The sequence below is a fragment of the Pristiophorus japonicus genome, chromosome 3 (assembly GCF_044704955.1).
Source record: "Pristiophorus japonicus isolate sPriJap1 chromosome 3, sPriJap1.hap1, whole genome shotgun sequence".
Classification (NCBI taxonomy): domain Eukaryota; kingdom Metazoa; phylum Chordata; class Chondrichthyes; family Pristiophoridae; genus Pristiophorus; species Pristiophorus japonicus.
The window spans coordinates 202,904,743-203,193,100 of record NC_091979.1 but is presented as its reverse complement, the minus strand read 5'-3'; the positions used below and the strand labels follow the sequence as shown (position 1 = coordinate 203,193,100).

At 47.4% G+C, this 288,358-nt stretch overlaps 1 protein-coding gene and 1 pseudogene across 2 annotated transcripts; one reads left to right on the top strand and one right to left on the bottom strand.

Moving 5' to 3' along the window:
- The first annotated feature begins 71,941 nt into the window (after positions 1-71,941).
- On the top strand, positions 71,942-72,663 carry LOC139255113 (HMG box-containing protein 1 pseudogene; annotated as a pseudogene).
- Positions 72,664-73,256: 593 nt separating this feature from the next.
- col6a2 (collagen, type VI, alpha 2) lies at positions 73,257-181,620 on the bottom strand. 2 transcript variants are annotated; one of them, XM_070876208.1, is made up of 29 exons: positions 181,379-181,619; positions 160,451-160,571; positions 155,941-156,563; positions 146,633-146,653; positions 144,125-144,190; positions 142,103-142,156; positions 141,964-142,008; positions 140,132-140,158; positions 138,769-138,795; positions 138,594-138,638; positions 136,840-136,893; positions 132,388-132,450; positions 130,054-130,116; positions 126,829-126,882; positions 124,068-124,103; positions 123,474-123,536; positions 122,407-122,469; positions 121,461-121,523; positions 113,923-113,985; positions 107,025-107,075; positions 105,418-105,453; positions 101,237-101,299; positions 100,883-100,945; positions 98,834-98,869; positions 96,228-96,273; positions 89,925-90,077; positions 88,387-88,839; positions 86,966-87,004; positions 73,257-76,241 (listed from the first exon to the last, which is right to left on the bottom strand). In XM_070876208.1, the coding sequence occupies exons 2-29, from the start codon at positions 160,542-160,544 to the stop codon at positions 75,643-75,645; spliced, it is 3,063 nt and encodes a 1,020-aa protein (XP_070732309.1). In that variant the 5' UTR covers positions 160,545-160,571; positions 181,379-181,619; the 3' UTR covers positions 73,257-75,642. The 2 variants fall into 2 exon arrangements, with proteins under 2 accessions (XP_070732309.1, XP_070732310.1); XM_070876209.1 differs by lacking the exon at positions 73,257-76,241 and adding an exon at positions 81,211-82,555 and having other exon boundaries at positions 181,379-181,620.
- Between the last annotated feature and the right edge of the window lie 106,738 nt (positions 181,621-288,358).

Here is a 288,358-nt window from a genome sequence, read left to right as displayed (position 1 = left end):
AGAGTGGGGGAGGGTCTGATGAAGGGTCTCAGTGTGGAGGATGGCCTGATGAAGGGTCTCAGTTTGGGGGAGGGTCTGATGAAGGGTCTCAGTTTGGGGGAGGGTCTGATGAAGGGTCTAGTGTGGGGGATGGTCTGATGAAGGGTCTCAGTGTGGGGGAGGGTCTGATCGTTCTCAATGTGGGGGAGCGTCTGATGAAGGGTCTCAGTGTGGGGGAGGGTCTGATGAAGGGTCTAGTGTGGGGGATGGTCTGATGAAGGGTCTCAGTGTGGGGGAGGGTCTGATGAAGGGTCTCAGTGTGGGGGATGGTCTGATGAAGGGTCTCAGTGTGGGGGAGGGTCTGATGAAGGGTCTCAGTGTGGGGGATGGTCTGATGAAGGGTCTCAGTGTGGGGGAGGGTCTGATGAAGGGTCTCAGTGTGGGGGATGGTCTGATGAAGGGTCTCAGTGTGGGGGAGGGTCTGATGAAGGGTCTCAGTGAGGGGGTGGGTCTGATGAAGGGTCTCAGTGTGGGGGGTGGTCTGATGAAGGGTCTCAGTATGGGGGAGGGTCTGATGAAGGGTCTCAGTGTGGGGGAGGGTCGGTTGAAGGGTCTCAGTGTGGGGAATGGTCTGATGATGGGTCTCAGTGTGGGGGATGGTCTGATGATGGGTCTCAGTGTGGGGGATGGTCTGATGAAGGGTCTCAGTGTGGGGGATGGTTTGATGAAAGGTCTCCGTGTGGGGGATGGTCTGATAAAGGGTCTCAGTGTGGGGGATGGTCTGATAAATAGTCTCAGTGTGGGGGAGGGTCTGATGAAGGGTCTCAGTGTGGGGGATGGCCTGATGAAGGGTCTCAGTGTGGGTGAGGGTCTGATGAAGGGTCTCAGTGTGGGGGAGGGTCTGATGAATGGTCTAGTGTGGGGGATGGTCTGATGAAGGCTCTCAGTGTGGGGGAGGGTCTGATCGGTCTCAATGTGGGGGAGGGTCTGATGAAGGGTCTCAGTGTGGGGGATGGTCTGATGAAGGGTCTCAGTGTGGGGGAGGGTCTGATGAAGGGTCTCAGTGTGGGGGATGGTCTGATGAAGGGTCTCAGTGTGGGGGAGGGTCTGATGAAGGGTCTCAGCGTGGGGGAGGGTCTGATGAAGGGTCTCAGTGTGGGGGAGGGTCTGATCGGTCTCAGTGTGGGGGAGGGTCTGATGAAGGGTCTCAGTGTGGGGGATGGTCTGATGAAGGGTCTCAGTGTGGGGGATGGTCTGATGAAGGGTCTCAGTGTGGGGGAGGGTCTGATCAGTCTCAGTGTGGGTGATGGTCTGATGATGGGTCTCCGTGTGGGGGATGGTCTGATGAAGGGTCTCAGTGTGGGGGAGGGTCTGATGAAGGGTCTCAGTGTGGGGGATGGTCTGATAAAGGGTCTCAGTGTGGGGGAGGGTCTGATGAAGGGTCTCAGTGTGGGGGATGGTCTGATGAAGGGTCTCAGTGTGGGGGATGGTCTGATGAAGGGTCTCAGTGTGGGGGATGTTCTGATAAAGGGTCTCAGTGTGGGGGAGGGTCTGATGAAGGGTCTAGTGTGGGGGATGGTCTGATGAAGAGTCTCAGTGTGGGGGAGGGTCTGATCGGTCTCAATGTGGGGGAGGTTCTGATGAAGGGTCTCAGTGTGGGGGAGGGTCTGATGAAGGGTCTAGTGTGCGGGATGGTCTGATGAAGGGTCTCAGTGTGGGGGAGGGTCTGATGAAGGGTCTCAGTGTGGGGGATGGTCTGATGAAGGGTCTCAGTGTGGGGAATGGTCTGATGATGGGTCTCAGTGTGGGGGATGGTCTGATGATGGGTCTCAGTGTGGGGGATGGTCTGATGAAGGGTCTCAGTGTGGGGGAGGGTCTGATGAAGGGTCTCTGTGTGGGGAATGGTCTGATGAAGGGTCTCAGTGTGGGGGATGGTCTGATGATGGGTCTCAGTGTGGGGGATGGTCTGATGGGTCTCAGTGTGGGGGAGGGTCTGATGATGGGTCTCAGCGTGGGGGAGGGTCTGATGAAGGGTCTCAGAGTGGGGGAGGGTCTGATGAAGGGTCTCAGTGTGGGGGATGGTCTGATGAAGGGTCTCAGAGTGGGGGAGGGTCTGATGAAGGGTCTCAGTGTGGGGGATGGTCTGATAAAAGGTCTCAGTGAGGGGGATGGTCTGATAAACGGTCTCAGAGTGGGGGAGGGTCTGATGAAGGGTCTCAGTGTGGAGGATGGCCTGATGAAGGGTCTCAGTGTGGGGGAGGGTCTGATGAAGGGTCTCAGTTTGGGGGAGGGTCTGATGAAGGGTCTAGTGTGGGGGATGGTCTGATGAAGGGTCTCAGTGTGGGGGAGGGTCTGATCGTTCTCAATGTGGGGGTGCGTCTGATGAAGGGTCTCAGTGTGGGGGAGGGTCTGATGAAGGGTCTAGTGTGGGGGATGGTCTGATGAAGGGTCTCAGTGTGGGGGAGGGTCTGATGAAGGGTCTCAGTGTGGGGGATCATCTGATGAAGGGTCTCAGTGTGGGGGAGGGTCTGATGAAGGGTCTCAGTGTGGGGGATGGTCTGATGAAGGGTCTCAGTGTGGGGGAGGGTCTGATGAAGGGTCTCAGTGTGGGGGATGTTCTGATGAAGGATCTCAGTGTGGGGGAGGGTCTGATGAATGGTCTCAGTGAGGGGGTGGGTCTGATGAAGGGTCTCAGTGTGGGGGGTGGTCTGATGAAGGGTCTCAGTGTGGGGGAGGGTCTGATGAAGGGTCTCAGTATGGGGGAGGGTCTGTTGAACGGTCTCAGTGTGGGGAATGGTCTGATGATGGGTCTCAGTGTGGGGGATGGTCTGATGATGGGTCTCAGTGTGGGGGATGGTCTGATGAAGGGTCTCAGTGTGGGGGATGGTTTGATGAAGGGTCTCAGTGTGGGGGATGGTCTGATAAATAGTCTCAGTGTGGGGGAGGGTCTGATGAAGGGTCTCAGTGTGGGGGATGGCCTGATGAAGGGTCTCAGTGTGGGTGAGGGTCTGATGAAGGGTCTCAGTGTGGGGGAGGGTCTGATGAATGGTCTAGTGTGGGGGATGGTCTGATGAAGGGTCTCAGTGTGGGGGAGGGTCTGATCGGTCTCAATGTGGGGGAGGGTCTGATGAAGGGTCTCAGTGTGGGGGATGGTCTGATGAAGGGTCTCAATGTGGGGGAGGGTCTGATGAAGGGTCTCAGTGTGGGGGATGGTCTGATGAAGGGTCTCAGTGTGGGGGAGGGTCTGATGAAGGGTCTCAGTGTGGGGGAGGGTCTGATCGGTCTCAGTGTGGGGGAGGGTCTGATGAAGGGTCTCAGTGTGGGGGATGGTCTGATGAAGGGTCTCAGTGTGGGGGATGGTCTGATGAAGGGTCTCAGTGTGGGGGAGAGTCTGATCAGTCTCAGTGTGGGTGATGGTCTGATGATGGGTCTCCGTGTGGGGGATGGTCTGATGAAGGGTCTCAGTGTGGGGGAGGGTCTGATGAAGGGTCTCAGTGTGGGGGATGGTCTGATAAAGGGTCTCAGTGTGGGGGAGGGTCTGATGAAGGGTCTCAGTGTGGGGGATGGTCTGATGAAGGGTCTCAGTGTGGGGGATGGTCTGATGAAGGGTCTCAGTGTGGGGGATGTTCTGATAAAGGGTCTCAGTGTGGGGGAGGGTCTGATGAAGGGTCTCAGTGTGGGGGATGGCCTGATGAAGGGTCTCAGTGTGGGGGAGGGTCTGATGAAGGGTCTCAGTGTGGGGGAGGGTCTGATGAAGGGTCTAGTGAGGGGGATGGTCTGATGAAGGGTCTCAGTTTGGGGGAGGGTCTGATCGGTCTCAATGTGGGGGAGGGTCTGATGAAGGGTCTCAGTGTGGGGGAGGGTCTGATGAAGGGTCTAGTGTGGGGGATGGTCTGATGAAGGGTCTCAGTGTGGGGGAGGGTCTGATGAAGGGTCTCAGTGTGGGGGATGGTCTGATGAAGGGTCTCAGTGTGGGGGAGGGTCTGATGAAGGGTCTCAGTGTGGGGGATGGTCTGATGAAGGGTCTCAGTGTTGGGGAGGGTCTGATGAAGGGTCTCAGTGTGGGGGATGGTCTGATGAAGGGTCTCAGTGTGGGGGAGGGTCTGATGAAGGGTCTCAGTGATGGGGAGGTTCTGATGAAGGGTCTCAGTGTGGGGGGTGGTCTGATGAAGGGTCTCAGTGTGGGGGAGGGTCTGATGAAGGGTCTCAGTGTGGGGGAGGGTCTGTTGAAGGGTCTCAGTGTGGGGGATGTTCTGATGAAGGGTCTCAGTGTGGGGAATGGTCTGATGATGGGTCTCAGTGTGGGGGATGGTCTGATGATGGGTCTCAGTGTGGGGGATGGTCTGATGATGGGTCTCAGTGTGGGGGATGGTCTGATAAAAGGTCTCAGTGTGGGAGATGGTCTGATAAAGGGTCTCAGAGTGGGGGAGGGTCTGATGAAGGTTCTCAGTGTGGAGGATGGCCTGATTAAGGGTCTCAGTGTGGGGGAGGGTCTGATGAAGGGTCTCAGTTTGGGGGAGGGTCTGATGAAGGGTCTAGTGTGGGGGATGGTCTGATGAAGGGTCTCAGTGTGGGGGAGGGTCTGATCGTTCTCAATGTGGGGGAGGGTCTGATGAAGGGTCTCAGTGTGGGGGAGGGTCTGATGAAGGGTCTAGTGTGGGGGATGGTCTGATGAAGGGTCTCAGTGTGGGGGAGGGTCTGATGAAGGGTCTCAGTGTGGGGGATGGTCTGATGAAGGGTCTCAGTGTGGGGGAGGGTCTGATGAAGGGTCTCAGTGTGGGGGATGGTCTGATGAAGGGTCTCAGTGCGGGGGAGGGTCTGATGAAGGGTCTCAGTGTGGGGCATGGTCTGATGAAGGGTCTCAGTGTGGGGGAGGGTCTGATGAAGGGTCTCAGTGAGGGGGTGGGTCTGATGAAGGGTCTCAGTATGGGGGGTGGTCTGATGAAGGGTCTCAGTGTGGGGGAGGGTCTGATGAAGGGTCTCAGTGTGGGGGAGGGTCTGTTGAAGGGTCTCAGTGTGGGGAATGGTCTGATGATGGGTCTCAGTGTGGGGGATGGTCTGATGATGGGTCTCAGTGTGGGGGATGGTCTGATGAAGGGTCTCAGTGTGGGGGAGGGTCTGATGGAGGGTCTCAGTGTGGGGGAGGGTCTGCTGAAGGGTCTCAGTTTGGGGGAGGGTCTGATCGGTCTCAATGTGGGGGAGGGTCTGATGAAGGGTCTCAGTGTGGGGGAGGGTCTGATGAAGGGTCTATTGTGGGGGATGGTCTGATGAAGGGTCTTAGTGTGGTGGAGGATCTGATGAAGGGTCTCAGTGTGGGGGATGGTCTGCTAAGGGTCTCAGTGTGGGGGAGGGTCTGATGAAGGGTCTCAGTGTGGGGGATGGTCTGATGAAGGGTCTCAGTGTGGGGGAGGGTCTAATGAAGGGTCTCAGTGTGGGGGATGGTCTGATGAAGGGTCTCAGTGTGGGGGAGGGTCTGATGAAGGGTCTCAGTGAGGGGGAGGGTCTGATGAAGGGTCTCAGTGTGGGGGTGGTCTGATGAAGGGTCTCAGTGTGGGGGAGGGTCTGATGAAGGGTCTCAGTGTGGGGGAGGGTCTGTTGAAGGGTCTCAGTGTGGGGGAGGGTCTGATGAAGGGTCTCAGTGTGGGGGTGGTCTGATGAAGGGTCTCAGTGTGGGGGAGGGTCTGATGAAGGGTCTCAGTGTGGGGGAGGGTCTGTTGAAGGGTCTCAGTGTGGGGGATGGTCTGATGAAGGGTCTCAGTGTGGGGAATGGTCTGATGATGGGTCTCAGTGTGAGGGATGGTCTGATGATGGGTCTCAGTGTGGGGGATGGTCTGATGAAGGGTCTCAGTGTGGGGGAGGGTCTGATGGAGGGTCTCAGTGTGGGGGATGGTCTGATGATGGGTCTCAGTGTGGGGGATGGTCTGATGGGTCTCAGTGTGGGGGAGGGTCTGATGAAGGGTCTCAATGAGGGGGAGGGTCTGATGAAGGGCCTCAGTGTGGGGGGTGGTCTGATGAAGGGTCTCAGTGTGGGGGAGGGTCTGATCGTTCTCAATGTGGGGGAGGGTCTGATGAAGGGTCTCAGTGTGGGGGAGGGTCTGATGAAGGGTCTAGTGTGGGGGATGGTCTGATGAAGGGTCTCAGTGTGGGGGAGGGTCTGATGAAGGGTCTCAGTGTGGGGGATGGTCTGATGAAGGGTCTCAGTGTGGGGGAGGGTCTGATGAAGGGTCTCAGTGTGGGGGATGGTCTGATGAAGGGTCTCAGTGCGGGGGAGGGTCTGATGAAGGGTCTAAGTGTGGGGCATGGTCTGATGAAGGGTCTCAGTGTGGGGGAGGGTCTGATGAAGGGTCTCAGTGAGGGGGTGGGTCTGATGAAGGGTCTCAGTATGGGGGGTGGTCTGATGAAGGGTCTCAGTGTGGGGGAGGGTCTGATGAAGGGTCTCAGTGTGGGGGAGGGTCTGTTGAAGGGTCTCAGTGTGGGGAATGGTCTGATGATGGGTCTCAGTGTGGGGGATGGTCTGATGATGGGTCTCAGTGTGGGGGATGGTCTGATGAAGGGTCTCAGTGTGGGGGAGGGTCTGATGGAGGGTCTCAGTGTGGGGGAGGGTCTGATGAAGGGTCTCAGTTTGGGGGAGGGTCTGATCGGTCTCAATGTGGGGGAGGGTCTGATGAAGGGTCTCAGTGTGGGGGAGAGTCTGATGAAGGGTCTATTGTGGGGGATGGTCTGATGAAGGGTCTTAGTGTGGTGGAGGATCTGATGAAGGGTCTCAGTGTGGGGGATGGTCTGCTAAGGGTCTCAGTGTGGGGGAGGGTCTGATGAAGGGTCTCAGTGTGGGGGATGGTCTGATGAAGGGTCTCAGTGTGGGGGAGGGTCTAATGAAGGGTCTCAGTGTGGGGGATGGTCTGATGAAGGGTCTCAGTGTGGGGGTGGGTCTGATGAAGGGTCTCAGTGAGGGGGAGGGTCTGATGAAGGGTCTCAGTGTGGGGGTGGTCTGATGAAGGGTCTCAGTGTGGGGGAGGGTCTGATGAAGGGTCTCAGTGTGGGGGAGGGTCTGTTGAAGGGTCTCAGTGTGGGGGATGGTCTGATGAAGGGTCTCAGTGAGGGGGAGGGTCTGATGAAGGGTCTCAGTGTGGGGGTGGTCTGATGAAGGGTCTCAGTGTGGGGGAGGGTCTGATGAAGGGTCTCAGTGTGGGGGAGGGTCTGTTGAAGGGTCTCAGTGTGGGGGATGGTCTGATGAAGGGTCTCAGTGTGGGAATGGTCTGATGATGGGTCTCAGTGTGGGGGATGGTCTGATAAAGGGTCTCAGAGTGGGGGAGGGTCTGATGAAGGGTCTCAGTGTGGGGAATGGCCTGATGAAGGTTCTCAGTGTGGGGGAGGGTCTGATGAAGGGTCTCAGTGTGGGGGGGGTCTGATAAAGGGTCTCAGTGTGGGGGAGGTTCTGATGAAGGGTCTCAGTGTGGGGGAGGGTCTGATGAAGGGTCCAGTGTGGGGGATGGTCTGATGAAGGATCTCAGTGTTGGGGAGGGTCTGATCGGTCTCAATGTGGGGGATGGTCTGATGAAGGGTCTCAGTGTGGGGGAGGGTCTGATGAAGGGTCTATTGTGGGCGATGGTCTGATGAAGGGTCTCAGTGTGGTGGAGGGTCTGATGAAGGGTCTCAGTGTGGGGGATGGTCTGATGAAGGGTCTCAGTGTGGGGGAGGGTCTGATGAAGGGTCTCAGTGTGGGGGATGGTCTGATGAAGGGTCTCAGTGTGGGGTAGGGTCTGATGAAGGGTCTCAGTGTGGGGGATGGTCTGATGAAGGGTCTCAGTGTGGGGGAGGGTCTGATGAAGGGTCTCAGTGAGGGGGAGGGTCTGATGAAGGGTCTCAGTGTGGGGGGTGGTCTGATGAAGGGTCTCAGTGTGTGGGAGGGTCTGATGTAGGGTCTCAGTGTGGGGGAGGGTCTGTTGAAGGGTCTCAGTGTGGGGGATGGTCTGATGAAGGGTCTCAGTGTGGGGAATGGTCTGATGATGGGTCTCAGTGTGGGGGATGGTCTGATGATGGGTCTCAGTGTGGGGGATGGTCTGATGAAGGGTCTCAGTGTGGGGGAGGGTCTGATGAAGGGTCTCAGTGTGGGAGATGGTCTGATGATGGGTCTCAGTGTGGGGGATGGTCTGATGGGTCTCAGTGTGGGGGAGGTTCTGATGATGGGTCTCAGTGTGGGGGAGGGTCTGATGAAGGGTCTCAGAGTGGGGGAGGGTCTGATGAAGGGTCTCAGTGTGGGGGATGGTCTGATGAAGGGTCTCAGAGTGGGGGAGGGTCTCATGAAGGGTCTCAGTGTGGGGGAGGGTCTGTTGAAGGGGCTCAGTGTGGGGGAGGGTCTGATGAAGGGTCTCAGTGTGGGGGAGGGTCTGATGAAGGGTCTAGTGTGGGGGATGGTCTGATGAAGGGTCTCAGTGTGGGGGATGGTCTGATGAAGGGTCTCAGTGTGGGGGAGGGTCTGATGAAGGGTCTCAGTGTGGGGGAGGGTCTGATGAAGGGTCTAATGTGGGGGAGGGTCTGATGAAGGGTCTAGTGTGGGGGATGGTCTGATGAAGGGTCTCAGTGTGGGGGAGGGTCTGATGAAGGGTCTCAGTGTGGGGGGTGGTCTGATGAAGGGTCTCAGTGTGGGGGATGGTCTGATGAAGGGTCTCAGTGTGGGGGAGGGTCTGATGAAGGGTCTCAGTGTGGGGGATGGTCTGATCGGTCTCAGTGTGGGGGATGGTCTGATGAAGGGTCTCAGTGTGGGGGAGGGTCTGATGAAGGTTCTCAGTGTGGGGGATGGTCTGATGAAGGGTCTCAGTGTGGGGGAGGGTCTGATTGGTCTCAGTGTGGGGGAGGGTCTGATGAAGGGTCTCAGTGTGGGGGATGGTCTGATGATGGGTCTCCGTGTGGGGGATGGTCTGATGAAGGGTCTCAGTGTGGGGGATGGTCTGATGAAGGGTCTCAGTGTGGGGAATGGTCTGATGATGGGTCTCAGTGTGGGGGATGGTCTGATGATGGGTCTCAGTGTGGGGGATGGTCTGATGAAGGGTCTCAGTGTGGGGGAGGGTCTGATGGAGGGTCTCAGTGTGGGGGATGGTCTGATGATGGGTCTCAGTGTGGGGGATGGTCTGATGGAGGGTCTCAGTGTGGGGGAGGGTCTGATGAAGGGTCTCAGTGTGGGGGAGGGTCTGTTGAAGGGTCTCAGTGTGGGGGATGGTCTGATGAAAGGTCTCAGTGTGGGAATGGTCTGATGATGGGTCTCAGTGTGGGGGATGGTCTGATAAAGGGTCTCAGAGTGGGGGAGGGTCTGATCAGTCTCAGTGTGGGTGATGGTCTGATGATGGGTCTCCGTGTGGGGGATGGTCTGATGAAGGGTCTCAGTGTGGGGGAGGGTCTGATGAAGGGTCTCAGTGTGGGGGATGTTCTGATAAAGGGTCTCAGTGTGGGGGAGGGTCTGATGAAGGGTCTCAGTGTGGGGGATGGTCTGATGAAGGGTCTCAGTGTGGGGGATGGTCTGATGAAGGGTCTCAGTGTGGGGGATGTTCTGATAAAGGGTCTCAGTGTGGGGGAGGGTCTGATGAAGGGTCTAGTGTGGGGGATGGTCTGATGAAGAGTCTCAGTGTGGGGGAGGGCCTGATCGGTCTCAATGTGGGGGAGGGTCTGATGAAGGGTCTCAGTGTGGGGGAGGGTCTGATGAAGGGTCTAGTGTGGGGGATGGTCTGATGAAGGGTCTCAGTGTGGGGGAGGGTCTGATGAAGGGTCTCAGTGTGGGGGATGGTCTGATGAAGGGTCTCAGTGTGGGGAATGGTCTGATGATGGGTCTCAGTGTGGGGATGGTCTGATGATGGGTCTCAGTGTGGGGGATGGTCTGATGAAGGGTCTCAGTGTGGGGGAGGGTCTGATGAAGGGTCTCAGTGTGGGGAATGGTCTGATGAAGGGTCTCAGTGTGGGGGATGGTCTGATGATGGGTCTCAGTGTGGGGGATGGTCTGATGGGTCTCAGTGTGGGGGAGGGTCTGATGATGGGTCTCAGTGTGGGGGAGGGTCTGATGAAGGGTCTCAGAGTGGGGGAGGGTCTGATGAAGGGTCTCAGTGTGGGGGATGGTCTGATGAAGGGTCTCAGAGTGGGGGAGGGTCTGATGAAGGGTCTCAGTGTGGGGGATGGTCTGATAAAAGGTCTCAGTGTGGGGGATGGTCTGATAAAGGGTCTCAGAGTGGGGGAGGGTCTGATGAAGGGTCTCAGTGTGGAGGATGGCCTGATGAAGGGTCTCAGTGTGGGGGAGGGTCTGATGAAGGGTCTCAGTTTGGGGGAGGGTCTGATGAAGGGTCTAGTGTGGGGGATGGTCTGATGAAGGGTCTCAGTGTGGGGGAGGGTCTGATCGTTCTCAATGTGGGGGAGCGTCTGATGAAGGGTCTCACTGTGGGGGAGGGTCTGATGAAGGGTCTAGTGTGGGGGATGGTCTGATGAAGGGTCTCAGTGTGGGGGAGGGTCTGATGAAGGGTCTCAGTGTGGGGGATGGTCTGATGAAGGGTCTCAGTGTGGGGGAGGGTCTGATGAAGGGTCTCAGTGTGGGGGATGGTCTGATGAAGGATCTCAGTGTGGGGGAGGGTCTGATGAAGGGTCTCAGTGTGGGGGATGGTCTGATGAAGGGTCTCAGTGTGGGGGAGGGTCTGATGAATGGTCTCAGTGAGGGGGTGGGTCTGATGAAGGGTCTCAGTGTGGGGGGTGGTCTGATGAAGGGTCTCAGTGTGGGGGAGGGTCTGATGAAGGGTCTCAGTGTGGGGGAGGGTCTGTTGAACGGTCTCAGTGTGGGGAATGGTCTGATGATGGGTCTCAGTGTGGGGGATGGTCTGATGATGGGTCTCAGTGTGGGGGATGGTCAGATGAAGGGTCTCAGTGTGGGGGATGGTTTGATGAAAGGTCTCCGTGTGGGGGATGGTCTGATAAAGGGTCTCAGTGTGGGGGATGGTCTGATAAATAGTCTCAGTGTGGGGGAGGGTCTGATGAAGGGTCTCAGTGTGGGGGATGGCCTGATGAAGGGTCTCAGTGTGGGTGAGGGTCTGATGAAGGGTCTCAGTGTGGGGGAGGGTCTGATGAATGGTCTAGTGTGGGGGATGGTCTGATGAAGGGTCTCAGTGTGGGGGAGGGTCTGATCGGTCTCAATGTGGGGGAGGGTCTGATGAAGGGTCTCAGTGTGGGGGATGGTCTGATGAAGGGTCTCAGTGTGGGGGAGGGTCTGATGAAGGGTCTCAGTGTGGGGGATGGTCTGATGAAGGGTCTCAGTGTGGGGGAGGGTCTGATGAAGGGTCTCAGCGTGGGGGAGGGTCTGATGAAGGGTCTCAGTGTGGGGGAGGGTCTGATCGGTCTCAGTGTGGGGGAGGGTCTGATGAAGGGTCTCAGTGTGGGGGATGGTCTGATGAAGGGTCTCAGTGTGGGGGATGGTCTGATGAAGGGTCTCAGTGTGGGGGAGGGTCTGATCAGTCTCAGTGTGGGTGATGGTCTGATGATGGGTCTCCGTGTGGGGGATGGTCTGATGAAGGGTCTCAGTGTGGGGGAGGGTCTGATGAAGGGTCTCAGTGTGGGGGATGGTCTGATAAAGGGTCTCAGTGTGGGGGAGGGTCTGATGAAGGGTCTCAGTGTGGGGGATGGTCTGATGAAGGGTCTCAGTGTGGGGGATGGTCTGATGAAGGGTCTCAGTGTGGGGGATGTTCTGATAAAGGGTCTCAGTGTGGGGGAGGGTCTGATGAAGGGTCTCAGTGTGGGGGATGGCCTGATGAAGGGTCTCAGTGTGGGGGAGGGTCTGATGAAGGGTCTCAGTGTGGGGGAGGGTCTGATGAAGGGTCTCAGTGTGGGGGATGGTCTGATGATGGGTCTCAGTGTGGGGAATGGTCTGATGATGGGTCTCAGTGTGGGGGATGGTCTGATGATGGGTCTCAGTGTGGGGGATGGTCTGATGAAGGGTCTCAGAGTGGGGGAGGGTCTGATGAAGGGTCTCAGTGTGGGGGATGGTCTGATAAAAGGTCTCAGTGTGGGGGATGGTCTGATAAAGGGTCTCAGAGTGGGGGAGGGTCTGATGAAGGGTCTCAGTGTGGAGGATGGCCTGATGAAGGGTCTCAGTGTGGGGGAGGGTCTGATGAAGGGTGTCAGTTTGGGGGAGGGTCTGATGAAGGGTCTAGTGTGGGGGATGGTCTGATGAAGGGTCTCAGTGTGGGGGAGGGTCTGATCGTTCTCAATGTGGGGGAGGGTCTGATGAAGGGTCTCAGTGTGGGGGAGGGTCTGCTGAAGGGTCTAGTGTGGGGGATGGTCTGATGAAGGGTCTCAGTGTGGGGGAGGGTCTGATGAAGGGTCTCAGTGTGGGGGATGGTCTGATGAAGGGTCTCAGTGTGGGGGAGGGTCTGATGAAGGGTCTCAGTGAGGGGGAGGGTCTGATGAAGGGTCTCAGTGTGGGGGTGGTCTGATGAAGGGTCTCAGTGTGGGGGAGGGTCTGATGAAGGGTCTCAGTGTGGGGGAGGGTCTGTTGAAGGGTCTCAGTGTGGGGGATGGTCTGATGAAGGGTCTCAGTGAGGGGGAGGGTCTGATGAAGGGTCTCAGTGTGGGGGTGGTCTGATGAAGGGTCTCAGTGTGGGGGAGGGTCTGATGAAGGGTCTCAGTGTGGGGGAGGGTCTGTTGAAGGGTCTCAGTGTGGGGGATGGTCTGATGAAGGGTCTCAGTGTGGGGAATGGTCTGATGATGGGTCTCAGTGTGGGGGATGGTCTGATGATGGGTCTCAGTGTGGGGGATGGTCTGATGAAGGGTCTCAGTGTGGGGGAGGGTCTGATGGAGGGTCTCAGTGTGGGGGATGGTCTGATGATGGGTCTCAGTGTGGGGGATGGTCTGATGGGTCTCAGTCTGGGGGAGGGTCTGATGAAGGGTCTCAATGAGGGGGCGGGTCTGATGAAGGGTCTCAGTGTGGGGGGTGGTCTGATGAAGGGTCTCAGTGTGGGGGAGGGTCTGATGAAGGGTCTCAGTGTGGGGGAGGGTCTGTTGAAGGGTCTCAGTGTGGGGGATGGTCTGATGAAGGGTCTCAGTGTGGGAATGGTCTGATGATGGGTCTCAGTGTGGGGGATGGTCTGATAAAGGGTCTCAGAGTGGGGGAGGGTCTGATGAAGGGTCTCAGTGTGGGGAATGGCCTGATGAAGGGTCTCAGTGTGGGGGAGGGTCTGATGAAGGGTCTCAGTGTGGGGGAGGGTCTGATAAAGGGTCTCAGTGTGGGGGAGGTTCTGATGAAGGGTCTCAGTGTGGGGGAGGGTCTGATGAAGGGTCCAGTGTGGGGGATGGTCTGATGAAGGATCTCAGTGTTGGGGAGGGTCTGATCGGACTCAATGTGGGGGATGGTCTGATGAATGGTCTCAGTGTGGGGGAGGGTCTGATGAAGGGTCTATTGTGGGGGATGATCTGATGAAGGGTCTCAGTGTGGTGGAGGGTCTGATGAAGGGTCTCAGTGTGGGGGATGGTCTGATGAAGGGTCTCAGTGTGGGGGAGGGTCTGATGAAGGGTCTCAGTGTGGGGGATGGTCTGATGAAGGGTCTCAGTGTGGGGTAGGGTCTGATGAAGGGTCTCAGTGTGGGGGATGGTCTGATGAAGGGTCTCAGTGTGGGGGAGGGTCTGATGAAGGGTCTCAGTGAGGGGGAGGGTCTGATGAAGGGTCTCAGTGTGGGGGGTGGTCTGATGAAGGGTCTCAGTGTGTGGGAGGGTCTGATGTAGGGTCTCAGTGTGGGGGAGGGTCTGTTGAAGGGTCTCAGTGTGGGGGATGGTCTGATGAAGGGTCTCAGTGTGGGGAATGGTCTGATGATGGGTCTCAGTGTGGGGGATGGTCTGATGATGGGTCTCAGTGTGGGGGATGGTCTGATGAAGGGTCTCAGTGTGGGGGAGGGTCTGATGAAGGGTCTCAGTGTGGGAGATGGTCTGATGATGGGTCTCAGTGTGGGGGATGGTCTGATGGGTCTCAGTGTGCGGGAGGTTCTGATGATGGGTCTCAGTGTGGGGGAGGGTCTGATGAAGGGTCTCAGAGTGGGGGAGGGTCTGATGAAGGGTCTCAGTGTGGGGGATGGTCTGATGAAGTGTCTCAGAGTGGGGGAGGGTCTCATGAAGGGTCTCAGTGTGGGGGAGGGTCTGTTGAAGGGGCTCAGTGTGGGGGAGGGTCTAATGAAGGGTCTCAGTGTAGGGGAGGGTCTGATGAAGGGTCTAGTGTGGGGGATGGTCTGATGAAGGGTCTAGTGTGGGGGATGGTCTGATGAAGGGTCTCAGTGTGGGGGAGGGTCTGATGAAGGGTCTCAGTGTGGGGGAGGGTCTGATGAAGGGTCTAATGTGGGGGAGGGTCTGATGAAGGGTCTAGTGTGGGGGATGGTCTGATGAAGGGTCTCAGTGTGGGGGAGGGTCTGATGAAGGGTCTCAGTGTGGGGGGTGGTCTGATGAAGGGTCTCAGTGTGGGGGATGGTCTGATGAAGGGTCTCAGTGTGGGGGAGGGTCTGATGAAGGGTCTCAGTGTGGGGGATGGTCTGATCGGTCTCAGTGTGGGGGATGGTTTGATGAAGGGTCTCAGTGTGGGGGAGGGTCTGATGAAGGTTCTCAGTGTGGGGGATCGTCTGATGAAGGGTCTCAGTGTGGGGGAGGGTCTGATTGGTCTCAGTGTGGGGGAGGGTCTGATGAAGGGTCTCAGTGTGGGGGATGGTCTGATGATGGGTCTCCGTGTGGGGGATGGTCTGATGAAGGGTCTCAGTGTGGGGGATGGTCTGATGAAGGGTCTCAGTGTGGGGAATGGTCTGATGATGGGTCTCAGTGTGGGGGATGGTCTGATGATGGGTCTCAGTGTGGGGGATGGTCTGATGAAGGGTGTCAGTGTGGGGGAGGGTCTGATGGAGGGTCTCAGTGTGGGGGATGGTCTGATGATGGGTCTCAGTGTGGGGGATGGTCTGATGGGTCTCAGTGTGGGGGAGGGTCTGATGAAGGGTCTCAATGAGGGGGAGGGTCTGATGAAGGGCCTCAGTGTGGGGGGTGGTCTGATGAAGGGTCTCAGTGTGGGGGAGGGTCTGATGAAGGGTCTCAGTGTGGGGGAGGGTCTGTTGAAGGGTCTCAGTGTGGGGGATGGTCTGATGAAGGGTCTCAGTGTGGGAATGGTCTGATGATGGGTCTCAGTGTGGGGGATGGTCTGATAAAGGGTCTCAGAGTGGGGGAGGGTCTGATGAAGGGTCTCAGTGTGGGGAATGGCCTGATGAAGGGTCTCAGTGTGGGGGAGGGTCTGATGAAGGGTCTCAGTGTGGGGGAGGGTCTGATAAAGGGTCTCAGTGTGGGGGAGGTTCTGATGAAGGGTCTCAGTGTGGGGGAGGGTCTGATGAAGGGTCCAGTGTGGGGGATGGTCTGATGAAGGATCTCAGTGTTGGGGAGGGTCTGATCGGTCTCAATGTGGGGGATGGTCTGATGAAGGCTCTCAGTGTGGGGGAGGGTCTGATGAAGGGTCTATTGTGGGGGATGGTCTGATGAAGGGTCTCAGTGTGGTGGAGGGTCTGATGAAGGGTCTCAGTGTGGGGGATGGTCTGATGAAGGGTCTCAGTGTGGGGGAGGGTCTGATGAAGGGTCTCAGTGTGGGGGATGGTCTGATGAAGGGTCTCAGTGTGGGGTAGGGTCTGATGAAGGGTCTCAGTGTGGGGGATGGTCTGATGAAGGGTCTCAGTGTGGGGGAGGGTCTGATGAAGGGTCTCAGTGAGGGGGAGGGTCTGATGAAGGGTCTCAGTGTGGGGGGTGGTCTGATGAAGGGTCTCAGTGTGTGGGAGGGTCTGATGTAGGGTCTCAGTGTGGGGGAGGGTCTGTTGAAGGGTCTCAGTGTGGGGGATGGTCTGATGAAGGGTCTCAGTGTGGGGAATGGTCTGATGATGGGTCTCAGTGTGGGGGATGGTCTGATGATGGGTCTCAGAGTGGGGGATGGTCTGATGAAGGGTCTCAGTGTGGGGGAGGGTCTGATGAAGGGTCTCAGTGTGGGAGATGGTCTGATGATGGGTCTCAGTGTGGGGGATGGTCTGATGGGTCTCAGTGTGGGGGAGGTTCTGATGATGGGTCTCAGTGTGGGGGAGGGTCTGATGAAGGGTCTCAGAGTGGGGGAGGGTCTGATGAAGGGTCTCAGTGTGGGGGATGGTCTGATGAAGGGTCTCAGAGTGGGGGAGGGTCTCATGAAGGGTCTCAGTGTGGGGGAGGGTCTGTTGAAGGGGCTCAGTGTGGGGGAGGGTCTGATGAAGGGTCTCAGTGTGGGGGAGGGTCTGATGAAGGGTCTAGTGTGGGGGATGGTCTGATGAAGGGTCTAGTGTGGGGGATGGTCTGATGAAGGGTCTCAGTGTGGGGGAGGGTCTGATGAAGGGTCTCAGTGTGGGGGAGGGTCTGATGAAGGGTCTCAGTGTGGGGGAGGGTCTGATGAAGGGTCTCAGTGAGGGGGAGGGTCTGATGAAGGGTCTCAGTGTGGGGGTGGTCTGATGAAGGGTCTCAGTGTGGGGGAGGGTCTGATGAAGGGTCTCAGTGTGGGGGAGGGTCTGTTGAAGGGTCTCAGTGTGGGGGATGGTCTGATGAAGGGTCTCAGTGAGGGGGAGGGTCTGATGAAGGGTCTCAGTGTGGGGGTGGTCTGATGAAGGGTCTCAGTGTGGGGGAGGGTCTGATGAAGGGTCTCAGTGTGGGGGAGGGTCTGTTGAAGGGTCTCAGTGTGGGGGATGGTCTGATGAAGGGTCTCAGTGTGGGGAATGGTCTGATGATGGGTCTCAGTGTGGGGGATGGTCTGATGATGGGTCTCAGTGTGGGGGATGGTCTGATGAAGGGTCTCAGTGTGGGGGAGGGTCTGATGGAGGGTCTCAGTGTGGGGGATGGTCTGATGATGGGTCTCAGTGTGGGGGATGGTCTGATGGGTCTCAGTGTGGGGGAGGGTCTGATGAAGGGTCTCAATGAGGGGGCGGGTCTGATGAAGGGTCTCAGTGTGGGGGGTGGTCTGATGAAGGGTCTCAGTGTGGGGGAGGGTCTGATGAAGGGTCTCAGTGTGGGGGAGGGTCTGTTGAAGGGTCTCAGTGTGGGGGATGGTCTGATGAAGGGTCTCAGTGTGGGAATGGTCTGATGATAGGTCTCAGTGTGGGGGATGGTCTGATAAAGAGTCTCAGAGTGGGGGAGGGTCTGATGAAGGGTCTCAGTGTGGGGAATGGCCTGATGAAGGGTCTCAGTGTGGGGGAGGGTCTGATGAAGGGTCTCAGTGTGGGGGAGGGTCTGATAAAGGGTCTCAGTGTGGGGGAGGTTCTGATGAAGGGTCTCAGTGTGGGGGAGGGTCTGATGAAGGGTCCAGTGTGGGGGATGGTCTGATGAAGGATCTCAGTGTTGGGGAGGGTCTGATCGGTCTCAATGTGGGGGATGGTCTGATGAAGGGTCTCAGTGTGGGGGAGTGTCTGATGAAGGGTCTATTGTGGGGGATGGTCTGATGAAGGGTCTCAGTGTGGTGGAGGGTCTGATGAAGGGTCTCAGTGTGGGGGATGGTCTGATGAAGGGTCTCAGTGTGGGGGAGGGTCTGATGAAGGGTCTCAGTGTGGGGGATGGTCTGATGAAGGGTCTCAGTGTGGGGTAGGGTCTGATGAAGGGTCTCAGTGTGGGGGATGGTCTGATGAAGGGTCTCAGTGTGGGGGAGGGTCTGATGAAGGGTCTCAGTGAGGGGGAGGGTCTGATGAAGGGTCTCAGTGTGGGGGGTGGTCTGATGAAGGGTCTCAGTGTGTGGGAGGGTCTGATGTAGGGTCTCAGTGTGGGGGAGGGTCTGTTGAAGGGTCTCAGTGTGGGGGATGGTCTGATGAAGGGTCTCAGTGTGGGGAATGGTCTGATGATGGGTCTCAGTGTGGGGGATGGTCTGATGATGGGTCTCAGTGTGGGGGATGGTCTGATGAAGGGTCTCAGTGTGGGGGAGGGTCTGATGAAGGGTCTCAGTGTGGGAGATGGTCTGATGATGGGTCTCAGTGTGGGGGATGGTCTGATGGGTCTCAGTGTGCGGGAGGTTCTGATGATGGGTCTCAGTGTGGGGGAGGGTCTGATGAAGGGTCTCAGAGTGGGGGAGGGTCTGATGAAGGGTCTCAGTGTGGGGGATGGTCTGATGAAGGGTCTCAGAGTGGGGGAGGGTCTCATGAAGGGTCTCAGTGTGGGGGAGGGTCTGTTGAAGGGGCTCAGTGTGGGGGAGGGTCTAATGAAGGGTCTCAGTGTAGGGGAGGGTCTGATGAAGGGTCTAGTGTGGGGGATGGTCTGATGAAGGGTCTAGTGTGGGGGATGGTCTGATGAAGGGTCTCAGTGTGGGGGAGGGTCTGATGAAGGGTCTCAGTGTGGGGGAGGGTCTGATGAAGGGTCTAATGTGGGGGAGGGTCTGATGAAGGGTCTAGTGTGGGGGATGGTCTGATGAAGGGTCTCAGTGTGGGGGAGGGTCTGATGAAGGGTCTCAGTGTGGGGGGTGGTCTGATGAAGGGTCTCAGTGTGGGGGATGGTCTGATGAAGGGTCTCAGTGTGGGGGAGGGTCTGATGAAGGGTCTCAGTGTGGGGGATGGTCTGATCGGTCTCAGTGTGGGGGATGGTTTGATGAAGGGTCTCAGTGTGGGGGAGGGTCTGATGAAGGTTCTCAGTGTGGGGGATGGTCTGATGAAGGGTCTCAGTGTGGGGGAGGGTCTGATTGGTCTCAGTGTGGGGGAGGGTCTGATGAAGGGTCTCAGTGTGGGGGATGGTCTGATGATGGGTCTCCGTGTGGGGGATGGTCTGATGAAGGGTCTCAGTGTGGGGGATGGTCTGATGAAGGGTCTCAGTGTGGGGAATGGTCTGATGATGGGTCTCAGTGTGGGGGATGGTCTGATGATGGGTCTCAGTGTGGGGGATGGTCTGATGAAGGGTGTCAGTGTGGGGGAGGGTCTGATGGATGGTCTCAGTGTGGGGGATGGTCTGATGATGGGTCTCAGTGTGGGGGATGGTCTGATGGGTCTCAGTGTGGGGGAGGGTCTGATGAAGGGTCTCAATGAGGGGGAGGGTCTGATGAAGGGCCTCAGTGTGGGGGGTGGTCTGATGAAGGGTCTCAGTGTGGGGGAGGGTCTGATGAAGGGTCTCAGTGTGGGGGAGGGTCTGTTGAAGGGTCTCAGTGTGGGGGATGGTCTGATGAAGGGTCTCAGTGTGGGAATGGTCTGATGATGGTTCTCAGTGTGGGGGATGGTCTGATAAAGGGTCTCAGAGTGGGGGAGGGTCTGATGAAGGGTCTCAGTGTGGGGAATGGCCTGATGAAGGGTCTCAGTGTGGGGGAGGGTCTGATGAAGGGTCTCAGTGTGGGGGAGGGTCTGATAAAGGGTCTCAGTGTGGGGGAGGTTCTGATGAAGGGTCTCAGTGTGGGGGAGGGTCTGATGAAGGGTCCAGTGTGGGGGATGGTCTGATGAAGGATCTCAGTGTTGGGGAGGGTCTGATCGGTCTCAATGTGGGGGATGGTCTGATGAAGGGTCTCAGTGTGGGGGAGGGTCTGATGAAGGGTCTATTGTGGGGGATGGTCTGATGAAGGGTCTCAGTGTGGTGGAGGGTCTGATGAAGGGTCTCAGTGTGGGGGATGGTCTGATGAAGGGTCTCAGTGTGGGGGAGGGTCTGATGAAGGGTCTCAGTGTGGGGGATGGTCTGATGAAGGGTCTCAGTGTGGGGTAGGGTCTGATGAAGGGTCTCAGTGTGGGGGATGGTCTGATGAAGGGTCTCAGTGTGGGGGAGGGTCTGATGAAGGGTCTCAGTGAGGGGGAGGGTCTGATGAAGGGTCTCAGTGTGGGGGGTGGTCTGATGAAGGGTCTCAGTGTGTGGGAGGGTCTGATGTAGGGTCTCAGTGTGGGGGAGGGTCTGTTGAAGGGTCTCAGTGTGGGGGATGGTCTGATGAAGGGTCTCAGTGTGGGGAATGGTCTGATGATGGGTCTCAGTGTGGGGGATGGTCTGATGATGGGTCTCAGAGTGGGGGATGGTCTGATGAAGGGTCTCAGTGTGGGGGAGGGTCTGATGAAGGGTCTCAGTGTGGGAGATGGTCTGATGATGGGTCTCAGTGTGGGGGATGGTCTGATGGGTCTCAGTGTGGGGGAGGTTCTGATGATGGGTCTCAGTGTGGGGGAGGGTCTGATGAAGGGTCTCAGAGTGGGGGAGGGTCTGATGAAGGGTCTCAGTGTGGGGGATGGTCTGATGAAGGGTCTCAGAGTGGGGGAGGGTCTCATGAAGGGTCTCAGTGTGGGGGAGGGTCTGTTGAAGGGGCTCAGTGTGGGGGAGGGTCTGATGAAGGGTCTCAGTGTGGGGGAGGGTCTGATGAAGGGTCTAGTGTGGGGGATGGTCTGATGAAGGGTCTAGTGTGGGGGATGGTCTGATGAAGGGTCTCAGTGTGGGGGAGGGTCTGATGAAGGGTCTCAGTGTGGGGGAGGGTCTGATGAAGGGTCTAATGTGGGGGAGGGTCTGATGAAGGGTCTAGTGTGGGGGATGGTCTGATGAAGGGTCTCAGTCTGGGGGAGGGTCTGATGAAGGGTCTCAGTGTGGGGGGTGGTCTGATGAAGGGTCTCAGTGTGGGGGATGGTCTGATGAAGGGTCTCAGTGTGGGGGAGGGTCTGATGAAGGGTCTCAGTGTGGGGGATGGTCTGATCGGTCTCAGTGTGGGGGATGGTCTGATGAAGGGTCTCAGTGTGGGGGAGGGTCTGATGAAGGTTCTCAGTGTGGGGGATGGTCTGATGAAGGGTCTCAGTGTGGGGGAGGGTCTGATTGGTCTCAGTGTGGGGGAGGGTCTGATGAAGGGTCTCAGTGTGGGGGATGGTCTGATGATGGGTCTCCGTGTGGGGGATGGTCTGATGAAGGGTCTCAGTGTGGGGGAGGGTCTGTTGAAGGGTCTCAGTGTGGGGGATGGTCTGATAAAGGGTCTCAGTGTGGGGGATGGTCTGATGAAGGGTCTCATTGTGGGGGATGATCTGATGAAGGGTCTCAGTGTGGGGGATGGTCTGATGAAGGGTCTCAGTGTGGGGGATGGTCTGATGAAGGGTCTCAGTGTGGGGGATAGTCTGATAAAGGGTCTCAGTGTTGGGGATGGTCTGATGAAGGGTCTCAGTGTGGCGAATGGCCTGATGAAGGGTCTCAGTGTGGGGGAGGGTCTGATGAAGGGTCTCAGAGTGGGGGATGGCCTGATGAAGGGTCTCAGAGTGGGGGAGGGTCTGATGAAGTGTCTCAGTGTGGGGGAGGGTCTGATGAAGGGTCTCAGTGTGGGGGAGGGTCTGATGAAGGGTCTCAGTGTGGGGGAGGGTCTGATAAAGGGTCTCAGTGTGGGGGAGGTTCTGATGAAGGGTCTCAGTGTGGGGGAGGGTCTGATGAAGGGTCCAGTGTGGGGGATGGTCTGATGAAGGGTCTCAGTGTTGGGGAGGGTCTGATCGGTCTCAATGTGGGGAATGGTCTGATGAAGGGTCTCAGTGTGGGGGAGGGTCTGATGAAGGGTCTATTGTGGGGGATGGTCTGATGAAGGGTCTCAGTGTGGTGGAGGGTCTGATGAAGGGTGTCAGAGTGGGGGAGGGTCTGATGAAGGGTCTCAGTGTGGGGGATGGTCTGATGAAGGGTCTCAGAGTGGGGGAGGGTCTGATGAAGGGTCTCAGTGTGGGGGAGGGTCTGATGAAGGGTCTCAGTGTGGGGGGTGGTCTGATGAAGGGTCTCAGTGTGGGGGATGGTCTGATGAAGGGTCTCAGTGTGGGGTAGGGTCTGATGAAGGGTCTCAGTGTGGGGGATGGTCTGATCGGTCTCAGTGTGGGGGATGGTCTGATGAAGGGTCTCAGTGTGGGGGAGGGTCTGATGAAGGTTCTCAGTGTGGGGGATGGTCTGATGAACGGTCTCAGTGTGGGGGAGGGTCTGATTGGTCTCAGTGTGGGGGAGGGTCTGATGAAGGGTCTCAGTGTGGGGGATGGTCTGATGATGGGTCTCCGTGTGGGGGATGGTCTGATGAAGGGTCTCAGTGTGGGGGAGGGTCTGTTGAAGGGTCTCAGTGTGGGGGATGGTCTGATAAAGGGTCTCAGTGTGGGGGATGGTCTGATGAAGGGTCTCATTGTGGGGGATGATCTGATGAAGGGTCTCAGTGTGGGGGATGGTCTGATGAAGGGTCTCAGTGTGGGGGATGGTCTGATGAAGGGTCTCAGTGTGGGGGATGGTCTGATGATGGGTCTCAGTGTTGGGGATGGTCTGATGAAGGGTCTCAGTGTGGGGGATGGCCTGATGAAGGGTCTCAGTGTGGGGGAGGGTCTGATGAAGGGTCTCAGAGTGGGGGATGGCCTGAAGAAGGGTCTCAGAGTGGGGGAGGGTCTGATGAAGTGTCTCAGTGTGGGGGAGGGTCTGATGAAGGGTCTAGTGTGGGGGATGGTCTGATGAAGGGTCTCAGTGTGGGGGAGGGTCTGATGAAGGGTCTCAATGTGGGGGATGGTCTGATTTAAGGGTCTCAGTGTGGGGGAGGGTCTGATGAAGGGTCTCAGTGTGGGGGATGGTCTGATGAAGGGTCTCCGTGTGGGGGAGGGTCTGATGAAGGGTCTCAATGAGGGGGAGGGTCTGATGAAGGGTCTCAGTGTGGGCGGTGGTCTGATGAAGAGTCTCAGTGTGTGGGAGGGTCTGATGAAGGGTCTCAGTGTGGGGGAGGGTCTGTTGAAGGGTCTATTGTGGGGGATGGTCTGATGAAGGGTCTCAGTGTGGTGGAGGGTCTGATGAAGGGTCTCAGTGTGGGGGATGGTCTGATGAAGGGTCTCAGTGTGGGGGATGGTCTGATGAAGGGTCTCAGTGTGGGGGAGGGTCTGATGAAGGGTCTCAATGAGGGGGAGGGTCTGATGAAGGGTCTCAGTGTGGGGGGTGGTCTGATGAAGAGTCTCAGTGTGTGGGAGGGTCTGATGAAGGGTCTCAGTGTGGGGGAGGGTCTGATGAAGGGTCTATTGTGGGGGATGGTCTGATGAAGGGTCTCAGTGTGGTGGAGGGTCTGATGAAGGGTCTCAATGTGGGGGATGGTCTGATGAAGAGTCTCAGTGTGGGGGAGGGTCTGATGAAGGGTCTCAGTGTGGGGGATGGTCTGATGAAGGGTCTCAGTGTGGGGGAGATCTGATGAAGGGTCTCAGTGTGGGGGATGGTCTGATGAAGGGTCTCAGTGTGGGGGATGGTCTGATGAAGGGTCTCAGTGAGGGGGAGGGTCTGATGAAGGGTCTCAGTGTGGGGGGTGGTCTGATGAAGGGTCTCAGTGTGGGGGAGGGTCTGATGAAGGGTCTCAGTGTGGGGGAGGGTCTGTTCAAGGGTCTCAGTGTGGGGGATGGTCTGATGAAGGGTCTCAGTGTGGGGAATGGTCTGATGATGGGTCTCAGTGTGGGGGATGGTCTGATGATGGGTCTCAGTGTGGGGGATGGTCTGATGAAGGGTCTCAGTGTGGGGGAGGGTCTGATGAAGGGTCTCAGTGTGGGAGATGGTCTGATGATGGGTCTCAGTGTGGGGGATGGTCTGATGGGTCTCAGTGTGGGGGAGGGTCTGATGAAGGGTCTCAGTGTGGGGGAGGGTCTGATGAAGGGTCTCAGAGTGGGGGAGGGTCTGATGAAGGGTCTCAGTGTGGGGGATGGTCTGATGAATGGTCTCAGAGTGGGGGAGGGTCTGATGAAGGGTCTCAGTGTGGGGGAGGGTCTGATGAAGGGTCTCAGTGTGGGGGAGGGTCTGATGAAGGGTCTCAGTGTGGGGGAGGGTCTGATGAAGGGTCTAGTGTGGGGGATGGTCTGATCAAGGGTCTAGTGTGGGGGATGGTCTGATGAAGGGTCTCAGTGTGGGGGAGGGTCTGATGAAGGGTCTCAGTGTGGGGGAGGGTCTGATGAAGGGTCTAATGTGGGGGAGGGTCTGATGAAGGGTCTAGTGTGGGGGATGGTCTGATGAAGGGTCTCAGTGTGGGGGAGGGTCTGATGAAGGGTCTCAGTGTGGGCGGTGGTCTGATGAAGGGTCTCAGTGTGGGGGATGGTCTGATGAAGGGTCTCAGTGTGGGGGAGGGTCTGATGAAGGGTCTCAGTGTGGGACATGGTCTGATGAACGGTCTAGTGTGGGGGATGGTCTGATGAAGGGTCTCAGTGTGGGGGAGGGTCTGATGAAGGGTCTCAGTGTGGGGGAGGGTCTGATGAAGGGTCTCAGTGTGGGGGATGGTCTGATGAAGGGTCTCAGTGTGGGGGAGAGTCTGATGAAGGGTCTCAGTGTGGGGGATGGCCTGATGAAGGGTCTCAGTGTGGGGGAGGGTCTGATGAAGGGTCTCAGAGTGGGGGATGGCCTGATGAAGGGTCTCAGAGTGGGGGAGGGTCTGATGAAGTGTCTCAGTGTGGGGGAGGGTCTAATGAAGGGTCTCAGTGTGGGGGAGCGTCTGATGAAGGGTCTCAGTGTGGGGGAGGGTCTGATAAAGGGTCTCAGTGTGGGGGAGGTTCTGATGAAGGGTCTCAGTGTGGGGGAGGGTCTGATGAAGGGTCCAGTGTGGGGGATGGTCTGATGTAGGGTCTCAGTGTTGGGGAGGGTCTGATCGGTCTCAGTGTGGGGGATGGTCTGATGAAGGGTCTCAGTGTGGGGGGTGGTCTGATGAAGGGTCTCAGTGTGGGGGAGGGTCTGATGTAGGGTCTCAGTGTGGGGGAGGGTCTGTTGAAGGGTCTCAGTGTGGGGGATGGTCTGATGAAGGGTCTCAGTGTGGGAAATGGTCTGATGATGGGTCTCAGTGTGGGGGATGGTCTGATGATGGGTCTCAGTGTGGGGGATGGTCTGATGAAGGGTCTCAGTGTGGGGGAGGGTCTGATGAAGGGTCTCAGTGTGGGAGATGGTCTGATGATGGGTCTCAGTGTGGGGGATGGTCTGATGGGTCTCAGTGTGGGGGAGGTTCTGATGATGGGTCTCAGTGTGGGGGAGGGTCTGATGAAGGGTCTCAGAGTGGGGGAGGGTCTGATGAAGGGTCTCAGTGTGGGGGATGGTCTGATGAAGGGTCTCAGAGTGGGGGAGGGTCTCATGAAGGGTCTCAGTGTGGGGGAGGGTCTGTTGAAGGGGCTCAGTGTGGGGGAGGGTCTGATGAAGGGTCTCAGTGTGGGGGAGGGTCTGATGAAGGGTCTAGTGTGGGGGATGGTCTGATGAAGGGTCTAGTGTGGGGGATGGTCTGATGAAAGGTCTCAGTGTGGGGGAGGGTCTGATGAAGGGTCTCAGTGTGGGGGAGGGTCTGATGAAGGGTCTAATGTGGGGGAGGGTCTGATGAAGGGTCTAGTGTGGGGGATGGTCTGATGAAGGGTCTCAGTGTGGGGGAGGGTCTGATGAAGGGTCTCAGTGTGGGGGGTGGTCTGATGAAGGGTCTCAGTGTGGGGGATGGTCTGATGAAGGGTCTCAGTGTGGGGGAGGGTCTGATGAAGGGTCTCAGTGTGGGGGATGGTCTGATCGGTCTCAGTGTGGGGGATGGTCTGATGAAGGGTCTCAGTGTGGGGGAGGGTCTGATGAAGGTTCTCAGTGTGGGGGATGGTCTGATGAAGGGTCTCAGTGTGGGGGAGGGTCTGATTGGTCTCAGTGTGGGGGAGGGTCTGATGAAGGGTCTCAGTGTGGGGGATGGTCTGATGATGGGTCTACGTGTGGGGGATGGTCTGATGAAGGGTCTCAGTGTGGGGGAGGGTCTGTTGAAGGGTCTCAGTGTGGGGGATGGTCTGATAAAGGGTCTCAGTGTGGGGGATGGTCTGATGAAGGGTCTCATTGTGGGGGATGATCTGATGAAGGGTCTCAGTGTGGGGGATGGTCTGATGAAGGGTCTCAGTGTGGGGGATGGTCTGATGAAGGGTCTCAGTGTGGGGGATGGTCTGATAAAGGGTCTCAGTGTTGGGGATGGTCTGATGAAGGGTCTCAGTGTGGGGGATGGCCTGATGAAGGGTCTCAGTGTGGGGGAGGGTCTGATGAAGGGTCTCAGAGTGGGGGATGGCCTGATGAAGGGTCTCAGAGTGGGGGAGGGTCTGATGAAGTGTCTCAGTGTGGGGGAGGGTCTGATGAAGGGTCTAGTGTGGGGGATGGTCTGATGAAGGGTCTCAGTGTGGGGGAGGGTCTGATGAAGGGTCTCAGTGTGGGGGATGGTCTGATTTAAGGGTCTCAGTGTGGGGGAGGGTCTGATGAAGGGTCTCAGTGTGGGGGATGGTCTGATGAAGGGTCTCCGTGTGGGGGAGGGTCTGATGAAGGGTCTCAATGAGGGGGAGGGTCTGATGAAGGGTCTCAGTGTGCGGGGTGGTCTGATGAAGAGTCTCAGTGTGTGGGAGGGTCTGATGAAGGGTCTCAGTGTGGGGGAGGGTCTGTTGAAGGGTCTATTGTGGGGGATGGTCTGATGAAGGGTCTCAGTGTGGTGGAGGGTCTGATGAAGGGTCTCAGTGTGGGGAATGGTCTGATGAAGGGTCTCAGTGTGGGGGATGGTCTGATGAAGGGTCTCAGTGTGGGGGAGGGTCTGATTAAGGGTCTCAATGAGGGGGAGGGTCTGATGAAGGGTCTCAGTGTGGGGGGTGGTCTGATGAAGAGTCTCAGTGTGTGGGAGGGTCTGATGAAGGGTCTCAGTGTGGGGGAGGGTCTGATGAAGGGTCTATTGTGGGGGATGGTCTGATGAAGGGTCTCAGTGTGGTGGAGGGTCTGATGAATGGTCTCAGTGTGGGGGATGGTCTGATGAAGAGTCTCAGTGTGGGGGAGGGTCTGATGAAGGGTCTCAGTGTGGGGGAGGGTCTGATGAAGGGTCTCAGTGTGGGGGAGGGTCTGATGAAGGGTCTCAGTGTGGGGGATGGTCTGATGAAGGGTCTCAGTGTGGGGGAGGGTCTGATGAAGTGTCTCAGTGAGGGGGAGGGTCTGATGAAGGGTCTCAGTGTGGGGGGTGGTCTGATGAAGGGTCTCAGTGTGGGGGAGGGTCTGATGAAGGGTCTCAGTGTGGGGGAGGGTCTGTTGAAGGGTCTCAGTGTGGGGGATGGTCTGATGAAGGGTCTCAGTGTGGGGAATGGTCTGATGATGGGTCTCAGTGTGGGGGATGGTCTGATGATGGGTCTCAGTGTGGGGGATGGTCTGATGAAGGGTCTCAGTGTGGGGGAGGATCTGATGAAGGGTCTCAGTGTGGGAGATGGTCTGATGATGGGTCTCAGTGTGGGGGATGGTCTGATGGGTCTCAGTGTGGGGGAGGGTCTGATGAAGGGTCTCAGTGTGGGGGATGGTCTGATGAATGGTCTCAGAGTGGGGGAGGGTCTGATGAAGGGTCTCAGTGTGGGGGAGGGTCTGATGAAGGGTCTCAGTGTGGGGGAGGGTCTGATGAAGGGTCTCAGTGTGGGGGAGGGTCTGATGAAGGGTCTAGTGTGGGGGATGGTCTGATCAAGGGTCTAGTGTGGGGGATGGTCTGATGAAGGGTCTCAGTGTGGGGGAGGGTCTGATGAAGGGTCTAATGTGGGGGAGGGTCTGATGAAGGGTCTAGTGTGGGGGATGGTCTGATGAAGGGTCTCAGAGTGGGGGATGGCCTGATGAAGGGTCTCAGTGTGGGACATGGTCTGATGAACGGTCTAGTGTGGGGGATGGTCTGATGAAGGGTCTCAGTGTGGGGGAGGGTCTGATGAAGGGTCTCAGTGTGGGGGAGGGTCTGATGAAGGGTCTCAGTGTGGGGGATGGTCTGATGAAGGGTCTCAGTGTGGGGGAGGGTCTGATGAAGGGTCTCAGTGTGGGACATGGTCTGATGAAGGGTCTCAGTGTGGGGGATGGTCTGATGAAGGGTCTCAGTGTGGGGGAGGGTCTGATGAAGGGTCTCAGTGTGGGGAATGGTCTGATGATGGGTCTCAGTGTGGGGGAGGGTCTGATGAAGGGTCTCAGTGTGGGGGAGGTTCTGATGAAGGGTCTCAGTGTGGGGGAGGGTCTGATGAAGGGTCCAGTGTGGGGGATGGTCTGATGTAGGGTCTCAGTGTTGGGGAGGGTCTGATCGGTCTCAGTGTGGGGGATGGTCTGATGAAGGGTCTCAGTGTGGGGGGTGGTCTGATGAAGGGTCTCAGTGTGGGGGAGGGTCTGATGTAGGGTCTCAGTGTGGGGGAGGGTCTGTTGAAGGGTCTCAGTGTGGGGGATGGTCTGATGAAGGGTCTCAGTGTGGGAAATGGTCTGATGATGGGTCTCAGTGTGGGGGATGGTCTGATGATGGGTCTCAGTGTGGGGGATGGTCTGATGAAGGGTCTCAGTGTGGGGGAGGGTCTGATGAAGGGTCTCAGTGTGGGAGATGGTCTGATGATAGGTCTCAGTGTGGGGGATGGTCTGATGGGTCTCAGTGTGGGGGAGGTTCTGATGATGGGTCTCAGTGTGGGGGAGGGTCTGATGAAGGGTCTCAGAGTGGGGGAGGGTCTGATGAAGGGTCTCAGTGTGGGGGATGGTCTGATGAAGGGTCTCAGAGTGGGGGAGGGTCTCATGAAGGGTCTCAGTGTGGGGGAGGGTCTGTTGAAGGGGCTCAGTGTGGGGGAGGGTCTGATGAAGGGTCTCAGTGTGGGGGAGGGTCTGATGAAGGGTCTAGTGTGGGGGATGGTCTGATGAAGGGTCTAGTGTGGGGGATGGTCTGATGAAAGGTCTCAGTGTGGGGGAGGGTCTGATGAAGGGTCTCAGTGTGGGGGAGGGTCTGATGAAGGGTCTAATGTGGGGGAGGGTCTGATGAAGGGTCTAGTGTGGGGGATGGTCTGATGAAGGGTCTCAGTGTGGGGGAGGGTCTGATGAAGGGTCTCAGTGTGGGGGGTGGTCTGATGAAGGGTCTCAGTGTGGGGGATGGTCTGATGAAGGGTCTCAGTGTGGGGGAGGGTCTGATGAAGGGTCTCAGTGTGGGGGATGGTCTGATCGGTCTCAGTGTGGGGGATGGTCTGATGAAGGGTCTCAGTGTGGGGGAGGGTCTGATGAAGGTTCTCAGTGTGGGGGATGGTCTGATGAAGGGTCTCAGTGTGGGGGAGGGTCTGATTGGTCTCAGTGTGGGGGAGGGTCTGATGAAGGGTCTCAGTGTGGGGGATGGTCTGATGATGGGTCTACGTGTGGGGGATGGTCTGATGAAGGGTCTCAGTGTGGGGGAGGGTCTGTTGAAGGGTCTCAGTGTGGGGGATGGTCTGATAAAGGGTCTCAGTGTGGGGGATGGTCTGATGAAGGGTCTCATTGTGGGGGATGATCTGATGAAGGGTCTCAGTGTGGGGGATGGTCTGATGAAGGGTCTCAGTGTGGGGGATGGTCTGATGAAGGGTCTCAGTGTGGGGGATGGTCTGATAAAGGGTCTCAGTGTTGGGGATGGTCTGATGAAGGGTCTCAGTGTGGGGGATGGCCTGATGAAGGGTCTCAGTGTGGGGGAGGGTCTGATGAAGGGTCTCAGAGTGGGGGATGGCCTGATGAAGGGTCTCAGAGTGGGGGAGGGTCTGATGAAGTGTCTCAGTGTGGGGGAGGGTCTGATGAAGGGTCTAGTGTGGGGGATGGTCTGATGAAGGGTCTCAGTGTGGGGGAGGGTCTGATGAAGGGTCTCAGTGTGGGGGATGGTCTGATTTAAGGGTCTCAGTGTGGGGGAGGGTCTGATGAAGGGTCTCAGTGTGGGGGATGGTCTGATGAAGGGTCTCCGTGTGGGGGAGGGTCTGATGAAGGGTCTCAATGAGGGGGAGGGTCTGATGAAGGGTCTCAGTGTGCGGGGTGGTCTGATGAAGAGTCTCAGTGTGTGGGAGGGTCTGATGAAGGGTCTCAGTGTGGGGGAGGGTCTGTTGAAGGGTCTATTGTGGGGGATGGTCTGATGAAGGGTCTCAGTGTGGTGGAGGGTCTGATGAAGGGTCTCAGTGTGGGGAATGGTCTGATGAAGGGTCTCAGTGTGGGGGATGGTCTGATGAAGGGTCTCAGTGTGGGGGAGGGTCTGATTAAGGGTCTCAATGAGGGGGAGGGTCTGATGAAGGGTCTCAGTGTGGGGGGTGGTCTGATGAAGAGTCTCAGTGTGTGGGAGGGTCTGATGAAGGGTCTCAGTGTGGGGGAGGGTCTGATGAAGGGTCTATTGTGGGGGATGGTCTGATGAAGGGTCTCAGTGTGGTGGAGGGTCTGATGAAGGGTCTCAGTGTGGGGGATGGTCTGATGAAGAGTCTCAGTGTGGGGGAGGGTCTGATGAAGGGTCTCAGTGTGGGGGAGGGTCTGATGAAGGGTCTCAGTGTGGGGGAGGGTCTGATGAAGGGTCTCAGTGTGGGGGATGGTCTGATGAAGGGTCTCAGTGTGGGGGAGGGTCTGATGAAGTGTCTCAGTGAGGGGGAGGGTCTGATGAAGGGTCTCAGTGTGGGGGGTGGTCTGATGAAGGGTCTCAGTGTGGGGGAGGGTCTGATGAAGGGTCTCAGTGTGGGGGAGGGTCTGTTGAAGGGTCTCAGTGTGGGGGATGGTCTGATGAAAGGTCTCAGTGTGGGGAATGGTCTGATGATGGGTCTCAGTGTGGGGGATGGTCTGATGATGGGTCTCAGTGTGGGGGATGGTCTGATGAAGGGTCTCAGTGTGGGGGAGGATCTGATGAAGGGTCTCAGTGTGGGAGATGGTCTGATGATGGGTCTCAGTGTGGGGGATGGTCTGATGGGTCTCAGTGTGGGGGAGGGTCTGATGAAGGGTCTCAGTGTGGGGGAGGGTCTGATGAAGGGTCTCAGAGTGGGGGAGGGTCTGATGAAGGGTCTCAGTGTGGGGGATGGTCTGATGAATGGTCTCAGAGTGGGGGAGGGTCTGATGAAGGGTCTCAGTGTGGGGGAGGGTCTGATGAAGGGTCTCAGTGTGGGGGAGGGTCTGATGAAGGGTCTCAGTGTGGGGGAGGGTCTGATGAAGGGTCTAGTGTGGGGGATGGTCTGATCAAGGGTCTAGTGTGGGGGATGGTCTGATGAAGGGTCTCAGTGTGGGGGAGGGTCTGATGAAGGGTCTCAGTGTGGGGGAGGGTCTGATGAAGGGTCTAATGTGGGGGAGGGTCTGATGAAGGGTCTAGTGTGGGGGATGGTCTGATGAAGGGTCTCAGTGTGGGGGATGGCCTGATGAAGGGTCTCAGTGTGGGACATGGTCTGATGAACGGTCTAGTGTGGGGGATGGTCTGATGAAGGGTCTCAGTGTGGGGGAGGGTCTGATGAAGGGTCTCAGTGTGGGGGAGGGTCTGATGAAGGGTCTCAGTGTGGGGGATGGTCTGATGAAGGGTCTCAGTGTGGGGGAGGGTCTGATGAAGGGTCTCAGTGTGGGGGAGGGTCTGATGAAGGGTCTCAGTGTGGGGGAGGGTCTGATGAAGGGTCTCAGTGTGGGGGGTGGTCTGATGAAGGGTCTCAGTGTGGGGGAGGGTCTGATGAAGGGTCTCAGTGTGGGACATGGTCTGATGAAGGGTCTCAGTGTGGGGGATGGTCTGATGAAGGGTCTCAGTGTGGGGGAGGGTCTGATGAAGGGTCTCAGTGTGGGGAATGGTCTGATGATGGGTCTCAGTGTGGGGGAGGGTCTGATGAAGGGTCTCAGTGTGGGGGATCGTCTGATAAAGGGTCTCAGTGTGGGGAATGGTCTGATGATGGGTCTCAGTGTGGGGGAGTATCTGATGAAGGGTCTCAGTGTGGGGGATGGTCTGATGAAGGGTCTCAGTGTGGGGGATGGTCTGATGAAGGGTCTCAGTGTGGGGGATGGTCTGATGAAGGGTCTCAGTGTGGGGGATAGTCTGATCGGTCTCAGTGTGGGACATGGTCTGTTGAACAGTTTCATTTCTTTTTCAGATACTCACATACTTGCTGAGTATTTCCAGCATTTTCTGTTTTTCCATCAGATGAGGAGAAAGCTGAGGTGTGGGACTAAGTTTGACAGCTCTTTCAAAGAGCCCGCACAGGCATGGCAGACTGAATGGCCTCCTTCTGTACTGCATGATTCTATGACCCTATGTTTACAGCAAATTCTTTTCTTTAATCTCTGCCTGTGATTTAATTACCGCTTTGTGTTACTGTTATTGATGTGAAAGTAGATCATCATCAATTGGATTTAAATGTGAATTAAATGGCTTGTGCATTGCCTGGTGTGGTAAAGTGGAACACAGAGGAAATAAGACTGTCAACGACAAACAACACCCCCCTTTCCCCACACCCCGCTTAACTCTTAATTGTGATTTTTTCCCCCTATATCTCAGCCAATGCCAGTCTTCATTCAGTCAATGCATCCCCCACTTCCTTCAGTCCTCCATTGGTGGTTGCACCTTCAGCCCCTAAGCTGTAGAATTCTCCCCCTAAACCTCTCTGCCTTTCTACCTCTCTCTCCTCCTTTAAGATGCATCTTAAAACCTACCTCTTTAACCAAGCTTGCCACCTGTCCAAATATCTCTTTATGTGGCCCGTTGTCAAAGTTTGACTGATAATGTTCCTGTGAAGCTTGTTGGGATGTTTTACTATGTTACAGACACTATACCAAGGCAAGTTGTTGTTGTTGATGATGACTGTACGTTGGTGATTGAGAAATCAGTTCCAATATGAACAATTGCAGGGGCAAACCTGCAACTCACCAGACTATGGCACAGTGACATGTTGCCAGGTTTGAAATGAATATTGCTCTTTGTCTTTAAGTTGCCTTGTTCAAAAATGTTGTTTTTTACAAGAGCGCTGTCAAGGCTCCCAGTTCATCTCCATCTTGGATTCCTACTCCAGAGACTTGAGCACAGCATCCAGTACAGTACTGAGGGAGTGCTGCAGTGTCAGAAGTGTCAAAGATTCCTCTCTGACCTCCTCAAAGGCCCAGGAGGATCTAAATTCATTGGTTGTTACTGATGATTCCATAGCTTTCAGAAAATGCATCTACAGCCTCCTTGAAGGACTGCAGGCTGCCACTATTCACTAACTCCTCTGAAATCCTGTTCCACAGGCTAATCATCTTCTGAGAAATATCCACTCACACTCCCTGCCTTTCTCATTTTAAATCGGTGGTCCTTAGTTCTATCTCCCCCCATCATCTCAAATAACGACCTACTGGCAGAGAATAAAGAAATACTTGCATTTAGATAGCACTTTTCATGACCTCAGGGTGTCCCAAATCATTTTACAAACAATAAACAAACTTTTGAAGTGTAGTCACTACTGTAATATTGGAAACATGGCTGTCAATTTGAGCACAGCAAGCTCCCACAAACAGCATCATCATCATCATCATCATTATAGGCAGTCCCTCGAAATCGAGGAAGATTTGCTTCCACTCAAAAAGTGAGTTCTTAGGTGGCTGAACAGTCCAATACGGGAATTACAGTCTCTGTCACAGGTGGGACAGCCAGTCGTGTAAAGGAAAGGGTGAGTGGGGAGTCTGGTTTACCGCACGCTCCTTCCGCTGCCTGCACTTGTTTTCTGCATTCTCTGGATGACGAGACTTGAGGTGTTCAGCGCCCTCCCAGATGCTCTTCCTCCACTTAGGGCGGTCTTTGGCCAGGGACTCCCAGGTGTCGGTGGGGATGTTGCATTTTATCAAGAAGGCTTTAGGGGTGTCCTTGAAACATTTCTTCTGCTCGCCTGCCGTGTAGGAGTTCCGAGTAGAGCGCTTGCTTTGGGAGTCTTGTGTCAGGCATGTGAATAATGTGACCCGGTCAATGGAGCTGGTTGAGTGTGGTCAGTGCTTCGATGTTGGCCTGATCGAGAACACTGACGTTGGTGCATCTGTCCTCCCAGGGCATTTGCAGGATCTTGCGGAGACAACGCTGGTGGTATTTCTCCAGCGATTTGAAGTGTCTACTGTATATAATCCATGTCTCTGAGCCATACAGGAGGGTGGGTATCACTGCAGCCCTGTATAGGCTTGGTGCCAGATTTGAGGGCCTGATCTTCGAACACTTTCTTCCTCAGGTAGCCAAAGGCTGCGCTGGAGCACTGGAGGTGGTGTCGAACATCGTCATTGATGTCTGCCCTTGCTGATAATAGGCTCCTGAGGTGAGATATCAATAAGATAATGACTCGATAATGTGATTTTAGTGATGTTGGTTAAAAGATAAATATTGGCTGGGTGATCTCACCTGTTCTTCTTCCATTAGTACCATGGGATCTATTACATCCACCTGAGTGGGCAGACGGGCCTCGGATAAACATCTCATCCGAAAGACGGCACCTCCCTCAGTACTGTACTGTACTGGAGTTTTTTTTTTAAGCATCAGCTGATATTTGCCCTTTCCCACTTCTAGCTAGCACATTCTTTCTACATGATGCTTAGGTCATCAGCTATACAGTAACATTTAATTAATGCTGAATGCAGCCGTCATTCTTCATTCATTATTTTCTGTGAGTTGCCAACTGCTTCTACTTTCTTTAGATTTAAACACTTTATATATGTAGTTTCATTTCACAATAGGAACTAGCAAAAATTGTCAATTGTTTGGTTCCAAATACAATGGATTATAAATGTGTACATTTGAAACAAGGCTCTTGGGGGGATTAAGTGGCATGGTGGGTGAGACACCAGCCTTTCAAACCGTGTGACCTTGGTTTTAATAGAACCTACACTGATGGCTTAACATCTTCTCCATCTGTTGACTTTAAGGGTTTTGGAATACATTTTTATAGGTGCAAGAGCCAATTTTAACCCTCACCCACCCACCCCTACACATTGTAAATGGGGTGACAGTTGTCTGAAAATGGCATTGTTTTACTTCCTGCCCGTTCACGTTGGCGATTCGGTTGCCGCCATCTTGGCTAGCATCCTGAGATAAATTATAAGGTGTAAATCATGGTCCTATGACATAGTTTACCATTCGGTGACAAAACTTTTCCAACAAGTATCAGAGGCATTCTTTTTATACCCAAAGACATTCTTCTGAAAGGTAATTGACCCATTATGGACTTTACTTGTATTTATACTATATTTTTGTCGCATTATGTTGAAGTTTTGTGCTTCAGAATTCTACTTAATTGTAAATAAACATTTTTGGGCCCGAAATTGGAAGAGTTACCGCCCATTGCTGCCGGCTGCTGCCGAGTTTTTTCTGTGGTCTCCCCTCAGTGACAGATTGCTCCAAGTCTGCAGCCGGCGGGAGGGGAGTACCGCCGGGAACTGCCCGCTGGCGGCCAAATCGCATAAGTGTCTTCCCGCCCGCCGAGCCGGCAGATTCCTCTGGGCGGGGGCAGCAGGAGGAACGACCACTGCATGCAGGCAGGTCTAACGCCAATGGTAAGTAAGAAGACCTGCAAAAAAAGGTTAGTGAATATTTTAAAACATTTTTTCCAGCGATTTATCTGTATGGAGTCCCCTGAAGGTGTTTCAGTATTTTTCGTTAAAAGATTTTAATTTTTATTCTTTGCGTTCCCCCCCCCCCCGCCCGGTCCCTACTCAATCCGCGGCGGCACTTTGGCGAGGATTGCATTTGCCGCCGAGATTGGGAGCTCCCGCCCATTGCCGCTCAGATTGTCGGCGTACGGTGTTATTTTGTCGCTGGGCGGTACTGCCACCTCTTTTAGAGGAATCTTCCTGGCAAAGTACCGCCCGGATTCTCAGCAGCCATCGGCGCTCCTTTGGGCGGTACTTGGCTTTGACCAAGTTCGGGCCCTTAGTTATTTCACCCAGTGAAATCCGGCTACTTTTAATATCTAGAAATCCGAAGTAAGGTAACACAAGACTATAATAAGAGGCAAACTATTGCAAGTAGGGTACTAATTAGTTTGTGAGGCAAACAACTCTGCAACTGTGGATAACAGAAACCCACAAACCTTGGGATCACATGAGACAAGCTCCATTTACCAAAGCTGTTGCGATCCTTGAAGAGAGAAAGTTTTCTTTAATGAGCAAAAACTATTACACACCATTTTGTGAAAGAGAAAAACACATAGCTAAGATAGCATCACTTTACAGAAGCAATAATTCGACTTACAAATTGAAGCTATGACAAACACCACTAAAAAAAACTGCAACCATCTGTGCTGGACTCCAGTTGTCTTGGACCCCCTTGCCACTGGACCAAGACCTTGCTCAGCTAAGCCCGTGTAGTTGCCGGAGTACAGCGGTCACCCCACGTTAAAAGATCTCACGCACAGGCATCTTCCACTTCGTTAACATGAAGTTCTGGACCTGAAACGTCAGGACCCTCATGGACAACTCCAACAGTGACAGCCGGAACGCCACACCGCCATAGTTGCCCGGGAACCTAGACGCTTTGACATCGACATCGCCGCCCTAAGCAAGACCCAGCGGGTAGGGGAAGGCCAGCTTAAGGAACAAGGTGGAGGTTACACTTTTTTTTTGGAACGAAAAACCAGAGGAAGAATGCCGCCTTCAGGGAGTCAGCTTCACTATCAAAAATAAGCTAGTCGACCGCCTCAAAGATTCCCCCTGCAGGGTTAATGAACGCCTCATGACTGTTCGACTCACCCTATCCCAGAATCAATGCGCCACAGTCATCAGTGCGTATGCCCCAACACTCAATGCAACGGATGAGACTAAAGAGGGTTTTTATTTCAACCTTGAATCATCCCTGTCCCGCGTCCCCACGGGCGACAAATTGATCCTCCTAGGTGACTTTAACGCCAGGGTCGGCAAAGACACAGCCCTCTGGGGAGGTGTGATTGGCAGAGAGGGGGTAGGGAAAACCAACTCCAACGCTACCCTACTCCTGACAAAATGTCTAGGACACGAACTCCTCATCACCAACACCCTGTTCTGCCAGAGGGACAAATACAAGGCATCGTGGCAACACCCTCGCTCCAAACACTGGCAGCTGCTCAACTATGTCATCGTCTGAGCTAGGGATCGCAAGAATGTGCGCATCACCCGCGCCATGACAGGAGCTGACGACTGCTGGACAGACCATCGCCTAATCCAATCCATCATCGACATTAACATAGCCCCAAAGCAGAGGGGACAGCAGAAGCAGTGCTGCCAAAAAGTCAATGCCAGGGCACTTAAAGACCCAGCAAAGAGAGCCCTATACAGCCAGCGCCTCACAGTTAACCTGGCGTGCCTTGATAACCCTGAGATGCTGAATGCCCACAGTGCTTGGTCTGCCCTCCAGGCCTCCATAACCAGTACCCGTGAAGAGATGCTTGGTCACTCAACCAGAAAAAAAACAGGATTGGTTTGATGGAAATGATCAGGAGATCCAAGAACTAATAGATCGCAAGCGCAAAGCATTTCTGAGCCTCAAGCAACAACCCAATTCGGGAGCAGCAAAGCAACATTATAGACTGCTCAAGACTGAGGTCCAACAAAAAACCTGGGACCTAAAGAACAGGTGGTGGATGGAGAAAGTGCAGGAGATACAACAACTGGCCGACAGCCATGATATGTGAGGATTCTTCATTGCAGTCAAGGCCTCCTACGGTCAAAACTCCCAAGGTCCCACCCGACTGCTGGCCAAGAACGGGGAAACACTCATCAAGGACACTGAGCCTGTCAGGACACCACTGGAAGGAGCACTTCGAAGATCTCCTCAATCGAGACTCTGCCTTTGACTCGAGTGTTCTCGACTCTATCCCACAGCATGCGACCCGCCACCACCTCAGTGAAACCCCAACGTCCCACGAGGTGGGAAAAGCCATAAAACAGCTCAAGAATAACAAGGCTACGAGAGCGGATGGAATCCCTGCTGAGGTGCTAAAGTATGACGGAGAGGCGCTGTTGGTGTGGATACATGACCTCATCTCTCTCATCTGGAGGGAGGAGAGCATGCTGGGAGATCACAGAGATGCAGTGATCGTGACCATCTTTAAAAAAGGGGACAAGTCCGACTGCGGCAACTACAGGGGAATCTCCCTGCTATCAGCCACTGGGAAAGTTGTCGCTGGAGTTCTCCTCAACCGTCTTCTCCCTGTGGCCGAGGAGCTCTTCCCGGAGTCACAGTGCAGATTTTGTCCCCTATGGGGCACAACGGACATGATCTTTGCAGCGCGACAGCTGCAGGAAAAATGCAGGGAACAGCGCCAGCCCTTATACATGGCCTTTTTCGACCTCACAAAGGCCTTCGACACTGTCAACCGCGAGGGTCGATGGAGCGGCATCCTCCATTTTGGATATCCCCAGAAATTTGTCAACATCCGTCGCCTGTTCCATGATGACATTCAGGCCATGATCCTTACCATCGGATCAATTACAGACCCAATCCGCATCCGGACCGGGGTCAAACAAGGCTGCGTCATCGCTCCAACCCTCTTCTCAATCTTCCACGCTGCCATGCTCCACCTTGCAGTCAACAAGCTCCCTGCTGGAGTGGAACTAAACTACAGAACCAGTGGGAAGCTGTTTAACCTACGCCGTCTCTAGACCAGGTCCAAGATCACCCCAAACTCTGTCGTTGAGCTATAGTATGCAGGCGACACCTGCATCTTTGCACATTCTGAGGCTGAACTCCAGGATATAGTCGATGAAGCATATGAAAGCATGGGCCTTACACTAAACATCCGTAAGACAAAGGTCCTCCACTAGCCTGTCCTCACCGCACAGCACTGCCCCCCAATTGTCAAGATCCACGGCGCGGCCCTCGACAACATGGACCATTTCCCATACCTCAGGAGCCTCTTATCAATAAAAGCAGACGTTGATGCGGAGATTCAACACCATCTCCAGTGCGCCAGTACAGCCTTTGTCCGCCTGAGGAAAAGAGTGTTCGAAGACCAGGCCCTCCAATCTACAGGGCTGTAGTAATACCCACCCTCCTGTATGGCTCAGAGGCATGGACAATGTACAGAAGACACCTCAAGTCACTGGAGATATATCACCAACGATGTCTCCGCAAGATCCTGCAAATCCTCTGGGAGGACAGACACACCAACATCAGTGTCCTCATCCAGGCTAACATCCCGAGCATTGAAGCACTGACCACACGCGATCAACTTCGCTGGGCAGGCCACATAGTTTGCATGCCAGACACGAGACTCCCAAAACAAGTGCTCTATGTGGAGCTCCTTCACAACAAATGAGCCAAAGGTGGGCAGTGGAAACATTACAAGGACACCCTCAAAGCCTCCCTGATAAAGTGCGACATCACCACTGACACCTGGGAGTCCCTGGCCAAAGACTGCCCTAAGTGGAGAAAGTGCATCCGGGAGGGCGTTGAGTACTTCGAGTCTCAATGCCGAGAGCATGAAGAGGTCAAGCGCAGGCAGTGAAAGGAGTGTGTGACAAACCAGTCCCACCCACCCCTTCCCTCAATGACTGTCTGTCCCACCTGTTACAGAGTCTGTGGCTCTCGTATTGGACTGTACAGCCACCAAAGAAATCATTTGCGGAGTGGAAGCAAGTCTTCCTCGATTCCGCGGGACTGTCTATGATGATGATGATTGTTTCTTTTTGGCTCTCCAATTAGAGATTGGTCCTGAAAACATAACGGTTCAAGGGTATCCTGTTGAATCAACATCACAGTGAGGGAGCTAACAGTTAGTTTGAGTAAATTCTGATTCATGATGAAGGAAGGATGGGAAGGAAGGAAGAAAGAAAGGAAAGAAAGAAAGGAACAATAGCAACCTGCATTCATATAGCGACTTTAACATTGTAAAACATCCCAAGGATCTTCACAGGAGCATTATCAAATAGAATTTGACACCGAGCCACATAAGGAGATAACAGGACAGATGTTGAAAAGCTTAGTCAAAGAGGTAGGTTTTAAGGAGCATCTTAATGGAGAAGAGAGTGGTAGAGAAGCACAAAGGTTTAGGGAGGGAATTCTAGAGCTTAGAACTAGCCAGCTGAAGTCATGGCCTCCAATGGTGGAGCGATTAAAATCCAGCCTGCGGAAGAGGCCAGAATTGGAGGAGTGCAGAGATTTCGGAGGGTTGTAGAGTTGTAGGAGATAACCGATATGGGGAGGGGTGGGCCATGGAGGGATTTGAAAACAAGGATGAGAATTTTAAAATCGAGGAATTGCTTAACTGTGAGCACATATACAAATGACTGCTGAACGAGATTTGGTATGTTAGGGTGAGCTCAAGTTTATGGAGAATATAAGATGGGAGGCCAGCCAGGAGAGCATTGGAATAGTCAAATCTAGAGGTAAAAAGGCATGGATGAGGGATTCAGTAGCAGATGAGCTGAGGCAGAGGCTGAGTCGGGTGATAAGAGGGAGGTGGAAGTAGGCGGTCTTAGTGATGGCGTGGATATGCGGTCGGAAGCTCAAAGACTGCAGACAGGTCGAGAAGGATGAGGAGGAATTTACCACACCCACAGTCACATAGGATGTCATTTGTGACTTTGATAAGGGCTTTGATCAGTACTGTGGCTTGGGCAGGAACCTGATTGGAGACATTCAAACATGGTGTTCCCGAAAGATGGGCATGGATTTGGGAGGCAACAGCATATTTAAGGCCTTTGGAGAGAAAAAGGAGGATGGAGATGGGATGATAGTTTGCAAGGATAGAGAGGTGGTGTTTTGAAGAGAGGGGTGATAACAGTAAAATTGAAGAGGAGGATGACAGTACCTGAGGAGAGAGAACCTTTAACAATATCAGCTAACATCGAGATCAGGAAGGGAAGTTGAGCGATCAGCAGTTTAGTGACAATAGGGTCGAGGAAGCAGGAAGTGGGTCTCCTGGAGAAGATGAGCTCGGAGAGGGAATGAGGAGAGATTGGAGAGAAACTATAGAAAGATGCGAGTTCAGGGCTAGGGTAGGGGGAATCTTAAAGAGGAAGTTTGCCCCAGTAGGCTAGGGGAAGGGAGAAGGAACAGATGGTCTCAATCTTAATGCCAAACAGGTCCGTGAGCTCCTTCTTATGTTCAAAATAACTCCACAAGACTGTATGCTATAAGCTCAAACTCCAGAGTGCGGAAGCAGCATGGCAGACAACCTTTTATACCTGTTTGCCCGGGGTGTGCAGGTGATCCTTGGGTCGCCAACAGGTGCGCCCCCTGGTGGCAAGTCTTACACTATTATAAAAGTTTACATACATAACATGGTGAATGGTCGATTTTCAGACTGGAGGGAGGTAGACAATGGTGTTCCCCAAGGTTCAGTACTAGGACCACTGCTGTTTTCGATATACATTAATGACTTGGACTTAGGGGTACAGGGTACAATTTAGAAATTTACAGATGACACAAAACTTTGAAGTGCAGTAAACAGTGAGGAAGATAGTGATAGGCTTCATGACGACATAGACAGGCTGGTGGAATGGGTGGACCTATGGTAGGTGAAATTCAATGCAGTGAAGTGTGAGCTGATACAGTTTGGAAAGAAGAATGAGGAGAGACAATACATACTAACTGGTATAATTTTAAAGGGGGTACAAGAACAGAGAGACCTGGGGATGTTTGTGTACAGATCTTTGAAGGTGACAGAACAGGTTAGCAAAGCAGTTAATAAAGCATATAGCTCATGGGCTTTATAAATAGAGGCATAGAGTACAAAAGCCAGGGAGTTAAGCTGGAGTGTTGTGTCCAATTCTGGGCACCATACTTTAGAAAGGATGTGAAGGCTTTGGAGAGAGTGCAGAAGAGATTTATAGAATGGTTCCAGGGATGAAGGATTACAGTTACGTGGAGAGACTGCAGAAGCTGGGGCTGTCCTCCTTGGAGCAGAGAAGGCTAAGAGGAAATTTGATAGAGGTGTTTAAAATCATGAAAGGTTTAGACAAGGTAAATAAAGAGAAACTGTTTCCAATGACTGAAGGGTTGATAACAAGAGAGCCCAGATTTAAGGTGATTGGCAAAAGAACCAGAGGCGACATGAGGGAAAACATTTTTATTTAACGAATGGCTAGAATTTCGAATGCGCTGTTTCAATAGTAACCTTCAAAAGATAATTGGATACATACTTGAAGGAGAAAAATTGCAGGGATATGGGGTAAAAGCAGGGGAGTACTAACTGGGTTGCTGTTTAAAAGAGCCGGTGCAGACTTGATAGGCTGAATGGCCTTCTTCTGTGCTGTACTATTCTATGATTCTATTGTGAAGCAGATGATTTGTGATATATGGTTATCTTTGTTCCAATTCTTCTGTTTTCTTTCAGGTGACTGCTGCTCTTAAGAATGTGTGAACCAGGTAAGACTCCAGTTTCAATTGAATTGACAGCCTGACAGTTGCTTAACAAACTGTTACAGGTGACTTTTGTCTTTTTTTAATAGCCTATGCCATTAACAAGATCCAATTGTAAAATATGACTTCGTTTTGGTGTCATTGTCAAAAATAACGTAAGAAATAGGAGCAGGAGTAGGCCATTTGGCCCCTCGAGCCTGCCCTGACATTTAATAAGGTCATGGCTGATCTGATCATGAACTCAGCTCCACTTCCTTGTCCTCTCCCCATAACCCTTTGTTCCCTTATCGCTCAAAAATCCGTCTATCTCCGCCTTAAATATATTCAATGACCCAGCCTCCGCAGCTCTCTGGGACAGAAAATTCCACAGATTTACAACCCTCTGAGAGAAGAAATTCCTCCTCATCTCAGTTTTAAATGGGCGGCTCCTTATTCTGAGACGATGCACCCTAGTTTAGTTCCCCGATGAGTGGAAATATCCTCTCTGCATCCACCTTGTCGATCCCCCTCATTATCTTACATGTTTTGATAAGATCACCTCTCATCCTTCTGAACTCCAATGAGTACAGGCCCAACCAATGCAACCTATCTTCATAAGTCAACCACTGCATCTCTGGAATCAACCTAATGAACCTTTTATGAACTGGCTCCAATGCAAGTATATCCTTCCTTAAATACGGAGACCAAAACTGAACGCAGTACTTAGGTGTGGCCTCACCAATACCCTATACAGTTGTAACAGGACTTCTCTGCTTTTATACTCCATCCCACTTGCAATAACGGTCAACATTCCATTTTCCTTCCTGATCACTTGCTGTACCTGCATACTAACTTTTTGTGTTTCATGCACAAGGACCCCCAGGTCTCTCTGTACTGCAGCACTTTGCAATTTTTCTCCATTTAAATTATAATTTGCTTTTCTATTTTTTCTGCCAAAGTGGATAACCTCATATTTTCCCACATTATACCAAATTTTTGCCCACTCACTTAGCATGTCTATATCCCTTTGTAGATTTTTTGTGTCCTTCACACAATTTGCTTTCCAATTCATTTTTTTTTAAATCATCAGCAAACTTGGATACATTGCACATGGTCCCTTCATCCAAGTCATTAATATAGATTGTAGCTGTTATGTATGCAACACCTTGTAACAAGCATTCTACCGCCACCAGAGGGCGCATCTGTTGGAGTCCCAAGGAATCCCAGCATCCCTTGGGAGCACTGCATATAAGCAGGCCTCCCATGCTGTGCCAGCAGTCTGGAGTCAGAATAAAGAGACTAAGGTCACACTTACTCAAGTCTACAGTACTCAGTCACATTGCTTTATTTGAGACATAACAACTGGCGATGAGTAATAGATAATGAACCACCACGCAAAAATGCAGAGAACTGCTGTTATCCTGGAGAAATTCTCAGAAGGTGACGATTGGGAAGCCTTCATGGAGCGACTCGAGCAATACTTCGTGGCCAACGATTTGGAAGGGAATGAGAACGCTGCCAAACGAAGGGCGATCCTCCTCATCGTCTGCGGGGCAACAACCTATGGCCTCATGAAGAATCTTCTTGCTCCGGTGAAACCAACAACCAAATCGTATGAAGAACTGTGTACGCTGGTCCGGGAGCACCTAAATCCGAAGGAGAGCGTTCTAAGGGCAAGGTATCGATTTTATACATGTCAACAGTCTGAAGGCCAGGAAGTAGCGAGCTACGTTGCCGAACTAAGGCGCCTTGCAGGACATTGTGAATTCGATGGATTCCTGGAGCAAATGCTGAGAGACTTTTTTGTGCTTGGCATTGGCCATGAGGTTATCCTTCACAAACTATTGACTGTTGAAACACTGAACCTGAGCAAAGCCATAACGATAGCCCAGGCATTTATGTCCACCAGCGATAACACCAAACAGATTTCACAGCATAAAAATGCATCAGCAAGTACTGTACACAAAGTAACTTCGTTTTCAGGCAGGAATGCATATGGCAGAACGTACACACCTGCAGTTGCATGACCTCAGATGACTCAAAGAGTCCACCATCAAGTGTGAATGCGAGGCAATTAACACCTTGTTGGCACTGCGGAGGTGATCATCGAGCCCATCAATGCCGCTTCAAACACTATGCGTGCAAAGGCTGTGGAACAATGGGACACCTCCAGCGAATGTGCAGACGAGCTGCAAACCACCACGTTGCAGAGGAAGACTGATCCAGGCAGATCAAACTGAACTGGAGATTGAACTGAGGAAGCAGAAGGTTATGGGGTGCACACCTTCACCATGAAATGTCCACCAATCATGTTAAAATTTGAACTGAACAGAATTCCAGTATCCATGGAATTGGACTCGGGTGCGAGTCAGTCTATCATGAGCAAAAAGGCCTTTGAGGGGCTGTGGTGCAACAAAGCAAAAAGGCCCAAGCTGAGTCTTATTCAAGTCGAGAACTTACACTAAAGAGCTGATCCCTGTAATTGGCAGTGCAGCAGTAAAAGTCTCCTATGATGGAGCAGTGCATGAACTACCACTATGGATTGTACCAGGAGATGGCCCCACACTGTTCGGCAGTAGCTGACTGGGAAAAATCCGTTACAACTGGGACGACATCCGAGCGCTTTCGTCTGTCGACGATGTCTCGTGTGCACAAGTTTTGAGCAAGTTCCCGTCGTTGTTTGAGCCAGGCATCGGAAATTTCTCTCGGGTGAAGGTGCAGATCCACTTGGTTCCCGGTACACGACCCATCCACCACAAGGCATGTGCGGTGCCATACATGATGCGAGAGAAAGTGGAAATCGAGCTAGACAATCTGCAACGAGAGGGCATCATCGCACTGGTTGAGTTCAACGAGTGGGCCAGTCCGATTGTTCCAGTTCTCAAGGGCGATGGCATGGTCAGAATTTGTGGGGACTATAAGGTAATGATTAACCGTTTTTCGCTGCAGGACCAATACCTGCTACCCAAGGCAGACAACCTATTTGCGACGCTGGTAGGAGGAAAGCCGTTCACCAAGTTGGACTTGATCTCGGCTTACATGATGTAGGAGCTGGCGGAATCTTTGAAAGGACTCACCTGCATCAACATGCACAAAGGTCTGTTCATCTACAATAGATGCCCGGTTGGGATTCGATCGGCTGCGGCTATTTTTCAAAGGAACATGGAGAGTCTGCTCAAGTCAGTTCCACACACCGTGGTTTTCCAGGACGACATATTGATCACGGGTCGGGACACCATCGAACACTTGCAGAACCTGGAAGAGATTCTAAGTCGGCAAGATCGTATGTGACTCAGGTTGAAACGCTCGAAGTGTGCTTTCCTGGCGCCAGAGGTCGAGTTCTTAGGGAGAAGAATCGCGGCAGAAGGCATCAGACCCACCGACACCAAGACGGAGATCATCAAGAATACGGCGGGACCACAGAACATGACAGAGCTGCGGTTGTTCCTGGGACGCCACAATTATTTTGATAATTTCCTACCCGGGTTAAGCACCTTGCTAGAACCTCTACATGTGTTGCTACGCAAGGGAGATGATTGGGTATGGGGTAAATCACAAGAGACTGCTTTTGAGAAAGCCAGAAATCTGTTACGTTCCAACAAACTGGTTGTTCTGTATGACCCATGTAAACGTTTAGTGCTAGTTTGCAATGTATCTTCGTACGGGGTCGGGTGTGTGTTACAACAGGCAAATGAATTGGGAACATTGCAACCGGTCGCTTATGCATCCAGGTGTTTCTCCAAGGCCGAAAGCATTGTTAGATCTCTTAATTTCCAATTAAATACGAACTCTGATTGTAGTTTTAACTTTTTAATCTTGGCAGAGAGCAACAAACTGCTGGCTGATTTCCGGTTCCTTTGTCTTACTGAAACCACATGGTCAAAATGGCTGTATTTATACCGGGTTCAATTTACAGAAAAGAACTCGCCTTCTTTGACCTTATTGGCTCAATTAATAGTCTTTTAACGTTTTAATTGGCTCGCTACCCAAGGTCCGAAAATGTCAAGTTGATTGATGACTTAATGCAATGTGGCCTGTGTTTTTTCACAGCCTGTCTAAATGCAGCCTGGCTGCAGAGCTTGAATTCTCTATCAATACCCCCTTTGATTCTTTCACAAACTGAATCATAAAACTTCAGGTATCACTGGTTAAACATTCTACAAAATAATACATGTTAATAGAGTTTCCTTCTAAAATTTGTTGATGTGTTTCGCCACATGTCCGGACTAGTAGCTTCCACACAAATTTACACCAACCCGAGTTCCATCGTGGCCACAATGGAAGTCTGGTTTTAGTAGGTTAATTAACTTTATTCCAATTTAATCCAAATCAATATCTTAATTCAACCAGTAAGCATAACATACCCCTGTGCCACGTACAGACGGTCTGCTGGGACCTGCAAGATGTCTCACCTGCGGGACAGCAGCTACAGCCGCTACAGCCGCCTGGTCGCAACAACATTTAATCAACATAAACAAACAATATAAAAATAAAAGGTATTTACATGTAATTCCCTTGCTACCCTACTATTTCCCTTTGGTGCAGAGGGTCGGCTAGTAAGAAGTAGGCCTATGCCTAGAATACCTACAATCAATAATACAGTAAATTTATACATTTTCGCAAAAAGTAATTGTCCTTATTAGATTTCAGCTTCAGTTACGGGTGCTCGTTTAACGTGTGAAGCGTGGATCCAGGATTTCTTTCCTTAGACTTTAACAGCTGCCTGGGTGGTCAATAACACTTGAAAGGTCCCTCCCACTTGGCATCCAAAGGTTCTTTATGCAACTTTTTCACATACACCCAGACTCCCGGGATGATGTCGTGTCCTCCTTCGGGTGGATTACCCCAAGCTGCCGATACCTGTCGGGAAACAGAACTAATAGCATTGGTTGGGTTCTGAGAGTATGATAACAAAGTGTCACTCATTAATTGACCATCAGCTTTCCGTAAATCGATAGTTCCTGGCAGCGACATGGGTCTTCCTGTTATAATTTCAAATGGGCTTAGACCTGTAGTTCTGTTCGGGGTTGCCCTAATGCTACATAGCACTATTGGTAGTGCCTGGGGCCATGGTGTTCCTTCTTGGTGATATTTGGCAAGCTGTTGTTTCAGAGTTCGATTCATTCACTCTACTTGTCCTGATGATTGTGGATGATAAGGACAGTGTAAATCCCACGTAATGTTCAGTAACCTACAGACTTCTTGGCAGACAGCACCTGTGAGGTGTGTTCCCTGATCTGAGTCAATGCTACTCGGGACTCCCCATCGGGGAATGTAATCCTTACACAAGACTTTTGCAGTGTGATTAGCTGTGGCTCTTTTAGTTGGGACAGCTTCTACCCATCTAGAGAATCTGTCGACCATGACAAGAATGTTAGTGTATCCTTGGCATGAAGGAAGAGATATATAATCAACTTGCAGATGCTGGAATGGTCCAAAAGGGGCAGGGGCCTCAGTTGGGGCATTACCGTGATGGGTCCAGAATTATTTTTCTGGCAGACCACACAGCGGTCTGTTACCAGCTGGGCATGTTTTTTAAATCCCCGACCCCACCAGCTTTTCTGGAACCGTGCCGTGATCTGTTGTGAGGCCAAGTGTCCCCACGAGTGGATCTGTTGGGCTAAAAAAGGCATAAGCGCTTGTGGCACGACTGGCTTGTCGGTAACTCTTTGTCTCCAGACACCATCTTCGCATAGCTTAATTCCTGCATCAATCCATGTCCATTTTTCCTCTCGGGAGCACTCGCCTTGCATTGTTTGAAGGTCTCGTGTCAGAGTCCTCAGTGCTTTCAATCTGCACATCTGTGTTGGTTCTTCTGGGGGTACACCCTGTGAGGCGGCATCTTTAGCTGCCTGGTCGGCTAGGGCATTTCCCTGTGCTTCTGTGGTATTTTCCTTGGTATGGGCCTTACACTTCAGGATGGACACTTCCTGAGGTAATTGTATAGCTTCCAGTAAGTCTCGGACTTCTTTTCCATTTCGGATAGGTGTACCAGCAGCAGTGAGGAATCCTCTTTTCCGTCATAACATACCAAAGTCGTGAGCGACTCCAAAAGCATAACGCGAATCTGTGTAGACATTAGCTGTTTGTCCTTCTGCTATTCGACATGCTTTTGACAGGACCCATAACTCGGCCTGTTGTGCTGACGTTCCTGAGGGTAAACATCCTTTTGCCACTACCTCATATAAGGTTGTAACTGCCCATCCTGCTTTTCTGGTAACATTGTCAACAAAGGAGGAACCATCTGTAAACAGGATGAGGTCTGGGTTGTGCAGAGGCTCCTCTGCTGCTAAGGCTGCTTCTTCTGTTTCTTTTAAAATCTCCACGCAGTCATGCTCTTCACATTCTCCCCCCTCTTGCTCCCTCGATTCTGACATCGGGAGCATAGTTGCGGGATTAATCGGGCTGGCTCGGACGATATGGAGATTTGGAGCTTCCAAAACTGCTGTCCAGCGGGTCCATCTTGCTGCCGTCACCTGAGACATTCTATTCATAGACAGCAAAGCGTGTACGGTGTGGGGACACTTGACAATCAGCTTTTGGTTGAGAACTAGACCCGCAGTGATCATTACCGCTCGACATGTAGCTTCCATGGCCCTTAGGCAACTTCCCCATCCGAGGGCTACCGCATCCAGTTTTGCCGAATAATAGCCAATAGGTCTTTGCCGATCCCCATGTTCTTGTGTCAGTATAGCTGTCATATATCCTTCTTTCTCATGGACAAACAGGGTAAATGGCTTACCACTGTCAGGGATTCCCAGAGCCGGTGCCGAACACAAAGCCTTTTTCAAACTCAGGAAGGCCTCTTGCTGTTCTTTCGTGAGGTGATGGCTTCTTTAGAGGCACGTTTCCCCTTTAAAATATTATTCAGTGGCTGAGCAAGCTGTATGAAGGAGTCAATCCAATTTCTGTTAAAGTTACACAATCCCAAAAAAGACCTTAGTTCCTGAATAGTGGTGGTTTTTTTAGCAGCCCGAGTGGCTGCAGTTCCATCCTGGGTAAGTTCTCTCTTTCCTTGTGAAATCTTTTGTCCCAGGTATACAACCTCTTCTTGGGATATTTGTGCTTTGTCGATGCTGGCTTTATGTCCTTTCAGCCGAAGGTGATCCAGCAAAGCTCGTAAATCTTGTTCATGCTGTTCTTCCGTGCTTGAAGCTAGCAAGATATCGTCTACATATTGGATGACTGTGGATGACAGGGGAGGTAATTCTCAGAAATGGCTTTGTAAAGCCATGTGGAATACTGTAGGGCTGTTGTGGAAACCCTGCGGTAACCCGGTCCAAGTATACTGTTGTCCTTGGACAGTGAAAGCAAACCACTGTCGAACCTCTGGTGCCAGAGGCACCGACCAAAATCCGTTGGCCATATCTATAACCGAGAAATATTTATGTTCCGGTTTGAGGGCATTAAAAATGGTGGAGGGATCTGCGACCAAAGGAGCTTTTTGATCAATACATTGGTTAGCTTTCCTATAATCGACAGTCAAACGCCAAGTCTCATTAGATTTCTGTACTGGCCACACGGGGCTATTGGAGGAGCTATGCGTTGTAATAAGCACCCCTTGTTTCTCCAATTGCTGAATAACCGGTAAGATTCCCATGATGGCAGTTGGACTGCTGGGATACTGTTTAGTGCATGGAGGCTTGGTCCCTGTAAATGACGCAGGCTCCATCTGGAGTAGGCCACAATCGTTCTTATCTTTAGCCCATATCGGGTGTTCCTTCAATTCTTCTTTCTTCAAAGTTCTAATTAACCATGTCACCCGACCATCCTCGAAATGCAACGATGAATCTATTTGGATTAGAACGTCCATTCCCAAAAGGGGTTGATCTACTGGACCTATCCAGACCGGCGTGGTTAGTTCATATGGACCCAGCCCTATAAGTACCGGTGTTGTCCTTTTAATTTCCATTTTATGGCCTCCAACTCCATAGGCTGTACGTGCCCTTCCATCCAATGGCAAAAAGTCTCCATCTTGTAGGGGTAAGCATGTTAATTCCGCCCCTGTGTCTAAAAGACAGTCCACATCCTTATTGCCCACCCTCACAGTTATATATAGCCCATTTCCCCTTTGTTGTATTAGTGCGAGGAGGGGGGCCAGGGTGGGCTCTAATCGTTTTTTGCTATCCCAAGTAACTCCTTCTGTTGTATTGTCAGTCGCTTAAATGCTTCTATGAGGTCGTTATCTTGTGACAAGCCTGGCTTGTTGGCTGAATTGTATCCCTGGCTGCGTCCTCTTCCCCAGCCACGACCTTTCTGTTTTGCCCTGCACGTCTTGGCCCAGTGACCTTCTTTCCCACAATAATGACATTTTCCGGGTAATTTTCCTAATAACTGTTTATCGGAATCCTGGGATTTCCATCCCATAGCTTGTACAGCTCGGACTTTAGCTCCCATATCCCGGTCTAATTGGTTACATCGATCCACCAATGCTGCAAAGGTATTTCCTCTACCTTCCCAGTCCGGTAACACTACTTTAAGTATTTTGGACAGTTCTGGCTTTAGACCTGCCACGAAAGCTACTTTCAGGGGTCCAAACACTTGTTCATTCATTTCCTCATCCGTATTATTCATACCCGAATGTTCTAGCCACGTGCATCTAAACCGCTCGTCATACTCCAGGACCTCCTCTGTTGCTTTCTGTTGGCAAGCTGCAATTTTTCCCCAGTCTGTCTTAGTTGGACTGAAGGCTTGCAGCCAGTGTTTAATCGCCTCCCATCCTGCGTCTAATTCTTGCTCATTCTGCCCCAAAGCTTCATCTACCTTGTTGTGCAATTTTCTTCCCTGTGTTTTTGGCACCATTATGGTCAAAATTTGCACTCCGTCCCAGGGATGAAGTTGATATATATTTCTTAAGCGGTCCAATTGGTCCCACGTTTTTACTCCCCCTTTCTTTGGATTGGACAATTCCTTGGACCATTTATCAATTTTCTCTGGGTCTGCCGGAGCATGAAATAAGTATTCTGCATACACCCTTCTCTTTGTTTGTTTGGTTCCGCCCTCATCCGCAGTCTCTTCTGATTTGACTACAACTCGTCTTTTTTTAAACGGGGCAAAGCGCACCCCTAATTCATCATCCTCCGACACTGTATTGTCGGAGGATTCAGAATCTGTATCTATTCCTCGGTCGTGTCTTCGGGTTTGCGCTTTTAATTTATCCAAACATGGGTACCCTGGGAATTGATCAATACATTTTCCTTTTCCTATTACTGTCTCTTGACCTAATGATTTTTTCCATTCTTTAATTTCACCTTTAAGATCTTTAACTTCCACTTCCAGCTTTTCAAGTTCAAGCTTTTTCTGTCGCAGCTGTGCGCAAACTGCTTGCAATTGATCCTTTGTACTGGTCAGTTCTCGATCATGTTGGGAACGCATTATAATTTCATTCCGCTTTCGAATCTGTCCCATAACCACTAGGGACCATCTAGTTCGCTCTTTATTTTTCATATGGGTCGTTTTTCCCCAGACCCTTTTAATCTCGTCCCAGGACCATTGTCCTTTGGAGGTTCCGTACTTTTGTTCGATCTTAATACAGGTTTTAGATAAGTTGAATTGTTGCTCTATGTATTCTTTCAACTGTTCAAGAATGTTATCTATTGAAACTTCAGGTGGTGCTTGTCCACCTTTAATAGTTGTAGGCAATTCTTTGCTCTTATCTCCTGCTGCCATTTCTTTACTGGGGTCTCAAGTCATAAGCTTTCCAGCCGATCAATAGGTCGGTGATTAATTAACTAACACACCGCCAAAGTTTAGACGTCTATGGGACCTCGAGCTGACTACCAACCGGAAGGTTCGCAAACCAGAGGCTTTTGGAATCGCATAGAAGGAGAGGCGAATTTAGACTTTTGACTGAGGACTTTTTAAAAAGAGGTGTCCTTACCTCAATATGTAGGTCCGATATCCAAAATTCAGTTTCTTTCCTCAGCGACCCTGCTCGCAGCACCAAAATTGTTAGATCTCTTAATTTCCAATTAAATATGAACTCCGATTGTAGTTTTAACTTTTTAATCTTGGCAGAGAGCAACAATCCGCTGGCTGATTTCCAGTTCCTTTGCCTTATTGAAACCACATGGTCAAAATGGCTGTATTTATACCGGGTTCAATTTACAGAAAAGAACTCGCCTTCTTTGACCTTATTGGCTCAATTAATAGTCTTTTAACGTTTTAATTGGCTTGCTACCCAAGGTCCGAAAATGTCAAATTGATTGATGACTTAATGCAATGTGGCCTGTGTTTTTTCACAGCCTGTCTAAATGCAACCTGGCTGCAGAGCTTGAATTCTCTATCAGCATGATTGAAAAAGGAGCTTTTGCATGCGTTTACGGGGTGAAAAAAATGCACCAGTATCTGTTTGGGCTTAAGTTTGAGTTAGAAATTGACCATAAGCTGCTCATATCGCTATTCTCAGAGAGCAAAGGTATTAATACCAATGCCTCTGCTCGCATTCAAAGATGGGAGCTCACGCTGTCTGCATATAACTATGTAATTCGCCATAGACCAGGCACAGAGAACTGCACTGATGCTCTCAGTCAGCTACCATTGCGCACCACCGAGGTGGAAATGGCACAGCCTGCAGACTTGCTCTTGGTGATGGATGCATTTGAAAATTAAAAGTCACCTATTATGGCCCGCCACACCAGGATCTGGACCAGCCAGGATTCTTTACTATCCCTTGTAAAAAACTGTGCCCTCCATGGGAGCTGGTCCAGCGTCCCAGCGGAGATGCATGAAGAGATCAAGCCGTTCCAGCGGCGCAAAGACGAAATGTCCATACAGGCAGACTGTCTTTTGTGGGGTAATCGCGTGGTTTAGCCTAAGAAAGACAGGAAAACATTCATACGCGACCTGCACAGTACCCACCCAGGCATAGTAATGATGAAAGCTATAGCCAGATCCCACGTGTGGTGGCCCGGCATTGACTCAGATTTGGAGTCTTGAGTGCGCCAATGCAACACTTGCTCTCAACTGAGCAATGCACCCAGGAAGGCACCGCTAAATTTGTGGTCATGGCCCTCCAAACTATGATCTAGGATCCACGTTGACTTCGCTGGCCCATTTCTAGGCAAAATGTTTTTGGTTGTTGTGAATGCTAATTCAAAATGGATTGAGTCTGTAATAATGTCTGTAAGTACGTCCACTGCCACCATCGAAAGCCTGTTTCCCATGCACGGCCTGCCTGATGTCCTTGTCAGCGACAATGGGCCATGCTTTACCAGCGCTGAATTCAAGGAATTCATGACCTGCAATGGGATCAGGCACGTCACATCTGCCCCGTTCAAGCCTGCATCTAATGGCCAGGCAGAACGGGCAGTCCAAACCATCAAGCAAAGCTTGAAACGGGAGTCGGAAGGCTTCCTGCAGACCCGCCTGTCCCGTGTCCTGCTCAGCTACCGCACAAGACCCCACTCGCTCACCAGGGTTCCCCCTGCCGAACTGCTCATGAAAAGGGCACTCAAAACAAGTCTCTTTCTCGTCCACTCTGAGCTCCATGATCATGTCAAGGGCAGGCGGCATCAACAAAGCATGTATCATGATCGCGCAAATTTGTCACGCGATATTGAAGTCAATAACCCTATATTTGTACTCAACTATGGACATGGTCCCAAATAGCTTGCTGGCACTGTCGTAGCCAAAGAAGGGATTAGGCTGTTTGAGGTCAAACTTGCAAATGGACTAACTTGCAGAAAGCATTTGGACCAAACCAAACTGCGATTCACAGACAGCCACGAGCAACCTGAAGAGGACACCATCAACTTCGACCCTCCGAATCACACACAAATGGCAACTGACATCACGGTTGACCACGAGCTGAACCCATCATCCCCAGCAGCCCAGCAAGGCCAACTGCGCAGCAGCCCAGCGAAGGCCCAACCAACTCACCTGCACCTGTGTTTGTACCGAGACGATCGAAGAGGGAGCAGAAAGCCCAGATCGTCTCACCCTGTAATTAAGTGTACTATTGACTTTGGGAGGGAGTGATGTTATATATGCAACACCTTGTAACCAGCATTCTACTGCCACCAGAGGGCGCACCTGTTGGAGTCCCAAGGGATCCCAGATCCCTTGGGAGCACTGTATATAAGCAGGCCTCCCATGCTGTGCCAGCACTCTGGAGTCAGAATAAAGAGACTAAGGTCACACTTACTCAAGTCTACAGTACTCAGTCACGTTGCTTTATTTGAGACATAACAGTAAATAGTTGAGGGTTCAGCACCGATCCCTGCGCACCCCACTGGTTACTATTTGCCAAACGGAAAAAGGCCCATCCATCCCGACTCTCTATTTTCTGTCAGTTAGCCAATTCTCTATCCTTGCTAATATAATGTCCCCAACCCCATGAACTTTTATCTTGTGCAGTAATCTTTTATGTGGCACCTTATAGAATGCATAGTGGAAATCCAAATGCACCACATCCACTGGTTTCCCCTTATCCACCCTGCTCATTACATCCTCAAAGAACTCCAGCAAATTTGTCAAATATGATTTCCCTTTCATAAAAACATGTTGACTCTGCTTGACTGAATTATGCTTTTCCAAATGTCCTGCTACTGCTTCCTTAATAATTGTCTCCAGCATTTTACCAACGACAGATGTTGGGTTAACTGGTCTATAGTTTCCTGCTTTCTGTCTGCCTCCTTTTTTAATTGGCGGCGTTACATTTGCAGTTTTCCAATACACTGGGACCTCCCCAGAATCCAGGGAATTTTGGTAAATTACAACCAATGCATCCACTATCTCTGCAGCCACTTCTTTTAAGAGTCTAGGATGCAAGCCACCAGGTCCAGGACACTTGTCCGTCTTTAGTCCCATTATTTTACTTAGTATTACTTCGGGAAGGTATCGCAAAAGCAAAAGCCGATTTTCAGTGCACAATGCGCATGCGCTGAAAACGAGCTTTTCCAATCTGTCAAGCTCCAGCTTGACAAATCCTCTGTATCTCCACAGCCAGGACATTTGCATGGGCAAGATTGCGGTATTTACCCATTTCTTGCCCAGCAAATATCCTGAAAACTCTTGTGCCTGATAAAAGCAGGTGCATAGCCTACTTTTACAGACGGAAGAGTTTTAAAACACACAAAACCATTGCAAAATAAAATTTAAAAAACACATTTTATTGTTAAAAACCCTGTAAGGTAAGTTTATTTTAAACCATAATTTTAAAAACTTTTTTAAAAATTGGAAAAATATATATATTTTTTAAGACATTTATTAACTTTATTTTCAATTGATTTTAATTATGTGAGGTGTGTTTTTAATTTTTTATTATGGTGTTTAGTGTGTTTGTTTTTTTTCCCTCTTCAATAACAATGAGAATTCGTAGTTACGGAGTTTGCATTGCTAATAATGGTAATGCTGTGGAATACTGTACCTGATTGGCTGAGCAATCACACGTGACTGCACCTGCTGTGTCCGAACCTCGAGGACGGGAGCGCGCTCCGCAGTGCGGGAAGAGAAGGCCGCCCCACCTATAATCTCAGGCGCCTCCGGGACCACCATGTACTTTCGGAAAACGGCGGCAACGTCGTGACTTCCTGCCATGATGTGCCGGCGGCGGGGGGGGGGGGGGGGGGGGGAGGGGTGCTGGAGAGGAAGACGAATCTGGGGAGTCGCCTTCCGAGTCAGAAGGAAGTGCTTCCTCCTGACTCGCTTGTGTGCTGGTGCTTGTGGTCTGTCACAACACGGCACCTTGGGGTGCAGCACCGTATTCCGCCAGCAACGCATGCCGCAAGGCATTGGTGCCGGTGGTCTGTGCACGCATCCCCAGCAGCGTCTGCTGCGACATCTCCGCTTGGCGAGCAGACACCCGGGAGAAGTCCTCCGTGAAGACCACAATTGGTCACAGCTTATTGCGACAGTCTCCTCGCACAGTCTTGTCAATCCCTCTACGCGATCGGCCAAGGTAGGCGTTCGCTCAACTCACTGACCCGACCTCTGTGGGGTCTGCGAGAGCACTAATGACTGCCTTGGCATGGCCAGCAGCACGCCGCTTGGTCCCGCTACCTCTTCATTCGAAACCGAACTAATGGTCACCGCAGGTCCCCCAGTTGAGGCAGTTTGATGCTCGAATTCCTCCTCCGTCTCCGTAGTCTCATGCTCCTGCTCTTCGTCCTCTTCCTCACACTCACCACCTGTGGTGATGAGCACCTCCAGCACTGGCGCTATTCCTGGTGGCTCCATTGGCGCCTCTGGTGCTGGCCGACCTGCAAAACACAATTAGAACAGAAGAGTACACATTAATCTTGCGCTGCGCTAGCATACGTAGGGACCATATACAGTAGACACCTCAAGTCGCTGTAGAAATACCACCAACGATGTCTCTGCAAAATCTTACAAATCCCCTGGGAGGACAGATGCACCAACGTTAGTGTCCTCGACCAGGCCAATATCCCCAGCATTGAAGCACTGACCACACTTGATCAGCTCCGCTGGGCAGGCCACATTGTTCGCATGCCAGACATGAGGCTCCCAAAGCAAGCGCTCTACTCGGAACTCTTTCACGGCAAGCGAGCCAAAGGTGGGCAGAGGAAACGTAACAAGGACACTCTCAAAGCCTTCCTGATAAAGTGCAACATCCCCATCCAACCTGGGAATCCCTGGCCAAAGACCGTCCTAAGTGGAGGAAACGCATCTGGGAGGTTGCTGAGCACCTCGAGTCTCATCGCTGAGAGCATGCAGAAAACAAGCGCAGGCAGCGGAAAGAGCATGAGGCAAACCAGTCCACCCACCCTTTCCCTCAACGACTATCTCTCCCACCTGTGACAGGGAATTTGGTTCTTGTATTGGACTGTTCAGCCACCTAAGGACTCATTTTTAGAGTGGAAGCAAGTCTTCCTCGATTCCGAGGAACTGCCTATGATGATGAGTAGGAGAAGCAGTACTACAATAAATGTAACCAAGAGACATTACAGATTAAAGCATCATTTGGTAGTACATATGTTAGTACATCTATGTGGAATTCAGTGCCCCAGAGAGCTGTGGATGCTGGATAAGTTGCATATATACAGAATGATAAGGGACTGTATGGGGAGCAAACAGAGAAGGGGAGAATGGACAGATGGCCTGCTCCTGCTTTTTAATGTGCTTATTGTTGTGTATCTGTAAAGCATGCACTCCCAAGTTCTGCCAACAGGGAGTGCATCCCCTGAAGTCCCAAGGGATCGCAGCATCCCTTGGGAGCACTGTGTATAAGCCGGCCCCTAAGGCCTGTTCCTCACTCTGGAGCGTCTTAATAAAGACTGAGGTCACTGTTACTTTAACCTCCCTGTGTGCAGCCTCATCTGTGTTAGGAACAAAATAACTGGCGACGAGTATACGAATCCAACGCAAAGATGCAGCAAACTGTGGGCATCCTGGAGAAGTTCTCAGAGGGTGAGGACTGGGAAGCCTATGTCGAACAGCTAGATCAGTATTTTGTAGCCAACGAGCTGGACGGAGAAGGAAGCGCTGCAAAAAGGAGAGCGGTCCTCCTCACAGTCTGCGGGACACCGACCTACAGCCTCATGAAGAATCTTCTGGCTCCGGTGAAACAGATAAGTCGTATGGGAAGCTGTGTACACTAGTTCGGGAGCATCTTAACCCGAGGGAGAGCGTGCTGATGGCGAGGTATCGGTTCTACATGTGCCAGCGATCTGAAGGTCAGGAAGTGGCGAGCTACGCCGCCGAGCTAAGGTGATTTGCAAGACAATGTGAGTTTGATGGCTACCTGGAGCAAATGCTCAGAGACTTTTTTGTACTGGGCATTGGCCACGAGACCATCCTACGAAAACGTTTGACTGTAGAGACACTAAGTAAGGCCATTGCAATAGCACAGGCGTTTATGTTCACCAGTGATAACACCAAACAAATCTCTCAGCACATAAGTGCTAGCAATGTTCATAACTGGAACTGTGTTTGCGGGCAGAAATGTACAGGGCAGAAACCACGAGTCTGCAACTGCCAGCAGGCCTCAGGTGACCCAGATGACTCAGAGCCCACAGCAGAGGATGAATGCAAGGCAATTCACACCTTGTTGGCGTTGTGGAGGCTTCCATTCAGCCTATTCATGCCGATTCAAAGGGTATGTTTGCAAGAGCTGTGGAACAATGGGACACCTCCAACGAGCTTGCAGACAAGCTGCCAGCTCTGCAAAACCTGCTAACCACCACGTGGCAGAGGAAGATCGGTCCATGGTGCATCAAAGCAATTTCGAGCCTCAGAGAGAGGAGACAGATGCTGAAGTACATGGGGTGCACACATTTTCGATGAAATGTCCACCTATAATGCTAAATGTAAAATTGAATGGCTTACCCGTAGCCATGGAACTGGACACTGGCGCTAGCCAATCCATCATGAGTAAAAAGATGTTTGAGAGACTGTGGTGCAACAAGGCACTCAGATCACCCGAGCCCCATCCACACGAAACTGAGAACGTACACCAAAGAGCTCATCACTGTCCTGGGCAGCGCCATGGTCAAGGTCACCTACAAGGGCACGGTGCACGAACTGCCACTCTGGATTGTCCCAGGCAATGGCCCCACACTGCTTGGAAGGAGCTGGCTGGGCAAAATCCACTGGAACTGGGATGACATCCGAGTGCAATCACATGTCGATGAGGTCTCATGTACCCAGGTTCTTAACAAATTTCCTTCCCTTTTTGAGCCAGGCATTGGAAACTTTTCTGGGGCGAAGGTGTGGATCCACTTGGTCCCAGAGGCACGACCCATTCACCACAAGGCGCGAGCGGTACCTCACATGATGAGGGGGAGATTGGAAATCGAGCTGGACAGGCTGCAACGTGAGGGCTTCATCTCCCCAGTGGAATTCAGCGAGTGGGCCAGCCCGATTGTTCCAGTACTCAAAAGTGATGGTACGGTCAGGATTTGCGGCGATTATAAAGTAACTATTAATCGTTTCTCGCTACAGTACCAATACCCGCTACCTAAGGCAGGCGACCTATTTGCGACGCTGGCAGAACGCAAGACGTTCACCAAGCTCGACCTGACTTCGGCCTACATGAGGCAGGAGCTAGAGGAGTCTTCGAAGGGCCTCACCTGCATCAACACGCATAAGGGACTATTCAGCTACAACAGATGCCCATTTGGAATGCAGCGATCTTCCAGAGAAACATGGAGAGCCTACTCAAGTCAGTACCACACACAGTGGTTTTTCAGGACGACATATTGGTCATGGGTCGAGACACCGTCGAACCTGGACGAGGTCCTCCAGCGACTGGATCGCGTAGGGCTGCAGCTGAAGAGGTCGAAATGCGTCTTTATGGCAACAGAAGTGGAGTTTTTGGGGAGAAAGAACGCGGCGGACGGCATTCGGCCCACAGACTCCAAGACAGTGGCTATCAGGAACGCGCCCAGGCCACAGAACATCATTGAGCTGCGGTCGTTCCTGGGACTCTTCAACTATTTTGGTAACTTCCTACCAGGGTTAAGCACCCTCTTAGAGCCCCTACATGTATTATTGGGTAAAGGTGAAAACTGGGTATGGGGAAAAAAACAATTGCTTTTGAGAAAGCGAGAAACATTTTATGGTCCAACAAGCTGCTTATATTGTATAACCCGTGTAAAAGACTTGTGCTAGCATGTGATTCATCGTCATACGGAGTCGGGTGTGTATTACAACAAGCTAACGTTGCGGGGAAGTTGCAACCTGACCCTATGCCTCCAGGAGCTTGTCTAAGGCTGAGAGGGCCGACAGCATGATTGACAAAGAGGCATTAGCTTGTGTGTTCGGGGTAAAGAAAATGCATCAGTACCTGTTTGGCCTCAAATTTGAGCTGGAAACCGATCACAAACCCCTCATATCCCTGTTCGCTGAAAACAAGGGGATAAATACTAATGCCTCAGCCTGCATACAAAGGTGGGCACTCGCGCTATCAGCATATAACTATACCATCCACCACAGGCCAGGCACCGAGAACTGTGCGGATGCTCTCAGTCGGCTACCATTGCCCACCACGGGGGTGGAAATGGCGCAGCCTGCAAACTTGTTGATGGTGGTGCAGCCTGCAGACTTGTTGATGGTCATGGAAGCGTTTGAAAATGATAAATCACCTGTCACGGCCCGCCAGATTAGGACTTGGACCAGCCAAGATCCACTGCTGCCCTAGTAAAAAACTGTGTACTGCATGGGAGCTGGGCCAGCATCCCCGTTGAAATGCAAGAGCTAATCAAGCAGTTCCAGTGGCGAAAGGACGAGCTGTCCATTCAGGCAGACTGCCTGTTGTGGGGTAACGGCATAGTGCTACCCAAAAAGGGCAGGGAGACGTTCATCTCGGATCTCCACAGCACACACCCGGGTATAGTAATGATGAAAGCGATAGCCAGATCCCACGTGTGGTGGCCCGGTATCGACTCTGACTTAGAGTCCTGTGTACGGCAATGCCGTGTGTGTGCTCAGTTAAGCAATGTGCCCAGAGAGGCACCACTAAGTTTGTGGTCCTGGCTCTCCAGAGCATGGTCGAGGATCCATGTCGACTATGTGGGCCCGTTTCTTGGTAAAATGTTCCTGGTGGTGATGGATGCTTTTTTAAAATGGATTGAATGTGAAATAATGTCGGGAAGCACTGCCACCGCCACCATTGAAAGCCTGAGGGCCATGTTTGCCACCCTCGGCCTGCCTGACATACTGGTCAGTGACAACGGGCCATGTTTCACCAGTGCCGAATTTAAAGAATTCATGACCTGCAATGCGATCAAACATGTCACCTCGGCCCCGTTTAAACCAGCCTCCAATGGGCAGGCAGAGCGGGCAGTACAAACCATCAAACAGAGCCTTAAACGAGTCACAGAAGGTTCACTCCAAACCCGCCTGTCCCGAGTACTGTTCATTTGCAGCACGAGACTCCACTCGCTCACAGTGGTGCCCCCGGCTGAGCTACTCATGAAAAGGACCCCTGACCTCCCGAAACGCAGGAAAACCTGTCCACCAAAAAAAAAACACACATGCGCAGAAGACCGTTGCTAGGGAAACTTAGCCTTCTACATCGCTGGCCATCGCTGGGCCCGATTGACATCGCTGGGCTATTGCTTCACCCATTTCACATCACTGGGCTATCGCTGAGCCGAAAGTCGCGATCCAAAAAATGGGCGATGTTCCAGCAATCATGAAGGCTGACACATCACTAACGCTGGAACATTGCCCATTTTTGGGGCGATTGACAGCAAAGTGGAAATTGTAGCCCAAAGTATTATTTAAATGGTGATAGCTTGGGAAATGTCGATCTACAAAGGGACCTGGATGTCCTTGTACACCAGTCATTGAAAGCAAACATGCAGGTGCAGCAAACAGTTAGGAAGGCAAATGGTTTGTTGGCCCTCATTGCAAGAGGCTTTGAGTACAGGAGCAAGGATGTCTTACTACAGTTATACAGAGCCTTGGTGAGACCGCACCTGGAGTATTGTGTGCAGTTTTGGTCTCCTTAGCTAAGAAAAGATATACTTGCCATAGAGGGACTGCAGCGAAGGTTCACCAGACTGATTCCTGGGATGGCCGGACTATCTTATGAGGAGAGATTGGGTCAACTAGGCCTGTATTCACTAGAGTTTAGAAGAATGAGAAGGGATCTCATTGAATAGACTGGATGCGGGGAGGATGCATCCCCTGGTTGGGAAGTCTAGAACAAGGGATCACAGTCTCAAGATATGGGATAGGAAATTTAGCACTGAGATGAGGAGAAATTTCTTCACTCAGAGGGTGGTGAACCTGTGGAATTCTCTACCACAGAAGTCTGTGGAGGCCTAGTCACTGAATATATTTAAGAAGGAGATAGATAGATTTCTAGACACAAAAGACATCAAGGGGTATGGGGAGAAAGCGAGAATATGGTGTTGCGATAGAGGATCAGCCATGATCATATTGAATGGTGGTGCAGGCTCGAAGGACCGAATGGCCTACTACTGATCCTATTTTCTATGTTTCTATGTTTACACACCGGTACTGTACCCCAGTATTATACAGTGACAAACCTGTGCCCACCAGTACTGCACCCCAGTGTTATACAGTGACAGACATGTACCCACCAGTAATTTACCCCAGTATTATACAGTGACAGACATGTGCCCATGAGCACTGTACCCCAGAGTTATATAGTGACTGACCTGTACCCATCAGTACTGTACCCCAGTGTTATACAGTGACAAACCTCTCCCCACCAGTACTGTACCCCAGTATTATTCAGTGACAGACCTGTACCCATCAGTACTGTACCCCAGTGTTACACAGTGACAGACCTGTACCCACCAGTGCTTTATCCCAGCATTATACAGTGACAGACCTGTACCCACCAGTGCTTTATCCCAGCATTATACAGTGACAGACCTGTGCCCACTAGCACTGTACCTCAGTGTTATACACTAACAGACCTGTACTCACCAGTTCTGCACCCCAGTTTTATATAATTACAGACATGTACCCACCAGTACTGTACCCCAGGTTATACAATGACAGACCTGTGCCCACAAGTACTGTAGCCCAGTGTTATACAGTGACAGACATGTTTAATCTACATATTGATTGGGCCAACCAAACTGGTAGTAATGCGGTGGAGGAGGATTTCCAGGAGTGTATTCGGGATGGTTTTCTAGACCAATATGTCGAGGAACCAACTGGAGAGCTGGCCGTCCTAGACTCGGTGATGTGTAATGAGAAGGGACTAATTAGCAATCTTGTTGTGCGAGGCCCCTTGGAGAAGAGTGACCATAATATGGTAGAATTCTTTATTAAGATGGAGAGTAACACAGTTAATTCGGAAACTAGGGTCCTGAACTTAAAGAAAGGTAACTTTGACGATATGAGGCATGAATTGGCTGGAATAGACTGGCAAAGGATACTTAAAGGGTTGACGGTGGATAAGCAATGGTTAACATTTAAAGATCACATGGATGAACTTCCTGTCTGGAGTAAAAATAAAACAGGGAAGGTGGCTCAACCGTGGCTAACAAGGGAAATTAAGGATAGTGTTAAAACAAAGAAGAGGCATATAAATTGGCCAGAAAAAGCAACAAACCTGAGGACTGGGAGAAATTTAGAATTCAACAGAGGAGGATTAAGGGTTTAATTAAGAGGGGGAAAATAGAGTACCAGAGGAAGCTTGCAGGGAACATAAAACTGACTGCAATATCTTCTATAGATATGTGAAGAGAAAAAGATTAGTGAAGGCAAATGGAGGTACCTTGCAGTCGGATTCAGGTGAATTTATAATGGGGAACAAAGAAATGGCAGACCATTTGAATAAATACTTCGGTTCTGTCTTCACGAAGGAAGACACAAATAACCTTCCGAATGTACTAGGGGACCGAGGGTCTAGTGAGAAGGAGGGACTGCAGGATATCCTTATTAGGCGGGAAATTGTGTTAGGGAAATTGATGGGATTGAAGGCTGATAAATCCCCGGGGCCTGATAGTCTGCATCCCAGAGTACTTAAAGAAATGGCTGTGAAAATAGTGGATGCATTGGTGATCATTTTCCAACAGTCTATTGACTCTGGATCAGTTCCTATGGACTGGAGGGTCGCTAATGTAACACCACTTTTTAAAAAAGGAGGGAGAGAGAAGACGGGTAATTATAGACCGGTTAGCCTGACATCAGTAGTGGGGAAAATGTTGGAATCAATCATTAAGGATGAAATAGCAGTGCATTTGGAAAACAGTGACAGGATCGGTCCAAGTCAGCATGGATTTATGAAAGGGAAATCATGCTTGACGAATCTTCTCTAATTTTTTGAGGATGTAACTACTAGAGTAGACAAGGGAGAACCAATGGATGTGGTGTATTTGGACTTTCAAAAGGCTTTTGATAAGGGCCCGCACAAGAGATTGGTGTGCAAAGTCAAAGCGCATGTTATTGGGGGTAATATACTGATATGGATAGAGAACTCGTTGGCAGACAGGAAGCAGAGAGTCGGGATAAACGGACCTTTCCAGAATGGCAGGCAGTGACTAGTGGAGTGCCGCAGGGCTCAGTGCTGGGACCCCAGCTCTTTACAATATACATTAACGATTTGGATGAAGGAATTGAGTGTAATATCTCCAAGTTTGCAGATGATACTAAGCTGGGTGGCGGTGTGAGTTGTGAGGAGGATGCTAACAGGGTGACTTGGACAGGTTAGGTGAGTGGGCAAATGCGTGGCAGATGCAGTATAATGTGGATAAATGTGAGGTTATCCATTTTGGGGCAAAAACACGAAGACAGAATATTATCTGAATGGCGGCGGATTAGGAGTAACGAGACCTGGATGTCATGGTTCATCAGTCATTGAAGGTTGGCATGCAGGTACAACAGGCAGTGAAGAAGGCAAATGGTATGTTGGCCTTCATAGCTAGGGAATTTGAGTATAGGAGCAGGGAGGTCTTACTGCAGTTGTACAGGGCCTTAGTGAGGCCTCACCTGGAATATTGTGTTCAGTTTTGGTCTCCTAATCTGAGGAAGGACGTTCATGCAATTGAGGGAGTGCAGCGAAGGTTCACCAGACTAATTCCAGGGATGGCTGGACTGACATATGAGGAGAGACTGGATCAACTGGGCCTTTATTCACTGGCGTTTAGAAGGATGAGAGGGGATCTCAGAGAAACATATAGGATTCTGACGGGACTGGACAGGTTAGATGCAGGAAGAATGTTCCCGATGTTGGGGAAGTCCAGAATCAGGGGACATAGTCTTAGAATAAGGGGTAGGCCATTTAGGACTGAGATGAGGAGAAACTTCTTCACTCAGAAAGTTGTTAACCTGTGGAATTCCCTGCCGCAGAGAGTTGTTGATGCCAGTTCATTGGATATATTCAAGAGGGAGTTAGATATGGCCCTTATGGCTAAGGAGATCAAGGGGTATGGAGAGAAAGCAGGAAAGGGGTACTGAGGGAATGATCAGCCATGATCTTATTGAATGGCGGTACAGGCTTGAAGGGCCGAATGGCCTACTCCTGCACCTATTTTCTATGTTTCTATGTACCCATTAGCATTGTAACCCAGTTATACAGTGACAGACCTGTACCCACCCATAGATGTACCCCAGTGTTAGTGACAGACCTGTACCCACTAGTACTGTACCACAGTGTTATACAGTGATAGACCTGTACCCACCCATACTGTATCCCAGTGTTACAGTGACAGACCTGTACTCACCACTACTATACCCCAGAGTTACACGGTGAAGACCTGGACCTACTTGTACTATGCCCCACTATTATACAGTGACAAACCTGTGCCCACCAGTACTTTACCCCAATATAGAAACATAGAAACATAGAAAATAGGTGCAGGAGCAGGCCATTCAGCCCTTCTAGCCTGCACCGCCATTCAATGAGTTCATGGCTGAACATGAAACTTCAGTACCCCCTTCCTGCTTTCTCGCCATAACCCTTGATCCCCCGCGTAGTAAGGACTTCATCTAACTCCCTTTTGAATATATTTAGTGAATTGGCCTCAACTACTTTCTGTGGTAGAGAATTCCACAGGTTCACCACTCTCTGGGTGAAGAAGTTTCTCCTCATCTCGGTCCTAAATGGCTTACCCCTTATCCTCAGACTGTGACCCCTGGTTCTGGACTTCCCCAACATTGGGAACATTCTTCCTGCATCTAACCTGTCTAAACCCGTCAGAATTTTAAACGTTTCTATGAGGTCCCCTCTCATTCTTCTGAACTCCAGTGAATACAAGCCCAGTTGATCCAATCTTTCTTGATAGGTCAGTCCCGCCATCCCGGGAATCAGTCTGGTGAACCTTCGCTGCACTCCCTCAATAGCAAGAATGTCCTTCCTCAAGTTAGGAGACCAAAACTGTACACAATACTCCAGGTGTGGCCTCACCAAGGCCCTGTACAACTGTAGCAACACCTCCCTGCCCCTGTATTCAAATCCCCTCGCTATGAAGGCCAACATGCCATTTGCTTTCTTAACCGCCTGCTGTACCTGCATGCTAACCTTCAATGACTGATGTACCATGACACCCAGGTCTCGTTGCACCTTCCCTTTTCCTAATCTGTCACCATTCAGATAATAGTCTGTCTCTCTGTTTTTACCACCAAAGTGGATAACCTCACATTTATCCACATTATACTTCATCTGCCATGCATTTGCCCACTCACCTAACCTATCCAAGTCACTCTGCAGCCTAATAGCATCCTCCTCGCAGCTCACACTGCCACCCAACTTAGTATCATCCGCAAATTTGGAGATACTGCATTTAATCCCCTCGTCTAAATCATTAATGTACAATGTAAACAGCTGGGGCCCCAGCACAGAACCTTGCGGCACTCCACTAGTCACTGCCTGCCATTCTGAAAAGTACCCGTTTACTCCTACTCTTTGCTTCCTGTCTGACAACCAGTTCTCAATCCACGTCAGCACACTACCCCCAATCCCATGTGCTTTAACTTTGCACATTAATCTCTTGTGTGGGACCTTGTCGAAAGCCTTCTGAAAGTCCAAATATACCACATCAACTGGTTCTCCTTTGTCCACTTTACTGGAAACATCCTCAAAAAATTCCAGAAGATTTGTCAAGCATGATTTCCCTTTCACAAATCCATGCTGACTTGGACCTATCATGTCACCATTTTCCAGATGCACTGCTATGACATCCTTAATAATTGATTCCATCATTTTACCTACTACTGAGGTCAGGCTGACCGGTCTATAATTCCCTGTTTTCTCTCTCCCTCCTTTTTTAAAAAGTGGGGTTACATTGGCTACCCTCCACTCCATAGGAACTGATCCAGAGTCAATGGAATGTTGGAAAATGACTGTCAATGCATCCGCTATTTCCAAGGCCACCTCCTTAAGTACTCTAGGATGCAGTCCATCAGGCCCTGGGGATTTATCGGCCTTCAATCCCATCAATTTCCCCAACACAATTTCCCGACTAATAAAGATTTCCCTCAGTTCCCCCTCCTTACTAGACCCTCTGACCCCTTTATATTATATTATACAGTGAGAGACCTGTGTCCAGCACTGTACCCCAGTATTATTCAGTGACAGACCTGTACCCATCAGCACTGTACCCCAGTGTTATATAGTGACAAACCTGTTTCCACCAGTACTGTACCCCAGTGTTACAGTAACAGACATGTACCCACCAGTACTGTACCCCATTGTTATACAGTAACAGACATGTACCCACCAATACTGTACCCATGTTATACAGTGACAGACCTTTACCTACCCATACTGTACCCCAAATTTAAACAGCGAAAGACCTGTACCCACCAGTACTATAACCAGTGTTGCACAGTGACAAGCCTGTACCCACCAGTACCATACCCCAGTGTTACACTGTGACAGACCTGTACCCACCGGTATTATACATCTGTGTTATAAAGTTACAGACCTCTACCCACCCGTACTGTACCCCAGTCTTACACAGTGACAGATCTGTACCCACCAGTACTAAACCCCAGTGTTACACAGTGACAGACTTGTACCCACCAGTACTGTACCCTAGTGTTACATAGTGACAGACTTGTACCCACCAGTACTGTACCCCGGTGTTATGCAGTGACAGATCTGTACCCACCAGTACTGTACCCCAGTGTTATACAGTGACATACCTGTACCTGTAAATGGTGAGAAACTAGGTACTGCAGAGGAGCAAAGAGATTTGTGACTCCCAGTATATATAGCATTAAAAGGCAGTAGCCAGATACAAAATATGATCCAAAAAGTCTGCTGAATGTTAGTTTTATCGAGAGCTGGATTACAAAGAGAAGGAAGTTATGCTTCAATTGTACAGACCCCACCTTGAGCACTGTGTTCAGTTCTGGGAACTGCACCTCAGGAAGGATAGATTCACCAGACTGATACCTGGGCTCACAGAGTTGAATTATATGGACAGCTTGCATAGGCTAAGCTTATATTCCCTTGAGTTTAGGAGATTCAGGGTTGATCTGATTGAGGAGTTTAAAATGTTAAAAGGATTTGGTAGTGAAACTCTTTCTTCTGGTGGGGATTTAAGAACAAGGGAGCATAATCTTAAAATGAGTGCTAGGGCTCTTAGGATGTAACGAGCAGGGTGGATTAGGGCAACCAGTAGATGTGGTGTATTTGGACTTCCAGAAGGCATAGAAACATAGAAAATAGGTGCAGGAGTAGGCCATTCAGCCCTTCGAGCCTGCACCACCATTCAATAAGATCATGACTGATCATTCATTTCAGTACCCCTTTCCTGCTTTCTCGCCATACCCCTTGATCCCTTTAGCCGTAAGGGCCATATCTAACTCCCTCTTGAATATATCCAATGAACTGGCATCAACAACTCTCTGCGGTAGAGAATTCCACAGGTTAACAACTCTCTGAGTGAAGAAGTTTCTCCTCATCTCAGTCCTAAATGGCTTATCTCTTATCCTTAGACTGTGTCCCCTAGTTCTGGACTTCCCCAACATCGAGAACATTCTTCCTGCATCTAACCTAACTTTATATGTTTCTATGAGAACCCCTCTCATCCTTCTAAACTCCAGTGAATAAAGGCCCAGTTGATCCAGTCTCTCCTCATATGTCAGTCCAGCCATCCCAGGAATCAGTCTGGTGAATCTTCGCTGCACTCCCTCAATAGCAAGAACGTCCTTCCTCAGATTAGGAGACCAAAACTGAACACAATATTCCAGGTGAGGCCTCACCAAGGCCCTGTACAACTGCAGTAAGACCTCCTTACTCCTATACTCAAATCCCCTAGCTATGAAGGCCAACATACCATTTGCCGCCTTCACCGCCTGTGTACTTGCATTGCCAACTTTCAATGACTGATGTATCATGACACCCAAGTTTTGTTGTACCTCCCCTTTTCCTAACTTGCCGCCATTCAGATAATATTCTACCTTCGTGTTTTTGCTCCCAAAATGGATAACCTCACATTTATCCATATTATACTGCATCTGCCATGCATTTGCCCACTCACCTAACCTGTCCAAGTCACCCTGTTAGCATCCTCCTCACAGCTCACACCGCCAGCCAGTTTAGTGTCATCTGCAAACTTGGAGATATTACACTCAATTCCTTCATCCAAACCATTAATGTATATTGTAAAGAGTTGGGGTCCCAGCACTGAGCCCTGCAGCATCCCACTAGTCACTGCCTGCCATTCTGAAAAGGACCCGTTTATCCCGACTCTCTGCTTCCTGTCTGCCAACGAGTTCTCTATCCACGTCAGTACATTACCCCCAATTCGATGTGGTGTATTTGGACTTTCAAAAGGCTTTTGACAAGGTCCCACACAAGAGATTGGTGTGCAAAATTAAAGCACATGGTTCTCCCTTGTCCACTCTATTAGTTACATCCTCAAAAAATTCCAGAAGATTTGTCAAGCATGATTTCCCTTTCATAAATCCATGTTGACTTAGACCGATCCTGACACTGCTTTCCAAATGCGCTGTTATTTCATCTTTAATAATTGATTCCAACATTTTCCCCATTACTGATGTCAGGCTAACCGGTCTATAATTACTCATTTTCTCTCTCCCTCCTTTTAAAAAAAATTGTGTTACATTAGCTACCCTCCAGTCCATAGGAACTGATCCAGAGTCGATAGACTGTTGGAAAATGATCACCAATGTATCCACTATTTCTAGGGCCACTTCATTAAGTACTCTGAGATGCAGACTATCAGGCCCCGGGGATTTATCGGCCTTCAATCCCATCAATTTCTCGCCTAATAAGGATATCCTTCAGTTCCTCAGATAGCATTCGATAAGCTGCCACATAAAAGGTTACTGCACAAGATAAAAGTTCACGGGGTTGGGGGTAATATATTAGCATGGATAAAGGATTGGCTAGCTAACAGAAAACAGAGAGCCGGGATAAATGGGTCATTTTCCGGGTGGCACAGTAACTAGTGGGATGCCACAGGGATCGGTGCTGGGAACTCATCTATTTACAATCTATATTAATGACTTGGATGAAGGGACCCGGTGTAATGTAGCCAAGTTTGCTGATGATGCAAAAATAAGTGGGAAAGCAAGTTGTGAGGACACAAATAAATCTGCAAAGGAATATAGACGGGTCAAGTGAGTGGACAAACATTTTGCAGATGGAGTATAATATGGGAAAGTGTGTGGTTATCCATTTTGGCAGGAAAAATAAAAAAGCAAATTATTATTTAAATGGAGAGAAAGCACAAAATGCTGTGGTATAGAGGGATCTGTGGGTCCTTGTGCATGAAACACAAAAAGTTAGGGGCCGAATTTGGTCAGTGCCCATTTCTCGGCGCCCCTCAAGCGGCACCTACTTTTTTGCCGGTCACTGCCGCCAGCACCTGTTGGGAGCCACTTTCGGCTCCGTTATGTGGGCAGCAAGCAGCGGTAGTTGCTGGGCGGGAGCGGGAGTGAGCGGCCAATGTCATCAGTGTGCAGCAGTTGGAGGCCTCTCCACTCGGGGATCTACGGAGGGCCTCCAATGTGCATGCGCGACACTTCGCGATTTAATTTTTTTGTTCTTTTTGTCTTACGACGTGTCGTCATTTCAGGCCATTTGAGGCTGATTGCTGTACTGCGCATGAGTGTAAAGGCATACCACTTTATTCCACCTGTGAGTGTGAGGGGAGAGAGTTGGAGGTTGAAGAGGAGAGAGTTGGAGGTTGAAGGGGACAGAGTTGGAGGTTGGAGAGGACAGAGTTGGAGGTTGCAGAGGGGGCAGTCTGAGTTGCAGAGGAGGTAGTCGTAGAAATTAAGACACACAAACTGTTGAGCAGCCGTTTGTTTCATCATTGATGATGAGTGGCCAGAAATCAGCAATGAAGACTGGCAAAACCAGGCCCAGAGATCCCTGGTTTAATGAGCACGAATTAGAGGAGCTCATGACGGAGGTGGAGCACAGGTACAAAGACCTCACCCGCGATGGTCGTGACAAGCCTCCGCCACCCCAATACCGACGCATTTGGAGGGAGATCGGTGAGATTGTGAGTGCAATGGGCAACGTTGAGCAGGATGGGGACCAATGCCGGAAACGTTGGAACGATTTGCTGGTGGCAGTAAGAGTGAGTAAAAATTTATTTGCCTCCTCCTGTCCAATGCCAAAAAGGTTATGCGACAGATGTGTGTGTGTGTGGGGGGCATAATCAAAGGGGCTAAAGGCAGCAACGTTTCTTTGTGCAGCAAGCCTGCGTGCGACGGGAGGGGGACCAGCAGAGGTGGTCGAATTGAGCAGGCTGGAGGAGCGTGTGTTGACATTGGTGGGTGACCACCGCCGTGCAACCACAACGGTTGATGCAGATCCGATGCCTCAACATGGTGAGGTTATACTAATCTCCAGTGTGACGACGCTCATGGTATGAAAGGACATGCAATGTTAATGAACTCGCGGTTTACTGCACACTTTATTGGCCATTATTGTTGTGCCCGTGTAGAGCTGGAACTCTTTAGTGGCAGAATGTGAGATGGCATGGCTCACATCTCAGCTTGACCAGCAACCCCCCAAGCCACAGACTGAAATGTTATCCTCTACTTGCAGATGATGACTTGGACAGCGCAGATCAAGGCATACCATCGATCTCTGGCCTTCAGAGAAGCCATCAGACCCCAGCATTTCCCACGCCAACGTCGCCCCCCAGCCCAAGACAATGGATCCCTCCTCTGCCACCCTGAGCCATGAAAAAGAAGAGAAAGGAGAAGGGCCCGTCTTTGAGCCCTTTGAGCTCCAGGAGCAGGACCAGGATGACAGCAGCTTCCTGCCATGTGAGCCAGGTGTCAACAGAGCCTCGGCATCGGACTCCGAGTTCCTGGGGTTTGGAACTGACTCCACACTGGCAAACCCTACCAAGCGCAGAGGCCGTGGCGTGAAGGCAAGCAAGGCGCCAGAACCCACCAAGAGCAACCACTTGAGGAATCACCGTGGCTCTCTGCAATTCTGGAGATGGTCCAGCTATCACGGACGAGCGTGCAGATAGGTCGCAATATGCTCGAGACCATGACTGGGATCGCTGGCAGCATGGCCACCTTCACCCAGCAGCATGATGACAGGATGGACCGGCTCATCACTGTGTTGGAGCACAAAACCGAGCAACGACCAAGAGGGGAGAGAGTAAGGTTTTTAATGACAAGGGCATCAAAGGTGGAGGGATGGCGATGGAGTTGTCAACTGAAGTCCAATGGCATAACATGGTGTGGGATATGAAAACAAAATGTACACCTAACAGAGTGCAGAAAGTACAATTTGTAGTCGACAAGAGCATTTCTGGGATGGATGATTCATTCGAGTTATTAAAGTGTAATGAAGATTTACCTTCATCACCTGGAAATACAAATAATGACCAGACTATGGAATATGATTATCTTCCAGAACTGAGAGCTGTTGAGACACACAGCCATTCCTGCAGCCTTCCAACTTAGCAGTGGAGTGTCTCATCAAGAATACCTGAGGTCTACTCGAACCATGTGTACCTCTCGGACTGTGCCTTGCCACCTTTCACCAGTGATTCTGGTGTGAATTGGCTGACTGAACTGGCAAATATAGCCACTAGTCCACAAAGTCCTCTCATGCAGTGCACATTTTACAACAGATCTCCAGTATATATAGTGGCCATAAGTAAAAGTTTACATTCCTATGCTCGGCCTCCTCCAACCCTCTCCGAAAGTGAAACTAGCCTCTCCACAAGTCATTGGGAAGAATAGACCAGTATAAAGCGAGAAAGGGTAAGTAGTGAATCAGAGTCAGATATCTTCTGTTTGTCAAACCTGTCAGATTATGATGAACTTGGCTGGTCCCACTCATGGCCACAAACTGCATGGAACTGCTTCATGAGAGGGACATGTCTGCGCTTCCAGAAGGGCGATTATAGAGACTGGCAGGATGTTGAAGAATTTGCAAAACATGCACAAAAGTGGTCATTTTCTACTTGTTTTGTCTTAAATTTTAGAATAATTTCTAGACTAGATTTACAGCATCAGTGTATACCATTAATGAAAAATGTGTGAATATTTATTATTGTTGGACTGAAGAATAATTCAAGCATTGATATTTTATTTTAATGGACATGTCAATATCTCAGAACGAAAGTGTCTGTGAAAGTATATATCCTCATGTAGTGATTGACTTCTGTCAGGAAACTGGTAACTCTCAATTGCTACTAAGCTATTCCTAGTTTTAGTTCTTTAGTAAAGGAAATAAATTGTGTGTACTGTAAAAAAAAATCAAAGGTGGAGGGAAGGAAATGGTTGAGCAGCAGGCAGGGGGTGGGGGCGGAGAGGGAGCTTGAATGTGCAGTTGTTAAGGGAGTGGGCAGATCGCAAAGTGCCACACTGAATAATTCAATACCACCCCCCTAGTATCGAACGGCTTGAGACAAGGCCGCCCGCACACATGGGCAGAAACACTCCGAGACAATAATCCTCCCGCAAATATTCATGAGGCAACTGCAAAGTAGATCCGTAGAGATTTGGGGAAAACCGTTTATTGATTTTGTATTCAGTACAGAACGATTCAAATTTGGATGCAGCAGACCGCGTGAAAATACATTTTTGGGACGACTGACATGGACTATTTAATCGCAAGAACATTCATTAGAAATATATATTACAAAGATTAGCGGCTTTCCAATGCAAAATAGGCACAGGTCACTAGAAGCCGGTGTTAAACGGCGACTGTGTTTTCTCCAGGAAGCCTGAGCGTGCCGACAGGACCTCCCTGAGTCTGGCACCAGCAGATCTTTGACCCTGGCGCTGTCGCCACATGTTACAGAGGGCTGGGAATGTGTGACCCTGCAGTAACATCTGCACTCTCGCTGCAACACGGTCACAGGGAGTCACCAAGCGAGGTGTGCGTGCGTGGGGACAGTGGCTTGCTTTGCAGCCAGTGTGGGCTTCACATCCCCATTTACGTTCGGCAAGTACAAAAGTCACTGTGCACCGATACTAAACTTGGGTGTGTGCTAAAAGTAAACACAAACACAGGCCCGGGGCAGATCTGCTAGTGTCTGAAAGGGCTAATGATTTAGCAACAACTTCTCAGGGAAACAGACGGCCTGGGGAGTCACAGCTGGAACTTTCAGACGCTGGCTAATCTGTGCCTTTTCTGTTTTTACTTGAGAGTTCAAACATTCACAAGCTGTTTTATTTTAAAATAAAACATTTGTTTGAATCTCTTAACTGAAGTTAAGAGTGCATTCACCGAGTGGAAGCAGCGGGTGACATCAGCCTCGCCAGACACTGTACAACAGCACCACCTGCTGGCCAGATAATATGTCACAGTATTCCTCCCACTTCCCCCCAAAAATGGCAGCCTTTCCTTACGCCGCCCTTTGGACGTGGGGACACGAGTCGACCGATTGCAAAGCTTAGGTGTTGTTCGCCATGTTTTGCTCGTTTTACCCGTACAGTCCCCACCGCTTATAGCGGGGTCGTTAGTGCAATCATGATTTGCCTGCAACAGGTGATGGCTGGTATACCATGGCAGCGCTGTTACAGTCCTCTCCGAAATAACAAAACAGTTGTAGATCACAAATAAACTAAACAAGACTGCATGCTATGCAACTAGCTTTATTTAAACTGCAGTCGGTGCTCAGTACAAGTTGTAGAGTGAGTGAAGAGGGTTTATGTAAAGGGAATTGCACCTTATCGAGGGGCTACTTACTTACGTTAGCTCTTGTATTCAGTGCGCGTTAACAAGGTGCAAACTGGTCCATAAGCACATATGTTTCTGCCTGAAATAAACTACTACTGGCCACCTTGCACTAATGCGTATGGTTAATGGTTTCACTTTTGCTTGATATAATTGACCTGCTTTAAACATGGATGTTTTAAGTGGTGGGGACTGTACCCGCTTTCTCAGGCCATGCTGCAGTCATTGAGGCCCCTATATGGGCATGTGGGCAGTGTTAGCTAGTAACGAGCCAAAGTCCTTTCTTGGGGCGGGGGGTAGGAAGGTGGGTAAAAGGCACTGGGTTTTGATCTTGCATGGTCCATGTGTGTTGTGTAAGGGGTTGAGGGGAAGGAGGAGGGACAGCAGTGAGATGCAGGTACCTTACCTATCGTTTGAGTCCTTTACTGCATTCTGGCTCGGCGGTGGGGGCTGGAGGGAGAGGCAGGAAGCTTTAATCTGAGGAGCTGGCCTCCATCCCAGTGCTCAGCCTCAAACAACAATTCTCAGATCTTCCAGAGAAGTCCGAGCTTCGTGGCGTGCAAAAAAAAAATGATCAGTGCACACTTGGAAATGATGGAGTGCACAAAACAGTAAGAAAAACAACATGGCCGAGGCAGTGCTGGTCTGAGCCCAAGGTAAAGAAAATGATTACAATCTGCTGGACAACCAGGGTTACCACCCCCCCAGGATGGTCCTGGCGTCTCCGCTAACTTTCGATTTAATCCCCAGGACATTTATGCAAGTGACCTGGGGGACAAAAACATTACAGTTTTGAATTTTTGAACACTTTATTATTGTAAAATAGAGAAAAAAAAATATTTGAATGGCAATCAAGTATTGTTCAATCGGGCCGTGAAGTGCGCGTTGGCTTACCCCACAGGTAAGGGTAAGGGTCCTCCCGCCAGATGGACATGGCAGCTGACCACTGGGGTGTGAGGGTTGGCGGCGGGAGGCCATGTGACAAAACCTCCAGCCACAGTTGACCACTGCAGCAAGTTGTCTCTTGAGGCCTTGCAAGCAAGACATGTACAACGAAAAAAAACAACAAATAATTAGATATATATATTAAAAAAAGCACCTTGTTTTACTTTTTCCTGAATAACATAAAACTAAAAAAAAAAGGTATCCGTGAGTTGACCTTGTGAACCTTCCGGAGGAGAGAAGGCAGCCGGATGTGAAGTCTTTAACAGATCCACCTGTACAATCTGTCGAAGAAGCTGGGCTGGAGGATGTGGGAATAGTCGGCGGACCGATAGATGGCTGCCCGCTCCCCTAACCCAATCTGCAGCAGGACGTCCATGTCTACGTCCGGCCCCACGGCAACGACCGTGGGCACAACGTCATGCTTGCGCATGGCGTCCACCGCCTCACCCAGACTCTTGTTGCTGCTGGTGCCGTCGGTGATGAAGACGAAGGAGAGCTCGGCCCCCCGCTGGGCAATGGAGCCCGGCCGCTGGATCAGGTTGTGGATGCCATAGATGATGGCGGAGCCCACGTTGGAGGCCGAGTCCAGGTACTGCATGGCGGCCAGAGAGTCCAGGATTTCGGTCTTGTTGTGGCTGAAGCCGAAGACCAGCTGCTGCTCATCCTCGCTGCCGTACTGCAGGACGGCGATGCGGGCCCGCGTGGTGTCGCCATCGTTCTCGGCCAGGTGCAGTTCGCTCGCTATCTTCTGGAGGAACTCCTGCATGTGCCGGAAGTTCGTCGCGCCCATCCGCTCCGAGCCGTCGACCATGAAGACCAGGTCCACCGGGCGGTGTGTGCACGGTGCCACCGCAAGCTCTGCAAAAGACAAGAAGGGTACGTTTTATTCAGGTCTACCTGTCTGGCCCCCCTTCTCCCCCCAGGGAAAAACGGCAACAGGAAATGGAGCAATTCTCTTAAGTAAAAACAATTAAAAAATGTGTCCAACTGAGCTCTCAAGGACCCTAGTGGATAAGAAATGAGTGTGCGCATTTATATTTACACCTTTCACGACATCAGGACGTCCCAAAGCACTTTACAGCCAGTGAAGTACGTTTTGGAAATGTAGTCACTGTTGTATTGTCGGAAATGCGACAGGCAATTAGCGCACACAGCAAGCTCCCACAAACAGCAATGAGATAATGACCAGACATTCTGTTTTTGGTGGCCTAGCTCTAACTTTAAGATGTTGTTTCCTTGTTCTTAATTCCCTCACCAGAGGAAATAGTTTCTCCATATCTACACTATCAAATCCAGCAAAGATATAACGTGTGATCCACTGATCCCACTTTCTGTACATTCCAAAAGAAATTCTGCTCCTTTTGTCAGCTTGCCAGGGTCTGGCCTTGCTTCCTGGGCTAACAAAAAGCTTATCAATCTCAGTTTTGAAATTTTGAATTGACCTCCAGCCTCAACAAGCTTTTTGGAGGAGAGTTTCAGATTTTCACTGCCCTTTGTGTGAAGAAGTACGTCCTGACATCATCCATGAATGACCTAGCTCTAAATTTAAGGTTATGTCCCCTTTTTTGGACTCCGCATCAGAGGAAATAATTTCTCTCTCTCTACTCCATCACATCCTTGTTGTCTCAATCAAGTCATCCCTTAACCATCTATATCCTATGGAATACAAGCATAGTTTATGGAGTTTGGCGCCTTGCTAACATTCTGGTGAAACTGCACTGCACTTTCCAAGGCCAATATATCCTTTCTAAGGGGCGGTGCCCAGAACTCCAGATGTGGTTTAACCAGGGCTTTGTACAGCTGTAGCAACACGTCCTCCCCTTCATATTCCAGCCCTCTAGTTATAAAGGCATTCCATTTGCCTTTTTGATTATTTTTGCACCCGACTGCTACATTTTAGTAATCTGTGTACAGGAAACCTGAAATCTCTTTGGACCTCTATTGTACCTAGCTTTTCACCATTTAAATTATATTTGGATCTATCCTTTTTGGCCCAAAATGGATGACCTCACACTTGCCTGCATTGAAATCCATCTGCCACAGTTTTTTCCACTCACTTAATTTATCAATATCTTAGTAATGTTATGCTCCCATCTACATTACCTACTATGCCACCAGTCAGTGTATCATCGGCACACTTGGATATATGGCTCTCTATCATGTTATCGAAGTCATTAATAAATATAGTGAATAGTTGAGCTCCCAGCGCAGATCCTGTGGGACACCACGAGTTACTAACTTCCAATTCAAGTACATACCCATTATCCCTAATCTCTGTCTTCTACCAACTAACCAATTTCCTAACCACGTCAATAATTTGCTTTCAATTTCATGAGCTTTCATTTTAGCTAACAGTGTGGAATCTTACTGAATGTCTTCTGGAAGTCCATATTAACTACATCCATAGACATTCCCCTGTTTACTACTTTAGTTACTTCCTCAAAAAATTAAATTCGTTTTGCTGGACATGACCTGCCATTTACAAATCCATCTTGGCTCTCTCTGATCAGCTCAAATTTCTCTGTCACTTTGTTCTTAATTATCGATTCAAAAAACTTAGCCACAACAGATGTTAGACTAATATGTCTATAATTTCCTGATTGCTCTCTTTCTTCCTCACCTTTCTTAAATAATGGAGTTTCATTTGCAATTTTCCAATCCAAAAAGGGACAATTTCTAAATTGAGAGCGCTTTGGAAGATTATGGCTAAAGCATCTGCAATTCCCTCACCTACTGCTTTTAAAACCCTGATGCTGATCCGGTGAGGAAAACCCTACAGTGTTATGACTCTGGGATCTACAATGAAGCAATGGGATGGGAGGTATGGATGCCTACACGGGCCAAACATGCATAGAAACATAGAAAATAGGTGCAGGAGTAGGCCATTCGGCCCTTCGAGCCTGCACCACCATTCAATAAGATCATGGCTGATCATTCCCTCAGTACCCCTTTCCTGTTTTCTCTCCATATCCCTTGATCCCCTGAGCCGTAAGGGCCATATCTAACTCCCTCTTGAATATATCCAATGAACTGGCATCAACAACTCTCTGCGGCAGGGAATTCCACAGGTTAACAACTCTCTGAGTGAAATAGTTTCTCCTCATCTCAGTCCTAAATGGCCTACCCTTTATCCCAAGACTGTGTCCCTGTTTCTGGATTTCCCCAACATCGGGAACATTCTTCCCGCATCTAACCTGTCCTGTCCTGTCAGAATCTTGTATGTTTCTATGAGATCCCCTCTCATCCTTCTAAACTCCAATGTATAAAGGCCCAGTTGATCCAGTCTCTCCTCATATGTGAGTCCAGCCATCCCGGGAATCAGTCTGGTGAACCTTCGCTGCACTCCCTCAATTGCAAGAACGTCCTTCCTCAGATTAGGAGACCAAAACTGAACACAATATTCCAGGTGAGGACTCACCAAGGCCCTGTACAACTGCAGTACGACCTCCCTGCTCCTGTACTCAAATCCCCTAGCTATGAAGGCCAACATACCATTTGCCTTCTTCACTGCCTGCTGTACCTGCATGCCAACTTTCAATGACTGATGAACCATGACACCCAGGTCTCGTTGCACCTCCCCTTTTCCTAATCTGCCGCCATTGAGTCTTAGGAACATCTGTAAAATGGGCATTGACTTCAACTGGATTACATTACGTGCCGTACAGGGAGAAGACATCTCGACTTAGTAACTTTTACACACCAGGCCACAGTTCCCAGGATCTAGAAGGAACATAAGTCCTCTCTAGGCATCTGTATCTCAATTAACATAATCCACTTAAGCTCAGAGACAATGGATTTAGTCTTGTAGAACAAGAGGTCATGGAATTGCCCTATTTGGCATTAGGCTCTCAATTTCTCTTCCACTGGGAGAGCAGGGTGAGCTCAGCGGCCTTTCAATGACAGCCACTTTGCTCCATCTACAGGACATCAACAGTTGGGTTCCATTTCAATGCAGTTGACCTAATAACCAAAGAGCTCCTGATAATTTGTTGCCCTCATTTAAAAAAAGAGAGAGAACATGAATGGATAAAACCAAGAAATTTCCAGTTGAATCCATAAACAGATCCAGCAGTGTTGAAAGTAATCCTGGGCCGGATCATCTTCCCACTCGACGTCAGAATCGTGCCCACTCACTATTGATTCTGATATTCTATTTAATCCAACTCAACCCATTGCAGAGGCACCCTTCTGAGGCTTGAGTTTTACATTATTGGTTAGTAGCTCTGTTATAGTGTTTCTGAAATGGAGACCTTTGACCTACCACACCCTCCCTCTTTCTGCTTGCAGTGTGCCGCTAGCCCTTTATTAGGTCTATCGAAGAGACAATAAAATGGAGGGCTGTTGTCGGAAGCACAGGTTTCAGCTTCCTCCCGCTGTTGGCTGATGCGGGTGGTGGCAGGCATGCCATTGGTGGCAAATTACCCCACTTGATTCATATGGCTGGTAAACCTGGCGAATCCATGTTAGCATCCCGTAAACCAGAGCCACACACAGTCACCCCCCCCCCCCCGCCCCCAGTGACAGTGTTCAGAACCTCGAAAGCTCAAGCAACTCATTCCTATTTGCACTTCTGGCTCTTGTCCAATGATTTGTCCTGTTAGAATTCTGTGGGCTTGGGAGAGGGATCTTCTTAGCACTGTAGTCTCATTGATGGATCAATCCTATATCAGAACACCAAGATTAGTTAGTACCAGTATCTTCAGACATCTGCACAGTAATGGGAACTTGGATTTAAGCTTTATATACAGGCTCCTGCCTCCACGGTACATCCCTATAGGCCCCAAAAGCCTGGACAGCCTCCTCCCCCTGCAGCCCGATGTACAACTGACAAAAGGTACGGCTGGAGTTCAGTACAATGTGAAAAAGACCCTCAAATGCTGGAAATACAGGGTGGGTCTAAAGGCATCTCTAAAGTGCACGGGGGATGACAGGTTAACATTTTTGGGTTTACACCCTATGTCAGAACAGTTCTGATTAATCCTGGTAAAACAATGTACCCCAAACGTTAACCGCTCATTCCCCATTACCAGGTGCTAACTGACCCGCCGTGTATTTCCAGCACATTTTGTTTTAGATTTACAGTGTTGTACAGTGCAGAGTAACAAACAACTAGCTTCTGTAATATTCACCAGGACCCATTAGATCAGTCACATCCAATGCAGAGCAAGGGTGAGGTTTGCACGCGTGGCGTGTTGGGAGTCTCGAGTACTATGGTCTTTGACTGAAAGTGTTTCCAAACTGTGCAGGTGCACATGGGCTCACTAGCATTTGCGTAGGGCTATGTTCAAAAACGTGTTGCCCAGGTTTTCAAATGGGAAGTTTCAAGCGGCCCGCCCCCAAACCAAAGCCCAACCTAAACCATCCAACTCTGTGACTCAGTGGGTGGCTCTCACGTCCCGGAGTCAGAAAGGTTGTTGGGTTCAGGTCTGAAATCTAGGCTGGCTCTCCAGTGCAGTACTGAGGGAGTGCTGCACTGACGGAGGTACCATCTTTGGGATGAAACGTTAAACCGAGGCCCTGTCTGCCTTCTTGGGTGGACGTAAAAGATCACATGGCACAATTTCGAAGAAGAGCAGGGGAGTTATCCCCAGTGTCCTCGCCAATATTTATCCCTCAACCAACACTAAAAAATGATGATCTGGTCATTATCACATTGTTATTTGTGGAACCTTGCTGTGCGCAAATTTATTGCTGCTTTTCCAACTTTACAGCAGTGACTACACTCCAAAAAGTACTTCATTGGCTGTAAAGCACTTTGGGATGTCGGAAAGGCGCTATATAAATGCAAGTCTTCTTTTCTATTAAAACATCAGCCAGCAACCGAGAATAAAATGAAACGTTTATTAAATGATACATGTACATGTTGAAAACCGCGTTAGAAAGGCAGAAGTGTGCGTCACCAGCAGCAGATGCAGGCTCCTCCGCTTAACAGCACCTTGTGTGGATGGAGAGAGAGGAGGGCGGGGGAAATCAGGAAATCTGAAACGAATTTTCACGGACCATCATCATCCAGGGAAGAGGAAAGGCAGGATAACATTCGGGGCGGGTGTGGAGGCAAGCCTCCAGGACACTGCTGCGAGCAACACCCGGGAGAAAAATCATTGGGGCGTTAACAAAAAACATTGAGCGATTTAAAAAAAAATGATCTTTGTGAACATTAGTTATAAAAAAATATTGGAGACGGGATAAAAAGGTGGTTTAACTGTGTGAGTCAAGCATCATCCAATCGGGTAATTAAGAGCTGCTCGCTTGCCAATTGCGGCGAGGATGGACATGTCGGGAGATCATGTGAGGAAATCTCCAGGAGTAGGCAACCCTAACATCCAGGCTCTTCACAACCCGATCGGCCTTCTCTGCACATAACAGCAATTTCTACGTTTAGTAACAGGCTTTGCTTCACAGCAAGTATAGATTTCAGTTCCCCTACCACCCCAATTCTGATTTCGGTTAAATGGTCTGGATTCCAGGAGATCCACGAAATAGTTCCTGGGGCCTTTATACTGCTAAATTCCCTCCTTTCCCAGCAGCAGATTCATTTAACTAGTTTTTTTGTTGTTGTTGTGTGTTATGATTTGGAGATAAGCGAGCTAGATTAAGGAGTGTAAATGGCCCCGGGAATGTGTCGTGGCTTCCGACCTAAACAAGCGACAGTCTGAAAGTAGCTGCACAAACCTGGGCTTAACTGCACCCGAATGTCCTTTTCCAACCCTTTTATACCCTCTAGCCAGAGCCGTTGACCAGCTGCAAACAGCTCCGAGTGACATGATGCAAGGCTCAGATTGAGACGCTGGGAGACAAGCCCTTCAACAGCACAGGGCCGGGAGAATGCAGTGTGTTCCGTGAAGCATTAACTGCCACGGAAGAATCACACAGCCAGTTCTCCTAGCACAGTGCCATCGCTTTGTCAACATTCCCCGTTATGTCGCTGTAAATCATTTTAAAAGAATCTATGAATAAGTCTGTCCAATTTTTTCGTTCCTCTCCGCTGGCGAATTTGGCCATCCCTGCGGTGTAGGCCATAGTCGCTACCAGTTTGCTGTAGGTGTCTGGGTGCTGAGCAGTTTGCATGGCTGATTTAAATTCCTGGATTGTGGGAAACCAGTTATCAGTGTCGGTCTCACTCTTAAGGAAGGACGGGATAACTGGGTATGCATCGTTACTGTTTAAGATATCTGAAAACGATTAAAAAGAAGAGTTTAAGCTCGCTGGCACTGGCTGACAGAGTGCACCATTCACTCAGTAACTCGTTAACCCGCCCAGTTTTCCTCAAAATGCCTCTGGTCACGGTTTGCGAATGGAACAGCATCTGTACAACTCAATGAAGCCATGAAACAGCATTGTGGCTTTTATAAATAGCAGCACAGAATAGCAGAGGGAGCTCCATTATAGAAAGGACAAAAAGGAGGGGGAGAAAGGAAGGAAGGACTTGAAACCACAACCTCCTGACTCAGAGGTCAGAGTGCTACCACTAAACCACAGCTGACACTGCATTTTCACTGAAGCAGAGAAGCCAAGAGGAGATGAAATTCAATTTTTTTAAATTACAAAAGATTTTAATAGATTGAAGAGGGAAAGCCTATTTCCTCTGGTTGGGGAGTCAGTGACATAGGGTCATCAGTTTAAAAGTCACTAAAGAGAGTCAGGAGAGGGTTTAGTGCTGCAGGCAGAATGAACAAAGTGTGAATGTGGCTTTGCAGTAACTGCGCATGCACAAGATTCCGTCAACGCCACACTAATTGCTTCTGAGTAGCTTTACACACAGTTCTTGTGCATGAGTAGTTGCTTCTATGTTGCCAAATCTACGCCATAGTACAAACAATCCCGTCTATTGGGAATGGTTCTGTAATATAAACTGGATGCTGGGCAGAAAAGGTTCTTCTACATAGTTCAATGCATATCTTGCCCCCCACTTCATGCAATCTGTTGTTTGGTCCATACACCTCCCTCCTACTTTATGGAATCCATGCTTTAGTTTATACATATTTATATTATGCTTGATTCAGTCCTCCCCTTATAAGCATTCTTGTGCCTCCTCATCCTTTTCCTTCATATAAAGAATGGCTGAGTCCATCCAGCACTCTCCTTTTGCAGAATGCATAGTTAGCGCCATGTATAAACTCCCCTTTCATGCAGAGTTCTACCCATCTTTCCATTTCCACAGTGGTCTCAGCTTGTTGAGTGCTTGGGGGATGGTAATGGAAGGATTCATCAGTGTCACCCAACACTGCTGTTCAGTCAGGATTACACATCCATGGCAACCATACCATGGTAGTATCCATTGATGCTGTCCAGGTGTCATGTCATGGGCTCATCTGTGCATTCCAACGATGTCCTAAAGCTATGTCTACCCATGGTTTCCATTCTACGGAAGATGCAAGGGGCTATATCTACCCATCTGGGCTGAAATTGCTTCACGCTGGATAAGCAGCGCGTAATTCGAATTAGTGATTCGTTTTGAACTGGTGCGAGAAATGCAGTAGTCGGCGCGGACTTGCCCTCTTTTGGGAAAAAAAATGGTGGGGGCGGTAACCGTGTGCTCAGCAGTGCGCTACTGATGTCAGTGCGACGCTGATGCTCTGCATCATGTTGTTGCATCGCAAGGTGCCTCCCCTTCTTTAAAAGGGGAGGGTCGCTGCAATCTCAGCAGCACCTTCAGTGCCGCCCACTGGGCCATCAGGGAGGGTGTCGGCCAGGCGGCACCCAAAAGGCTGCCTGTTGGCGGTTTGGACAAACCAGCAGCCGCCATTGTCTGGTCAACTGAAAAGTCGGCCGACACAAAGAAAATGGCGGCTGTCACAGCGGCACCTCCCCTTTAAGGGCGGCCTGGACGTCACAGCCACCACAGCTTCTCGCACCGAGAAGCTGTCGGTGGCATCGCCCTGCGCTGACCTCGCTCCTGCGGGGCAATTTCCCCCGCAGGGTGCAGAGGTCGGCTCGGAGCAATAAGGGGTCAGCGAGCATGGCGATTACATCATTGCCAGGGAACAGTGCAAGCCCCTTTTCGCTCACCAACCCCCAGGGGCAATTCCGGGGGTCCACTCTGCGTGGGGCCCGGGCAAAAACCCTTCAGCGCACCCTTATCGCCGGTGCTGATTGGCCCTGTGCAAAGGGGAAATTTCCACCCCATCCTGTCCACGATACTGAAGGTTTGAGGGTCTATCCACCCGATGGGCCGGATTTTCGGCTTTTGGGGTTTTTCAACGAAAATGGTAGCGATACGTGAAAATTACTGTTTTCGCTGCGTTACCGTTTTTAGGCCGAATTTTCAGCCTTTACATCTGCTGGTAAGGGAGGCGTTGCACAAACATTCATGGAGCAAAACACAAGTTTCAGCAACTTTAGTCCGGGGTCATTTATGCTGTGAGAGAGGTTTGGGAGGGGAAAAAAAAAAAATCCCCAAAACATTGACAAGACCCTTAACTAAGTATGCGCTGCAAAAAAAACTTCAACTGACCTTTTTTTGGAGGTACCACTGCTGGCAGGGCTGCACCTGGGTGTGGCGTACGGGTCGGGAGAGTGCCGAAACTTGATTGCAAACACAATCTGAGTCGTTGCACATCGGCGCATCTCTCCCCGGCGGTACTTGGAAGCGCCGCTGCAAACAGATACCCGAGGATCCCGCCCGGGCTTTGCGACTGGGTTTTCGCCGTAGAGGGTCAAATCGTAGCAAGGACCCGGTCACAAGCCTCGAAAATCTGGCCCATAGTGTCCATTCCATTCGAGCGAGTTGAAAATCAGTCCCCATCCACCCTTTCCCTTTGGTGTCTAAAGGAAAACTGGAGTGGGCCCTTTGTGACCTCGATCACTATCTCTCAACTATTACAAGTATACATCCAATGAGCAAACCTTCCAATGATAGAGATAACTCAAAAGAGGTGGCATTTTGGCCCCAACCCAACAGGAAAAATATTCGCAGGACAATGAAGGCAGCTAGCGATTTTCTACAGCCTGTGACCAGCCGACTTCAGGAATTTGGACTGTTCACAGTATCCAGAGATAGCTCCCAATGCTGCTATGGCAGGACAGATATACCATTGTACAACATGGGCTTGGCCTGAGCCAGCCAGTATTTCGACAGCTAGTAATAAGTGATGGCTCCTTGGGGTTAATTTTCACTTCCATTGTCTGGTGTTAACGGGGCAGTAACAGCCTCAGAAAGGGGTTGATCGCCTTACCTCCCAGTCAACACCAGCGACATAACCAGCTCCATTCTGAAAGGGGCCTACCGCTAAGTGTTTCAGGCAATCAACCCTTTTTAATATAGATCTCGGAGTCCTTTGACGCAAGTAGGACTCAGATTGCCATTTTAGGTTTGAACTGGTCAGAGCCTGCGATGTGCACACTTTGACCAGTTCCATGAGTGATGGAAGGCAGAGAAGAGGCCCAGCAAAGGCAAGAGTCGAATTATTTTTTGTGGGTCCCGAGGAAGCAGGGGTGCTCCTCTGGGGCCCACAAAAATAATCCGAGCCACTGCTGGCCCGGAAACCACCCCCAACCCAGCCCCCTTCACCCCACCCGTAACTCACCTTTCTAAAGCCCGCCTTGGCATGTCCTTGAGGCCTCAATCTGGAGAACTGTGCCAGGACGCCAGCTTGGCACCCTGCAGACTGCCTGCCTAATTTAAGAAAGCCTGGGGCCTTATCAAATCATGAGGAGTACCCCTTCGCCGTTGGGAATGGGAGGCCTGCTTGTGTGCTCCGCAGGCCAGCAATTTCAACATAAATCCAGCTCTGGGCTATGCACAGCCAGAAAGCTGTGTTAAACACCGTGCCTGTCACTTGTGCACTTGGTCACTCAGAAGTCAAAACCGACGGAAGGCAGAAAGGCGGCTCCAACTGAAGTGCTGATATTGTGGGGAGGCACAAGTTAAAAATTGTGGCCTACCTGAAGATCTTCAGCCTGCGTCAAGGACCCCTTTAGGACCTTCTAGTCAGCAGGGTTCAGGGGCAGGATGCAACGATAGCTTTTTCTGGGTGCCTCTGTGATTAGGTGTCCAGAACAATGGGATCTAGGAACACCCCACTCCTACCTGATTTGCATCACTTTGTCTGGCTTGTGCCACCCACAGATTTCATTAATTTGCCCCGACTGGCTAATTGGGGTCAAATTTTGTTGGTCATTAAAAACAGGAGATCAACTGCGTTGCAGCATAATTGACGGCCCCCATTCAAAATTAGCGAGTTTGAGAACTCTGGGCTCCAGTACTTCCATTAGCGACTCCTTCATTACACAGAAAGACACAAGCATTTTTATTTTGCTTATAAAAAGGAATTTCAGGCTAAGCTTCTCTACAAGGGGCCTTAATATTTATATTTCTAGAGTATTCTGCTGTTATTTTTCAAATCGTTTCTTCAGGACTAGGCACAGTAGAGGGAGGAGTGGTGAAGAGACACATCCGGTTACTTTTAACAGCAGTCTTAAAACTCTATACACAATCTACATATGGTCTATATACAGTCTAAATACAGTCTCTGTATGGTCTTTATATAGTTTACGTATGATCTCCCTCCAGTCTCCATATAATGAAATAGCTCTCAGAGAGATCCTGCTGGTCAATGAGTTTTGATGTATTTGGAACCTACCTGCTTTACATGGGAGATCGGGGCAGATAATCTCAGGGTCTGAAAGAAAAAGATATGAAACATTTTACACTTAGTACAAATCTAAAAACAAATTGAAAAAAATAACTTGAATCTTTAATTAAGGTCATTTGATCCCCACTTCAGGCTCCCCCGGCATGCTGTATTCACCATTCCTGAACCAGGAAACCCCAAAGTGATGACCTGCTCCCAGGCCCCACGCTTCATGAAGATGCCTTCGCAGAGCATTTCGGCTGATGTCAAGATAGCTGGCCTTTTATATTAAAAAACCCTTCTAGCTTTGCGCAATGTTTTGGAGTACAGCTTTAAGAGCAATACTGGCTATACAAGGCAGATACGGAGGAGGGAAGTCTTATGACCCCAACCTTGCTCTTCCATCCAGAACATACGCACAGGTGAAAGGCCAAGATATATTGCAAGAGTTAAAGTCGGAAACTGTGATGAGCACTGATATCAACCAAGACAAGAGGTTGAGAGGGGTGTTAGAAGAAAACTACCTCACTGTTTGCTTTTCCCTATCAGATGTCCAACCTTTTCTTGCGTCCTGTCCAGAAGAATTACAATTTACAGCACAGAAACAGGCCATTTGACCCAACTGATCTCAGCCTCTCCCACCCTACTTCATCTAACCTCATCAACATATCCTTCTATTCCTCTCTCCCTCATGTACTTATCTAACTTCCCCTTAAATGCATCTATGCTATTCGCCACAACCACTCCATGTGGCAGCAAGTTGCATGTTGGATCGAAAGCCCGTATTTCCCGAATACCTCGCTTTGGGCGCAGTCTGTGAGATGACGCATGCTGGGTTAAAAGTTCAAGCAGCTTTCTGATGAGCATGGGTTGTAAATTGGGTATGAGGTCAAAGCAGAGGATGTCTCCAGAGGAAAGAAGATCCTAGAAGCGGAGTGCCATTCAGCCATATATGAATGTGTCAATTTGATCACCTGTGTTATAGTAAAAAGATTCATGGCAAGAGTCAATTGCGGCAATAAACCAATTTCAGGACATTGAGTGGCTGATTGTTTAGTTTACATTGTCATGTGTGTCTCAAGAGCAGGGAGCATACACTAGAATTGGTATGTCTCAGTAACTTTCGTACTGGTTTTTGTGTAGTATGAGGTTTAAATAAAGACCTGATCTTGCCATTACTACAACGGAATCTGTGTGTAATCTAACATTTAAAAGCAACAAAATGAAAAAGAGCAAGAAAGCAGTCCAACATTTCACATTCTGGGTAAAAAATGAGGAAGAGCTGGTCTAGAATTTGCAGCAATGGTCTATTCTTGGAGAAACTTAAAATTGAAAAAGAGATACAAGAGTCGTTGAGGGGAAAAGGAGCATTTGGCACAAAGGAGGAAGCCGTTGCTTCTTGAGGATAGTTTCCCATTAGCTGGACTTACCGGGGCACAGCTGCTCCTCCATTTGGTCAATGAACTCCTCAGCCACCAGTTCCGCAAAGAGGTTCATCTTCTGCACCCGCCCGTCCTGTTTGCAGGAGATCGACCTCAGTGTTTCATCGTCCTGCGACTTGGAAAACATGTCCCCGATGCCAATGGCGTTGACAATGACGTCGCCCTTGCACAGGGAAGTGAGCAGCGTGTCATCGTCCCGCGGGTCGTGCCGACCGTCAGTAATCACCACGGCGAAGACCTTTGCCTTCTCGCGCTTGTTGGCCTTAATCAGTGTGTCGTACGCAAATTTGAGGGCAGAGGGGGTCCACGTCCCACCTGCTATCCACTCCAGCTTCTTAACGGCCTCTTTGAAAGCGGACAGCGAGTTTATGTTTTTATCATTCAATTGCACGGCTTCAAATGTTCCCTTGTGACTGTACTGGACAACGCCAACACGTGCTCCTGCAATTCAACATTCTTCATGAATTAAATGTAAAGCACAGTTATTTGGAAGTTCTACTGATCACTGGGAGCTACGCAGATATCACACTGTAGAACTGGGGCGGGGTATAGGATAAAAGGTATGAGGGGTATTTGTATTCTACCTGCAGGGGCTGATCAGATCCTTTGAAAAGGGTGGTGCTCACACGGTCACTGAAAGGAAGGCTAGGAGGGTAATAGCTCGCAAGTGGAGGGGACACACGAAATGGCATGGCACAAAATAGGACTATTTAGACTGAGCAATCATGGAAGGAAGGAGAGCGGACCATGTGGTCGACACCTGTAACTAGAGGGAGTGCGAGCTGATGATGGGGTATGACTGAGTAAGTTGTATGACGTGAAGTCAACACGAGGTCGGATTGGAGTGCGATGGTCCACAATGGTTTCAGGTGTGAGCTCGTAGGAGGGTCTGAGTGTGTATAGGAACGTGTCACAGGCTGTTGTGTGTTGCGTGCCACTGTACAATCTGAGTGCACATGGGACCAAGAGGAAGTTGTAAATTGCAACCGTTTGCTTGAGCATGTTAAAGGTGAGTGTCGGCTTATGATAGGTTCTAGGCCGTGCTTTGCCAGCATACCTGCATGGTGCAGGGTGCAGAGAAGGGTCAGTAATTCCCAAATCACAACACAAATTTTAAATATGAACTATGTCAAACAAATAAACCTAACTGCACACAGTGTGCTTCTGTATCTGGGTCACCATCTTGAATCTGAGAGCACTTGTGGCTACCAGTCTCAGACTCAAGGTTGCCAGGCAACTGTTACCCTAATTACACATCCTTCAGGGATAGGCCAAATCAGTTCAACAGCACATCATTTTGAATTTTAAGAGAAGAATGATCCAGTTGCATGTATTCAAGGTACTTAAATAAAAATAAAATGGTGAATATTTTTCAAAAAGTCCACTCACATCCAAATTATGGAGTAGGGGGAGGGGTTCCTTTAAAATATTCCAAACATTTATATGGTCCAGTGAAGAAAGTTTCCCATAACCCTGAAAAAGAAGTAGGGTCATATTAGAGGGTGAACTTTCCCTCAATTGCTGACCTGTATTAGATTTGGGATCCTTGGCTAATGTGCCCAATCGGCTGACAGTGTTGATGACAAAATTCTTTTCCAGGGTAAAGTTGGTCAGTCCGATACTCTCCGAGCTGTCAATCACGAATACGATATCCAATGGCCCACACTGCTTCTCACAGTCTGAAACACATGGGGAAAAAAAAGAAAGGGGGAGGGGAATGGAAAATAGAGAGGGAGTTGAAATTGTGCTCATCAATGCTTTTTACTTTTATGCATCGAATGATGAATTCCGCAGAGCACTTTGATAGACATAAGAAATAGGAGCAGTAGGCGGCCGTTTGGCTCCTTGAGCCTGCACCGCCATTCAATAAGATAATGGCTGATCTGATCTTGGCTCAACTCCACTTCCCTGCCTGCTTCCCATAACTCTTGACTCCCTTATCATTCAAAAATCTGTCTATCTCCACATTAAATATATTCAATGACCCGGCCTCCACAGCTCTCTGGGGTAGAGAATTCCAAAGATTTACAACCCTCAGAGAAGAAATTCCTACTCATTTCCGTTTTAAATGGGCAACCCTTTATTCTGAAACTATGCCCCCTAGTTCTAGATTCCCCCATGAGGGGAAACATCCTCTCTGCCTCTATCCTGTCAAGCCCCCTCAGAATCTTACACATTTCAATAAGGTCACCTCTCATTCTTCTAAACCCCAATGAGTATAGGCCTAACCTGCTCAACCTTTCTTCATAAAACAACCCCATCATTTCAGGAATCAACTGCGTGAACCTTCTCTGAACAGCCTCCAATGCAAGTATATCCCTCCTGAAATAAGGAGACCAAAACGGTACACAGTACTTGAGGTGTGGCCTCACCAATAACCTGTATAGTTGTAGCAGGACTTCCCTGCTTTTATACTCCATCCCCCTTGCAATAAAGTTCAATATTTCATTTACCTTCCTAATTACTTGCTATACCTAACTTTGTGTTTCACGTACAAGGACCCCCAGATCCCTCTGTACCTCAGCATTTTGTAGTATCTCCCCATTTAAATAATAATTTGCTTTTTATTTTTCCTACCAAAGTGGATAACCTCACATTTTCCCATATTATTATGCTCTCCATCTGCCAAATTTTTGCCCACTCACACCTATCTATCCCGTTGCAGATTCTTTGTGTCCTCCTCACAACTTGCTTTCCCGCCTATCATCAAATTACATTCGGTCCCTTCATCCAAGTCATTAATATAGATTGTAAATAGTTGAAGCCCAAGCACTGATCCCTGTGGCACCCCACTAGTCACTGTTTGCCAACCTGAAAGTGACCACTTACCCTGACTCTCTGTTAGTTAGCCAATCCTCTATCCATGCTAATATATTACCCCCAACCTTGTGAGCTCTTATCTTGTGCAATAACCTTTTATGTGGCACCTTATAGAATGCCTTCTGGCAATCCAAATACACAACATCTACTGGTTCCTCTTTATCCACCCTGCTAGTTACATCCTCAAAAGAATTCCAGAAAATCTTTCAAACATGATTTCCCTTTCATAAAACCATGCTGACTCTGCTTGACTCTATCATGATTTTCTAAATGTCTTGCTATTACTTCCTTAATATTGGACTCCAGCATTTTCCCAATGACAGATGTTAGGCTAACTGGTCTATAGTTTCCTGCTTTCTGTCTCCCTCCTTTCTTAAATAGGGGTGTTACATTTACGGTTTTCCAATCCACTGGGACCGCTCCCAAATCCAGGGAATTTTGGTAGATCACAACCAATGCATCCACTATCTCTGCAGCCACTTCTTTTAAGACACTAGGATGCAGGCCATCAGATCCAGGGGACTTGTCCATCTTTAGTCCCATTAGTTTGCCTAGTACTTTTTCTCCAGTGATGTGATTGCTTTAAGTTACCCCCTCCCAAAGCCCCTTGATTATCAATTATTGGGATGCTTTTCGTGTCTTCTACCGTGAAGACAGATACAAAATATTTGTTCAAAGTCTCTGCAATTTCCCTGTTTCCCATTATTAATTCCCCAGTCTCGTCCTCTAAGGGACCAATGTTTACTTTAGCTACCCTCTTCCTTTTTATATACCTGTAGAAGCTCTTACTGTCTGTTTTTATATTTCTTGCTAGTTTACTCTCAAAAACGATCTCTCTCTTTATTTATTTATTTATGTGTTTGTTTTTAGTCATCCTTTGCTGGTTTTTCTTTCTCACTGGAATACAGGTGCAGCACCTAAAATCCAGAACCCTCGGGACCAAGGCCGTTCTGGACAGTGTGTTTTTCTGGACTTTCGAATGTGTTTGATGTCCAGAAACGTCGAGCCCAGGTTCATGTATTTCCGGTTTTTGAATGTCCTTTTGTAGTTCTTCTCTTCACAGGCCTTATAGTTCTTGCTTCTTCACAACGCATCGTAAGTCTCCATCTCTTGTTTTTGTACCTGTCTGTTTTGGAAGGTAGTCTGATGCCCAGTACACCTGTACAAGCCAAAGGAGACTTGCGCACAGAGTTTGGTTGGTTCTAGCCGAAGGAACTTGCGCGCCGAGCTTGGTTGGTTCTGGCCGAAGGGATTTGCGTGCTGTGCAGAGTTGGTTCTGGCTGGGGACTTGCGCGCGGAGCTTGGTTGGTTCTGGCCAAAGGGACTTGCATGCGGACCCAGGAGCAGCGGTGCGGTGACTGTGAAGACCTGGCCTGGAACAGGTAGGATTGGAATTTTTATTCTTGCAATTTTTGTTAGTTGGATTTCATTTCTTGACTTTTCCCTGGGCCCGGCTGGCGGCGGTAACGGTTTGGCAGGGTGTCGGGATTGCGGAACATTTTGCGGATTCTGGACGACCCTGCCACGGATTGTTCCGGATCTCCAGATTTGCGAAGCTGCACTTGTACGTCTTTGCTGAGGGTTATGAAATATCTCCTTAAATGTTTGCCACTGCTCATCTCCCGTCTTACCCTTTAAACTATTTTCCCAGTCCACTTTAGCATTCTCTGCCTTCATAGCTTTGTAATTGCCTTTATTTAAGTTCAGGACACTAGTTTGAGACCTAGCTTTCTCACCCTCAAACTGAATTTGAAATTTTACCATGCTATGACCACTCATCCCAAGAGGATCCTTTACTATGAGATCATTAATTAAGCCAGTCTCATTACACATTGCCAGAGTATAAATCAAGAAATAACGGAGGCTTGTAAGAAAGGTACGGCAATAATCATTTTAATCTTCATACTGATTGGACAAACCAAATTGGCAAAGGTAGCCTTGAGGAAGAGTTAATAGAGGGTATTCGGGATTGTTTCCTAGAACAATACATTGTGGAACCAACCAGGGAACAGGCTACTTTATTTCTCCTCGCAGGTCTTGGAGTCCTCGCTTCTTCGCAATGCATCGTAAGTCTCCCTCGCTTGTATTTACAGAGCAGTACCCTGTAACTACTTAATGTGAGCTTCCCCACCTGTATCTTTTGCTACCATCTTCAAATTTGAAAAGGAATGTTCAGTACTCAAAGCATGAAATATAATAAAAGGATTTTATTTGTAAAACAGTTAAGTTATGAAATATAAAACAGTAAATGAAAGCTTTTATTTGTTAAAGAGTAAAAATAAATAGGTACAGCTACAATTGGCTGGAGATTGTGCTTGAGGTAGAGGGTTCAGCTATGACGTCTGGGGCTGATGATGGGCCAGCAATAGGATTATCAAATGTGGAAATTACTGGTGTAGTTGCACGTTGTAGGTCTTGGGCCTTCTGATAAATATATTTCAAAAGATGTTGTAATATTGTTTGTTTGTTTAAATAATTTGGGCTTTTCTTTCACTAATCTTTTCTGAATTCTATAGACCTGCAGTATTTCTTCTTCACTTATGAAGGTTTGTTGCTCTGAGGCATGAATTAATTCTTGACAAAGATTGATTGCTTTGTCAATCGGCACTTTTTCGACTTGATCACAGGCATCATCATCCTCACTGCTTTCATCCTTTTCTTCTGGATGCAAAACCATCTGCATGATTTCTTCATCTGTCACTGCATGCACAATGGGAGCATCATTGTCTACGTCATCTGCATTCAATTTCTGCACAGCTTCGCAAGTCAGCCCTCTTGCATAATCTAAAAGTTGAGCAATCACTACTTTCTCCCTGGACACACAAAAGCCTTGAAAGTCCTGAGGAGCATCATCAGCATCATCGTCAGCATAGTTGATGGCCAGATGTTATGCCAAGCATTGACCAAGGTGTCTGCAGTTACCAAGTTCCATGCATCCGCAGCTGCCCATATGGCATCCTTGATAGAGAAAGCTTTTGAGAATTCTTTTATTCCATGCCTGTGTTCACAGCATTAAGCAAGCACCTCAAACTCGTTTTTGTAGAGACACTTCATCAATCTCAAAATTCCTTGGTCCATTGGCTGTATCTGTGATGTAACATTTGGAGGGAAGTAGATTCCATGGACATTATCCTTTACCTAAAAGCTCTGCATCGGGATGTGCTGAGCAAATGTCCAGCAGCAAGTATATTTCGCCGTTTTCCTCAAGGCCAGCTTCTGTGCAATGAGCACGTGCCCGAGGGACAAAACTCTTCTCAAACCAGTTCAGAAAGATTACCCTGGTTACCCATGCTTTCTTATTGGCATAATAATGCACTGGCAATACTCTCAAACCCTTGAAACATCTTCGATGTGGCTTCTCCCAATGATCATAAACTTACACTTGTGTCCTAACCACATTTGCGGCAGCAAGCACAGTCAACCTATCCTTGGTGTCTTTTACACCTGCTGGCTGCGTTTCTTCTGTTGCTAATGTCTTTCGCGGTACATAGTGCCAAAACAGTGCTGTCTCGTCAGCATTGTACATTTGCTCCGGTGAAAGGTTTTCATCAGCAATTAGTTTGATGAAATCATCAATATAATTTTCAGCTGCCTCATGAGGCTTTCTCTCACATACTTTCAGTTGCCTGTTGCCATGACGCCATTTAAATTTGGCTCGCCAACCAGAAGAGTACTCGTATGGAGTTTCAATCCCCAGTTGTGCATGGAATATTTTAGCTTGTTGCACCACCATTGGGCCAGACAAAGGAACCTTTTCACTTCGCCTCTGTCACCACCATTCCATCACTGCTCGATCCAAATCTTCATATTTCGGCTTATGCATACTTTTTCTCTTACTCATTTCCTTATGAATATCACTTTCCACATAAAACTTCATGAGCTGTTCTTTCTGTTTTTTGATATCATAGATGGTGGAGAGTCCAACACCATACTCCTTGCTCAATCTTCTCACTGAAGCACCTCTATCTAATCTCTGGAGTAACTCCACTTTCTTGGCAAATGGAAGTGAACTATGCTTCCTCGTTCTTTTATCTGAACCCATTATCTGTTGGCCGTTTTGACATGTTTACAATGACAACACAAATTCACAATCTTTACCTGTGCAGATCTGTAATCGGGAAAAACAGTATAGCAATGTAGTCAGGTTGGGTGGCGTCCGATCATGGGATGTAGGTGGGTCAGGTGGGGTAGCCCTATAATGTCTAATGCCACTAATTTAAAAAAAAAATGCTGAATTTAAAAGTGCATGTACAGTATAGGTGCAGGTAACATTTTTTTATTACAGGGTACAGGTGTGCAAACTTAAAATCGCAATCTGGTCGGGTGAGGTCGGGTCAGCTCCGCTCAGTCATGGGGGGAGGAGATCCGATTGCGCGGTTACTGCTTTGGGGAGCTGCAGTGTGCTATGCAGAGTTTGATTCTGGCCGGGGATTTGGTTCTGGCCAAAGAGACTTGTGTGCTGTGCAGAGTTGCTGCGGACCCAGGAGCAGCGGTTCGGTGACTGTGAAGACCTGGCCTGGAACGGGCAGGATTGGTGTTTTTATTCTTGCAATTTTTGTCACTGTACCGTAGTTGCATTTCATTTTTTGATTTTTCACAGGGCCTGGCTGGCGGTGGTTTGACAGGGTGTCCGGATTCCGGAACATTTTGCGGATTCTGGACGACCCTGCCACGGAACATTCCAGAACACCGGAATTTGGATGCTGCACCTGTATACGCTCCCATCGAGCAAGGCTCCCTGCTGGGAGCAGCTTTTGCAAAAATCTGGCTCTATACTTGGTTGGATTTCAATCAGATTTATTTTGAGGCATGGAACTTGCAACTGACAAAGCACCCAGCCCTATACCAGTCCTTTATAAGTGATTTCAATCAATCAATCAGTGTGTTGGTTACTAATTGTCATCGTCATAGCAACTGCACTGACCAGCAGATAGTTTCACTTTGTAGTCAACAAGGCCTCTGAATTCCAATCATGTATTATGTGCTTTGACATAAACAAATGGACTCACCACAACATCCACATGTCTCCCTGACATAAGTCATCACATCGCAGTCCTAGGAAATGAAGTAAAGGTCAGCAAAAGCAATAGAGGAGGAAGACATCACCCTAACCCCGAGCCTTATCCGGCAACGCGACAAAGAACCGAGCCGAGGGAGCAAACTGAGAACTCGCTGAAGAGGAAGAACTTTTGTGCTCACGATCTGGTTAAATGGAGACAGTGAAGATGATTTATTGACACTTCTTGTTGATTTTCCCTTCTGCACCTGAAGGTGTTCACTCTAGGGTTGGCAACTCTGGTTGGTCGTATTCCTGGAGGTTTCATCACATGACCTTGTGCCGCGAACCACCCCGCCCCCACTTCCTGCCATTGGACCGTCCTCCAGGTACACTGCTTTCCCACGGGCAATTGGAAGGGGACCCAATTGGATTAATCTTGGCGGTTAGTGAAACAGCCTTCCCCTCCTCACCAATACATTAATATCTAATAAATCAAAGAAAATGGAAAAAAAAAACAATTTTGTTCCTTCCAGTGTCCTGGAGATTAATCTTTAACATAAGAACATAAGAAATAGGAGCAGGAGTAGACCATACGGCCCCTCGAGCCTGCTCCGCCATTTAATACGATCATGGCTGATCCGATCATGGACTCGGGCCCACTTCCCCGCCCGCTCCCCATAAGCCCTTATTCCCTTATCGTTTAAGAAACTGTATTTCTGTCTTAAATTTATTCAATGTCCCAGCTTCCACAACTCTGAGGCAGCGAATTCCACAGATTTACAACCCTCAGAAGAAACTTCTCCTCATCTCAGTTTTAAATGGGTGGCCCCTTATTCTAAGATTATGCCCTCAAGTTCTAGTCTCTCCTCAGTGGAAACATCCTCTCTGCATCCATCTTGTCAAGCCCCCTCTCAATCTTATACGTTTTGATAAGATCACCTCCCATTCTTCTGAATTCCAATGAGTAGAGGCCCAACCTACTCAACCTTTCCTCATATGTCAACCCCCTCATCCCCGGAATCAACCTAGTGAACTGCCTCCAAAGCAAGTATATCCTTTCGTAAATATGGAAACCAAAACTGCAAGCAGTATTCCAGGTGTGGCCTCACCAATACCCTGTATAACTGTAGCAAGACTTCCCTGCTTTTATACTCCATCCCCTTTGCAATAAAGGCCAAGATTCCATTGGCCTTCCTGATCACTTGTACCTGCATACTATCCTTTTGTGTTTCATGCATAAGTACCCCCAGGTCCCGCTGTACTGCAGCACTTTGCAATCTTTCTCCATTTAAATAATAACTTGCTCTTTGATTTTTTTCTATCAAAGTGCATGACCTTACACGTTCCAACATTATATCCATCTGCCAAATCTTTGCCCACTCACTTAGCCTGTCTATACCCTTTTGCAGATATTGTGTGTCCTCCTCACACATTGCTTTTCCTCCCATCTTTGTATCGTCAGCAAACTTGGCTACGTTGGTAACCCAAAGGCCTGACGCCAGATACTCCTGATGAGTTGGAAGTTGGACATGGCTCTGTGTTACTACACTGAAACTGATGAGCTGTCCATTGTTCAGGGAGAGAAGCATGTACTTAAACAGAGTGTGGTATCCCATTGCCCGCGCTACCCTCCCCATCCGAAAGGGATAATCACGCCCAAGGGCCGCTCCCAGAGTCCCAATCTTCCATCCTGCTTTGTCTCATTACCATCAAGCTGGTGAGCTGTAGACAGTAGCAGGCAGCTCGTTGGCTCAATGGAAATGAGGCCCGAGGCCCAATACTGGATGTACTTCGAGCCTTCTCATTCAAGCACAGGCAAGGTTGCCAACCCTCTAGGATTGGCCTGGGGTCTCCAGGAATTGAAGATTAATCTCAGACACCATTACAAGCAAAAGCTTAGGAGAAAGATCACAGGGGCGTTAAAAAAGTGCTTTTCTTTTCCATTTCCTTTGAAAGGGGCGCAATGGCATTTTTGCCCAGGGGAGGGAGGTGGTAGCGGGAAATTGACCTGGAGGTTTAGGGAGCGCTGTCCCGGCCGCGTCGTGCCCAGTGATTAGCACCCCGGGCTAGCGCGCAACCGACGATGATGTCATTGCCGTGCGCACTGACCCCTCACCGCCCCACGCCAACCCTTTGTGCCCCGCGGGGGAAATTGCCCCACGGGTCGTGAGGCTAGCACAGGTGGATGTCAATGCATAGTGCTGGCCTCCTCCATGCGGCGCTGGACTCAGCATCGCGTTACTTCCCCGGGAGTGCTCCTTCAAAAGAAGTGGAGTGCTGGAGACAGTGCTTTGCTTCCTTTGAGGGGTGTACGGCCGAATTCCACGCCGAGGGGGTGGGAGACTTCCGGGCCGGGCGCAGGCAGTTACGGCCCAGGAAGATTACCGCCCCCAATGGAGGTGAGGGGCAATTTCTAGCCCTATATGTTTTCCAGTCGGCATGGGAAGGCAGGGCACTGTGAGGATGGGCGTGTTGGATCAACAGCAGTGGGAGGATGAGGGGGGTGGTCATTGGAGGTAGGAGATCATGTGCTGAATCCTCCTGGAATACGTACAACCAGAGTTGGCGACCCAGTGTGCCCTAGGTCATGAAGTGTGCTTGACAGACGGTACTTACCGTTAGGCCAGCGTCTCCTGGAGGCCCGTGAGTACCCTGCGAAAAAACAAGAAATAACACAATTAGTTCCAAATAAAGAGATAAGAGTACTGACTCGATACATTGCTCCTCACTCTTTCATTAATATGTACTCTCCTAATGCTGCAATCTGACTGGTCCAATTGACCTTGCAAAATGCCCCCCCCCCAGCACCCCCACACAAAATCACCTGGTGATGAAAACCAAACTTGCCCAATGGGGTTTGGTAGCAAACTCGATTAGAGCCATGGTAAATTTGGTGATTAAGTATGTCCATCCATTTTCGCTCACGCTTAGGGAAGGGGTGCGATGGGCCATCTCCTACATGGTGGATTTAGAGAGAGAGGACCTGAAGTACGACCTCTGGCCCATGCCTGCTGCACTAAACACTGCTTCAGTAACAGGCCGAGGGTTAGAGGTTGACAATTTTCATGTGTCGCTCCAGCCCTTTATGACCATGATTCATAAGAATCTAGGCCTGAAGAATCCTATGAGAACCAGCTGGACGTCTACACGAGATCCTGAGGAAGGGTTTCACTCTGTGATCAGGAAATCCCTGGAGCTAGTGCACTGAGGCTTTGGCCAACTTACATGAAATGTCTCTGTGTATTTGGAGTCTGGCAATGTTCACTCACAAACTTGCCACAATCTTCCTCCTCCTACCCTGCACCTCTGGGAAAGTCTTATTCCCTATTATCCATTGGGAATATGGCCCAAATTTTCTAACCTGCACTTCCTGCGAATGCAACAACCATGCTTGGATTGAGGACAATGGAATTGACCCTCAGACATCTGCAGGCTAAGATCTTTGTTTTGATAAGTGGGGGTGGGTGCAAAAGCATATTTCTCGTAACTATAATTACGATTTCCAGTTGCCGAATGTTTCACATTTGCACTGCAGATTTCGGTAACCATTTCCTGCAAACATTCAGGATACTGTGGTTACATTTTTCCAGGCTGTGGGCCAAACATCTGAATCACTAAAAAGGAACCAGAGATCCTATATCTTCAACTTAACAACTGAGAAACAAGCTCTCCTGATGGATCAGCACACTTATCCAGGGAGTTTTTGAGCCTTATAGGTCAGCAAAGTGCCAGGTTTGATCCCTAGCCTGCAGTGAGGTAACTGACCTCAGTTGGTCAGTGGTTTGGGCATCAAATGAGGCCTTAGTTCTTCTGGGGTGTCGTGAGCCTTTGGTTTAGTGGTAGCATTCCCATCGGAGTGAGAATTGTGAAGTGTTCAAACCCCAGTCCAGACAGGCCCAGCAAGTAGAGACTTCAATATGGTCTCTAAATACTGGGTTGACATCCAACGGGGTAATCGAGACCAGACAGAGAAACCACTGGCTCAGGGGTAGTGTTCCCACCTCTGAGCTTCATGATTAGCTTTCCCGCTCTCCCGGCCAGGAGTTAAAATCCAGCACTCACTCTGGTCTGACAATGGACAACCCAGCCCACAGAAAAAGGAGAAGAGACACAAACATTGGCAAGGGGAAGAGAAACAGTCGAGAACTAGGTTTGGGAATGGCAAGGGGAAGAGAAACAGTCGAGAACTAGGTTTGGGAATGGCAAGGGGAAGAGAAACAGTCGAGAACTAGGTTTGGGAATGGCAAGGGGAAGAGAAACAGTCGAGAACTAGGTTTGGGAATGGCAAGGGGAAGAGAAACAGTCGAGAACTAGGTTTGGGAATGACCAGGCAATGACAACCAAAATGCCGTCCACATTGTGAATGCATTGCAGCCAGTTTGCTGCTTATAAAATCAATGAGACAACACATGGTATTCTGTGAAATAGTCTTGAGCAATGTTCCCATTAAACTGCATGACTGCGCAGCGCTCTTGACCTCCGTGCAGCCGGCTCACCAGCTTTTCAATTGGAAAAACCGTGTATGCACGGTATTTTGAATGGGCTGCGCAGCCCTTAAAGGGTCGCGTAACCCCCCCACCCCCCCAAAAAAAACTTACAGGAACATTGGTCTTGAGCACTTTCAACTTTCAGCCCTTAGTTAAGTGTCAGACAAGTGGCACTTACATGCAGACCTGGGTCTCCAGAGGGCCCTCTTTCTCCTGGCTCACCCACTGCTCCAGGATCACCCTACAGCAAAGGAAAGGAGCATCACAGTGATATTTTTACATTAAAATATATACACACACGAGTATACTATAATTGCTCCAACATGGGAATATTGATCTATCAAAAGAAAGGTACCTAACCGATGACTTGGCCAAGAACTGGTTAATAACTTATTGCAACTAATTGTTGTAAAAGTCGCTAAACATTGCAACTGACCAAGTGTCTGGAAGGAAGTTTGCTCAAATTCTCGTGATCAGTTGACTGGATTCTGAGGAACGAGATCAAATAATAAGAATATTGGAGAATACTTACTTCTTCACCAAAGGATCCCTTTTTACCCGGTTGCCCTTTGTGTCCCATTTCTCCTTTGGTACCCTAAAGAAAAAAGGACAATCTTAATGTTGGACTGTTTGAACTTTGCTCTTCATTGCATGGTTGCTCTTCATTGCATGGTTACTCTTCATCCCATCTTCCAACACGAAAGACTCCAAACATCCTTTGGGATCTTATCCAAGCAAAACCATTCAAACAATCTAGTCATTATCACATTGCCGTTTGTAGGACCTTGCTCTGCACAAATTGGCTGCCATGTTTCCTACATTACAACAGTAACTACACTTCGGTTAAATAGACTTGTATTCCCTTGAGTATGGAAGATTAAGGGATGATATAATTGAAGTGTTTAAGATAATTAAAGGATTTGATAGGGTAGATAGCGAGAAACTATTTCCTCTGGTGGCGAATTCAGAACATGGGGGCATAATGTTAAAATTAGAGCTTGGCTGTTCAGGAGTGATGTCAGGAAGCATTTCTTCACACAAAGGGTAGTGAAAATATACAACTATCTCCCCCAAAAAGCTGTTGAGGCTGGAGGTCAACTGAAAATGTCAAAATTGAGATACATTTTTGTTAGATCAATAAGGCATATGGAAGGTGATGCTGTATTTAGGTTTGGCATCACTGGTGTTGGTAATGCATCACTCAACAATTGAAAAGAAAAAACTTACGTTTGTATTGCAATTTTTCGTTGGATCAAGACATCCCAAAGAGTTTCACAGCCAATTAATTAATTTTGATGTGTAGCCACTGGTATATAGGTAATTCAGGCAGATAAACTGTGCACAGCAAGGTCCCACAAAAGCATTGAAATAGCCAGTTAATCTGGTTTAGTGATGTTGGTTGAAAGATTAATGTTGGCCAGGATCCTGGAAAAACTCCCATATTCTTTTACATCCACCTGAACAGTCAGACATGGCTTAGTTTAATGGCTCATCTAAAAGACGGCACCTCTGACAGTGCAGCACTCCCTCAGCACTGCATTTGAGTGTCAGCCGATGTGCTCAAGAACAATACTCCTCAAAAACAGCAGCCAGAACTGTTCATAAATCAAAACTAAGACATGAGATCATCGACCTGAAACATTAAAACTGTCTCTCTCTCTCTCCACAGATGCTGTCTGATCTGCAGAGTATTTCCAGCATTTTCTGATCTTATTTCAGATTTCCAGCATCCACAGTATTTTGCTTCTGGAATAACAACAGTTAGGAACAAATCACCACCTCCAGGCCCAACTAGCCTGTTCCTTTTTCACAGATCAAACCTTCTACTTCGCGCCATGCCCCTCAATCCCCTTCCTTTTACTTGAAAATGTTCTGCCTGAATTTTCTTCTTCCTAATTTCTGACTTGTGCTAGCGGGGATTTGAACCCTTCACCAATTATCTGCATCAAGGCTTGCATAACCTTGAAAACTTTAAATTAAATAAGGAATACACTTAGGAGGTACATATTACACAAAATAAAGACAAAGTGCCATCTTTATCCTGATCAGAGGCTTCCCTACCACCCTGTTCTTCAACCAACCCTAGATTATTCACAACTTAATGATAAACTACAAAGGTTGTATACAGAATGGCCTAGAAATTGGGCCGCAACCATTTTCAGGTGCAGTGGGAGGTCCGAAGCTCTTCAGATATTGGGGCACGGGCCTCTATTCATTATTCCCGGCATAGTATCAATAGCCAGCCAGTCAAGAAGACGGCAAGTTTGAGCCATTGCTAGCACCGCAGCGGCCCTCAGACAAGTATTGTCATAGATGGAGGTCTGGGTCAGTATGGTGGTATGGTTCAGGGGTTGGGGCATGGGTCGATGATGTGGATGAGGACATGGTTGGGAGTCAGGGGCCTGGTACGGGAATGGTTATGAGGACCTGGGTCAAGGGCTGGGGCCTGGGGTTGGGTCATGGGTTGAGGATCAGGGTTGGGGAACATGAGGGTTAGTGTCAGGAGCATAGGAAAAGTAGGAGGCCATTCAGCCCCTTGAGCCTGTTCTGCCATTCCATGAGATCATAGGTGATCTGCATCTTAACTCCATCCACCTGCCTTAGCTCCATATCCCCTTACACCCTTGTCTATCAAAAATTTATCGATCTCGGATTTAAAATTATTAATTGAGCTAGCATCTACTGCTTTATTGGGAGAGAGTTTCACACTACTACCACCCTTTGCGTGAAGTGTTTCCTAACTTTTCTCCTGAATGGCTCTGATTTTAAGGTTATGTCCCCTTGTCCTAGACATCCCCACCAACAGAAAAAACATGCTATCAACCCTATCAATTCCTTTCAAAATCCTAATCACCTTTTAACCTATATTCCATGAAAAACAAGTTTAGTTTATGTAATCTCTCCTCATAAGCGAACCCTTGGAGCCCTGGTAACCTGACCACTGCATTTCAGTAATCGGTGTACATGGACCCTAAATATCTTTGGACCTCCACTATTCCTAGCTTTTCACCATTTAAATAATACTCGGATCTATCCTATTATTGGTCCAAAATGGATGACCACACATTTAACTGCATTGATATTCATCTGCCACAGTTTTACTCACTCACTTAATCTCAGTGTCTTTTTGTACTTTATGCTCCTGTCTACACTATTACTATGCCACCTGCCTTTGTGTCATTGGTATACTTGGCTATCTCTTATGTGGAACCTTATCGAATGACTTATGGAAGTCCATATAAACTACATCCATAGACATTCCCCTGTCTACTACTTTAATTACTTCCTCAAAAAATTCAATTTGGCTCGTTATACATGCCCTACCCATTACAAATCCATCTTGGCTCTCTGATCAGCTCAAATTGCTTAATTACAGATTTCAATGACTTCCCACAGCAGATGTCTGACTAACCGGTCTATAATTTCCTGGTTTCACTCTCTCACCTTAAATAATGTGGTTACATTTGAAATTTTACAATTGTAACTGGACTAGTGTCCATAGACAGTATTTCAAATCCCACCATGGCAGTTGTGGAATTTAAATTTGGTTAATTAAATAAATCTGGAATAAAAGTTAGTATCAGTAATGGTGACCATCAAACAGCTGGATTGTCATAAAAACCCATCTATTTCGCTAATGTTATTCAGGGAAGGAAATCTGCCATCATTACCCGGTCCAGACGCAGCAAAGTGGTTGACTCTTAACTGCCCTCTGAAATGGCCTAGCAAGTCACTCAGTTGTACCAATCTGTTATGACAAAGTCACTGTGGGAGTACCTTCACCACACGGACTGCAGCAGTCTAAGAAGGCAGCTCACACCACCTTCTCAAGGGCAATTAGGGATAGGTAATAAACGCTGGCCTCGTCAGCAATGCCCACATCCCAGGAACGAATTTTTAAAAAAAATCTAAGGGACAATTCCTGAATCGAGAAAGGACAATTCCTGAATTGGAAGATTATGGCTAAAGCATATGTGATTTTCTCATCTACTTCCTTTAAAGCTGTAATATTTTTTGTAGTACAAAGGATAGATTGGGACCGAGGATTAGGGTTGTGGTTGGGAGCTAGGGGAGGGGTGTTAGGAGCAGCAATTCATTTGTTTAATCTGGGGCCAGGAGGACCACACCTGCTTCTCTCAGCTCAACATTCAGGTAAATTATTTATCTATTTGTCGCTGGCTATTCAGGGCAAACCAACCTTACAGAAAGGGGCCTCAAACTGGTGTAGGGCCTAAAATACGCTTCAGCCGTGGTTAAGGTTGCTTCTCGTTTGCCCTTACCCAACATGATGGGAAGCACACTTCTGGAAGGAAATATGTGCAGACTTCGTGCCCACCATATTGGGGCCTTAGTAGTACAAGCTACGCTGCTCAATTTCTAGGCCAAAGTGTTTGAATGAGTGGTAAAATCTTGCATTTTCAATCTGAGTGCAGCAGATCAAAAGCATTAGTCCCAGCAAGCTCTTAAGAATGAGTTTGAACTCTGCCCTGTTTATTAATGGTTCCAGTGAACATACACTATATTTTAGATTGGTGTATCAGACATTTATTGGATTATAATAGCAAGCCTTCTGTTCCAAAGCAACATCTATTAGAACATTTGTCATGTAGTAGTATCAATCTTTTGCTTGCCATATTTCACACTGAATCACATGATCTATCACATTACATATTAGCTCACAAACCGCTTCATACCAACAGAGGCCTCACTTACCATATATCCAATTGGTCCTTCCACTCCTTCATCACCCTGAAAAGCAAAAAAAACACACAGTAATACCTTTCTATTCAGCTATAGTCCTACCAGAGATCCACAGAGTGAAGAAACACACTGGGAGTGAACGGTAATGGATTCGGTCACTTAAGAATAGAAGTGGATTTGATTGTTAACCAATCATGATGCCCAATCAATGAGAAAAGCGATGAATCTAGCTGGTTAGGAATAAGGAAGAAATGGATTTGATTGGTTAGGAGCAAGTTGAGCAATGGATTTGTGACCATTTTAACAAGGATTCTAAAACTATTGAAACAGGAAAGGGAACGGTTAAAGTGAATCCAAATCAAATCCTCATATTTGATGCAACTGGGTTGAAGTCTTGCCTTGCGATATTAGTATCAAGTGATCAACATGCTTGGATCAAGTTCCTATTCCAATGAAAGCCATAAATGCCTTTGTTAAACTAACAATTACAGAGATCAATTGACATGGTTATTAATATCACAGAACAGATATTCATCACCCTACTGATGAGGCTAGGGCCACTAGCTGCCTTTTAAACCAGGTACCATTCGGACACTGGTTCCTTAACAGTGAATGACTGCTAAAGGATCTTCATATTGTATGAAGCTATTTATTTAACAAGGGAAGCAGCTGATGGTTCGATTGCATGGTTTTGCACCAATTCTAAATGTGAAGATCAAGACAGACCCAAGTTCAAGCCCCAGTCTGTGCTGGGTTAATTGACCTCAATCGAGAATCACCTACCTCCAAAATATATAGACAGTGGTGTGGGACTAATCGGATAGCTCCTTCAAAGAGCTGGTACAGGCACGATGGCCGAATGGCCTCATTTTGTGCTGTATCATTCTATGATCAAGGAGGGAGACAAATTTATGCTATTGTTGGCTTTGTCACAGCAGAGGCGCTAATCTGTTTGCAATGAAAGGATGAAAAGTTTTTGTACTTAGGACAAAGGACGAATGAGACTTGTGTTCTTACATCATAATTACACAGCAGAATTTCCAATCTTTAAATGTGCACTGCATGTGTTGTTAAAATGTTAAAATTTCCATATTTTCTTTGAGATTTTTCCCCATTTATAGTTTATAGATCTTGCAAAGGGTTTGCTGTTAGAGATGATTTTGTTCCAAATGGTTTGAGTACTCCAGCCCCAATAACAACTTGCATTTATAGAGCGCCTTTAACATAGTAAAACATTCCCGAGACACATAAGGATTATTTAGGACAGGTGACCAAAAGCTTGGTCAAAAGAGAGTCTTAAAGGAGGATAGAGAGGCAGAGAGATTTAGAGAGGGAATTCCAGAGCTTAGGACTTTGGCAGCTGATGGCACGGCCATCAATGGTTGAGTGATTATAATCAGGGATGCTCAAGTGGGCAGAATTAGAGAGGAACGCAGACATCCCGAGGTAGTGGGGGGGTGGGGGGGGATGCGTGGGGTGCTGGAAGAGATAGAGAGAAAGGGAGTGGTGAGGCCTTGGAGGGTTTCAAACATTTTGAAAATCCTGTTTGTAAAAATGTGCAGAACAACTGAGGTACGAAGGAAATGAAAAAAAAGGAATGAGCAAATAAAGCCATGTACCTGACCTCCTCTGGGTCCAGGGAAGCTGAATCCTTGTCTTCCTTTATCACCCTTAAAAATAAGTTCAAAGAAGAAAGTTACATCGACAGCTCAAACCTATACACTTGAAAGGAAAGACAGTTGCATTTATATAGCGACTTTCATGGCTGCAGGCCAATGAAATACATTTGAAGTGAAGTCACTCCAGGAAAACATAGAGTACACAAACATAGAAACATAGAAAATAGGTGCAGGATTGGCCATTCGGCCCTTCGAGCCTGCACCACCATTCAATATGATCATGGCTGATCATTCGCCTCAGTACCCCTTTCCCTCCATACCCTCCTTGATTCCTTTAGCCGTAAGGGCCATATCTATCTCCCTCTTGAATATATCCAATGAACTGGCATCAACGACTCTCTGCGGCAGGGAATTCCACAGGTTAACAAATCTGAGTGAAGAAGTTTCTCCTCACCTCAATCCTAAATGGCCTACCCCATATCCTAAGAATGTGTCCCCTGGTTCTGGATTTCCTCAACATCGGGAACATTCTTCCCGCATCTAACCTGTCCTGTCCAGTCAGAATCTTATACGTTTCTATGAGATCCCCTCTCATCCTTCTAAACTCCAGTGTATAAAGGCCCAGTTGATCCAGTCTCTCCTCATATGTCAGTCCAGCCATCCCTGGAATCAGTCTGGTGAACCTTCGCTGCACTCCCTCAATAGCAAGAACGTCCTTCCTCAGATTAGAAACATAGAAACATAGAAAATAGGTGCAGGAGTCGGCCATTCGGCCCTTCGAGCCTGCACCGCCATTCAATGAGTTCATGGCTGAACATGCAACTTCAGTACCCCATTCCTGATTTCTCGCCATACCCCTTGATCCCCCTAGTAGTTAGGACTACATCTAACTCCTTCTTGAATATATTTAGTGAATTGGCCTCAACAACTTTCTGTGGTAGAGACTTCCACAGGTTCACCACTCTCTGGGTGAAGAAGTTTCTTCTCATCTCGGTCCTAAATGGCTTACCCCTTATCCTTAGGCTGTGACCCCTGGTTCTGGACTTCCCCAACATTGGGAACATTCTTCCTGCATCTACGCTGTCTAAACCCGTCAGAATTTTAAACGTTTCTATGAGATCCCCTCTCATTCGTCTGAACTCCAGTGAATACAAGCCCAGTTGATCCAGTCTTTCTTGATCTGTCAGTCCCGCCATCCCGGGAATCAGTCTGGTGAACCTTCACTGCACTCCCTCAGTAGCAAGAAAGTCCTTCCTCAAGTTAGGAGACCAAAACTGTACACAATACTCCAGTTGTGGCCTCACCAAGGCCCTGTACAACTGCAGTAACACCTTCCTGCCCCTGTACTCAAATCCCCTCGCTATGAAGGCCAACATGCCATTTGCTTTCTTAACCACCTGCTGTACCTGCATGCCAACCTTGAATGACTGATGTACCATGACACCCAGGTCTCGTTGCACCTCCCCTTTTCCTAATCTGTCACCATTCAGATAATAGTCTGTCTCTCTGTTTTTACCACCAAAGTGGATAACCTCACATTTATCTGCCATGCATTTGCCCACTCACCTAACCAAGTCACTCTGCAGCCTCACAGCATCCTCCTCGCAGCTCACACTGCCACCCAACTTAGTGTCATCCGCAAATTTGGAGATACTACATTTAATCCTCTCGTCTAAATCATTAATGTACAATGTAAACAGCTGGGGCCCCAGCACAGAACCTTGCGGTACCCCACTAGTCATTGCCTGCCATTCTGAAAAGTACCCATTAACTCCTACTCTTTTCTTCCTGTCTGCCAACCAGTTCTCAGTCCACGTCAGCACACTACCCCGAATCCCATGTGCTTTAACTTTGCTCATTAATCTCTTGTGTGGGACCTTGTCGAAAGCCTTCTGAAAGTCCAAATACACCACAGGTTCTCCCTTGTCCACTCTACTGGAAACATCCTCAAAAAATTCCAGAAGATTTGTCAAGCATGAATTCCCTTTCACAAATCCATGCTGACTTGGACCCATCATGTCACCTCTTTCCAAATGCGCTGCTATGACATCCTTAATAATTGATTCCATCATTTTACCCACTACCGATGTCTGGCTGACTGGTCTATAATTCCCTGTTTTCTCTCTCCCTCCTTTTTTAAAAAGTGGGGTTACACTGAATCAGTTCCTATGGAGTGGAGGGTAGCCAGAGTCTATGGAATGTTGGAAAATGACTGTCAACGCATCCGCTATTTCCAAGGCCACCTCCTTAAGTACTCTGGGATGCAGACCATCAGGCCCTGGGGATTTATCGGCCTTCAGTCCCATCAATTTCCCCAACACAATTTCCCGACTAATAAGGATTTCCCTCAGTTCCTCCTTCTGACTAGACCCTCTGCCCCCTTTTATATCAGAAGGTTGTTTGTGTCCTCCTTAGTGAATACCGAACCAAAGTACTTGTTCAATTGGTCTGCCATTTCTTTGTTCCCCGTTATGACTTCCCCTGATTCTGACTGCAAGGGACCTACATTTGTCTTTACTAACCTTTTTCTCTTTACATATCTATAGAAGCTTTTGCAGTCCATTTTAATGTTCCCTGCAAGCTTCCTCTCGTACTCTATTTTCCCTGCCCTAATCAAACCCTTCGTCCTCTTCTGCTGAGTTCTAAATTTCTCCCAATCCCCGGGTTCACTGCTTTTTCTGGCTGATTTGTATGCCACTTTCTTGGCTTTAATACTATCCTTGATTTCCCTTGATAGCCAATGTTGAGCCACCTTCCCTTTTTTATTTTTACGCCAGACAGGGATGTAGTTCATCCATGCGGTCTCTAAATGTCTGCCATTGCCCATCCACTGTCAACCCCTTAAGCATCATTTGCCAATCTATCCTAGCCAATTCACGCCTCATACCTTCAAAGTTACCCTTCTTTAAGTTCTGGACCATGGTCTCTGAATTAACTGTTTCATTCTCCATCCTAATGTAGAATTCCACCATATTATGGCCACTCTTCCCCAAGGGGCCTCGCACAACGAGATTGCTTATTAATCCTCTCTCATTACACGACACCCAGTCTAAGATGGCCTCCCCCCTAGTTGGTTCCTCGATTATATTGGCCTAAAAAACCATCCCTTGTACACTCCAGGAAATCCTCCTCCACCATATTGTTTCCAGTTTGGTTAGCCCAATCTATATGCATATTAAAGTCACCCATGATAACTGCTGCACCTTTATTGCATGCACCCCAATTTCCTGTTTGATGCCCTCCCCAACATCACTACTACTGTTTGGAGGTCTGTACACAACTCCCACTAGCATTTTCTGCACTTGGTATTCCATAGCTCCACCCATACCGATTCCACATCATCCAAGCTAATGTCTTTCCTTACAATTGCCTTAATTTCCTCTTTAACCAGCAACGCCACCCCGCCTCCTTTTCCTTTCTGTCTATCCTTCCTAAATGTTGAATACCCTTGGATGTTGAGTTCCCAGCCTTGGTCACCCTGGAGCCATGTCTCCGTGATGCCAACCACATCGTATCCGTTAACTGCTATCTGCAGTTAATTCGTCCACCTTATTCTGAATACTCCTCGCATTGAGGCACAGAGCCTTCAGGTTTGCCTTTTAAACACACTTAGACCCTTTAGAATTTTGCTGCAAAGTGGCCCTTTTTGTTTTTTGCCTTGGGTTTCTCTGCCCTCCACTTTTACTCATTTCCTTTCTGTCTTTTGCTTCTGTCTCCAATTTGTTTCCCTCTGTCTCCCTGCATTGGTTCCCATCCCCCTGCCATATTAGTTGAACTCCTCCCCAACAGCACTAGCAAACACTCCTCCCAGGACATTGGTTCCGGTCCTGCCCAGGTGCAGACCATCTGGTTTGTACTGGTCCCACCTCCCCCAGAACCGGTTCCAATGCCCCAGGAATTTGAATCCCTCCCTGCTGCACCACTGCTCAAGCCACGTATTCATCTGAGCTATCCTGCGATTCCTACTCTGACTTGCACGTGGCACTGGTAGCAATCCCGAGATTACTACTTTTGAGGTCTTACTTTTTAATTTAGCTCCTAGTTCCTTAAATTTGTCTCGTAGGACCTCATCCCGTTTTTTTACCTATATCATTGGTACCAATGTGCACCACGACAACTGGCTGTTCACCCTCCCTTTTCAGAATGTCCTGCACCCGCTCCGAGACATCCATGACCCTTGCACCAGGGAGGCAACATACCATCCTGGAGTCTCAGTTGCGGTCGACCATTAGGAGACCAAAACTGAACACAATATTCCAGGTGAGGCCTCACCAAGGCCCTGTACAATTGCAGTAAGACCTCCCTGCTCCTATACTAAAATCCCCTAGCTATGAAGGCCAACATACCATTTGCCTTCTTCACCACCTGCTGTACCTGCATGCCAACTTTCAATGACTGATGGACCATGACACCCCGGTCTCGTTGCACCTCCCCTTTTCCTAATCTGCCACCATTCAGATAATATTCTGCCTTCGTGTTTTTGCCACCAAAGTGGATAACCTCACATTTATCCACATTGGGCAAATGCATGGCAGATGCACTATACTCACCTAACCTGTCCAAATCACCCTGCAGCCTCTTAGCATCCTCCTCACAGCTCACAACGCCACCCAGTTTAGTGTCATCTGCAAACTTGGAGATATTACACTCACTTCCTTCATCCTAATCGTTAATGTATATTGTAAAGAGCTGGGGTCCCAGCACTGAGCCCTGCGGCACTCCACTAGTCACTGCCTCCCATTCCGAAAAGGACCCGTTTATCCTGACTCTCTGCTTCCTGTCAGCCAACCAATTCTCTACCACGCCAATACCATTACCCCCAATACCATGTGCTTTGATTTTGCACAACAATCTCTTATGTGGGGACCTTGTCAAAGGCCTTCTGAAAGTCCAAATACACCACATCCACTGGTTCTCCCTTGTCCACTCTACTCGTTACATCCTCAAAAAATTCCAGAAGATTTGTCAAGCATTATTTACCTTTCACAAATCCATGCTGACTTAGACCGATCCTGTCACTGCTTTCCAAATGCGCTGCTATTTCATCCTTAATAATTGATTCCAACATTTTCCCCACTACTGATGTCAGGCTAACCGGTCTATAATTTCCTGTTTTCTCGCTCCCTCCTTTCTTAAAAAGTGGTGTTACATTAGCCACCCTCCAGTCCATAGGAACTGATCCAGAGTCGATAGACTGTTGGAAAATGATCACCAATGCATCCACTATTTCTAGGGCCACTTCCTTAAGTACTCTGGGATGCAGACAATCAAGCCCCGGAGATTTGTCGGCCTTCAATCCCATCAATTTCCCCAACACAATTTCCCGCCTAATAAGGATATCCTTCAGTTCCTCCTTCTCACTAGACTCTCGGTCCCCTAGTACATCCGGAAGGCCATTTGTGTCTTCCTTCGTGAAGACAGAACCAAGGTCTATCTTCCAATCTTCCAGGACCTACCCGAACTGCCTGGGGAGACCCAGTGGACATCTACAACTTGCCAGTCTCATCTAAATGAGGCCCATGTGCTGATATTAGGTGGGCCTAAGTGTTATCTGTTCCAATGCAGGGATCGTTACTCATGCCCAATTTACGTCGGACTCTGGATGCACAACAATTTCTAGGCAGACATTATAACATCATGGAGGAGAAAAGACCAATTGGCCTATTGTGCTTGTTCCCCTACCATCCTCACATCCAATGGCATCTTGAACTCCTCTAACTTTGGACTTCACTACCTGGTAGATCAGTCCAAACATTCATTGACCTTTGAGAAAAGAAATACTTCTACAATTTGTTTTCATTAATTTAATTTGTGTCTTCTTGGCTCGCTAGCCTGAGAGTTTCTCTAATCTTTCCTTATAGCTCACCTTCTTGACTATTGGGATCAGTTTTGCTGCTCTCCTCTGCAATACATGCCCAGATGGTACATGAAACCAAGAGACTGGTGGGGAGAAATATAACCAACAAAAAAAAAAGATAATGCTACCCTAAAAAAATGGGCTTCCTTTTCCTTGTGTAATGTAAATGTAGAGGACTCCTACCCTTGTGTGAAATAAGATATATAAAAGTTGGCTACATGCATATCTCTTGATATCCATCTTACTTTTCAATGTCATGACTATGAGCATAGCACAAGCACAATGTTGATATTCACTCTTCCCTACCTTTATTTAATTTGAGTACATATCTGCAAATGAATGGCCCCCATCATCATCATAGGCGGTCCCTCGTATCGAGGATGACTTGCTTCCATGCCAAAAAAAGGATAAATTTACAGGTGTTTCAATGAAGGACCTAATATTCCAGGTCCTGAACGACCTCCTGAAGGGTGGAAGATGCCTGTGCGGGATTTTTTTTTAATTTTTTTTTTTAAAAACATGGGGTGGCCGTTGCACTCCAGCCACCACACGAGCTTGACAGAGCTAGGTCTTGGTCCAGTGGCAAGGATAAACCAAGACGACTGGAGACCTGCACGGACTTAGTGCGCACACATATCTCAGTGTGGGCTAGCCTGTGCTGCCCCTGGGCCCTTGCCTCTACTGGCCCCGAACTCACACCTCTCCTGGGCCCCGATCACGTCCCTCTATAATCTCTCGCCGCTCCTGCTGTATCTGCCCATGCTCCAATCACCCACCCAGCACATCAATACAGTCTACGTATCCTTTCACGTCAATTTACTTCCCCAGGTCAATCAGGACAGGGTGGCTGGATTTACACTGCAGCTGTTGGGAACTGAAACAGATCCCGACAAAGCTCACAGCCCAGGATAACGGGCATTGTAAACCCAGCAGATAGATAGGGGAAGGTGCGGAGCGATGTTTAAGTGCCACATTACACAGATATAATCAGAGCGGTCATTAAAGTTCAGAATGAATGGTACCAGCTATCCGAGTGCGTACCTTGGGGCCTGGTGGCCCTATGTCACCCCTTGATCCGACCTCACCCGCATCTCCTTGCGATCCCTGAAGATGATGAAAAGTAGAATTTAAACAGATTGTAAAGTTCCCTGGAGCACACAGCTCATGTAACTGCAGCATGCCCATCTAATAACTCAACCAGCAAATGAGTATTTCATTAGCAGAGGCCAGACAGCAGCCCAGATGAGACAACATCTGTATGCGAACAGCGGACCAAGAAGGTTTCCCATTGTTGTCAGTGGCAAGCAGTGTCGGTTAAGGCAGGACACGAGTGCGATGCAGATATCTTCACTGCCTCACTATGTACCTCACCGTCTGAGCAATAACTTGCTACCATGTCAGTGTTACATTTGCATTTCTCAAGTCAATGTTCAGGTGGCCCTTCTAAGTAACATTTCTGAAGGTGTGGAAAAGTACGAACAGATTTTCATTGTGATAGTAACCTTCACTGGGAATGACAGAACCGCAGAAGTTTATAGCACAGAAGGAGACCATTCAGCCCATTGTGTCTGTGACGGTTCTTTGCTACAGCAATCCAAAACTAGATCCAGTTCCCCACCCTCTCCCCACATCCAAGTATCTTCCATATTTATCCTAATTAAAGATGTAATAGTCCCTGCCTCAACTACTCCCTGTGGCCAAGCATTTGATGCTTCCACAACTCTGTGTAAAGAAATTGTTCCAAACCTCTCTCTGTAAAGTCCTGTCCCCTCAGTACAGATTCACACGAGGCATGTAGTGAAGTCAAGGTCACTGTGGACCTGCACCTTTATTTCACAGCTCTGGAATGCTGCACTTGCCTGAGACCTGTCCTTATATACCCGTCTCTTGCAAGTGCACCCCTGGTGGTAAGGTATGCTGGTGGTTACAGGTCATATCTTATTACAGTCATGTATAGCATGTTAGCATACAGTTATATATATTAATGTAAGATACATGACATCACCCTCCCCCAAGGTCTTATTGTCTTTATAGGTTCAGTCTCTTGGTCTACGCTCTCGCGTGGAGCGTTTGAGTTGTGGTTCAGTTGTTTGCCTTGGTGTCTGATTTTCTTTGGGTGTGGTTGCTGGTATCTCGCCTGGGCTGTCTGTTTCGATTGGTGTGATTGTTGTTGACTCGCCTGGGCTGTCTGTTGGGATTGCCCTTTCCTCAGGTTGTTCCCTCTGTCTGTCCACCAGGTGTGGTGCGAGTTCCACATTGTAGTCTGCCTCTGGTTCCTCAGTGTTGTTGGTAAATCTGCTTTTGACTTGGTCTACATGCCTCCGGCAGGTTTTGCCATTGTCCATTTTACTACCAGTAGCCTGTTTCCTTCCTTGCCCATTACTGTCCCTGCAAGCCATTTGGGACCCCTGCCATAGTTTAGTACAAACACTTTGTGCCCTATCTCATTCCATCTCCCCCTTGAATTTCTGTCATGGTACTCAGTCAGCTTACGGCGCTTTGCCTCAACGATTTTGTGCATGTCTGGGAGGATAAATGAGAGCCTTGTTTTTAAAGTCCTTTTCATCAACAGTTGCGCGGGGGGAATCCCAGTCAATGAGGGCGGATGAGATCTGTATGCCAGCAGCAGTCGCGACAGGCGACCCTGCAGCGTGAGACCTTGGATTTTAAGCATGCCTTGTTTAATGATTTGCACTGCTCTCTCCGCCTGGCTGTTGGAGGCCGGCTTGAACAGTGCCGTCTTGACGTGATTTATGCCGTGGTCAATTATAAAATTTTGCAATTCTGCGCTGGTGAAGCACGGACCATTATCACTGACCAATATGTCAGGGATTCCGTGCGTTGCAAACATGGTTGCGAGGCTCTCCACAGTGGTGGAGGTTGTGCTCGAGTTTAAAATGGTGCATTCGATCCACTTTGAAAATGCATCTACAACTACGAGGAACATTTTGCCCATGAATGGGCCCGCATAGTCTACGTGCACCCGCGACCACGGTTTGGTAGGCCAGGGCCAGGGGCTCAGGGCAGCCTCCCTGGGTGCATTGCTGAGCTCGGCACAAATGGTGCATCTTCGGACGCAGAGCTCCAAGTCCGCGTCAATACCAGGCCACCAGACGTGGGATCTGGCTATGGCCTTCATGAGAACGATCCCCGGGTGCTCGCGGTGGAGCTCCCGGACAAATGCCTCTCTGCCTCGCAGAGGCATGACTACTCGGCTGCCCCACATCAAGCAGTCTGCTTGTAGTGATAGCTCATGCATGCGCCTGTGAAAGGGTTTTAATTCCTCGGGGCAGGCATCGTGAGCCTCTGCCTAGTCACCGGTTAGGACACATCTTTTTACTAAGGATAACGTGGGGTCGCTGGCCATCCAGGCTCTGATTTGGCGAGCAGTCATGGGCGAACCTGTGGACTCAAAGGCATTGATTGCCATGACTATCTCACTGTCCTGTTCGTCAGACCCTTCCGTGGTCGCCAGGGGTAGCCTGCTGAGCGCGTCGGCATAGTTGTCTGTGCCTTATTGTGTAGTCATAGGATGCCAGCACGAGTGCCCCCCTTTGAATTCGCGCCGAGGCGTTGGCGTTTATTGCCTTGCTCTCGGATAGGAGGGACGTGAGGGGCTTGTGGTCGGTTTCTAATGCGAACTTGGCCCCGAAAAGGTATTGGTGCATCTTTTTGACACCGTACACGCATGCGAGCGCCTCCTTCTCTACCATTCCGTACCCGCGCTCCGCCCGCGAAAGTGACCTGGGTTGTAATTTGCCCGCACAATTGACATGTTGCAAAACGCACCCGACCCCATACGCTGACGCATCGCATGTGAGAACTAGCTTTTTACCTGGATCAAAGAAAGTCAAAACACTGTTGGAACACAGAAGGTTGCGTGCCTTGTTTCTGGGCTTCCCCCCAAAACCAATCGCACCCCTTCCTGAATAGCATGTGGAGAGGCTCCAGCAGCGTGCTTAAGTTCTGCATAAAGTTCCCAAAGTAATTGAGTAGCCTGAGAAAGGCGCGCATTTCTGAGACATTCCGGGGCCTGGGTGCCAGGCGAATTGCTTCTGTTTTGGACTCTGTTGGGCGGATTCCATCAGTGACAATCCTTCTGCCCAAAAATTCAACCTCGGGTGTGAGAAACAGGCACTTAGATTTCTTGACTTGTCGGCCTACCCGATCCAACCGCTTTTGTACTTCCTCCAAATTACGGAGATGGGAGTCGGTGTCCCTGCCCGTGATAAGTATGTCATCTTGAAATACAACCGTCCCCGGGATGGACTTGAGCAGACTCTCCATGTTGCGCTGGAATATGGCAGCTGCTGACCTGATGCCGAATGGGCATCGATTGTACATGAAAAGGCCTCGATGTGTGTTGATGGTGGTGAGTAGCTTGGATTCCTCGGTCAATTCTTGCATCATATGCGCAGATGTGAGGTCTAATTTTGAGAAAAGTTTACCTCCAGCCAATGTGGCAAATAAGTCCTCCGCTCTGGGCAGCAGGTACTGGTCCTGTAGGGAGACTCTGTTTATGGTAGATTTGTAGTCCCCACAGATTCGTACGGATCCATCAGGCTTCATGACTGGGACGATGGGACTTGCCCAGTCGCTAAATTCCACAGGTGATATAATGCTTTCCCGCAGAAGCCTGTCTAGTTCGTGTTCAATCTTTTCCTTCATCACATAGGTTACAGCTCTGGCCTTGTGATGGACCGGTCTAGCATCCTGTGTGATGTAGATTTTGACTTTGGCCCCTTTGAAAGTGCCCACACCTGGCTGAAAGAAATGTTCAAATCGCTTTATAACTGTTGAGCAGGAGGTCTTCCTCTAATGACATGGCATGGACATCATCCCATTTCCAGTTTAGTTTTGCCAGCCAGCTTCTCCCCAGCAGTGCTGGGGGGTCTCCGGGGACAATCCACAGGGGAAGTCAGTTCACTGTCCCTTTGTGTGTGACAGAGAGCATGGCGCTGCCGAGGAATGGTACAATTTCTTTGGTATAGGTCCTTAGTTTGGTGTCGACCCTTGTTAGTTTTGGTCTGTCTCTTTTATGCGGCCACAGTTGTTCAAATTGTTGAGCGCCCATGAGAGATTGACTCGCTCCCGTATCCAGCTCCATGTTGACAGGTATCCCGTTGAGTAGGACCCTCATCATTATAGGAGGCGTCCTGTTGTAGGAGCAGTGGCCATTGATCGTGTTGACCCGCTGTACATCGGTGTCCTGGGTACTGTCCCCACCGTCTTCTGGTCTGCTTTCCGACCCATCCGATTCGTATACCAGTCGAGCTGCCGTTTTTTTGCACATGCGGGCCAAATGCCCTGTATATTCACAGTTCCTGCAAACAGCTGCTGAAATCGACATCCCCTTGACAAGTGCCCACTCCCACACCTCCAGCACAGACTGCTTCTATTGTTCCCAAAGAATGAGCTGCGTCTGGCTGATCTCTCTTGAGCTTCTCAGTTTGTAGTTGATTGCTCGCATTGTGGGTTGATGAGGTGTGAACGGCCGTTCCTGTGGCCCTTGATGGCCTCTGGCACCACTGCTTGCTGTTGAGAGCCTGTTCTCCCGGTTTTGTCAGTGTGTGGGGGTAGCAGCTTGTTTAATGCTGTGAACTTCTTGTTCCGATATTTCGTTAGTTGTCGTACCTGCATTGTAAATCAACCTCGTTTCTTCTTCCCCTACCAAAAATGTCTGTGCAACCAGTGCTGCTGCCTCTAAGGTCAGGTTCTTGGTCTCTATGAGCTTTCGGAATATGCCTGCGTGGCCTATTCCTTCAATGAAAAAGTCTCTCAGCATTTCTCTCCTCAGTTCATCGGAGAACTCACATAAACTAGCCAACCTCCGAAGTTCCGCCACAAAGTTGGGTATGCTCTGGCCCACACAGCGTCTGTATTTGTAGAACCTGTGTCTGGCCATGTGTAGGCTGCTCGCTGGCTTCAGGTGGTCTCTTACCAGTGTGCTCAATTCTTCAAACGACTTGCTTGCTGGTTTCTCGGGTGCCAGCAGATCCTTCATTAAAGCGTATGTTTTCGAGCCACAGCTGGTCAAGAGATGGGCTCTTCTCTTGTCTGCTTTCTCGTCTCCTAACCAGTCTTTGGTTACAAAGCTATGCTGGGGTCTTTCTATAAAGTCCTCCCAATTGTCTCCAGCATTGTACTTTTCATCTGATCCATTGTTCGCCATTCTGTGGATTCTGTAATCCTGTAACTCGTCGCCACTGTAAAGTCCTGTCCCCTCAGTACAGATTCACACGAGGCATGTAGTGAAGTCAAGGTCACTCTGGACCTGCACCTTTATTTCACAGCTCTGGAATGCTGCACTTGCCTGAGACCTGTCCTTATATACCTGTCTCTTGCAAGTGCACCCCTGATGGTAAGGTATGCTGGTGGTTACAGGTCATGTCTTATTACAGTCATGTATAGCATGTTAGGATACAGTTATATGTAATAATGTAAGATACATGACACTCTCCTCACTGTGTGACAAATTGATGTCCTATTGCCATTGACTCCCTAACCAGAGGAAACAATCTTTCCCTATCCCCTTAACCCGAACCTTTTGTTTCCCAGTTCTATCCATGTTGCTGTTCATCTCTTCTTCTACAATGCCTGGATTTTTATAAAGAGCTTCTTGTGAGACATCTTATCAAATGCCTTCTGAAAATCCATAGACACTATCGGGCCGAAATTCACCCCCGCCCGAAACAGGTCGCACCTTCCGCTCCTTAAGTGTTTTTTCCGCCGTGTCGGATGAGGTTGCCTCTTTCGGTAAATTCAGCTCTGTGTCGTTTTTTTTTAAATTGTGCCACACATTTCTAAGTGCTAACTAATTTAATTTTGAATTATCTAAGAGTTTGCTCACAAGTGATGTTAGATTACTGAACTAATAGTTACCCGGTTTATTCTTCTGTCCTTTCTTGAACAGAGGTGTTACATTGGCGAGTTTCCAGTCCCTCGGTACAATTTACATATCTAAGGGGGTCTACCTCCCTTGTTCTCTCATCGTTGACTTCCTTTACTCGGTTAGAATGCATGCCATCAGGGCCCGATGACCTCGAGTTCCTGATGTAGTTTAAAGCCATCTCTTCATTCCAATCCCTCTCCCCCACCTCTACTTTTGATGACATTTTTCAGAGGAAATTTACTGTTTCTCCCCTTTTCCAACTCCATTAAGGATAATCTCATCTCCTCAGCTGCCCCTCCTTCTGTTGTTATGGCTTGTGAAAATTTTGTGATGATCACTGGCCTTTTTTTCTTTGACCAATTGGACAACTGATGCACAAATGAATCAAATCAGCACGTTGAAATAGTCTCCAACAAGGTGTACCCCTGTGATATTATGCATATATTACATGTGGACAATCAGCTTATCCCAAACTATTTCTGGCTATTTGTGCAACCTCTTTTTGGTTTGAAAACTTAATTGATGACTGATGCCATGACCAATTAGGAGATAGCAGGTGCCCCCTTTTAAAAAGGGGCACACCAATAAACCTGTAACATAAACAAAATTTAAAGGAAAATTTAATACTGTAAATCAAAATTTTGTTTTGGGGGTGATGAAGCACTTCTGTTCCCCCCCCCCCCCGGTGGAAGATCTCGAGCGTGCCGGTGGAAACTGCATGCTCCGTCTCCAGGGACACCCAGGCGTGATCGTAACCACGGAAGAGAGGCACTCTGGCTATTTGTGCAAGATAAGAATAAGGGGGAGGTGGGGAGGGGAGTCCTTCAAATGTACAGTACAAATACCACAGCTGGCACATGGATGAATTACACATGTCTATATTGAGAGGCCCTTTTTTAATGCACTTATGGCCGGATTACTGATGAATACAGGCCAAGAACATCTGGAATCCATTCCCGACACTTTTATTTCATTTGCTGGTTTATACAACCTTTCCTCGCCACAACCCTCAAAAAGTACTTGATCCAATCATTGGCAGGTGAGTGTGCATGTGTGTAGAATCAGCGTGGGTGTGCGCCTTTGACCTATAGAATCATAGAATGTTACCGAACAGAAACAGGAGCCCTTGAGAATAGTTCTATTTCAGATCTAAAGCACATCGCTGAGCAAACCACAAATACTGTGGCTGAGCAAACCACAAATACTGTGGCCTCTGACCTTCCTCTCTGAAGACCAGTACCGTATATGTAAAGAGATGAGATACTCTGTAAAACAAGTGCTCCCAAACCCCACTTGTAATGGCTGTATTTGTTAAAAGGACTCTTGAGTGATAGGCCTAGTGCCAGGTTTGTGCATTAATAATAAGTTGGGTTAGGGTTGCCAACTCTCCAGGATTGTCCTGGAGTCTTCAGGAATTAAAGTTTGATTTCCTGGACTGTGGTATGAGCAACCCAGGAGAAATATCATAGGGGCATTTAAAAATGTGTGTTTCTTTTCTAATTTTCTTTGAACACTTTTGTTTATTAGTTGTAAAAATATTGGTTGGAGAATGGGGGGGGAAATGCTGTTTGAGTGGACGGGGCAGATGGAGGTGGGAGGTCATGTGATGATACCTCCCAGATTATGTCCAACCAGAATTGGCAACCCTAAGCACTTGGGACGTATAGGGTCAGAAATTACAACTTACATTCAAGCCCAGTCCTCCAGGCGAGCCAGGGCCTCCTCTTGGTCCTGGGAGGCCGACATCTCCCTGTGAACAAAGTGAAAATTTCAGTGTGTGAGCTTGAAATGGAAGGTTGTGAATCAAAACTCAGGACTGACGGTGCAGTGACAACCTGTCAGTATTGGACGAACAGAAAGGATGCCGAAATCTCTATGACTGATCTTCAGCTCGGCCTCGCAACAGCATCAAGGGTATTCCTGCCTCCCTGGGCTGGCCATTTAAAATCATTTCAGCTGTCCCACTCTAATCCCGAGACAAAACCCTGATATTACTGTGATATCAGAAGTAGCTTTCATTCATAGGAACAGGAGGAGCTCATTAATCCCTCGAGCCAATTCCGCCATTGAATTAGATCGTGGCTGATCTGTATCTTAACTCCATTTACCTGCCTTGGTTCCATATCCCTCAATCAATCTCAGTATTGGAATTTTTAAAGTCTCAACAGATATTTAGGGTAAGAGAAGGAACCAGTTTCTCTCCATCTACCCTATCAAATCCTTTAATCATCTTAAACACCTCAATTAAATCACCCCTTAATCTTCTATATTCAAGGCAACGCAAGTGTAGTCTGTGCAACCTGTCCTAATTTAACCCTTTTAGCACCACTGTTATTAGTGTCCAGAACTGAATGCAGTACTCCAGATGGGGTCTAACTAGAGCTCTGTACAGCTGTAATATAACTTCCACTCCTTTGTATTCCAGCCCCTTTGAGATAAAGGGCAACATTTCATTAGCTTTTTAAATTACTTTTTCTACCTGTCCACTAGCTTTTAGTGATTCTGTACTTGGACCCCTAAATCTCTCTGCTCCTTCACAGTTCCTAGCTTCTCACCATTTAGAAAATATTGATTAGATTAGTGATTAGATCATTATTACACTCATGTTCTGACATCACAAGGTAGCCTGTTACCTTCTCGCCTTTCAATCCAGCTTCACCTGCCAATCCTCGTACACCTTCAACTCCAACGTCTCCCTTTAATGGGATGAGAACATATTAAAAAAAGTTAGGACATTATCATTTCAGTTTTGAGCAATGCTTTCCATGATTGCAGCTATACTGTCAGGGATGGGGCAGAGAGCTACTTCCGAGTCAGACGCCTGCAATACAAACATTCTATACCCTTACATCCTGATTTCATCCCCTTCCTTGGCTGCTCATTTGTGCCCATTTATGTGCTAAGAACAGCAAAACAGAATGGCGCCAACCTCTCTAAGTCTTGCCACACAACCGAGGGTTGCCAACTCTGGTTGGAAGTATTCCTGGAGGTCTTATCACATGACCTCCCACCCACCCCTGCCCAACAGCCCCTTGTCCCCATATTTCTATAACTAATAAACAAAATTAATAAAAAGAAAATGAAAAAAATAAACATAATTTGTTTTTGTGCCTCTATGACTTTTCTGCTTGGTCACTTGCAGCAGTGTCCAGGAGATTAATCTTCAATTCCTAGAGACGTCGGGGTAATCCTGGAGGGTTGGCAACCTGACAATAACCTTGCTTGGTATAATGCCCATCAGCCCCATTACATTGTAACACTGGTTTCTGGGTGGGGGCTTCCAAGAACTACCCCTTTAGACAGGGCAGTAACACCAGCTGGCAAATATCAAGATTGCTGCCAACGGCAACAGTTGACAATTATTCTGGTGCAGCCAGGCTGAGTGATCTGGTGAATTTGTTACTAGACGTTTCCAAGCTCCTGGAGGTGTGACCAGCTCCCTGAAAGTAAATGGCAAATTGCAGCCCTCAAACCAACTATAGATGCACAACGTGAATGGAGCGTCGGGGGCTTGATCCAATTACAGGGTCATATCTACTTCAAATGGGTTCCGAAATTTAAAGGGGGCGTGACTGCTGAACTCTTGACCCCCTCGCAAAAAAAAACCCTCGCGATTTTGGCTGTCCTTTTCCTCAAGTTCCTCTGTACATTTCACTTTTGCGTTGATAAGAATACTTTGAGAAAAAAAATCCATGCTCACCTTATCCCCTGAACTTCCTGTGGGTCCAGGACTGCCTTTGGATCCAAGGTCACCTCTGCGGCCCTAATATTAAGATTGATGAAAAAATAAATGTAGCTTCTCATTGCTGTCTCGGCTCAACGTGAAGCCTGCCAGCACTTTAAACAGGCTAATCCGTGTTCCTTTGAATTCCAACATGTGTGTGTGTCATTGTCTGTATGAGTGTCTACGTATATCTGTCTGTGTGTCTGCATGTTGTGTTTGTGTCTGTATGTGCACGTGTCTGTATCTGAATATAACATAAGAAATATGAGCAGGAGTAGGCCATACAGCCCCTCGAGCCTGCTCCGCCATTTAATTGGATCATGGCTGATCCGATCATGGACTCGGGTCCACTTTCCTGCGAGCATAAGATCTCTAATTTATGCAAAACTGCACTCATGCACAGAGATGTGTGACATTTTATGTATCAGCATCATTGCTGCATCCCTGTGCAAGTGTTGGGTGATGTTCTACAAGAGCTCTTAGCTTTTGGCTCCATTTCAAAAGTGTATCAGTGAGTTTATGACAATGCTTATAAGCAAACATTCATTTTAGGAAGAGAATAAAAATTACCACATCTCCTTTGGGCCCAGGAACCCCTTTATTTCCCTGAGGAGTAAAATAAACAATACAACATCGATTAAGAAGAAGCCAATGAAAGACAATGATTCCTAGTAATTTTACCCAATCTACTATATTGTATTCCCTATTCATGATGCAATCTCTTCTATATTGGGAAAATTAAATGCAGATTGGGCAACCCATTTGTCCTGCACCTCCACTTGGCCGACCCTCTCCCATCCCCAATCTTGGCTTTCCATCTTCAGCCTGCTACATAGCTCCAACCAGCACAAGCTTCAAGAACAGTATCTGATGTTCCTCCTGAGCACTGCGCAGGCTTCTGGTCTGAACACTGAGGTTCAAAGTTCAAGGGTCTCTTTTTCACTGCCAGGAAAGTGGCAGAGCACCATTCCATGCCACCCACAGCCATGGATGCCAATCCCATCCCAAATCCCATGGACCGGGTCATTAACATGTCTGGAGCAGGTGCACTTTGTGCCTATAAAAAATGCACCAGTGACACCAGCCCCCAAAAGGAGAAATAGCACACAGCCACCCTGCCAGAAGAACTGGACTGAAGTAAACGTGACTCCAAGGTCATTGGCTCCCAACATAGGCATATCTCTGTTCCACAGTAAGGTCAGAAGCCTTCCCTGATCAATTGTTTGGCAAGGCTTTTATGGTACCTCAGTGATAGTCACACCAGCTCTTAACTGGCATGAGCTTTGCTAAGGGTCTTTAAAGGTTGTATAGGGAGGAATTCCAGGTGTAGTTCAGGAAAACCCCAACATACCTTGTTGATGCAGTGGGCACAGGCAGAAGGTCCATCCAAGACCATTACCAAGACAAAATGGCTGGAACTAAAAAAAAAAAAGAGCCGGTTCCTCCTTATCTTCTGGTCCATTGGTCAGATCTGCTTCAGTTGCGCTCTGGCCCAAACCGGAATTTGGGGACTATTAGGGTAACATTTCCATAGGGTTTCTCCCTGCTTAGGCTCAATACATGAAGAATGGCCACATGGGTTCAATGGAAAAGGAGACTGGGCTGCAATGTATAAGGGGCAGTCGATCGGACATCCCTAGTTTTTGGTCCACGCCAAGAATAAAAGTTAGTTCCCTAGGCTGTAAATGTTAAAGGTAACACATTGTGATGAAACCACTGATGTTTCCTTAAATGTGCTCATTTCCAAGTCTTATGAGGTGGTATGGAAACAAGGAGTCATTTTTATTTACAGACATTTTTTCCTTAATCAATGGATTCTGAAATTAAACTTGAGATAACATTTAAAAATAAATAGTAATGGCAGAGAAAATAAAAGACAAGACCTTTTGGAGAAAAAGATGAGGGGCAAATAAGGGGGGGGGGGAAAAGAGAGAAAATAAGGGGGACGGAATTTACTTAACGCAAGAAAGCTGGCATACCTGAGTTTTTACCTGCTTTTACCGCAGGGATCCATGATCAATTTTGAGGACATTGACATTTTTTTCAAAGTCCCAATGGAGGTTGGTCATGGTGGGGGTGGGAGATCAACAGGAAGGCAGGCTGAGGGGCTGAATTTGGGACCGGGACTCCGCCGGTGGAGTAGTGGTGATGTCACAGCGCGTGTACGTCACCACGCTCTCTCACCTCCGGTAAAGGGGAGAGATTCAGACATTTTAAATCTTCGGCCACTGGGCCACCAGGGAGAGTTCCGGCCTGGCCAGAGGCCTGCCCGTTGGCGGTCCAGCTGAACCCGTGGGCACTATTTTGCTGGCCGATTGGGAAGTCGGCCGTCAAAAATAAATACATGGCGGCAGTGGGCCCTCCCCTTGAAGGGCCGCCGTGCTGCGCACAGTGACGATAAGGTGCACTGACAGAGAAAGTTGTCGGGGGCACCGCGTGGCGGGGCATCGATTTTTTTAACCTGAATTTTGGTCGGTGTATTTTTCAAGTGAGGGAGAGCGGTGGCGCACATTCTGATGACGCGCTTGCGCCGATCAACAGCATCGGGCAGAATCGGGCCCTGGCCGAAAAATCCCCGACCTGAATTTGCATCGGCCAGTTGACTACAAAGTGACGGCCATGGGATTCCGACGCATGGCTGCCGCAAATGGGCAGTAACTGGTCTGAGACCCTGAATTTCGGCCCCGAGGTATAAAAATAGAGGGAATAAATTAGAGTGGAGATATTGAAAGATCAGAGATGGTACAGAAAGAGAATGGAGATAGAGAGACGCGAGGGAGAGAGGGAGATAGAAATACAAAAGAAAAGCAGATTGACAACTGATCAACAGTGATGAGAGACAGAAGAGAGGAACATATAGAAAGTTAATGCAGAGTACAACAAAGGGGAGGAAGACAGATAGAGAGAATCAAAGAGAGAAAACAAAAAAGAGGGAGAAAAAGGAATGAAATAGAAAGGAAAAGGAGGAAGCAATGAAATCAGAAAGCCAAGACAATGAAATAATCAATAAGAGGAAAGGATACAAGCCTACAGCTACATTCAGTTACAGAGAGAAGTCAGAAGAGAAAGAAACAAGAAAATAAAAGAGCAGTAAGGGAGAGCCAGGGTCAGTTTCTGAAAATAGAAGAGAATTAAAAGAAAAAGTTATACACATGCGACAAGATGTTTGTGGAGTGATTCTCTAACAGTTGTTATTGTGACTGGGGATAGCTTCCTCCTACCAATCTGGACTGCACTGAACCCAGTGCCTAGGTTCAACCACCAGTGTTGGAAGACAGTGTCTACCCCAGAGCCCACAGAGCTATTTTTGGTGAGAAATGTATACAATTACCCCTGTACCCTTCTGACCCATTAGTCCTGGACGTCCGGCAGGTCCCAATGGTCCCTAAGAAAGAAGAAAAGCCATTAATGAAAGGAAAGTGAAGGGACAGTACAATATAAATGTTTGCAACAAAATGCTGCCTCAATAGATTGCTCCTCAGGGTGTAGTGCCACTACTGCTGTCAGAGGAGAGGAGCACATTTCTTCACAATGCAACAGACTTAGAGAACACAACACTCCAGTGAGCTGTTACATTTAAAAAAGATCTGCATTTCTACAGCACCTTTCACATCTTCAAGACGTCCCAAAGTGTTTTACAGCCAATGAAGTACGTTTGAAGTGTAGTCACTGTTGTAATGTAGGAAAGGCAACAGCAATTTGTGCACAGCAAGGTCCCACAAACAGCACTGAGATATTAATCAGATAATCAGCTTTAGTGATGTTGGTTGAGGGATAATTATTGGCCAGGGCACCAGGGAGCATTCCTCTGCTCTTTTGAAATATTGCTCTTCAAATCATGCCATGGGATCTTTTACATCCAGCTGAGAGAGCAAACAGGACTTCAATTTAACATCTCATCCAATAGATAACGCTCCCTCAGTACTGCACTGGAGTGTAAGCCTAGAAGTCTCTAGAGTAGGAACTGAACCCACGACCTTCTGACTCAGAGGCGAGAGTGCTACCCACTGAACCTGAACAACATTTGGCAAACTGGCTAGGAGCTTCAAATGTCAGCCGGCACTCTAACCTACAATCACCATGGTGCAAAATGGGCAGCAAAAACCACATCATATTTAAAAATTCTGGGGGTAAGTTTCAACTCGCGGTTTCTTGGCAAAGCAGATTGCCCGCACATTGTAGAATCTGCCCAATTTTCATTCCATCGATTTCAAACAGATGAAACAGCGGCTTATATAACGGTGGGCAATCTGCTTTCTCTGGTTACTGCCCAGGCAGCAAAGCAGAAAATGACCTCCTCTGTCTTTAGGGACCTCCTATAGTTTTCTGATTGGTTGACACTTGGCCAACCACATTCTGTAGAAAAAAAAATGACCGATCGTGTTAGAACATAAGAAATAGGAGCAGGAGTAGGCCATACGGCCTCTCGAACCTGCTCCGCCATTCAATATCATGGCTGATCTGATCTTGGCCTCAACTCCACTTTCCTGCCTGTTCCCCATAACCCCTATAATTCAAGAATCTGTCCATCTCAGCTTTGAATATATTCAATGACCCAGCCTCCACAGCTCTCTGGGTAGAAAATTCCAAAGATTCATGACCCTCAGAGAAGAAATTCCTCCTCGTCTCCGTCTTAAATAGGAGACCCCTTATTCTGAAACTACGCCCCCTAGTTTTAGATTCCCACGAGGGGAAACATCCTCTCAGCATCTACTCTGTCCAGCCCCCTCAATCATGTTTCAATAAGATCACCTCTCATTCTTCTAAACTCCATGAGTACAGGTGCAATTTGCTCAACCTTTCTTCATAAGACAACCCCTTCATCTCAGGAATCAACCTAGTGACCATTCTCTGAACTGCCTCCAATTCAAGTATATCCCTCCTTAAATAAGGAGACGAAACGGTATGCAGTACTCTAGGTGTGGTCTCACCAACGCCCTGTACAGTTGTAGTTATACACGGATACTTTCCACACAGCAGCCGGTTAATGTTTTGGCCCTTGACTAAACCAAGACTAATATCCCACCCTGACTACCAGCAACAGAGCCCAGATAACACTCTTCTGCGTGCTCAAGTTCAGCAGCTCTGAATGGGAGCTGGAGGACAGGTTGCCTTGAAGTGTTGGTGGACCTATAGTACAAAGCATGATGGGCAATGTTGGGAGAACATAGCAATAGAAGGAGGCCATTCAGGTCCTTGAACCCATGCTGCCATTCAACTAGATCATGGCTGATCTGTTCCTCAACTCCATTTACTTGTCTTTGATCCATATCCATTAATACCCGTACCTGATGAAAGGGGTGATCAACTAGGTTAGTAGAGTGATGCAGAAATGACGGAATAATCAGATTATTTGATGTAGACCAATTGAACCTTGGGTAACAGGTTCTCTTCATCCAGCATTAGACTAACCAACTCAGTTGGATTACAGGGGCTACATACTGCATCCTAAATCATCACAAATTATTTGCCGTATGCGGTCATTGCCGCAGGTGATGCTATTTCCCTACACATATGTGGAATAAACTCCTAGTGATGTGAGCCAATCCCATTCTAAACCTTTAACGTGTAACTGGGCGTTCCACCAGAAAGAGACTGAAGGATTATATAGGGAAGGGGAGACCATCAAATGGTTTGTGGAATAGTATGTCTGCAGTTCTGTTGGACTATGGGAATGTCTTCCCATCTATGCAGAAACCTTAGGCATCAGGACTAAAGTGACAGCTATCAATATTGGAGAATGCAGCATTTTTACACTTTGGAACACCAGTGCTAGGAATTTCCTTGTAGCGTCACCCGCTCCACTACCATAACTTCGACAGAAGACCCATTTACAAACAAAAACGAAGTTCCTGTCGAACTTCCACCAATCACTCCCAGGTCAGGTACATAAATGCCAGGTGCAGAGCTGAAGCTCCCTCTCCTCTGCCCCAACCCAATGGAGCTCCCCCTACTGTAAGAGTGCCAATTCTCCACTTCCCACACCGGCTATGGATCTCAGCTTGAGTGTCATTACCAAGTTCAGTGACAATTTCCTCTAATATGGATAGCTGTAAGCCGTTAATCCAGAACCTTTAGAAGCTAGGATGAGGCTCTTCAGACTTAATTCACCATAGGACCTACATAGAGCAAACTTGTACTCCATCAGTATGGGATATGCGTGAACCCAGATCCCAGCCCAGCTCATTCAAGGGACTGCTGCTCTTGGAGATTCCTTTGATCGTGTTGATCAGGAGATTAGATACAAACTAGGGAAAGTCCACAACCTTGCAAGTGACACTGAATGTGCCTTTTTTTGCTGCATGTTTTCTTTGTCATCACATAGCCAACCCTTGTAATTTGCCCCCACATATTCTTAATGCGTTAAAGAGTTGCAACTCCTGTCATGAAACCTGTCCTCTCAAGAGACAATAAGTACTTTAATCCACCAGACTTTCTTCTGCAAAGAACCTAAAGAGCTATCCCAATGCCTCTTCTCCTGTATTTTTAGCCAATACTTATACAATACTGCTCTCAGCATCTTTACTAGCCATCCAATGAATTTGATCACAATTACCTTAGGACCTTTCTCTCCTTTAGTGCCGGTAGGTCCACTTTTTCCTGGTCGGCCAACATCTCCCTGAAAGAAAACACAATGTTACTCAATAATCCTTCCACTCTGTGACCCACTGGGCCTGATAGGCGAGCTACTGTTACATGGCTAGAAGCATGGATTGGCCCAACAAATTTGTGTATATAAACAGATAACGGGGCTTCCAGTGTTAGGCAACAAATTACATAGAATGACATAGAATTTACAGCTCAGAAATACGCCATTTGACCCAACAAGTGTTCGATAGGAAAAACAGAAGGGCAAAGTATTATTTGAATGGTGATGGCTTGGGAAGTGTCGATGTAGAGAGGGACCTGGGTGTCCTTGTCCACCAGTCATTGAAAACAAACATGCAGTTGCAGCAAGCAGTTAGGAAGGCAAATGGTATGTTGGCCTTCATTGCAAGAGGATTTGAGTACAGGAGCAAGAATGTCTTACTACAGTTATACAGGGCCTTGGTGAGACTGCACCTGGAGTAGGGTGTGCAGTTTTGGTCTCCTTACCTAAGAAAGGATATACTTGCCATAGAGGGAGTGCAGCGAAGGTTCACCAGACTGATTCCTGGGATGGCAGGACTGGTATGAGGAGAGATTGGGTCGACTAGGCCTGTATTCACTAGAGTTTAGAAGAATGAAAGGGGATCTAATTGAAACGTATAAAATTCTGACTGGGCTGGATAGACTGGATGTGGGAAGGATGTTTCCCCTGGCTGGGAAATCTAGAACAAGGGATCACACAGTCTCAGAATATGGGGTAGGAAATTTAGGACCAAGATGAGGAGACATTTTTTCACTCAGAGGGTGGTGAACCTGTGGAATTCTCAACCACAGAAGGCTGTGGAGGCCAAGTCACTAAATATATTTAAGAGGGAAATAGATAGATTTCTAGAAACAAAAGGCATCAAGGTGTATGGGGAAAAAGCAGGAATGTGGTGTTGAGATAGAGGATCAGCCATGATCATATTGAATGGCGGTGCCGACTCGAAGGGCCGAATGGCCTACTACTGCTCCTAATTTCTTTGTTTTTATGTTTCTGCTCCACACGAGCCTTGTACCATCCTATTTTATCTAACCCCATCTGTATGTACTGCTGGGGTCTCCTGGTTGGACCTGTGCAGAATGAAATCTGGACCCGAAAACAGGCCCAGATGAATTTACACCCTAAGGACACCATAGTTTAAGCAGTGTTGAACAGGATGCCCAAAGACATTGCCAAGAAGCTCAATTCCATCCTTAGATCTTTTTTGGTGCTCATCAGGATAAAGGAATACCTTTGCTGAGAAAGAATGGAGTGTGTTTTATGGGTGAAAAACGGTTGCAGCAAGGTTCAATTTTGGAGCTCAAAGTCCACCGCCCCAAGGACGCCTGAAAAATGTCCGACCTGAAATCAGGTCGAGCCACTTTTCAGGTGTATGTAGCAGGCCACCTCAAATAGCCATTAGTTCCCTTACGTATGTAAATGAGCGCAACGCCTGTTTTAGGGCCCCTCACAGAAATTGGTCAGCGATGAGCGGGGCAAACGCAAGGCCTGCTCTGCTCATGACTTTTCAGCGGCCTCTGCTGCCTGAGAAGGAGGACTGCTCCCTAGATTCCAGTCATTGTGATCAATTCCCCCATCCTCCATTGCCCGCTCCAACCCTTTCTTCGGGACTTGCGTTTGGGCAGCTGCCGGTGAGGCGAGCGGACTGTCATTCGACATCTTCAATGTGCAAGTTGCCCCGCGGGAGGTGTGACAGGCACTGGCAGCTCACAGGAAAAATGGTCCAGGGCCTAATTTCAGGCTGGCCTGGAACCTCCCACTTGGGACACATGGTGCTTGTGAAGTGCGGAGTCTTTGGCCCAAAAACACACCCAGACGGATTTACACCCAAATATGTTTTCACATTCTGCATCGAACATCAGCATCAATTTCCCTCTGGTCTCAGGGTAGCTAAAGCAAAAAGTTTAAAAAGAGGTGAGGTGACTAAGTTTCAATTGAAGGATGAGCTAGATGAGCCATCCTTCCTCATCTGAGATTATCTTTGTGAGGTACTTGTAGTATAGTTAGACATAGAGTGAGACTCCATCATCATCTCTGTATCTTAACCCAAACCTCAGCAGAGCATCTCCAACTGCCCCGGTGAGAGTTTTTCTATTACCCACACTGCCGACCTTTGACCTTGATGTTAGATGGCCAACCAATGCATTCGCTGCAGGTTGAGCATCAGTTGGCAATGGATCAGGCTCCTTTTCTTGTGTGAATGGTTGTTAGATAAGTCAAGAAAGAAAAAGTAGATTTTAAACATAAATACACACAAACCTTAGGCCCAGGATCACCAGAAAGTCCTCTCTCACCAGGTTCTCCAAAATAACCAGGGGCTCCCTATGAGCAATTGAATCACAGCTTCATTAGTACACAGCACACAGGATAATGAATTAGAAGCACCAACACTTTCGGTTCTAAAATTCCCATCGCTCTTTGAGGAGCACCGTGCATCAGTGTTTAGAAATTCACAGCTTTTTGCTAAATCATCAGCTACCAGTCAGGCCAACATCTTGAAATGGTAGGCGGTCTTCCAGCCACATCTTATATTAAATATGATTATGAAACTAGATTGGTATTGAGGTCGAGCTTCTGAGCCCAGATATGTGCTGAAAGAAAGACAACCAGCACTGAGATAATGACCAAATAATTTACTTTTCAGTGATGTTGGTTGAGGGATAAATATTGGCCAGGATACCAAGGTAGAACTTCCTTTCTTCAAAATAGTGCCATGGAATCTTTTACGTCTACTTGAGTGGGCAGACAATGGCCTCGGTTTAATGTCTCATCTGAAAGCGCCACCTCCGACAGTTTTTTAAAATTCATTCATGGATGTGGGTGTCGCTGGCAAGGCCAGCATTTATTGCCATGCCTAATTGCTCGAGAAAGTGGTCGTGAACTACTGCAGTCCATGTGTGAGGTCCCGCAGTGTTGTTCGGGAGGGAGTTCCAGGATTTTGACGTAGCGACATTGAAGGAATGGCAACATAAGAAATAGGAACAGGAGTAGGCCATACGGCCCCTCGAAGCTGCTCCGCCATTTAATAAGATTATGGCTGATCTGATCATGGACTCAGCTCCACTTCCCCGCCCGCCCCTTATCGTTTAAGAAACTGTCTATTTCTGCCTTGAATTTATTCAATGTCCCTGCTTCCACAGCTCTCTGAGGCAGCGAATTTCACAGATTAACAACCCTGAGAGAAGAAATTTCTGTTTTAAATGGGCAGCCCCTTATTCTAAGATCATGCCCTCAAGTTCTAGTCACCCCCATCAGTGGGAACATTCTCTCTGCATCCATCTTGTCAAGCCCCCTCATAATCTTATATGTTTCGATAAGATCAACTCCCATTCTTCTGAATTCCAATGAGTAGAGGCCCAACCTACTCAACCTTTCCTCATAAGTCAACACCCTCATCCCCAGAATCAACCTAGTGAACCTTCTCTGAACTGCCTCCAAAGCAAGTATATCCTTTCATAAATATGGAAACCAAAACTGCACGCAGTATTCCAGGTGTGGCCTCACCAATATCTTATATAGCTGTAGCAAGATTTCCCTGCTTTTATACTCCATCCCCTTTGCAATAAAGGCCGAGATTCCATTGGCCTTCCTGATCACTTGCTGTACCTGCATACTATCCTTGTGTTTCATGCACAAGTACCCCTGGTCCCGCTGTACTGCGTCACTTTACAATCTTTCTCCATTTAAATAATAACTTGCTCTTTGATTTTTTTTCTGCCAAAGTGCATGACCTCACACTTTCCCACATTATACTCCATCTGCCAAATTTTTGCCCACTCACTTAGCTTGTCTATGTCCTTTTGCAGATTTGTGTGTTCTCGCACACATTGCTTTTCCTCCCATCTTTGTATAGTCAGCAAACTTGGCTACGTTACACTCTGTCCCTTCTTCCAAGTCGTTAATATAGATTGTAAATAGTTGGGGTCCCAGCACTGATCCCTGCGGCATCCCACTAGTTACTGATTGCCAGAATGACCCATTTATCCCAACTCTCTGTTTTCAGTTAGTTAGCCAATCCTCTATCCATGCTAATATATTACCCCCAACCTCGTGAACTTTTATCTTGTGCACCTTGTCAAATGCCTTCTGGAAGTCCAAATACACTACATCCACTGGTTCCCCATTATCCACCCTATTTGTTCCATCCTCAAAGAACTCCAGCAAATTTGTCAAACATGACTTCCCCTTCAAAAATCCATGCTGACTCTGCCTGACCAAATTTTGCTTTTCCAAATGTCCTGCTACTGCTTCTTTCATAATGGACTCGAATATTTTCCCAACCACAGATGTTAGGCTAACTGGTCTATAGTTTCCTGCTTTTTGTCTGCCTCCTTTTTTAAATAGAGGAGTTACATTTGCAGTTTTCCAATCTGCTGGGACCTCCCCAGAATCCAGGGAATTTTGGTAAGTTACAACCAATGCATCCACAATCCCAGCCGCTACTTCTCTTAAAACCCTAGGATGCAAGCCATCAGGTCCAGGGGATTTATCTGCCTTTAGTCCCATTATCTTACTGAGTACCACCTCCTTAATGATTATGACTTTGTTAAGTTCCTCCCCCCCTATAGCCCCTAGACTATCCACTGTAGGAATATTGTTAGTGTCCTCTATCGTATAGACTGATACAAAATATTTGTTTGGAGTTTCTACTATCTCCATGTTCCCCATTACTAATTCCCTGGTCTCATCCTCTAAGGGACCAACGTTTACTTTAGCCACCCTTTTTCTTTTTATATACCTATAGAAACTCTTGCTACGTGTTTTTATATTTTGTGCTTGTTTACTTTCATAGTTCCATATTTCCAAGTCAGGATGATGTGTAACTTGGAGAGAAACTTGCAGGCAATGGCATTCACATGCACCTGCTGCCCTTGTCCTTCTAGGTGGTAGAGGTCATGGGTTTGGGAGTTGCTGTGGAAGAAGCCGTGGCGATTTGCTGCAGTGCATCTTATAGATGGTACACATTGTCTTCACCATGTGCTGGTGGTGGATGGTGTGAATGTTTAAGATGGTGGATGGGTGCACTGAGGAGTGTCAGCCTAGATTTTTGTATTCAAGTCTCTGGATATCAGACAAGCAGCCTAACAGCACAGAGGGTGTGGGGGGGGGGGGGGCGGTGGGGGTTGAGAGAGGTTGAGGTGTCGTCAGCATACATGTGGAACTTACCATCATATGTTCAGATCATGTCCGAGGGGCAGCATATAGATGGGCATAATGTATGCATTGTAAGTCCTTTCCCTTTAACACTCCTACAATATTGTGAATAAGATCAGAGAGATGAACTAATAATATCCCTGCCCTGTACCTCAATTCCCTGCCCCAAGAAGGCCTGTCTTTTGCCTCACTTACTCACTACCACTATGATCTATCTTGCCTATAATGAATAGACCTGTGGTTCTTTAAGATATAATATATTTTTGAGACATTAAGATGACGGGCTTATAGTGCTAGACTAAGCACCTTGGGGCATTTTATTACGTTAAAGGAGCTGTTGTCGTTGGATAGCAACACTGTTGAAAACAGCAAAAGATAAGAGGAAATGAATCAGGAAATAACAATGAGTTTATAAAGCCACATAACCTCCTAAGGGAGGAGGCCTTGGGGAAGTAATCTGGAGTGGGAGACTGTGCGATAAGTCTGGATTCCAACACAGTACGAATGCAGTGAGGAGGAAGCACTGATAGTTTATTGGCCATTTAGGAGATGCAAGAGGGGAACTTACAGAAAACTTAGAGAAGCACTGGCCAAAGTAGTATTGGAAGAATAGATGGAAATCAGTAAGGTTGAGATGGAAGAGAAGGAGTTCAAAGGCTAGAGGATTTGCCAAGCATCTTTTGGATCCTGTCCTGCAATGTGAGAAAGACGACAGATATTAAAGAAGTGCCCTGAACTTGGAAAGAGTTGGGCTTTAGAGAAATTTAAGAGTTGGCGAGAAGCATTCGGCATGGAAGTGAAAATCAAGCTTCTGGGAGGTAGGTTTAGTAATAGAAGACACAAGGGAGTCCCACTTGATGTCAAAGAAGATATTTAAACCAAGAACATCAATAGACGAAGAAGGACTAAGGGGACAGCTCAGAAGGGAAGAGGTGGTGGTTGTTGGTTACACTGGCGAGATATGAAGGAAATGTAATTTGAAGAATTGAAAGAAATAGATTTTCATTGTTCCATTGAATGGCACGAGGGAGATTAAGATGCAGCCATTGGAATCAGAGGGATCTGAAGGATGGATCTTTGCCTGCACTGAAGGAATATGGTCTCTGAGAAGTTATGGCATGGTGGAAATGAAGGTATCACAACTCTGAGGAATGGTGCATGAAAGGAATATGATCTGAGAGAAGGTGATGAATGTAAATTTGAATCAACAGCAACTAGGTAGGGATATACAATGGATGAATGAGTTCAGAGACATAGAAAGAAGGAAGGGTGAACTTAGGAGGCTGTAAAGTGGTGATCTGTTCTATATTGCTGGGAAGGGCAGTAGAGGCAGTGCCTGATTTTTGGTTCTACATTTAAAATGGAGGTCCACATTGCATGATGCTTTTCAATTTTCCAAAGGTATGAACAGACTCAAAAACGATCTTTTTGAATGAGGAACAAAAAGGTAAAACCCTGTCCCCCATTGTAATGCTCCAAATTACTGAGGGTAATGAGCATCAACATGCTTATCTAACCTTACAATTCTCCAAAGAACAATTAATGATAATACATTACCATGTCACCAGGGTCTCCTTTGCATCCTGGAGGTCCAATACGTCCCAGCTTTCCCTTAATTCATCAACACAAAAACAACGCTTATTTTGATTCCTCTAAATGATCAGAGCTCATCACCAGCACCCACATTTACTGTGTTATATGATCCAAATTTATGCAACCTATTATATACATAATCAACATTTTAGACTGCACTTTAAAGGTGTGACAAGTGGATATATTGTATGGGTGGATAGCATGCAATGTGCCACAGTTATAATGTATGGGTATATTGTAGGCACTGCATCATATACTGTATAGCAGAGTTATAATACATGGGTATATTGGCCCGTAATGTGCCGTCAGCTGCGAAGCAAAGGGTTTCACCGCTGACCCCAAAGTAAACTTCGCACAAAGATCTCGATCTCTGTCGAGAAGTTCAGGTGTTCCGACGTGCAATTCAAATCCATGGAGCATAGTAAAGATCCCATCGTGTGAGCTGCTGTGACGTCAAGAAGCTGTCTAAGCAGCCAATCAAAACGCAGAATTCTCACAGACAGTGAACAAGGAAGCGCTTGAAATTCTAATTTTTTTTTTTAAGCACAGATTGAGGCTCTCACGTGGGGAAAAGGCAAACCTGAAATAAAGATGAACAAACTTTCCGCATCAGCACATGCTAAATCCTGAAGTTGTGGTCAGATTCAAAGGCTGAATGATGGCGAACACTGGCAGTGCACTGTCATTGGGACCACAAATTCCGGACCACTGTATCCATTTGGGCCATTGCTTTCCTCATTTTAAATTGTTAAAAATGGTGGGGAGAGTTTTTGACACACTGGCATGATTGGTTCACGTGCGGGAAGGTCTCGCCAAACTGTGCATTTAGGTGGTCTTGCCTAGATGTACAATTTTCAACCAATCAGAACTCTAGCTTCACAAACACCATTTGCGTACAGGAAACAATTCTCTTTACAGGCAATTGGAAAGAAATCTTACTGCGCCCATTCAGGTGAGGGGTGTTAGTGCTTGTGGATGGACCATGTCACTTTACGGCATCTTCTCAACCTCTCCTAGGGTGTAGCTTACTTAGATACACATTAAAGCTCCAAATACTCTATCTCGATAAGCCAGACCTCTGAAGAGAACTCCTCATGTACTAATGTGGCAATTAAGCATGTCACATCCATTTCCCACACCCCACCAATCATCCTGGGGAGGTCTTTAGAGGAGATTTGGAGACCTGTTAGGAACTAGGATGAAGCTGACTAGACTAATTTCACCCATCACCCGTACAACCATCAACAACCTAGGAACAGGAGGAGGCCATTTAGCCCTTGAGCCTGTTCCGCCATTTAATGAGATCATGGCTGATGTGTATCTTAACTCCATCCACTTGCCTTGGCTCCAGATTTAGAATTATTAATTGAGCTAGCATCTACTGCTTTTTGTGGGAGAGAATTCCACACTTCTACCACCCTTTGGGTGAAGAAGTGTTTCCCAACTTCTCTCCTGAACAGCCTAGTTCTCATGTTAACATTAAGTCCCCTTGACCTATACTCCTCCACCAGCAGAAAAAGTTTCTCTCTACCTACCCTATCAAGAGAGCCTTTCAACCCATAAGTCCGAGTGGCATTAGAATCTAGCTCCCAGAGGTGAAAGGTTACCTTTCCACACCCAGTCCTCAACAGTACTGTTTCACACTATACCGGAAACAATACATTCCAAATATACGGCCATTCGATTCACTTCACCTCACATGGGACCGAAGAGCCTACCTTCTGTCCATTAATCCCATCTCGGCCCGGCAATCCAGCAATACCCTGAAGGATACAAGAGAAAAAGTGAAATAGTGTTAGGGATATGTAGACAGTGCCATAAATTAAAACAGGAAATATATTAAACTGAAGTAAGAGGAGAGAGTGGAGAGAGACAGACAGAGAGAAATCTCACCTTCTTTCCTTCAGATCCGATTTCACCCTGTAATCACAAAACAACATGTTAATGACAATATTTGTAATATATTTAAATTTAAGCCCCAGAAAGTTTCAGTAAGATGGATAGTAAGATTGGCAATTATATTGCCCATCATTCCTTGTTGTAAGCATCCATTCTGCAGTGTGATTAAGGCACTTTTCATCCAGTGAAACATCTTAGGCCAATACTTGCAAGTGTGAACAACACGACTGGGGGAGAAGGAATTCTAATGCTGAAATGCTCCCTCGAATTCATTCATGTAATTTCCGAAATTTCGGAACAAAATCATTTACTGGTTTGTGATGGGGTCTGTCTGCGCCTCCCCTCTGCTGTCCAGATTCCTCCGCGCAGGTTCGAAATGGGACTGGAATCAGCGCTAATGGGGCCTCAAAATGTAGACGGTCAACTTGACACTCCATTAACAGCGACAGTCAGGCCACCACCATTTTGTAATGGGCCTGGGCGACCACTGCACCTGCCTGAGCTAGGCGGTAGGGATCTTACCTGCGCTAACTGGGGGGTGAGTAATGCGATATTGCAATTTTATGGGTCGCATGGGCGGAGCCCTTGTGCATTGGCCATACAAACAAGGGGGGAGGGGGCAGGGGGAGAGGCGGGAAAGAATGTTGGGCACTGATGCGTCTCCTTATCAGGCGTGAAATAGATGAGATGGAATAGAAAAATGGTCATGACCACGGAAGTGCGCCACACGCAAAATTAGTCACCATGGGCACCCAGCTGAACCAGGCTGATTTGGTTACACAAATTGGGGTCCGATGCCGGGTATTGGACAGTTGCTCTGGCTCTAGATTGGCTTAACCAGCTGGTCCTTGATGGGAGGATGAAAAAAGGCCCAAAACCTTCGTAGATTTTTGCAACCTGTGGAGTCAGAAGGAGCTGAAGTGCTCCACTGCTGGCTTCACCAAAGTACTGAAGGCCAGTCCCGGCCCTGGTCTCACGCCCCCTCACCATTACCTTTTCCATCACCTCCCAACACGGCACCTACCCGAGGACCACTGCTGACGCTTGTCGCCCGTAACAGGCCCAACCCACTGCCATTGGGACCAGCGAGCTGCTTACGGATGTCCAGGTGGCGCCCGTTGGCTCACCCGTGAAATGCAGATGAGGCACGATGTCAAATGTGGCACAGGCCTCATGCTGGCACAGCACGTGAGTGCCTCTGACTTGCCACCCATTTCGGGGCACAGCTCCAATCCCCCAGACTTCGGTCACCAAACTGAGCGAAACCTCTTCGAAACATGTCAACAATGTGACCCAGCTTTCATCACGTTAACACTTGTATTTGAACATAGAGATGGAGATTTGGAAGATGCCTCACCATTTCACCCAGCAAGCCTGGATAACCCTGGGAAAGGGGAAAAAAAGAGAGACATTAACACAACCAAAGCACAGGTTACTGGCATGTTTCAATTGAGTGAGCGCGAAGTGTCCGAGCCGTGTATGCGAACTTGCACACCAGTTGTCAGTGTGATTTAAAGAATAATGTGCTCATCGAGTTGACAGATGTGTTAGGGAATGGACCATCCTCGATTTAGACACCCAAGGATACATTTTTACATTTGTCGCCTGGGCACCAATCTGGCAGAGAGAATCGCCCCCCATTGATGAAACCTGCCTGATTTTCACGCCATTCAAATCAACGAAAATCGGGCAAGTCTTCAACAAGCGGGCAATCCATTGCACCAGATAAACACCCAGATTACTACTATCCAAAACCTACAATACCTTAGTCTTCTTTGATGGTCAGGCTACTCTCAGGACCATCCACAGCTGTCCTGCCATTCTGGCACTGGGCATATTCCTACTCCAGGTCCGAGCTCAGTTACAGTGTTCTCGGGAAGCTCAGAGAGCTTAAAAGCTTAAGGGGAAGTTGGATAACCATATGAGGGAGAAAGGAAGAGAAGGATATGCCGATAGGGTGAGATGTAGTAGGATGAGATGAAGCTCGTTGGGCAGAATGGACTGTAATTCTATGTAAAGAGCTGCAGGGGGCAGTGTCATAGGAGTGCAGAATCTTCACATTGGCTTTCTGTCTAGCTCACTTGGTGCCTCTTTACTGTATTCAGGGAACTGAGCATTCTCCAGTACGCATCAAGGAGGACTGCTCCCATCTACACTGCCTAGCAATGTGCCTCAGCACCAGCGCCTCGGAGGAGCACTCACTACAGTACCTGTGTGAACTTTCTCTACCTCCCATACCAGCTCTCCCGTGGGCTCTCTGGGTAAGATCGCCAGTTTAGGGTGAAATTAGGGGAAGATTTTAATCACTGGGCTGAGACGGACTCATACTTACATATTCGACAGTGCAGTGGTTATGTTACTGATGAGAAATCCAGAGACCATGAGCTCAAATCCCACCATAGCAGTTTGATAATTGGAATTCAGTTTAAAAATAAAAATATTTTATTGTAAAAGATGGAAATAAAAAGCTGGTAACAGTGACCATGAAGCTGTCGGATTGTCGTAAAAACCCAACTAGTTTTCTAATGTCCATACCCGATCTGGCCTATATCCAGTCCCCTATCAATGTGGTTGACTCTTAACTGCTCTAGTTGTATCAAACTGGCTCACCACCAGCTACTCAGGGCAACTAAGGATGGGCAATAAATGCTGGTCTTGCCAGTGATGCCCATCCTGAGAATTAAAAAAAAATAAAGGACTTGAAATCATAGTGAGATATTAGCGAAACCCAGTATGTATGGAGCTCCTTTATGTGCTATTTAAAAACCTATTTAAAACAAAAACAGGCCAATACCTCCATGAAATTTCACACTACCATCACTAACATCTTTTCATGCGATTTCAACCTTAAAGTTAGTCATATTTAATCTATTTAATGTCAAATGCGCATGCCCCAATTGGTAACGCTACTTCTTATCCCCCTCCCTACCCCACACACAAGTCTAAAACTAGCCAGGAAGCAGGATAGGGCTGGGGCAGACGATGCCTTGAGTTTGGACGCATGTTTTTACAACTGAGAAAAATTCACCGACAGAAAAGCTTAATAACGAGTAACCCCAGAAGGGGAGGGATAAAAGTATTTGACTCTCCTCGGTCCTGCCTGGGTTTTTCAGGCTGGGATATGATTGCTGGAATTTTGGGACTCCCGCCAAGCCAGCAAAGGAGTCAGTGAGTAGATATGTCTCTTACCTTAAGACCAGGGAACCCAATGGGGCCTTCAATACCAGGATCACCCTACGCAAGAAGAAAAGGGAATTGTATTCACTAATGTCAAAATAAAGTTAAAGCTTTTGTTCTAAAAATAATCTCTCGATAAAATGACACTTACATGCCGCCCAATTGAGCCTGGTTCACCAGAGTCACCAGTTCTTCCCTTTTCTCCCTATAAAGACAGAGATTATATATTTTATTGTTTCATGTGTTTCTACTTTAGAAAGACAGACTTGCATTTACATGGCAACTTATAATGCTTCTTAGACATGCCCCAGCGTGCTTCACAGACAATGAATTACTTTGAGGACCAGTGATTGTTGTCAGATAGACAAAGAAGATGGCCATTTTACATTAGCAAAGTCCTGCAATCTTCAATGATTAATGATCAGTTAATTTACTGTTGGTTAAGGCATGAGTGTTGGCCAGGAGACTGGTAGAACTAGCCCCCCTTCTTTGAGGAGTGCCTTGAGCTCTTTTATGTCCACTCGAGAGGGCAGATGGGGCCTCGGTTTAACGTCTCACCCGAGGACTCAGTTTAACGTCTCACCCGAGGACTCCCTCAGCACTGCCCCTCCGACAGTAGAGCTCCCTCAGCACTGCCCCTCCGACAGTACAGAGCTCCCTCAGCACTGCCCCTCCGACAGTACAGAGCTCCCTCAGCACGGCCCCTCCGACAGCACAGAGCTCCCTCTGTACGGCCCCTCCGACAGCACAGCGCTCCTGCAGCACTGCCCCTCCGACAGCGCAGCGCTCCCTCAGCACTGCCCCTCCGACAGTGCAGCACTCCCTCAGCACTGCCCCTCCGACAGTGCAGCGTTCCTGCAGCACTGCCCCTCCGACAGTACAGAGCTCCTTCAGCACTGCCCCTCCGACAGTACAACGCTCCCTCAGCACTGCCCCTCCGACAGCGCAGCGCTCCTGCAGCACTGCCCCTCCGACAGTGCAGCGCTCCTGCAGCACTGCCCCTCCGACAGTGCAGCGCTCCTGCAGCATTGCCCCTCCGACAGTGCAGCGCTCCTGCAGCACTGCCCCTCCGACAGTGCAGCGCTTCCGCAGTATGGAAATGTTAGCTAAGAACATAGGCTCAATGAGTATTGGAATTGGACCTGAGCCCACAACTTTCCGATTTAGGAGGTGGAGTGTGCCATCTACTGGAACTAACCTGGCAACTACATAATTCAAAGCTTGCTTGTGACTAGGCTCTCACTAATCATGTGTTTCTCCTTCTGTTCTAAAGCACAGAATCTCACTGTCATGGTCCGGTACTACTCTCTGGGACCTTGTCCAAATGGCCATTTAATATGTGAGCTTAGAGAGAGAGGATCTGCAGGCTACTAATCCATAAGGGCATCACAGCTGAGCCCAACCATGTCCTCAACCAACAGTCAAGGCAAACTGTAGTGCCCTCTTGCTAGCCTGGCCGAGATCAGTTAACCCAGCACAGAGCGGAGTCCTTTCTGGCTCGTATGGATCAGCAGTACAGACTGGGGAAGACCCAGCACTGGGGGTGGGTGGGACCTAGCCCCAGGGAGCTAACTGATCCTTTCTAAAATGCATAACCAGTCAACTATCAGGAGTTCTATGTAGACTTCCCACCCAAAGTAACAATCTATTATTTCATTACCAGATGCTGGAGGGACTACAGGTCACTTCCAGCATTTGTAGTTTTTCCTTGACCTGCCTTGTCCCTGGGCAATCTTATCGACACCAGGCACAAGCAGGCAGAGGCAAGTGAGAGGGACACATGCTTCATCCCTCCCCCAGATTCATTGTCCCAGCTGACTACACTCCTGCAGGGTTCACTCAACAGGAACTGGGAGTCCATGGGCAGGAAGTGCATTCCCTGCAGTGCACCATGCCACCTCATGTCTTCTTCTGGAGCAGACAAAACTCTTCAAACCAAGACTGGGGGGGGGATCAGTCAAGACAGTTGGACAGATCTGCTCGAGAATGGCCTCACCTATCTCTACAGATATCACCAATGTTGAGGAGCAATCAACCCAGAATCAATCGAGTCCCACCCTTCCTTGATGACCAAGGGAATCAACCTACGAATGTCCGAAAAAAGCTCAAGTCTCTCAGTCTGGAGTCTAAGGTTCCTGTGTTGCTCTCGAATGAAGTGTTTGATTTTACTCACCTTCCGTCCTTTGAATCCCTTTAAACCAATGCCACCTGCATATTCCAGACATTTCATCTTATAGCACTGAAAGTCAAAGAATGCAATGGTTAATGAAGGAAATGTTTAATAGTCATTATTTAATAGTCATAGCTGGAAAGGAAAGCTCAGGTCAAAGGTTTTAGTCTAACATGCCTTTCTTTCAATATACACATTGACGATTACATTTCTGCTAAAACCCACTATAGGATCTCAGGTAGCAGCAACATTTAGATCCCCAGGCGCAAAGTTCAGGAAACAGAGGCGGGGCTCCACCACTTCTGTGTTGCCCGGGATTTCCATGGAGGGGTATGTGGTGAGAGCAGGGGGCAGGGGGTCGGGTTTAGGGGGCTGAGCTTGGCTAGCACCCTTCACAGGCCTGCTAATGGGACAAAGAGGCCTTCCTGCTCCCCCACCATATTCTCCATTTTGACACCTAGCTGGGGCTAAGGTTGCCAACCCTCCAGGATTGCTCTGGTGTCTCCAGCAATTGAAGATTAATCTCCTGGACACTGCTGCGAACAACTCATGAGGTAAATCATAGGGGCATTAAAGAAAATTGTGTTTTTTTTTGCCATTTTCATGAAAAACTTTTAGTTGCAAAAATATTGGAGATGGGGAAAAATGGTTGTTTGACTGAGAGTCAAGATTAATCCAATCGGTAATCCAATCGGGTAACAAAGAGTCTGGTCCCTTTCTAATTGATCGTGGGAAGGCAGTACGCCCAGAGGAAGGACCAATGGCAGGTGTGTGGGAGTGGGGTGGTTCACGGCAAGTGGTCGTGTGATGAAACCTTCAGGAATATGGCCAAGCAGAGATGACAAGCCGAAACTGGGCATCCAAAAAACATGGAAGTGCTGCCTGCATCCAAGGACCTGGACCTGGAGAGACTGAAGGGAGAAAGTTGTAACCTCCCCTTTCCCCAAGGATGTTGAAGTCTTACCAATCTCCTCCAGCTGTTGATCTCCATTGATCGTTAGAAGCTCCCAATTCCCCCCAGCCCGAACAAGCAATCCCGCACGCACGCACGTACACTCGCTCGCTCGCAAACACGTGCACGCAGGTAGGTTTATGCTGTGTGCCAATAACCACCGAGAGTTGCATTGAGACTTGGCGGGGAGGGGTGTTAATTTAACATGGGCCACCTGGCGGGAAATAGATGGGATTGGCTGCCCAATTTACTTACCACAATGGAAGGGCGGGGTTCAAAGCAGGCAGCCAATCTGATCCTGCCAGTCTCCTGCTGGTCGGGTTAGGTTAAAATGAACCCCCCCCTTCCACCCCACCTCGATTTCATGTCAAAGCCCGACAATAATGGAGGTGACCTACACTGGATTGGATCTTGGGGTCATGGTGACCCTACAACATCTACCCATCCGAGCCCCACACTAGTCTTTAAGAAAATGTATGCATTTTTTGGAATATCAATTTACAAAAACTCCCACTCTCTCAATGTAATATTTAAATCAAAACTCCCAAAGTAAAAAAAAAACAGCAAAACACCTCAAGATGGGCGAGTATTGTCTGATATCACGAGAAATAAAATTTAAAAACACCACCAAAATATACTGTCACTGCGATCGTATGATCCCGGCATACTAAAATTGACTAGGACCTTCTTGCTCACTCACTCTCACTCCGTTCTTTCTCCCTCTCCACATCACACTCTACCCACCGCTCCAGATCCCATCGACAGCACTCACCCATTCCATTCCTAAACTCACCCTGTTGCAGCAGGAAGCCATTCGGCCCACTGCTCCACATCACAGCAATCTACGCTAATCCCATTTCCCCTCTTTTTTCCCCCTTTTCTGTCCGTATTGATCCAATCTCCTTTGTGATTGACTTGAGTTCAACAGCCTCTTCTTTGTATGGGACCATTCATATGGCAAAACTACAATTGTCAGTAGCAGCTGTACTCGGAACTCTTAAAAGGTCCAACTTACCTTGCTCCGACAGTTGCGGAGAAGCATTTTCTTTGGGGGAAGGGGAAGGATCTTGTGAACTGTTATCAGATCCAATAGGTGGCAATGCAAACCAAGGAGGACGGTGACGGAATGGCTGGTACAGTGTGGCTTCCCGAACTCCCCAGTGGCCAATGAAAAAGTGGCCTGAAGAGGTGGACAACCTCCCTCCCAGGGCCTCTGCCCCGATGCCCGCAAGGTTTTGCGTGAAACCAGGAAGTGAGGTTGTCAAAACCAATCCCTTGTTTGTATCGTCAATGCAATTTTGTTGAAACAGAAAGGGAAAATCTTAGGTGGGGGGGAAACGAGAGGTGTATAACTGCTGGCCGAAATGTTACGACCCATTTTACATCCCTCCCCTCGCCGTGTCGAAGTTGGAAGTTCTACTCAATAAACTGTGAGATAATGTGGCTTTAAGAGCAACTTTTCTTATGGAGTGCACAAGAAATTACCAGTGTTTACAGATTTGTCAAAAGTATAGTTTAACTTGAGTAAAATAATGTTTGAGAAATATAGTCACACTCACCTCGTTGAAGGCCTCTGTTTGCTGCAAAACATAAATCAGATGAAAATCCAGTCAGAGGCGCTCACAGTAAAACAGTACCAGACACAACAATCAGATTTGAACACCGCAGCACTGAAGCAAGGGGTTAGCACAATCGTTACTATACATTGTAGTTCTGGAGCTGAGACCAAGTAAAGTCCCAGCACCTCTCCTCCCTCAACCCCAACAGAAAAGGTATGAGTGCTGCACATGATGCATCAAAACTTGAATACTTTTGCATCAATACTTTTAGAGCCTGCTGTTCCTATAGAAATAGGCTCTTTTCTGTGAGGGGAGTATTATTTGCTTTTAGTCCAAGCACTGATGAAGCTAGAAATGTAGGCCTAGATTTTTCTGATCAGCTTTAATACTGGCCAATCAGGGAAGGATTTAATCCAATGCCTTATTACTATTTGAGAGCCACATGGAGGCCTGTGCTCTGAATTAATGTTAAGCTGCACCTGGGAATGCAGCAGCACCACATTAAAAGGGGATTTGCTTCTCCCCTCTCTTTCACTGTCTTGTGATCTTGAGTTCACATTGGACTTTCTTGGACTAAAGTGTCGCTTTGAAATTGGTTAACAGCATACCTTTAAGCGAATGGACACTACTGTTGCAATCCTCACTGAACCCCAGTGTGGAAGGGTTGATGATTCTAAAGTTATGCCGAGTGCAGTCAGACAGACCACTCTTGTGCTGCGTAGTGTCAGATAGCCACATCACAAGAAAAAGGACGTGCAAAGGCTGGAGGGGCTGGATTGTTCTGTAGGCTCCAGGAATAGAAGATCAATCTCCAGGAGAAAAATCATGGGGGCATTAAAAACCAAATCATTTTCTTTCCGTGCTGTTGTTTATCAGTTATAAAAATGTGGGAATTGGGAAAGGAAAGGCTGCTTGGCTGACAGTTAAGAAGTGCCCATTCGGGTAACAATGATTCTGTTTGTTTTTCAATTGGCATGAGGAGGTGTGGTGGTGTGAGAATGGACATTTTTGGCAATCAATGGGGGCGGGGCAGTTGGAGGGAGGAGGTCATGTGATAATACCTCCAGGAATACATCCAACCAGAGTTGGCAACTAACTGTATTGGAGAGCATAGAATCAGGAGTGACTCCAAGTATAAGGGAGATAAAGGAAGGCAATTTCAAATGAAAAAAAGAGAAAGAAAGGAGAGAAAAAGAGGAGAGAAAGAAAGGAGTGAAAGAGAGAAAGAGAAAGTACATAGTTTCAAAGTCACCACATCAGGGGACCGAAATTCAGGGTCCACATAAGGCCTGTTACCGCCATTTTGCGGCGACCGTGCGGCGGAATCGAGTGGCCATCCCAACCCAAATTCAGGTCGGGAATTTCTTGGCCAGTCCCCACCTCCGCCCCGCTGCTGCCGACCGCTGCAAGTGTGTCATCAAAGCACGCACCGCCGCTATCCCGCACCTCCAGAACACTCTGACCCAAATTCACCTGGAAAAATCATTGCCCTGCTGCCCCCAACAGCTTTCTCTTTCAGTGCACCTTCTCCTGACTGTGCGCGGCCCAGGAAAGCGGCGACCCTTCAAGGGGAGGGCTGACTGCCGCGGCCGCCATGTTGTTTTTTTTTTGCTGGCCGATTTCCCAATATGCCGGCCAATTATTGCCCCCGGGTTCGGCCGGCCACCTAGAGGCAGTCTGGCATCCTCTCTTGGGTGCCAGGCCACTGGCCCGGCCGAAACCCTTCCTGGTGGCCCAGTGGGCCGAAGTTTAAAAATGCTGAACGCTCTCCCCTTTAAGTGAAGCAGAGAGCATGGTGATTCACACGCGTCATAGCATCATCTCCGCTCTGCCACGAAGTAACAGCAGCGGAGTCTTGGTCCCACCCCAACTTCCGCCCCTTACTAGGACTTACCGCCCAATTTCCGCCCCCATTATGACCGACCTCTGGTCCAAGGAGGAAAAACAGTTAAAGTGGAGATAATCGCTCCAAAGACCACCAGCGGAAGAAAAAGGTAAAAAAATCGTGGGTGCTGCATGCAGGCACGAACTGCTGCATTATCTGAGCAATTGTGAATGGAACTGAACACTGTGCAATCATCAACGAACGTACCCACCTCTGACCTGATGATGGAGGAAGGGTCATTGATGAAGCAGCTGAAAATGGTTGGTCATAGGATACAGTCCTGAGGACATCCGGTCCAGGGTGTCCTTGGAGATGGAGCATGCGGTGTCCACCGGTACGCTCGCGGCCTTCCGCGAGAGGTGGGCACCGGAGGGACTGGAGTGCATCATCACGCCCGGCAACCAAATTTTAATTTGATTTTACGTTTTAAAGTTTAATTTGTTTTCATTGCCGGTGCTTTTAGTGTCCCCCTCCCCTTTTATAGGGGGCACGGAAAAAATTTGATTTTAGCGCCCCAAAAAAAAAGAAAAAAAAAGAAGAAAAAAAAGGGGGCCTTGAAAATGTCTGCTGTGTCACCCAGGCGGGTGGCATGGTTTTAATGTTTATGTTTATTTTCAGGTAAACTCAAAAGAGTTACAGTCCTGAGGAACTCTTGCAGGGCTGAGATGAATGGCCTCCAACAACCACAGCCACCTTATATTAGCTATGACTCTAGTCAGTTGAGAGTTTTCCCCCAGGGATAAAAGACTTCAGTCACGTGGAGAAACTAGAGCAACTGGGATTGTTCTCCTGAGAGCAGTGAAGGTTAAGGGGAGATTTAATAGAGGTGTTCAAAATAATGAATAGTTTTGATAGTTCTGTTTCCAGTGGCAGAAAGATCGGTCACCAAAGACCATAAACTTAAGGTGATTGGCAAAAGAACCAGGCACAACATGAGAAACATTATTTTTTGCACCGAGTAGTTATTATCTGGAGTGCACTGCCTGAAAGGGTGGTGGAATCAGATTCAATAACATCTTTCAAAAGTGAATTGGATAAGTACTTGAAGGGGGAAAATTTGTATGACTATGGGAAAAAAAGCAGGGGAGTGGGACTAATTGGATAGCTCTTTTAAAGGACCGGCACAAGCACATTGGGTCGAATGGCCTCCTTCTGTGCTGTAACATTCTATGATTCTATGAGAGATATAAAAAGGCATGTGTTACATTGAACATGAGATATATAAAGGGGCGTGTGTTACATTGAATGTGAGGGATATGAAGGGGCGTGTTACATTGAATGTGAGGGATATGAAGGGGCGTGTTACATTGAATGTGAGGGATATGAAGGGGCGTGTGTTACATTGAACGTGAGAGATATGAAGGGGCGTGTGTTACATTGAACGTGAGAGATATGAAGGGGCGTGCGGTACATTGAATGTGAGGGATATGAAGAGACTTGACTTACATTGAATGTACTACCTTTTTAGTAACCCTTTCTTTAGTGCCTACATATTAGATCAGAAATCCAAATGCGTGAATGAGGATCACATGACACAATATTACTCCCTTACAGCACATTTTCTCCCATTGTCTCCTGAAGGTGGCAGACTATCACTAGGTTACAGTTCCACTCCCTAGCCCTGGAGTACTGAGGTATATTGCAGCACCACACCACCAGCCCGGGTGACCTCAGCTAACTCAGCACAGACTGCCAATCGAGCTTGGGACGGTCATGCCTCCATGCTTTAGTACTTCACCAGCCTTTACGCAGCGTCAACGAGTCCCAGGTCAGGTATAACATTGTTGCCAACCCTCCAGCATTGCCCTGGTGTCTCCAGGAATTAAAATGTAATCTCGAGCCAACCCGGGAAACAAATCACAAGGGCATTAAAAAAGTGTATTTTTGTCATTTGCTTTGAACACTTTTGTTCATTAATTATAAAAGTATTGGAGATTTCATTTGATCAGAGGGCAGGAGAAACTTCTTCATAGGGAGAGTTATGAGGATGTGGAATTCACTCCCAGAGTTTATGTTTGAGGCAGAAACGGTGTCAATATTCAAAGATTAGATTGGAAAGGTTGATGAACTGGCCGGGTAAACGTGATTAGAATTATTTGCTCCGTAAATAGTAAATACAGACAGACTGCTTGGGCAGAATGGCTTGTTTCCATATTTCAACTTCTATGTATTTGTATGTATTGGTTTTAAGGTCGCCGGGAGGGGGGGGGGGGGGGGGCGCGCGGGGAGAGGCAGAGCAAGATGTTGGTCCTAAACAGTGTTTTCAACATTTGAGTATTGACCCTTATGTTGGTCAAAGAGCCAGATTTTAAGGAGCTTCTGCCAATGGTGGTGCGATTAAAATCGAAGATGCGCATGAAGCGAGATTTGGAGAAGCGCAGAGTTCCTGGAAGGATGTAGGAAGTTACAGAAATAGGGAGGGGCGAGGCCACGGAGGAATTTGAAATCAAGGATGAGAATGTTAAAATCGTGGTGTTGCTCAACCAGGGGTCATTGTAGGTCAGCGAGCACAGGGGTGATGGGTGAACGGGACATGGTGCGAGTTAGGATACAGGCAGCAGCATTTTGGAGGGTGAAATATGGAAGTCTGACCAGGGTGCCTTGGAACAGTCAAGTTTAGAGGTAAAAATGCATGGCTGAGGGTCGCAGCAGTAGGTGAGCTGAGGGAGGGGTAAGGATAGGCGATGTTGCAGAAGTGGAAGTAGGCAGTCTTAGTGATGCACGGATATGTGGTTGGAAACTCATCTCAGGGTCAAATATGACACCAAGGTGACAAACAGTCTGGTTCAGCCCCAGACAGTACAGGGAAGAGAGTTTGTGGTGGAGACTGAAGTCAATTGGCTTCAGTCTTCCCTGTATTTAATTGGAGGACATTTCTGCTCATCCAGTACAGTATGTCGGACAAGCAGTGTGTCAATTTAGGGATAGTGGAGGTGAATTAGAGCTGGCTGTTGTCAGTGTACATGTGGAACCTGATGTGTTTTTTGATGTTGTCGCCGAGGGGCAGCACATAGATGAGAAATAGGAGGGGGCCAAGGATAGATCCTTGAGGGACTCCTGAGGCAACTGTGCGGGTTAGTTACTGTTATGGTCACAGTCAAAGAGGATGTCATTTGTGACATTGATGAGAGCCGTTTCAGTAGTGTGACGGGGTGAAAACCGAATTGGAGTTCCAGGAAAGATAGGCACGGATTTGGGAGACGATAGTGTGTTCAAGGACTTTGGAGAAGAAAGGGAAATTAGAGATGGGGCGGTATTTTGCAAGTACAGGGGGTGTCAAGGGTGTTTTTTTTTATATATAAATGAGGAGAGGGGTGATGACGGCAGATTTGAAGGAAGGGGAGACAGTACCTGAGGAAAGAGAACCATTGACCATAACAGCTAACATGGGAATCAGAAAAGGAAGTTGGGTGGTCAGCAGTTTAGTGGGAATAGGTTCAAGGGAGCAGGAAGTGGGTCTCCTGGACAAGATGAGCTCAGAGATGGCATGAGGGGAGATAGGAGAGAAAGTAGAGAAAGATGAGAGTTCAAGGCTAGGGCAGTGGAGATCCTTAGCGGAAGTTTGGACCGGTGGGCTAGAAGGAGGAAGGGATGTGGTCGAGGCAGCTGAATGTCACTAATACTGGGACCATCCAAAGAAATACATGAGCTTCTTGGACTTGTTGTTGGAGGTAAGGATGGAGGAGGCAGGGGAGAGGGGTTTAAGGAAAACATTTTGTAGTAGAGAAAAAAAGTTGGAGATTATCTTTGAATTTCAGGATGATCCTGGAATAGTAAGCAGTTTTAGTAGCTGATAGTGCTTTGTGTGGTTCAGCCAGATCTGGTGATGAATGGCTAAACCAATTGGCCTCAATCTCCGTTCAAGTCTGTGTCCCTTGGATGTAAAGGAACGAAGATCAGGGCCATACCGGGGGAACGATCAGGATGAGAGAGTAAAGGTTTTAATGAGGACTTGGGCATCAAAGTGGAGGTGAGGGTGTGGTTTCAGAAATGTTGTTGTCAATGGAGGGCCACAGGCTAGACAGTTGGGATTTTGAAAGTGCAGTTGTAAGTGAATTGGGAGAAAGGTTGTTCCAGAGACAGACACAAAGGAAGTAGGGTTGGGGAGGGGGGTGGGGGGGGGGGGGGGGGGGAAACAGGGGATGTAGGTGGAGAGCGATACAGAGAAGTGAGCAGCGATGGCCTTATTTCTGAATGGCACTATGGGAGTAGATGATAATCCTTGACCCTGTAGAGCTGTTAATCCTTAACTCTGTAGAACTGTCCATCCTTAAAATTGTAGAACTGTCAATTCTTAATGCTGAAGAGTTGTCAATCATTGACCCTGTAGGACTGTCAATCATTCACCCTGTAAAAATATTAATCTTTAACCCTTAATAGAATTTTCAATTGGTAATGCTGTAGAACTGTTAATCCATTAAGCTGTAGAACAGGCAATCTTTAACCCTGTAGAACTGACAATCTGTAACCCTATTGAACTGACAATCTTTAACTTTGTAGAAACGTCAATCCTTAACACTCGAGCATTCAATACTTAACCTCGTGGAGCTGTCCTTGCTTAACATTGTAGAACTGTAAATTCTTAATGCTGTAGAACTGTCACGCGTTGACCTGTAGAAGTGTCCATCCTTATCCTTCGACAACAGTCAATCCTTAATCTGGATAACTGTAATCTTTAATGGTATAGAACTCTCAATGTTTAGAACAGAACATAAGAAATAGGAGCAGTAGGCCATTTTGCCACTCGAAGCTGCTCCGCCATTCAATAAGATCATGGCTGATCTGATTTTGGCCTCGACTCCACTTTCCTGCCTGCTCCCCATAACCCTCGACTTTCCCATCATTCAAAAATCTGTTTATCTCCATCTTAAATATATTCGATAACCCAGCCTCCACAGCTCGGAGGTAGAGAATTCAACAGATTCACGACCCTCAGGGAAGAAATTCCTCCTCATCTCCGTTTTAAATGGGCAACCCCGTATTCTGAAACTATGTCCCCAGTTCTAGATCCCCCCACGAAGGGAAACATCCTCTCTGCATCTACCCTGTCAAGCCCCCTCAGAATCTTATGTGTTTCAATAAGATCACCTCTCATTCTTCTAAACTCCAATGAGTATAGGCCCAACCTGCTCAACCTTTCTTCATACAACAACCCCTTCATCTCAGGAATCAATCTAGTGAACCTTCTCTGAATGGTCTCCAATGCAAGTATATCCCTCCTTAAATAAGGAGACCAAAACTGTACACAGTACTCCAGGTGTGGTTTCACCAATGCCCTGTACAGTTGTAGCAGGACTTCCCTACTTTTATACTCCATCCCCCTTGCAATAAAGTCCAACATTCTATTTGCCTTCCTAATTACTTGCTGCACCTGCATACTAACTTTTGATGTTTCATGTACAAGGACCCCCAGATCCCTCTGTACCGCAGCATTTTGTAATCACCATTTAATAATAATTAGCTTTTTTATTTTTCTTACCAAAGTGGATAACCTCACATTTTCCCACATTATACTCCATCTGCCAAATTTTTACCCACTTAGCCTACCAATTTGCCAACCTTAAAATGACCCATTGATCCCGACTCTCTTTTCTGTTAGCCAAACCTCTATCCATTCTAATATATTACCACCAACCCAGTGAGCTCTTACCTTGTGCAGTAACCTTTTATGTGGCACCTTATCGAATGCCTTCTAGAATTCCAAATACACTACATCCACTGGTGGATAAAGGTTCCCCTTTATCCACCCTACTCATTACATTCTCAAAGAACTCTAGCAAATTTGTCAAACATGATTTCCCTTTCATAAAACCATGCTGACTCTGATTGACTGTATTATGATTTTCTAAATGTCCTGCCACTAATTCCTTAATAATGGTCTCCAGCATTTTCCCAATGACAGATGTTAAGCTAACTGGTCTATAGTTTCCTGCTTTCTGTCTCCCTCCTTTCTTAAATAGGGGCATTACATTTGCGGTTTTCCAGTTCACTGGGACCTCCCCAGAATCCAGGGAATTTTGGTAGATTACAACCAATGCATCCACTATCTCTGCAGCCACTTCTTTTCAACTAGTCCATCTTTAGTCCCATTAGTTTGCCTAGTACTTTTTGTCTAGTGATAGTGATTGTTTTAAGTTCCAGGCGGGCAGCACCAGAGCCATACTGTTGACTGTGAATCTGCATTCCCACTACGAGGAGAAAGCTGTGCTCACGTGGGCACAGAGCAAGATACCTCATCCGTCAAAAACACGGAGAGTCCGTGCTGGCAATTTTCGTTGCATGACGACAGTGGGCAAGATACTTTTCTGCAAATGTGGACCCAGAAAGTGTACTCTTTTTTGGTTCCATTTTGATAAAGGAAAGGAGTTGCATTTCTATCCCACCTTTCAGGACCTCAGGATGCCCAAAGCACTTTACAACCACTGAAGTACTTTTGAAGTGTAGTCACTGTTGTAAGGTTGGAAATGCAGCAGCTAATTTGTGCAGAGCACAAAGAGCAATGTGATAATGACCAGATGCTCTGTTTTAGTGATCTTGGTTGAGGGATAAATATTGACCAGGACACGGGGGTGAACTCCCCTGCTCTTCTTCTAATAGTGCCATGATATCTTTTATATCCATCTGAGAGAGCAGATGGGGCCTCAATTTAACCTCTCATCTGAAAGATGGCACCTCCGATAGTGCAGCGCGCCGAGTGTCAGACTAGATTTGTGTGCTTAAGTCTCTGGAGTTGGACTTGAACCTTCTTACTCAGGGATGAGAGCATGAGCAACTGATCCACAGCTGACACTCAATGTGGAGCACAGTGATGTGACTATCTCGCACAGCTTTGTCTAATGGGGCTGCACTTCCTGGGCACTTAAAGTGTGAACCACACAACGTTTGGAAAAAAAAGGCTTTTGAGAGTGAAGACCACCCTCAGTCTCAAAACTAATATTTATTGGCTGGGAACAAAGCTCTGCCCCATGTGCGGGAATGCAAAATCGCAGCACACAGTATAACTCTGGTGCTACCAGCTCTGTAGCTACCACTCTCAGACTAATTGAATAGTATACAACAAGAACTTGCATTTATATAACCCCTTTAACATAGCAAAACGTCCCAAAAATACTTGCAGCTTTAGACAGCATGATACCCATAACTTTGAATGTCTGTTGATCTCAGGTTGCTTGCTGCACTTTACCCATAATGTAAGAAACGTGTTGCTTTCAGTTTCTTGCACTAGACACATATCCCAAAGATGTCTGTTGATCTCAGGTTCCTGCACTCTACCGTAACGAAAGCTATCTGGTGATCTTGAGACCCAGCAGACATACGCACATCTGAGAACTAGACAGTTCATCACAGATAAAACCCACAGCGTAATATATGCCGAAACACAAATGATCCCAAGAATAGATGCTTTAAAATAAGGCACACTTACCATAACTTGAATGATTCGATCAATTGTCTTGGTCGGCACTATGTTATCGACAGCGGATGTTGCTGCGTAGTTGTTTCGGTAGAGCTCGTGCGGGAAGTTGGCAATGGTCTTGAGGCCCTGCTCGTATCGGAGGTCCTGCTCGTTCCTGAGGTCATCAGCAGACACGGCAAACACCCTAATGCCAGCATCCCTGGCCCTTTCAGCCATGAGCTGCATGCCACCACAAGGGCTCCCAGTCACGTGACCATCAGTGATGACGATGGCAAAATGGATGCGGGAATCCTGCCGAGCTTGCTGCTTTATATTGTCAGTCATATCTCTCAGGGCACAGTCCGTGAATGTGCCACGGCCTATGTAATCAACATTTCTCAGGGCAGAGAGGAAGTCATTTTTATCGGAGGTTATGCGGCTGAATTCGATTACCCGGTCGGAGAAGTGCAAGCCCCCGAACTCATAAATTATTTTCACCCGGTCCTTGAACGCTCCATTCACCACCTTGTCTACAAAGTCCTTGGTGAAGGTTTTGATGTTGGTGACCAGGTCACCATGGATACGGGTCTGCAGGGCAACGCTCTCAGATGTGTCGAGGACAAAGTATATGCTCACTGGACAGTTCTGCTTCCCTGAACACAACCAAAAACAAAATAAAAGTTAAGAAATGGTCTGAAGAAATATTTAAAAAAACAGTCCTCCCAAACCGCTTACAAGGGGTGTGTTGGCATTCACGCGATCTGCCCGCTGTAAGTGGTGTGAGTTAAAAATAATCGCCAACGCTACAATCCCTTGTGGACTCTATCGCTCGCTGAGTTGGGCATGGGATGTAGCTTCCACTCAGTTCCTGTTCCGACCTACTCAAGCACCAACACAAAATGTCAGTCTGCCAGCCAAGGGTGAACCACGGGAGAGACACGCGACAGCACCAACACTTCCTGGATGTAAAAACTGGGTACCGCATATGGGTAGATACTGTATGCGGGTTAAGGAGGTGAGAAAAACTGGCCGCCAACTCCCTCGCACAGGCAAATGCTTAGCGTCATTTGTCTAATATAAGTGGCTGCCAGTGATAAGCGTGGACGGCATAGGTAGTGGGGTTTGTAAACCCGTTGGTCACATTAACCGTGGCCAGAGGGTGGAGGTGGGATTCGCTAATCTACCCCACAGCTTTCCTCCAAGCTGCAGATGAGTCACCTTAAGTTAGGAGTGAGAGTACATGCAGAAGAAAAAAATAACACAGAAATGATCACAAACTCATTTAATACACAAGTATTTTACTTATTCATTCTTGAAATGTGGGCATCACTGGCAAGGCCAGCTTTTATTGTCCATCTCTAATTGCCCTTGAGAAGTGTCGGTGAGCTGCCTTCTTGTAACACTGCAGTCCGTGTGGTGAAGGTACTCCCATAGTGCTATTAGGGAGGGAGTTCCAGGATTTTAAACCAGCGACTATGAAGGAACGGTGATATATTTCCAAGTTAGGATGGCATGTAACTTCGAGCGGAACTTGCAGGTGATGGTGTTTTTTCCCCCTTTGAACACATTTGTTTATCAGTTAAAAAAAGGCTGTTTGATTGGGTGGGGTGGTTGGAGGTCATGTGATGAAGCCTCCAGGTATATACAACCAAACAACCTGAAAAAGAAAAGGCAGCAAATATTTATCACATGACTAACTACAGCCCAGCTCTGTCAACTGTTGGCTGCAGTTTCTAAAGTTAAAAGCACCTTGAGAGATGCCCTAGAGAAAGTGAGGATGGGCTTTGGATGTGAGGGTGTCCTACTTTGGTTGCATGAGATTGGACTGACAGGATTTCCCTTTTGTCTTTAAGACTACCAAGTGCTCCGCCTAGTGGTCTGGAGAAAACTAGAACAACCTATCCAATGAAGGTCAATAGTAGCTGGTGTGCCTGGGCTTTGTTGTTTTAAACCAAGGCCCTTTGGTTGGGAGTGCAGCACTCTGGTCACCATAACGACTAGTAACTACCCTTGGGTGAGCCAATCTGAAATGACTCCCTGGCCACTGAATGATTCAGAATTGGGCAGTTACATTCTATTTAAAGTGTCTTCCCACCCTCTTTCCACTTTTCTGAAGGCACTGGGTTGGATTTTCAACTTGTTGCCCAGGTGAAAAACTGGGACTGTAGATCACCCGATCACTATAGTAACTGTCCCATTTTAATTTCCATTTGATTTTAATAGAAATGAAGATCGGGTGGTGTTCGTGAAGGGCAGTCGGTCCATAGTTTCACACCCAGCTGCAAAGTTGAACATTGTCCCCACTAACTCTTGCTGGGGTTCAGTAGGTTGGCCAACCTTCGAGGATTACCCTGGACTCTCCAGGAATTAAAGATTAATCTCCAGGACACTGCTTGAGAAAAATCATAGGGAGATTAAAAAAACATGTTTTTTTTCCATTTTCTTTGAATGCTTTACTTTATTAGTTATAAAAATATTGGAAAAAGGATAAAAAGTTTGTGCATCATCCAATTGGGTAATGAAGAGCACGTTTGCTTTCCAATTGGCCTGGGAATGCGATGTGCTGTGAGGTTGGACATGCTGGGTGACCAATGGCAAGAGCCTGGGGGCAGGGCAATGTGATGCAGGAGGTTATGTGATGAAACCTCCAGGAATACATCCAATCAGAGTGAACGCTATTGTACAGTCCGCAGCAGCCCTTATCCTAATGGTTATTCATAATTGTCACCATCACAGGTGCCAGTCTTCAGCCAATTCGATTCACATCATCAAGAAACGACTGAGCGGACTGGACACATCAAAGACTACTGGGTTCAGACAATAGCCCGGTTGGAGTGCTGAAGACCTGTGCTCCATCACTAGCCAGAATCTATAGGTTGCACTGCAGCAACTTGCTGAGGATTCTCCACAATACCTCCCAAACCCATGACCTCCACAACTAGAAGGACCAGGGCTGCAGGCGCATGGGAACACCACCACCTCAAAGTTCCCCATCAAGTCACAACTTGGACCATTCCTTCATCATCACTGGGTCAAAATCCTGGCACTCCCCACCTAAAAGCACTGTCGGAGTAACTTCATTACATGGACTGCGGCGGTTCAAGAATAAGGCCCACAATCACCTTCTTAAGGGCAACTAGGATCTTAAGAACACAAGCGGGCAGGGAAGTGGACCTGATTGGATCAGCCACGATCATGTTAAATGGTGGAGCAGGCTCGAGGGGCCGTATTGCCTACTCCTGCTCCTATTTCTTATGTTTTTATGTAAGAACATATTTATGAGCCGGAGTAGGCCATACAGCCCCTCATGCCTGCTTCGCCACTCATTAAGATCATGGCTGATCAGCCCAAACTCCAATTTCCCGCCCGATCCCCATATCCCTTGATTTCCCCTAGAGTCCAAAAATCTATCGATCTCTGTCTTGAATATACTCAGACTGAGCATTCACAGCCCTTTGGGGTAGAGAATTCCTTCTGAGTGAAGAAATTTCTTCTCATCTCAGTCCTAGTTGGCCACCCCCTTATCCTGAGACTATGCCCCCTAGTTCTAGACTCTCCAGCCAAGGGAAACAACCTCTCAGCATCTACCCTGTTAAGCCCTGTAAGAACCTTATATTTTTCAATTAGATCACCTCTCATTCTTCTAAACTCCAGAGTGTATAGGCCCATTCTACTCAATCTCTCCTCTTAGGACAACCCAGGAATCAATCTAGTGAACCTTTGTTGTGCCCCCTCTAGGGCAAGAATATTCTCCCTTAGGTAGGAAGACCAAAACTGTGCACAGTAATCCAGGTGTGGTCTCACCAGAGCTCTGTATAATTACTCTTGTATTCCAACCCTCTTGCAATAAAGGCCAACATACTACTTGCCTTCCTAATTGCTTGCTGTACCTGCATGTTAACCTATGTTTCATATACAAGGACACCCAAAACCCTTTGAACACGAACATTTAATAGTTAATTACCAATTAAAAATATTTTGTTTTTCTATACTTCTACATTTCCCCACATTATACTCAGTCTGCCACATTATTGCCCACTTACTTAACCTGTCTATATCCCTTTGCAGGCTCATTGCGTCCTCCTCACATCTTACTTTCCCATCTTCCCCCTAGCTTTGCATCAGCAGCAAACTTGGATACATTACATTTGATCCGCAATAAATGCTGCCCTTGCCAGCGGTGCCCATATCCCGAGAATATCTGGGAGCTCTTCATGCACCGAGGGCATCACAATTAAGCCCATGCCTGTGCTGTTTAACTGACATTCACATACACACTTATTTTCCATCAGGGTCACTGGACAGCCATTGGGAAGCGGAGGACAAATTTAGCACCACAACAGACTGCTGCTCTATCTGGGATCGACTGCTCCGGGAATCAAACCCCAGCATCTCCTCGTCAGTCAGCCTTAGTACCGCACTGAGCACTACCTTCACCCCACATGGGTGAAGTGCTGATGATTGCGGGGGAACTCCCAAGTTAGGAAGTTCAACGCAATATATTGAGAGCGACAAAACTCGAGGATTCTTCATGTCCTACCTGTACACCCGTCTGGACTTGGAGTTGGCTGTCCTCTCACCGGGTCAACGAGTCCCCAAGCGATCAGGAGCAAGGTGAGAAATGTTGGAAGCATTTTCTGTCTGCAGTTCAGCAACGACACCTGGTGAACACAGCAAGATAAACCAAGGAGCGCAAGAGCCTGGATCCAGGAAAACTCTTCACAATGCAACAAATATTTGTATTTATTCAGCGCCTCTAATACAGGAGTAAGTGTCCCAAGGCATAATGCTTCATAGAGGCATGATCAGAAATAAATGGATGGCGATTGAAAAAAGGGTATTATGACAGTGACCAGAAGAAGAATATAAGAAATAGGAGCAGGAGTAGGTCATTTGGCCCCTCGAGCCTGCTCCGCCATTCAATAAGATCACGGCTGATCTGATCATGGACTCAGCTCCACGTCCCTGCCCACTCCCCATAACTCTTTACTCCCTTATCACTCAAAAATCTGTCTATCTCCACCTCAATATATTCAATGACCCAGCCTCCGCAGCTCTCTGGGACAGAGAATTCCACAGATTTACAATCATCTGAGAGAAGAAATTTCTCCTCTTCTCAGTTTTAAATGGGCGGCCCCTTATTTTAAGACTATGTCCCCTAGTATTAGTTTCCCCCATATAGTGGAAATAATCTCTGCATCCACCTTGTCAAGCCCCTTCATTATCTTATAAGTTTCAATAAGATCACCTCTCATTCTTCTGAACCCCAATGTGTATATGCTCGACCTACTCAACCTATCTTCATAAGTCAACCCCCTAAATCTCTGGAATCAACCTAGTGAACCTTCTCTGAACAGCATTCAATACAAGTATATCCTTCCTTAAATACGGAGACTAGAACTGTACGCAGTACTCCAGGTGTGGCCTCATCAATACCCTGTACAGTTGTAGCAGGACTTCTTTGCTTTTATACTCCATCCCCCTTGCAACATTCCATTTGCCTTCCTGATTACTTGCTGTACCTGCATACTAACTTTTTGTGTTTCAAGCACAAGGACCCCCAGGTCCCTCTGTACTGCAGCAATTTGCAATTTTTCTCCATTTAAATTATATGCTTGGTCCTAAAAGGTTTTAAGTAGCATCTTAAAGGAGGGAGAGGTGGAGAGATCTCAACAGGCTATCTCCCCCAACCCCCCTCCCTTTCCCCCAGGGTGAACAGGACTTGAATTACATAGGATTACACAGGATATTCAGCACAGAAACAGGCCAATCAGCCCAATCAGTCCATCCCAGTGTTTATGCTCCACTCGAGACGCCTCCTGTCTTTCCTCATCTAACCCTATAAGCATAACCCTCTATTCCCTTTTTCCTCATATGCTTACCTAACCGCCCCTTACATGCATCTATACTATTTACATCAACCACTGCCTGTGGTAGCGAGTTCCACAATCTCACCACTCTTTGGGTAAAGAAGTTTGTCTGAATTCCCTATTGGATTTCTTGGTGACTATCTTATATTGATGGTCTCCAGTCATGCTCTTTCCCACAAGTGGAACCATTCTCTCTTTATCCACTCTATCAAAACCTTTCATAATTTTAAATACCTCTATTAGGTCACCCTCAGCCTTCATTTTTCAAGAGAAAAGAGACTCAGCCTGTTCATCCTTTCCGGATAGCTATACTCTCGTATTTCTGGTATCATCCTTCTAAACCTTCTCTGCACCTTCTCCAGTGCCTCTATATCCTTTTTATAATATGGCGACCAGAATTGCACACAGTATTCCAAATGTGGTCTAACCAAGGTTCGATACAGGTTTAGCATAATTTCATTACTTTTTAATTTTATCCCTCTAGAAATTAACTCCAGTGCTTGGTTTGCTCTGGGAGGGGGTGGGGGTGGGGGGGGGGGGGGGGGGGGCAGGGGCGGTGGGAGCGGAAATTTAAAAAGTCAAAGAGAATGGAGAAGGTGCAGGGTAGTGATACGGGTAATGATAACCAGAGTGTGACAGGAAGGGACAGAGCGTATAAACATGAGTGCATCAGAAAGTAGGGTCAGAGTAGGGAAAAATGGTAAAAAGACAAAATTAAAAGCTCTTTATCTGAATGCACGCAGCATTCATAGTAAGATAGATGAGTTGACGGCACAAATAGAAATAAATTGGTATGATCTGATAGCCATTACAGAGACACGGTTGCAAAGGTGACCAAGGCTGTGAACTGAATATTCTGGGATATTTGCCAATTCGGAAGGATAGGCAGAAAGGAAAAGGAGGTGGGGTAGCTCTGTTAATAAAGGATGAGATCAGTGCAGTAGTAAGAAATGATATTGTCTCAGAAGATCAAGAAAAAGAATCAATTTGGGTGGAAATAAGAAATAATAAGGGAAATAAGTCACTGGTGGGAGTAGTCTATAGGCCTACTACACTGTGGGACAGAGTATAAATCAAGAAATAATGGAGGCTTGTAAGAAAGGTACGGCAATAAGGGCAATTTAAATCTTCATATTGATTGGACAAATCAACTTGACAAAGGTAGCCTTGAGGAAGAGTTCATAGAGTGTATTCGGGAATGTTTCTTAGAACAATACATTGTGGAATCAACCAGGGAACAGGCTACTTCAGGTCTGGTAATGTGTAATGAGACTTGGTTAATTAATGATCTCATAGTAAAGAATCCTCTTGGGAAGAATAATCATAGCATGGTAGAATTTCAAATTCAGTTTGAGGATGAGACAGTTAGGTCTCAAACTAGGTGTCCTGAACTTAAATAAAGGCAATTACAAAGGTATGAAGGCAGAGTTGGCTAATCTGGACTGGCAAAATAGATTAACGGGTAAGATGGCAGATAAGCAGTGACAAACATTTAAGAAGATATTTCATAACTCTCAGCAAAGATATATTCCAGTGAGAAAGAAAGACTAAGAAGGATGAACCATCTGTGGCTAACTAAGGAAGTAAAGGATAGTATCAAATTGAAAACAAAGGCATACAATGTTGTGAAGATTAGTGGTAGGCCAGAAAATTAGGACATTTTTAGTCGACTACAAAAATAATAAAGTGAGAGAAGATAGATTATGAGAGTAAACTAGCAAGAAATATAACAGTAAGAGCTCCTACAGGTATATTAAAAAGGTGTCGTCAAGTCGCTGGAGAAATACCACCAACGATGTCTCCGCAAGATCCTACAAATCCCCTGGGAGGGGCGACGCACCAACATTAGCGTCCTTGACCAGGCCAACATCCCCAGCATTGAAGCACTGACTGTCTTGTATGTAACCACAATGTAACACCACTGTATTACTGTATACACTCAACCTAGATGCACACCTTGACCTCAAGGGGTGAACTTGTGGGAGACCCTCCTTACCTGATCACATAGGTATAAAAAGGGAGGTCCCATGCAGGGTCATCGTCTTTGGAGTACTGTGAATAAAGAGTTAAGGTCACAGAGTGACCTTGTCCCCAGAATGTGCCTCGTATGGCTTCATACTGTAGAGTAAGGACTTTACATTGGCGATGAGAAATGGGAATTCACGACCCACGAGAATGACCACCGGTAGCAGAGGAACAGTACTGTGTTGGGAAAGACTGGGATGATTTTGTCGAGAGGCTTCAGCAAAGCTTCGTTACGAAAGAATGGCTGGGGGATGCAGCGGCCGACAAGCGAAGGGTTCATCTTTTGACCAGCTGCGGACCAAAGACTTACGCGCTCATGAAGGATTTATTAGCACCCGAAAAGCCGGCGGACAAAACCTTTGAAGAACTTAGCAAATTGATCGGGGAGCACCTCAAACCGGCGAGTAACATACATATGGCCCAACACAGATTCTACACCCACCGACGTTGTGAAGGACAGAGCATACCGGACTTCATAGCGGATCTCCGGCGTTTGGCCAGCCTCTCTAAGTTCACAGACGCCTGCAGGGGGGAGATGCTAAGGGACTTCTTTATCGAGGGCATCGGTCATGCGGGAATTTTCCGCAAATTAATTGAGACCAAGGATTTGACTTTGGAAGCGGCGGTTGATAGCTCAAATATTCATGGCGGGGGAGGAAGAGACGAAAATAATATACGCGCGTAATTCTGCCTCTAATGCGGCGATGGATCAGGGAGTCAACATCATCAATGCGACTCAGACCCCCACAGGAAGGCAGGGGCAGTCCAACACTCCCCAGGCAGCAATAGACCCCAGAGTAGGACTTCAACAGAGACAATAGCAGGTTGAACGGACATTCACACCATCACAGTGGACAATGCAGCCCGCGATGGGGCCATTGATACCCACTAATAGGGTACTTAAGAGCAGTCAAAGGGACAGTCAGCGCGGAATGCCTGGCCATAGTCCTTTTGTTCCCAACAATAGAAACTTTAACTCATGCTGGAGGTGTGGGGGAAAACACTCAGCTAGATCTTGCAGATTTCAACAGTTTGTCTGCAGGAACTGCAATCTCAGTGGCCACTTAGCTCGAATGTGCAGGAAGTCTGCAACCAGACTAATATATAAGGCGGATGGACCAGAAGTGGGTTCTTTGAGGCAGGATGACTTTTGGGGCAAATCGATGGACGGCGAGGTTCAGCGGGTCCATGTGGCGAATATTCACAGTTCATACATCAAAACGCCATCAATGATGGCGGGTTTTATTAAACGGTATCCCTGTATACATGGAGCTGGACACTGGGGCCAGCCAGTCACACATGGGCGTTCAGCAATTGGAGAAGCTATGGCCACTTAAAGCCAGTAGATGCAAATTAGCACGTATTGAGATACAATTACGGACTTACACGAAAGAAATCATTCCGGTGCTCGGCAGTGCAATGTTGGCTGTCACACACAATGGGTTAGTGAATCGGCTGCCGCTCTGGATTGTCCCGGGCAATGGTCCCGCACTGTTGGGGAGGAGTTGGTTAGCCGAGATGAACAGGAAATGGGGGGATATTCATGCAATGTCATCTGTGGAGCAAAGTTCGTGCTCATAAGTTCTACAACAATTCGATTCACTATTCCAACCTGGCGTCAGGACTTTCAAAGGCACAAAAGTAGTGATACACATCACCCCGGACGCCAGGCCAGTGCACCACAAAGCCAGAGCGGTGCTGTATGTGATGCGGGAAAAGATCGAGAGCGAATTGGACCGGCAGTTGAGAGAGGGCATCATCTCGCCTGTTGAATTCAGTGACTGGGCGAGCCCCATCATTCCCGTCCTAAAAGTGGATGGCTCTGTCAGGATCTGTGGCGACTACAAGGCCACCATCAATTGGGTGTCCCTACAAGATCAATACCCGCTCCCGAGAGCGGAGGACCTCTTCGCCACGCTGGCAGGCGGCAAGCTGTTCACCAAGTTGGACCTCACTTCAGCCTATATGACCCAGGAACTGGCAGACGAATCTAAACTACTGACCACCATCACCACGCACAAGAGACTGTTTGTTTACAACAGGTGCCCGTTCGGCCGCTGATCGAATGCCACGATTTTTCAACGAAACATGGAAAGCCTGCTTAAATCCATTCCTGGAATGATCGTATTCCAGGACGACATCCTCATCACGGGTCGAGACACTGAGGAACACCTCCACAACCTGGAGGAGGTGCTACGCTGATTGGACCGGGTAGGCCTGCGACTCAAGAAGTCTAAATGTGTGTTCTTAGCTCCTGAGGTTGAGTTTCTGGGCAGGAGGGTTGCTGCAGATGGGATTCAGCCCACCGAATCCAAAACAGAGGTGATTCGATGAGCACGCAGGCCCTGCAACACATCGGAGTTGCGTTCATTCCTAGGACTGTTGAATTATTTCGGGAACTTTCTGCCGAACTTGAGCACGTTGTTGGAGCCGCTACACGTGCTCCTGCGTAAGGGTTGCGACTGGTTTTGGGGGGAGTGTCAGGAACGGGCCTTTGATCGGGCGCGTAACCTACTTTGTTCAAACAAGTTGTTGACCCTGTACGACCCCTGAAAAAAATTGGTCCTGACATGTGAAGCATCGTCCTATGGGGCTGGGTGCATGTTGCAGCAGGGCAATGCTGAAGGTCAACTACAACTTGTGGCTTATGCCTCCAGGTCGCGCTCTCAAGCAGAACGGGGATATGGGATGGTCGAGAAGGAAGCGCTTGCATGGTGTAAAAGAAAATGCATCAGTACCTCTTTGGTAGGAAGTTTGAATTAGAGACGGACCACAAGCCATTAACATCCCTGTTGTCAGACAGCAAGGCTGTCAATGCTAATGCATCAGCTTGCATACAGCGATGGGCTCTCATGCTGGCTGCTTATGACTACTCCATCCGGCACCGGCCCGGCACTGAAAATTGCACTGACACGCTCAGCAGGCTTCCACTGGCCACCACTGAGGGGGCAGCGAAGCAAAACGCCGAGATGGTCATGGCTGTCGATGCCTTTGATCCCAATAAGACTTTGGGGGGGGGGCGGGGAGGTGATGTCATGTATGTAACCACAATGTACCACCACTGTATTACTGTATACACTCAACCTAGATGCACACCTTGACTACAAGGGGTGAACTTGTGGGAGACACTCCTTATCTGATCATACAAATATAAAAAGGGAGGTCCCACGCAGGGTCATCGTTTTTGGAGTCCTGTGAATAAAGAGTTAAGGTCACAGAGTGACCTTGTCCCCAGAATGTACCTCGTGTGGTTTCATACTGTAGAGTAAGGACTTTACATTGACCACACTTGATCAGCTCTGCTGGGCAAGCCACATTGTTCACATGCCAGACACGAGACTCCCAAAGCAAGTGCTCTACTCGGAACGCTTTCACGGCAAACGAGCCAAAGATGGGCAGAGGAAACATTGCAAGGACACCCTCAAAGCCTCCCTGATACAGTGCAACATCCCCACTGACACCTGCGAGTCCCTGGCCAAAGACCACCCTAAATGGAGGAAGTGCATCCCGGAGGGCACTGAGCACCTCGAGTCTCATCGCCGAGAGCATGCAGAAATCAAGCGCAGGCAGCGGAAAGAGCTTGCGGCAAATCTGTCCCACCCACCCCTTCCCTCAACGACTATCTGTCCCACATGTGACAGAAACCGTGGTTCTCGTAATGGACTGTTCAGCCATCTAAGAACTCATTTTAAGAATGGAAGCAAGTCTTCCTCGACTCGGACTGCCCATGATGATAGTAAAAGGAAGCGAATAGCTAATGTAAACATGGGCCCCTTAGAGGATGAGACTGAGGAATTAATAATGGGAAACAGAGAAATGGCAGAGACTTTAAACAAATATTTTGTATCGGTCTTCACGGTAGAAGACACTAAAAGCATCGCAACAATTGATAATCAAGGGGCTATTGTGGGGGGCGGGGGCATGGTGGGGGTGGGTGGGGACTTAAAACTATCTCTATTAGAGAAAAAATACTCGGAAAACTAATGAGACTAAAGGTGGACAAGTCCCCTGGACCTGATGGTTTGCATCCGAGGATCTTAATAGAAATGGCTGCAGAGACAGTGGCTGCATTGGTTGTAATCTACCAAAATTCCCTGAATTCTGGAGAGGTCCCAGTGGATTGATAAACCACAAATGTAACACCCTAATTTAAGAAAGGAGGGAATCAGAAAGCAGAAAACTATAGACCAGTTAGCCTAACATCTGTCTTTGGGAAAATGCTGGAGTCCATTATTAAAGCAGCAGCAGGACATTTAGAAAATCAGAATACAGTCAAGCAGAGTCAGCCGAACTTTATGAAAGGGAAATCATGTTTGACAGATTTGCTAGAGTTCTTTGGGATGTAAGGAGTATGGTGGATAAAGGGAACCAGTGGATGTGGTGTATTTGGATTTCCAGAAGGCATTCGATAAGGTGCCACATAAAAGGTTACTGCACAAGATAAGAGCTCACGAGGTTGGGGGTAATATATCAGCATGGATAGAGGATTGGCTAACTAACAGAAAACAGAGAGTCGGGATAAATGGGTCATTTTCAGGTTGGCAAACTCTAACTTATGGGGCGCCACAGGGATCAATACTGCGGCCTCAACTATTTACAATCTATATTAATGACTTGGATGAAGGGACTGAGTGTAATGTAGCCAAATTTGCTGATGATACAAAGATAGGTGGGAAAGCAATTTCTGAGGAGGACACAAAAAATCTGCAAAGAGATGTAGATAGGCTCAGTAAGTGGGCGAAAATTTGGCAGATGGAGTATAATGTGGGAAAATGTATCCACTTTGGTAGGAAAAATTTTAACAATTATTTAAATGGGGAGAGATTACAAAATGCTACGGCACAGAGAGATCTGGGGGTACAGCAAGTAATTAGGAAGGCAAATGGAATGTTGGCCTTTATTGCAAGGGAGGGTGCAGTATAAAAATAGGGAAATCCTGCTACAATTGGAGTACTGGAGCGTACAGTTTTGGTCCCCTTATTTAAGGAGGGATCTACTTGCATTGGAGGCAGTTCAGAGAAGGTTCACGAGGTTGATTCCTGAGATGAAGGGATTGCCATATGAAGAAAGGTTGAGCAGGTTGAGCCTATACCCATTGGAGTTTAAAAGAATGAGAGGTGACCTTTTTTAAAACGTATACAATTCTGAGGGGGCTCGACAGGGTAGATGCAGAGAATATGTTTCCCCCCGTGGGGAAATCTAGAACTATGGTTTCAGAATAAGGAGTCGCCCATTTAAAATGGAGTTGAGAAGGAATTTTCTCTCAGCAGGTCGTGAATCTTTGGAATTCTCTGACCCAGAGAGCTGTGGAGGCTGGGTCATTGAATATATTTAAGGTGGAGCTAGACAGATTTTTGAGTGATAAGGGAGTGAAGGGTTATGGGGAGCGGGCAGGGAAGTGGAGTTGAGGCCCATGATCAGATCAGCCATGATCTTATTGAATGGCGGAGCAGGCTTGAAGGGCCAAATGGCCTACTCCTGCTCCTATTTCTTATGTTCTTATGTTTATGAAGTGTGCAAGGTGGTGGCTGGCAAGTACAGCATTGGAATAGTTGAGTCTAGAGGTAACAAATGCATGCATGAAGGTTTCAGCAGCAAATGAGCCGGAACAGGGGTGGAGACTGGCGATGTTAAGGAGGTGGAGGCAAAGTATTGTTGCATTTCATGGTCTTTGCTCAGCCCGTGTCTGCTCTCCTTGTTGGAATGACTGGTTAGACCTGGATACCAAGTGTATCCCATCTGCTAGACACTTCATACTCGATTTTGATGCTTCTTACAAATTTGCAGCAAGAATCCCTTGCTGCCCAGTATGGGAGGACCCGGCACTGGAGAAGCTCCAGCAAGGGGACCCTCCTGAGCTCTTTGACATCATTTCTGAATTTTGAAGAGAGCGCCTCACTAAACATGATTAGCGGTCCGATCATGGCCCATTACACATCTGACGGCTTGGCTGAGATTAACAACTGTTTCCCTGCCCCCCCTCCCCCGTCCCCAGGGGAAGCCAGTTTCCACAGGACAAGATGTGAGGGCAGGTCTCCTCATCTGTGCACAGTCCATGGGAGCAACACAGTGACAGCCCAGCTTACTCAAAAACATGACGTATGTCGATCATGGGAACTCGCACCAAGGCCCATTCATCTATCACTTCTGCACTCAATGATCTCCACTGACCTCCTGGCCCAGCAACACCTAGAATTTTAAATGCTCTTCCTCATGTTGAAATCCCTCCATGGCCTCACCCCACCCTATCTTTGTAACCTCCTCCAGCCCGACAAGCCCCGATACCTCTGCGCTCCTCCAATTCTGGTCTCTTATGCATCCCCGATTTCCTTCACCCCACTATTGGTGGCCGTGCCTTCAGCCATCCAGGTTCTAAACTCGGGAATTCCCTACCTAAATCTCTCTACCATTCTCTTGCTCTCTCTTTTCCCCCCCACTCCGCGGCCCCCTCCCCCCCGCCCTCTCTCTCTCTCTCCCTCCCTCCCTCCCTCCCCGCCCCCCTTGTTGTTATTGCTGTGGACTACTCCTGAGACCAAGGTAGGGATGCTCCTTTTGACCGTTTAGGAAGGAGTTTGAAGGGTTCTATGGTAGCATAGTGGTTAAGCTACTGGACGAGTAATCCAGAGGCCTGGACTAATAATCCGGTGATACGAGTTTAAATATCACCATGGCAGCTGGGGAATTTAAATTCAGTTAAATAATAAATCTGAAATAAAAAGCTAGTGTCAGTAATAATGACCATGAAATTATCAGATTGTCATAAAAACCCATCTGATTCAATAATGTACTTTAGAGAAGGAAATCTGCCATCCTTACCTGGTCAGGTCTATATGTGACTCCAGATACACAGCAAAGTGATTGACTCTTAACTGCCCTCTGAAATAGTCTAGCAAGCCACTCAGTTGTAACAAACTACTATGAAAAACACTAATAATTGACCACCGGCATGGACCTCGGACAGGACAAAGACACCCCCACCCAAGTCGACCCTGCAAATTCCTCCTCACTAACATCTGGGGTCTTGTGCCAAAATTGGGAGAGCTGTCCCACAGATTAGTCAAGCATCAGCCTGACATAGTCATACTCACAGAATCATACCTTTCAGCCAATGTCCCAGACTCCTCCATCACAATCTCTGGATATGTCCTGTCCCACCAGAAGTGGCAGTACGGTGATATGCAGTCGGGGTAGAGTAGCCCTGGGGGTCCTTAACATTGACTTTGGACCCCATGGGGTTTCCATGGCTTCAGGTCAAGCATGGATAAGGAAACCTGCTGATTACCAACTATCACCCTCCCTCAGCTGATAAGTCAGTACTCCTCCATGTTGAACATCACTTGGAAGAGGATAGCAAGGGCACAGAATGTACTCTGGGTGGGGGTAGCACCACTACTGACCAAGTTGGCTGAGTCCTCATGGACATAGCTGCCAGACTGGACCTGTGGCAGGTATTGAGAACCAACACGAGGGAAAAGCCTGCTTGACCTCGTCCTTACCAATCTACCTGTCGCAGTTGCATCTGTCCATGACAGTATTGGTAACAGTGACCACTGCACAATCCTTGTGGAGACGATGTCCCTTCTACACACCAAGGATACCCTCCACCTTGTTGTGTGGCACTACCACAGTGCTAAATGGGATAGATTCAGAACAGATCGAGCAGCTCAAAACTGGGCATCCGTGAGGCGCTGTGAGCTATCAGCAGCAGAAGAATTGTATTCCACCACAATCTGTAACCTCATGGCCTGACATATCCCTCACTCTAGCATTATCAAGCCAGGGCACCAATCCTGGTTCAATAAAGAGTGCAGAAGAGTATGCCAAGAGCAGCAACAAGCATACCTAAAAATGAGGTCTCAACCTAGGGAAATTTCAATATAAGACCACATGCATGCAGCATACTATAGACAGAGCTAAGCGATCCCACAACCAATGGATCTGATCAAAGCTCTGCAGCCTGCCACATTCAGTTGTGAATGGTGGTGGACAATTAAACAACTGACGGGAGGAGGCGGCTCCATGAATATCCCCATCCTCAACGATGGCGGAGCCCAGCACGCAAGTGCAAAGACAAGGCTGATGCATTTGCAACGATCTTCAGCCAGAAGTGCCGAGTGGATGATCCATCTCGGCCTCCTCCTAAGGTGCCCACCATCACAGCCAATCTTCAGCCAATTCGATTCTCTCTACGTGATGTCAAGAAACGGCTGAGCAAACTAGATGCAGCAAAGGCTATGGGCTCCGACAACATTCCGGCTGTCGCGCTGAAGACTTGTGCTCCAGAAATAGCCGCACCTCTAGCAAAGCTGTTCCAGTACAGCAACAACACTGGCATCTACCCGACAATGTGGAAAACTGCCCAGGTATATCCTGTCCACATAAAGTAAGACAAATCCAATCTGGTCAACCACCGTCCCATCAGTCTACTCTCAATCCTCAGCAAAGTGATGGAAGGAATTATCGACAGTGCTATGAAGCAGCACTTACTCACCAATGTTCAATTTGGGTTCCGCCAGGACCACTCGGCTCCAGACCTCATTACAGCCTTGGTCCAAACAGGGACAAAGGAGATGAATTCCACAGGTGAGATGAGAATGACTGCCCATGACATCAAGGCAGCATTTGACTGAGTGTGGCATCAAGGAGCCCTAGTAAAATTGAAGTTAATGGGAATTGGGGGAAAACTCACTGGCTGGACTCATAACTAGCACAAAAGAAGATGGTTGTGATTGTTGGAGGTCAGTCATCTCAGCCCCAGGACATTGCTGCAGGAGTTCCTCAGGGCAGCATCCAAGGCCCAGCCATCTTCAGCTGCTTCATCAATGACCTTCCCTCCATCATAAGGTCAGAAGTGGGGAGATTTCGCTGATGATTGCAAAGTGTTCGGTTCCATTCGTAAGTCCTCAGATAATGAAGCAGTCCACGCCTAGATGTCATTCAGGCTTGGGCTGGTAAGTAGCAGTAACAGTCATGCTACACAAACACCAGACAATGACTATGTCCAATAAGAGAGTTAAACCATTGCCCTTTGACATTCAACAGCATTACCATCGCCAAATCCCTCACCATCAACATCCCGAGGGTCACCATTGACCAGAAACTTAACTGGACCAGCCACATAAATACTGTGGCAACAACAGCAGGTCAGAGGCTGGGTACTCTGTGGCAAGTGCCTTTCCACCATCTGCAAGGCACAAGTCAGGAGTGTGATGAAAAATTCACCACTTGCCTGGATGAGTGCAGCTCCAACAACATTCAAGAAGCTCGACACCATCCAAGACAAAGCAGCCCACTTGATTGGCACCCCATCCACCACCTTAAACATTCACTCCCTCCACCACCGGCGTACCGTGGCTGCAGTGTGTACCATCTACAAGATGTGCTGCAGCATCTCGCCAAGGCTTTTTCGACAGCACCTCCCAAACTCACGACCTCTACCACCTAGAAGCACAAGGGCAGCAGGTGCATGGGAGCACCATCACTTCCAAGTTCCCCTCCAAGTTACACACCATCCTGACTTGGAAATATATCGCCATTCCTTCTTCATCGCTGGGTCAAAATCCTGGAACTCCCTCCCTAACAGCACTGTGGGAGTACCTTCACCACACGGAAGCAGCAGTTCAAGGTGGCAGCTCACCACCACCTCTCAAAGGCAATTAGGGATGGGCAATAAATGCTGGCCTTGCCAACGACGCCCACATTCCAGGAATGGGCAGTAATTGGGAGCAAAGGTGTAAGCCAGAAATTGGAAGGGTGCCTGATTGCCAGGGTACCTGTTGTGGGCACATCAGCATTGGCTCATTGGCAGCACTCTCGCTTCTGAATCAGAAGATTGTAGTTTCAAGTCCCACTCCAGAAACTTGAGCACAAAATCCAGTGCTGTACTGAGGGAGCGCTGCACTGTCGGTGGTGTCACCTTTTGGATGAGAAGTTAAACCGAGGCCCCGTCTGCCCTCTCAGGTGAACGTAAAAGATCCCATGGCACTATTTCGAAGATGAGCAGGGGAGTTATCCCTGGTTTCCTGGGCCAATATTTATCCCTCAGCCGACATCATTAAAAACAGATTATCTGGTCATCAGTAGATTGTTATGTGAGAAAGTTTGCAGTTTGCAAATTGGCTGCTGCATTTCCTACAATACAACAGTGAGTACATTTCAAAAAGTACTTAATTTGCTAAAGCGCTTTGGAACATCCAGAGGTCATGAAAGGCACTATATAAATACAAGTTCTTTCTGTCATGCCAACAGGCCTAACCAGGTGAGGTTAGAAGAGGTTAACTTGACCCCAGATCTCTGTGCATGCTCGTGCACTTCCGCCAGAACTAGGCCTCACTTACTCACTCAGCGCCCTGAGGACTGTGGGTACACAAAAGGCCAATTAATTACTAATGACCACGTTGCCCACTGGCACTGGTTTGAGTTTGTTGCAATCCCCAGGCATCGCCCACTGTTTTTACAGCAAGGTACATCAAGCAAGTGGAAGGCACATGGCATGTTAGCCTTAATTGCAAGGGGGCTGCAGTATAAGAGTAAGGAAGTCTTGCTGCAATTTTATAAGACTATTGTTAGACCACACCTGAAGTACTGCGCACAGTTTTGGTCTCCTAACCTAAGGAACGATATACTTGCCCAAGAGGTGGTGCAACAAAAGGTTCACTAGATTGGTACCTGGGATCAGAGGGCTGTCCTATGAGGAGAAGTCGAGTACAATGGGCCTATACTCTCTGGAGTTTAAAAGAATTATCTCATTGAAATGTATAACATTATTAGAAGGCTTGACAGGGTTGATGCAGAGAGGCTGTTACGCCTGGCTGGAGGATCAAGAACTAGGGTTCACAGTCTCAGAATAAGAGGTCAGCCATTTAGGACCAAGATGAGGAGAAATTTCTTCACTCAGAGGATTTTGAATTCTTCGAATTCTCAACCCCAGAGGGCTTGGATGTTCAGTTATTGAGTATATTCAAGACCGAGATCGATAGATTTTTGAATATTAAGGGAATCAAGAGATATGGGGATAGGGCGGGAAGGTGGAGTTGAGTTTGAAGATCAGCTGTGATCTTATTGAATGGGGGAGCAGGCTCGAGGCGCCGTATGGTCGAATCCTGATGTTATTACCCACAAGGAAGAACTGGGTGCTACGATTCTAGATCAACTGAATGCAGAACACATTGAGACTGCTGCCTGCTTCCCAGGGCATCACCGACCAATCTTGTCTTCTAAGTGTGCCCCGAGTCTGCACTTGTGGGTGGATAGCTGGACAACAGCAGCATTTTGGGGGGGGGGTGGGGGAGAAGGGGATGTGCTGGGCCAAGGTTGGAGGCAAGGAACTCAGTCATGCTGCCAATGTGTCTCCCAGCAACCTGCACCAGGCCCACAACTGACCATGCCTGGGGAAGCAGTGTGGCACCCCAACTCTCCCATCAAAGGACAAAGAGTGTTAAAAAACAAGTCGGAAGGCTCTGTGTCTCAATGCGAGGAGCATTCGTAATAAGGTGGATGAATTAACTGCGCAGATAGCTGTTAACGGATATGATGTAATTGGGATTATGGAGACATGGCTCCAGGGTGACCAAGGCTGGAAACTCAACATCCAGTGGTATTCAATATTCAGGAAGGATAGACAGAAAGGAAAAGGAGGTGGGGTAGCGTTGCTGGTTAAAGAGGAGATTAATGCAATAGTAAGGAAGGACATTAGCTTGGATGATGTGGAATCTGTATGGATAGAGCTGCTGAACACCAAAGGGCAGAAAACGTGAGTGGGAGTTGTGTACAGACCACCAAACAGTAGTAGTGAGGTTTGGGATGGCATCAAACAGGAAATTAAGGATGTGTGCAATAAAGGTATCAAGGGTGACTTTAATCTACATATAGATTGGGCTAACCAAACTGGTAGCAATACGGTGGAGGAGGATTTCTTGGAGTGTATAAGGAAAGGTTTTCTAGACTAATATGTCGAGGAACTAACTAGAGAGCTGGCCATCCTAGACTGGGTGATGTGTAATGAGAGAGGATTAATTAGCAATCTTGTTGTGCGAGGCCCCTTGGGGAAGAGTGACCATAATATGGTAGAATTCTTCATTAAGATGGAGAGTGACACAGTTAATTCAGAGCCTAGGGTCCTGAACTTAAAGAAAGGTAACTTCGATGGTATGAGACGTGAATTGGCTAGGATAGACTTGCGAATTATACTTAAAGGGTTGACGATGGATAGGCAATGGCAGACATTTAAAGATCACATGGATGAACTTCAACAATTGTACATCCCTGTCTGGTGTAAAAATAAAATGGGGAAGATGGCTCAACTGTGGCTAACAAGGGAAATTAGGGATAGTGTTAGATCCAAGGAAGAGGCATATAAATTGGCAAGAAAAAGCAGCAAACCTGAGGACTAGGAGAAATTTAGAATTCAGCAGAGGAGGACAAAAGGTTTAATTAGAAGGGAGAAAATAGAGTATGACAGTAAGCTTACAGGGAACATAAAAACTGACTGCAATAGCTTCTATAGATATGTGAAGAGAAAATGCTTAGTGGAGACAAATGTAGGTCCCTTGCAGTCAGAATTAAGTGAATTTATAATGGGGAACAAAGAAATGGCAGACCAATTGAACCAAATATTTTGGTTCTGCCTTCACTAAGGAAGACACAAATAATCTTCCGGAAATACTAGGAGACCGAGGGTCTGCGAGAAGGAGGAACTGAAGGAAATCCTTATTAGTCAGGAAATTGTGTTAGGGAAATTGATGGGATGGAAGGCCGATAAATCCTCAGGGCCTGATAGTCTGCATCCCAGAGTACTTAAGGAAGTGGCCCTAGAAATAGTGGATACATTGGTGGTCATTTTCCAACATTCTATAGACTCTGGATCAGTTCCTATGGATTGGAGGTAGCTAATGTAACCCCACTTTTTAAAAAAGGAGGGAGAGAGAAAACGGGGAATTATAGACTGACATCAGTAGTGAGGAAAATGATGGAATCAAATATTAAAGATGTAATAGCAGCGCATTTGGAAAGCAGTGACAGGATCGGTCCAAGTCAGCATGGATTTATGAAAGGGAAATCATGCTTGACAAATCTTCTGGAATTTTTTGAGGATGTAACTTGTAGAGTGGACAAGGGAGAACCAGTGGATGTGGTGTATTTTGACATTCAAAAGGCTTTTGACAAGGTCCCAAACAAGAGATTTGTGTGCAAAATTAAAGCACATGGTATTGGGGGTAATGTCATGGATAGAGAACCCGTTGGCAGACAGGAAGCAAAGAGTAAGAATAAATGGGTCCTTTTCAGAATGGCAGGCAGTGACTAGTGGGGTACCACAAGGTTCAGTGCTGGGACTCCAGCTATTTACAATATACATTAATGATTTAGACGAAGGAATTGAATGTAATATCTCCAAGTTTTCAGATGACACTAAACTGAGTGGCAGTGTGAGCTGTGAGGAGGATGCTAAGAGGTTGCAGGGTGACTTGGACAGGTTGAGTGGGCAAATGTATGGCAGATGCAGTATAAGGTAGATAAATGTGAGGTCATCCACTTTGGTGGCAAAAATAGAAAGACAATATTATCTGAATGGTGACAGATTAAGAAAAGGGGAGGTGCAACGAGACTTGGGTGTCATGATACATCAGTCATTGAAGGTTTGCATGCAGGTACAGCAGGCAGTGAAGAACGCAAATGGCATGTTGGCCTTCATAGCTAGAGAATTTGAGTATAGGAGCAGGGAGGTCTTACTGCAGTTGTACAGGGCCTTGGTGAGGCCACACCTTGAATATTGAGTACAGTTTTGGTCTCCTAATCTGAGGAAGGACATTCTTGCTATTGAGGGAGTGCAGCGAAGGTTCACCAGACTGATTCTCAGGATGGCAGGACTGACATATGAAGAAAGTATGGATCGACTAGGCTTATATTCACTGGAATTTAGAAGAATGAGAGGGAATCTCATAGAAACATATAAGTCTGACGGGATTGGACAGGTTAGATGCAGGAAGAATGTTCCCGATGTTGGGAAAGTCCAGAATCAGGCTCACAGTCTAAGGATAAGGGGTAAGCCATTTAGCACCGAGATGAGGAGAAACTTCTTCACTCAGAGAATTTTGAACCTGTGGAATTCACTACCACAGAAAGTTGTTGAGGCCAGTTCATTAGATATACTCAAAAGGGAGTTAGATGTGGCCCTTATGGCTAAAGGGATCAAGGGATATGTGAAGAGAAAGCAGGAATGGGGTACTGAAGTTGTATGATCAGCCATGATAATATTGAATGGTGGTGCAGGCTCGAAGGGCCGAATATCCTACTCCTGCACCTATTTTCTATGTTTCTATCAGTAAAAGGACCAACTGACCATGTTCATAGAATCATAGAAACATAGAAAGAACCTCCCTGCTTTTGTACTCTATCCCTCTCGCAATGAAGGCCAACATTCCATTCGCCTTCCTGATTACCTGCTGCACCTGCAAACTAACTTTTTGGGATTCATGCACAAGAACTCTTACATCCGGTCCAGGGTGTCCTTGGAGATGGAGCACGCGGTGTCCACCGGTACGCTCGCGGCCTTCCGCGAGAGGTGGGCACCGGAGGGACTGGAGTGCATCATCACGCCCGGCAACCAAATTTTAATTTGATTTTACGTTTTTTAAGTTTAATTTGTTTTCATTGCCGGTGCTTTTAGTGTCCCCCTCCCCTTTTATAGGGGGCACTGGAAAAATTTGATTTTAGCGCCCCAAAAAAAAAACCAAAAACCAAAAAAAAAAGGGGCCTTGAAAATGTCTGCTGTGTCACCCAGGTCGGGTGGCATGGTTTTAATGTTTTATGTTTTTGCAGGTTAACTCAAAAGAGTTTCATGCACAAGAACTCTTACATCCGGTCCAGGGTGTCCTTGGAGATGGAGCACGCGGTGTCCACCGGTACGCTCGCGGCCTTCCGCGAGAGGTGGGCACCGGAGGGACTGGAGTGCATCATCACGCCCGGCAACCAAATTTTAATTTGATTTTATGTTTTTTAAGTTTAATTTGTCTTAATTGCCGGTGCTTTTAGTGTCCCCCTTCCCTTTTATAGGGGGCACTGGGGAAAATTGTGATTTTAGTGCCCAAAAAAAAAACAAAAAAAGAAAAACACAAAAAAAAACAAAAAAAAAGGGAAAAAAAAAAAAGGGCCTTGTAAATGTCTGGAGTGTCACCCAGGTCGGGTGGCACCGTTTAATGTTTTATGTTTTTGCAGATGAACTCCAAAAAGAGTTTCATGCACAAGAACTCTTACATCCGGTCCAGGGTGTCCATGGAGATGGAGCACGCGGTGTCCACCGGTACGCTCGCGGCCTTCCGCGAGAGGTGGTCACCGGAGAGACTGGAGTGCATCATCACGCGCGGCAACCAAATTTTAATTTGATTTTACGTTTTAAAGTTTAATTTGTTTTAATTGCCGGTGCTTTTAGTGTCCCCTTTCCTTTTATAGGGGGCACTGGAAAAATGTGATTTTAGCGCCCAAAAAAAAACCCCCCAAAAAAATGAAAAACACAAAATAAAAAGGAAAAAAGGGCCTTGTAAATGTCTGGTGTGTCACCCAGGTCGGGTGGCACCGTTTAATGTTTTTTGTTTTGCAGATGAACTCCAAAAAGAGTTTCATGCACAAGGACTCTTACATCCGGTCCAGGGTATCCTTGGAGATGGAGCACGCGGTGTCCACCGGTACGCTCGCGGCCTTCCGCGAGAGGTGGGCACCGGAGGGACTGGAGTGCATCATCACGCCCGGCAACCAAATTTTAATTTGATTTTACGTTTTAAAGTTTAATTTGTTTTAATTGCCGGTGCTTTTAGTGTCCCCTTTTATAGGGGGCACTTGGAAAAATGTGATTTTAGCGCCCCAAAAAAAACCAAAAAAAAAGAAAAACACAAAAAAAACCCACAAAAAAGGAAAAAAAAAGGGGGCTTGTAAATGTCTGCTGTGTCATCCAGGGCGGGTGGCACGGTTTAATGTTTTTTGTTTTACAGGTAGACTCTAAAAGAGTTTCATGCACAAGGACCCCCCAGGTCCCTTTGCACTGCAGCATGTTGTAATTTCTCCCCATTCAAATAATATTCCCTTTTACTGTTTCTTTTCCCCCCAAGGTGGATGAACTCACATTTTACGACATTGTATTCCATCTGACAAACCTTAGCCCATTCGCTTAACCTATCTAAATCTCTTTGCAGCCTCTCTGTGTCCTCTACACAACCCGCTTTCCCACTAATCTTTGTGTCATCTGCAAATTTTGTTACACTACACTCCGTCACCTCTTCCAGGTCATCTATGTATATTGTAAACAGTTTTTAAACCATGATTTTTAGATTTGACCCCTCCTGCAGCCCCTTTATATTCATACATATTGTCCCTTCCTATCACCTTGTGGTTTACACTTACAGCAGTGCTACTCTGCTCTGTTGCCTCCTGCCTTTTGCATTCTTTCTTGGGGTTCTGTTCATCTGAGCTCTCACCCACTCTAACTAGCTCAAATCGCAAGCTGACATTTATCAGTGAGGTTCAATGACATTTGTAATAACACAATGCTGCAAAAATTGCAGCTCAGGGATTTATAATAATCAATAGAAATATTTCAATAATAGAATATTAAATTAACAGCATTTGTACTTTGGCCCTGCGGTTTATAAGGACTTCGTGAAGTACCCTAACAAATGACGGTTACTTGGAGCTGCAGTGCACAGTGAAAACACGAGGGGGCGGAGATCGCCAGGAAATGAACTCTTCCAAAATGCTTTGGGCCAGATCCACAGAACTGAGTGGTTTGTTCGAATCGTATTTCACGAGTCTGCCCCTTCACCGAGGTATTCAGACACCGTTTTTCCTTAAAAGCACGTTAACAAGCAAAATGAAAATGGATCCGAAGCTAATGCAATAACCGTATGTCCTATTCATTCCTGAGAGGCTGCACAACATGCAAAGTTGTTTACTTTTCTAGATACTGTATTTGAAGAATTGAAAGAACGATTAAAGGCATTGGCAAAACCATAAATGCGCTCGAGTATAAAATTGGCACTTTTGTGTGGCTTACTTTAACAGGATATGTGCAGTTTGCATTCCACCCAAAGGAATTGGAGCATTTTGAGTAATGAATAACCGTGCCAATTATTTAAGGACGGAGATGCTGCTTTAAGGGAGGTAAATGGCATCTTACAATGGCTTTAAAGGGTTAATGGGACTAATAAAGGCAAATATGTAATCGGCAAAAAAATGTAAATCCTAAAAACAAAAATGACTAATTAACAAGACAAAAACCCTGCAAACTGTCAACAGTTCGACTTCATTTTAAGGGGGAGGGGGCGGGGGACGTTGGCCCCAGCGATTAATATCGAGAAATAAGTTCAAATGATGGTAAAAATGATGAATTGGAGAGAAATAATTCTACCGATGTATTTAACAGCTTCAAACTCATTCCGCCACATTATAAATCTGCCTTACCACTTCTGCAAAAATACCCACAAACTGTTACAGGTTTTGAGGCTGAAAACTTATTTTATAAAAACGTTTCGTAACTTTTAGTAAAATTTCGGAACTTCACATACACAGAGAACAAGTTGTATTACCTGCCAACGGCCTGTGCCTTCCTCTCTCAAAAACCAAATGTTCGTTCAGAAGTTCGTTCTTGGCTTTTTTTTTTACATAGTCCACCAACAGCTACAGCGAGAAATGGGACTAGGACGATTTTTGGGGAGATTTTTTGCAAGTGAGGAGGAATGCATCCAGCTTAGAGTTGGGCGTCTCTAGACTGGGAGGACCTCAGAAAATAAAACTCAGCCCAACTCACTTGCAAAGAGGAACTCGACGTTCCCAAACTGCCTTCCAAGTTCCATCACTGATTCCCCTCTCAAACCCCCCTTTTTAGGATCCCAATCTCTCCCAGACGCTCCCGTTTCCGCTCAGCAGGCGGCGCTGTTTCTCTAGGCATTCGCCCAGTGTCAGCACCGACTCCCCCACCCCACTCGACAATTGGCTTCAACAGCCACCAGAACATTGTCAGGGTTTTTGTTTAACGGATACGATGAGATATCTTGTTGGCAAATGCCTTCTGCAGTTTCTCAAACTCACACAGTGTCAGTGTTCAGTTCCTTACAGGAGGGTATGCAAACAGTAAAATATCCAAATCTGTTTGGCCAGCTTGATTAGAGAGTCACCTTTCTTTGATATTTATGATTTTAAAAAAATTAATAACTAACTGAAGTGTCACCTGTAAAGGTTCTGGAATATCCTGTCCCAGTATCACACAGCGCAGAAGGGACCATTCGGCCCATCGTGCCTGTGCCGGCTCTTTGATAGCGCTTTCCAATTAGTCCCATAGCCCTGCTCTTTCCCCATAGCCCTGCAAATATTTCCTTTTCAAGTATTTATCCAATTCCCTTTTGAAAGTTACTTTGAATCTACTGCCACTGTCCTTTCAGGCCGTGCATTCCAGATCACAACAACTCGCTGCGTTAAAACAAACTATCTCCACATCTCCCCTCTGGTTCCTTTGCTAATTACCTTCAATCTGTGTCCTCTGGTTACCGACCCTCCTGCCACTGGAAACCGTTTCTCCCTATATACTCTATGAAAACCCCCTTCATAATTTTAAACACCTCTATTAGCAGGTTAGCATTTTGTAAAGTACAGCTGATTCCTTCCTTCCGACAGCCCCAAGTCAAATTCCATTTTTATTACAAAAACAAAATACTGCGGATGTTGGAAATCGGAAATAAAAACACATCATGCTGGAAATACTAAGCAGGTCAGGCAGCATCTGTGGAGAGAGAAACAGACTTAATGTTTCAGGTCGATGACCTTTCATCAGATAGTCCATTGTTATTACGTTGGATTCTGAGATGTTCCCTTGTGCCTTGCGAACTCCATGATTCCACCTGTTTGGGTGCAAACTATGGATCAGTAAAGTCGGCAGAATATTTGCCTAAAACAAAGTATGCTGATTTGAGGAATTCACCTTCCCAGCATCTCAGTGAGGTCCCAGACACTGCCCCTGAACTTTAATGAGTGGCTATACCAATAAGTCATGCTCTTTAAACAGTAGCAAAGCCTGTTAAAGATCAGCAAGATTGACGACCCTCGAGAATTGTCCTGGAGTCTCTAGGAATGAAACATTACTCTCCTGCACACTGCTGCGAGCATAATAACATAAGCACATAAGAAATAGAAACAGATGTAAGACATTCGGCCCCTTGAGCCTGCTCCGCCATTCAATAAGATCATAGCTGATGTTCGACCACAACTCCACTTTCCTACACTCCAGGGTGATCGGAACATTCAGACATGGTGTGGTTTATCATTTCTGTGCATTAGTTATAAAAATATTATCAATGGAGGGGGGTGGGGGGAAAGGCTGTTTGATTGACAGTCATGAATCATCTAATCGGGTAATGAAGAATCTGTGTGCTTTCCTAATTGGCATGGGAAGGTGGTGCACTGCAAGGATGGATATATCAGGCGACCAATGGTGGTGGGGGGGAACAATTGGAGGCGGGAGGTCATGTGATGAAACCTCCTGGAATACATCCAACCAGAGTTGGCAACCCTACCCTATCAGTCACTCACAAGGTAGATATCTATTTAAAAAGTTTTCACTGTGGCAGTCAAACATCTCTTAAATTAATCCAGGGTTCATGTGTCCATGACACTGACTAAATCTCCATTCCCTGTGCTGATCACTCCCTGTATACGAAGAACTTCCTGACACTAAGTCTAAATTTCCCTCAGGCTTCCGGGTAATCTATGCTGTCGGTCAAACCTGATTTTACTAATATGCTTAACATCAGTTTGACAGGAAGTTTAAGGAGATGTGCCAGGTATAAATAAGTCAGAATGGCCTTGGGTTCAAGCGCCACTCCAGGATTGAGTATATCACCCAGGCCGAACCTCCAGTGCAGTACTGAGGTGCCGTCTTTCTAATGAGACTTTAAACTGAGGCCCTATCTGCCCTCTCAGATGGACATAAAAGGTCTGATGGCGCTATTTGAATAAGAGCCAAGGAGTTCTCTCTGGTGTCCTGACCAACATTTATCCCTCAACCAACACCATTAAAAACAAATTATCTGGTCTTTACTAGATTGCTGGTTGTGGGAGTTTGCTGTGCACAAATTGGCTGCTGCATTTCCTACAATACAACAGGGGACTACACTTCAAAAAGCTGTAAAGTGCTTTGGGATGTCCTGAATTCATAAAAGGTGCTATTGAAATACAAGTTCTCTTTTTCTTACTTGCATAGCATCTGATAATTCACCACACAGAGTAAACCTAACCAAAGGCAGCTATTAGTGGACTTGTTCTTAAGTGAAGCAGCTGGCACATTGAGTATTCACTTAGGTTAACCAATCACTACCATCATAAGACCACCAACATATGGTTGAAGTTGTCATTATAGCTTGGTGTGGGTGGAGTATTCCCAAAGGGACACAACTATCTTTCCTTTCAGTACATTTTTTCCTAATCTCCTAAAAAGTTTGCACCTCAATAGTCTCCAGCAACTGGATCTGGACAAGCAGCTAAACTGCAGTTGGCCAACAACTGCCAGTGGGCAGTATGTAGTTAGCCAGTGCCCCGCACTCGGAGAGTGGCAGCAGTAGCCTCTGGCCAAAGGTGACTGCTCTCTCCAACTCTGCATCAGGCTTTGCTCTGCAAAGTGATATGCTCCATTGGTCACTTGGACCAAGAACTGATGAGTGGAGACACAGCGCCAAATCTGACCAGTCATCTCCAGCAGATCGGCCAGCTTTAAAGGGCACCAATAGCTAACTCATACGTTAACACATGTCTGGGAAACTTGTACTTCTGTTTATTGTTGAATAGAACTATATCTGCTGTGTGACTCAGCAGGGTGTCCTGTATTATATGACTGTAGCTGTGGCTAAGCACTCTCACCTCTGAGTCAGAAGGTTGTGGGTTTAAGTCCCACTCCAGAGATTTGAACTCAAAAATCTAGTCTGACACCAGTGCGGTACTGAGGGAGTGCTGCACTGTAGAAGGTGCTGTCTTTCAGATGAAATGTTAAACCAAAGCTCCATCTGCCCTCTCAGGTGGATGCAAAAGATGCTGTTTTGAAGAAGAGCCGGTGAGTTCTCCCCGTGTCCTGGCCAATATTTATTCCTCAATCCCCAACATCACCTAAAACATATTATCTGGTCATTACCATATTGTGCGAGCTTGCTGTGCACAAAATGACTGCTGCATTTCCTACATTGCAACAGTGACTACATTTCAGAAGTACTTCATTGGCTGTAAAGCACTTTGGGACATCCTGAGGTCATGAGAGGTGTTATAGCTCTTTAAAAATCCTCATTTATGAAATTTCTATTTTCATCTCTGAGGCCTCAATCGCTGCCACCTTGTGATCAGCTTTGTTACTATTGACTGTACCAATGGGCCGCTCACTTGGTTCTGTAGTTTACCTTATGAGTACTATAGAGGTCACAAAGTACACTGGCCAGCTGTGAATCCTCTGCTTCTCCATACATCTGTTGAAGAAGCAGGCAGTGATTTATTATCAGTAGTTAACACTTCCTATGGGCCAGAACCATGAATTCATAATGGATGATTGGTCAATGCACTACAGTTGAGTAACCTGTAAAAACAAATTTTCCTGACGTGAAGCCAGAACATTTTCTCAAATGAATCTTTAAGTGTTATGCAAGGAATTAAAGCAACAGACTTCACAAAGGACAACAAGTGGATCAGTATACTATTTCCATAAACCACTCCCTACCATGCATCGTCTATAGACAGCATTGCTTGCCAAAGTATATTCTGTTTTAAAATAAATATCTTCAATAGAGGTTTATTGGGTATTAAGGTTGTTGGATCAATGGACTCCATTGAGCATCATAAATGACTTAATGCATGTGGAAGTTAGTAGAAATAGCTATTTATAGAGTATTGAAGTTCGGAGTGAGCAACAGTGTTTGAATACCTTTACGATGTCCTACCGTCCCCATATCCTGGGGTAATATGACTGTACAGGTAATGGTAAAACACGTGCCTTGGTCTTAGGTTGACTGTAGAAACTTGCAGACAACTTATGGACATATGAGAAGAATGTCACCAAATTCCCAGGAGGTGTATCAGAGGCCAGCTGTGATGGAATACAATGGAAAAGGGGCAGATGGAGAACATCACAGGAATAGGCATCCTATTGTTAGAATGGCAGCGAGCAACTTGGAAGGAAATTGTCAACAGGTCACATCATCTTCTTCCAAACTGCTCAATCCATTCTAGAATGGGAAACTGGGAGATAGACTCATTGATTAAATTCGAAGGAAGCTTGGTCCAGTGGTCTGATGCAGGAAGTCTTTCAGGAGCTGAGAAAAGATATCTGAAGAGAGTAGTGAGTCTCTGGAATGTGTTGTTGGCTGGTGCGGTGGATGTTGACTCTCTGCATTGCCTTAAAGAGGGATCTGGACCGGTTCCTGACTGGGGCAAAGATTGCATCATGTATAAAGTAAGTCTTTTTATAGATAACACTCGATCCATGTGAACTCCTGGGCTAGTTTTGATAGCTTGAGGGGGTCGAAGAGAAATTTTGCAATGCATTTATTTCCTGATTGGCCCTGGGTTTTCTGTGTTTTCCCCCCGTCTCCCAGGAGATTGCATGGCTGGAGAGTATGGGGGGCGGGGGGGGGGCGGGGTGGGGTCAGGAGGCAGGGTGGAGAAAATAAACAATGGTTGAACAAGAATAAGCATTTGCAATCCCTCAAATTCCGATGTGTCCCATTGGGGAGTTGGCCAGCACTACCTCCAGCTACTTCCTGTTAGAGGAGAGAAGAGGTAAAAAGACCTGAAAGGGAGACATCCCAGGACACTCTTGTGCACTTTGCAGTAGTTGACACTGCATGACACAGACAAAGCCCTGGGTGCGGGCCTAGAACTAGGCCTGTTGAGGCTAGTTGGAATGTGGCATAAGGTTGCCATGGAATGGGAGGAAACAGAAGAGTGGAGTGATTAAATTACAACACCAACTTGTATTTCTATAACATAATGGCCCTGAAATTCCGGTCAGAGGCTTCTTTCGGACGAATGCCTCCAACTGGAGAATTTTTCCGAAAGTACCTGATAGTCCTGGAGGAGCGTGGAATTTCATTGGGGAGGCCTTCTCTTCCTGCGCTGCGAAGCGTGCTCCCCTTCTCCAGCTTCCCACGCAGAAGATGTAGTCATGTGTGACTGCTCAACCAATCAGGTACAGTATTCTCAATTAATAGCAATGGAAACTCCGTATCTACGAGTTCTCATTGCTATTAATTGAGAAAAAAAAACAAACACAATGGGCTAGACTTTCCACTTCAAATCGCTGGGCTCATGCCCATATATCACCCAAAAAGGCCTGCTATCGCCCATTTTGACTCAAAAGTGGAAAGTTGGGCTGGAAAATTGCCGTCCTAACTGTTGGCTCACATCGCCGAGGTGATCGCCCACACATCGCCCAGCCCAACTTTCAGCACATCGCTGGGCTGATCGCTCGTCGAGAACATCGCTGGAGAATAGTTGCTTTTCTCTGGCCTTCTGCACTACAGACGCCATTTTGAACGTCGCAGGAAGAGAGGAGGCTGCTTAAACAGGGGCTTAGATAGTTTGTGAATTATTTAAGGCCCTTTTAAAGATAGATCCACTCACAATTAGACATTTTATTATATTTATATTAATAAGTGATGTTTAATCCTTACTTGATCTGGCCTGGCCATTGTTTTACAACAGTTGCATTCATGTTTTACTAAAACCTACATTATTAGAAGACACTGCACAACATTTGTAAAGTGAAAGAAAATTATTTTAATAAAATAACAGCTCTTGAACATTATTTTTAAATAACACAGAAACACCCTCCCACCCCTCCTCCAATGACTCCCCACCCACACCTCCAACAGTGAAACAACAATAAAAACACCAACAATAAACAATGTTAACAATATGTACAATATAAAAAAGATTGCACCCCCGTTTCCCTCCAGACCCTGGACACCCCCCCCCCCCACCCCACCTCCTTACCTCACCCACCCATTTTAGTCCACGGGTACTGCTACGAAGCTGGCATGCAGTGGGCAATGTCAAGACGTCCTGCCGTGGTGGTGGATATGGTGGCATGATCGCTTGTTCAGGGGCTGTTGGAGGGGAAGACAAAACAGGGGGATCGCCTTCCAAGTAAGGAGGCAGTGCTTCCTCCTGACCCGCCTGTGTGCTGGTGCTTGTGGTCACGGGACCTTGGGGTGCAGTGCCGTGTGCCGACAAGAACGCATGCCGCAATGCATTGGAGGAGGCGGTGTTTTCACGTATCTCATGGATCATCTGCTGCGTTGCCTCCACTTGGCGAGCAGACACCCGGGAGAATTCCTCCGTGAACCCCACAAACACTTGGAGCTGTTCGCGATTGATTGCGACAGACTCCTCGCACAGTCGTGCCAGGCTCTCTACACGATCATCCAGGGTAGGCCTTTGCTCAAGCCGCTGACCCTGCCTCTGTGGGGTCTGCGACAGCACCAATGTGCGCCTTGGCGTCGCCAACTGTATGCCGCTTGTTGCCACTAACTCTTCGGTGGAAATCAACGTCGTGGCCGCAGGTTCAACAGACAGAGGGATGCAAGAGGTATCCTCCTCTATCTCCAAGTGTTCCTCCTCCTCTGGCTTGGTGGTCTCCTCCTCTTCACCACCCGTGGTGAATGACACATGCAGTGGGGCAGGTGCAGGTGAGGGTGTGTCCTCCATTGGCACCCCTGGAGCTGGGAGTCCTGCAAAACACAATTGAGCTGATTAGAACAGAAGGGATTGGTGCGCCATGCTGGCATACTTAGGAGGAACTACCCAATAAATGTGAGTGAGAGATTTTACATATTAATGCATCATATGGTAATACATATGGTCGTACATCTATGTGGAATTCACTGCACCAGAGAGCTGTGGAGGCTGGATCAGTCGCAGATAGACAGAATGATAAGGGAGTGAGGGTTTATGGGGTGCGGACAGAGAAGGGGACAGATGGCCAGGTGGCCTGCTCTTATGTTCTTATGTTGTCAACCTGAGAGTAGCACAAAGGCTGCATGCATAACATGGCATCGTTCGTCTATTCTATTATAATGAAATGATGTCACATAGTTTTTACACTGCTTGACACATTACTCACGTGGTGCATGGGAGGGTCTGGCAACACCACGGGTGGTGACCAGGCGACTGTGGGCCCCCACTAGTGCTGCAGCACGTTCCTCAAGGCCGGTCAGTGGCTGTATTGCAGCAGGGCCTCCTCCGGTGTACCTCTGCTGCACCCGATTATGAGATATCTTCCTCTGCAAACATGAAAAGAGCATGGCATAAGCTACTTGACTAGGTTTTATCATTTATAGACAACAGTTTCAACGTTATATGCTAATAGGGTTTGTATCCACAATGGATGCACAGTTATAACAAAGATCGGTGTGTTTATGAGCTAATGCTTGACACAAACATCTCTCTCGAATACAATCTACATTGAACTCGGCAATGACAGTAGCTAATGTCCAAAAGTGTCCCAGGCCAGACAGTGAGAAAAGGCAGCTCTCCCCCAGTCCATTCTGGGTCCCTGTGTAAGTGACAGCAGCCAGAGAGATTTAAAAAGGGCACAGGTTCATAGCCATGTCCAGTTCTTAGTGGGGATGATGTATCTTATATATGTTAGAATTAGAAGCTCACAATCAATCCAGGAGATTGATTATTATTAATTAAAATTATACTTAGAATTTACATCATTACAGTATAAAATCATACTTACTCTTGCTGAAGCCACAAGGCTGTTCCAGCGCTTGCAGCACTGGTCGGATCCCCTGGCTTCGTGGGGCACAGACGAGACGACAGCGACGATCTCGCTCCATGTCTGATGGTACGCCCATGGTGCTGGTTTCCCAACACACTCCCCCCCCCGGTCAATTGGGCCCACTGGGAGTGGACCTCCACGACGAGGGCCTCGTTGGCCTCATCCAAAAAGGGTTTGGACCTCTTTCTCCCCATCTCCACATCTCCAACATTTTCAACACTGTCAGACATATTCTTTACCTCTCTCTATCTCTCTCTCTCTCTGTCTCTGCCTTCCTCCTCTCTCTCTATATTCTCTCTCCCTAACCTCTCTTGATCTCTCTCCCCCTTCTGTGCACGTGTGGATGACCCTTGACCTCCTGAAATGCGGGAAACATGTCTACCCAAAAAAAAAACACGCATGCGCAGAAGCTCGTTGCTAGGGAAGCTTTTAAGAACATAAGAACATAAGAAATAGGACCAGGAGTAGGCCATACAGCCCCTCGAGCCTGCTCCGCTATTTAATACGATCATGGCTAATCCGATCATGGTCTCAGGTTCACTTCCCTGCCCGCTCTCCATAACCTCTAATTCCCTTATCGTTTAAGAAACTGCCTATTTCTGTCTTAAATTTATTCAATGTCCCAGCTTCCACAGCTCTCTGAGGCAGCGACTTCCACAGATCCACAACCCTCTGAGAGAAGAAATTTCTCCTCATCTCAGTTTTAAATGGACAGCCCCTTATTCTAAGATTATGCCCCCTAGTTCTAGTCTCCCCTATCAGTGGAAACATCCTCTCTGCATCCACCTTGTCAAGCCCTCTTATAATCTTATATGTTTCGATAAGATCACCTCTCATTCTTCTGAATTTCAATGAGTAGAGGCCCAACCTACTGAACATTTCCTCATAAGTCAACCCCCTAATTTCCGGAATCAACCTTGTGAACCTTCTCAAAACTGCCTCCAAAGCAAGTATATCCTTTCGTAAATATTGAAACCAAATCTGCACGCAGTATTCCAGGTGTAGTCTCACCAATATCCTGTATAACTGTAGCAAGACTTCCCTGCTTTTATACTCCATCCCCTTTGCAATAAAGGCCGAGATTCCATTGGCTTTCCTGATCACTTGTACCTGCATACTAACCTTTTGTGTTTCATGCACATGTACCCCATAGTCCTGCTGTACTGCATCACTTTGCAATCTTTCTCCATTTAAATAATAATTTGCTCTTTGATTTTTTTTCTGCCAAAGTGCATGACCTCACACTTTCCAACATTATACTGCATCTGCCAAATTTTTGCCTACTCACTTAGCCTGTCTATGTCCTTTTGCAGATTTTTTGTGTCCTCCTCACACATTGCTTTTCCTCCCATCTTTGTATCATCAGCAAGCTTGGCTACGTTACACTCGGTCCCTTTTTCCAAGTTGTTAATATAGATTGTAAATAGTTGGGGTCCCAGCACTGATCCCTGCGGCATCCCACTAGTTACTGGTTGCCAACCTGAGAATGAACCATTTATCGCGACTCTCTGTTCTCTGTTAGTTAGCCAGTCCTCTATCCATGCTAATATATTACCCCAATCCCGTGAACTTTTATATTGTGCAGTAACCTTTTATGTGGCACCTTGTCAAATACCTTCTGGAACTCCAAATACACCACATCCACTGGTTCCTCTTTATCCACCCTGTTCATTACATCCTCAAAGAATTCCAGCAAATTTGTCAAACATGACTTCCCCTTCATAAATCCATGCTGACTCTGCCTGACCGAATTTTGCTTTTCCAAATGTCCTGCTACTGCTTTTTAATAATGGACTCCAACATTTCCCCAACCACAGACATTAGTCTAACTGGTCTATAGTTTCCTGTTTTTTATCTGCCTCCTTTTGTAAATCGCGGCATTACATTTGCAGTTTTCCAATCTGCTGGGACCTCCCTAGAATCCAGGGAATTTTGGTAAATCACAACCAATGCATCCACTATCCCTGTCACTAATTCTTTTCAGACTCTAGGATGCAAGCCATCAGGTCCAGAGGATTTATCTGCCTTTATGCCCATTATCTTACTGAGTACCACCATTATAGCCCCTTGACACTCCACTGTTGGAATATTGTTAGTTTCCTCTACCGTAAAGACTGATACAAAATATTTGTTCAGAATTTCTGCCATCTCCATGTTCCCCATTACTAATTCCCAAATTTTGTCCTCTAAGGGACCAACATTTACTTTAGCCACTTTTTTCCTTTTTATATACCTATAAAAACTCTTGCTATCTGTTTTTATATTTTGTGCTCGTTTACTTTCACAATCTATCTTCCATTTCTTAATCATTTTTTTAGTCATTCTTTGTTGGCTTTAAACGCTTCCCAATTTTCTGTCCTCTCACTAGTTTTGGCCACATTGTATGCCCTTATTTTTAATTGGATACCATCCTTTATTTCTTTAGTTAGCCATGGATGGCTATCTTTTCTCCTCACTGGAATATATTTTTCTTGAGAGTTGTGAAATATCTCCTTAAATGTACACCACTGTTCATCAACCGTCCTACAGTTCAATCTGCTTTCCCAGTCCACTTTATCCAATTCTGCCCTGTACCTTCATAGTCACCTTTATTTAAGCTTAGTATGCTGGTTAGAGATCCAACTTTCTCACTCTCCATCTGAATTTGAAATTCAATCATGCTATGATCACTCATTCCAAGGGGATCCTTTACTAGACAATTGTTTATTAATCCTGTCTCATTACACAGGACCAGATCTAAGATAGACTGCCCCCTGGTTGGTTCCGTTACATACTGCTCAAGGAACTCTTCCTCAAGGTTACCCTTGATTGATCTGTCTAATCAATATGGAGGTTAAAATCACCCATGATTATTGCTGTTCCCTTTTTACAAGCCCCCACTATTTCCTGGTTTATGCTCCGACCAACAGAGTTAATACTGTTAGGGGCCACCAATGACTACGCCCACCAATGACTTTTTCCCCTTACTATTCCTTATCTCCACCCATACTGTTTCAGCATCCTGATCATTTGAGCCAACATCGTTTCTCACTATTGCAGTGATTCCATCCTTTAACAATAGAGTTACCCCACCTCCTTTTCCTTTCTGTCTGTCCTTCCGGATTGTCAAATACGCCTGAATATTTAATTCCCAGTCCTGGGTCACCTTGCAACCACATCTCTGTAATGGCTATCAGATTATACCCGTTTGTCTCAATTTGTGCCGTCAACTCATTTATTTTGTTACAAATGCTATATGCATTAGACAAAGTGCCTTTAAATTTGTTTTTTTTACCCTTTTTTCCTGCTTTTTTCCTCTCCTTCAAACACACCTTCTGTATTTTTGCTTTCTAATTCCAGCTTTGCCTTCACCATCGCAGCGCGATCGCTGGGCGATGTCACATCGCTGGGCTATCGCCGAGCCGAAAGTCGCGATCCAAAAAATGGGTGATGGTCCAGCGATCATGAAGGCTGAAACATCGCTAAGTCTGGAGCATCACCCATTTTTTGGGCCCTAGCGAGAAAAGTGGAAAGTCTAGCCCAATAATACCAAATAAAAAATAAAAAACACACCTCACATAATTAAAATTAGTTGAAATTAAAGTTAATAAATACCAGAGAAAATGTTTTTTTCCAAGTTCTGAAAAAGTTTTTAAAATTATGATTTCAAATAAATTTAACGTAGTGGGCAGAGTTTAAAAAAATAAAATGTGTTTTTTAATTTTATTTTTTATGTTTTAAGTGTGTTTTAAAACTCTTACGCCTGTAAAAGTAGGCTATGTGCCTGCTTTTATCAGGCGCAAGAGTTTTGAGGACATTTGCTGGGCAAGATATGGGTAAATACCGCAATCTTGTCCATGCAAATGACCTCGCTCCCGATATGTGGAGGACCTGTCAAGCTGGAGCTTGACAGATCGCAAAAGCCAGTTTTCAGCGCATGTGCATTGAGCGCTGAAAACTGGCTTTTGCGATGCCTTCCCGGGTCCATACATACTCCGTACGGAGTTGGGGAGGCCGGAATTTCTGGGCCAGTAAAACATCCCAATATGCTTCACAGGAGCTTAATCAAACAAGATTTGACACTGAGGCATATAAGGAGATATTAGGACAGATGACCAAAAGCTAGGTTTTAAGGACCGTCTTAAAGGAGGAGAGGGAGGTAGAGAGGCGGAGAGATTTCGGGAGGGAATTCCAGAACTTAGGGTCTAGGCAACTGAATTCATGGCCGTCAATGGTGGGGCAATGAAAATCAGAAATTTGGAAGAGTATAGAATTGGAGGAGTGCAGAAATCTTGGAGAGCTGTAGGATTGGAGGAGGTTACTGAGATAGGGAGGGACGAGGCTATAGAGAGATTTGAAAACAAGGATGAAAATTGTAAAATTGAGGTATTGCCAGACCAGGAGTCAAAGTTAGAGAAGACAACAAAAAAGAAATTTATGGGAAAGAGCAGAAGGGAGGAGAAGAATTAAGTCATCAAAATGAAACCTCTTTCCCATATAAGAAGTAGGAGCAGGAGTAGGCCATACAGAGCCTGCTCTGCCAGATATGGGGATGTCTTTGATAAATCTCGTTTCATGGTAAAATTTGTTTCATATTAAAAAGTTAAATCTCATCTGTTCATAAGCTACTTTTATGAGATGATATACACAAATAGAAATCATCTGGGTACAGGGAAATATTTCATTCAGTGAGTAACTACCACCAATAGTTTCTATTCCAGTTAAGAACTAGCTTATGAGGGGTTTTTTCCATTTAAATTAAGTTGAGTTGAAAAGAATTCTGAAACTGTTGCCAAGTAGAGCCTTTTAGTAGAACAATTCTGTGATCTGTGATTGTATTTGGAAATTTGTCGTGAATTGGGGTCTGCTGTATTATAGAATCATAGAAATTTACAGCATGGAAGGAGGCCATTTCAGCCCATTGTGTCGCACCGGCCGACCGAGAGCTATCCAGCCTAATCCCACTTGCCAGCTCTTGGTCCATAGCCTTGTAGGTTATGGCACTTTAAGTGCACATCCAAGTATTGTTTAAATGTGGTGAGGGTTTCTGCCTCTAGTTCCAGACGCTCACTACCCTCTGGGTGAAGAAACTTTGCCTCATATCTCCTCGAAACCTCCCCCCAATTACTTTAAATCTATGCCCCCTGCTTGTTGACCCCTTTGCCAAGGGAAACTGGTCCTTCTAACCAGGCACCTCTTAATTTTATTCACCTCAATGAGGGCTCCCCTCAGCCTCCTCTGTTCCAAAGAAAAAAGACCGTGCACCTCCAATCTTTCCTCAAAGCCAAAATTCTCCAGTCCAGGCAACATTCTTGTAAATCTCTTCTGCACCCTTTCCAGTGCAATCACATCTTTCCTGTAATGTGGTGACCAGAACTGCACACAGTACTCCAGCTGCAGCATAACCAGTGTGTTATACAGTTCAAGTATAACCTCCTTGTTCTTGTATTCCATGCCTCAACTAATAAAGGCAAATATTCCATATGCCTTCTTAACCACCTTTTCTACCTGGCCTCCTACTTTCAGGGATCTGTGGACTTCCACTCCAAGGTCCCTTTGTCCCTCTACACTTTTCAGTGTTGTACCATTTAATGTGTATTCCGTTACCTTGTTAGACCTCCCCAAATGCATTACCTCTCACTTTTCCTGATTGAATTCCATTCGGCCCTTCGAGCCATCACCACCATTCAATAAGATCATGGCCGATCATTCACCTCAGTAACCCTTTCCTACTTTCTCTCCATACCCCTTGATCCCTTTAGCCATAAGGGCCATATCTAACTCCCTCTTGAATATATCCAATGAACTGGCATCAATAACTCTCTGCGGTAGGGAATTTCACAGGTTAACAACTCTCTGAGTGAAGATGTTTCTCCTCATCTCAGTCCTAAATGGCTTACCCTTTATCCTTAGACTGTGTCCCTTGGTTCTGGACTTCCCCAACATTGGGAACATTCTTCCTGCATCTATCCTGTCCAGTCCCATCAGAATTTTATATTCTATGAGATCCCCTCTCATCCTTCTAAACTCCAGTGAATACTAGCACAATTGATCCAGTCTCTCCTCATATGTCAGTCCTGCCATCCTGGGAATTAGTCTGGTGAACCTTCGCTGCACTCCCTCAATAGCAAGAACATCCTTCCTCAGATTAGGAGACCAAAACTGAACACAATATTCCAGATGAGGCCTCACCAAGGCCCTGTACAATTCCCTAATCCTATACTCAAATCCCCTTGCTATGAAGGCCAACATGCCATTTGTCTTCCTCACCGCCTGCTGTACCTGCATGCTAACCTTCAATGACTGATGTATCATGATACCCAGGTCTCATTGCACCTCCCTTTTTCCTTATCTGTCACCATTCAGATAATATTCTGTCTTCCTGTTTTTGCCACCAAAGTGGATAACCTTACATTTATCCACATTATACTGCATCTGCCATGCATTTGCCCACTCACCTAATCTGTCCAAATCACTCTGCAGCCTCTTAGCATCCTCCTCACGGCTCACACCGCCACCCAGCTTAGTGCCATCTGCAAACTTGGAGATATTACATTCAATTCTTTTGTCTAAATCATTAATGTATATTGTAAATAGCTGGGGTCCCAGCACTGAACCTTGCGGTATCCCACTAGCCACTGCCTGCCATTCTGAAAAGGACCCGTTAATCCCGACTCTCTGCTTCCTGTCTGCCAACCAGTTTTCTATCCACATCAATACATTATCCCCAATACCATGTGCTTTAATTTTGCACACTAATCTCTTGTGTGGGACCTTGTCAAAAGCCTTTTGAAAGTCTAAATACACCACATCCACTGGTTCTCCCTTGTCCACTCTACTAGTTACATCCTCAAAAAATTCTGGAAGATTTGTCAAGCATGATTTCCCTTTCATAAATTCATACTGACTTGGACCGATCCTGTCACTGCTTTCCAAATGCGCTGCTATTTCATCTTTAATAATTGATTCCAACATTTTCCCCACCACTGATGTCAGGCTAACCGGTCTATAATTCCCTGTTTTCTCTCTCGCTCCTTTTTAAAAAAGTGGTGTTACATTAGCTACCCTCCAGTCCATAGGAACTGATCCAGAGTCTATAGAATGTTGGAAAATGACCACCAATGCATCCACTAATTCTAGGGTCACTTCCTTAAGTACTCTGGGATGCAGACTGGGGATTTATCGGCCTTCAATCCCATCAATTTCCTAACACAATTTCTTGACTAATAAGGATTTCCTTCAGTTCCTCCTTTTCGCTAGACCCTCGAACCCCTAGTATTTCCGGAAGGTTATTTGTGTCTTCCTTAGTGAAGACAGAACCAAAGTATTTGTTCAATTGGTCTGCCATTTCTTTGTTCCCCATTATAAATTCACCTGATTCTGACTGCAAAGCACCTACGTTGGTCCTCACTAATCTTTTTCTCTTCACATAGCTATAGAAGCTTTTGCAGTCAGTTTTTATGTTCCCTGCAAGCTTCCTCTCATACTCTATTTTCCCCATCCTAATTAGACCCTTTTTCCTCCTCTGCTGAATTCTAAATTTCTCCCAGTCCTCAGGTTTGCTGCTTTTTCTGGCTAATTTATATGTCTCTTCCTTGGATTTAACACTATCCCTAATTTCCCATGTTAGCCACGGTTGAGCAACCTTCCGCATTCTATTTTTACTTCAGACAGGGATGTACAATTGTTGAAGTTCATCCATGTGATCTATAAATGTCTGCCATTGCCTATCCACTGTCAGCCTTTTAAGTATCATTTGTCAGTCTATCCTAGCCAATTCATGTCTCATACCTTCGAAGTTACCTTTCCTTAAGTTCAGGACTCTAGTCACTGAATTAACACTGTCACTCTCCATCTTAATAAAGAATTCTACCATATTATGGTCACTCTTCCCCAGGGAGTCTCGCACAACAGATTGCTAATTAGTCCTCTCTCATTACACAACACCCAGTCTAGGTTGGCCAGCTCTCTAGTTAGTTCCTCGACATATTGGTCTCGAAAGCCATCCCTAATACACTCTGGGAAATCCTCCTCCATTGCATTGCTACCAGCTTGGTTAGCCCAATCTATATGTAGATTAAAGTCGCCCATGATAACTGCTGTACCTTTATTGCACGCATCCTTAATTTCTCGTTTGATGCCATCCCCAACCTCACTACTACTGTTTGATGGTCTGTACACAACTCCCACTAGCGTTTTCTGTCCTTTGGTATTCCGCAGCTCTACCCATACAGATTGCACATCATCCAAACTAATGTCCTTTCTTACTATTGTGTTAATTTCCTCTTTAACTAGCAACGCTACCCCACCTCCTTTTCCTTTTCTGTCTATCCTTCCTGAATGTTGAATAACCCTGGATGTTGAGTTCCCAGCCTTGGTCACCCTGGAGCCATGTCTCCGTAATCCCAATTATATCATAATCATTAATAGTTGCCTGCGCAGTTAATTCATCCAACTTATTACGAATACTCCTCACATTGAGGCACAGAGCCTTCAGGCTTGCCTTTTTAACACTGTTTTTCCCTTTAGAATTTTGCTGTATTGTGGTGGCACAAGTGTTTCAATATAAACTTTAACTTTAGGAGTCCAGGTAACTGCAGCACTGTTTAATTTATACAGCAAGCACCTGGGAAGCCTGCTTAATATTCCATTAAAGGTAATAAGCTGCAGCCCAATTTTTCATTAACTTTGGATCATTTCAGAGCCTTGAGAAAAAATTCAGTGCTAAAATTGCAACGTATATCCACCCCGGGTTAATGTGAGACAGTTTCCAGCTGGTCCTCATCAGATGGCTGATACCATTCATCTCCCATGAGTGGGAGGTTGAGAAGTTAGAATCATAGAGAATAATAAAATCTTACTACAATTTGGCCATTTGGCCTGTGTCGGCTCTTTGAAACAACTGTCCAATTAGGCCCAATCTCCCGTTACTTCCTCATCGGCCTGCAAATTTTTCCTTTTCACGCACCCCCTCGTACCATTATGGTAAATCTCACTCTGCACTCTCTCCAATGCCTTGACATTCTTCCTAAATTGTGGTGTCCAGAATTGAATACAAGCTGCGGCCTAACCAGTGACTTATGAAGTTGGCACAATGTGGGGCTAAAAAGTGCTAGGGAATTTGACTGAAATCCAACCCATCCAGACAGGATTAAGGATTGCTCTCTTTGTAAGAGAGGGAGAGAGAGACTGGGTGGTAGGCTCTGTTGGGGAATACTGCCCTTGTAATTTTGCAGTGTGGCTTGAAATTCAGGCCAGACAGGAGAGGAGGAGCTTTCCATCTCTTTAATGGTCGTTCAAGTCAAACATCACTGAACAATCTAGCTGTAATTCTACCACTCTCCCAGCTTAAATAAGCTGCCATGATGCATGGGGCAGAAAGACCAGAAATAAGCACCAGCTTAAAATAATGCAGCCGGTAACTAGTGGCACTTCAGCACTTTAGATTTCCAAGAGTGGTACCAGGCATGAGGGACTTCAGTTATGTGGAGAGACTGGAGAAGCTGGGATTGTTCTCCTTAGAACAGAGAAGGTTAAGGGAAGATTTAATAGAAGTGTTCAAAATTATCAAGGGTTTTGATAATAGATGGGGAGAAACAGTTTCCATTGCATGTGTTTGGTAACCAGAGGACACAGAACCAGAGGGGTGATGAGGAGATTTTTTTTAACGCAGTGAGTTATGATCTGGAATGCACTGCCTGAAATGATGGTGGAAGTAGATTCAATAGTAACTTTCAAACAGGGAATTTGATAAATACTTGAAAAGGAATTATTTGCAGGTCTATGGGGAAAGAGCAGGGGAGTGGGATTAATTGGATAGATCTTCAGAGAGCCGACACAGACACGATGGGCCAAATGTCCTCCTTCTGTGCTATATGATTCCATGTTTTGGTTTTCAGAGGATAACACGGTTGGGTGATGCCGGGGGCCTTTTATTTGCAGGTGCTGGGTTCAAGCAAACTCAATCAAAGGGGATGAAGGTCTGTTTTCTGTGGTGGGTGGGCTGGGTGGTGCTGCCTATTAAAATACTTATTTTATTCGTGGGACTTTGACTGAAATCCAATCCATCCAGGTGGGATTAAGGATTGCTCTCTTTATAAGAGAGAGAGAGAGAGAGAGACTGTGTGGTAGGCTCTCTTAGGGAATGCTGCCCTTGTAATTTTGCAGTGTGGGTTGAAATCCAGGCTGGACAGAGAGAAGGAACTTCCCATCTCTTTAATGGTCGTTCAAGTCAAACACCACTGAACAATCTCAACACAGTACTAAGAAAATAAAACAGACTGTACAATTTACAGCTTCCGCCAAAATATCCCACGGTGGGGGGGTGGGGGGGAGAGAGGGAGGTGGGGGGCGGCGGGTGATGGTGCAAATTTCATCAGTTCAGAATGCAATCTGGAAAAAAAATGATGGTATATTCTCATTTTGATATATTTGAATGTGCACTGGGAATAATAGCGCAAGCTGTAAAGGGTTAATGTAATGAGGACTTTTATTGCCAGCACAAACCAAACCACAGGCCTACATGGCTAGGTCTCCCCTATAATCTGTGGGGAAGTGCCACTTTGATTAGAAACATGAGGCAGTCTGACAGCCTGTACTGTTTTCTTTGATAGACGGATTGCGAATGGTTTTAGTTAGTACAATATTCAGATAAATGCTCCACATTGTCTGATGGTATTCTAGCTATTGGATAACCCCAAATTGTAGCCTGTCTGTTGTGTTACATCTTATAATGTCAATTCTTAAGTCAGTCGTGTAACTTTGTGTAAAGTAATGTTGCACTTGCAACATAAGAAGTCTAGAGTACGAATATCCAGGTTTGCCTGATTGTAGCATACAGGTGTCGGCTGTGGCTCAGTTGGTACCACTCTTGCATTTGAGTCAGAAAGTTATGGTTTCAAGTCCCACTCCAGAGACTTGAGCACAAACTCAAGCCTGGTACTCCCAGTGGCGGACTGAGGAGAGTGCTGCACTTTTGTGCGATCATTCACGATGAGGTCCTGTTTGCCCTCTCAGGTGAATGTAAAAAATCTCTTGGCACTATTTTGAAGAAGAGTAGGGGCGTTCCCCCAGTGTCTTGGCCAGTAATTATCCATCAATCAACATCAATAAAACAGAATATCTGATCATTATCTCATTGCTATTTGTGGGAGCTTGCAGTGCACAAGTTGGCTGCCGCGTTTCCTATATTCTAACAGTCATAGAATCATAAAATGGTTATAGCACAGAAGGAGGCCATTTGACCCATCAAGCCTGTGCTGACTCTGTGCAAGAGCACTTCAGCTAGTCACCGGACCCTCACCACCTCGTCCTTTCCCCGTAACCCTGCAATTTTTTTTCCTTCAGGTACTTATCCAATTAACTTTTGAAAGCCATGATGAGTCTGCCTCCAACACCTTTTCAGGCAGTGAATTTCAGATCATAACCATTCATAAGAACATAAGAACATAAAAAATAAGAGCAGGAGTAGGCCATTTGGCCCCTCGAGCCTGCTCTGCCATTCAATAAGATCTTGGCTGATTTGATCATGGACTCAGCTCAACTTCCCTGCCCGGTCCCCATAACCCTTTATTCCCTCATCACTCAAAAATCTATCTATCTCTGCCTTAAATATATTCAATGACCCAGCGTCCAAGCTCTTTGGGGCAGAGAATTCCATAGATTTACAACCCTCTGAGAGAAGAAATTCTTCCTCATCTCAGTTTTAAATGGGCGGCCTCTTATTCTGAGACTATGGCCCCGAACTTGGTGGCCTTCGTGCCGGCTGCCGCTGGCTGCTGCCAAGTTTTTTCGGTGGTCTCCTCTTGGTGCCAGTTTCCACTCAGCCTCCGGCTGGCGGGAAGGGAGAACCACTGGGAACCGCCCGCTGAGGGCCGTTAGTGCGCAAGGCGTGTAAGTGTCCTCCTGCCCGCCGAGCTTGCAGATTCCTCAGGGCAGGAGTCAGCAGCAGCAGGGGGAAGGATGCATTTTGGATGCAGGTCTAACCCCAATGGTAAGTATGAAGACTTGCAAAAAAAGGTTAGTGAACTTTTAACATTTTTTTTCCAGCGATTTATGTGTATGGGGTCCCCTGAAAGTCTTCCAGTGGGGTTTTTTGTGTACATTTTTATTTTTATGTGCTCCCCCATCCGTGGGCCCGACTCAATCCTCGGTGGCATTTTGTTGAGGATTGCATTGGCCGCCGAGATTGGGAGCTCCCGCCCGCTGTCACCCAGATTCACAGCATAAGTCCCTTTTTTGACACCGGGCGGTCTTTCAAGGACTTTTTTTAACGAAACTCCTGCCCAATGTACCATCAGGTATCTCGGCGGGCCTTTGGGCGGCACTTGGGTGGAACTTAGCTTCCACCAAGTTCGTGCCCTTTGTCCCCTAGTTTTAGTTTCCCCTATGAGTGGAAATATCCTCTCTCCATCCACCTTGTTGAGCCCCCTCATTATCTTTTATGATTTGATGAGATCATCTCTCATTCTTCTGAACCCCAATGTGTATAGGCCCAATCTACTCAACCTATCTTCATAAGTCAAGCCCCCTCATCTCTGGAATTAACCTATTGAACCTTCTCTGAACAGCTTCCAATGCAAGTATATCCTTCCTTAAATAAGGAGACCAAAATTGTACGCAGTACTCTAAGTGTGGCCTCACAGTTGTAGCAGGACTTCTCTGCTTTTATACTCTAGCCCCCTTGCAATAAAGGCCAACATTCCATTTGCTTTCCTGATTACTTGCTGTACCTGCATATTAACATTTTGTGTTTCGTGCACAAGGACCCCCAGGTCCCTCTGTACTGCAGCATTTTGTAATTTTTCTTCATTTAAATTATAATTTGCTTTTCTATTTTTTCTGCCAAGTGAATAACCTCACATTTTCCCACACTATACTCCAAATTTTTGCCCACAGCTTGTCTACATCCCTTTGCAGATGTTTTGTGTCCTTCTCACAATTTGCTTTCCCACCCTTCTTTGTATCATCAGCAAACTTGGCTACATTACACCCGGTCCCTTCATCTAAGCCATTAATATAGATTGTAAATAGTTGAGGCCCCAGCACCGATCCCTGTGGCATCCCAGTAGTTACTGTTTGCCACCCGGAAAATGACCCATTTATCCCAACTCTCTGTTTTCTGTTAGTTAGCCAATCCTCTATATATTACCCCCAACCCCGTGAACTTTTATCTTGTGCAGTAACCTTTTATGTGGCAGCTTATCGAATACCTTCTGGAAATCCAAATACACCACATCCACTGGTTCCCCCTTGCCATCCTCAAAGAACTCCAGCAAATTTGTCAAACATGATTTCCTTTTCATAAAACCATGCTGACTCTGCTTGACTGAATTATGCTTTTCCAAATGTCCTGTTATTGCTTCCTTAATAATGACTCCAACATTTTCCCAACGACAGATGTTAGGCTAACTGATCTATAGCTTCCTGTTTTTTGTCTGCCTCCTTTTTTAAAAAGGGGCATTACATTTGCGGTTTTCCAAATAGCTGGGTCCGCCCCAGAATCCAGGGAATTTTGGTAGATTACAACCAATGCATCCACTATCTCTGCAGCCACTTCTTTTAAGACCCTAGGATGTAAGGCATCACTCGCTGCATAAATTTTTTTCCCCCTCATGTCACCTTTGTTTCTTTTGCTTAATCTTGTCTCTGGTTCTCGACCCTTCTGCAAATGGGAACAGTTTCTATCTACTCTGTCTAGACCCCTCATGATTTTGAACACCTGTATCAAATCTTCTCTCAACCATCTCTGCTTTAAGGAGAACAACCCCAGGTTCTCCAGTCTATCCACGTAACTGAAGTCCCTCATCCCTGAAACCATTCTTGTAAATCTTTGCTGCACCCGCTCTTAGGCTTTCACATCCTACCTAAAGTTTCCCAGAATTGGACACAATTTTCCAGTTGAGGCTGAACCTTCCTTGCTTTAGTACTCTATGGGACTGAAATTCCCCCACTCCTTAAGGCCTGTTACCACCACAAATCGCTGCGGAATGGAGTGACAGCCAACTTTTCGTGGAATGGCCGCTGATAGCCCAATTGCCCTTCCGAAGTTTCCCAGCGATGCCCTGATCCCCCTCTACTGCTCTGCTACTGCCAATCCGTGTTAAGTGCGTCATCACTGTGCGCACCGCCAATCTACCCCCCTGATGGCGACATTTCCTACTGAAAATCTTCGGTCGACCCAGTGGTGCCAAAACCTGTTTTTCCCGGTGGTCCAGTGAGGCTGTTACCTTCTGCAATGGTGATGCAGCTTCCCTTAAAGGGGAGGATGCACTGCTGCTGTTGCCACGTTTTTTGTTGTCGGCCGACTGCCACGTAGGCCTGACAATTATACCCCCGGGTTCAGCTGGGCCGCCAATAGGCAGCCTGGCATCTCCTCTTGGATGCCTTCCTGGTGGCCAGAAACCCTTCCTGGTGGCCAGAAGACCGAGGTTTTAAAATTGCGAAGGCTCTCCCCTTTTAGTGATGGTGAGAGCCGTGGTGACGCGGCGCCATGATGATGTCATTGCGGCGGTCACTTCGCACCGCCCCCAACTTCCGCCCCTCAGTTGTTGCCACCACTGTGTATCTACCCCTCTCATTTAGTCACCGCCCCCATTAGAGCGACTTCCGGATCTGAATAAAAAAAACAACAAAGAGCGGAATTTTGCTCAAGAGATGTGTTTCGGGCGGGGGTGGGGGGGGGAATTTTTAGCCCCTGTACCTTTATTATGAAGCCTAGGATCATGTTTTAACCAGTCACAACACTTCAAAAGTACTTTGCTGGCTATAAAGGACAATATTCTATTGTTTTGAAAGGTGCTATAGAAATGTAAGCTTTTCTTTTTTCTTTTTACTGGGAGGTAACATTGTTTAAAGCTTCTCTATGTGGGGGATGTGACAATCCAAAGAATGGAACTGGAATACAAGCCGGGAGTAATATTCAGGCAAAGTATCACACTCCCTGCTAAGTACAGGTGGCTCAGTGATGGTAAGAACTGCAGTGTTCACATCTAACAGGAGCATGCAGCAACAAGGCTGGCAGGCCCCTTGAGAAGCCGAGGAATGAATAGTCCTAGCACATGCCATCAGATTAAATCAGATCTGGTATCTGGTATCTGGTAGGATTTTCCCTGGATTTTTTTCCCTTGGAGTTTGTTCTTGTATATATTATTTATTTTGGAAAACAGTCTCCAAGCCACACAAATGAGACACATCAGTCTGACGAAGTGCAGTGGAAGAAATGACTTCAAACTCATGCATTGGTTTGAGCAGGGTTCGGGTTAGGGTTAGGGTTTGAGCAGTTCTGAAAGGGATTAAGACAGAATTACAGTAAGGCCCAACAGCCTTCATTATTTTTTTCAGATTTGTCATAGAATTCAATCATCAAATGTAATTTTTTTTCCAGGAATCTTCCTTCGACAAAGACAATCGTTATACTATTAACTTCTGAATGAGGCATGCCATTACTAATGCGCAAATCAGCCAACAACTTGTAGCGAGGAAGATGTACTCCATGAATTGTGAATCATCACTAGTTGCTGACCGATTTGCACCACTTCGCCATTAGCGTTGCGAAAACAACATCTCGCGCTTAACCTTCCCATGGTTTATTTGAAGTTGCTGCATTTGTACATTCTTTCACGTTAAACTCGCCACAGAAAGTTAAGGGCTGGATTTTTGGCTCATTTGCGCCTTAGTTAATACCCCGCCTGGATGTTAAATGTTGTTTTTGGGTATTATGCTGGGCGTTCAGGATTTAGCACCCGGCCAGAAGATTTGGCTATTGTTTGGTGCAGGCACAAAACCTTACTGCCCCATTCTCTGTTTTTAGCACGATGATGATGTCAATCATCGTGCAATGCTGCGCTAGTGCCCCAGATGGAACTTTCGGCTTTAACGCCTCATTTAACGCCTGCCCCAGGAAATGCCTAAAAAAACAGGTGGTCTCAGAGTGCGGCAGGTGGTATTGGCAGCATTTTTAAATGGAGGGCTGAGGATCTTACATCGCAGGTCATATTGACTGCAACAGCTGCGCACATAGCCGACTTGTGAAGATCCGACTTTCAAACTTCACTTTTATTTGCCCTTACAAGTTCAGTGAGAAAATTTAATGGGGGCATTACTCGTTCACCAGCGTATCATGTTATTGCCAGGCTGTGTCAGGGCTCTTGGCCATGTTGGCCCAAGGATGAGGAGAGGCCGAAGACGTCCAGGGAGAAGGGCCTACCCCCCCACGGGTTTACAGGCCCCAACGCTCAGACCTCTCTGGTCCAGAAAGTGGACAATTAAAGTGGACAGGTAGTGAATTGTTTTCGGAGATTTTAAATTTACATTTTCATCCTACTATTCATTTATGTCTTTTTTTCTCTCTCTCTTAATCCAATCTTTTTTCCCCTCTCTTTATTTCTCTTTCTGTACCTGATTTGACATTGAATTCACCCACTCTAATTCACCCTCTTTCCTCTATTTTTTTCTGAATCCTTAAATCTCAGTGGTTAAGGAGATAGATGGTTGGTCCCGTTGTTCACCGAGGTCCCAGAAGCCCCGTTGCCCTCGCGCACCGTTATCAGCTCGCACTTCCAGCAACTTTGTCAGCAAATTTTTTTAAAACTTAAACAAGAACGAGCACGAACGAGTCTAACTAATGGGGCATGCCGCAATATGCCCCGCTCCAGCAAAATCTAGATGGGTGTCCTATAGGGTATGGTGGTGTAGTACTTATATTTTGGCACAATCAAGTCTGAGGTAGTTTCAGTCTGAAGTTTTGGAGATGTTTTCACCTGTTAAGTAGTGGAGAACCTATTAGGGCTCCATTCAGTCTCCTCATCTCCTACAAAGCCAGCTAATGGCACTGTTGCTCTGCCTTTAAATCGTATTAAACAGATTCTTTAGCATAGAGGTTGTGTTACTGGACTAGTCAATCCAGAGACCTGGACTAATAATCCAGGGAATGTAAATTCAAATCCCCGCATTGTAGTGTGAGGATTTGAATTCAGTTTAAAAGTGATGATGAAGCTGTCCTGTTGTTAGAAAAACCCAACTGGTTCACTCATGTCCATTAGGATGGAAACCTGCCATCTTTACCCGGCCTGGCCTATATGTGACTAGCTCAGTAACAAAGTGGTTGATTCCTAACTGCTCTCTGAAGTGGCCTAGCAAGTCACACTGTTGTATACCCACGGAGGGGAGATGTGGGGGGTGGGGGGCGGAGAGGCCCGGGGCAGGGAACAGGATGGGCCACTGTGCGGCAGAATTCTAAAAGGACAAAGGGTGTTAAAAAAACAAGCCTGAAGGCTTTGTGTCTTAATGCAAGGAGTATCCGCAATAAGGTGGATGAATTAACTGTGCAAATAGATGTTAACAAATATGATGTGATTGGGATTACGGAGACGTGGCTCCAGGATGATCAGGGCTGGGAACTCAACATCCAAGGGTATTCAACATTCAGGAAGGATAGAATAAAAGGAAAAGGAGGTGGGGTAGCATTGCTGGTTAAAGAGGAGATTAATGCAATAGTTAGGAAAGACATTAGCTTGGATGATGTGGAATCTATATGGGTAGAGCTGCAGAACACCAAAGGGCGAAAAATGTTGGTGGGAGTTGTGTACAGACCTCCAAACAGTAGTAGTGATGTTGGGGAGGGCATCAAACAGGAAATTAGGGGTGCATGCAATAAAGGTGCAGCAGTTATAATGGGTGACTTTAATATGCACATAGATTGGGCTAGCCAAACTGGAAGCAATACGGTGGAGGAGGATTTCCTGGAATGCATAAGGGATGGTTTTCGAGACCAATATGTCGAGGAACCAACTAGGGGGGAGGCCATCTTAGACTGGGTGTTGTGTAATGAGAGAGGACTAATTAGCAATCTCATTGTGCGAGGCCCCTTGGGAAAGAGTGACCATAATATGGTGGAATTCTGCATTATGATGGAGAATGATACAGTTAATTCAGAGACCATGGTCCAGAACTTAAAGAAGGGTAACTTTGAAGGTATGAGGCATGAATTGGCTAGGATAGATTGGCGAATGATACTTAAGGGGTTGACTGTGGATGGGCAATGGCAGACATTTAGAGACCGCATGGATGAATTACAACAATTGTACATTCCTGTCTGGCGTAAAAATAAAAAAGGGAAGGTGGCTCAACCGTGGCTATCTAGGGAAATCACGTATAGTATTAAAGCCAAAGAAGTGGCATACAAATTGGCCAGAAATAGCAGCGAACCTGGGGACTGGGAGAAATTTAGAACTCAGCAGAGGAGGACAAAGGGTTTGATTAGGGCAGGGAAAATGGAGTACGAGAAGAAGCTTGCAGGGAACATTAAGGCGGATTGCAAAAGTTTCTATAGGTATGTAAAGAGAAAAAGGTTAGTAAAGACAAATGTAGGTCCCCTGCAGTCAGAATCAGGGGAAGTCATAACAGGGAACAAAGAAATGGCAGACCAATTGAACAAGTACTTTGGTTCAGTATTCACTAAGGAGGACACAAACAACCTTCCGGATATAAAAGGGGTCAGAGGGTCTAGTAGGGAGGAGGAACTGAGGGAAATCTTTATTAGTCGGGAAATTGTGTTGGGGAAATTGATGGGATTGAAGGCCGATAAATCCCCAGGGCCTGATGGACTGCATCCCAGAGTACTTAAGGAGGTGGCCTTGGAAATAGCGGATGCATTGACAGTCATTTTCCAACATTCCATTGACTCTGGATCAGTTCCTATCGAGTGGAGGGTAGCAAATGTAACTTTTTAAAAAAGGAGGGAGAGAGAAAACAGGGAATTATAGACCGGTCAGCCTGACCTCAGTAGTGGGTAAAATGATGGAATCAATTATGAAGGATGTCATAACAGCGCATTTGGAAAATGGTGACATGATAGGTCCAAGTCAGCATGGATTTGTGAAGGGGAAATCATGCTTGACAAATCTTCTGGAATTTTTTGAGGATGTTTCCAGTAAAGTGGACAAAGGAGAACCAGTTGATGTGGTATATTTGGACTTTCAGAAGGCTTTCGACAAGGTCCCACACAAGAGATTAATGTGCAAAGTTAAAGCACATGGGATTGGGGGTAGTGTGCTGACGTGGATTGAGAACTGGTTGTCAGACAGGAAGCAAAGAGTAGGAGTAAATGGGTACTTTTCAGAATGGCAGGCAGTGACTAGTGGGGTACCGCAAGGTTCTGTGCTGGGGCCCCAGCTGTTTACATTGTACATTAATGATTTAGATGAGGGGATTAAATGTAGTATCTCCAAATTTGCGGATGACACTAAGTTGGGTGGCAGTGTGAGCTGCGAGGAGGATGCTATGAGGCTGCAGAGTGACTTGGATAGGTTAGGTGAGTGGACAAATGCATGGCAGATGAAGTATAATGTGGATAAATGTGAGGTTATCCACTTTGGTGGTAAAAACAGAGAGACAGACTATTATCTGAATGGTGACAGATTAGGAAAAGGGAAGGTGCAACGAGACCTGGGTGTCATGGTACATCAGTCATTGAAGGTTGGCATGCAGGTACAGCAGGCGGTTAAGAAAGCAAATGGCATGTTGGCCTTCATAGTGAGGGGATTTGAGTACAGGGGCAGGGAGGTGTTGCTGCAGTTGTACAGGGCCTTGGTGAGGCCACACCTGGAGTATTGTGTACAATTTTGGTCTCCTAACTTGAGGAAGGACGTTCTTGCTGTTGAGGGAGTGCAGCGAAGATTCACCAGACTGATTCCCGGGATGGTGGGACTGACCTATCAAGAAAGACTGGATCAACTGGGCTTTTATTCACTGGAGTTCAGAAGAATGAGAGGGGACCTCATAGAAACGTTTAAAATTCTGACGGGTTTAGACAGGTTAGATGCAAGAAGAATGTTCCCAATGTTGGAGAAGTCCAGAACCAGGGGTCACAGTCTAAGGATAAGGGGTAAGCCATTTAGGACCGAGATGAGGAGAGACTTCTTCACCCAGAGAGTGGTGAACCTGTGGAATCCTCTGCCACAGAAAGTGGTTGGGGCCAATTCACTAAATATATTCAAAAGGGAATTAGATGAAGTCCTTCCTACTCGGGGGATCAAGGGGTATGGCGAGAAAGCAGGAAGAGGGTACTGAAGTTTCATGTTCAGCCATGAACTCATTGAATGGCGGTGCAGGCTAGAAGGGCTGAATGGCCTGCTCCTGCACCTATTTTCTATGTTTCTCACGGCAATAAATGCTGACCTTGCCAGCAATGCCCTCATCCAGAGAATGAATTAAATTTAAAAATAGACAATGGCATGGAGTAGATTAATCTAGAAGACTACTACAAACTAAACTAGGGCAGTAGAACAAAGAGGCACAGGGTTGGGCAAATTTAGGACTGATGTCAGGAAGTTATTCTCAAAAGAGTGGTCAATACATGGAATGGACCTCCTGGTAGGGCAGTAGAAGCAAAAACCCCAGAATCAATTAAGACACAGACATCTCTCTAGAGATAAGCTAAGATATATGCTTGTCTCTACTTGTCGTGTGATCGCAGGAGAATGAATAGAAAGTTCAGAGGTACAATGACCATTGTAGCTTCAATGAAACAGGAAATGGCAACAAGGAAAGGTTTGAAGCAAGAAGAAAGAGAGCATTTGGTTATCAGCTTTTTCTTGAATCTGTCCCAGTGTGAGAGAGAGGAGTTAGATAGACCTCCCAGACATGGATAGCAATATTCAAGCCTTGTACAGCCTTGAGCTTTTTAGAGAGCCAAGGGTTGTCGAAGGGAAAATAAGAGCAACCGATATTCATTTTGAGTCATTTGTAGACTTGTTGATGGGCCACTTGACAACATATCCAAGGAAAATTACTTAAATGTAGGAAAGTATTGCACTACAGTTTAATGCCAAGTGTGTCATAACTTCATCAGCAAGTTATAGCCATATCATCTGCAGGTCTGTGCACCCATCCTCCCAATTGGAAATGGGTGCTTGGAAACAGAAGCCCTTAATGAGAAAACAGGTGAGAATAAAGAAAAGAAATGAAAGCCTCGGTCTCATGTTCAATGAGATTACTGACATAACGCAGTGTGAATAAAGAAGCACAAGAGGCATTCAGTTATGCTTGGCTACAACTCAAGGTATTTTGAACTCATACATATCTATAAATGGTGGGAAGGAAATTGGAGCAATATGACATTGGTGAGACTGTGGTAATGGAGCATTCTGATGTTGGTCTCAGTCTGGCCTGGTACTGCAGTACTTTGATAGCATGGAATTTGTTTGTCGTCATCGTGCTTCTGCTAAAGTTGTTCGATACTGGAGGGATACCAAAGGGAAAGTGGAGATTGAGCAGTATAACCCACAGGGGTGGGGAGGCTTTGACCATCGTCTGTTTTAACACTCATCACTGACGTTGAACCACACTGATCGCCAGCACCTCAATCAATTGGTCGAGTGTGCCACGCACGGTGTCAGGTTTGGGTTGGCAGTTCGATCCTTGGTTGAACCGTTCTAATTTAGAGATCATTCAGTCATAAGGATCATTTGGAGACCTGTTCCAACCGATCGCTGTGCCCACTGCGACGGCACAATAGGGCATTGGTGAGGAACTAGAAGTGCAGTGATCCCATTTCTGGTGAGTTTTGAGGGCGGAATAACAGAAGGAGTTAAAACAAATGGGAACCTCTTTAATGCTGCATTACAATTTGACCTGTTTGGGAGGGAGTTGATTTCTTTCCAGACATAGGCCCCTGTCTAAGAGTTTGCTGGCTGGGTATTTGTTGGCAAATTGCCATGTCTGTACTGCAGTATAAGAAATATCTGACACCACCTTTCCAATATAAGGTACAGCTTCAGATTATAATACTTTTCGATTTGGAGCCAGTTATAGAAAAGGAGTACCCTTTCTTACAGAGTAACATGGTCAGAATGTGCTGGAGCAGAGTATCTCACGGTCTGCCCTGCAAGTTGGATTTTTTTCTTTACCCCTCAGCTGCTAAACTTTGATGCGTAGTAAGTTGCTGGGAGTGCGAGCTGATAATGGCGTAGCGAGGGCAACGGGGCATCTGGGGCCTCAGTGAACAACGGGATGAATGCTCTATCTCCTTAACCACTGAGATTTAAGGGTTGAGAAAGAAACACAGGAAGGACTGCAAAGGAAATAGAGTCAAATCAAGTACAGAAAGAGAAATAAAGAGAGAGAAAGAAAGATTGGCTTATGAGAGAGGGAGAAAAGAGACAGAAAGGAAAAGTAAGAAAAAGATTTAAAAATTTAAACTTTTTAAATTTTAGAAATCTCTAGGAGCAATTCCTACCTGTAGGAATGAGACTCTACAGATTCAATTGGTCCCTTTGGGGGTATCTCTTCCTCGCCACAAATTGCTGAGTTATTTACATTCTAATAACAGTGTGCGACCGTAACATGCCATTATTTACCCTGCAAGTTATAGGCCAATATTACTCCACTTTTTCTTTCCAACCCACTTAGGTTCAATCAAAGTGCTTAAAATTGAAAATCAATCACTAAAACCTCACACAGATTGAATCCATACATGCTAATTTTGTTACCGGCAAGTCTGAAATAGTTTCCATCTGAGGTTCAGCAGACGTTTTCGCTTGCTATGTGTTGGACAACTAATTAGGGCTCGATTCAGTCTCCTCATCTCCCACAAAGCCAACTAATGATGCTGTCGACCACAAACCAGTTATCCAGCCTTTGAGGGGTACTAAATGGATACTTTAGTTAGTGGTTGTGTTACTGGACTAGTAATCCAGAGGCCTGGGCGAATAATGCAGGGGAACATGAATTCAAATCCCCCCATTGGAAGTTTGAGAATCTAAGTTTAGTTTAATAAAAAGCTTGTATCAGTAAAAGCAAACATGAAGCTGTCGGATTATCGTTAAAAATCCACATTCACTAATGTTTAGAGGAAGAGATCTGCCATCCTTACCGGTCTCACACTAACGTGGTTACCTCGTTACTGCCCTCTGAAGTGGCCTAGCCAGTCACTGAGCTGTGCGATGGGCAGTTAATATTGGCTTTGCTTGATACACACATGTCCCGAGAATGAATTTCTAAAAACAGCATTGAGTTCCTCCCGCAGAATTCCTGACATGTGCTCCTGTCACACAAAGTGAGTGTGAGTGTGTAAAATCTCGCCCCTTGGTGTTACCTCCTAGCAACCAAAGCAGTGCATCCCTCAGGGGATTCCAGCTACAACTACAGCAATGCAACATGAATGAGTCAATGGTAACCAATGGGGTGACAGTGAAGGGATGAGGAGAGAGAGCATAACCATAAATAGAAGAAAGATGAGTGATACTGTTGATGGTGCTCTTTTGGAAAATCATACCGTGATCAAGGATCTCCTTCAACTCTTAAAGGTTGCTCAACAAGGATTATCATACAAAAGAGAGACATAAAAAATGTGCGATATACTGGCAAGTATTGAAAAAGGGGGATAACAAGATCATAGGGGCCAAACTTGGTGCACTCACTGCCCGTTGCCGCCGACTACCGGCGAGTTTTCTGAGCGGTGTCCCCTCTGACCAATTTTGGAGGAGGCCTCCCACCAGCGGGGAGGGAAGACCAGTGGGAACGGCCCGCTGATATCCGCTGGTGCTCAACTGACGTAACTGTCCTCCCGCCCGCCGAGCTGCCAGTTTGGTCTGGCAGGAGTCTGCTGCAGCAGGGGGAAGAATCACCACATGGAGTCAGGTCTAACCCCAATGGTTAGTAAGAACTGCAAAAAAAGGTTAGTAAACTTCTTTATTTTTTTTCCAGCGCTTCAGGTGGATGGGTTCCCCTGAAGGTTTTGCAGTGTTTTTTTTTGAAAATATAACATTTTATCTGTTCCCCCTTCCTGGGCCCGACTCAATCCTTAGCGGTACGTTGTCGAGGATTGCATTTGGCACCGATATTGGGAGGTCCCGCCCGCTGCCGCCCAGATTCATGGCACAAGTCATTTTTTTGCCGCTGGGCTGCCTTTCCCGGACTTTTCCACAAATCTCTCTCCCACAATGCCGTCAGGTATCTCAGCGGTCCTTTGGGCGGCACTTGGGCGGAACTTAGCTTCCACTAAATTTGGAGCCTATTCACTGCACAGAAGGAGATCATTTGGCCCATCAAGTGCGTGCCGACTCTCAGGGAATGTTGTTAGTACTTTTCCCCTTGCCCGTTCCCAAATTCTTTCAAGATTTTCTTTTTCAACATATTGAGAACTATTCTGCTTTCAGCACAGTTTCTAGTCCTAACAATCCTTGGCATAAAAAAATTTCTACTGAGGCCCTTTTGGTGACGATCTTGGCCATTTGAGGCCCTTTTGGTGACGATCTTGGCCAAGCTAACAGCATGTTCGCCTCCTCAAAAATTGAGCACTGCCCTGGCCAAGCTGAGTTGGTTCAGGGAAGTGCCCTGTCCAATTTTGGCAGCATATAATTGTCTCACCCAACTGACATGCAGCACAAGAAGTATTCTCCCAGTGTCCTGCCATCGACATTTAGGTGAAGGCCCAACGATAGAGTGACATTATGTGTCACCATTTTAATGATTACATTGTTTGATACGACCAGCATAGTATAAGGTGTCAGCCATGGCTCCATTGGCCAGGACACGAGGAAGAACTCCCCTGCGCTTCAATTCAGTGCTGTGGGATCATCTATGTCCAGCTGAGAGCAGTCGGGGCTTCAGTTTAATGTTTCATCCGAAAGATGGCATCTCTGACAATGCAACACTCCTTTAGTATTGCACTGAAGTGTCAGCCTGGGTTATGTGCTCAAGTCTCTGGAGTGGGACTTGAACCCCATGACCTTCTGACTCAGAGGCGAGAGTGCTACCCACTGCAAAGCACTGTTGGGTTTGGAGGGAACAAGTAGAAGACCCATTAGTAAGGCCTGGTCCAGAGGATGCACCTGGGCCAGCAAAATCAGATGCTCAGAGGTTTGACAGGCGCACCTCAGTCCAGGTAGAACAGGAGGTGAGAGGGGGAGACGCTAGTGTCTCCTGACCACTTAAAGCAGAGCAGAGCTCCTGAAATCCCCTTCTGCCTGGCAACAACAACAAGAACTTTTATTTATATAATGCCTTTAACGTAGTAAGATATCCCAAGGTGCTTTCATCATTATCATAGGCAGGCCCTCAGAATCGAGGAAGACTTGCTTCCACTCTTAAAATGAGTCCTTAGGTGGCTGAACAGTCCAATACGAGAGCCAGAGTCCCTGTCACAAGTGGGACAGATAGTTGTTGAAGGAAAGGGTGGGTGGGACAGGTTTGCAGCAGCCAAGGGGGTAAGTGATTGGCTGCCGATTGGTCAGTAGTTTTTCTTTTTCTTTTCTATATCAGTAAGTAACCTTTAGCATTGTTGTTGCCAATTTAAGTTTATCTAAGGGTTAAGTCGTGGCAGGACAGCTCGGACACGTGTTATGCTCCTTCTGTACTATTGGGAAGTCAGGGACGCTTCCGGTGTCCCTGATGACTATGTGTGCGGGAAGTGCATCCACCTGCAGCTCCTGACGGACCGCATTGCGGCACTGGAGCTGCAGGTGGATTCACTCTGGAGCATACAAGATGCTGAGAATGATGTGAATAGCACGTTTAGTGAGTTAGTTTTACCGCAGGTAAAGGGTACACAGCCAGATAGGGAATGGATGACCAACAGGAAGAGCAATGCAAGGAAGGTAGTGCAGGGGTCCCCTGCGGTCATCCCCATGCAAAACAGATACACTGCTTTGGGTACTGTTGAGGGGGATGACTCATCAGGGGAGGGCAGCAGCAGCCAAGTTCATGGCACCGTGGCTGGCTCTGCTGCAAAGGAGGGCAGGAAAAAGAGTGAGAGAGCTATAGTGATAGGGGATTCAATTGTAAGGGGAATAGACAGATGTTTCTGCGGTCGCTTAGAGACTGTGCCCTCTGATGCATGGAAACAGCACATGAGGAATGGTTTGTCAGACTATATTTCCTCTTAAAGAGAATCGTGGGATAGGAAGATGCAAATGAAAGAATTTGCACTTTTCTGACTTCAGGATGGCCCAAATTACTTCTAGCATTGAAGTACAATTGACATGTGATCACTGTTGTGCTCTCTTCTCCAGCTCAGTATGTCTGCCCATACCCATTCAATCATAGCATCACCAACAATGGCTTCCTTTTCTGCTCCACACCATTACGTGAGGAGTCCCCCAAGGATCTATCCTTGATCTTCTCCTCTGAATGCTGCCCCTTAGTGACATCATCTGAAAATATTGGGTCAGGTTCAACAGGTTCCACATGTATGCTGACGACACCCAAATCTACCTCATCAGCACCTTGTTCCAATGCTCCACTGCCTCTGTGCTGTCGGACTAATGTCCGGTATCCAGTATTGGATCAGTTGCATCTTCGGCAGCACCTCCCCAAACTCACGACCTTCACCACCTAGAGGGACAAGGGCAGCAGGTGCATGGCAACACCATCATCTCAAGTTTCCCTCCAAGTCACATACCATCCTGGTTGGAAACATATCGCCATTCCATCATTGTCGCTGGGTCAAAATTTTGGAACTCCCTCCCTAACAGCACTGTGGGAGCAGCTTCACCACTGCAGCAGTTCAAGAAGAAGGCCCACACCACCTTTTCAAGTGCAACTAGGGATGGGCAATAAATGCTGGCTTTGCTAGCGATACCCGCAAGAATGAATACAAAAAATACCCCACTAAAATAATGGGAAGACCAAAGCCATTCTCTTCAACCCCTGTCAGAAACTCCATTCCCTAGCCACTGATTCCGTCCACCTTCCCAACTACTGTCTCAGGTTCAACCAGATTGTTTGCAACCTTGGTATCCTATTTGACTCTGGGCTGAGCTTAGAAACATAGAAACATAGAAAATAGGTGCAGGAGTAGGCCATTCGGCCCTTCTAGCCTGTACCGCCATTCAATGAGTTCATGGCTGAACATGCAACTTCAGTACCCCATTCCTGCTTTCTCGCCATACCCCTTGATCCCCCTAGTGGTAAGGACTTCATCTAACTCCTTTTTGAATATATTTAGTGAATTGGCCTCAACAACTTTCTGTGGTAGAGAATTGCACAGGTTCACCACTCTCTGGATGAAGACGTTTCTCCTCATCTCGGTCCTAAATGGCTTACCCCTTATGCTTAGACTGTGACCCCTGGTTCTGGACTTCCCCAACATTGGGAACATTCTTCCTGCATCTAACCTATCTAAACCCGTCAGAATTTTAAACGTTTCTATGAGATCCCCTCTCATTCTTCTGAACTCCAGTGAATACAAGCCCAGTTGATCCAGTCTTTCTTGATAGGTCAGTCCCGCCATCCCGGGAATCAGTCTGGTGAACCTTCGCTGCACTCCCTCAATAGCAAGAATGTCCTTCCTCAAGTTAGGAGACCAAAACTGTACACAATACTCCAGGTGTGGCCTCACCAAGGCCCTGTACAACTGTAGTAACACCTCCCTGCTCCTGTACTCAAATCCCCTCGCTATGAAGGCCAACATGCCATTTGCTTTCTTAACCACCTGCTGTACCTGCATGCTAACCTTCAATGACTGATGTACCATGACACCCAGGTCTCGTTGCACCTCCCTTTTCCTAATCTGTCACCATTCAGATAATAGTCTGTCTCTCTGTTTTTACCACCAAAGTGGATAACCTCACATTTATCCACATTATACTTCATCTGCCATGCATTTGCCCACTCACCTAACCTATCCAAGTCACTCTGCAGCCTCATAGCATCCTCCTCGCAGCTCACACTGCCACCCAACTTAGTGTCATCCGCAAATTTGGAGATACTACATTTAATCCCCTCATCTAAATCATTAATGTACAGTGTAAACAGCTGGGGCCCCAGCACAGAACCTTGCGGTACCCCACTAGTCACTGCCTGCCATTCTGAAAAGTAGCCATTTACTCCTACTCTTTGCTTCCTGTCTGACAACCAGTTTTCAATCCATGTCAGCACACTACTCCCAATCCCATGTGCTTTAACTTTGCACATTAATCTCTTGTGTGGGACCTTGTCGAAAGCCTTCTGAAAGTCCAAATATACCACATCAACTGGTTCTCCCTTGTCCACTCTACTGGAAACATCCTCAAAAAATTCCAGAAGATTTGTCAAGCATGATTTCCCTTTCACAAATCCATGCTGACTTGGACCTATCATGTCACCTCTTTCCAAATGCGCTGCTATGACATCCTTAATAATTGATTCCATCATTTTACCCACTACTGAGGTCAGGCTGACAGGTCTATAATTCCCTGTTTTCTCTCTCCCTCCTTTTCTAACCCATATCCTCCCACAAAGAGTGACTACTTTCACCTCCATAACATTGCTTGTCTCGACCCCCTGGTCCATCCATCTGCTGCTAAAACCCTCATCCATATCTTTGTCACATTCTGGATTCCCAATCTCTACCCTCCATAGACATTAACTCATCTAAACATAGAAACATAGAAAATAGGTGCAGGAGTAGGTCATTCGGCCCTTCGAGCCTGCACCACCATTCAATAGGATCATGGCTGATCATTCACCTCAGTACCCCTTTTCTGCTTTCTCTCCATATCCCTTGATCCCTTTAGCCGTAGGGGCCATATCCAACTCCCTCTTCAATATATCAAACGAACTGGCATCAACAACTCTCTGCAGTAGAGAATTCCACAGGTTAACAACTCTCTGAGTGAAGAAGTTTCTCCTCATCTCGGTCCTAAATGGCTTACCCCTTATCCTTAGACTGTGACCCCGGTTCTGGACTCCCCCAGCATCAGGAACATTCTTCCTGCATCTAACCTGTCCAGTCCTGTCAGAATTTTATATGTTTCTATGAGATCCCCTCTCATTCTTCTAAACTCCAGTGAATACAAACCCAGTCGATCCAGTCTCTCCTCATATGTCAGTCCTGCCATCCCGGGAATCAGTCTGGTGAACCTTCGCTGCACTCCCTCAATAGCAAGAACGTCCTTCCTCAGATTAGGAGACAAAAACTGAACGCAATATTCCAGGTGAGGCCTCACCAAGGCCCTGTACAGCTGCAGCAAAACCTCCCTGCTCCTATACTCAAATCCCCTAGCTATGAAGGCCAACATACCATTTGCCTTCTTCACCGCCTGCTGTACCTGCATGTCAACCTTCAATGACTGATGTACCATGACGACCGGGTCTCGTTGCACCTCCCCTTTTCCTAATCTGCCGCCATTCAGATAATATTCTGCCTTTGTGTGTTTGCCCCCAAAGTGGATAACGTCACATTTATCCACATTATACTGCATCTGCTATGCATTTGCCCACTCACCTAACCTGTCCAAGTCAACCTGCAGCCTCTTAGCATCCTCCTCACAGCTCACACCGCCACCCAGCTTAGTGTCATCTGCAAACTTGGACATATTACTCTCAATTCCTTCATCTAAATCATTGATGTATATTGTAAATAGCTGGGGTCCCAGCACTGCGGCACCCCACTAGTCACTGCCTGCCGTACTGAAAAGGACCCATTTATCCCGACTCTCTACTTCCTGTCTGCCAACCAGTTCTCTATCCACATCAGTACATTACCCCCAATACCATGTGCTTTAATTTTGCACACCAATCTCTTGTGTGGGACCTTGTCAAAAGCCTTTTGAAAGTCCAAGTACACCACATCCACTTGTCCACTCTACTAGTTACATCCTCAAAAAATTCCAGAAGATTTGTCAAGCATGATTTCCCTTTCCTAAATCCATGTTGACTTGGACCGATCCTGTCACTGCTTTCCAAATACGCTGCTATTTCATCTTTAATAATTGATTCCAACATTTTCCCCACAACTGATGTCAGGCTAACCGGTCTATAATTCCCCGTTTTCTCTCTCCCTCCTTTTTAAAAAAGTGATATTAAAGCTCTGCTGCCTGAATCATAACCTGCCTTGTTCCACTTGTCCATCACCCCTGTGCTTGCTGATCTACATTGGCTCCTGGTTCCTGTCATCATAGGCAGTCCCTCGAAATCGAGGAAGACTCGCTTCCACTCTAAAAGTGAGTTCTTAGGTGACTGAACAATCCAATACAGGAGTTACAGTCTCTATCACAGGTGGGACAGACAGTTGTTAAACGAAAGGGTGGGTGGGAAGATTGGTTTGCCGCCACTTCTTCCGCTGCCAGAGCTTACTTTCTGCATGCTCTCGGTGACGAGACTCGAGATGCTCAGCGCCCTCCCAGATGATCTTCCTCCACTTAGGGCGGGCGGTCTTTGGTCAGGGACTCTCAGGTGTCGATGGGGATGTTGCATTTTATCAAGGAGGCTTTGAGATTGTCCTTGTAATGTTTCCTCTGCCCACCTGGGGCTCGCTTGCCGTGTAGGAGTTCCGAGTAGAGCGCTTGCTTTGCGAGTCTTATGTCAGGCATGCGAACAATGTGGCCCGCCCAACGGAGCTGGTTGAGTGTGGTCAGTGCTTCAATGCTGGGGATGTTGACCTGATCGAGGATGCTAACGCTGGTGCATCTGTCCTCCCAGGGGATTTGCAGGACCTTGCGGAGACATCGTTGATGGTATTTCTCCAGCGATTTCAGGTGTCTGCTGTATATGGTCCACGTTGCTGAGCCATACAGGAGGGCGGGTATCACTACAGCCCTGTAGACCATGAGCTTGGTGCCAGATTTGAGGGTCTGATCTTCGAATACCTTCTTCCTCAGGTGGCCGAAGGCTGCGCTCGCGCAATGGTGGAGGTGTTGAATCTCATCGCTGATGTCTGCCCTTGCTGATAATAGGCTCCCAATGTAAGGTCCAGGGACATACTGTGGATCTTGATGACTGGGGGCAGTGCTGTGTGGCAGGGTCAGGTTGTCTTACAGATGTTTAATGTAATATGTGTGGGTAGAACAAATGAAGGACAAAGATACGATCAGTTGCTAGTCCATGTGCTTGCTTTATTAGGCCAGAGTGAACTGAGCAGCATTAAACGGAGTGCACTTAAGTGTTTTATTTTTGGAATTTGAAAAGAGTGGGAATTCGGCGAAGAGTGGGAAGGAGTTGCTGTTTTTACCTACACTACTTGTCGTGCTTTCTGTTACAGGTAGATATTTAATTTCATTTACCCGTAACTTAATCTAGATCCATTAAGTAGTCAAGAAACTAAACTATAAACTAAGTTATTTAAATACAAATTTAATTACATTTAATGAAATAGAACAAGGTCATATAGTGCTGGCAGTGCAGGTGGTGTGCCACAACTGCAACATGTGGGAGTTTGTGCAGACCATTCTCATCCCGGACAACCACGTTTGCAGTAAGTGCCTGCATCTTGAGGAACTTCAGCTCAGAGTTATTGACCTGGAGTCTGAGGTGCAGACATTACAGGGCATCAGGGAGGGGGAGAGTTACCTGGACACTTTGATCCAGGAGGCAGTCACATCCTTTAGGTTAAGTAGCGGTACAGGTCTGGTTAGTGGTCAGGGACAGGAGGATGTGACTGTGACTCCGGGAGGTAAGGGGACTCCAGGTGCAGGGCAGGAGGAGCCTCGGCATTTGTCATTATCCAACAGGTATGAGGTTCTGGTTGCCTGTGCGGATGAGGGAAAAGCCTGCAGTATGGATGAGCAAGCTGATCGTGGCACCATGGTGTAGGAGGACATTCAAGTGGGGGGAGTGAAAGGGAATGTAGTTGTGGTATTTTCAAATTTATTTTCAAATCCCTGCATGGCCTCACCCCACCCTATATCTGTAATCTCCTCCAGCCCCAAAACCACCCAAGATTCTGTGCTCCTCTAATTCTGCACTCTTGAGCATCCCTGATTATAATCACTCAACCATTGGTGGCCGTGCCTTCTGCTACCTAGGCCCCAAGCTCTGGAACACCCTGCCTAAACCTTTCCACCTCTCCACCTCTTTTTCCTCCTTCAAGACGCTCCTTAAAACATACCTCTTTGACCAAACTTTTGGTCACCTGCGCTGATTTCTACTTATGCAGCTCGGTGTCAAATTTTTATCTCCTAATACTCCTGAGAAGCACCTTGGGATGTTTCACTATGTTAAAGGCGCTATATAAGTACAAGTTGTTATTATGGTGTTGACAAGGGACAGTATAGTCAGAGGGATAGATACATAAGAACATAAGAAATAGGAACAGGAGCAGGCTATTTGGCCCCTTCCGCCATTTAATAAGATCATGGCAGATCTGATCTTGGGCTCAGCTCCACTTCCCTGCCCGCTCCCCGTAACCCTTCACTCCCTTATCATTTAAAAATCTGTCTATCTCCACCTTAAATATATTCAATTACCCAGCCTCCAAAGCTCTCTGGGGCAGAGAATTCAACAGATTTACAAAACTTAGAAGAAATTCCTCCTCATCTCAGTTCTAAATGGGCGACCCCTTATTCTATGCCCCCTAGTTCTAGATTCCCCCACGAGTGGAAACAGCCTCTCTGCATCTACCTTGTCGAGCCCCCTGAGTATCTTATACGTTTCAATAAGATCACCTTTCATTCTTCTAAACTCCAATGAGTTTAGGGCCCAACCTGCTCAACCTTTCTTCATAAGTCAACCCCTTCATCTCAGGAATCAACTGAGTGAACCTTCTCTGAACTGCCTCCAATGCAAATATATCCCTCCTTAAATACGGAGACCAAAATTGTACACAGTACTCCAGGTGTGGTCTCACCAATACCCTGTACAGTTGTAGCAGGACTTCCCTGCTTTTATATTCCAACCCCCTTGCAATAAAAACCAACATTCCATTTACCTTCCTGATTACTTGCTGTACCTGCATACTAACTTTTTGTGTTTCATGCACAAGGACCCCAGGTTCCTCTGTACTGCAGCACTTTGTAATCTCTCTCCATTTAAATAATAATTTGCTTTTCTCCTCAGCCGCGACCGGGAGTCCTGAAGGCTGTGTTGCCTGCCTGGTGCCAGGGCTAAAGACAGCTCCTCACGGGTGGTGATGAACTTGGAGTGGGAGGGGGAGGATCCAGTTGACATAGTACATGTAGGATTCAATGATATAGGTAGAACTAGGAATTAGGTTCTGCTGAGAGAGTTTGAGGAGTTGGGGTTCAAATTAAAAAGCAGAACCTTAAAGGTAATACTCTCTGAATTGTTAACTACGCCATATGCTAATTAGCATAGGGATAAGCAGATTAGAAGGTTAAATGCGTGTCTTGAAGAGTGGTGTGGGAAGCAGGAGTTCTGCTTCGTGGGGCACAGGCACCAGTACTGGGGAAAGAGGGAGCTGTTCCATTGGGATGATCTCCACTTAAACTGGGCTGGAAGGTACAGAGAGAGTAACAAATGTAATAGTGCATCAATGACTAAGGTGACATCAGCGAAAAAAAGTCAAAACTAAAGGCACTATATCTGAATGCGCGAAGAATGATAAAGAAAGGGAAAATGGAATATGAGAGTACACTAGCGAGAGACATAAAAACAGACTGAAAAAGCTTTTATAAGTATGTAAAAAGGAAAATATTCATGAAAGTAAATGTGGGTCCCTTACAGGCTGAGACAGGAGAAATTATAATGGGGAATAAGGAAATGGCAGAGAAATTAAAGAAATACTTGGATCGAGAAATTCAGTTGTGTCGTGTCTCAGTTAGCGCCCTGAATGGCTTACCGCCCAGCTGTGCAAGTTGTAGCACTCCGCTGGGAAATTTGGTTCAAGTTTACCAGCGCCGCAAAATGCGACCGCCTTACCGAGTAATTGCTGTCAGATCATGATGTCAGTACGCAAGCAACGATCCGCTAACACCCTACTCGCAAAATTTGGTGTCTCCGCCTCATTTAGCGTCCGCCACTGAACACGCCGGAGAAACCAGGCAGTCCCACCTACTTTAGGCGATACCTGGAGGCTATTTGAAGGGAGGAGCAACCGGATGAATCGGCTGTCACAAGGAGTGCAACGTTTCGACAGAACACGGTGCGTGAACCTCTTCCTTGGCAGCGGCAGATTTATCTGACCTTACAGGTTCGTAGCAACTTGAGTTTGAGAGTTAAATGGGTACATTACTAGCATGCTAGAGTTGCCTTCTACATGCTCTTGTTAGGCGGTGGCCATTTTTGCCCATAACTGAGGAGACCCCGAGATGTTGGGACAGGAGGCTTTACAATCCACGGATTTACCAGGAGCATCACTCATACCTCGACATGTCGGAGGAGCAGAAGGCTGCACTTCCGAAAGGAGGTCCTCACAGAGATATGCAATCTCCTGCAGCCAGACCTGTAGCCTGACATTGACACCAGGACTGCGCTGCCCATCGCAGTGAAGGTTGCAGTGGCACTCACCTTCTATGCCTCCGGCTCCTTCCAGGCTGCATCGGGGACATATGCAGCATCTCTCAATTCACAGCACCTCGCTGCATCCACAATGTGACACAGGCTCTGTACAGACAGAAAATGGACTTCATCATGTTCCCAATGGGCAGGAATAAACAGGGTGAGCGGACATGTGGGTTTTCCAGGATAGCGAGCTTCCCGATGGTTCAATGAGCCATTGACTGCACACACGTGGCCTTGCGAGCACCATTCCAGAATGCCGACGTCTTCTGAAACAGAAAGGGATACCACTCCCTGAATGTATCGCTGCTGTGCGACCACAGGCAGCGCATTCCCGCAGTGAATGCCCGCTATCCTGGCAGCGCACATGATGTGTCCATCCAGCATGAGAGCACTGTGCCACGATTGTTTCAGCCACCATGGGAAGAGTGCGGCTGGCTGCTCGGGGACAAAGGGTACAGCCCCCTCCACAACCCCACCATCTAAGTGGAGCATCGCTACAATGACAGCTCTGCGGCCACCCACAATATAATTGAGCAGACAATAGGGGAGCTGAAGCAACGTTTCCAATGTCTGACCCGCTCTAGAGGCAGCCTTCAATACTGCCCTCAACAGTTCATTGTGGTGTGCTGCATGACCATAATGAGGGCCCAGGCACTGCCAGTGGGGATTGCAGCCCCACCTCAGGAGGAGGAGGAGGACGAGGAAGAGGAGCCTGCCAAGGCCCCGAATGGCTAGCCACATGAGGAGGAGGAGCAGCAGCCATGGAAGAGGCACCGTGGCAATGCTGCCGGTGCAAGGGCCACACGTCAGCGGCTCATAATACATCACTTCTCTTGAATGGAAGAAGCTGACAGATGCAGCTGATATTGCCCGGGCTATGTGCTACGATAATGGCACATCTCGGTGAAATTCCACGTTAATACACAACACGGGAACGCAAATGGTCAAATGAATATTTTATTAACTGCATCAAAAGTCTCACCTCAAACAGCACACCAAAAATACCTCACCAGCAAGGAATAAAAAATTTAACAAATGCCCCTTGAAACAGCATAACATATAATCAACTTCAGCAATATGTGTACAAATGCCCCTGCCATTTGTAATTCCACACCAGCTTCCAGGTGCCATATTTGGCCCAGACCCATACACCAATAGCACGCGTCAAACAACAGCAATGAGATATTTACAATGATATTTAAAGGATAAGGGCATCTATCCATGGTGGCCAAAGCCCTTATTAAGACTTACTCAGTGATTTTCCACCCCTTTCCTTAACCCCTTCCCACGACTACTGCTCCTCCTTAATGTGGCCGCAGTGCCTGCAGTAAGGCTGCTTGAAGGCTGCTGTGTCTGTAAGGCAGACACTACAGAAGACCCAGCAGGACAGAAGGCCCGGCTGCGGACTGCATCAGCGGCAGCAGTCTCAGATGGCTGTGGTGTAGACCACAGCAGATACAAAGGTGGAGTGGCAGTGGTGGGACCGGAATACTGTCATCTTGAGCAAGGACAGCATTTTCCATTTCCAGTGGCCCACTGCCATGGGGCAGAGCTTCAGCATCCAGAGCAATCTGTGGGAGCAAAGATTGTTGGCCTGCTTCGGCACCGTCACTTTCCCGTTGGACTGTGGGGAACACAGAGAGGATGGCAGCAGTCTGTGATTTCATGGCATCAATCTGAGACTGATTCACAGCACACTGTGTCTGAATGCAGCAGTCTGAGAGTTGATGCCAGCAACCAATGACTGCATCACACCACGAAGGCCTTGAAAGGCTTCAGCCAGTGATATGATAGCTGCTGTCATGTCAACCATGGCACGTGCCATCACCTATGGGACTCTACTGTCGCTCGTTGAGCCCATGTCCCTCTGGAGCCAGTCAAGGATGGGCTCGATGGACTGCTGAGAGGCACGGGCAATGCTTGAGATGGCCTCCCCCAACCTCAGAGCAAGTGCAGCTATGCTCTGCGGAACCCTTTCCAATGCACCCATAAGCTCGCGGTGCGTTACCATGGACTCTCTCGACATAGCCTCCAATCCAGGTCCACATCTGAGTGTCTCTGAGCAGGACTCATGGGCCGACTCACCCTCAGCCCTCGAGCTTCCCCTCCTGCCCCCTCCCCATTGCTGCAGGCCACTGGTGCCAGGAGCCTCAGGCTCTTCAAAGCCCAGGAATGGGTGGTGACCCCAATCAGTGAGCTGATGTAGGGTCCCTCTCTGTCGCAAGACTTTGATCCCCACCCTCCTCCTCTCCACCAATGTTCAACGTGGTTGGCTCACAGGCAGGCTGCTGCGCTTCTGGCTCATCATCTGTAAGCACAAAGCAACAGAACTGTGGTCAGCAGTGGGGAGGGGGCAGGAAGGGAAGAAGGAGGTGGCATTGGATATTTATATGTAAAGGGGGTAAAGCATGTGGTATCAAGAGTGAAGGATCTCACATGAACCGCAAAGGGCATTAACACATCGTCACTGGCCCCAGGGAGCTCAGCTTCACTGGCTGCTACTGCACCAACTGCTGTGCCCACGAGGGCGGACACTCGCTCCTCCACCTCCGTGAGGTCCTGGATGTCAGTCTCTCCTCCTCCGGTACGCCTCTGTTCGCACCTGTTGTGTGCCAGTTTCGACTGCAATCACAAACACAAGAAGGTGAGTGAGTGTGCAGCTCACCACCGCGGAAGGTCGAGGATAAAAGGCAGAGCCAGCCACTGTAGGGAGCAGCGCGAGCTGGTCCAGGAGTGCGACGGCTTCAAGGAGGGCCACTGGATTGACGTCATCGGAGTCCAAACAGCCCATTGGAGAGGAACAAGACCAGTGGTGGGGTCGGGACCCAGGTGGAGGAGGAGCAGCAAGGAACGGGGATCGAGACCAGCAGGGAGCAGGGAGTGGAGATCGAGACCAGCGGGGAGCGGAGATTGAGACCAGCAGGGAGCAGAGATCGAGACCAGCAGGGAGCGGGGAGCGGAGATCGAGACTAGCGAGGAGCGGAGATCGAGAACAGCGAGGAGCGAGGGGCGGAGATCGAGACCAGCAGGGAGCGGAGATTGAGACCAGCAGGGAGTGGGGAGCAGAGATCGAGACCAGCAGGGAGTGGGGATTGAGACCAGCGAGGAGCGAGGAGCGGAGATCGGGACCAGCAGGGAGTGGAGATTGAGACCAGCGAGGAGCGAGGAGCAGAGATCGAGACCAGCAGGGAGTAGAGATTGAGACCAGCGAGGAGTGAGGAGCAGAGATCGAGACCAGCAGGGAGTGGAGATTGAGACCAGCAGGGAGTGGAGATTGAGACCAGCGAGGAGCGGAGATCGAGACCAGCAGGGAGCGGAGATTGAGACCAGCGAGGAGCGAGGAGCGGAGATCGAGACCAGCAGGGAGCGGAGATCGAGACCAAGGGAGTAGAGATTGAGACCAGCAGGGAGCAGGGATCGAGACCAGCAGGGAGCGGAGATTGAGACCAGCGAGGAGCAGAGATCAAGACCAGCGAGGAGCATAGATCGAGACCAGCGGGAAGCGGAGATGGAGACCAGTGAGGAGCGGAGATCGAGCTCAGCAAGGAGCATAGATCGAGACCAGCGGGAAGCGGAGATGGAGACCAGTGAGGAGCGGAGATCGAGCTCAGCAAGGAGCATAGATCGAGACCAGCGGGGAGTAGAGATCAAAGGCGGTGAGTATTGATAATGTCGTGGCCCAAGAGCAGCGGGGTCGTGGTCCAGGATCGGCGGGGTTGTGGCCCAGGAGAGGCGGTGTCGGACTAAAGGAGCGAAGGGATCATGGCCCAGGAGCGGCGCAGCACATAACGACAGTAGGGTTGGGGTCCAGGGATGGCGCAACAGAACGTCTTGGTTAACCCTTGCCACAGGACCAAGGCCTTGCTCTGTCAAGCCCGTGTGGTGGGTGGTGTGCAACGGCCACTCCACGTTAAAAGAATTTACGCACAGGCTTCTTCCACCCTTCAGTTGGTGGGAGCGGGTCATCCTCGACACGAGGGACTGCCTCATACTATACATCATGTACCATATGTGCTTTCCATAGTTGAATAGCTGCTACTGTATGGAAGTTTACAGATCTCCATTTGAATCAGCGTGGCTGTGTAGAGTGTCTGTGTGAACGGTGGGATTAGATGACAACTACCTAAGATGAAAGATGAGGCTGAAGTGCTGCGAATGTATAACAGAATGAAACAGTAGTACGAGGAGAGGCCAGGCTGAGTAGGGAACAAGAAGGTGAGCAACAATTGAATGGCCAGGGCATGACTGCTGAACTGCGCCTGAACTTTTTTGGTGTATTCACCAACGAAGACCATGGCCTGGTACACCTAGTGAAGGAGCAGGTACTGCAACACCTTTACATTGTGGGAGACAGTGAGGCAGTCGGAGGAGCAGCCAGCGGGAGCAGGAGGCTCGAGGCCTATAAAAGGGCAGTGGCAGTTGGGAGCAGCAGTTGGGAGCAGCAGTTGGGAGCAGCAAGCTGGTGCAGGGACAAAAAGCAAAATAGAAGTAAAAAGAAATCGAAGTGTGACGTCACAGCCAAACGGTTAAGTGATTGGCTGGTTGATTGGTGAGTATTTTTTTATTTCTTTTTATTTTTCTTTTCTTATCAGTAGGTAACATTTGGCATTGATGCCAAATTAAGTTAATCTAAGGGTTAAGTCATGGCAGGAGAGACCAGAGCCATTAACGTTCCTCCTGTGTTATGTGGGAAATCAGGGACACCTCCAGTGTCCCTAGTTACTATGTGTGCGGGAAGTGTGTCCAGCTGCAGCTCCTGTCAGACTGCATTGCGGCACTGGAGCTGCGCATGGATTCACTCTGAAGCAACCGCGATGCTGAGGACGTTGTGGATAGCACGTTTAGTGAGCTGGTCACACTGCAAGTAAAGGTTACTCAGGCAGATAGAGAATGGGTAACCATCAGGAAGAGCAGGGGAAGGAAAGTAGTGCAGGGGTCCCCTGTGGTCACTTCCCTCCAAAACAGATATACTGTTTTGGATACTGTTGAGGGAGGTGGCTCATCAGGGGAAGGCAGCAGCAGCCAAGTTCATGGCACCATGGGTGACTCTGCTGCATAGGAGGGCAGGAAAAAGAGTGGAAGAGCTATAGTGATAGGGGAATAGATAGGCGTTTCTGCGGCCGCAAACGAGACTCTAGGATGGTATGTTGCCTCCCTGGTGCAAGTGTCAAGGATGTCTCAGAGCGGCTGCAAGGCATTCTGGAGGGGGAGGGTGAACAGCCAGCTGTTGTGGTGCATATAGGTACTAATAATATAGGTAAAAACAGGATGAGGTCCTACAAGCTGAGTTTAGGGAGCTAGGAGTTAAATTAAAAAGTAGGACCTCAAAGGTAGTAATCTCAGGATTGTTACCAGTGCCACGTCAGAGTACAAATAGCAGGATAGTTCCAATTACACGTGGTTTGAGAAATGGTGCAAGGGGGAGGGATTCAAATTCCAGGGACATTGGAACCAGTTCTGGGGGAGGTGGGACCAGTACAAACTGAACGGTCTGCACCTGGGCAGGACCGGAACCGATGTCCTAGGTGGAGTGTTTGCTAGTGCTGTTGGGGAGGGTTTAAATTAATATGGTAGGGGGATGGGAAGCTATGCAGGGAGGCAGAGGGAAGTAAAAAGGGGGCAGAAGCAAAAGGTAGGAAGGAGAATAGTAAGATTGGAGGGCAGAGAAATCAAGGGCAAAAATCAAAAAGGGCCACATTACAACATAATTCTAAATGGACAAAGAGTGTTAAAAAAATAAGCCAGAAGGCACTGAGTCTCAATGCGAGGAGCATTCGTAATAACGTGGATGAATTAACAGCACAGATAGCTGTTAATGGATATGGTGTAATTGGGATTACGGAGACATGGCTCCAGGATGACCAAGGCTGGGAACTCAACATCCAGGGGTATTCAACATTCAGGAAGGCTAGACAGAAAGGAAAAAGGAGGTGGGGTAGCGTTACTAATTAAAGAAGAGATTAACGCAATAGTAAGGAAGGACATTAGCTTGGATGATGTGGAATTGTATGGGAGGAAGCCACAGGGCCCACCAGTGCCGCTACAAAGACTATGCATGCAAAGGCTGCAAAGAGAAAGGGCACCTTCAGAGAATGTGCAGAAAAAGCTGTACTCACTGTGTCTCTGATGAGTTGGCTAATCACCAGGGCTCCGACACAGATGAAGATGAAGCTGCTCTAACCCTGGGAGAAGAGTATGGAATCTTTATCTGCTTCATCGGAAGTTCTCCGTGGATGATGGAAGTGGACATCGATGGGGTTCCAGTCTCCATGGAGATCAACACAGGGACGAGCCAGTCTGTGATGAGCCAAAAGACCTTTGAAAGAATTTGGAGGAATCCTGCCACTCGACCAAAACTTCTGTCCAGGCAAAGCTGCTTACCTATACCAAAGATAAAATCCAAATCGTTGGCAGTGTAGACGTCCAAGTCTCTCAGGGCGGCGTGTTGCACAAACTCCCCCTGTGGATTGTAGCTGGCGACGGTCCCACGCTGCTGGGCAGGAATTGGATGAACCGGGTCCATATCAGGCAAAAAAAATGGCTGCAGCACACAAGCATGTGGAAGAAAAGAGCGCCACAGCCTACCTGCAGCAAGACCATAAAATGGCTGCAGCACCACAAACAGCAAAACCTGTAATCAAAATGGGCTCCTCCATGCATGAGTCAACATGGAGGGGCATTATGTGACATCAAGCGGCCAATCGGATTTGAAGGCTCCCTTAAAGGAGACCGATAACCAAAAAAATTTAAAGGGGAAGTTCCAACTATTTGAGTACATGGACTTTAAAGCTAAAGATGCAATTAAAGGATGCAAGTATGAAAATGTATGCAATGTAACCATGAATTGTGATGCTGGTTTAACTAATGTGACTAATGAGATGAATGCAGGTGTGTAAAGTTAAGAACAAGATTATTATGCGTAACAGTAATGTTAGAGATTGTGAAATGCCTAATGTCACCATGTCTGTTAAAATCAGGACACCCAAAAGTGATGCAAGTGCTAGAATGTATAATGCAGGCTCGACTATGTGTGATCAGAGCCAAGGTGTCATGTATACTGGTAGGACACTGCCAAAGGACATTGGGTCCTACAGGGACCATGCTGATGCCAATGGAATCCCCCCTGTGGGAGACCCCCAGGTCCAGCAGGCTACCTGACCATGTAGCCTGGACCTTTGGAACGAATGTGATGCCCCTTGCAGGACACACACACAGGCAATGGGAGCAGACCCACTATAGGGACAGTGGTCAATGGCCAGCCCAGCCACCACCAATGGCAACCTGCACCAGACCAGCCTTACAGCCCCTGGCCACCAGGGCCAACGCCAGAAGCATGAGGCCAATACCCTCCAGCTTCCCCGGCAAACCCTGGGATGACCTGACCCTCATCCCCATTGGTGGACAAGGATCCCACCCAGTCTTGTAGCCCTGCCCACCACCCCACAACTACCTACATCACAGTGTATACACACCACCCACTGCTGCCGTGGCTACCTCCCCGAGGGATCCCACAACAGTGACACCCACTTGGTTTGTGTGTGAGGGAGGGGAAATGTATGAGGCCAGCCTCAAGCACACGGGTCACACCTGGCAACCACACAACCCTCACCACAACCTCCCATAGCCCACCACTGATCACCTCCCCTGGTCATGACAACAAGGATATGAAAAATGCTCAGGGGGGAGTATTGTTGTGTCGGCATGCCTGTTCACTGTGTGATGTCTGTAACACTGTTATGCCACATTGAATGTACCCTTGTACTATACACACCTTACCGGTACACCAGAGGGTGCTGTTGCTGGAGACCTAAGGGTTACCTGCACACGGCGGGTAACCCAGTTTAAAAGGGAACTCGCAGCTTGTTGTCGTCACTCAGGAGCTGTTAATAAAGGACTGCAGATCTGCACAGTTTAAGTACCATACCCTGCCTCGTGGAGTCATTACTAAACGTGCCTACATATACTACAGTTCTTATCGGAAGGGGAATAAAAGAGATTGGGTACGCATCTGAGACACTTTATAATAACAGGATTCTTGTGTTATTGCATTGGTGACGAGGTAAACTAAGAACGTTCCTATTTACAATGGGCACTATTGGAATTCTACACAAATTCGTGGATGGCGAGGATTGGGCGGATTTTGTCGACCACATGGATCAATATTTTGTTGCCAACAAAATGGAGGGGGAGGCTGATGCAGTCCGTCGCAGGGCGGTTCTCCTCACTGTCTGTGGTCAGAAGGTTTACGACATCATGAAGAACCTTCTCTCGCCTTTACGTCCAACTGCCAAGTCTTACGAGGAATTGTGTGATTTGGTGCATGACCATCTAAAGCCGAAGGAAGGGATCACCATCTCACGCTATCACTTCTACATGCATGACCGTGCTGAGGGCCAGGACATGTTGGGATTCATCGCCGATCTACGACATCTTGCTGAGCCGTGTAAGTTTGGGAACACGCTGGAAGACATGTTGAGAGACTTTTCGTGATAGGCATCAACCATGATGTGATTCTTCGGAAGTTATTGGCCGAAGAGAAACTGGACTTGAAAAAGGCCATCGCGATTGCCCAGGCATGCATGACGACTGATGAGAACTTGAGGCAGATATCATCCATACATCAGAGCTCCACGGCAGGCTTGTCAGGTACTGTAAACAAGATTGTGTCGTCTTCTGGCAAAGTTGCTCATTGCAGGGCCAAGTCAACTATTTACGTGAAACCTGTAGCTGCTGAGAGCCCAACAACTGGTACGAAGCTGAGTTCAACCTGTTGGCATTGTGGGGGTAATCATCGGCCTTATCATTCTTGGTTTAAACAATACTCCTGTAATGGCTGTTCGAAAGTGGGACATCTCCAGAAAATGTGCCCACAACCGAGCAAGTGTGCTGCTGCTGCTCATCATATTGTTGATGATGACCAGTCCAGTGCTGACTTTGATACACAACCTGAGGAGGAAGTGTATAGTTTGTATTTGTTCTCGTCAAAGAGCCAGCTGATAACTGTTAATATGCTGAATGGCATGCCTGTATCAATGGAGCTGGACACGGGTGCAAGTCAATCGATCATGAGCCAAGTGACATTTGACAAGCTGTGGGACACTGAGGCTGTGAAGCCTAAGCTGAGTCCAGTCAAGGCCAAGTTGCATACTTATACGAAGGAACTCATACCTGTGATTGGCAATGCAGTAGTCAAAGTGTCGTATGATGGCGTGATCCAAGATCTACCATTATGGATCATCCCAGGTAATGGTCCAACGCTGTTCGGTCGGAATTGGCTCGAGAACATTAAGCTTGACTGGAGTGATGTCAACGCATTGTCCTTGGTGAACGATACTTCTTGTGCTCAAGTGTTGAAGAAGTTTCCTTCTTTGTTTGAACCTGGCATTGGTAATTTTACTGGAGCCAAGGTGCAGATTCACCTGGATTCTGATGCAAGGCCTGTCTATCACAAAGCTCGGTCTGTCCCTTATATGATGAGGGAGAAGATTGAGATTGAGCTTGATAGACTCCAACATGAAGGGGTCATATCACCTGTCTAGTTCAATGAGTGGGCCAGTCCTATTGTTCCTGTGTTGAAGAGTGCTGGCACTGTCAGGATTTGCGGAGACTACAAGGTTACGATTAACCTATTCTCGAAACAGGTTCAGTACCCGTTACCGAAAGTTGATGATCTATTCGCCATGCTAGCTGGTGGAAAGTCAATCACTAAGTTAGATCTGACGTCGGCATACCTGACACAGGAGCTCATTGATAATTCGAAGAAATTGACCGACATTAACACCCATAAAGGACTATTTGTCTACAACAGGTATCCTTTCGGAATTTGTTCGGCTGCAGCCATATTCCAGAGGAATATGGAGAATCTACTGAAGTCCATTCCTAGAACTGTCGTGTTCCAAGATGACATTCGGGTCACAGGTCGTGACACCGCTGAACATCTGAACAATCTTAAGGAAGTTCTACATCGTCTGGACTCAGGCTGAAACATTCGAAGTGTGCCTTCATGGCATCTGAAGTTGAATTCCTTGGTAGGAAGATTTCTGCTGATGGAATCGGGCCTACTGATTCAAAAACCAAGGCCATCAAAAATGCACCCAAGCCTCAGAATGTGACAGCGCTGCGTTCGTTCCTTGGGCTACTCAACTACTTTGGTAATTTCTTACCCAGATTGAGCACTTTATTTGCTACTCAGAAAAGGTAACAATTGGGTCTGGGGCATATCTCAAGATGGAGCCTTTGAGAAAGCTAAGAATCTGCTCTGTTCAAACAAGTTGTTTGTTCATTATGATCCGTGTAAGCGTCTTGCATTGGCCTGTGATGCTTCATCATATGGTGTTGGCTGTATACTTCAACAAGCCAATGAGTTGGGTAAGCTACAACCTGTTGCGTATGCTTCAAGAAGTTTATCAAAAGCAGAAAGAGCTTACAGCATGATAGACAAAAAAGCTTTGGCCTGTGTGTATGGTGTAACAAAGATGCACCAGTACCTGTTTGGTCTCCGTTTTGAACTTGAAACGGATCACAAGCCACTCATTTCATTGTTTTCTGAAAACAAAGATATTAATACCAATGCATAGTCCCGTATTCAGAGGTGGGCATTGAAATTGTCTGCCTATAATTACATTATCCGTCAAAGACCCGGTACTGAGAATTGTGCCGATGCACTGAGTTGTTTGCCTTTGCCTACACCTGATGTGAAAACGCCTCAACCCGCAGATCTAATGTTGGTAATGGATGCTTTTGAGAATGATAAAACTCCTGTCACTGCTCAACAAGTTAGGATCTGGCCCAGCCATGACCCTATTTTGTCGGTTGTGAAACGTTGTGTCTTCAGTGGTGATTGGTCTGAAATACCTACGGAGATGTGTGAAGAGACCAAACCTTACAACCGTCGCAAGGATGAGCTGTCCATTCAGTCAGATTGGTTACTGTGGGGTAATCGTGTCATCATGCCTAAGAAAGGTAGAGAAAGATTTATACGTGAGCTACATAGCACTCATCCCGGTATTGTTATGATGAAAGCCATTGCTAGGTCTCGTGCATGGTGGCCTGGAGTTGACTCTGATCTGGAATCAATGTGTGCATCAGTGTAATACTTGCATGCAGCTAAGTAAAGTACCAACGGAATCTCCATTGAGTCTTTGGTCATGGCCATCTAAACCATGGTCGAGGATCCACATCGATTCTGCAGGTCCATTCCTTGGAAAGATGTTGTTTGTTGTGGATATTAAAAGTGGATAGAGTATTATTATGTCATACAGTACATCTACAGCCACTATTGAGAGCCTACGTGTCATTTTGCTACTCATGGTTTACCTGACATTGTTTTGAGTGACAACGGATCTTGCTTCATAAGTCTTGAGTTTCAGGAGTTCATAAAACTCAATGGTATTAAACATGTGAGGTCAGTCCCATTCAAACCTGCTTCTAATGGTCAAGCAGAGCGTGCTGTTCAAACTATCAAAACAAAGTATGAAACGTGTAACTCAGGGTTCACTTCAAACTCATTTGTCATGTGTATTGCTCAGTTATACGACCAGACCTCATACTGTTACTGTTGTTTCCCCTGCTGAACTACCGATGAAGAGAACTATCAAGACCAAGCTTTCACTTGTTCATCTTGATTTGAATGATCGTGTTGAAATCAGACGTCAAAGTCAGCAATTGTATCATGATCATACTGCTGTGTCACGAGATATCTCTGTCAATGATCAAGGATGACCAAACATGCAGAAAACATGTTGACCAGGTAAAACTGCGACACACAGATGAACTGGAACCGTTTGAGGAAGATCCAGTCAGTGATCCACCAGCTATTGTTCATTCACCAGAGGCCTCTGTTGTCATTTCTGAACCCGGACCTTCAGTCTCTGATGTTGTTATTACCACTCCCACCAGAACTGTTACTCAACCTCCAGTCACAACTGACTTAGAATGTTCACCTAGAACTAATGTTGAACTGAGACGATCAACTCATGAGCGGAAAGCCCCAGATCGTCTTGTATTGTAAAGTGACTGATACTAAGATCTTGAAAGGGGGATGTTGCAATATATTTATTCTTGGGGTCACCTGACACCAGAGGGTGCCATGTCGGATGTCACACAGGCAATACAGGAAGTCAGATCTTGTTCTTATCAGAAGGGGAATAAAAGAGATCGGGTACACACCCAAGGTAGTTTATAATAACAGGACTTTTGTGTTATTACACTTGTTAAATTAATAAAAAAACTTTATTGAATTTTACAATTGTTGTGCAGTGTCTTTTAATAATGTAAATTAAGGAAAATGTTGTAAAACAATGGCCAGGCCAGACCAGGCAAGGATGAAACGTAACTCAACGCAAACGCAACTGTTGTTTTGCGGAAACCGCACTGTAACTGTAACTGTGACTGTCACCAATGTAAGTTCATGCAAAACATTCATTTATGAGCTGCTGACACAACAGTTTTGCAGCCACGTAACTCCCACGGGGTTTTTCCAGTCTTGCGGGGGAGGGGGCGTGGGGGCATGGGTTCATCACCAGACTGATTGTCCTCCCTGAGGTGCTCACCAGCCTCCTTCTGCTCCTCCACCTCCTCATCGTCTGTCTTTTCTGCCTGAAATCCTTCTTGAGGTGGACCGGCAGCCCCATCTGGCAAATGTTGTCCTCTCCTTATAGCTAGGTTATGCAACATGCAACACACCACAATAAACTCAGTGACCTGGTCAGGGTGGTACTGTAGGCTGCCACCAAAGTGGTCCAGGCATCTGAAGTGCTGTTTGAGCACTCCAATTGTCTTTTCGACGATGTTTCGTGTGGCTATGTGGCTTTCGTTGTAATGCTTCTCGGCTTCCATCTGGGGATTACGCAGGGGGGTCATGAGCCAGCTGGCAAGGCCATATCCTTTATCCCCCAGCATCCAACCATGACCTTGTGGCTGACTGTCAAACAGGTCAGATACAGCACTCTCATGCAGGATGTGTGCATTATGGATGCTGCCTGGAAATTTAGCATTAGCTGCCATGATTATTTGGTTGTGGTCGACAACGAGCTGCACACTCAGGGAGTGGAATCCCTTTCGGTCACGAAACACCTCCGCATCCTGTAAAGCTGCTTTCAGGGAAATGTGCATGCAGTCTATTGCTCCCTGCACCTTTGGAAAGTTTGCAATTCTTGAGAAACGCAAAGCCCTCCCGGTCTGAGCCTCCCTGGTCATAGGGAAGCTTATAAAGTCCATCCTGCGAGTGTAAAGGGCTTGAGTCACCTGTCGAATGGAGCAGTATGTGGCGTGCTGAGAGATAACCCAAATGTCGCCAGCTGAAGCCTGAAAGGAGCCCGATGCATAGAAGGATAGTGCCGCAGTTACCTTTACCTCCGTGGGCAGTGTGGTCCTGATGGTGCTGGTAGGCTGCAGATCCCCCTTGATGAGCTGGCATATCTCATTGATGATCTCCTTTCAGAAGCGCAGCCTCCAAAGGCATGCATTATCAAACAAGTTCAGGTAAGATTGCTTTTCCCTGTAAGTTCGTCGGCTGTACGTTCTCCTCTTCCGCGTTTGTCTGCCACCTCTTCTATTGGCCCCTTCACTAAACCCTTCACTTAACTCAACCTCAGACATCAGCAACTGAGCAGTTACAAGTAATGGTAGAGATGCTACAAGCCCTATTCTATCATTATTATCACTATTACTATCACTGTTGATATAAATGCCCTTTCTACTATCAAAGTTCCCTTCCTACTAAAATAAATGCAAATATAATTATAATTATAAATATAAGTATAAATGTGAGTGGATCTATCTGTAAAAGACCATTAAATAATTCACAAATTATAAGCCCCTTGTTTTAGCAGCCTCCTCCTTTCAAAATGGCTTCCGTAGAGCTGAGTTCTGTGAGGAAGGCCAGGGAAAAGCAACTATTCACCAGCGATGTCCTCTGCGAGTGATCAGCCCGGCAATGTGTCGGCAATGTGCCAAAAGTTGTGCCTGGTGATGTGTGGGCGATCACCCCAGCATTCATCTGAGCAATGTGAGCCGAAAGCTGGGCTGGCAATTTTCCGGAAATGTGCAGGCTGAACTTTCCACTTTTGAGTCAAAATGGGCGATAGCAGGCCTTTTTGGACGATATATGGGCACTAGCCCAGTGATGTGAAGTGGAAAATCCATCCCCTTATGTTCTTATGTTCCTTACAGAAGGTTTTGGTGTTGAACCAATTTTCGGGCTGTTTTGTTTTGATTCCAAACTCAAAGATGATCATGTTTCCATCTCAGACTTGTTTGAACCCATTACTTCAGTTACTGAAGTCTGAATTGAGTCAAACTCATGTATGTGTTCATGATCAATTGGTTCAAGATCAAATCTTGGTTTATTTCCAGCAGAGATCATTTCATCTACATGAACACTTCGGATGTTGTCACCAATTTCAACCAAATATATCTTGGTTCTACCAACCTCTACTATAGTTCCTACATCCCATGTGTGAACTCGACCTTCCAGGGCTACTGAGAATATGAACACACTCGTTTTATTTGAAACTTTGTTCTTTCTGTTTGCTGTCATATAATGTTTCTTACTCAACTGTTTGTTTTCTTGAGACCAAATTTGGTTGAACAAGACTCAATTGTGTTCTCAATCTCCTCTTCATCAAGAGTTCTGCTGGGGTATAATCCAGTTGTAGTGTACGGAGTAGTTCTCTACTTCAGCAAGAAATTTGCCAAATGTTGCTTCATGCTGAGCAACCCGGCAACACTTTCTTTTTGAGAGCTTCTTTTACTATTCTGACTGACCTTTTAGTTGCTCCATTTGAAGCTGGATGATATGGTGGAATGAGAGTGTGTTTGATACTCTTCTGTTTCATGAATTCTTGGAATAGAAGAGAACGGAACTGAGGGCCATTATCAGAAACAAGCTCTTCAGGTAAGCCATGACATGCAACGATAGATCTCTACTCATCTATGGTTCGTACAGTTGTAGTATTTGAACCTATGGGCTAGAACCTCCACTTTTTTTGCCTGCTTAACACCCACTTAATGCCCATTTTACCGCTGAAATGACGTATAATGCCCATATATTGCCCATTTTGGCACAAAATGGAAACTGGCGGGCATTTTTCGGAAACTTATTGCCGAGCGTGGTTAACGCTGAGAAAAAATATTATTGCCCACTTATTGCCACCCGCTTTTTTAGGGTGGAATCAGCAGGATGGACGAATTCAACGGCCATTATATCGCCCAGCGTTACTTTCCGCACGGAATTAACACCGAGATTCAATATTAACACCCGGTGACTATTTTTTGTCATAAAGAGCATATTTACCCAAACTAGCGACCATGGAGATCGCCCTGCGTCAATTTCACCACCTTGCACACATTTTACCCACAATATCGCTCGCTGAAAAAACCGCCCACAAAAAGTGGAACTAACCGGAGCGAATCACAGCGTTATGGACACCATGTTGTAGATCACATGTTGCATCCTTTAAAAGGCTGCTGTGCTTCAACCTCGGCGGAGTTCGGATGTACTCTGCAGGTCATTGGAGTTGATGTGAACATCTCTAAAAACATCTTGACCACACTGAGACCGATTGGAATTGAAGAGGTGTGCTCGTCGGGACATTCCTTGTTTGTGTGCAATCGGTGGAAAACAGAGAGCTACTGCAATGGGGCCTGTCCTTTCTCACCCTCTCTTGGTGACCAAATACATGCAGCAGACTCGACATCACCGAAGGAATGCTGCACTCCATTATGTGCCCAATGTACGAAGTGACAGATAGATGAGGAGGACCAGACGTTACACCCCCCGCAAGTACAAGGAGAAGCATTCTTACCTTGACTTGCCCGACACCACCTGCCTTCGGAGACTGCGCTTCCATAAATAGGTTATCACTGAGGTATTCCAGCTGATAAGGGCAGACCTGCAGCCTGCCAGCACTATCAGAACTGCACTGTCTGTCGAGGTCAAAGTCACCATGGCACTGTCATTCTATGCCTCGGGTTCTTTTCAGGCCACAACAAGTGACATTTGTGAACTTTCTCAGTATGCCACACATCGCTGCATTAGACAGGTCACTGAAGCCTTGTATGCACGCAGGAGGGACTTGATCAGCTTTCCTATGACCAGGGAGACACAGAGTGAGAGGGCTCTAGGTTTCTCCAGAATTGCAAACTTCCCCAAGGTGCAGGGAGCAATAGACTGTACGCATATCGCGATGTGGGCACCTTTTCAGGATGCTGAGGTTTTCAGGAACCGCAAGGGATTCTACTCCCTGAATGTCCAGCTGGTTGTCGACCACCAGCAAATTATATTGGCAGTGAATGCTCAATTTCCGGGCAGCATCCATGATGCGCAAATCCTGCGTGAGAGCACTATATCTGACTTGTTTAACAATGAACCACAAGGTCAATGCTGGATGCTTGGGGACAAAGGATATGGCCTCGCCACCTGGCTGATGACCCCCCTACGTGACACCCACACCGAGGCCAAGAGGTGATACAATGAGAGCCACAGAGCAACTCGCAATATCGTGGAGAAAACTATTGGAGCAGCAATTCAGATGCCTGGTCCACTCAGGAGGCGAGCTCCAATACCACCCTGAGCAGGTAGCTCAATTCGTGGTGCTGTGCTCCATGCTACACAACTTGGCTATCAGGAGGGGACAAGAATTGCCTGATGAGTCTGACAGTCCACCTCACCAGAGAGAGGAAGAGGAGGATGAGGAGGTGAACGCTCACATCGGGCCAGACAGTCAGGCTGACGCTGAAGCCATGCCCCCACCCCCCCTGTAGACCGAATGAAAGGGCCTATGGTGGCATGATAGCTGCAAGAGCCTTACATCAGGAGCTCATCAATGATCACTTTGCATGAATGAATGTTGGTGTTATTTACAAGGCTGACACACTGCTGGGTGTGCATTACCTTGGTGACAGTTAAAGTTTACGTTGATTGAAGTTAAGTGTGATTATAACTTTTGATGTTAAGGAATCACCAGCGTGTAATTGTGCAGCTATCTGAGCCAATGAGCTGCAAGGTTTTGTTAAATAAAAAACATCGAAACTGAACATTAGTCTGAAATCATTGGTATTTCTGTACAAACAAACACTTCCCATCCCCGTCCCCCACTTCTCCTCCCCACCTCTATCCCTTACCCTTACCCTCCTGACTCCAAGTCGCCTGGCTGAGGAGCTCCTCAGGCGATGCTTCATTGGGGGTGTGGGGGGTGGGTGACGGCCAAAGCGCTGCTTGGACAGATATGGGAGAGGATGGTCCCGAGGTGGGAGCGCGTTGCGAGCCATAAGCAAGATGTTGCTGCTGGCTCTCATGTGTGGTTGGCAATGGGGGTGCGTCACCTTGGGGTGCAGTGCGGTGCTCTGGGACCACTGGGAGCCCTCTGCCACCAGTATTCCTGGCTTCCAGTTCCAGGGCCTCCTCCCTTCTATTTTATATGTTATTTGTTGGACAAAAATTCGGTGGCAACTATGTTCTTGGGTTGGGTTTAGTGGTTATTTTGCTGCTCGTGAATCTCCGTCGTTCCTCTCACAACAGCCAAACAAACACACAGTACAGCTACACACATTTTCAGTGCCTCTGAGCTCCCTCTCTCTCTGTCTCCCCTTCTGCGCATGTCATGATGACCCTTGACCTCCTGAATGGCGGGAATCGTGCGTTGCCATGCTGTTGCTAAGAACGATCACACTTTACGGCAGAAGGTCAGAAAAATTTTACGTTACCGCCCATTTGATATCGCTCGTGGTAACGCCCATTTTTAAAAATGTAAACTAGATGTTTTGAGAATGGGTGAGAAGCTGGCAATCTGAAAACCCTTTTTTAATGCTCATGCCAGAAATAACGCCCATTTTTGGGCGATAAACTCAAAAGTGGAGGTTCCAGCCTTATGTGTTTCACTTCAATCCACTTTGAGTTATTATCTGCAAATACCAGGAAATAATCATTTGCTTTCTCACAGAAGTCTACATGTACTCTCTGAAAAGGTCTACTTGGTCATGACCAGGGTGGTAGTGGAGTTTTGGGTGATTTGTTTCTGCAATTTTGGCAAACGCTACTTTTGCTGACAAGTGATTCAAGATCACTGTTCAATCCAGGCCAATTTGATACTGATGATCCTTGGATGTTCAGTCTGAAGTTTGGTCAGAATTCTATCTCCCAAAGAAGTAGGTACCACCACTCTGTTTCCCCACTTGATACAACCTTACTCACAAAATAATTCAGTACGACAGTTATGAAATGGTTGTAATTCTGCATCCAGACATTGATCAGTCCATCCTTTCAAAGTGCTTTCATACACTCTTTTCAGTGTTGAGTCCTTTTGAGCCTCATCTGCAATCTCAGGTGCATTCATGGGAAAGTCTTTGTCAACTGCAACTAGTGTGAAAACTGCACCTTCACCCCCAACACACGAGTCCTCATGTGGCAACCTGGTCAAGGCATCTGTGAGTGCATTTTGCTTTGAAGTGCAATATTCAATCATGTAGTCATATTGTGACAACAACATTGCCCAACATGGCAATCTTGATGCAGCCATTGCAGATTTGGGCCCCAACATTGCTAAGAGCTTTTTGTGATCGGATATCAGGGTAAACTTTCTGCCGATTAGGAATTGTTGAAATTTCTTGATTCCAAATACATTAGCCAGTGCTTCCTTTTCAATTTGTGTGTAGTTTTGTTTGCTCTTTGCGAGGGTTCATGATGTGAACACGATTGGTTCCTCTTGTCAGTCATCCATTATGTGGCTTACGACAACTCCCACACTGTAGCTGGAAGCATCACACGGTAACTTAAGCTCATGCTCTGTGTCATAGAGCATCGGTAAAGAAACTTCTCTTACATACGCCATAAGCTTCCAGTTGCTCTTTCATCCACTTCCACTGGACATCCTTCTTGAGGAGCTCATGCAATGGAGCTAACATGGTCACTAACTCAGGGAAGAAACGTGCGTAGTACTGGATCATTCCAAGGAAAGATCTTAACCCAGTCACATTCTGCGGCTTTAGAGCATTGATGACAGCATCAACCTTTTCCTTCACTGGTTGCAAGCCATTTGCATCAACTTTAGTCCAAGGTACACAACCTCGGGCTGCACAAAAGCACATTTGCTCCTTTTCAATTTGACATCGTCGGAATTTAACCTTTTGAAGCACTAAATCTAAATTTTCTTTGAGAGTTTCTTCCTTGCTGCTTGCTGCAATCAGCCTTGATTCCATAAGCAATTTGGAACTTCTTGCAAAATCTTATCTATCCTAACCTGGAAGATTTGTTGGAGATCTTTACACCATACGGCAGCATGGTCTATGAGTACAGTCCCTTGTGTGTGTTGATGATGAGATACTGTTGACTTTCTTTGCCAACATTCAGCTGAGCGTAAGCATGCGACAGGTCAAGCTTGAAGAAAACCTTTGACCCAGAGAGTGCTGCATACAAATCTTGTGATGTAGGCAATGGGTACTGCTCATTGTCAACTGCTTGATTGATAGTAACTTTGTAGTCACTACACAAGCGTACAATTTTGTCTGCTTTGGGCACTACCACAATCTGGGTAGCCCATTCACTTTTGTCAGTTTTTACTAGCACTTCCTTCTCTCTGAGCTTTGCTAACTCTTCCTCCACCTGAGTTTTCAATGCATGGGGGACTGGCTTTGCCTTACAATAGACAGGTTTTGTGTTGGACTTGATGCGGATATGTGCGTGGACATGCTTTTGTACTTGTTCAGCATTGTGACGCGTTGCTTCTTTGAAGCATCTACACTGAAGATGTTTTTTCCAGTCTAGTTTTAACATTCTCTACCAGTTGTTTCTCATGAGAGTTGGCCTGTTGTTTGTTGTAGCTTGATAGAATAATAGGTAGCTTTATTGACTGGCCATTGTGTTGAACTGTACATTCCATTTGTCCACATGCCTTTAGGATTTCTCCAGAGTAGGTTTTTAACTCTTTGTAAGTGGTGCTTGATTAAACTTGCACTTATATGATAGAGCAGTCTGCCGTCGTGTCGATACACATATCAATATATTGTTTGTTGATCAAAAGTTTTGTACAAAAGTCTTTCTCATGACTGTTAGTGTGCCGTTGGTGACATAGATACTGTAGATGCCTAGTTTTTTAACATGAGGTGTGTTCACTTCAATATTTTGAACTCTTACTTTTGGTCTTGCTGTTTTGTATTGCCACTAGAATGGTTCTTACTTCCTGCTTTAGATCTAGCTCTGCTATGAATTATGGCCTTGCATCTGGCAGTGAAAACATTTTGCATTTCTGTATTGGCAGGATTGTGGTGAGTGATTTCCATTGCAGCAATAACAATTCACTGAACTGCTCTCACCAACATGCTTTTGACCCAGTCTCACAGCTTTAGGTTGGGCGGTGGCTTTGTGACTGGACCTCAGCTGCACGAGTCACTTGAGTTGGACGGAGCTTCCTAGCATTCTCAGCATCAAACAAGAAATTAGGGATGCGTGCAATAAAGGTACAGCAGTTATCATGGGTGACTTTAATCTACATATACATTGGGCTAACCAAACTGGTAGCAATATGTTGGAGGAGGATTTCCAGGAGTGTATTAGGGATGGTTTTCAAGACCAATATGTTGAGGAACCAACTAGAGGGCTGCCCATCCTAGACTGGGTGATGTGTAATGAGAAAGGACTAATTAGCAATCTTGTTGTGCACGGCCCCTTGGAGAAGAGTGACCATAATATGGTAGAATTCTTTATTAAGATGGAAAGTGACACAGTTAATTCAGAGACTAGGTTCCTGAACTTAAGGAAAGGTAACTTCGATGGTATAAGATGTGAATTAGCTAGAATAGACTGGCAAATGATACTTAAAGGATTGACGGTGGATAGGCAATGGCAAACATTTAAAGATCACATGGATGAACTTCAACAATTGTACATCCCTGTCTGGAGTAAAAATAAAATGAGGAAGGTGGCTCAACCGTGGCTGACAAGGAAAATTAAGGATAGTGTTAAATCCAAGGAAGAGGCATATAAATTGGTCAAAAAAAGTAGCAAACCTGAGGACTGGGAGAAATTTAGAATTCAGCAGAGGAGGACAAAGGGTTTAATTAGGAGGGGAAAAATAGAGTATGAGAGGAAGCTTGCTGGGAACATAAAAACTGACTGCAAAAGCCTCTATAGATATGTGAAGAGAAAAAGTTTAGTGAAGACAAACGTAGGTCCCTTGCAATCAGATTCAGGTGAATTTATAATAGGGAACAAAGAAATGGCACACCGGTTGAACAAATACGTTGGTTCTGTCCTCACGAAGGAAGACACAAATAACCTTCTGGAAATACGAGGGGACCAAGGGTCTAGTGAGAAAGAGGAACTGAAGGAAATCCTTATTAGGCGGGAAACTGTGTTAGGGAAATTGATGGGATTGAAGGCCGATAAATCCCCAGGGCCTGATAGTCTGCATCCCAGAGTACTTAAGTAAGTGGCCCTAGAAATAGTGAATGCATTGGTGATCATTTTCCAACAATCTATCGACTCTGGATCAGTTCCCATGGACTGGAGGGTTGCTAATATAACACCACTTTTTAAAAAAGGAGGGAGAGAAAATGGGTAATTATGGACCAGTTAGCCTGACATCAGTAGTAGGGAAAATGTTGGAGTCAATCATTAAGGATGAAATAGCAGCACATTTGTAAAGCAGTGATAGAATTGGTCCAAGTCAGCATGGATTTATGAAGGGGAAATCATGCTTGACAAATCTTCTGGAATTTTTTGAAGATGTAACTACTGGAGTGGACAAGGGAGAACCAGTGGATGTGGTGTATTTGGACTTTCAAAAGGCTTTTGACACGGTCCCATACAAGAGATTGGTGTGCAAAATTAAAGCACATGATATTGGGGGTAATGTACTGACATGGATAGAGAACTAGTTGGCAGACAGGAAGCAGAGAGTCGGGATAAATGGGTCCTTTTCAGAATAGCAGGCAGTGACTAGTGGGGTGCCACAGGGCTCAGTGCTGGGACCCCATTTATTTACAATATACATCAATGATTTAGATGAAGGAATTGAGTGTAATATCTCCAAGTTTGCAGATGACACTAAGCTGGGTGGCGGTGTGAGCTGTGAGGAGGACGCTAGAGGCTGCAGTGTGACTTGGACAGGTTAGGTGAGTGGGCAAATGCATGGCAGATGCAGTATAATGTGGATAAATGTGACGTTATCCACTTTGGGGTCAAAACACGAAGAATACTATCTGAAAGGTGGCAGATTAGATAAAGGGGAGGTGCAATGAGACCTGGGTGTCATGGTACATCAGTCATTGAAAATTGGAATGCAGGTACAGCAGGTGTCGAGGAAGGCAAATGGTATGTTGGCCTTCATAGCTAGGGGATTTGAGTATAGGAGCAGGGAGGTCTTACTGCAGTTGTACAGGGCCATGGTGAGGCATCACCTGGAATATTGTGTTCAGTTTTGGTCTCCTAATCTGAGGAAGGGCGTTCTTGCTATTGGGGGAGTGCAATGAAGGTTCACTAGACTGATTCCCGGGATGGCAGGACTGACATATGAGGAGAGACTGGATCGACTGGGCCTGTATTCACTGGAGTTTAGAAGGATGAGAGGGGATCTCATAGAAACATATAAAATTCTGATGGGACTGGACAGGTTAGATGCAGGAAGAATGTTCCCGATGTTGGGGAAGTCTAGAATCAGGGGACACAGTCTTAGGATAAGGGGTAAGCCATTTAGGACTGAGATGAGGAGAAACTTCTTCACTCAGAGAGTTGTTAAGCTGTGGAATTCCGTGCTGCAGAGAGTTGTCGATGCCAGTTTATTGGATATATTCAAGAGGGAGTTAGATATGGCCCTTACGGCTAAAGGGATCAAGGGGTATGGAGAGAAAACAGGAAAGGGGTACTGAGGTGAATGATCACCCATGATCTTATTGAATGGTGGTGCAGGCTCGAAGAGCTGAATGGCCTACTCCTGCACCTATTTTCTATGTTTCTATGTTTCTATGTTTAGTAACTTGGACTGTGTGCACTCATCCACCAGTTCACACACAAACTTATCTTGCAACACACGATCCAACAATGTGCCAAAGTTACAATGCAAAGACAGGTTCTTCAGAGCAACTGGCACCAAACTTATAGCTCTCTATTTCTAATGGCTTTGTGTCGACAATGTCTTCAAACATGCATCCTCCGTTTTCCCTGACACGAGTAGGTTTGTTAATGTTCTGTCGACATCTGGCCCGATCTCAGCTAGAAAAATTGCTTTTGTCCGTTCACGAATTACTTTATTTTGAGCTTGAACATTCTCATTTGTTCTCATTTGGTCTCAATAATGTTATTGGCCTTAAAAAAACATCTCCATCTGCTCAATATAAAAACTGAATGGTTCGCGAGCTTGGTCATACATGCTGAGGCTTCCAATGAATTCCGTAGGCATGGCCATGACTGTCCCGATCCCATCGAGCAGTGACTTGGCACACTACCTGTGTACCTGTGAGAATCAATGCCGCTGTTGCTGTGTATACATACATGCAAAGGCAAAGCACAGACAATTCTGCATCAGCATTAACAGTAAAGCATCGTAAAAATTCAGTTTAGGTGTCACAAAATTAACCTTAAACTTATCCACTCGAAGGTTGAACATTGTGTCCTTTCATGATCCCTAAAAATGGCTTTGGGATCCCATCCTTGTCGCCAAAATATAATATATGTGGGTAGAACAACTGCAGGACAGAGGCACGATGAGAAGCGAGTCCATATGCATGGTTTATTGGGCCAGAGCGAACTGAGCATGCTCATACCAAACTATGTGACAACCCATGTGATAATATATTACAGTCCCCTAATTCCTCAAATTTAAAATTCTAATCCTTGTGTTCAAGGATTGCGATCCCTCCTCCATGGCCTCGCCCCTCCCTATCTCTGCATCCTCCTCCAGCCCTGCAACCTTCTGTGATCTCTGCACTCCTCCAACTCTGGCCTCTTGTGCATTCAAAATTTTCTTTGCCCTACTATTGGTGGCTGTGCCTTCAGCTGACTAGGCTCTGTGCTCTGGAATTCTTTCCTTAAGCCTCTCCATCTCTCCATCTATCTCGCCTCCTTTAAGGCGCTCCTTAAAACCTATCTATCACCCCTCCTAATATTCTCTTCTTTGGCTTGGCATCGATTATTGTCTGCTTATATTCCTTGGGACATTTTCTACATTAAAAGTACTATATAAATTCAAGCGGCTGTAAGCAAACACGGCAGCTAAATTGTGCACAGCAAGATCCCACAAACAGAAATATGATAATGACCATATCATTTGGTTTAGTGATGTTAGTTGAGGGATAAATATTGGCCAGGGCACAGGGGAGAACTCCCGTTCTCTTTGAAATAGATTAACACCCATCTGAGAGGGCAGACGGGGATAGCAAGAAGCGGCCTGATCCCATAACATAGTCAATGGCACTCATGAGCTGGCTTTTAGAAGGTGCTATGAACTAACCTTGTAATGTTCTCTCCCTCCCATTTGGAACTGATTGCCATGCCAAATATCAGTCAACGTTTGCTGTTAGTTCCAAAAGAAAATCAGGAGCATTTGAGCCTTTTATTTCCTGTAATCCTCTTATGCAACACTCTCATCTGTTTGCCATCAGCACGGCCTGCAAGCTTGGAAATCTTCAAACCAGGGCAGTGATCCAACATTAGTTTGTGGTACTACAGTCACGTGAATGGAACAGAAATCCATTATGGGGGACCTTCAACAAGATTTCACTGTGGGGCATGCGCACGCACTTGAAAGCTGGGCGTGTGACTTACTGTCATGTATGTAACCTCTATGTAACACCACTGCAATACTGTATATACTTAAGCAATGCATACCTTGACCACAGAGGGTGAACTTGTGGGAGACACTCCTTACCTGGTCATCCAGGTATATAAAGGGAGGTCCCACGCAGGGTCATCATTTCTTGGCCCTGTGAATAAAGGTTCAGATCATGGAGTGACCTTGTCCATAGAGTATGCCTCGTGTGGGTTTTGTGCCATTGAGTAAGGACTTTACACTTACAAAAAGGAATCAAATGACAGATCTGTGAGAACTTCACCCGTTGACTGCCATGCCATGTCATAAGGTCGTGGGATCAAGTCCCACTCCAGAGACTTGAGCACATAAATCTAGGCTGACACTCCCAGTGCAGTACTGAGGGAGTGCTTCACTGTCGGAGGTACTGTCTTTCAGGTGAGACATTAAACCAAGTCCCTGTCTGTTCTCTCAGAAGAACATAAATGATCCCATAGCACTATTTCTAAAATGACCAGGGGAGTTCTCTTTGGTGTCCTGGCCAATATTTATCCCTCAATCAACATTACTAAAATAGATTATCTGGTCATTATCACATTGCTGTTTGTGGGACCTTGCTGTGCACAAATAATCTGCCATGTTTCCCACATTACAACAGAGACTATATTTCAAAAAAGTACTTCATTGGCTGTAAAGCACTTTGGGACGTCTCAAGGTTATGAAAGGCGCTATATAAATGCATGTCTTTCTTTCTTATTATTCAGAGCCTACGACCTCCTCTCCCTATGCGGCCAGGGTTGGGTGCCAAGGATAGAGAATTATTTTTTTTTTGTGGCTAAGCTTTGCACAGGCCCTCAGGGGCCCACTTGGTCACCTGCCCTCTTAACAGCACCTCATTGCAGAAGTGTCAGGGAAAATACACGCACACAATCCAAACAAACCCTTACACATTCTTCCAGCTGCCTCATTCAGTTTTCAGAGGAAACATCTGTAAGGAGGTTGGATTCTTAAAAAGTACAGCCGAGTTTAGTTCCTGAACAAATGAAACAAGGGTATCTAACTAACATGAGGGCCATGGAGGTACAATATTTTGCCAAAATCTCTTTTGCAGTGCTTTTGAAAGATGTCGATAAGCACACGCGTGTATAATTCTTAGTGTAACATATATAGAATTACATGGAATGTACACCAGAGAAACAGACCATTTAGCCTAACTGTTTCATGCCGGTGTTTATGCTCCACACGAACCTCCTCCCACCTACTTCATCTCACCCTATCAGCATAACCTTCTATTAATTTCTTCCTCATGTGCTTATCTAGCTTCCCTTAAATGCCTCTATGCTATTCGCCTCAACTACATGTGGTAGCGAGTTTCACATTCTCATCACTCTGAGTAAAACATAATACTCCCTATACTTACATAACATCTTTCATATTGAAATGTCTCAATGTGCTTCCCATAATCTTTGAAGAGTGATGGAAAATGCAGACAAACTTGACAGCCATTTTCAGCCAGGATGAGAAGAATGATCTCTTTTCTGGATGTTGTTGGTTGAGAAAGGAATGTTGCCCAGGAACTCCCCTGCTATTCTTCAAATGGGATCTTCAACATCAACCTGAGAGGGAAGAAAGGCCTCGGTTTAACATCTCATCCAAAGGATGTCACCTCCGACAGTGCAACACTCCCTCAGTACTCCACTGGGAGTGTCAGCCTAGGTTATCTGGTCAAGTCTCTGGAGAGACACTATATAAACGATGTAACTATTTGTACTGCACTTTTTTTGACAGACATGTGAAAGCCCCACCCCAATCAAGCTCCGAACCCCCCCCCCCCACTCATGTCCTGAATCATTCCATCCACATGGTACCGAGAAGCAGGACCTGAGGCTCCGACTCTCTCCCTCCTGGCGGGCCTGGGGCTGAGAGCAGCGGGGGGCCCAAGAACGGCGGGGTCCCCAAGAGTGGCGGTCCTGGGGCTGGCGTAGGGCCGAGAGCGGTGGCAGCGGCGGCGAGTAGAGAAGCGGTGGAGGGCCGAGAGGGAGAGAGAGGTTGGGGGGAGAGAGAGAGAGATGGGGCGAGAGAGGCTGGGGGGAGAGTGAGAGAGACTGCGGGGCAAGAGAGAGACTGGGGGGAGAGTGAGAGAGACTGCGGGGCAAGAGAGAGACTGGGGGAGAGAGAGAGAGACTGCGGGGCAAGAGAGAGACTGGGGGGAGAGTGAGAGAGACTGCGGGGCAAGAGAGAGACTGGGGGAGAGAGAGAGAGACTGCGGGGCAAGAGAGAGACTGGGGGGAGAGTGAGAGAGACTGCGGGGCAAGAGAGAGACTGGGGGAGAGAGAGAGAGACTGCGGGGCAAGAGAGAGAGGTTGGGGGGAGAGAGAGAGAGATGGGGCGAGAGAGGCTGGGGGGAGAGTGAGAGAGACTGCGGGGCAAGAGAGAGACTGGGGGAGAGAGAGAGAGACTGCGGGGCAAGAGAGAGAGGTTGGGGGGAGAGAGAGAGAGATGGGGCGAGAGAGGCAGGGGGGAGAGTGAGAGAGACTGCGGGGCAAGAGAGAGACTGGGGGAGAGAGAGAGAGACTGCGGGGCAAGAGAGAGAGGTTGGGGGGAGAGAGAGAGAGATGGGGCGAGAGAGGCAGGGGGGAGAGTGAGAGAGACTGCAGGGCAAGAGAGAGACTGTGGGAGAGAGAGAGAGACTGCGGGGCAAGAAAGAAACTGGGGGGAGAGTGAGAGAGACTGCGGGGCAAGAGAGAGACTGGGGGAGAGAGAGAGAGACTGCGGGGCAAGAGAGAGACTGGGGGGAGAGTGAGAGAGACTGCGGGGCAAGAGAGAGGCTGGGGGGAGAGTGACAGAGCTGGGGGGAGAGAGAGAGAGTGGGGCAGAGAGAGAGACTGCAGGGCAAGAGAGAGGCTGGGGGGAGAGTGACAGAGCTGGGAGGAGAGAGAGAGACTGGGGGAGAGAGGCTGGGGGGGAGAGTGAGAGAGGCTGGGGGGAGAGAGAGAGAGACTGGGGGGAGAGAGACTAGGGGAAGAGAGAGAGAGAGAGACTGGGGAGAGAGAGAGAGAGAGACTGGGGGAGAGAGAGAGGTGCTGGGGGGAGAGTGAGAGAGGCTTGGGGGAGAGATAGAGAGAGGATGGGGAGAGTGAGAGAGGCTGGGGGGAGAGTGAGAGAGGCTGGGGGAGAGTGAGAGAGGCTGGGGGGAGAGTGAGAGAGGCTGGGGGGAGAGTGAGACATGGATGTGGGGGGGAAGACATGGGTGGGGGAGGGAGAGACACGAGTGGGTGGGGGTAGATTAGAGAGGAGAGAGGGAACTCAGAGAAGATCAATCACGTTCTTACAACCCCCTACAAGGGACATCATTGGAGTAGATGATATCCAGAAGTCACAAAACTGTCACTGTTCACTTCATACCCAATAAACCTGTTAACAATCCGTACACAATGCCTCATCTATGGTGGGGTGGGGAAGGATGTACTTGGACTGGGGTAAGGCACTTTGGCTGGGGGAGGCATGCACTTGGACTGGGGTAAGGCACTTTGGCTGGCCCTTGCTGTCTTCTGGGGAGCTCTGTCCTCAGTCGTTTCAGGAAGTTAAGTGGATCGAGTTACAATTTGCAAAGTCAGTGAGACCTTGGGATGGGCGATTCCAGTTACACATTCCAGTAGGGTGTAGCTTATCCTCCAAGGGGACTACTTATAGACAAAGGGTGGAGCATGTTGGCCATTTTGGCAGTACAAATAAGCACGTCCCTATATAAACCCAAGTCCTTTTCTCCTTTCGCTTTCATCTTCCTATCTCACGAATCTCTTTATAAGGCAACATAACAATGGCACTCGTGAGCTGGCACTTAACTGGTGGGATCTTTAATGTCCAGGGGACTCGGTTTAACATCTCATCGCAAAGACTCAAACATCAGTCTGAATCGTGTCTCTGTAATGGGACTTGAACCCACAACCTTCTGAGTCAGAGGCGAGAGTGCTACCAACCGAGCCAAGCTAGATGCATCAAGATAATTAAAATTAACCACTGCAAATCCTGCTCAACTTCATTTATTGAAACACCCTGAATTAATCATAAGCTTATGTACATATAGGAGAGAAGGAAGGGAGGGGACCCTGCAGTGAATCTGCCCATAATGGCCAATAAATTAAATTCCAAGGAAAGAATAATTTCTTATGTGCTGATCGGAAACTGAGCACATAAGCTAGACACTGTTGTAATGTCGGAAAGTCAATTTGTGCACCATAAGGTCCCACAAACAGCATTGAGATAATGATCAGATATTGGCCTGGATATCCCGGTCTTCCCGGGTCGGTACGAAGTTTCTATGGACCCGGGAAGACATCAAAAAAGCCGGTTTTCAGTGCACAATGTGCATGCGCTGAAAACCGGCTTTTCCGATCTGTCAAGTTGGAGCTTGACGATCCGCATCTCGGGAGCAAGGACATTTGCAAGGGCAAGATTGCGGGATTTACCCATCTTGCCCAGCAAATCTCCTGAAAATTCTTGCGCCTGAAAAAGCAGGCGCATGGCCTACTTTTACAGGCGTAATTGTTTAAAAACATACACAAATATAATAAAATTAAATTAAATAAACACATTTTATTGTTAAAAAATTTTGCCCACTAAGGTAAGTTTATTTTTAACCTGAATTACAAAACTTAAAAAATATCGGAAAAATATTGTTTTTTTCTAAGGCATTTATTAACTTTAATTTTAATTATGTGAGGTCTGCTTTTTATTTTTTATTAGTGTGTTTGTTTCTTTTCCCCATTAATAGCAATGAGAACTCATAGCTACGGAGTACTCATTACTATTAATGAGAAATCTGTGGAATACTGTACCTGATTGATTGAGCAGTCACACATGACTGCATCTTCTGCGCGGGAACCCTCCGGATGGGAACACACTTCGCAGCGCGGGAAGAGAAAGCCTCCCCAATGGAATCGCAGGCTCCTCCCGGACCACCAGGTAATTTCGTAGAAATGTTTCAGGTCGGAGGCATTTGCCCGCGGGAAGCCTCCGACCACAATTTCAGCCACAATCTGTTTTAGTGATGTTGGTTGAGGGATAAATATTGACCAACACACCAGAGAGAAATCCTCTGTGACATGTATCCTACATGGTTACTGCTTGTACTATTACAAAGTGTGCCACCAGGGGGCACCTCAGTGGGAGGCTTGTAGGTTACCTGTACTAGTATAAAAGGCAGGCCACTAGGTGTGATCCTCATTCTGGAGTTATCAATAAAGGACTAAGATCACTATAGTTCAAGTACAACACATTGCCTCGTGGAGTCATTATCAGAGCATCTAAAGACATAACAATTGGCGACGAGATTACAGACCTTCACGTGAAAATGGCTACCCTTGGTACGTTGCAGCAGTTTGCCGATGGTGATGATTGGGACGCCTTTGTGGAGAGACTCGACCATTTTTTCACAGCAAACAACCTGGCAGGCGACAATCCAGCCACACTGGCTGATAAGCACAGAGCTATCCTGCTAACCAGTTGTGGGCCCACCGTCTATGGCCTCGTCAGGGACTTGCTGGCACCAGCGAAGACAATGACCAAGACGTATAAGGAGCTAGTAACGTTGATCCAAGAACAACTCAAGTCCAAAGAGAGCATCCTCACAGCCAGACACCAGTTTTACACCCACAGACGGCCTGAAGGCCAGGAAATCGCGAAATATGCTGCAGACCTCAGGAGACTGGTGGCACCGTGTGATTTCGAACCACCTCACTGAAGCGCCGCGGGATATCCTTGTCATTGGAATCAACCATGAGGGTCTTCTTCATAAGCTACTGTCTGCGGATACCACAGTCACGCTGCAGAAGGCCATCTCCGTGAGCCAGGCATTCATGACCTCGACCTGCGGCTCTAGGCAGATGACTCATCCTCAGGACTCAAACCCGGCAAGTACTGTGCACAGAGTGGCACCTTTTAGAGGCTGGACTGCAAACCGTGAACCTTCTCAGGGAAGAGAGAACAGGCCCCCGAGTCCCTTAACTCAGAGTCCACTGAGGGGGGTTTTACCGAGTAGTTTTTATCCTGCTGGCATTGAGGAGGGAATCACAGGGTTCACCAGTGCCGCTTTAAAGACTATGTGTGTAAAGGCTGCAGCACAAATGGCCACCTCCAGCGAATGTGTAAAAGAAATATGACTCACTGTGTTGATGAAGAGTCTGCAGATGGCCATGAATCCAGTGCAGATTATGAAACGATAGTCAGAGAGGCAGCTCAGCCTACGATGAGGTATATAGCATGTTTACCTGCACCACCGAGTGTTCCCCGCTGAGGATGGAAATCTACATAAATGGCGTTCCAGTCTTCATGGAAGTGGACATGGGAGCAAGCCAGTCAGTAATGAATCAAAAAGCCTTTGCGAGGCTATGGGACAAGCAGGCTGAACGTTGGTCCCGGTTCAGGCAAAGCTGCGCACCTACACCGATGAACTTATACCAGTCATTGGTCGTGCGGATGTAAAGGTACTCCATGATGGCGTGGTGCACAAGTTACCTCTGTGGATTGTTGCAGGTGATGGACCAATGCTACTCGGAAGAAGGTGGATGGAGAAGATCCATTGGAGTTGGGAAGATTTCAGCCCTCCAGCGATCGACGTCCTCCGTGCTCAGAGGCACAGAAAGCCCTCACCTGAGGGTGGAACCGGCACCAGAGAGCAGACCAGCACAGCACCCGAGGCACAGACTGCTCAGCACGACTGCGTGGAGATGATCCAGCTGAGACAACCCGAACGCACTTTCCAGGCTCCAGTGGCAGGACTCCGGAGGAAGCAAATCGGACCCAGAAGCGACTTCCCAGCTTCGGTGGCAGAACCCAGGGAGAAGAGGATCACCGCAGTCGACATCGTGGATGGAGGAAAGATGGCGTCCAAACCACGAGGTGATGCGCTGAAGGAAAAGATGGCGGCGGCCAGACCACGAGGTGCAGCGCTGCTAGAGCAACACATGGCACCAAACGGAGAAGAGAATTGGGGTAAAGATAGCAAGGCTCTCTTAAAGGAGGCCTGCAATGCACCACACTTAAAGGGACAGTTCCACACTCTCAATCAATGTAAGAGCTACTGTGAGTTAAATGTAAAATGTGCAATTGATGATCAGAGCTGTGTACATGCAATAAGCAAAGAAAAGTTGCACGATCGCGATCGGAGCTACAGGTTATTTACTATGAGTAATGAAACGTTGTGCGATGTAGGATTTCAACTGCATACAGTCAATGCAGCGGGCAGACACCCATCGGGAGCACACAGGTCCAGCGAGCTACCCAATGTAGTAGCCTGCATCCCTGGGACCAGAGTTATGCACCATAGAGTGTGGCTACATGCAGCCAATACATACAAGCCGCAGAGCAAGCGATCTCAGGAGGGCAACGGTACCAGCATCAACACACTGCCCCGATCGGCTCCACCTCTCAGGCACCTGATGGCACCAACTACCACGAGCTTGACGTGAGCAAACTGCGCTAAGGTGCAGCCCCCAGACCCTATCGCCACCAAGGCTACACCTGGGAACGAAGGGTCACCTGCAATGGTTCTCCCAAATGGGACCGGGACCAGTCAGGATCTCAAACCAAATAACGCCCAGGCAAGTGAGTCAGCAGTTCCCTGTGCACTGCCAGATGACTGCTCCTCAGGGAGCAGCAGCGACCCAGGGCGCAAGGAAAGGACAGGGAGGTCACAGGCATCGGTGAACCTGCCCGACGCTAGGAGCAATGTTAAAGGCCCCGAGAGCAGGCAACTTGAGCCAACTGGGTTCCCACTGCCAGCACTGGGCACTGCGCTGCCACCAGACTACCTGGACACTATCCAGCAGTTCTGGTACTAGTTTGTTCTCACACACCAGTACGGATTCCAAGTATATATCAAGTATGTACCTCACCAGTCAAATGTACTTGCCTCACAACTGCACCACAAATGTAATGATGTAAATTCAAATTTTTTTTTCTGGACTTGAATGTATATGAATGTAATGAGCCACCGGCATAATCTATATGTGGTGGGAGGAGAGAATGGAGTGGTCATGGACGCACAAACAGAAACCACCAGCACCTCCACTGCCAACGAAACACCACCTACTCACCCAAGATGGAAATGACCCTCCAAGGGTCAACCAGATAGAGCTAAGCCCAGAGCACAGTCAATACATGAAGGCAATTTGCACTAAAGGCTTGGGGGAGAGTGATGTCATATATCCTACATGGTTACTGCTTGTACTATCACATGGTGTGCCACCAGGGGGCACCTCAGTGGGAGACTTGTAGGTTATCTGTACAGGTGTGCCAGGCTCAGTATAAAAGGCAGGCCACCAGGTATGATCCTCACTCTGGAGTTATCAATAAAGGATTAAGGTCATTACAGTTCAAGTACAACACACTACCTTGTGGAGTCATTAACAGAGCATCTAAAGACATAACACCCTGCTCCTCTTCGAAATAGTGCCATGGAATCTTTTGCATCCTCCTGATAGGGCAGACGGGGTCTCGGCTTAACGTGCCATATGAAACAATATAGTGCTCCCTCAGTATTGTCCTGAAGTTTCAGCCTAGGTCACAGGTTCAGGTCTCTGTAGTGGGGGCTTGAACCCATAACCTTCTGACTCAGAGGGTAAAAGTGCTACCCCTGAGCCAAGGCTGACACTATGAGAGATGAAGAACTGAAGAACTGTGGTCAACTGTGTTTTTTGAGGACATCCATTTCATTCATGTCGTCAATCAAATTAGTTGAGAATTTTAAAGATTATATTAGGCTTTCACAGTGTGTGACTTTTTGGTTTGGTAATTTGGTCATTACATTGTTATGCATCGACACCTGGGAGTTCCTAGCCAAAGACCACTCTAATTGGAGGAGGAGCATCCGGGAGGGCGCTGGGCATCTCGAGTCTCGTTGTCGGGAGCATGCAGAAAACAATCGGAGGGAGCGTGCGGCAAACCAAACTCCCCACCCACCCTTTCCTTCAACGACTGTCTATCCAACCTGTGACAGAGACTGTAATTCCCGCATTTGACTGCACTGCCACCTGAGAACTCACCTGAGAAGGCAGGTCTTCCTTGATTTCGAGGGACTGCCTATGATGATGATGTTATGTTGTTCTTGACATTGTAAACACTGTGAACTTGGCTACACTCGTGAAAACACTTGCCCCAGGGCAAGAATCAGTTTTATAGATACGTTGCTGAAATCCCACTGTTAACAGTGCAGAACACTATAGAATTTTTTTATATACTCCTGGGATGTAGGCAAATTTGTATTTATTATCCATCCCATGTTTCCCTGAGGATATCAAGACTCAACCAAGTGAGGGACTGGAGTCATGTGTAGGCCACACTAGGTAGGGTTGGCAGGTTCCCCCCCCTGAGCTACTTTAGTGAACCAATTTGGTTTATTATAACACGTAGAAGATTTCATGGTCTCAAGTTACTAGATTTATTAAATTAACTTTTACAACTTGTTTAAGTAGGAGTTGAACTCACAACCTCAGGAGTTACTAGTCCATCAGCATAAGCACTGAATGTGCAGCACAGAAAAGGTCAGTCAGTCCAAAAGGTCTGTGCCGGTCTTTATGTTTGACACGAGCCTCCTCCCACCTTATTTCATTTAACCCATCTGTGTACCCTTCTATTACTTTCTCCCTCATGTAATTATCTCCAATTCCCCTTAAATGCAGCTATGCTAATTGCCTCAACTACTGGTAGTGAGTTCCACATTCTAATCATTCTCTGGGTAATAAAGTTTCTCCTGAATTCCTTATTGGATTTATTAATGACTATCTTATATTTATGAGCCCTAGTTTTCGACTCTCCACAAGTGGAAAGATCTTCTCTATGTCTGCCCTGTCAAACCCTTCAAAATTTTAAAGACCTCTATCAGGTCATCCCTCAGTCTTCTCTTTTCTATAGAAAAGAGCCCCAGCCTGTTCAATCTTTGCTGATAGTTGTATCCTCTCAGTTCTGGGATCATTCTTCTAAATCTTTTTTGCACCTACTCTAGTGCCTCTATATCCTTTTTGTAATATGGAGACAAGAACTGAGCTGTGTTCTTTAAGTGAACATGTCCTTCAGAGCTGGTTAGATGACAACCCTATACTTACAGATGAATGACATGGAAGTTGTGACAGCCACTGGATAGATTAACATGCAGGTGGGAAACAGCTGTTTCCCTACATAGTGTGTAAGAGAGATACAGGCAAACTATAGGATTCCATCACACATGTACAAGAGTGAGCAACTTTATATGATACTTAAACACGTAATAATAAATGACCCAGCCACCACTTCTACAGATTAATGGAATGGTTCTTCAGCTAGTTAATTTAAAATTCATTGAAAGCTTTAATTTGATGTGACATAACAGAGGTTCAGTAGATCACATAGGTCAAGCATCCAGATGTGCTGGTTTCAAGGGCTGCACAATTTTACATCTGGTCAGATAGGATTGGCAGCCCTCCGGGATTGACTGGGCGTCTCCAGGAATTAAACATTAAGCAATTAAATAGCAATGTGAGCAACCTGGCAGAAAAATAACAGGGGCATTAAACAAAATTGTGTAATTTTTTTCATTTACTTCGCGAACATTTATTAGGTGTAAAAGTATTGGAGACAGGATAAAAAGGGTTGTTTGACTGACAGTCAAGCATCATCCAATCGGATAATTAAGAGCCTGTTTACATTCCAATTGGGATGGGTGTGTCAGGTGACCAATGGCGAACAAATGGGGGCGGGGTTGGAGGCGGAAGGTCGGGGGTCGTGAACCCTCCAGGAATACGGCCTACCACATCAGGATTTCTGACAAGTGCTCTCTCGGCAGGCAAGACTTCCTCGGGCTGAGCACGAAGTCGTGAAATGATGCCTGCCCAACTCAAATCCTGGGTACCTGATCTCAACTCGACGCAGACTGCCGGTTTGTGGATGTGACCAGAGTGAGGCGCTTGGGAAGAGCCTGTGGGGCTGAAGGCCCGAGACTCACTAAGGAGCTGAGAAAAAGTTGATGAGATGTAGGCCCCATAAAGCGGCCTCGGTGAATGATCAGAAGTGCAAAGGTCAGATATGTTAGCTCCTCTCGCTTAAAGAGAAGCCTGTTTGTTATTTGCGACAAATAGCTGAGTTTCGATGTAGCGACTTGTCTAGCTCTTTAGGGTTGTTTCTTTTTTCTTTTCCCTGCAGAAACTTTTTAAAGCTGTATCCTCTTTCCCATCTGCAATAATTTTTTTAATTCATTCTTAGGATATGGACATTGCTGGCAAAGCCAGCATTTATTGCCCATTCCCTAGTTGACTTGAGAAGGTGGTTGTCATGAATGTATTTTTGGGATCACTAGCCACTAGATGGCATCACTGTTGGAGGCCTTTGGGCTGCAAGCACGTGTGTGCAGCCCAAGTATAAAAGGCCAGCCATTTTGTATATTATTCACTTTGGGCCTTAATAAAGCAGAGCCAAGGTCATATCTCTTGGAGTTAAACAGCACTCAGTCTAACAGTTATTGCATACACAACATTTGGCAACGAGGCAACAAGAATCTTTGCATACAAAAATGAGCACAATTGGATTATTGGAGCAATTTGTGGAAGGAGAAGATTGGGCAGACGTAAGCCGTTTGAGCTAGTTCTTCGTGGCCAAAATGGAGGAGGTCAGCGACACAGATCAGCACCGGGCGGTGTTCCTCACGGTTTGCGGTCCAAAAATTTATGGTCTGATAAAGAATCTACTCCTGCCTGTGAGTCCAACAGAGGAGACGTATGAAGAATTGTGTACATGGTACAGGACCACCTTAAGCCAGATGAAGGCATCATCATCTCGAGATACAGATTTTACACGCACGTTTATTCAGAGGGCCAGAATGCAGCGGAATTCGTTGCCGACCCAAAACGTCTAGCAGGACCGTGTAAGTTCGGGGCTGTGTTGGCAGACATGCTGCGGGACTTCTTTGTAATTGATATCAACCACAAGGTTGATGCCGATTACAAAGAAGTCCCGCAGCTACTAAACTATAGGCGGTGGAGACGTTAGACTTGAACAGGGCCATCATGATTGCTTAGTCATGCATGATGACGGATAGAAGTCTAAAGCAGAAATCAGTGAAAAATCGAAACTCGGCAAGTACTGTAAATATGATTGATTCACCGTTCGGCAGAGCGGCACATGGCAGGGCCTACCCGACTGTGAACGCGAAACCTGTGGCTGTCCAAAGTCTGCCAACGGGAATGCATCCGATTTCTCCATGTTGGCATTGTGGGAGACATCACAAGCTTATGATCAACTAAGTTTCGAAACAGCATCAATACCCGTTACCGAAAGCTGATGACCTGTTTGCAACGCGAGCCAGGGGAAGTCGTTCACAAAATTGTCGGCCAACATGATACAGGAGCTACTCGACACATCGAAGAAACTTGCGTGCATTAACACTCATAAAGGACTGTTTATCTACAACAGATGCCCTTTTGGAATTCGCTCGGCTGCAGCCATATTTCAGAGGAACATGGAGAGTCTACTGAAGCCCATCCCCAGAACCGTCATGTTCCAAGATGACATACTGGTCACAGGTTGTGACTCCACCAAACATCTGAACAACCTGGAAGCGGTGCTACATCGTGTGGACAAAGTAGGACTCAGATTGAAATGCTCGAAGTGTGTCTTCATGGCACCGGAAGTCAAATTCCTGGGGAGGAAAATTGCTGCTGACGGTATCAGGCCTATGGATTCAAAAACCAAGGCCATCAAAAATACACCCAAGCCTCAGAATGTGACGGAGCTGCGTTCGTTCCTTGGTCTACTCAACTACTTCGGTAATTTCTTACCTAGATTGAGCACCTTATTAGAGCCACTGCACATGCTGCTAAGAAAAGGCGACAACTTGGTTCGGGATGCGTCTCAAGATAGAGCTTTTGAGAAAGCTACTAATCTGCTTTGCTCTAACAAGCTGCTGGTACATTATGATCTGTGTAAGCGTCTAGTATTGGCTTGGGATGCTTCATCATATGGAGTTGGTTGCGTGCTCCAGCAAGCTAATGAGTAAGGCAAATTACAACCTGTTGTGTATGCTTCAAAAATGTTGTCAAAGACGGACATTTCTTGGTAGAGAAAGAAGGACTAGCCTGTGTGTATGGTGTTAAAAAGATGCATCAGTACATGTTTAGCCTTCGGTTTGAACTGGAAACAGATCACAAGCCACTCATTTCATTGTTTTCGGAAAACAAAGGTATCAATACCAATGCATCGTCCCATATCCAGAGGTGGGCGCATACATTATCTGCCTATGATTATGTCATTCACCAAAGACCTGGCACTGAGAATTGTGCAGATGCATTGAGCCATCTACCCTTGCCCACACCGGAAGTGGAAACGTCACAACCGGCAGACCTACTGTTGGTCATGGATGCTTTTGAAAGTGAAGGGCCACTGTCATGGCCCAACAAGACCTGGATCAGCCAGGACCCGATATTATCGGTTGTGAAACATCGTATCCTTAGTGGTGATTGGTCTGCCATACCCAAGCAAATGTGTGAGGAGACCAAACCTTACATCCGTCGCAAAGATGAACTATCCATTCAATCAGATTGTATACTGTGGGGTAATCGTGTTGTTATGCCCAAGAAAGGCAGAGAGAAATTTGTGCATGATCTACATAGCACGGATCCTGGTATTATCATGATGAAAGCCATTACCAGGTCTCATGTATGGTGGCCTGGAATTGACTCTGATCTGGAATCATGTGTGCTTCAGTGCAACACTTGCATGCAGCTTAGTAAAGCACCAGCGGAATCGCCACTGAGTCTGTGGTAGTGGCCATCTAAACCATGGTCCAGGATCCACATCGACTTTGCAGGTCCCTTCCTGGGAAAGATGTTTTTAGTTGTGGTGGATGCTTATTCCAAGTGGATAGAGTGTACAATCATGTCAGCAACACATCCACAGCTACCAATTGAGAGCCTTCGTGTCATGTTTGCTACGCCTGACATCGTTGTAAGCGACAACGGATCTTGCTTCACCCGTATGGAGTTTCAAGAGTTCATGAAACTCAATGGTATCAAACATGTGAGGTCAGCACCATTCAAACCCACATCCAATGGACAAGCAGAGTATGTGGTCCAAACCATCAAGCAGAGTATGAAACGTGTAACTCAAGGTTCACTGCTTGTTACGCATATTGTTTAGTTACAGGACAAGACCCCATACGCTTACCGAGGTCTCCGCTGCTGAACTATTGATGAAGAGAAGTCTCAAGACCAGGCTCTCTCTTGTCCAGCCTGACTTGAATAATCGTGTCGAATACAGACGTCAAAGTCAGCAAGGGTATCATGTGTCACGCGACATTTCTATCAATGATCCTGTGTATGTACTGAATTATGGTCAAGGTCCCAAATGGATCGCCGGTACTGTTACGGCCAAGGAGGGTAACAGAGTGTTTATCGTTCAGCTCAAGAATGGGCAGACATGCAAGAAACATGTCGATCAGATAAAGCTGTGGCACATGGATGAACCGGAACAGTCTGAGGAAGACACAATCAGTGGCCAACCAACCTACCCTCAGTCGTCAGAGGACTCCGCTGTCATCAATGAATCTGGACTTTCAATCACTGATGTGGTCATTGCCACTCCCATCAGATCGGCTACCCAGCCCCCTGTCATAACAGACTCAGAATGCTCGCCCAAGGCTGGAGTTTAATTGAGACGTTCAACTCGGGAGCGGTAAGCCCCGAACCGTCTCAATTTGTAAAAAGACCGTTACTAATATCTTAAAGGGGGATATTGTCATGTATGTATGCTTGGGTTTAGTAGCCACCAGGTGGCGCCACTGTCGGAGGTCATTGGGCTGTCCACATGTGTGTCTGGGCCAGGTATAAAAGGCCAGCCATCTTGTAATGTAATCACTTTGAGCCCTAATAAAGTAGAGCCAGGTTTGTACCTGTTCGGAGTTTACAGTGTTCAGTCTATTCAGTTATTGCATACACAACAAATACCACCACAATTTGCAAAGAGTCCATAATTGCATTGGGCCTTTCTGCACTCATATTCTAAACAGACATATTTGCGAGCACAGTAACCTAGTGATTATGGTAATCTAGAGGCCGTGTATTCAAATAGAAAACAAAGGAAGAACTTGCATTTCTATAGCACCTTTCACATCCTAGGGACATCCCTAAGCACTTTTCAGCTAATGAAGTACTGTTGAAGTGTAGTCACTGTTGTAATATTAGAAACAGATCTTCACAGGGCGATGTGGTGAGAAGTCGCTGAGGAGGTAGACTGAACACTGACACAGTGCCGGAAGAAGTTCAATGACCTCAGCTGAGTGGTCAAGGTAAGTACATGCTTCCACACCTCCTACATAACAGCCTCTGAACTTCTGTCTGTGCACACTGAGCAAACCACCACTCCCCCACTATTCAACCACCAAATATCTGCAGCTACTTGTGGACGTAAATAAACACACTAACTGAAACAGGAATAATGTTACTTAACTGTGTCCTTTATAGCAACTCCCAAAATGGTGTTGCTGAACCAGCATGTTTACAGCAGTGGGTGAATAGCTCCCTCAGGGTCTTAATGCCTGTCTAGTGAGGGTTCATGTAACAAACAAATAGAGTATGAACACAACATATTTCCCCCCTTCTAAAAAATGCAGTCTATGAACAGACAAAGTCATTGAGATAGCCAGGCCGTGTTCTGATACACTGAGACCAGTGTGAAGCTTGTGGTGTTTGATCGAGGTTTTCAGTTGGGAAACAGCTGGTCTGTTGGCCTGTGAGTTGGGATCAGTCTACGAGTATTCCATCGAATTCCATCATTGAGCTCGTAGGTATGAGGGCTGAACTTTCCCCCGATCTGTTTTGGAACTGAAAGTGAAGATGCGAGCTTATGGCTCCGGTTTGGGCACTTAACTCTCACCCAATCTCCATTCTTCAGTTGGGGCTTTTGAGCACATTGTTTTGTGACGGTGTACGACTTTGCTTTTCGTTGGCGTTTCGAAATCTGGCATGTGAGTGTGGTTATCTTCATGCTAGGTTTGGCTGGGGGTTTGAGAATGTCCAGTAGCAAGTGAAGATTCCGCCCAATCATGAGCTCAGTGGGTGTCTTCTCCGTTAGCAAGTGCTTTGTCGAACGGTATGTGCGGAAAATGGTTTGAACCACTTCGTCGAATGTTTGGCCTGCTGCGAGGTTGGCTTTCAAACCCTCTTTGATGACACGGTTAAATCGCTCAACACCTCCGTTGCTTTGAGGATTGTACCGAGCAGTAAGGCGATGCTCGATAGCATGATGAGTGAGGAAATCCGCAAACTGGTCGGACACAAACTGTGGTCCATTGTCAGTGATTATGACCTCTGGAGAATAGTGATGATCGTTGATGAGGTCATTGAACTTATCACGATTTCTGGCCATTTGGAATGCAGGTCATGTCCGACAACAAGGAACTGCTGGTGCTGTGGAGCTGCTTCAACTGGACTGAAGATATTCAACTGAAGTTGTTGTCATGATCTTTGTGGCCATGGAATGGGCTTCATTGGCTCTGGTCAGACGTTTGTGGCCTTTTCGTTCAGACTGTATGCTTCACAGTGTGAGACAAACTCCTCGATGCGAGTGTAAATCCCAGGCCACCACACTGAATCATGACATTTCTGCTTCAGCGGACAATGCCAGGGTGTCCATCGTGTGCCAATGAGAGAATGCGCTGTTGAAGCTACTTGGGAATTACTGCTCTATCACCATTCGGCAATGTGTGCGTAGTGCGGGACAAAGTTCAACCATCTTTCCAAATGGAAAATTCATCACGAAGTCTGTGGAAGGTTTTCAGCTCTTCCGGAATTTGCTTATGCCACTCAGTCTGGAGGAAGTGGCATACGTGCTGGAGCACAGCATCACTCTGTAATTCGGTTTTGAGTTCATCGCAGGAGACAAAGTTTCTGATGGACTGAGTGATGATCGACGTGATATATGTGTCGTCATCTGTGAACAAGTCAACACCAGAGTCCAAAGCAGGTGTCAACCAGCTGAGCATGGTTGTGACTGCCAGCAATGTATTGTACATCAAAGTTATACTGATGAAGGTGATCTGACCATCATATAAACATGGAAACATAGAAAATAGCTACAGAAGTAGGCCATTTGGCCCTTCGAGCCTGCACCACCATTCAATAAGATTATGGCTGATCATTCACCTCAGTACCCCTTTCCTGCTTTCTCTCCATACCCCTTGATCCCTTTAGCCATAAGGGCCTTATCCAACTCCCTCTTGAATATATCTAACGAACTGGCATCAACAACTCTCTGCGGAAGAGCATGCCACAGGTTACCAACTCTCTGAGTGAAGAAGTTTCTCCTCATCTTGGTCCTAAATGGCTTACCCTTTATCCTTAGACTGTGACCCCTGGTTTTAGACTCCCCCAACATCGGGAACATTCTTCCTGCATCTAACCTGTACAGTCCTGTCAGAATTTTATATGTTTCTATGAGATCCCCTCTCATTCTTCGAAACTACAGTCAATACAGGCCCAGTCGATCCAGTCTCTCCTCATATGTCAGTCCTGTCATCCCAGGCATCAGTCTGGTGAACCTTCGCTGCACTCCCTCAATAGCAAGAACGTCGTTCCTCAGATTAGGAGACCAAAACTGAACGCAATATTCCAGGTGAGGCCTCACCAAGGCCCTGTACAGCTGCAGCAAGACCTCCCTGCTCCTATACTCAGATCCACTAGCTATGAAGGCCAACATGCCATTTGCCTTCTTCACCACCTGCTGCACCTGCATGCCAACTTTCAATGACTGATGTACCATGACACCCAGGTCTCGTTGCACCTCTCCTTTTCCTAACCTGCCGCTTTTAAGATAATATTCTGCCTTCATGTTTTTGCCACCAAAGTGGATAACCTGAATTTATCCACATTATACTGCATCTGCTATATATTTGCCCACTCACCTGACCTGTGTAAGTCACCCTGCAGCCTGTTAGCATCCTCCTCACAGCTCACACCGCCACCCAGCTTAGTGTCATCTGCAAACTTGGAGATATTACTCTCAATTCCTTCATCTAAATCATTGTAAATAGCTGGGGTCCCAGCACTATGCCCTGCAGGACCCCACTAGTCACTGCCTGCCATTCTGAAAAGGACCCATTTACCCCGACTCTCTGCTTCCTGTCTGTCAACCAGTTCTCGATCCACGTCAATACATTACCCCCAATATCATCTGCTTTAATTTTGCACACCAATCTCTTGTGTGGGACCTTGTCAAAAGCCTTTTGAAAGTTCAAATACACCACATCCACTGGTTCTCTCTTGTCCACTTTATTGTTACATCCTCAAAAAATTCTAGAAAATTTGTTAAGCATGATTTCCCTTTCATAAATCCATGCCGACTTGGACCGATCCTGTCACTGCTTTCCAAATGCGCTGTTATTTCATCTTTAATAATTGATTCCAACATTTTCCCCATTACTGATGTCAGGCTAACTGGTCTATAATTTCCCGTTTTCTCTCTCCCACCTTTTTTAAAAAGTGGTGTTACATTAGCTACCGCCAAGTCGATAGGAACTGATCCAGGGTCGATCGACTGTTGGAAAATGATCACCAATGCATCCACTATTTCTACGGCCACTTCCTTAAGTACTCTGAGATGCAGACTATTAGGCCCTGGGGATTTATCGGCCTTCAATTCCATCAATTTCCCTAACACAATTTCCTGGCTAATAAGGATTTCCTTCAGTTCCTCCTTCTGGCGAGACCCTCGGTCCCCTAGTATTTCCGGAACGTTATTTGTGTCTTCCGTAGTGAAGACAGAACCAAAATATTTGTTCAATTGTTCTGCCATTTCTTTGTTCCCCATTATAAATTCACCTGATTCTGACTGTATGGGACCTATGTTTGTCTTCAGTAATCTTTTCCTCTTCACATATCTATAGAAGCTTTTGCAGTCAGTTTTTATGTTCCCAGCAAGCTTCCTCACATACTCTATTTTTTCCCTCCTAATGAAACTATTTGTCCTCCTCTTCTGAATTCTAAATTTCTCCCAGTCCTCAAGTTTGCTGCTTTTTCTGCCCAATTTATATGCCTCTTCCGTGGATTTAACACTATCCCTAATTTCCCTTGTTAGCCACGGTTGAGCCACCTTCCCCATTTTACTTTTAGTCTAGACAAGGATGTACAATTGTTGAAGTTCATCTATGTGATCTTTAAATGATTGCCATTGCCTATCCACCATCAACCCTTTAAGTATCTTTTGCCAGTCTATTCTAGGCAATTCACGTCTCATATCATCGAAGTTACCTTTCCTTAAGTTCAGGACCCTAGTCTCTGAATTAACTGTGTCACTCTCCATCTTAATAAAGAATTCTCCCATATTGTGGTCACTCTTCCCCAAGGGGCCTCGCACAACAAGATTGCTAATTAGTCCTTTCTCATTACACATCACCAAGTCTAGGATGGCCAGCCCTCCAGTTGGTTCCTCGACATATTGGTCTCGAAAACCATCCCTAATACACTCCAGGAAATCCTCCTCCACCGTACTGCTACAAGTTTGGTTAGTCAAATCTATATGTAGATTAAAATCGCCCATGATAACTGATGTACCTTTATTGCATGCATCCCTAATTTCTTGTTTGATGCTGTCCCCAACCTCACTTCTACTGTTTGGTGGTCTGTACACAACTCCCACTAGCGTTTTCTGCTCTTTGGTATTCTGCAGCTCTACCCATACAGATTCCACATCATCCAAGCTAATGTCCTTTCTTACTATTGTGTGAATTTCTTCTTTAACCAGCAATGCTACCCCACCTCCTTTTCCTTTCTGTCTATCCTTCCTGAATGTTGAATGCCCCTGGATGTTGAGTTCCCAGCCTTGATCACCCTGGAGCCATGTCTCCATAATCCCAATTATATCATATTTGTTAATAGCTGCCTGCGCAGTTAATTCGTCCACTTTATTACGAATACTCCTCGCATTGAGGCACAGAGCCTTCAGCTTGTCTTTTGAACACACTTTGCCCCTTTAGACGTTTGCTGTAATGTGGTCCTTTTTGATTTTTGCCTTGGGTTTCTCTGCCCTCCATTTTTCCTTTTCTTCTTTCTATCTTTTGCTTCTGCCCTCTGTCTCCCTGCATAGGTTCCCATCCCCATTAGTTTAACCCCTCCCCAACAGAACTAGCAAACACTCCCCCTCGGACATTGGTTCCAATCCTGCGCCGGTGCACACCGTCCGGTTTGTACTGGTCCAACCTCCCCCAGAACCGGTTCCAATGTCCCAGGAATTTGAAACCCTCCCTTCTGCACCACTCCTCAAGCCACATAGTCATCCTAGCTATCCTTCAATTCCTACTCTAACTAGTATGTGGCACTGGTAGCAATCCTGAGATTACTATTTTTGAGGTCATGCTTTTTAATTTAATTCCTAGCTCCTACCGATATCGTTGGTACCTATATGCACCACGACAACTGGCTGTTCACCCTCCCCCTTCAAAATGTCCTGCAGCCGCTCCGAGACATCCTTGACCCTTGCACCAGGGAGGCAACATACCATTCTGTAGTCTTGATTGCGGCCGCAGAAACGGCTATCTATTCCCCTTACAATAGAATCCCCTATCACTATAGCTCTCCCACTCTTCTTCCTGCCCTCCTGTGCAGCAGAGCCACCCCTGGTGCCATGAACTTGGCTGCTGCTGCCTTCCCCTGATGACTCATTCCCCCCCCAACAGTACCCAAAACCGTGCATCTGTTTTGGAGGGGGATGACCTCAGGGGACCCCTTCACTACCTTCCTTCCACTGCTCTGCTTGATGGTCACCCATTCCTTATCTGCCTGAGTAACCTTTGCCTGCGGTGTGAGCAAATCGCTAAACTTGCTATTCACGACAACCTCAGCATCACGGACGCTCCAGAGTGAATCCATGCGAAGTTCCAGTGCTGTAATGTGGTCTGTCAGGTGCTGCAGCAGGATACACTTCCTGCACATTTAGTCGTCCGGGGCACTGGAAGTGTCCCTGAGTTCCCACATAGCACAGGAGGAGCATGACATGTGTCTGGGCTCTCGTGCCATGACTTACCCCTTAGATTAACTTAATTTGGCAACAATGTCAAATGTTACCTACTGATAAAGAAATAAAAAGAATCGGCTGGTTCGTAGTGGTCTGTGCCCAAATCAAGTTGTAGCGAGTAACATAGTTAGTGTTTGATGATCCGTACGGAGGGTAAATTTCCTGCCGTAGAGGCGATGTGCCAGCTTTCACATGCGTAGATGCAAGGAGTGCTTTGAGTTCCCCTGTAGTGTATTTACTTTCTGCAGACTAGAGCGTGCGAGAGACGAAGGCGACTGGGCATTCCAGGCCGTCAATCCATTGCAAGAGCACAGCACCCATGGTGGTACCTGGTGCATCTGTGGTGACGTACGTAGTGGCATTTGGATCAAATTGCACGAGGATAGGAGGGGATATGATTTTCTCCTTAAGTGTGGTGAATGCCTGAGCCTGGGAATCTGTCCATTCCCAAGGGACGTCCTTGCGCAGCAGCTTGTGAAGTGGTTCGGCAATGTGTGTGTAGTGCGGGACGAACTTCAGATAGAAGTTGCAAGTGCAGAGGAATGATGAAAGTTCTTTGACGTTGGTAGCCTCCTGCATTCGCTGTATTATGCCAATGTTGTCAAGCGTCGGCTTGACACCTTGTGCTGTGACTCTGCAGCCCAGAAAGTTTATTTCCCCAGAAGTCGCTGAGTAACCGGTTTGACGGAAGGGTCAACGGCGGGATGATGGCAAAATTCTGTTGTCATTCCAAACCCTGTGAAGATTGAGGGATACTGCTTGTCAAAGTCCACCGTGTACGCAAGTGTGCCGGTTGGGTCGTAAACTTTGAACCCAAGTTAGTCAAAAAGGTCACCACCCATGAGGCTTCGTTCCTTCGCGACATGAAAGGAAAAGTTCTCCAATGTTATAGTCTTGTAATATATCGGAACAGATATGAACCCAAGTACATCAATTTTGGAGTCGGAGTACAAAATCCGAGCCAGGGTGTCCCTGGAGATGGAGCACGCGGTGTCCACTGGTACGCTCGTGGCCTTCCGTGAGAGGTGGGCACCAGAGGGACTGGAGTGCATCATCACCCCCGGCAACCAAATTTTAATTTGATCCTTAATGTCTAAAGTTTAATTTGTTTAAATTTGTCAGTTTTAGTGCCCCTTGAATAAGGGGCACTTGATTTACAGTTTACACTAAAATAGTTGTAGAGTGGAAGTTGCGAGCTGCAGTTGACAGTGCTTGAAGTGGGTTTCGTACACAGCGTTGCTTAAAAAGGAGACTTTGGCTCCAAGGTCAATGAGAAGGCAGATGGGCGAGCCGTCAGTATTTACATCACAGTCTTTGAATTTGCCCAAACCGATGTGCGAAATGTCACTAACGGTGTAAACCATAATGAGTTCATCACTATCCGGGTTGTCCACATGTCAAATATACTGCGTTGAGCGACAGACACTAGCAAAATGGTTCATTTTACCACATGCAGAGCATTTCTTCCCACGTGCAGGGCAGTAGGACTCTTTGCTGAGTGTGATTTGTCCCCACAGTTAAAGCAGTGGAAGTTAAGCCCGCAATCTGTAATCGGTGGCTTATGACTAGCCCTGGGTCTCTGCTGTGATTTCCGCTTTGGACGAATGTTTTGAACATGGGCTGTAGCTGCAGTCTGCTGCACAGGGGGAGCAGGGGATCTGATCACTATTGAATCGAAAAGCACTGGTTCGATTTGGATGGCCAAATTAGTTGCTTTTTCCAATATCAATTTGTTATCCTTCATTAGCAAGCGTTCCTAAATGCGGGAGATCGTTGTTTTCTCAATAATTTGATCCCTGATCATTTCCTCTGTGAGTGCTGCAAAATTACACATACCTGCCAGTTCAGTTAATGTAATGATGTGCTGTTTGATTGATTCACCGTTTTCTTGCTCCCTTTGACAAAATTTGTACCTCTCCATCATGATACTTTTCTTTGGCCCAACTATTTCTCGAGGACGCTTACCGCTTTGTCGTATGACTCCGTGTCTTCGATTTGGTCAAAGATGCATTGGCCTTCGGTGTTGAGGCAGTGTATAAGTATTGCACGGCAGCGAACTGGTGTTACGTTGTCGCCGTCTAACCCACTCACCATGATTTACGCAGAAAAGCTTTTTATCCATCTCGGCCATAGGATTAGAGGGTCCCCGGGTGTGGAGAGGAAAGGCGGGGGTGTTGGGAGGTTAATTTGATTCATCCTCATCACCAAATTATGTTGCAAACATAAATAAACAGACTAACTGAAACAGGAGTAATGTAACTTAACTGTGTCCTTTTATAATAACTCCCAAAATGGTGTCGCTGAACCAGCCTGAACCAGCATGTTTACAGCAGTGTGTGAATAGCTCCCTCAGGGTCCTAATGCCTGTCTAGTGAGGGTTCGTGTAACAAACAAATAGAGTATGAACACAACACTATTCTTTTACCGATATATAAAACAGAAGAGAGTGACTAAAGTAAATGTTGGTCCCTTAAAAGATGAGAAGGGGGATTTAATAATGGGAAATGTGGAAATGGCTGAGACCGTAAACAATTATTTTGCTTCGGTCTTCACAGTGGAAGACACAAAAACCATGCCAAAAATTGCTGGTCACAGGAATGTGGGAAGGGACGACATTGAGACAATCACTATCACTAGGGGGGTAGTGCTGGACAGGCGAATGGGACTCAAGGTAGACAAGTCCGCTGGTCCTGATGAAATGCATCCCAGGGTATTAAAAGAGATGGCGGAAGTAATAGCAGATGCATTCGTTATAATCTACCAAAATTCTCTGGAATCTGGGGAGGTACCAGCGGATTAGAAAGCAGCTAATGTAATGCCTCTGTTTAAAAAAGGGGGCAGACAAAAGGCAGGTAACTAATAGGCCGGTAAGTTTAACATCTGTAGTGGGGAAAATGCTTGAAGCTATCATTAAGGAAGAAATAGCGGGACATCTAGATAGCAATAGTGCAATCAAGCAGACGCAACATGGATTCATGAAGGGGAAATCATGTTTAACTAATTTACTGGAATTCTTTGAGGATATAACGAGCATGGTGGATAGAGGTGTACCGAAAGATTACTGCGGAAGATAAAGGTACGCGGAATCAGAGGAAATGTATTAGCATGGATCGAGAATTGGCTGGCGAACAGAAAGCAGAGCGTCGGGATAAATGGGTCCTTTTCAGGTTGGAAATTGGTGGTTAGTGGTGTGCCACAGGGATCGGTGCTGGGACCACAACTGTTTACAATATACATAGATGACCTGGAAGAGGGGACAGAGTGTAGTGTAACAAAATTTGCAGATGACACAAAGATTAGTGGGAAAGCGGGTTGTGTAGAGGACACAGAGAGGCTGCAAAGAGATTTAGATAGGTTAAGCGAATGGGCTAAGGTTTGGCAGGTGGAATACAATGTCGGAAAATGTGAGGTCATCCACCTTGGAAAAAAAAACAGTAAAAGGGAATATTATTTGAATGGGGAGAAATTACAACATGCTGCGGTGCAGAGGAACCTGGGGGTCCTTGTGCATGAAACTCTTTTGAGTTTACCTGAAAATAAACATAAACATTAAAACCATGCCACCCGCCTGGGTGACACAGCAGACATTTTCAAGGCCCCTTTTTTTTTTTCCTTTTTTTTTTTGGGGCGCTAAAATCAAAATTTTTTCCAGTGCCCCCTATAAAAGGGGAGGGGGACACTAAAAGCACCGGCAATTAAAACAAATTAAACTTTAAAACGTAAAATCAAATTAAAATTTGGTTGCCGGGCGTGATGATGCACTCCAGTCCCTCCGGTGCCCACCTCTCGCGGAAGGCCGCGAGCGTACCGGTGGACACTGCGTGCTCCATCTCCAAGGACACCCTGGACCGGATGTAAGAGCGGAAGAGAGGCAGGCAGTCAGGTTGAATGACCCCCTCGACCGCCCGCTGCCTGGACCGGCTGATGGCACCCTTGGCCGTGCCCAGGAGCAGTCCTACGAGGAGGCCTTCGGACCTACCCGCTCCCCTCCGCACAGTGTGCCCAAAGATCAGGAGAGTGGGACTGAAGTGCAGCCAGAATTTCAGGAGCAGCCCCTTCAAATAATAAAACAGGGGCTGCAACCTTGTGCATTCCATAAAAACATGGAACACGGACTCTTCCAGACCGCAGAAATTGCAGGTGGCCTGGGAGTCTGTGAACCGGCTTAACAATTTGTTGCACGGCACTGCTCCGTGCACCACCCTCCAGGCCAAGTCCCCGATGAATAGTGGGAGGACCCCTGCGTAGAGTGCCCTCCATCGGGGACCCCCGCCTCCTCCGGACGGCAAGATGGTACGCCATGGCGTGTCCGGACGGCCGGCGAGGATGGCAAAGTTGAGGGTGTTCAGGAGCAGCCCGTACAGGAAACCCCTCCGCGCGGAACTGAAAGGCACGGAGGGGATTTCCCCGAGGCGGCTCAAGTTGTGAGGCGCCGGCCCCCGAGGGAGGTTCCGGGGTTTGGCGCCGATGAGGAATTCCGTCCGGACGGGGGTCAGTTCGGACGGGATCTCCCCACGTGCTTGAGCCTCCTCGATGCACCTAACGGAGTCAGGGCCCAGAGCTGTTTTTAGCGACTCGATGGCATCGGCCGCGTGGCGGACGTTGGCAGAATATAGGTGCCGCGCCAGCGTGTCTGGCGCCATCCAGCCCGCTCCTCCGCCATCGAGCAGGTCCCTGACCCTGGTCACCTCACCAGCCACAGCCCTCTCTTCCGACTGCCACATAAAACCTCGGCCGTGGAGGTACGGATTCCCGAGCAGCGGTTCCTGCAGGACGGCCGCCACTCCAGCCGGCGGAGAGCTGCGCTTGGTGGAGACTTTGTTCCAGACCCTGATGAGTTCCCTGTAAAAGACAGGCAGCTCCCGGAGGGCGGTCCTGGCACCCCCCAAGTTCACAAACAGGAGCTGCGTGTCATAATTGAGGTCGCGCTGCTGGCGGAAGAAATACCTCGCCAGAGCACACCACCTAGGAGGGGGCTCGACGTAAAGGTATCTCTGCAGGGTCTGAAGACGGAAAGTCGCGAGCTGGGCGCTGACGCACACCAACGACTGACCGCCCTCCTCAAGCGGGAGACTCAAGACCGCAGCAGAGACCCAGTGCTTCCTGTTGTTCCAGAAGAAGTCCACCAGCTTCTTCTGTATCTTGGCGACAAACGCAGGGGGAGGGGTCAAAGTGACCAGCCGGTACCACAACATTGCGGCCACCAGCTGGTTTATGACTAGCGCTCGACCCCTGTAGGACAGCACTCGGAACAGTCCTGTCCAGCGCCCTAGGCGAGCGGTGACCTTGGCCTCCAGCTCCTGCCAGTTCGCCGGCCAGGCTCCCTCGTCGGGGCTAAGGTAGACTCCCAGATAGAGGAGATGGGTCGTGCTCCAGGCAAAAGGCCTGAGCTCCTCCGGCAGGGAGTCCACCCGCCACTGACCCACCAGGAGTCCGGAACATTTCTCCCAGTTGATCCTGGCGGAGGACGCGGCCGAGTAAATCTCCTGGCACTCACGCATCCTCCGCAGGTCAGCGGGATCCTCTACCGCGAGGAGCACGTCATCGGCGTAAGCCGAGAGGACGACCTCCACACCCGGCCCTTGCAGAGCCAGTCCCGTCAACCTCGTCCGCAAGAGGCGCAGGAAAGGCTCCACGCAAACGGCGTATAACTGTCCTTGTGCATGAAACTCTTTTGAGTTAACCTGCAAAAACATAAAACATTAAAACCATGCCACCCGACCTGGGTGACACAGCAGACATTTTCAAGGCCCCTTTTTTTTTTTGGTTTTTTTTTTTTTTTTTGGGGCGCTAAAATCAAATTTTTCCAGTGCCCCCTATAAAAGGGGAGGGGGACACTAAAAGCACCGGCAATGAAAACAAATTAAACTTTAAAACGTAAAATCAAATTAAAATTTGGTTGCCGGGCGTGATGATGCACTCCAGTCCCTCCGGTGCCCACCTCTCGCGGAAGGCCGCGAGCGTACCGGTGGACACCGCGTGCTCCATCTCCAAGGACACCCTGGACCGGATGTAAGAGCGGAAGAGAGGCAGGCAGTCAGGTTGAACGACCCCCTCGACCGCCCGCTGCCTGGACCGGCTGATGGCACCCTTGGCCGTGCCCAGGAGCAGTCCTACGAGGAGGCCCTCGGACCTACCCGCTCCCCTCCGCACAGGGTGCCCAAAGATCAGGAGAGTGGGACTGAAGTGCAGCCAGAATAATGGAACAGGGGCTGCAACCTCGTGCACTCAATAAAAACATGGAACACGGACTCCTCCAGACCGCAGAAATTGCAGGCGGCCTGGGAGTCCGTGAACCGGCTTAAAAAATTTGTTGCACGGCACTGCTCCGTGCACCACCCTCCAGGCCAAGTCCCCGATGAATAGTGGGAGGACCCCTGCGTAGAGTGCCCTCCATCGGGGACCCCCGCCTCCTCCGGACGGCAAGATGGTACGCCATGGCGTGTCCGGACGGCCGGCGAGGATGGCAAAGTTGAGGGTGTGCAGGAGCAGCCCGTACAGGAAACCCCTCCGCGCGGAACTGAAAGGCACGGAGGGGATTTCCCCGAGGCGGCTCAAGTTGTGAGGCGCCGGTCCCCGAGGGAGGTTCCGGGGTTTGGCGCCGATGAGGAATTCCGTCCGGACGGGGGTCAGTTCGGACGGGATATCCCCACGTGCTTGAGCCTCCTCGATGCACCTAACGGAGTCAGGGCCCAGAGCTGTTTTTAGCGACTCGATGGCATCGGCCGCGTGGCGGACGTTGGCAGAATTTAGGCGCCGCGCCAGCGTGTCTGGCGCCATCCAGCCCGCTCCTCCGCCATCGAGCAGGTCCCTGACCCTGGTCACCTCACCAGCCACAGCCCTCTCTTCCGACCGCCACATAAAACCTCGGCCGTGGAGGTACGGATTCCCGAGCAGCGGTTCCTGCAGGACGGCCGCCACTCCAGCCGGCGGAGAGCTGCGCTTGGTGGAGACTTTGTTCCAGACCCTGATGAGTTCCCTGTAAAAGACAGGCAGCTCCCGGAGGGCGGTCCTGGCACCCCCCAAGTTCACAAACAGGAGCTGCGTGTCATAATTGAGGTCGAGCTGCTGGCGGAAGAAATACCTCGCCAGAGCACACCACCTAGGAGGGGGCTCGACGTAAAGGTATCTCTGCAGGGTCTGAAGACGGAAAGTCGCGAGCTGGGCGCTGACGCACACCAACGACTGACCGCCCTCCTCAAGCGGGAGACTCAGGACCGCGGCAGAGACCCAGTGCTTCCTGTTGTTCCAGAAGAAGTCCACCAGCTTCTTCTGTATCTTGGCGACAAACGCAGGGGGAGGGGTCAAAGTGACCAGCCGGTACCACAACATTGCGGCCACCAGCTGGTTTATGACTAGCGCTCGACCCCTGTAGGACAGCACTCGGAGCAGTCCTGTCCAGCGCCCTAGGCGAGCGGCGACCTTGGCCTCCAGCTCCTGCCAGTTCGCCGGCCAGGCTCCCTCGCGGGGCTAAGGTAGACTCCCAGATAGAGGAGATGGGTCGTGCTCCAGGCAAAAGGCCTGAGCTCCTCCGGCAGGGAGTCCACCCGCCACTGACCCACCAGGAGTCCGGAACATTTCTCCCAGTTGATCCTGGCGGAGGATGCGGCCGAGTAAATCTCCTGGCACTCACGCATCCTCCGCAGGTCAGCGGGATCCTCTACCGCGAGGAGCACGTCATCGGCGTAAGCCGAGAGGACGACCTCCACGCCCGGCCCTTGCAGAGCCAGTCCCGTCAACCTCGTCCGCAAGAGGCGCAGGAAAGGCTCCACGCAAACGGCGTATAACTGTCCTTGTGCATGAATCCCAAAAAATTAATTTGCAGGTGCAGCAGATAATCAGGAAGGCCGAATGGAATGTTGGCCTTCATTGCGAGAGGGATGGAGTACAAAAGCAGGGAGGTCCTGCTGCAACTTTATAGGGTATTGGTGAGGCCGCACCTGGAGTACTGCGTGGAGTTTGGTCACCTTACTTAAGGAAGGATATACTAGCCTTGGAGGGGTTACAGAGACGATTCACTAGGCTGATTCCGGAGATGAGGGAGTTACCTTATGATGATAGATTGAGTAGACTGGGTCTTTACTCGTTGGAGTTCAGAAGGATGAGGGGTGATCTTATAGAAACATTTAAAATAATGAAAGGGATAGACAAGATAGAGCCAGAGAGGTTGTTTCCACTGGTCGGGGAGACTAGAACTAGGGGGCACAGCCTCAAAATACGGGGGAGCCAATTTAAAATCGAGTTGAGAAGGAATTTCTTCTCCCAGAGGGTTGTGAATCTGTGGAATTCTCTGCCCAAGGAAGCAGTTGAAGCTAGCTCAGTGAATATATTCAAATCACAGATAGATAGATTTTTAACCAATAAGGGAATTAAGGGTTATGGGGAGCGGGCGGGTAAGTGGAGCTGAGTCCACGGCCCGATCAGCCATGATCTTTTTGAATGGCAGAGCAGGCTCGAGGGGCTAGATGGCCTACTCCTGTTCCTAATTCTTATGTTCTTATGTTCTTATGTACTGACATGCTCATCTCACACCTTGCCTACATTCACAGCTATTCAACTACAGAAGACATATCTTCCACATTCGTGTTAGCTGTAGCTCAGTGGGTAGCACACTCGCCTCTGAGCCACAAGGTTGTTGGTTCAAGTTCGACTCCTGGGACTTGAGCACATAAATCTAGGCTGACACTCTAGTGCAGTGATGAGGGAGCGCTGCACGGTCGGAGGTGCCGTCTTTCAGATGAGACGATAAACCGAGGTCCTGTCTGCACTCTCGGGTGGACATAAAAGATCCGATGGCACGATTTCGAAGAAGAGTAGAGGAGTTATCCACGGTGACCTGGCCAATAGTTATCCCTCAATCAACATAACAAAAACAGATTATTTGGTCATTATCATGTTGCTGTTTGTGGGATCTTGCAGTGCGCAAATTGGCTGCCACGTTTCCCACATTACAACAGTGACCATATTCCAAAAGTACTTCATTGGCTGTAAAGCACTGTGAGATGTCTGGTAGACATGAAAGGTGCTATATAAATCCAAGTCTTTCTTTTTTTACAGAGCTGGACTCTTAATCACACAAGTTTCTTTCTTTTGCAGGCCAAGGTGACACATAACAGGAGGGAGTCGCAGTGCACTGGAGGGGGGAATCTCAACTGCGCGAGCTCAGTGACATGGAGGAGCGAGTGCTGTGGCTCATTGGCTCACAGGTGGTGGGCACCATGGCTGGCAGAGATGTCAACTCTGCTGGGGACAACAACGGTATCTTTATCCCCTCTCCTTTTCTCATCCCACTTCCCCATCAAACCAGAAGGCGGTATCACTTTCCAGCTCCTGATAATGTCTGCCTTCCTTGCTCCATTCCTGTGCCCTGCCCTCACCTTAAAACCAGCGGATGTGCAGCTTATACCTGAGCCCCCCCGCCCCCCACCCCATGACAGTGAGGAGGGAGAAGAGCAGGAGGAGGACCCAGCCACCGTCATTCTATCTCTCGCCCACAGGCACCAGCTCAGAGACTGCTATTACGCTAACCCTTAGAGGTTAGCTTAGCAGAGGGGTCTGCACCCTGTGATGCACCAAGGCCTAGCAGGCTGCTGCAAGGTCAAGGGAAAAAGGTACTTCGGGACCCAGCTGTGTGAGTTCTGCAGCACAGGACTCAGATGAGGCCCTCGATGGGGAGGCATTCACACAAAGGGTGATGGCCATGCACTCTGACATGATAGATGCAATGTCAAGGGTGCCCGAGAGCCTCTTCGCTATGGTAAAGAGTGTGGAGGAGTCTGCCTCCAGCATTGCACAGGGCTCTGTGCACACCACGGAGCCCATCATTTCCAATCTGCTGATGATAGTGGACTCCCAGAGAGACCATGCAGATCCAGACCTCATGACGCATGTCATGGGCAATGTGGCAGCTTCCTTTGCAGCACAGGCGGAAGCAACACAATGTCTTAGAGCTGTAATGTAGATACTGGTTGGTGGCATCGAATCTCAGACTGCTCTCATGCGTTCTCAGCTTGATGCCACGTGTGCTCTGACTGCTACCATCGCCGCTGAGTTCACCAGTCCACCAGGGATCACATGGTGTCACAGTAGCCCGGCAATCTGTGCTCCAGCTGAGGTGTTGCCCCAGGGGAGTGGCGGCGGGTCAATGGAGCAAGAACCTGCTGTCCTCTCTCAGAGTGACAGCACTGCTGATCCCAGCACTGCCACTCCGCTAGTGCACTTGTCCATGCCAGCCCAGATTGCTGCCTTCCAGCCTGAAGTGGTTCAATATACAGGCCCAGAGCTGGTCGAGCGAGTCCTACAAGGCCATCTGTAGTCTCTGGCACTGACACACAGCAGTCTTCCACCAGCTATGCTGCAACCATGGGGAACACACTGCAGAAGAGTTGTAGAATAGTTAAACCAAAGAGGGTATATAAGGAAATGCACGAGAGTGATTCTTAAATACAATTGATTTTTATGATAATCTTAATTGTTATGACATAAATTTTAATTGAAATATTTCAACTTTGCTGGTTTCTCTCATTTGAGTATGGAAGGGCAAATGGATGTGGTAATCAGGATGTCCAGAGAAATCGGGAAGTAGGATGGAATTCACGGGAACCGAAGTCTGATGAGATGGTGGCGGACTGCCCTTCCAGAATTCCCATTGTTTGCCTGCCTCCTCCCTCGCTGGTGTTGCTGCTCCTCCTGCTGTTCCTCCTCCGCCTCTTCATCCTCCTTCTGCTCCTCCTCCTCCTCTTCATCCTCCTCTTGCTCCTCCTCCTCCTACGCTTGGTGGCAATGGCTGCACCTTCATGATGGCCAAGTTGTGCAGCATGCAGCAGACAATGACGAATAGGGACACCTGCTCAGCCGAGTACTGGAGGACTCCTCCCGAATGGTCAAGGCAGCAGACCGTTACTTGAGCACTCCGATGGTCTGCTCAATGTTGTTGCTGGTGGTGGCATGGCTCTCATTGTAGGAGTGCTGGGCAGGAGTGTTGGGGTTGCAGAGGTCAGTTATGAGCCAGGTGGAGAGCGGATAGCCTTTGTCTCTGACCAGCCAGCTGTGAGCTTCATGTGGTGACTGAAACAGAGCTGGCACACCAGTCTGGCGCAGGATGAATGCATTGTGGCTGCTGCCAGGATAGCGGGCATTGACGGTGAGGATTCTGCATGTGTGGTCGCACACCAACTGCACAGTGAGTGGTAGCCTTTGTGGTTATAGAATCAGAATTGTTATACTCCCAAAGTGATGTGGGTTCAGTCAATGGCGCCCTGAACCTTGGGGAAGTCTGCTATCTTGAAAAGCCACATGCACGCTCCAGCTGCTCCTCTTTGGTCATGGGGAAGGAAATGTATTCCCTTCTCCTTCTGTACAGAGCATCTGTGACCTCGCGGAGGGAGCAATGGATGGCAAATTGGGAGATGTTGGAGATGTCTCCTATTGAGAACTGGAAGAGATCCATTGGTGTAGAAATGGAGCGCGATGGTGACCTTGACTGCCACTTAGAGCCGTCCTCACCCTGGTCTGAGGCTTGAAGTTTGGTTGTAGCAGATGGCAGAGCTCTGTGACCACGTCCTTGCTGAAGCACAATCTTCAAGCACACTGTTCCTCAGTGAAATTAATGTAGGAGAACGGCTCCCGGAATACCCTGGGAGGGTAAGGTCTCCTGTTGACAGCCATGTTGGGCCTTCTCCCTCTGGCCAAATTTTGCAGTCTTTCTCCCAGCCTTTCTCCCAGCCTTTCTCCCTGTCTTTCTCCTTGCCTTTCTCCCAGTCTTTCTCCCAGTCTTTCTCCCAGCCTTTCTCCCAGTCTTTCTCCCAGTCTTTCTCCCAGCCTTTCTCCCAGCCTTTCTCCCAGTCTTTCTCTCTGCCTGAGTTGCCTCTGACAGTGATGTTGGAGCAGGAGGTCGAGTACCACGCAGCCCCCATGAAATGATTTAAATGTTGTCGTTTCAAATCCGCCCTCAATTAAACACAGGAATGGTTAAGAGGCAGAGCACTCCTTCAACTGAAAATCACTCAAATCTGTCCAACAACCAGTCTGCCTATGTGTTAGTAATCTGCAAACTGTAATGGCTGACAAAAATTCTTTCTGTAGCGTTCCTCCAGCCAACTCCCAGCTGAAGCTGTTGTTGTCAGCGTCAGGTGGTAGGTCAGGGGGCGCGACCGAATTTCTCTTCTGGAGTGGTAACGGGGCGTTGCGCACGGTGATGACGTCATGATCGGCAAGTGCAGCTGAGAGGGGCACTACCTGTTAGCGCCTCTGCATAATCTCTGCCCAATTTATCGGGGAGCGCTGTTCTTGTCACGCCCAGGCGAGAACTCATTTGCACCTTGTTAGCGCCTCCTACGGGTGCTTATGGGAGGTGCATAGTACCCAAATTTTGCCCCAAGGCTTTGGAGAGGTTGCAGGGGAGGGCAACAATACTAATTCCCAGTTTAAAGCACCTTAGTTATCAAGATAGGCTAAAAAAGTTGTAACCCTACACTTTAGAGAAGCATAGAATTAGGGTGATCTGATTGAGGTTTAAAAGATAATGGCCCTGAAATCCCGGTTCTGGGCTTCCCGCAGGCGTTCACCTAAAAATAAGAAAACAGATTTGCACCTACCTTTAGCTCCTGTGCCCACCCGCAATTTTGTTCTGAGGCCTTCTCTTCTCACACTGCGCAGCGTGTCCCCGGCTTGGAGACACGGAGGGAAAAGCTGGAGTCAAGTGGCATTGGACAACCAATGAAGGTACAGTATTCTCATTGATATTATTGGGAACTCCGTAAGTACGAGCTCCCATTATTATCAATGAGACCCCCACCAAAAACGCAAACACAACATAAAAAATAAAAAAACACCTCACATATTTAATATTAATTGAAATTAAAGTTAATGAAATATTTTAGAAAAAATATATATTTTTTGGATTTAAAAAAAAAGTGTTTTAATTAGGGTTTAAAATAAACTTACGTTAGTGAACAGGGTTTTTAAAATAAAACTGTGTACTAAAATTTTATTTTTATATGTTTTAAAACTCTTATGCTGGTAAAAGTAGTCTATGAGCCTGCTTTTACCAGGTGCAAGAGTTTTAAGGACATTTGCTGGGCAAAAGTTGGGCAAATAGTGTAATCTCACCCGTGCGAATGTCCTTCCTGCGGGGATGCATGCGACCTGTCAAGCTAAATCTTGACAGATCGGAAAAGCTGGTTTTCGGCACATGCGCATTGCACGCTGAAAACTGGCTTTTGTGGGGCCTCGGCGGGTCTGTACAGATTCTGTACGGACTCGGCGAGGCTGGAATTTTAGCCCCATTGAAGGGAATAGATTGTATTCCAGCTGACAGTTTGTTCCAATTAAATAGGTTAGATAGGCCCAGGGGTCACAAATGTAAGTTGTATAAGGCTAGATCTAGGTTAGATGTCAGGAGATTTTTTTTTCCAGGGATAGACTGCGATCTCGTACAGTTGGCGCGGATTTGCTAAATTCCTTCAAGTGAGAGCTAGATTGGTTTCTGGCTGGGATGGAGATCGCGTCTTACAGAAGGCAGGTATTGCAGGGAATTCAGGGCCAGAGTGATCTCCTGGACTAGGTTCGATCATCTAGATTGGTTCAGAGAAGGATTTCCCGGATTTTTTTCCCCAAAATTTAATTTTTTTTTTCCCCTTCACAGGAGATCACATGGTTTTGGGTGGGGTGGAGTGTATATGTTATGATACACAAGGTATTACAATTGTGTGGGACAGGCTGGATGAACCAGAGGGTCTTTACCTGTCCATCATTGTTCGTATATTCATAAAATTTCCAAGGTGTTCAGTCACACTATCCTTAATTATAGACGCGATTAATTTCCTAACAACGGATGTCAGGCTAACTGGTGTATAATTCCTTGGTTTCCCTCTCTCACCTTTCTTAAATAGCAGAGTGACATGCGCAATTTTCCAATCTAAAGGAACAGTTCCTGAATCGAGAGAACTTTGGAAGTTTATGATTAGGGCATCCGCAATGTTCTTGTTATGTATGCAATACCTTGTAACCAGCATTCTACTGCTATCAGAGGGCGCATCTGTTGGAGTCCCAAGGGATCCCTGCATATAAGCAGGCCTCCCATGCTGTGCCAGCACTCTGGAGTCAGAATAAAGAGACTAAGGTCACACTTACTCAAGTCTACAGTACTCAGTCACATTGCTTTATTTGAGACATAACAACTGGCGATGAGTAATAGATAACGAATCGTCACGCGAAAATGCAGAGAACTGTTGGTATCCTGGAAAAATTCTCAGAAGGTGACGATTAGGAAGCCTTTGTGGGATGACTCAACCAATACTTCATGGACAATGAGCTGGAAGGGAATGAGAACGCTGCCAAACAAAGAGCGATCCACCTCACCGACTGCGGGGCAGCAACCTACGGCCTCATGAAGAATCTTCTTGCTCCGGTGAAACCAACAACCAAATCGTATGAAGAACTGTGTACGCTGGTCCGGGAGCACCTAAATCTGAAGGAGAGCGTTCTGATGGCAAGGTATCGATTTTATACATGTCAACGGTCTGAAGGTCAGGAAGTGGCGAGCTACTTCGCCGAACTAAGGCGTCTTGCAGGACATTGTGAATTCGGTGGATTCCTGGAACAAATGCTAAGAGACTTTTTGTGCTTGGCATTGGCCATGAGGTTATCCTTCGCAAACTGTTGAAACACTGAATCTGAGCAAAACCATAACGATAGCCAGGCATTTATGTACACCAGCGATAACACCAAACAAATTTTGCAGCATAAAGATGCATCGACAAGTACTGTACACAAAGTAACATAGTTTTCAGGCAGGAATGCATATGGCAGAATGTCCATGCCTGCAGCTGCACGAACTCAGATGACTCAGAGTCCGCCATCAAGTGTGAATGCGAGGCAATTAACACCTTGTTGGCGCTGCAGAGGTGATCATCGAGCCCATCAATGCTGCTTCAAACACTATGTGTGCAAAGGCTGTGGAACAATGGGACACCTCCAGCGAATATGAAGGCGAGCTGTAAACCCTGCAAACCACCACGTTGCAGAGGAAGACCCGATCCATGGCGGATCAAACTGGACTAGAGACTTGAACCGAGGAGGCAGAAGTGTACGGGGTACACACCTTCACCACGAAATGTCCACCGATCATGTTAAAAGTTGAACTGAACGGAATTCCAGTATCCATGGAATTGGACACGGGTGCGAGTCAGTCTATCATGAACAAAAAGGCCTTCGAGAGGCTGTGGTGCAACAAGGCACAAAGACCCAAGCTGAGTCCTATTCATACCAAGCCGAGAACTTACACTAAAGACCTGATCCCTGTAATTGGCAGTGCGTTAGTAAAAGTCTCCTATGATGGAGCGGTGCATGAACTATCACTATAGATTGTACCAGGAGATGGCCCCACACTGTTCGACAGAAGCTGGCTGGGAAAAATCCGCTGGACGACGCCTCATGTGCCCAGGTTTTGAGCAAGTTCCCGTTGTTGTTTGAGCCAGGCATCGGAAATTTCTCTGGGGTGAAGGTGCAGATCCACTTGGTTCCCGGTACACGACCCATCCACCACAAGGCACGTGTGGTGCCATACATGATCCGAAAATGGAGATCGAGCTGGGCAGGCTGCAATGAGAGGGCATCATCATGCTGGTTGAGTTCAATGAGTGGGCCATTCCGATTGGTCTGGTTCTCAAGGACGATGGCACGGTCAGAATTTGTGGGGACTATAAAGTAACAATTAACCGTTTTTCACTGCAGGACCAGTACCCGCTACCCAAGGCAGACGACCTATTTGGGACGCTGGCAGGAGGGAAGACGTTCAACAAGTTGGACCTGACCTCGGCCTACATGATGCAGGAGTTGGCGGAAGGCCTCACCTGCATCAACACGCACAAAGGTCTGTTCATCTACAATAGATCCCCGTTTGGGATTCGATCGGCCGCGGCTATTTTTCAAAGGAATATGGAGAGTCTGCTAAAGTCGGTCCCGCGCACCGTGGTTTTCCAGAACGACATATTGACCACAGGTCGGGTCACCATCAAACACTTGCAGAACTTGGAAGAGGTTCTAAGTCGGCTAGATCATGTGGGACTCAGGTTGAAATGCTCGAAGTGTGTTTTCCTGATGCCAGAGATCGAGTTCTTTGGGAGAAGAATTGCGGCAGATGGCATCAGACCCACCGACGCCAAGACGGAGGTCATCAAGAACGCGCCGAGATCACAGAACATGACGGAGCTGCAGTCATTCCTGGGACTCCTCAATTATTTTGGTAATTTCATACCCGGGTTAAGCACCTTGCTAGAACCTCTACATGTGTTGCTACGCAAGGGAGATGACTGGGTATGGGGGAACTCACAAGAGACTGCTTTTGAGAAAGCCAGAAATCTGTTATGTTCCAACAAACTGCTTGTCCGATATACACACAAGTGGCAACCGAAATCATGGTTGACCACGAAGCTGAACTCATCATCCCCAGCAGCCCAGCAATGCAGCAGCCCAGCGAAGGCCCAAGCAACTCACCTGCAACTATGTTTGTACCGAGACAATCGACTAGGAAATGGAAAGCCCCAGATCGTCTCACCCTGTAAATAAGTGTACTATTGACTTTGGGGGGAGTGATGTTATGTATGCAACACCTTGTAACCAGTATTCTACTGCCACCAGAGGGCGCGTCTATTGGAGTCCCAAGGGATCCCAGCATCCCTTGGGAGCACTGCATATAAGTAGACCTCCCAAGCTACGCCAGCACTCTGGAGTCAGAATAAAGAGTTTAAGATCACACTTACTCAAGACTACAATACTCAGTCACATTGCTTTATTTGAGACATAATAGTTCTCACCTACGTCCTTTAAACCCCTGGGCTAGAAACCATCTGATCCTGGGGAATTGTCACTCTTTGATGCCATCATTTTCTTCATTCCTGTTATTTGGCTTACGTTAATTTTGTTGAGTTCCCGGTGTCTGATTCAATATTAATTTCCTTGGGATGTTGGCGTGCTATCTTCTTCCTCTACTGTAAACATTGATGCTAAGTAATTATTCAACATGTCTGCTATTTCCGTATATTCATTTACAATATTACCGTTATGAGTTTTCAAGGGGCGCACATTATTCCCAACCACCCTCTTTTTTCCTAATATAATTGTAACAAAATGCTGTGTTGATTTTGATATCCCTTGCAAGTTTCTGTTCAAACTCCCTTCTTGCAGCTCTTACTGTTTTGTCACCTTTTTGTACCTCACCCAGTTGCCAGGATCTGTGCTGGTTTTTGCAGTTTTGTATGCTGCACCTTTTAGTTTTACGTTGTCCCTTACCTCTTTAGGCACTCATAGCTGGGTTTTTTTTGGCAAGGAGAGCGCTTGCCCCTTGGGGGTATTGTAGGATCTGTTCTCCCCCCCCGAACTGTAAACTTTATGGAATATAAACACTCCAAACCCACGGATATGATTGGACTGTGAAATATAAAAAGCCAAACCTCAGCACAACACACAAAGGTGAGCTATGCAGTAAGGGGTTAATTCAAAGAGTGCAACGAAACTATGGCTCATTAAGAGACTTGCTATCGCCTGATGCAATTAAGAAACTGGAAGAGACATTATCATATACAATGATACAGGACAACTGCCATCGATTTAATACAATTCATCATCATAGGCAATATCTCAAAATCAAGGAAGACTTGCTTCCACTCTAAAAGTGAGTTCGTAGGTGACTGAACGGTCCAATACTGGAGTTACAGTCTCTGTCACAAGTGGGACAGACAGTGGTTGAAGGAAAGGGTGGGTGGGAAGACTGGTTTGCCGCATGCTCCTTCTGCTGCCTGCGCTTGATTTCTGCATGCACTCGGTGATGAGACTCGAGGTGCTCAGTGGCCTGTTGGATGCTCTTCCTCCACTTACAATTAAGGTATTAAGAATGCCATCAACATAGGCAAAAGTGCCGGACAATGGCCATTACCATCAAAAATGGTTCCTGTCAAGGTGGAAGAGGGACATTCACACATTCGTTTACTTTGGAGCCAGGTATCTTTTACCATGAAAGGTTTGCATTGTTCTAAACAGCATGAGAACTGATCATGTCCGTTCAGTTCCACCTAGACCAGGGTGTGGAATAAGCTGATAATTAAAGGTGTTAACCATCAGACGATTCAACAGGATGATAACAGGAAATATATTTGAGATATTGTGATATGAATCCTTATAAAAAGAGGACAACTTCGGAACGTGGTCACTGCAATCGGGAAGAAGGACGGAGGTTGGTCACCTGGTCCAGGCCGACAATCAACACCAGAACAACCAGCTGTGTGAGTGATTGTAAGTTTCAGCCAAATGGTAGAGGGATTTGTCTGAGTCATTTTGTAAGTAGCAGTCGAATTGCCGAAGGGTTTGAACTGTGACATTTCATGTCCGTGTCAGGTAACCTTGTGTAAAGGTTTTGTATTGTGGGTTTTATGTTATTCCGGTCAAATTTGGAAAGAGGTGACATGATAGGCCCAAGTCAGCATGGATTTGTGAAAGGGAAATCATGCTTGACAAATCTTCTGGAATTTTTTGAGGATGTTCCCAGTAGAGTGGACAAGGGAGAACCAGTCGATGTGTATTTGGACTTTCAGAAGGCTTTCGACAAGGTCCCACACAAGTGATTAATGTGCAAAGTTAAAGCACATGGGATTGGGGGCTAGTGTGCTGACATGGATTGAGAACTGGTTGGCAGACAGGAAGCAAAGAGTAGGAGTAAATGGGTACTTTTCAGAATGGCAGGTAGTGACTAGTGGGGTACTGCAAGGTTCTGTGCTGGGGCCCCAGCTGTTTATATTGTACATTCATGATTTAGACAAGGGGATTAAATGTAGTATCTCCAAATTTACGGA

Coding starts and splice junctions, on each gene's coding strand:
- col6a2 (XM_070876208.1), bottom strand. CDS start 160,544: ATGCTTCCAACATTTCTCACCTTGCTCCTGATCGCTTGGGGACTCGTT. Junction 123,537..124,067: donor CTGGGCCCAAAGGAGATGTG/GTAATTTTTATT, acceptor TCTTAATATTAG/GGCCGCAGAGGTGACCTTGG. Junction 96,274..98,833: donor CAGGAGACGCTGGCCTAACG/GTAAGTACCGTC, acceptor TTCATTTCCTAG/GACTGCGATGTGATGACTTA.